This window comes from Centruroides vittatus, unplaced genomic scaffold, assembly GCF_030686945.1.
Source record: "Centruroides vittatus isolate TY-2023 unplaced genomic scaffold, ASM3068694v2 contig_15, whole genome shotgun sequence".
Taxonomy (NCBI): domain Eukaryota; kingdom Metazoa; phylum Arthropoda; class Arachnida; order Scorpiones; family Buthidae; genus Centruroides; species Centruroides vittatus.
In genome coordinates, this window is record NW_027120927.1 from 1,453,634 (window position 1) to 1,658,996 (window position 205,363).

At 31.9% G+C, this 205,363-nt stretch overlaps 6 protein-coding genes and 2 long non-coding RNA genes across 12 annotated transcripts; 3 read left to right on the top strand and 5 right to left on the bottom strand.

Annotated features, from left to right (window-relative positions):
* Positions 1 to 57,593: 57,593 nt before the first annotated feature.
* On the bottom strand, positions 57,594 to 125,680 carry sp3 (spermathreecae). Of its 5 annotated transcripts, none has more exons than XM_067262565.1 (19): positions 125,431 to 125,680; positions 120,984 to 121,064; positions 85,116 to 85,252; positions 84,776 to 84,832; positions 84,056 to 84,181; positions 80,286 to 80,330; positions 79,948 to 80,136; positions 79,505 to 79,874; positions 73,424 to 73,616; positions 71,586 to 71,663; positions 71,199 to 71,319; positions 70,995 to 71,123; positions 69,292 to 69,362; positions 67,308 to 67,547; positions 67,171 to 67,242; positions 66,789 to 66,862; positions 60,565 to 60,720; positions 60,086 to 60,483; positions 57,594 to 59,606 (listed from the first exon to the last, which is right to left on the bottom strand). In XM_067262565.1, the coding sequence occupies exons 1-19, from the start codon at positions 125,525 to 125,527 to the stop codon at positions 58,674 to 58,676; spliced, it is 3,567 nt and encodes a 1,188-aa protein (XP_067118666.1). In that variant the 5' UTR covers positions 125,528 to 125,680; the 3' UTR covers positions 57,594 to 58,673. The 5 variants fall into 5 exon arrangements, with proteins under 5 accessions (XP_067118666.1, XP_067118665.1, XP_067118670.1 ...); XM_067262564.1 differs by having other exon boundaries at positions 57,594 to 59,609; XM_067262568.1 differs by having other exon boundaries at positions 59,508 to 59,713.
* Positions 125,681 to 126,176: 496 nt separating this feature from the next.
* LOC136968572 (WD repeat-containing protein 11-like) lies at positions 126,177 to 168,780 on the bottom strand. Its single transcript, XM_067262570.1, has 26 exons — positions 168,570 to 168,780; positions 159,266 to 159,335; positions 157,036 to 157,077; positions 151,340 to 151,493; positions 147,625 to 147,798; positions 147,306 to 147,540; positions 147,064 to 147,184; positions 139,325 to 139,475; positions 135,954 to 136,153; positions 135,460 to 135,807; positions 135,279 to 135,358; positions 135,009 to 135,191; positions 133,279 to 133,387; positions 133,115 to 133,200; positions 129,718 to 129,838; positions 129,539 to 129,645; positions 128,578 to 128,692; positions 128,342 to 128,510; positions 128,026 to 128,260; positions 127,887 to 127,959; positions 127,691 to 127,807; positions 127,414 to 127,580; positions 127,155 to 127,347; positions 127,010 to 127,090; positions 126,795 to 126,939; positions 126,177 to 126,724 (listed from the first exon to the last, which is right to left on the bottom strand). The coding sequence occupies exons 1-26, from the start codon at positions 168,689 to 168,691 to the stop codon at positions 126,576 to 126,578; spliced, it is 3,747 nt and encodes a 1,248-aa protein (XP_067118671.1). The 5' UTR covers positions 168,692 to 168,780; the 3' UTR covers positions 126,177 to 126,575.
* Positions 168,781 to 170,583: 1,803 nt separating this feature from the next.
* Positions 170,584 to 171,273, bottom strand: LOC136968581 (uncharacterized). The gene has a single exon (XM_067262580.1). It carries the CDS (start codon positions 171,271 to 171,273, stop codon positions 170,584 to 170,586), a length of 690 nt encoding a protein of 229 aa, XP_067118681.1.
* Positions 171,274 to 171,457: 184 nt separating this feature from the next.
* LOC136968582 (uncharacterized) lies at positions 171,458 to 172,657 on the bottom strand. The gene has a single exon (XM_067262582.1). The coding sequence runs from the start codon at positions 172,655 to 172,657 to the stop codon at positions 171,458 to 171,460; it is 1,200 nt and encodes a 399-aa protein (XP_067118683.1).
* Positions 172,658 to 173,193: 536 nt separating this feature from the next.
* LOC136968583 (uncharacterized) lies at positions 173,194 to 173,883 on the top strand. The gene has a single exon (XM_067262583.1). The coding sequence runs from the start codon at positions 173,194 to 173,196 to the stop codon at positions 173,881 to 173,883; it is 690 nt and encodes a 229-aa protein (XP_067118684.1).
* A 6,672-nt stretch (positions 173,884 to 180,555) lies between these two features.
* LOC136968611 (uncharacterized) lies at positions 180,556 to 181,005 on the top strand. The gene is made up of 2 exons (XR_010879677.1): positions 180,556 to 180,593; positions 180,869 to 181,005. It is a non-coding gene; the product is annotated as an uncharacterized lncRNA (long non-coding RNA).
* Positions 181,006 to 198,722: 17,717 nt separating this feature from the next.
* LOC136968612 (uncharacterized) lies at positions 198,723 to 199,809 on the top strand. The gene is made up of 2 exons (XR_010879678.1): positions 198,723 to 199,645; positions 199,719 to 199,809. It is a non-coding gene; the product is annotated as an uncharacterized lncRNA (long non-coding RNA).
* Positions 199,810 to 200,307: 498 nt separating this feature from the next.
* LOC136968584 (uncharacterized protein F54H12.2-like) lies at positions 200,308 to 201,612 on the bottom strand. The gene has a single exon (XM_067262584.1). The coding sequence runs from the start codon at positions 201,610 to 201,612 to the stop codon at positions 200,308 to 200,310; it is 1,305 nt and encodes a 434-aa protein (XP_067118685.1).
* Positions 201,613 to 205,363: the final 3,751 nt, after the last annotated feature.

A 205,363-nucleotide genomic window follows, 5' to 3' on the forward strand; every position in this document is an offset into this window, starting at 1 on the left:
TATCTGAAGTTTCCCCCCCTTACTTTTATTATTATTATTACTTTTTTCGGTAAGAAAATAAATGAAGCGATATTAATTCGTAAGAAGTAATAATGATGCACTTACCGGAAAAAGAATCAAACTAGACGTCGTCCAATCGGTATCGGTTTTTGTATTTATCTGATAAATTACCAGAAAATCGGTAAATTTTGTACCCTTTTTTTCAAAAAGCAGACGATAAGACAGATTAGTGACGTCGTTGATAAATATGGCGGGAAGGTAAGCAGAGAATTTTATTTATTCATTTTTATTGCCATTTTTTAAAAATTAATTTATAATTTTTGTACTTATAATTATATTTCTTCTATTAACGCGCTTTTAGGTAAATTATTCTAATTAAAACGAATTTAAATTATTGAAAAATGTATTTTAAGAGAAATTTCTGGAAGAAGGTTCGTCTGCTTTCATTTCTTCTCGGGTTTTAATATATTTATGTTCTTATAAATCTGATTATCTTCATAATTTAAATATGATAATTTATAGGATGATAAATTATCATATTTAAACACAAAATCGTGTGTTTCTAACAAATTTTATTATAAGAAGATTTTTAGTGAAAAAATATTCGGTATTTTTTATGATAATTTTAATATGACGCGTAAAGTCTTTATTAAATTTTAAATTAAAAGATCCAATATTTTATCTTAATGAGTTTATGAAATTCGTGAATGTTTTAATTTGAGTATTTTTCCCCCGGGCAAAAAGGGAAATTGCCTGGAACCCCACCAGCGGGAGGCTCCAAACAATCCTCCCCCGAAGAAAACTGTCTGAAGTCGGCACCCCTAATTCAAATATGCCTAGGCTTCGTGAAGTTACCAAGCTCCACTAGTCTCCCTGTATTCTTGGTGGATTGGTTCTCAGGACCCTGGTGGATACCAAAATCCGCGGATGCTCGAGACCCTTATACAAAATGGTATTCGCGTATAACGTAGGCACATTCTCCCATATACTTTAATTCGTATCTAGATTGTTTATAACGGTGTTTTCCAACTCGGTGTCCGCGGACCGCAGAAAAATATTTGACTGTACTTGACACTAGCGCAGTCGATTTCGGGTGACATTTTAAATAGCGATCTAGTCACTGTACGTACTTTGTTACGTAACTATAGTTATTGTACTTAACAAAGTACATACAGTAACTCTAGATACTCATATACAAACGTAATAAACGAGCGTAATTCGTAGTCACGTATAGTTACTGGTCGACGCAAAACTATCCATAATTTTACCGGTCCGCGATGAGAAAAAGATTGAGAAACACTGGTTTATAATACTTAACATAATGTAAATGCTATGCAAATAGTTGTTATACTGTGTAGTTTAGGGAATAACGACAAGAAAAAGTTTAATGTTTAGTTTACACGCAATCGTAATAGGTCTAGTACAGGTTAGCCAGGACGTAACATTTTCTTTCTTTCAAAACTTAGATTGTTTTCGCTTAATTACCCGAAAGAAAAATACGTAGAATATTTAAAATATAAGCAAATTCAAGTTTTGCTTTATAAAACTTTCTGAAATTTATTTATTGTTTATTTGGAATATTTTCGATCCGCGGTTGGTCGAATCCGCATATACGGATGATCGACTGTGGTCACTCGCGTGTTAATATTAGATTCGCCAATGACACGAATCCAATATTCTAATTCGTGTTATTATTTATGAAAGAGTAGCGCTCGATAATTGTGGTTTTCGAAAAAAACTACTACATAAGTTTTATTAAATACGGACTTTGTTTTAATATTAATTCTGTATAATAATATAAAAAGAGTTTCGCAATTAAATTTTTAAAACCTTTAATAAAATTACTTTCTCGTTTAAACATATTTGTTTAAAGTTTGGATATGCATGAAAGAATTAGATATAAATAACTATTCACGTTTATGTTAATGCTGGAAAATACTGCGGTAACTTTAAACATTAAAATTGACTTAAATTAATAAAAACAAATAAAAAGTACGTATCAAAGTACTTTCTAAATGATGCAAACCGAATATTTTCAAAAATATAATTAAAATATAGAGAATTTAATTGTGATAAGGAGTGACGAATCGAAAATATTTAAGTGATTGAAAATAATTTGAAGGTTAATAATTTAAAAGACTCGTTTAACTTTCGTAATTTTTTCGTTTCTAAACATTATTATTATGCTTTTAATTACGATATTTATGACAGCGTTAATATCATAATTACATATATACGCCCGTTAAATGCCATTTATATCAGGCCCGTGAGCAGGATTTTTAAAAGGGTGGAGTTTAAACATTACTTTTTCATAACGTAATTTATTAATTTTTACAATATAGGTATATAGGCTTAGAATAATACACACAGTAGACTAAGAAGGAACCGAACGGATACAACATAAATATGTTATACAATAAATTGTTTTATTAACATAGCAGTATTTTTCTGTGTGAATTGTCAAATAGGAAGGGTTAAATCTCCAAATTCTCCTTGTACGTGACCTCGATTTATATAGCTCGATAAGAAAATATTCATAATACTCAATGCTTATTTTCTGCTCGGACAAACAGACTACAAATTCATGATCCATAAGTAAATTTTATTTTATGTACCTAAAATGTCGTTTTAAAAGCTTTTATTTGGTAAATCACTTATCTGATATTTACTTTTGCTTTTTATTAATAACAAAATGTACACACGAAATTCGTTTACAGTTTCTTCACATTAAACATTTATAGAAAGGAATGCTGAAAAATTTATTCACCGGGGTCAAATATATCAAAAATAGCATAAATCTGGAGAAAGTCAAGAAATTAAAGATTAATATAATAATAGATATATACGGAAATTACAAACGAAGGTTTGTAAATTGTACCAAATTAAGTTTCTCGTTTTTTACCACTGAATTATTTCTAACCAATTATGACAAGATGCATATATATTAAACCGATGTTGATGTATACGAATATGTCGCATTTTCGCGGAATGACCGGCACGAGGGTCTATGTGGGGGAGACTACGATATTTCTTTATGGCAAAAACCGGCATGCCGGTTTATCCCGGGGAATGCCGGACGCCGGTGTATAGATCCCTCTCTACGGGGCGCATTAAAAAAAACGTCACGCGAAAACGAGCAAGTTTTTATTCTACAACTGCGAAACTGTCAGCATTACATCAAAACACTACGATTATACGTTTCATTTCTTCATTTCGTCTTCTTTCTAATGACGTAAAATACCCTCGGAATTCCGAAAGTGCTTTTTTTCATGTGTATTTTATTGATATTTGATTCGAAAACACAAAAATAAACGTATTAAATTTAAGAAATTTGCTGTAAATTATCTCAGCGTATACCGATTAACATGTCTACTACTACTACTACTAATGTCAATAAGTCTACATACCAACACCTTATCCCACTAAGAATTATTTATTGTAACGAACGTTTTCAGCCTGTTTGTAGATCAGGTTGAAAACGTTCGGGCCATCTTCAGTTTTTTTAAAAACATTACGGAATTCCGATAATTGTTCTTTTTGTATAGAACAGTTAAGAATACATTTAAAATACAAAATTCTTTCGAATATTGAGTTATTTGAGTTCACCGAATAAAATACAGTAATATATATTAATATATACAACTTAAAATAGAATAATAAAATATATAAAAAAGAAAAATCAATAAATAAATAAATCACACTTTTTAATCTTGTTTTTCTTTTTCTTTTGCCATCATTCTGCGAAAATACAGTATTTATATAAGATAATTTAAATCGAATAACTTAAGGGAAAATACGTGCAAGAGGCTTATAAAATATTTTCCGTATATCTCGTTTGGCATTTTCTAGTTATTAACATTTGGCAAGAATATATTATAAATTATTTATAAATAAGAGAATAAATTGAAAACTCGCTTTCAAAAAATTTCCAACGATACGAGTTGTTTACCTTACTTAAGTTCATAGATAAAACGGACACAAATCAATAACAAAATACCATTAAGGAATTTTATCTAAAAATAATTTGGAACCTTTAAATTATTATTAAATGTAACAAACTGAAAAATTATTTGCGGGAAGAATTTTGAAATAATTTTATCAATAATTATAGTAATTTTCCGAAAGAATTAATGTTTCTATCAATAATGTTTGATTATTCAAAGTTAATTTCGTTAAAAGTTTTAACATTACATAAGTATATACGAAGCGAATATTATAGCCTATAGTTTAAAGCCAGTTTAATATTATAACGTGTATCACTACTGCTAAAATTAAATTTTCATTGTCTTCGAATATTAAATAAGTACGGTATTACCGCATCGTATTTTACAAGCAATTAGAAATTTAATTAATAATTGCGAAAATTTATAAAATATCCTAACGAAAATATATAAATTATTTATTTACGATGATGAATGACGACTTAAACTTAGATATTTTTATTATTTTTCTGAAATTTCCGGAGGAATATTTAATCTTTATAATTTATGTAAAATATGCGTAGCTTCCTTAGGAAACAAATGTATATTTAATTTATAGTATATAGTTTTCATTAATAAAATACTTGCTAATAATCTGTTTTTACATCGAATACTATCTTACTGTTAATACGATATAGAATTTGCATTAATTTTAAATTTTTACTTATTTAAAACATAATCTAATGCGTTATTCTCGAGAATAATCATGCAATTCTGTTATTACATTTTACAGGTATGACGATTGCTTTTTTTATGTTTAAATAGTAATTCGTTTTCCCCATCTTTGTTGATACATTGAATAATTTTATATTATAAATATATTCTTATATATACACTGTTCATTTCCGATGTCTTTTTATTTGTAAGACATCTTGTTCGGCCAAGTATGTCGGTTCAATAGATGTAGCGCACAGACGGCATTTGGGCGTTCAAACCAAATCGACAACCAAATAAATGTCAGTGATAAAATGTCAAAGCTGTTGATAGATAAGCAGTATTTATTTATTTAAGTAATAGGGAAAGATAATTATTTATTTGAATACGATACGTCTTTATCTTTCTAGCGTGTGTTGTAGTTACTTTTATCTTTTATTATTATTATTAAGCGAGTCATCTTCGAGAAAAATCTCTCTTCGCCGTATTCCATACATTGTTCCGAAACTATATCTCAATATGTATTTAGAAGAATTTCACCGAATGACAGAAAAATATTATGAAATTTATTTAATAATATATTACGCAGTAAAATAGTAACTTTAAAAGTCGAAAATTAAATAACAGATATGTAAGAAAAATAAATTATTTATATAATTTTAAGAAATGGTTTTATTTATATCAACAATTTCGGTATTATTTGATGCATTTATTTATTTGGAATTTTTTAAATTACTAATGACGAGTTTCAATTATGTAACTTCTCGAATTACTTATATAAATGTGTTTTGATGGGAACTGTTCTTAAAATTTCAAGAATGTTCTTTAACGTAATTCTAAGTAAATAGCTTGGTAGGAACAGCGATGTCAACTCTACAAATTAATTATTTTGAATTAATTTAATAATCAGAAAGAGAAAAATATTATATTTAACCTTAATGCTTATTCTTATAACAATGTTATAGAAACAGCAATTTTTTTTTTAAATTTTGGTAGCCGATAATAATTCCGCAGACGTTTCCATTATTTTATGAAAATTGTCGAAGCAAAAAATTAAAAAAGAACGTTAGTTTTATTTAATTCATCACTCATCAATAAGAAAAGATAAAAATCACTTCATTTAATATATTTTCTTGGGGAAGAAAAAATTGATTAAAAAAAATAGCTGACTAGTTGAAATTTTGAAAAAAAACAGAAAAAAAATCAAGATACATTCGTATAATAAATTTCTTTAGATTTTGTTCGTGTGGAAAACACATTTTCATTCGGAGATTTTCTATTTTTTATATATATGTAACGGAAAATAGTTTTATTTTATTCGAAACAAAGAATTCGCCGCCATAAATAAAAGAATAAAACAAAATAAATAACAGAACTACAGGTAGCAAAATTTTCTTTAAAGAATTCTAAAATATCGGCGACGAGAAATGGGAACTTCTAATTCACCCTTTCGCGGAAAGACGTTATTTAAATTTCAAATTGAAAAATTAGCTTAATTAAACAGTCGGTGCTCCAGTGAAAACCACAAGAGAAAATACATTTGCACAAATTTATTCTTATCATCATCTTTCGTTACTATTACATGAGCATGTAATATTTAGGAACCATTCGTGCACTAACAAGAAAAGAAACAAAACTGTTCTATTTAATGAAAGTTGTATAAGACATACAATATATCAGAAAAATGATAGTCTCTCTCTGTGTTCGGCCATGTTTATCTACCGCGCTTACTAACATAAAATGTTTTTGTGATTAAAGCATTAATATTATGGCATTATAAGATGGATATAGTGAGCTTTTTTCGCATCCGAGGCTTACACGCGCGTAAAAAAAAACTTTTTTATGTCCGAGTTATTTCAATTTGTTACGTCTATAATTATTTATGGATGTTTTTATCGTAGCAAAATTATTATAAAACGAGAGCTAACGTCATTCTGAAACTGGCAATGACGCGAAAGTGTCAAAATCCTTAGACCTAGTACTTTCGCTTTTCAGATAATGGAAATGTTGGACAGTGTACACAAGCGATTCTAAGTGGTTTCTATTGTCGTACATCTTAAAAGAGAATCGAATGCGTTCGAATGCAGATCTTCGTACTATTTTTTTCTAACCTCTATCTCGCACGAAGTAGAAGAAAATGTTCCATTTAAAAGATTTCTGGGCTGTAATAAAAACGTATTCCTGACGTATTCCTACGGGAACTTCTTTTAACATATTAGAGAATGAATAAATTCCATTACTCTTTTGTTTTTCTATCGAAATCTTCAAAGTTATCCTAAAAGCTTCGTTGGGATGACATAAATTTACAATTCAACTTTTAATTATCTTCAAAATATTCATCGTTCGAAAAAATAAAGAAGTGACTTAATTAGCTAAACGTAGCTTTCATTTCGCAACAGTTACTGTAGGTTGGATTGTATCTTCTTTTGTACTTAGTTATTTTTCTTTTTCCGATCTCGGAAGGTTAATCTCGGAGACTCAATTACGAAAAGATGACTAATTAGAAGAATCAAAAAAACATAATTAATCCCATAAAATAGGCCGTTTCTCGACCCTGAACTTTTTAGTTTTATCTTAATTCGAACTCGTTTATTTCACCAGTTTGGTGTATTATTATCGTAATAAAATGCTCACAATTAACGGAACAATCGCTTTTTAATTATAAAATAACCCAAGCTATTTTCTAACCGAAATTAAAATTAAATTTTCATCTAAAAATAAACTCGTCTAGATCAAATATCACTCGAGTCTTTGTTATTAAATGAACCCCGAAGGCTTTTGTTCTTTGTAACTCTCAAAAAAGTAATTTCAATTAGATTTTTATAGCCTATTTCTGAAAGACAGCAACGGGTAGTAAAGCGCGGGATTAATGAGAAATCTATCAGAGCGATAACTGTATTTGTCGAAGCATGCCGACGATAAGAGACGAACTTGTAACTATGATGAATATCTCGGATTTAAATTCCTTCGGGGTCAACACGATTCCTTCCGCTCTCCTACAGTCATTCGCAGCTAGCGGAGCACACGCGATTAATAAAGCATCCAACAATTTTATCACGACGACAATCTTGGAACCACATCAGTTGGCAGTCGTGCCACCGAAGAGACAGTGAATAATTTAATTTTCCACTAAAATTGAGTTTAATGTACAGTTAATATCGCCGGTTTGCAATTCAGTCGTAGACGTCATAAGTCAATATTCATTGATTTTCGTATCGTTTTAGTTTTATTATTTCTTTTTTTATATATCCTTTTTCGTCCTCGTACTACATTTACCTATTTCGTTTTTGCTTTTACGATCTTGTTCAATGTAATCTCGATGCATTAAGCAAATAATAACGCTTTAACCTTTTAACGCTTTTTTCTTGCAATTTATAGTTTTATGAAACTAAAACGTGATTTTAATGATATTGGTGTAAACATTTATAATTGTTATTCTGTGACAATTATAAATAATCCTGTAAGTAGGAAGGCTAAAATTAAGTTTTCTCATTTGGTAAACCGCTGCTTTCTTTCTGCTTCTAATACGCGAAAGATCGCCTTCGTTACTTTCTCCTATCTCGTTTTCTAACTAAATTATTGTTTAATGTCACGACAAAAAATAGGATTACGGGAGTTTTATAACATCAACGCTGTTTCCTTTTGTGTTTTGTCTTAAGTTCTGTACGAATTACACGCGATCTTCCTACACAAACCAGTTTTCTCGGTTCTCTTATTTTAAAATATTCTAGTTAATATTATGTATTTTATCCTATTATAAATCGAAAAATAAATTTCATTTATTATTTTAATTCTAAACGTTTTAGTTGAAATTTGTTTAATTTATCCTTTAACATTTTAAATGATTTCTTGCAAACAATTTGATACCATTATTCTTTTTGTAAATTCAAAGGTCGTACAGGTTTATAATATTTATAAAATATTAAAAATTTATAAACATTTTTAATATTTAATAAAACTTAATTGTAATTTTAAATTACTCGAGTCTAATGATTGGAACGTATTTTAAAAAGATGATAGATAATAATATAATGATATACTATTATCTAGACAATAAGATTTGCTATCATCTATTGTCTAGATAATAGAAAATAAAGTGTAATAGACTTGCATTCATAGATAATAATAATATTTTTGTATATTATTATTATTATCTATAAATGTAAGTCTATTAATAAACTGTCAACTAATCTAGTTTTGTACTACGATTATATTTATATTACATTAAACTGCATTAACATTATATTGTTCATATTGTATTATAGGCCTAATTTTTTCTCAATTTTTATGGAAAAGCTGAAAAATAATCATCAGTCAATATTTTTTCATTTATAACAGGGCTGTGCGTCAAAAATCTCCCGACTCCAACTTGTTATGTGTATATCACTTACCTGACTGTTATACAGTATAGACCTATAACAAAGGAAAAGAGTCGAAAAATGACTTCCCAGATTTTTACTCTTTTGGACTCGGGACGCCTTGAAACGTCGAGAAGTGCAAAAATATTCTGGGTTTTTTCTGGGAGCACGATTCAGTTCAACTACTTTCAAGCTTAATAACTCTTGTGTTAAACCATCGGACTCCGATTCAAAAACCACATAAGTTATTAACCTTACCAGTCTCGGGTGCATCAGAATATTATTAAACTTCGAGCGCCATCCTATATCCTATACTGATTATTTTACTAAAATTTAAACATATATCGATTGTTATTATATATTTAAATATAATAAATTTAAATTTGTCTACCAACTCCCGAATCATTCCTAGTAATTTATCGACTCGCAGAGAAATCAATCGATCTCTCGTTGATCACTAGAAACCACATTGAAAACCCCGAATCTAGAATATATGCAATATTAAGATACTATACATTTTAGTTATACTATATATAAAATATTAGTTGTTACTTATTATAATAATTATTTGTTGTAAGTACGAGTAATTACTAAGGTCCAGATTTTTGGTTACCGCACCCACTCGGTTTTTGAAAGAGGCCGAGTGTAAAAAGACAAATTACATCGGTTTTAGTGCAGTAGGCCCACTCATTGCTAAATTGTTTCGCACCCGAATGCACCCAAAACGGTGACTAGTACCCAAACTATATAATTTGCACCCGACTTCCCCCTTTTTAAAACACTTTTAAACAATACGATGACAATAATTTCTCTTTTTTGTGATTTTTATTCATTCACTTGAGGGGAAAAACAAATTCGTTAAACCGGACCACGTATGCTGAGGAAAAAATACGATAATTAGCTTACTCTCTTCTTTTGTTGAGAGAAAAGGGGGTAAAGGTAAATTTTCTGGACTAAACAACTAAGCTTTAGGGTTGCTCTAAGAATGTAAACAGATTCACTGAAAATCTGCAACACGTGTTTTCTTTTCTAAGAAAAGAACAATCTAGGAAATTCTGTATTGAGGACATCTTGTGAGCGCAACAGTTCCAATTTCCTTTGTTCGATGTCGGCGACATTAGAAAATGGCAAAATTGTCCGCATTTAAACTGAACATTTTAGCAAATAAGTTCAAAGATGAAGGCGTATGCACAGACGAAAAACTTCGCTGTTTCATTTGCGATTATGTGGTTTCGGTTTCGGTTATGTCAAACACCAAGAAACCAAAATCAGACGAATCAGGCGACACACGAGTTTGGAAAAGCAAAGAGAAGGCAAACAGAAAAGGAGAAATTTCGAGTAGACGTTTATAGGAGCCTCATTTCAAAGAGGAGAAGAATCTCAAAAGGCTAATAATACGTTTTATGCAAATTTAACGACAGCCCTTCTGCGGACAAATATACTCTTATATAAGGTAAACAATTCAGTCTTTAAGTCATTTCTCCAGAAATATACGGGAAAGTTTGTCTCCGACGAGAACACTATTGGAAAAACTACGTGAAATCAGTTTATGATCAAACAATATCTAAAATCTTGGACGTTGTCGGAGACAATCCTGTGGTGTTTATACTGGACGAAACAACGGATTCCACAAAACGGTACGTGCTGAACGTTGTTGTTGCACCACTGACCGAATTTTAATGTTGTTCAAAATGTACCAACTCGAAAATACGAACTCAACTACAGTGCACCAAATTTTCAATGATGTTTACGTCAAGATGTGGCCAAATGGTATCCAGGACGAAAAGGTTTGGCTCGTCGTTACAGATCAAGAATCTTGCATGTTTTCAGCATTCTCAAATTTGAAATGCATCTACAACAACCTAAAGCGTGTGACTTGTTTTACACCGAGTATGCGAACGTATTCTACACCGAGTATTCGTGTAGAATATAGCAAGGCCAACGACTTCATTTCGAAAATGAAAATGGTTCTTCTGAAGTGCTCTAGTCAGGAACGCTTGTACCAAGAAGTAACTGGACTGCCACCAGTGCAGTGGTCTCGAATAAACAGTGCGGTATTCTACTGCGAGAACTTTGAGAAAATCAACAAACTTCCCCCTGGCGTTTCTGCTACCGTCGACAATGTCAAAAAAACTGGTCGTTGATCCAGTAGTGACCACAGAGCTCTTTTTGTTGGATACAATGAACGAGCTGGAAAGACGTAAAACTGAAATGCGGTATCAGTGGTATGTTGTAAGTCGGGCGCTCGGTGTACTGGACGGTTTTGCCCTGGACAAACTCGGATCTAGTTTATCAAAGAATCCCGATTTGAAAAATATTTTGGATTCCACTAAACTAGAATTCCGAGTAAAAATGAAACATGCCCCCGGTCGACATAAAAAATCTTTTTCCTTACATAAAGACATTCTATCCTCCAAACGACAAAACTTCACTTTTAAGAACATTGAAATGATTACTGTTGTAAATTACAATGCTCATCTTTATGTGTAAATTGCAGTAAACAACAATGTGGTTTGTAAATATAATACTTCTTGTTAATTTTGTCTTAATAATACAGCATTTAAAAGCACCCAAACTAGCACCCAAAACGGGGAAAAAGCACCCAAATGAGCACCCAATTCATTCTAAAAATGCACCCAAAAATCCAATCTTAGTAATTACTTACATATAGTGTATTATATATTAATTAATAGTAAATTGTCTATATAGTGACTTAATTAACGTCATCAAAAATACTTAAAAATTTATGAAAATAAGCCTATTTCCTTTTTACTAACAGAATAAAAATGCTTAACGATTTGGTTCAATACTTCGTACAATGCCTCAATGTTTCTGTAACAGAAGATTATAGATCAATTTGTGAAAGAATTTCAGCCTCGTTTATTTTTCGTTTTTATTTTTCCTTTATCTAAAGACACTACGACTACGTTTTCACTATTGGTAAGTGATGATAGACGTTATTCTTAAAGAATTCTTAAAAATCCCGAAATGTTTATTTAAAATGTCTTTAGTGCATGTTTTAGCAGAGTAATAAATAGATTTTAAATTCCTAAAAAAGAAAGCTTAGAGACTCAGAGTTTTGTCGACTTGTCACAAAAATAAAGCTGAAAAGCTTGTCTTTTAATTTGCAAATTTCGAAGATTTGTAGTTCGTCAAAAACATAAGAAAATATTTAGTTTGATAAAATAAAATATTCCTCATTTAAGTTTAAAAATTCATTTAAATTTGTGTGTAAACATTTCAAAGAGATAAGTTCTAGAATTGTTTAAATTAGTAAAATGTTGCTTATTATAAAATTTTAATACGTGTCAAGGTTATTCCGGAGTTTTAATCAATCAGGCATTTTATAACAGCGATCAATAATGATATTTTCCAATGCGGAATGAAAATTTAATGTTTAAAAAATATATAAATTAAAATAATAGAAAAATCTCGAAGAACTTCCGAAGAAAAATAATAATATTTGGGAGAAGTCTGGTAAGATAACGACTCCTTATTTTCTTTTGTTTTACGACACGATAACATCATTTTGTTGAAATATAATATCAATATTTGTAGCAAATAAAATTGGTCTATAACTTCGGTACAGAAAAAATTGAAATTTATATTTAGTCGTGTTACTTTGCTACAGGAACGTCCCGCTTATATTAGTACTTGCGAATTCGTGCATGACTTTCTGAATAATAAATTTAACAAAATTGTGTTTATTTTCTGAAACGATTATTTTATTTTAATAGCGCAATTTTATCTAGGCGTAGGACAAGACGAGAAATTTTATATTTTTATTCTTTTTCATTTTTATATATTATGATTAAAGCCGTGTTCAAATAAACAATAAAAACTCATTACATTATTAAACTTATTAAGCAATTTAACTTATTATTACACCACGCTTAATAGTACCAAAATAAAAAAATAAAGTCAGAATCATAATTATTTCAAAAATAAAATATTATTTCGAAATTTTTAACTTAAGTTTTACAATTAAATGTAGTTTAATATTGATTTAAGTGCTCGATATATTAAATATTGTAATGAATTTTTCTTTTTTTTGATTAAACATTCACTTTAATATAAATATGCCAGGTGTTCATAATGTACTATATCTCTATTCAATGCTTACTAGAGAGATATTTAGCGGTCTAAATGCATCGACGTTTGGTATAGTAGTATTTCGAGACACGCGAAGACATTTCCGTAAAAACGTGTTGCAGTCGACTTCTGAGTATAAACATGGCCATAACTGTCGAATAACATTATTATCGACTGCGATGACTGTCCCGTGATTAAGTCCTACGCTGCTCCCGAGTCACGCCGGCAATCGACAGTCCCCAGATATGGCGCCAAATTTAAATTTCAATATTCTTACTACAGTAATGAGTTTATAAAAGATTGGCTCGATACTGAGATACCGAGAAATGCATAAAACTTTGTCGTACTCCAACTTCAACATTGACAATACCTTCAGACAATCATCTTCGTGCAAAATGGAGCACCTTCGTACGTCGGACGCTACGCTACTTACAGCAGTTTTTGCAAAACTTCACCGATAAGGTAAGAGTAATTTGTTGTACATCTAGTTGTCGTTGACCACCTCGTTCGTCGAGTCTTAATCTCTGCGATTTTTAGTTGCGGAAACAAAAGAATATGATTTATCGATGACTTATGACAAATTTGGCAGCCTTGACAGCATTACACTGCGTGTGAGAAACATCACAGAGGGTGAATTATGGTCGGTCGTTAAACGGTGCGTTTAGCGGCTTCAAATTTTATATCAGCAGAATGGAGACCACATTAAGCGGTATCCTTTCATCGCTAAGGTCTCTACATAAGGTCGTACAAAGCCCGATTGTTTTGTAAAAATAAAATAAATTCAATGTTATCGAGCTATATTGTTTTCTAATCTGAGGACTTATCACATCTTTTGGAAAATGTCTTCGATTGAACAAAGTGTCTTTTTTAGCAATTGCTTTTTTTTTTTTTTTTTTTTTATCTGTTTTACTGTTTTAAATACTCACTTCGGATAGTTCTGTTCCTTTTCAGTTTTAAAGTAGATACTTTTCGGATTACAAGTTCTTTAACAAATACATCACTTTTTAAAAAAAGAAAGCCCATAATTATAATACATCTATTATGCCTTTGTCCACTTTGGATGTTCTTGTGAACTAGGAAGAGAATCACATAATTTCAAATTAAAACACCTTTAATGTAACATAATCCTGCTCAAAATTGGGTTTTTTATTTCTTAAAATTTAATTTTAACATCTACTCACTTTCTAAAAAAGAAGTTTTTAATTTTATAAGACTTTTATTTTTAATTTATAAAATACCAGAAATTTCCCTTTATAATATATATATATATACACTTACATATATATATATATATATATATATATATATATATATACATACACTTACATATATATATATATATATATATATATATATATATACAGTGTGTAAATGTATATTCTAAACACTTTTATTTCTTAACAAATAAACGTGTTCAGAATCTATAAATCTATAAATTTATATATTTATAGGTTCTAAATATATTTATAGAAAAATTCTGAAATTTTTTATAAGTAAAAAATAAAAGTTTTTTTTAAACTAAAAATTTCCCTTTTAGAAAGTGTGTAGATTTTAAAATTAAATTTTATTAAGAAATAAAAAAATGCCAATTTTGTAATATTTTACAAAAAATATAATTATATAATAGATTTAAGATATCCTTAGAAAAGGTCTAAAATATAAATAAAATGAATGTAATAAAAATAAAAAAATGTATATTTAATGTATGATCTTCACCGAACCTGAGCATATTTATATACAATGTAGCAAAATCCATGGTAAAAATGAAGAATGAAAAAGTAGTAGAACCAGATGGTATCCCAGTGAAGGCATAGAAAACCTTGAAAAAAAAGGGATAGATGCACAATGGAGTTTAATGGAAAAAATATGTCAGTAGAAATACCGGATAAATAGAGAGATATAGTCATTCCAATCTTTAAAGAGAAATGAAATGTGCACAATTGCAAGAACTGTAGAGGCAGCGTGCGTAATGTGGGTAAAGTCCACATTACACACACCGAAGGTATAAGAAAGAATTCTTATACCTTCGGTATGTGTAATGTGGACAGAACATTCTAGGAAGAAGTATTTATAGAGGAAGGACAGTTTGGTTTCACGACAGAGAAATTAAGTACAGATGCAAATTTTAGTTCAGGGAAACTTCAGAAAAAGACAGGAACTACATCTGACTTTCATCGTTGTAGAGAAGGCTTACGACAAAATTCAAAGATATGTAATCTAGTACAACACGAGAAGATGAGTCCGAAAAGTAGACCTATGTAAAATTAATTTAGGTTATGTACTGCACAATAATGTGTTTGCCAGAGTGAAAAGCTGTCTTCGGGAAACTTCAACGTTGTTTCCCCAAGGAAGCCAAATTCCAACAAGATAGGACTTCTTGGGGTTTGGTATTAAACACCTCTTTTTTAACTTGAGACGAATACTGTGACATTCATCACAATGTTAAAAAGCAAGACAGAGACGTCATACAGTATATACAAACGACATTGTTCATTGTTTCCCGTTCAGAGTCAAAAGATATACAAGCGACCGGCTACTATCTATGGTACAGTAACCTTCACACTAAAGAAGGTTAACGTAAGAATACAAGTATCAGAAATGACATTGATTAGATGAACGTCTGAACTAACGAAAGCCGATCAATTCAGAAATGAGTAGGATACAGTTAAAGTAACCGATAGTGCCAGAAAAATACAAAAAAAAAAAAAGCTGCAATGGTATGCGCGTGTCACGAGAAGGGACGAAAGTTACCCCAGAAAACAAATCACAAATATGGAGACTGAAGGAAAGCGAAATAGAGAAAGATCGGGGACGAAATTGACGAACATAGTTGAAATAGATACAGAGAAACGAGAGGTGACTGCCAATTGTTACGGTGGAAAAACTCATCAAATACAGAGATTTCATACGAAGCGAAAAAGACGAGCAGAAAAAAAAGAAGTCTACAAAATGTTTGTTGCTTGCAGCGCCAAAATTGTCATAGCAGTGAGTTTGGGTTCTTTCTTTTCCTATAAAATATATTCCACGTGTTCCGAAATATCATGATACCAAATCTGGTTGCATTTGAACGGCTAAATATATTTTTTAAGTAGCGTCGAATAGGAGTACTTTAATTACAATTACCCACTATTAGTATTAAAACGAGGAAAAAACAAAGTAACAATTTTAAAAAATGCGATAAACTTTTGCTGACAGTTATTTTGAAAATACGTAGTATTTTGTTCATTAGTTCAATTTATCCGGATCTTATAAATCGTTAAATACTTCTAAAGAGAAAACAACCGTGTAAATTTATTTTATAAAAATTGCTAGAATTAAATTCGAATATTGTATTGCCCGCCTCTAGTGATATGAAAAAATCTTACGTATTAAATGCGCTATTACAGAAATTAACAAATCGCCATTTAATTTGCTTAGAATAATTCAAACATTTTTTTACGATGCAAAATATTTTATTATGATATAATTAGTAATGTATCTTATTTTTGTTTTACTTTCCGAGCAGTAGGACACTTCAACAACACGTAAAACGTATTTAACACAGAATTATATTTATCAAAGGATCAATTTATTTTTAAATTTACTTATATAAAAATAAATCATTATCAGTTATATAATGTCAGCATTTATTTTAATTTACTCTAAACGCATAAATTATTTTTAGAAAACTCTGAAAAAATCTAGATTAACTTTTTTGACATTTAAATACCATTCGAAGATTTTTCAGCACTGTCAGCGCAATCATTTTTTTTAAAACAAGTTAGACCTATTTTAAAAATAAAATTTCTTTTTCCTTTTCTAAAAAATAAGCAAAAATTCCTTTATAGTTTATTTCTAATCTATTTTTAGATCATATTTCTTATCCGAACTAAAGTAAACGAATTCAGTAATCAAAAACAAACAATATAGACTTACTATTAGAGTATGTATCAATAATATCTAACTGTATATTTTAAAGAATTTAAATTTTTTTTAATATAAAAATACAAATTAAAATAAAACGAAAAGAATTTTTTTTGCAAGTTTTACCAGAAACTATTTATTGTGACAATGTCACAAAGCCGGGCTGCAATTTTTAATCATATTTTTAATTTATTTAATTTAAAATGTCTTGCCCCTGTACATCATATTTTCCTGTTAGCGATACAGATCGTCTATCGAATAATCCCCAGGAATTTTTCGGGGGGTGGTCCGTTCGGATATGTCGGGCCCCGTCCCTCACCACCCGGTCGCCCCATTGTGGGCCTGGCCGAACCATAATGGGCCTACTAAAAGAGGCCCTCTTAGTGCCCACAGGGCGGAAAGAGTTAAAAAAAAAACTTCTTTCGGGGGAAACTTTTTGAATTGAAATAGCCTGACTTTCGGTTTGCGTCAGAAGTTCGTATATAGTTAATAGGGTTTCCTGCCCATAGGTTTTTTATATTTCATCTCGAATTTCGTCTATCTACCTCCGTTCTCGAGTTTAAGGAAGGACAGACAACAGACAGTGGGAATTTATACGAGGGTGATTCAAAAAGTAAGGTAACGAGAGCTTTCCTGTACAAATTTTATTTCACAAGCAGATATAGTGATACGGATTATTATGGCACTGGTACAGTACATATTATTTTTCAACATAGTCACCACGCTTGTCCAAACATTTATTCCAACGATATACCAAGGCGTCGATACCGACAGAGAAAAAATCTGCGTCGAGTCCCTTCAGCACGCCGTGACGGCTCGCTGAACTTCCGTATCGGTTTGAATAGCCTACCACCCGGATGCTTCTTCAATGGTCAGAAGAGACGGAAATCACAGGGTGCCAGACGGGGCTATAGGGAGGATGTTCCGATCTCCCACTTGAAGCGCCCTAACAATTCAGTCGTGTTCTCGGCATAATGGGTTCGGACGTTGTCGAGCAGCGACAGGACGCCTATCGAGAGAAGTTCGAGTCATTTTCTGCGAATTGCCTCCCTTAATAGTGTCGGTGTGTGACAATATGAGTCAGCAGTCACTGTTGCTCCCCTGCTGAGGAAATCAACCCTCGTAGTCCCAAAAGATCGCCGCCGTAACTTTCTTCGTGTTTGGAGCTGTTTTGAATTTCTTGGGAGGTGGGGACGATAGACGTTTCCGTGACATTGATGCTCGCTTCATCTCCGGTGTCACGTGATGCACCCACGTTTCCTCCCCTGTAACAATACGGCGCAAGAACGGGAGTCCTTCCTCGGGAAAGTGCATGAGAGACAATCCCATTTTGGAATTTCTGAGTTGCCGTGGTATCCGGCGTGAACACGTCTTTCGGTAGTTGAGTTAGTTATGCATGATTTTATGCACACTACCGACGGCTGTCGAGTTCTTCAGTAATATCGCGAATACGAATGCGACGATTGTCCCGAATCAAACCTTCAATACGGCACAGATCATCGTCTGTGGAGGACGTGTTTGGCCTACCAGATCTTTGCTCGGTTTGCATATCTGCCCTGCTTTTATCGAACTCGGTGCACCAAATCCACACCTGTTTTCGTGACACGACATTACCACCGTACACCTCAACAAGTCGACCACGAATTTCTACTGGTGAGTTACCCTTCAGACGCAGAAACCGAATCACACTACGCACTTTCACGTTTGACCACGTTTCCGTGAGCGCAGCCACCTTAAAAATGATATCGCGAGAGTCTAATTCGACATTTACGCCATCTAATGCCTGCGCGATAAAGCGGCGGTCTTCTGCCGCTACCCTAGTGGGAAATTCGAACAAAAAGAGGAATATGACAAACGCGAAAGCTCTTATTACCTTATTTTTTTAAATCATCCTCGTAGTTCTACAATTTTTTCAAATTGCAGCCGAAATATTTCAAATATCTACATATTCTTAAAAACGGTAGTTTATATTTTTTATTGATGACAAAGAAATCAGATCATTCTTAAAAATTGTAGAGAAGAAAACTCTGTCGGATTTTATGGGATATAATAAAGAAAGCTCAAGTTACACAGAAACAATTGGTTCCTCTCCTCGAAGTTATCGCTTTCCGCAAGTAAATGATTTCAACTGGTAAAGGTCGATCAAATAGACGTCGTTCCAATTTTTGCATTACTAATTACCACAGAATCATTTTATTTATATAAAATAGACTATGACATAATTATGATAAAAAATAAGCTACAAACAGATTAAACTCGAACTGTAATTAAACAACACGGTGACGTTATTTGAATGGATCACAGAAGGAGTGAAACAAAATTTGATAAAATTATTGCTGTATTAAAATTATCGATAGCCTCGTCTTACTTCGATTTACTCGGTTTAAAAAGAAAATTCTTGTTTATTTGAAGAAAGATGACGCGATCAAAAATTAAGACGATCGAAGGAAAAAATACACACAAAAAAAGTTAAATAGAATATTGTACTATATGTATCTTACGTATATTAACATATTATATATTGAAAAATACACCTATCTGTCGAAAATATATATATTTTTGTTGTTTTACTAATACATTAATGTTAAATTTAGAATTTCGACGTATACGTGAATAGTAATTACACACTGAAATTTTTGTCAACAGCTCAAATTATTATCGACGAAAGACGGAAATAATATTATTTTATATAAAATCAGAGCTCGTTGTTCAAAAGAGCGGCTGGAAATACGCGACAAAAATGGGAAATAGCGTTAATTATCGAATACTTTTATCATATTTTTCTTATAATTTTTTAGCAAAAATAACGACGGATACGTTTCTGTCAGAAAATCCTGCTCACTTCGTACAATTCTTCGTCAAAGATATAAGTTTCTGGCAAAGGAAGTATACAAAATAAGAGGATGGGGGTCAAAATTTTATTTTATTTCTTATCGAGAAGAAATTTGCTTTATCAATCATTTCGAGATCTCGAACTGGAAGTCTGAAAATGACACAGCGATCTTTAAAATTTTTCAAAATGTCAGTAATGAATGTCGAAACAACCGTTATTGAAATTCTGAAGGAATTTTACACAAGTGTTTGCAAACATTTCCGACAGACACAATCGTATAATTCGAATAACTTTACTAAATTAGAAATTTGTAAAACAATTTTGCAAATTACTTTTAAACTCTTATTGTAAAATATGTATTTTATTTTTATAAATTAATCAACATTCTAAACGAGATTGTTACTAATTATGTTTATCTATCTTAGAATATATCATTCGGACAAATTTAATATAAACTATTACAGATTTTCTAATTTCTAATTAAATTATATTTTCTTTATTTATTAAAATGAAATTCTTTTCTTAATGTAGCGTTCGTTCTTCTCATTCCGTAATGACAATAGGATTTTTATTTACATCTTATTATAATGCGATATAAATAATTTTGAGTTACTATCGCAAATAAAGTTAACGATACTCATATAATGCGCGCTTATGTGCGACGTTTATGTTTGTGATAGAGTAATAATACATCGAATAAAGTAGGTAAAAAGTTAAATTAAATCCCACGAATATAAAATAGGCCTATTTTAACTCGGAGGTAGCCTTAAGATTTGCCAGGCCGTAGACAAAAAAAGAGTCTTACTCGACACACGGTTGATCGGAAGCAGAGCCTTAGCCTAATACGTGAAATAAATAATTTTGATTTGTGTTGTGGATTGCTTAGAAACTGCGTAAGATCGAAATTATGCAAAAAGTACGACGGTTTTCGGTGATGCCGCTGCAATCGAATGAATTCATTTTATTTGGTCGAAAAGTAGTAGTATTTTAGTTGTCTTAAAAGAAGTTTGAATATAGGAATAAAATAAGAGTGAGGTATTTATGCGCAATTTGATGTAAACGCTTTCTTAACGTAAGATAATCGAATAATAATATTTAATAATTAGTTTTATAAAAAAAATTGTAGTTATGTTTTGATAGCCGTATAAAATGATTTTTCGAAGCATCGATTAATTTTTTCAATTAAATACTCCGCAGAGAAGTAATGAATAATATAATAACAGATCGTTTATAAAAATTCCTACGAAGTATAGCTTGCCGGAATTCGATCCTCGATTCTCTACAGCGGTTGACGGATGCCTTAACTGTCCCCATTTGTCCGTATATATAAACTGTGAGAAAATACCGGTTAGAAAATAATTGTTTATGATTTAATACTGTGCTATAACAAATCGCTATTCGGATGGCAGTGTTGATGAGAACTGCGCTTCAATCCGAAAAGATTATAGTCGGAGTTTGTAGTCGGGACTAATACTACTTTCTGCTGCCCGGGGATCTGTGTGTCGCGTACACGAGAAGAATTCGATACTAAAAAAAGTGAATTTCAAAAACAATTATTAGCATTAATTGCCTATATGTGGGAGATATTCTGAAACTTCTGTTGGGAAAGTTTCGATATATGGATGCCCGTTTTGTAGTAATCGAGTAGGTGTACTTTTCTAACACTTGCTTTTTTCAACAAATGATTTATATAATAAATTTGCTCAAATTTCCCGGCAACATTTAAAATTTTGATGGTGTCATCTGTTATCATATTTTATTTTTAAAACCTTTTGTATTTTTACTATTTAAAATGGCAAAAAGCTTAATTTTGAGAGTAGAGATGGGTTTTATAAAAGATTGTAAATGCCCCTATTACACAAATCGCCCTACAAAATTTCAGAAATTTTCGACGAAAAGCACAGGAGTTATTAAACTTCAAAGAGGGTGAACAAAATCGTGCCCCCACACACAAACTCATAAACATCCGTACATACAGAAATTATCCTGGAAGTGTTTTGCATTTCTCGACGTTTCGAGATGTCCTAAGTCAAGAAATGTAAAAATCTGGGGGAGGGTCATGTTTTGACCGATCGCCATACTTTCCTTTCGTTATATATAACAGCTGGGAAAGTAAAATTCACCTTAGCCACCATAAAGCCGTTAAGTTCGTAAATGCCAGAATACCGAATATCCTCTCACACTTTGAAGTGGCCGGCAAATCGCCTTCGTAACACGAACTTTGAACGTTGTCGTTGTAACCGTTTTAATAACATTAATATGTATGACGATGAATAGTGATCGACAACTCAACCAGATTAATGTTTTCTAACAGATAGTGTTGTTTGGCTTTTTACGACCTGTCCTACCCATTCCTATTTTCATCGTCTTCATTCGACGCCTACGTTCAAAATTCGTCCTCTGAAAGAGTATTTGAACCGATTCATTTAGTTTAAAAATATTTCGTACGTAATTAATTCTTTCAGATAGATAAGTCCCGCCTTCTATAGAAGGCGGGACTTAGGTGAAAATACATTTTCGTAAGGTTGGCGATAGACGACGGCGTGCGTTACTTAGAAGTAAATTTAATAGATGTTCTATTTGAAGGGTCTGGAGATCTTAAAAATGTCGGTTAAATAGAGATGTCTGCTATTTAGGAGTGTCCGTTAATGCAAGTTTCGCTGTATTATGATTTCTTCTTTACAGATCTGAATTAACTTCGAAATTGTACGAGTTCGTAGCTAGAAAAGATTTCCGGAAGCATTTTTAGAGTGAGAAAATACCGACTTTTAAGTCGCCTTATATTTAATTTTATTCATAATTCCTCTTTGTAATCTTACGAGTTAGGCATTCATTTCGAAACATTATCGTATTTTTTTAATAGCAAATCCTTCATTTATAAGTTAAATAAGGTGCTTATCTAAAAGTTTTACTTATTTTCATTTTTAACTAATAGTGTGAGGGCCAAGATGTAATGGAGAAATTTATTGTTATATTAAGAAAGTTTTTGTTCGATTAATTAATGTCGTTTTAATTACAAAGAGAGAGAGAGCGTTAAACTGCTTCCCTGTCGAGAGTGACACACCCAATGTGTCACTCTCGGAACTATGAACGAACATTTGATTATTGGCCTAAACCCACTAAAAGGTCGTAGCCCAGTCATGGGGAAAACCCCAGGAGGAGCCCCCAATAAAAAGGAGGGGGTGAGGACAATCGGGAACAATCGTCGTCAACCTTTTCCTAAAGTGTGTGTATGTTCCGATCGCCGTCGTCGCTCGCCGCCGCCCAAGAAGACAAGGGACTACTTTCCGAATTGAGTTACCGAACATTCACACCTTCGTCGCATCGATACGTCTAGGACCTTCCGAATATTTAAGGTATTTAGCATCTCGCGAACTTACTGTAAGCTCTCTCTCTCGACCAGGGACGCGGTAGATCCACCCTCTCTCTTCCTAATTATCGTACTAAGCTTAGAATGCTATCGTAAGACTTGTATATAATAATATCCCCCAAAATTTATTTTTGTTAACTCTTAACTTGTGGAGTGTACTTCTTCCATCAGTCTCCTTCCGCCTCCATTCTGAATCCGGAAGCCTACAAGCGCGACCGCTCGCGCGACGAAATTTGCGGCCAACTTGGTTTCTGCGTCTATCCGAAAAGACTCAGTGGTGTCATCCTGACAGGGTACCAAAGAGGTATCGACCCTGCGGTCACAATAGTAATTACGAATAAAGCATTCGTAATTTGTAATTAAGACCAGAAAATAACATAAAACGAGTTCCGGCTATTTGCGCTGTTTGCCGCAGCGGCATAATTTAGAACTAACGCTCGCTCGGGGTCTAGACGCTTGACTCACTCCTTCCTGTTTGGGATTTGATGATTTCATCCCCTTACCCCAAACTCCCAAACCTTTTGCGCGATCAGGAGAAATTTTGCATAGTTAGTCTATACAATCCTCCAAAACATATACGCTACTTTAAAACTAGGACCTTCACTCTTTCCCTCGATTTCATCTCCCACGAATTGCCAAACCCTTTGACTGATTTGCATTAAATTAGTAGTATCTCGCCCCTGTACATCATACTTTTCCTGTTAACAGTACAGTCATGCTGTCACGTATCTAATTCCGTCGTGGAGAAAATTTTGAATTGGAATAATGTGGCTTCCGGTTTGGCTGGGAAAATCGTATATAGTCAGTCGGGGCCTCCTACCCCTAATCTGGTCTCGACTTTCATCTATCTAATTCCGTTCTTGAGATTAAGACAGAGCGACATCGGAGGACGCCAGTGCGAATTTATAAATAAATCTACAATTTAAAAATTGCAGCCCAATAAAAATAAGTTCTGGTCTGGATACATAGATTTTAAAGTTTGTTATGACAGATTATGTTTTAAGCCTATATTAAAAATCCAGCAACGAGTTAAAGGGTGGTCGAGTTACGACACACGACCATCCTATGTCTCCCAACTCTGTCGACCTTTTGGTGGCAAATCGGACAAAAATTCCGGGTTTTTTCTATGTGGATGGTTGTTACTGTGTGTACAGTACGTGTGTGGGGTGCACAATTTCGTTCACCCTCTTTGAAGCTTAATAACTACTGGGCTTTTTGTCGAAAATTTCTGAAATTTTGCAGGGAGGTTTGTGTATTGGGGGATCGATGCTATTAAATTTTGGAAGTCGATGGGGTGGGGAGATAAAGGAGGGTCGCGTATCGTATCTCGAGTAGAGTCGGACTTAGCCGAGACTCCACTACATGGGAGACCCCACGTAGTTTTTTAGAGCGTTAAAAGATATTTATGCTAAATTTAGTAAGGATACGAATTGCCTATCTGGATCGGGAAAGAATGACGTATATCACATCGTGACCGAAAAACGGCTCTGGTAAGTAAATATCAACTTTATCGAGCGTCTGTTCTTGACATTCGTTCATTGTCACGTCGAATACCACGACGATGGGAAAACGAAGTCGTTTAAGTTTCAAAAGAGAAGTGTCGTCGCTCGGAGTTAATAGTATCCGAGGAAGCGTGTGAATGATTCCGCGGTGTTGGCCCGTCAGGATCTCGACGTTAATTGTGTGTTAAACATATCACAGTCTCGTTCCATTTACTAACCCATTTTCGGCGTCAAGGTTTCTGATGAGCGTGACCACAGCTCCGTTCACCATTCTTTTAATGTTAACTTATATAATGGAAGTCCGACCATCTTAATCGTATGCAGAATTTTAATACGTTTTTAGGTATTCTCGAGTAGTTGAGTTTTTCCACGCAGAATATTCTCAAGAACCTCACGAGAACGAGTACATACACCCAACAACTTTACTTTTCCATTATGGCAACAATCGCTAAAATGAAAATTGTTTGTATTGCCGACGTTTTCGCAATTTTCAATTGAGTAATGCTAGTTTCTCGAGGTTTCAACCTGTTCTACAGCTAATTTCGGTTTGCTGTCTAGATGTTGAGGATTGTGGACTGTTGCTTCTTTTGCTCGTGTTCCTCAATGTTAAATAAGTAAATGGTTAAACTAAAAATAGGCTAACTGCGTTGTAATTAGTGTGTTAATTAAGATAAATAGTTTTCTTTAAGATAAAATTATTGATTATATGCGGAGAATAATTAAAAGAAATAGAAAAAATAAAAAGCACTCAGATTAACGGTCAACAATGTTTAATAATGACAAATTGTTACAAACACTCAGTGTTAAATCTACAAAAAAAATAAAAGTGATTCTTAATTTGAATTTATTTAAATTTATTAATGTTATTTGACAAGATTTAAATCCTGGAAAGACAATTAATTTATCGAGTTTCTCAACAAATTATTATTACGTATTTTATTTTGTGTTATCCTGTACTGTTATTTCTATAATTTCAGATTTACATAATACATATAAAAATAATTATTACTGTTTTTTATTGTATTGTACTAAGCTATTATATTGTACTAACTTCAATTTTTATGTAATACTTTACCCCCTTGTAACGAACTAAAGTTCGTATATAAAGAATTCAATTGAATTGAAATTTATTAATGTTATTTTAAATGCAAAGAATTAAAAATTAGCAAAAAGCAAGAACGATTAAAAAAACGAAATCTCTAGATGGCGCGCGCGCCCGATACGTTTGTCTGGTAGAATTAAAATTATACGTTTGCCACTCGGGTACAGAAGTACGGGAGGCAACGGTACAGGAGTCACTCCGTCACTCCTGTACCACTGCATCTTTCTTACATACGTCTTCGGTGGCATCTTCTACGGGGTAAGAGCTTTAGTTTGATACCCGAACCGTATTTTTAGCCCCAGCCGTTTACTCGAACGAGGTCGGACGAACCGAAACCATCTTTCAATTAATATATAAATGATTGCCAAATTGTTGAGGAATGTAAATTTATTTAGCTCCGTTAGGATGCAAGTTCGAATTCGAACTAGACCTTTGGTGCTTATTTGTGAATAATTTAGTTAAAACTACCCCGTACTTCGTCCATGCTAACTAATATCGTTTTTAGTTATCCGTGATAAGTAAAATTCAGACTAACTACAGATATGTATACATCGCTTGCTGTTACATCATTCGTGAGGCTAGTGGATAAACGTGTAAATATGGATGCGAATAACGAATGGCAAATGTATATCCTCGTGTATATCCGGGGAAAATGGAGCTAAAAAATTTTTATCTCCATTTTCCCCTCCTTTTTTCAACTACGTGTATATCTTCTTACGAGTCATGTTGATTTAACTGTCACATCTCAGGTATTTAAGTTTTATTGTGTAAACCATTGTACGCGCATCCTAATTTTTTCGACGCATTCTGTAAATTTGTGAACCCGTAATCAATTTCCCGATAAATATGTAATAATAGGACCGAAGAGGGGCGTTAAGCCCGAAATGCGTATCCATATCCGTTCAACCAATAAACCAACCTTTTTCCTTGGAAAGTCTTTCTTGTGTGATACGTTCTTAACGGCAACATTGTGCTAAGAAAATACATATAATAGAGAACAAGAAGCAACCATTGCAGTTTATTGTCGAATTTAAAATCGTTTCCAATTTGCCAATGGAGTTAATTCGTACGAGATGACAAAAATAGAGGATTTTAAGAATAAAAGTTCGAAGCTCATAAATTTGCCGTTTTATCAACGAAAATTCATTTCGTGTCCAAGTGGTCTATATAAATTTTTACATTTACTTGTTAAATAGTTGTGCCATCTGCATATATCTGTCACAAACTGTCAGCGTTAGTATAGAGTTTTAAGCTTTTCGATAGATCTCTTCCCAAATTATAAGAATCTTCAGATATGTAGACAAGAATGTATTGCATTAATTATTCGTCGAAAAGAGAGTCAGTCGAATCAAGCTTTCTCATATTTATAACTAAAAATAATAAAATATTTATAAATATAGTAGGATGTTAGGTTTTCCTTTACGGAAACTTTTTGTATTATTTCAATTTTCTGAGAGTATTGTATTTTTATGGATATCATTTGAGCCGTTAACTATATTTAGACAGAAAATTAAATTTTATTTTGTAGCCTTTATCATATCGTTGATTAGTTTAGACGCGCACCGACTGTGTTAATTGTTCTGCAAAAGGAGTGAATGTCTCTGTTAAAAAGTCCACTCGCCACCCTGGCACAGAGACTAAGATTTCCACAACGCTAACGTTGTATTATAATCGCGGTAATTCGGTGCCGTTTACTCCCGTTGTTAGTGTCGTGCAACTTACGCCGCTTTCGGTATAATGCAATTGATTAAGTGAAAATTTTATTCGTATAATTTTAGGCACAATGTGATTTCCTTGCAAAAACTTTTATTTAATTTAAATAGAATTCGTGCATAAAGTTATTAGCGATGAATTCCTCGCCCGGTCATCTTTGTAATCTTAGCAAATTTGTCTCCGTTCTGCGCTTTCCTAAGACCTTTCCAAACATTCGAGAAAACTGAGAAAACATAATATTAAATCGGCTATGAACGTTCTTGGCGTAGTAAACTACTTTCGAAATTTGTATTTAAAATATGCCACCGTAACCTGTATTTTGTAAAGAAAAGTTACCCGAAAAGAAGAAAAATCGATACCATATTACTGTGTCCTGTAGTAGCTAGTTGGACGTGAGCTTCTAGGCTATATTGCCCCGTGGCAAAGTTTGACGTACTTGTCACGTAATAGAAGTTGTATGCGTTTATGATAGTCGTAACGCGGAAAATAATGCCTTTCGGGAGGTCTTTTGAGGATAACTGGCCCCTATTCTATGCGTTACAGACGTGGAGAACCCGGAAAACTCCACGTAGCCAGCCTGTCCGGGCGAGGCGCCACGTCGAGTGTTCGGGGAACGGAACCTCTTGGCCATTGGTGATCCTACTAGTGTGTTTAATATTTATACTAAGAAAATCCGACAACGAGTTGCTTAACTTTCGTGTCGGCATTTGGTGGCACCACCCGTTACGATATTATATTTTAAAAACTTTTTATATTTTTAATTATTACAAAAGGGCAAAAAGCTTCATTTTGAGGGTAGGGGTGGGTTTTATACAGTGGCGTGCCGTCCATGGAAGCTGTGGAAGCAGGCTTCCCTTGTATTTTCTACAATATAAATACATATTGCGCGATTACTGTATTTTCATATTTTAACGTACTTTGAATTAATTAATGCGGTTATAATAAAATATTAATTTTATGTATCTCATTACAAATTTCTATACTACGCGTGAAAAAATGATAAGATTGCTATTGTATATTCGAATATAAATTCGTATATGCACATTCCCAATGGAAGCGCCGTATTGTCGTATACGGGACAACTTCCACGGCGAAAATATTTGAATGGTGTAAAGCGGCCAGATTACAGGCATTAGTACATGCGCTTTACAGAGCACCAATCTCGGGCGGTTTATGTGGTGAATGCTTTACACCAAAATATCGTATAAAGCTTCCAATGATTCTATCCAGGGTCGACACAGCTTTCCTATCGTCAAATGTCACCGCACGCCACTGGTTTTATAAAAGATTGTAAATACTAATAACGAGTAAAATCGTCACTACTGGAGATATACGCGACTCCCCTTATCTACCACCCCTCGACCTTTAATCACTAAAATTCACTAGCGTCAATCTCTTTCGTAAAGAAACCTCCCTGCAAAATTTCAGAAATTGTCGACAAAAAGCGCAGGAGCTATTAAGCTTTAAACACGGTGAACAAAATCATGTCTCCCACACATGATAACATCCATACATATAGAAACAATCTCTATTTTTGTATTTTTGTATTGAACTCGGGACACGTATCAGTGTCCCGAGTTCAAAAATGTAAAAATCTGGGAGGCTCATATTTTGATCGATCGCCATACTATAGTATTCCTCTGTTATACATAACAGTCGGGAAAGTAAGAAATTAAAAAACTACAAACGTTTCTCTTTAGTTTTACTTTCCCGCTATTATGTGTACTTTACATACTTATACTTACAAATACTTTTGTTTAATATCTCAATATCTCACAGTGGCGTAGCGTGGGTGTCAGCCGCCCGGGGCGGAGGAAAATTTCGCCGCCCCCTTATTTAGGTATTTTTTACAAGATGATATTATTTATTGTGAAATTTTGCCGCTCCCTATAAGTGCCGCCCGGGGCGGGCTGCCCCTGCCGCCCCCACTACGTTACGCCACTGATATCTCATGATGGGATAAAGATGAAAAGCGAAATTTGGCATGGTAGTTTGTATATAAGGGGCATCGATGCTATTCAGCTTTGGTAGTGAAAGACCGAGGGAGTAAGGAGATAGAAGGGTATCACATCTGGAGACAGGTCGGACTTAATGTTATTTGTTATTAACACGTAATTTTTTACGAAACTTATAACTACCCTCAAAATTAAGTTTTTGTCATTTTATAATGATTAAAAATATAACAGATGGCGCCACACACAATTTTATTTATTATAATTTAAAACATAATGTAAAAGTTATTTTTTTAAATAAAATCTCAGCACAGCTAGAAAGTTACGCAACTCGTTGCTGGATTCTTTACACGTGTTTTATATATACGATACATTGTAAAAATCTCTCTTTTTCTAATAGAAAAGTTCGGCACTCGCTGTTAACGAATTTCGCTGTAACATTGGAATCGCCTTTTCGTCCTTTGTCCTTTAGGTGAGAATTTTCTTATTATGGCCACACTTTCCACAAGGAGATTGTTTCGTCGGATGTTTCGTCCAGAATATTGTAGAATTCTCTCGCACGAATTATTTGGCGATCATAAGGAAGTCTCTTAATTTTATTCTAAATAAAAACATAAAGTTTAACCAAGTGGTGATATAAAAATTGTGTATAAAGTCGATACATTCAATTAATAATAAACTGTACTTGAAATCCGGGCCAAGTTGACGGAGTAATTTTAGGCGTAAGTTTTGGTTAAAGCATTCCGGAAAAAATAAACTTTTTAAAAACAACCGTACGTTTTGCCAAGACAAAACTCCAGTATTCGTAAGGACGATCCATTTAGATAAGAAAGCCATTGGTTTGTAGTGTCGCTGGAATGGCAACCCGCGTTACTAGCAATTAATGAACCGTTGAAGGAATATTACAAAAAATAAAAAAATAAAAATAAAATAAAATAGTTCCATTCCAAGTAAGAGTTTGAAGAAGTGGAATTATTTGCAACTATACTAGTCACGTGTCTGATTTGCATACTCCTACGCTTATTCCCCATAGACAACGAACGTGCTAGTTAGCCGCGTGATTGGAAGTTATATCCAAAAGTCCGAAAAGTGAGATACAATACAGCGGCCGAGAGGGAGGAAAACAACAAATGTCTCGCCTATTAAAGTTTTATGAGTTATTCGATCGAAGTTTAAATGGATACTCACAAGAAACAGTAGGTTATTCTTTTATCCATAGCTAGATATACGCGGATCGCGGATCGGGCAAAGCATTGCGGATAACGAAACAAACGCTTACGTGTTCGGTGTATTAACTGTATTCCTTTCATCAATGCCTATTTTCGGTAATTGAATGTGTGTATTATGATACCGTAAACGCGTTGAAATTGATTTATAGAAGTAATAATAAAACTTTTAAAATAATATATAATCTGTGTTATCCGGGTCGATTGATTGCAACAGCTCGACTCGTTGCTGGCTTATTTTTACGTGTCTTAGATTTAAAATTTGGAAATGTTTTGCTGTTTGCTTTTTTTCTAACCTTTGGATAAATGTTCACCTAGGTAGCCCTAATGGCGGCACTTCCGTTAACGGGACGCCGGTGGTTTTCACTACTATTATTTTTTTTTTAGCGAAATCGATGTTTTATTTCGTCTTTTTGGGTGTACTATAGATTACCACCTATGGAATTTCAGGACTTTGATTATATATTTGAACTCGGAGGACCGAGACGAGTTCAACGATAGCCTACTTTTGAACCGGAGACAAAAAATAAAAAAGTTATCATACTTTTTTTAATGCTCTCACGAATACTCATAGTTGATAGTACTGCCATCTTGCGGTAAAGTCTGCAAACCGTGACGGTCGGACTACGGTCATCTCCAGGAGGGTTAAACACGCGATACGAGAACGGAGAGAGCGACGCGACTTTCGATCATCGCGCGATCGCCATTTCGGTTAATGTCACTTATGGCAGCGAACGTGGCGGCCGTTCCCACTGTTCGTGCTCCCGACTGACCTTCCGGAGGGGAGCCTCCGGCAGGCCGCTAAACGTCACTAGTTATTGATTCACGGTAGTTCTTGAACAAAGTAAAAAAAGGGGGTAAACGTCTACTAAAGGCAATTTTAACGGCAATCGACGCGACTCCCGATCGCGATAGCGAGGCCGACTTAGCGGAGAGAGCGACGCGACTCCCAATCATCGCGCGATCGCTGGAAAAAAGTATGATAACTTTTTTATTTTTCGTCTCCGGTCCAAAAATAGGGTATCATTGAACTCGTCTCGGTCCCCCGAGTTCAAATATATAATTAAAGTCCTGAAATTCCATAGGTGGTAATCTATAGTACACCCAATTGTTAAACACGATACCGCCATTAGGGCTACCTAGGTGAACATCTACCACCATCCTTTTCACAAAATATTATTATGTAGTGAATAATGCGTTTACTTTGGCTTCGGAGTTGTTTATTACGTAAACTTGTAGAAGGCGTCATATCCATAATAAATTCAATAAAATCATGCAAAGAAAAACAAGAATGACACTTAACAAATCGCAGTGGTATGCACTCCTTCCACTTTCCTCCCCAGCACGGAAATAGTTGCCGGAGACTGCCAATTTCGCTATAGGTAGTTGGCGAGATACGACTCGTGAGTCCGCTAGAACTCGCCGTAGCTAAATTTGCAGTGTGAGAAGTGGCTTTCCGAGTGTCACGTGATTATCCGTTACATTCGACTATTCTCACCTCACTACACAGTGAGAACAACTGTCGTGGCCAGTCGCTAACCTCGCCACCAGTCTTCCCAGACGATTCCGTTTTCATCGGTGCTTTTTGTTTCGCGTTACCTTCGAAATCATTCTGGTCTATGATAACGTTTCAAAATTAAATCATTTCGTTGTAGAATAAGGTAGACATGTTATATTTTCATTTGATACGAACACATTTTTAATAAAACTTTTTAAATTAATTTGTAAGTATACTTACCGAAGAATTTAATTTAATTCGCATACTTTTTTCCCGAGTTCACTATTAAATATTTCAATATTTAAAATTCTATGCTGTATATTAGGCTAATGGTATAAATGTTGGAGACTCAATAATATTATAAAGCACTCAGCAAATCATTATAGATATACGTACTTAACACCTTACACTTGCCGAGAAAAAATATATTTATTTGCAACAAACACGCAAACGTTTTCAGCCTGATTCACAGGCCATCTTCAGGCTTGGAATACATTTGAAATTAAAATTCCATCCATGGAATACAAAAATTCAAATTCAAAATTAAATAATGTACAATCAAAATAAAATATTGAATAACTAACATAAAGCAAAAAATAACAAAAAATATATAAAAATGTAACAAATGAATACGTAAGCATTAATAAATGCAAATTTCTAAGACATACAATAAAACCACTATATTGATTGGTTAGAGCCGTTATTAAACTTCTTAACCATTCTAACCTTTTGTTTACGTATAATCCATTTTAACTTCTTTACATAATTACTAGTAGAATTCTTCTGGACTGCTTCAGCTAGATCGACCACTCTTTTATTCACATCAACTAGTTTCTCTGGATCCTCATTGTATATAGCGTTTTCTAGGTTAACGAGATCATTCAATAATCCGAATTTCTTGTTCTTCGCAATCCGAATAGACTTCTTCAGGCAAGCCATACAAAACCTGAATTTCAGTGAACTGCATTCCGTAGGAACGCTGATTCGGTAGATTGACATAGGGAATACTCCATTCCTTAAACAAGCCTTTAAAAAATCCAATTTGCATTTAGCTTTAACCAACCTTAAGGTTAACTTCCTGTATCTTTTGCAAAGTTTCACCGGTGCCGCCATATCAATAATATTTATTAAAGGCTTGTTTAAGGAATGGAGTATTCCCTATGTCAATCTACCGAATCAGCGTTCCTACGGAATGCAGTTCACTGAAATTCAGGTTTTGTATGGCTTGCCTGAAGAAGTCTATTCGGATTGCGAAGAACAAGAAATTCGGATTATTGAATGATCTCGTTAGCCTAGAAAACGCTATATACAATGAGGATCCAGAGAAACTAGTTGATGTGAATAAAAGAGTGGTCGATCTAGCTGAAGCAGTCCAGAAGAATTCTACTAGTAATTATGTAAAGAAGTTAAAATGGATTATACGTAAACAAAAGGTTAGAATGGTTAAGAAGTTTAATAACGGCTCTAACCAATCAATATAGTGGTTTTATTGTATGTCTTAGAAATTTGCATTTATTAATGCTTACGTATTCATTTGTTACATTTTTATATATTTTTTGTTATTTTTTGCTTTATGTTAGTTATTCAATATTTTATTTTGATTGTACATTATTTAATTTTGAATTTGAATTTTTGTATTCCATGGATGGAATTTTAATTTCAAATGTATTCCAAGCCTGAAGATGGCCTGTGAATCAGGCTGAAAACGTTTGCGTGTTTGTTGCAAATAAATATATTTTTCTCGGCAAGTGTAAGGTGTTAAGTACGTATATCTGTTGGAGACTCATTAGTTTAACTTTAACTAACAATATAATGTTTCAATCAACTAATTTTTATTGATCTACAACACGCACTGTAACTAAATTTAATAGACTATAGGACTAACACAGTCAAACCTGTTTTTATGCGCTCTTTTTATGTGCGATTTTTTTAATGCGATTTTTTATTTGTGCGGTATAGTTGGAGACTAGTCTCGTGCGATTCGTCATGTCTCACGTTGACTTATTATAGCTAAATAAGCTTATTATAGCATAAATGCACTTATTATAGTAATATTATTGCATGAATATGCGAAAAATGAAATAAATTACTTTTTAAGTCAACAAAACACCACCTGGACAAAAATATGTAAAACAGACGATAGACCAGACGATGCAGTCAAGTGCTGACATCTGTTGTCAATAAATTCTATTTCGTACGGTTTTGAGTTATTTTCTATGTGAGACTTTTTTTATGCGGTCCCTGTTGACCGCATAAAAAAATGTTTTTTTAATTGTGTTGCGAAAACTATTTTTTACAGCCATTCGTGAAGTTTCGTGCGATTTTTTATGCGTTTTTTTTAATGCGGTCCCTATCCCCCCGCATAAAAACAGGTTTGACTGTGTATAGATCAGGCATGGGCAAATGCGGCTCTTTTTGAGTTACACGCGGCTCTTGCCAAAAGTGTTAATTTCTGTTTTTTATTATTATTTTTACAATTTGGTGAAAATATGTTTATTAAGAAAATTCAATATTTGTTTTATATTATATTTACATTATATAATAAAATCACGCGCCTTACCATACTATCCGCCACGACAGTACGGAACTGCGGCTCCCATGCATTTTGCAAAACCTACATTTCGGCTCCCACTGAACTATTGCTTGCCCACCCTGATATAGACTATAAATCGTACAAATTTTCTCGTAATAAACTACCGATTACTATATTAAGGTATTATTTAAAACAAATAGATATAGCCTATCTTTACTTTCCTCTGTTTATCTGCGGTTTTAGAGGACCAATACCATCGGCGTGCCTATTAATTCCTAGAAAATAACGGTGTTTGAACCGGTTACGTATCGATATTTAAAAAACGGAATAGAAGCGGAAAGGTACTGTATATTAATTGTTCGTTTACTTTTCTTTTCCCGGCTTTTATGTATACGTAACAAGGGAAAGTATTGGAATCGTGTCCGATTTGACCCTCCGAGTATTTGGCGAATCTCCACGTTTTGAGATCTCCCGAACCCAAAAAAGTCACAAAAACGGGAAAAAATTCCGCGTGCACGGGTCTATTTCGTTTAATATCTCAAGAAGGGGTAACGATGAAGAAACGAAATTTGACACGGTAACTTGTGTATAAAGCGTATTCAAACTATTAAATTTTGGTGGTTAAAGGTCCGGGGAGTGGGGGGATGCAGAAGTATCGTGTATCACATCTGGAGAGGGGTCGGACTTAATGAAGATGTTATTTGTTATTGGCATTTACAGCTTTTTACGAAGCTCATCACTATCCTCAAAATTAAGGTTTTTTGCCATTTTATATTTTTAGTTATTATAAAAGCTTTTTATAACAAAATCTCGTAACAGATGGCACAACACACAATTTTATTTATTTTAATGTCATTGCGAAAACAGTCGAAAATTTTATTTCGGTTTCGCTCCGGTATGTTATCCTTTGTTTCGCTAAAAATGCGCGGAATTTCGATGCATCAGATTAAATAAACATTAAAAAAATGAAACAATATACAATGCTATTAAAGCGTTTGAGACATTATTTCTCAGGTTATGTAGTCCGAGACCGTGTCTTCCTTTTATTGCTTTTTTTCCTTCTCTACTAGGTGCATTAATAGATACAAGGCATTTTTACTTTATCTTTATTCTGGATCCTCTATAGGCCGATACGCGTTTCGGGCAAAGGCCTTTCTTCTGTCGGCACGACTTGCGGGAATTTTCTCTTTTTTTTTTTTTTTTTTTTTTTTACCTGTAAATAAGTAATTTTTAAGCGAGAAGTGTCAACACCGCCTGAGGAAAATCCCGCAAGTCATGCCGACAGAAGAGGGGCCTTTGCCCGAAACGCGTATCGGCCTATAGAGGATCCAGATATAATATAAAGTAAAAATGCCTTGTATCTATTAATGCACCTAGTAGTGTAGGAAAAAAGCAATTATTTCTGAGATTTAGATTTTTGTTTCTTGGTTTTTTAATGGGATTATAGTTTTGAGACAGAAAATTATAGCAACGATAATTTTCGGAAGTTTTTTCCGGGCCCGGAGAAAATTTAGGGCCTCGTAATAGTTTCTGCCCCTATTAAATTGATGTTATTTCTACTAATAGACAATAAATTCTTTAAGACTGTTTTTATTAATAAATAAATATTTGCATATTTCGTTTGTTCAAAGATAAACAAAATTGCAATAGGAGTCCCTATAAGCTCTCGACGGCCCCGCTGCTGTATAATTTTTATCTCCAACCTCATTGTTAGTTGTAAATTAAGATTGCCTGGAGAAGCAATTAGCAATATTTTTACAGCAAAACTTTTCAATGAAATTATGACGAAAGCTTTGTTGATATTTCAATTTCTAGTGTAGTAGTTGAACTTTGTTCTTTTATTTTGATCAGTTTATCTTGCAACTGTTCCAGTTCTATTTAAACAAAAACTTCGCTATCTTAACCTACCATCTATTGATACATATATTATTAAAAAGATCGCGCTATCACTGAGCTTAAGGAGGTGACAGTTTTAGGAACAACTACAAATTTCTCAAATAATTTCGTAATGAATAGAACAATATCTCCAATTTAGTTTCCTCTATTCATACGATTACAACTTGTGTATTTTCTCACTATGTTTACGAAAAGAACCGATTTTTTGTGCGATTTATTTATAAAGTCTTGTCTCAAAATTTGACTTCAATGTGTGATAGTCTTTGAACAAAACAAATTTATTCTCGTCTTCCACCCCCTCGCTTTCTAGCATCACAAAATCGCCGACTTCATACGAATGCAGAAGCGCTTCATTATAATTCATCACTCGAATTTTCGGTATTAATAAATAGTGTTTGCCGATCATTTATTGGGCGGCAATTTAAAAAATTGTAGGCCTATAAATTCCCACTGTTGTCCGTCTGTCGTTTCTTAATATCGATAACGGAGTTAGACAGACGAATGTCGAGACCAAATATAAAAAGATTAGGGGTAGGTGGCCCCGATTAACCATACACGAACTTCCAATACAAACTGGAAGTCACGTGCTTTTAATTCAAAACTTTTTCCTAAAAGCAGTTAATAGATGACAGGCACGACTCTATTGTTAATGGAAAAGTATAATGTACGAGGGCAAGAGACTACTAATTTCGGGTGGAGAGCATATATTTTAAATTAAATAAATTTAAAAAATATGATTAAAAATTGCTGCCCGACATTGTGACCACGTCACAATAAATAATTGCTCGTTTTCCTTTTCTTTACGTCGAGAAATAAAATATTTTAAAATTTACTTGTTCTCGTAGTACGGTTCGCGAATTACGGTCCATTTCGTATTTTTAACGAGTCGTGCCGACACCAAATACTTTTAATACTACGTGAAGCATTTAGAAATACACGTAACGATGTGACGAACATTATTGCTCTCGAATATAATCTTAATAATTGTATCCGATATTACAATTTATGATTATGGTTTTGAATATCTATATAACACGTGGTTAGTCCCATTTTTCCGTAAAACAAATATATCTTTACCTGAAATTGTTTATCGATAAATTATTGAATAATTTAAACACTTGCTTTAATGGAAACTGTAATTGAGTTTTACTGTTTCTTCTAGACCAGTGGTTCCCAAAGTGGGAGGCGAATAAATCTAAGGGGCGAAAAGAAGCGAGTGGGCGGCAGGGGACGATGTAGTCAGGGTACTATAGACGAAGGTTGAAGTTTCCTTTCCTTCGTTAAAGCGGATAAACATTCGTTAAATGGTTTCCGGATGCGGAGAACGATGTACGGCAAGGACCCACAGTACGAGTTTCGTAGATGAGTTTTCCTAAGAATATTTCCAAACCTTTCTCACACAAGAGAAAACAGATTGGGGCCGTTGGGTATAAATTTATGGAACCAAGGAGGCAGTGGCTCGAATAAGTTTGGGAATCACTGTCCGAGACCAAATATTTTTCCTGAAAATTCTTAAGTAAAGTTTGTATTCGTTTTTAGTTCGGCTAGAAGGCTCTTTACTTCCAATTGATTATTCGTCAGCTCCGCCACAAAAGATTAATGTTCGTTTTTCTGCCTATTCTAAAGTAGCCATGTAAATAATGTATTTATAACTTACGATGTAGAATAATAATCTGTAAACTTCGTGAGCGCAATAATATATATCAAGAATTTGGATACCACGTAGTAGTCAATTCTCGAGCAATATTATTCTTTTGAATATAGAAGACATACCATCCCTCTATTGACAAAGCCGTAATGGCCTCTTTTTCGGAACAATTTGTCCTCCATTCGTAATTTTTTCACTTGGTAAGCGTAATATATAAATCGAACTAACGAAGGCAGTCTAATCTCTTCGATAAAAGTATTAACTGTATGTCATTCCAGTATAAAAATTACTATTGTTTGAAGTCACATTTTCATTTTCGGCTAGAGATGCGGAAAAATAATTTTATTTAATAACTTTTTAAACCTGGCTCGATATAATAATCCTATAAAAATATCGTTGTTTACTTTTTTAATATTAAATTCGGGCTTTGCCAATTATTTTTCATCGATAACGACTTTATCCTCTGTGTGTTATTGGACTGCAATTTTCAAATTTTATACCTATACACCGTCTGTCCTTCGTTAATCTCGAAAACGGAGTTAGAAAATCGAGACCAGATATGAAATGCTTAGGAGCCAGCGGCCTCGATTGACTATATACTGTATACACACACACATACATATATACATTGCTCTTTTACATTAAAAACTTTCAATCTCGTTAGTAAAACAGTTGGTAATATTTATCAATATTTTGTTAAATCCAGTTCTTTGTCTATTTTAAATAAAGCGATAGACTTTGAAGGCACCTTTTTAGATGATTTGAAAAATGAATTGGAATTTATTTGCGATTCGAGTGTAAAAAATTATTTAACTTTTCGAGAATATATTTTATATTTGCTATTCGTCCTTATGCCACTTACTTTTATCGTCATTATATCAAATCCACAAACATATAGAGCGCGTTACCTAGTAAAGAGGCTTTAATACGGCCGGATAAGGCAGCCAATGACAGAGTCCGTTTTATACGTCACTAGTAACCGTATCCGGCTGTATTAAAGCTACAGATTTAAAAGTGAACGTGGAATCTTCAATATCTATAGAACTTTAAATGTAATAATAAAATATTCTCTTTATTCATTAATCTTAAAATTACTAATCTCGTTGTTGTAAAACTAAATGTTTATTAATTCTCGAACACAACATTTGAACTGGTGAACTTTTCCCCTTATAAACTATATTTCATATAAGTAACATATAAATATTTATATGAAAGATCTTACTCGAAAGTCTTAATATCTAAATTTCCATTGGCCACGCGGATATGCCAAAAATTCATCAAACGGATAATTGAGATGGTTATAACAAATTTAACGAGTCATTTTCGGTTGAGATGTTTAAACGAATTATGACATTCGTTAAAACTGAAAATTTTCTCGAGTACCGGTAATTGCACAATTATAAACTTCTAATCCTTTTTCGTATTTATATTTATCGTCTCTTTGGATATTCCCAATTCTGAGTCACTTTCTCCAATCTTATATAGAAGTGTCGTTGATCTAATCTATTCTTTGAACATCTCTTCTTTACCGTATCTCCATCGGGTAGTTTAAATAGATTCACTTATTTCCATAATTAGCAAATTCACTTAACGTTTCTGATCTAACAAGGGGAGGGCACGACCTGGGAAATTCACTTTGGGATGAGACTTGGTATATAGGTAGTACTCCTTAAGGGTGTTCAACCCTCAAAACAAGAGAGCGCAATGGCCAGCCAATTTTGAGAAAAAGACCTTTAAAAATTCGAGCTCGGCTTTTGTACTAATAAGTTTCGCTACATCGGCAGCCGCTGAGCGGCTCAGTCGATATCGTTTTTGGCTACCACCAAGTCGTTCCGGGTTCTAATCGCAGTCTCGATTATTATTATTTTGTTTTTCTTTCTAAAAATTTTTTAAAATAAATATTTTGAATACATAAATATTAAAATTTTATTATAATAAATAATTTAATTTAAAAAAATGTTTAACACATATTAATTAGTTTGTATTATTATAATTAAAATGACATGTAATAAGTATATTAATAATAGTTATAAATAATTAGTTATCGAACAACAGTTTTCATTTATTATTCTATTGTATCAAATTTTTCGAAGGTTACTACTCTTACTAATTTACATATTAACGAAAATAAACAACTGAAATGTTCCCAATTCCGAACAGTATTATATAAATGAGATGCGATTTAACACTTCGGTGTAAAAAGTATCACATTAGACTGACATTTTTAACAGCAAAACAAGATTTTTCTCAAGGTCATAAAAATGCGCATGGACTTGTGGACTGACCTGAATATTCGGAGACAACGTGTCAGTTTACTTTTGGATTTCAAAGAGATCATAGTGTTCCGTGATATATCACGCCATAATACAAATAGTTTCAATATTTTACAGTAAAATGTCTGTGAATGACGATACTATCAGTCTACCAACAGTCGATGATGAAACCGCTGAAAAGTTGATAAATAGTGATAGTTTAAAAGTGAAGTTAACAGATGCATTTGAATATTGTAAAAGTTTGCTTGCGGAAAAAAATTTAATTGTATTGAAATGTTCCGCTTCAATTTCTGATGAAGCTATGTTGATGGGTGAGGAAATTTACAAAAATACTGTGCATATGTTGGCTGAAAAAAGTTTTGTAAGCGATGAAGAGCTTATTCGTGCTAACGAAGTGTGTGAAGAAGTATATTTTGAGTATGAGCCCGATGAAAAGAAAAAAAGAGAAGTGGAACATATTCCTTTGGATTATAAAATCAAAGTCGTTAACATTGCGAAAAAACATCCTACGTGGAATTTGAAAACATTGCAAAAAATGGATGTAGTCGATTAAAAAAAAGAGTATTTATCCAAATGGGAAGAAGAAATAAAAAGAGGAGAAAATAAGTTTGATAAACATGCAATTATTGATTCTTGGTCATATGATCGTTTTGTTGAAGTAACTACTAGAAATTGCAGCAGTGGGCTCTATCTGCTGCTGGACAGTTTGGAAATTTTGAATTTAAAGCTTCCGAACGATGGGTAAAAAAATTTAAAAGCACTTATAACATACGTCAACGAAAAATAACAAAATTTATTTCGCAAAAGGAAACAGTAATTTTAGAACAAGTTTTGGATTCTGCAGCAACCTTTCGGAAGCAGGCATTACAATTAATACCTAAATTTAACAAAAATTTCGTCATTAATACTGACCAGACAGGTATGTTGATATAAAAAAACTTAAAATTATGCTCAATTTTAATTGTACACTTATCCATTTTATATAACTCGTGCTATTATCGTTTTTAGGGTGCCAGTACCAATCTACTTTTAATAGGACTCTTGCAGAAAAAGGTAGCAAAACTGTATTTGTTAAACGACACGATACGAATAAAGTGACACATTCATATACAGCACAATACGCACTCACCTTATCTGGAAAACTATTGCCTCGGGTATTTGTATGTCTTCGAGAATCAACTGGTAAATTTGGTCCAAGAGTGTAGAAAACGGTGGAAGAATACAAACAAAAATATAAAAATGTTATAATAACATCATCAAACTTTGGAAAGCTCACGACAGAATTATATATTGAATTCCTTCAAAACTGTTTAAAACCTTACGTGGGAAAAGAACAGTTTCTTCCACTTATCGACTCTTGGCAAGGACAAACAAAACCCGAATTATACGATGAAATCTTCCAGGATGACAATGAATTACCTACTTGTACGATTAAAGTGATTCCTCCAAAGTGTACTTCTCTCGTTCGACCTTGTGACGTCTATTTTTATAGACAAGTAAAAAATCTAATCAAAAATTTTCAAAATTCTGCTTATTTAATCGAACAAAATCGAGAAATAAATTCTCGAGAAGACTGTATTAAAATACAATCAATAGTTCACCATCAATTGTCGTCGCCAATTTTTGATACCAGCGTACCAAGCGTATCTAATCATTTGATTAGATATGCTTGGTACGCTGCTAAACTTGCCGAAGACAGAGAGATATTCATGAATGTGAATAAAGTTTCCTTTCCAACTGATCTTCTGAAAGAACATTGCTCTTGTAAGCGTTCGTCGTTTATTTGTTGCGCTAGATGCCAAAAAATGTATTGTTTCCCATGTTTCTATGATAATTATCATTCAGATTTTTGTATATAATAAAATTATGTGTAAAAGTAACAAATGACACAAACTAAACTTTTTACTTCCTATAATAACCATTTATAACTATTATTATATATACTTATTAATTATTTTGTATTATTACAGTATAATTAAAATGACATGTAATATGTGTTAGATATTTTTTTTAAATGAAATTATTTATTATAATAAAATTTTAATATTTATGTATTCAAAATACTTATTTTAAAAAATTTTTAGAAAGAAAAACAAAATAATAATAATCGAGACTGCGATTAGAACCCGGAACGACTTGGTGGTAGCCAAAAACGATATCGACTGAGCCGCTCAGCGGCTGCCGATGTAGCGAAACTTATTAGTACAAAAGCCGAGCTCGAATTTTTAAAGGCCTTTTTCTCAAAATTGGCTGGCCATTGCGCTCTCTTGTTTTGAGGGTTGAACACCCTTAAGGAGTACTACCTATATACCAAGTCTCATCCCAAAGTGAATTTCCCAGGTCGTGCCCTCTCCTTGTAAGAGGTTTGCTCTCGCAATTCGAGAAGCGATTGGGAACAAAACGTTAAGACGAATAAGAAAAGCACCAAATGATTTTGTAAATAGTTGGAAACAATGTTAATTTCTATTTAATATTTGTATTTTTTAAAGAGATTCGTTAAGATATTGAAATTTCGACAAAATACGTAGGGCTTTTCTGCTTCGGTCGTGTCGATTCTATTCCGGTAGAATTTCAAATTATATAGAATGTATAAAAATATTTAAATGTAAAAGTATTGAATGAGCTAACGTTTACGGGTTTTATAGAAAGTATATTCTTGGTTCTTTCGGCGTAACAGAAAATAAAATCGACGAAGAAAAATCGAATCTTCCAATAGATACGTGTCTAGATAAATGAAATCGTAGACGATCAAACTTGAAAGTAAAATATATCCATTCGTAACACGTTTTATTGGTACGTGTTTCTGTTGCGAAGACAAACTGAAAAAAATCACGAAAGCCGTAGTAAAGATAATAGGTATTTCAGTTATTATCGTATTAAAAAGTGTCGGACGGTTATAGACTAGTAAACGAGAATAATGACGCTTTACGAAACCTCAGTTTATCAAACTCCTAGCTAGTATCAAAACTTATCAAGGTATTGATCCTCGTCTTTGTATCAAATGGTTAAGATTTATAAACGAAACGTTGATATCATTCCAAATAATGAAGAGAGATCGTTTTTATTTATATTATAGTCGCCGATTCTAATCCGCTTTTAATTCCTCGAATAATGCGGACAGAACTGTCATCTCGTAAGAGGAATTCTACAATAGACTATAAAATGTAACGTATCTTTGGAAGATTATAAACATACTAAAAACGTGGACGTATTTAATATTAAAAATACGACAGTGTATGCGAAATCAAACATTAATATCGGATGATTTAACCTACTTAAAAGTTTAAAGATGCTCGAAAAATCTAATTCCGCACGCCATTTTATTTTCCCCACATTTGAATAAATGCTAAAGCGAAGACAATTGATATAAAATTACGCGTGATGAATGATTCGAATACGATATCGATGTTAGGAAGAGAAACACCGGGCCGTATATTAGTGTTATGACACGCGCGTTATAATTATATTTAAACTAAAGAACGAAATTTAAAATATACACGGAATATTCGCTTTATACCGCCGGATTAATAGAAGAAATATATAAACGTGGAGTTAAATACAAATGTGAGATTTCTTTAAATTGAGGGAACAATTCGGTATTTGGCAAGACAATGGAAGAATTAAGGAAGACGTGAAGTTAGGTTCTGATACAAACGGTCGGTAAACCAAATTTCAAATTTACCGTCGAATTTACCGATAAACGTTTTGTTGCTAGAAATCCTTTACGTAATAATACGTAATAATCGATAATAAATTTCTATCTATATAAATGGAGACTCGGACGAGTTTGACACCGTGGGTAAACTTTTAATAAACTATTACTCACTCCAATAAAAGGTTAAACGATTTAAAAGTAGACGACAAATGTCCTGTTGCGAAATTTAAATCAGTTCGGACAAAAATTACAGGTAAAATCGCGGTAGTGTTAATGGACGATAGGCGGAGATTTGAAATATTTATGTACAGAAATGGAAAAGTTTGGAAAAGGAAAGTACATCTCTTGTTGCAGACTTTTTAAAGTGAAGTGTTAGTGTTTTTTAATTTGATTTAATGTTGTTTTTATGAACTGACAGTTCGTGAAGTAATGGATAAAAAATTGAAAAATATCCGTATTTTTAGATTTTGAAATCATTTTTGAATGTCGTTTCTGTGTTCTTTTATATACAGGTATACCCCGAGTTACGTCGTTCCCGATTATACGTCGTTTGTCAAGAAAGTATATGGAAAAATAAAAATCAAGTTTAAATCAATTTATTCGACTTTAAATCCGTCTGCCACAAACATTGAAGTCGTAATATCACTAGAAAAGCATTAAAAGCACATAAAATCATATTAAAATATGTACATTTATAGTAATTGTTAGTATAATCATCATAAATCTTAGAGAACGAAACACGAAAACATCTGTGTTTATGTGTTGTCGTCTTATTTAGCGGTCTTTAAGTGCACATTATTGGCGTTTAGTTACGACGTAAGTCGAAACTACACAAGTAAATTCGACTTACGTCGCCTCTCCTGGAACCAATTACCGACGTAAGACGAGGTATACCTGTACATATATTGTTAAGATAAATTTTAGAATTTCTAAAGTAGTGGATTTCGATTCGGCTTTCCAACGCCTCGACGCAAGATTACCCAATTCAAACTTTATAAAATTATTGGGTATCGGATGTGCCACGAGCACATCCGATACCCAATCACGAGCACCCAAGTAAGCCAGTTAAGGTAACGACTTAGAAAAGAGAGCTTTAAAATCATCGTTCCGGAGATTACAAAAGCCCCAAATAGGAAATTTGAGCCCTTATAATCCCCAGAACAGAGGAATTTGTATAAAATACTGTACGGCTTGTTCGTATGACGAGGAAACGGGACGATTTTTTTCGTTCCTTTTCCCGATGGTGGCGCAGAACTTTTATTTTTACTTTAGTTGTGCATTCAAACCTGTAATAAATGTATATATATCTTATCGTAGAAATATAAAAATAGTTATTCATCTACCACCCGTATTCAGAATTCGACATTTATTGAGTTTACTTTATTACAAATTATTGTTTTTATAATTTTAAAAATATCTAGCAACTAGTTATTCGACTTTCCCGGCAGCGTTTGGTGGCGCCATCCGTTACAAAATAGTTAAAACATTTTATATTTTTAACTATTATAAAATGACAAAAAGCTTAATTTTCAGAGTAGGGATGGTTTCTATAAAAATTGTAAATGCTAATAGCGAGTAAAATCGTCATTAAGTCAGACCTTACTCGAGATACGTACGACCCCTACAATCTCCCCACCTCTGGATCTCTAATCACCAAAATTTAACAGCGTCAATCCTCTAATACACAAACTTCCCGGCACAATTTCAGAAATTTTCGACAAAAAGCGCGGGAGTTAAGCTTCAAAGACGACGAACAAAATCGTGCCCTCCACACACAAACATCTATCCATACAGAAAAAACTCCGAATTTTTTTGCAATTCTCGACGTTTCGAGGTGTCCCGAGTCCAAAAATATAAAAATATTGCGGGGGGAGGGTCGTTTTCGACCGATGGCCATTCTTTCCCTCTGTTATATATAACAGCCGGAAAAGTAAATACCGTAAAAGAAAATTTGGTTCCGTTTATGAGAAGGAAAATGGTAATGAAATACTTCACTTAGTGACGTATAATTTCATCATTTTCATCGGCGTGGATTTCGACGTTTTAATTTCATAATTTATCCTTTTTATTCGTGTTCTCGACTAATTAGATGTAACTAAATGCCATTGGGCGCTTCCCTAATAAAGCTGTTTTAATACAGTTGGATAAGCGAACCAACGAGATAGCCCGTATCTCGTTGGCTCGCCTATCCAACTGTAAAGACTTCCGAAAGTTTTTAACCTCATTTTTATGTACGGTACTTCACGATCGTCTCCAAACGACTTTATAAGTAGGATTCAAACAGCGACGGAAAGGTCATTTGTCGTCTTTGTCACTATTTGAACCTTATTTGAAACTTCACTTTGTCAAATCGTGACAAAGAATAAAATTTAAATAAGAATAAAACGATTATATAAAAGTTTAATTTATTATTCTATCGTAACACTAATTTCGATTTAAAGTAGTAGTTTATATTACTTTTATGCGGTTCTTTCGTGTTTCTTACGTTAATTAACAAAACGACGATAATAATAATTAAACTTATCGTTACGTTCGGAGAAAAATGACATTCTACAAATGAAAATAAACAAATAATTACTTAGATAAAGTAATAACTTAAAGAGGAATTATACAAATAAATTAATTATAAAAGAAAGTTCACTATAAACACCCGTTGGAATGACTTTTTGGTCGAATCGATTCTCGCTCTTTTCGATTCGGATCGATTGAAAAAATAATCTTTTCTTATTCTTTCGAAGGTTAGTTTCCAACTCGGTAGTTTCCAAAAATAATTCCGAAATATTAGTTGATGACTCGTCATCGATCTCGCGTATCACTGGGTAAAATAACGTCCAGAACACCGCATCAATCGATGGCATCGTCAATTAGTCTTCGATAACCGTTATCTGCATTTCTCTACAAAATGAATATAACTAAATTAAATTCTTCCGTATAAATAGGTTAATCGAAAACGAAATTTACGAATTAGCTAAATTTCTTGGGGAATGTTCCTACGACCGGTGCCGCGACACTCGGTCGACCGCTCTTAAAAATATTTCGGTTAATGTTTACTAGAAAATACAATTTTAAATGTCTAAGACATCTTTGCTAAAAATCACTTCAATTTTGTTTTGTTGGCTAGGAAATAAAGCAAACTTCGTGCCTAATGAAATTTCATTTGTAAATTAATCGATTATTTACACGCGATAATTTAGGCTATCATCGCTAATTGACGAGAATGCGATTAACTATCGCACGGTATTATAAAAATCTTATATATCGAGTTTCCGCAGTTAATGAATATTCGATATACACGCGTAAAGTCGCTTAGATAATTTAGTGTCGTCTTATCACGAATTAGTTATAGCTTCTCTAGCTGGGCTGCAATTTCAAAAATTGTAAACCTGTAAATTCCGACTGTCTCCTGTCTGTCTTGCTCGAGAACGGTGTTAGATAAAAGTCGAGACCAGATGTGGAATGCTTAGGGACGGAAGGCCCCAATTAACTATATACGAACTTCCGGTATAAGACCGTAAGTCACGTGATTTCGATTCAAAAATTTTCCCCGGAACGGAGTTATATAATTGACCGGCACGACTCTGTCGTTGCCAGAATAAGTATGGTGTACGGGTCGAGAGCATATATTTTAAATTAAATAAATAAAAAATATGATTAAAAATTGAATTCTGTTATTTTGAAATAAGGCCCCTATTTTGGGAAAAAAACTAAAATAAAAAACAAATAATTAATGTTTAATTGTAACCAAAAGCGTTACGGCAAAATTTAAAAATGAAAATATAATACAGATGAGTTTTTTGATAGTCTACCTGGTTTCGGGTCCCGTTCCTGCGCCACCCGTTGCACTTCCCTATCGGCGCAGAAGATAGATCCGAAAAGAAAGAGTGAAAACTAATAACGAACAGAATACAAATGGAAATGTACGAGGTGGGCGTAGCAGATTCGCGAATGGGGCGATAGAGGTGCCGATCGTCGGACTAATTGATCATTACAGATCTGCCGATGATCGTATGATTAATCGTCCATTGAAAATATTCCTATCAATTCTATCAACGTGAAAACGATAATATAAAAATCGATCTTCGTTCGTATTCTGCCGTACAAAAGCCATCAAACGTAGTATCTGAACTTCAGAACGCCTCTTATATGGGCTAATATTGTTATAAGTGACGTCCTCACTCAATCTCTTCTAACAATTACTACTGATATAAACGGTAAACTATAAATAAGTGCTCGTATTTTCTTGCAGAAATATAGAAATGTAGAGTTGTTTCCACGAAATTTAGGGAAAAGCTATTAAAATTACGAGCGAGTATTTATTGTGACGATGTCACAATAACGGGCTGCAATGTTTCGTCACGATGCTCTTAATTTTAGTAGTGTCGCGCCCCTGCGCATCGTACTTTTCCTCTTAACAGTAGAATCGTGCCAGTCGTCTCTCTAACTCCGTTCGGGAGAAAATTTTTGAATTGAAATAACGTCACTTCCGGTCCGAACCGGAAGTTAGTATATAGTTAATCGGGCCCGCTGCCCTTAAGCTTTCCATATCTGGTCTGTACTTTTCATTTAAACTTCGTTCTCGAGATTGAAGGAGGACAGACAGACAGACAGACAGACAGACAGATGCCAGTGGAAATTTTCACTGTCACCTTTGAATCTGTCACCCACAAAGTAAAAAAAACATCCCGCATGTCCCGGAATTGAAGCTTCTGGAGAAACACATTTTGTTCCAGGTTTTATCCTTCAAGTATCTGGCAACTTTATATATATGTTACAGTCAAAACCCGTTTTTAGTTAGAACGCGTTTTAACTAGTTGAAACTAGTTTATACTGGACGTCTTTGTTAAAATCCGTTTTGTCTAGTTAAAACTAGTTTTAACTCGAATTCATTTTTGACTAGCAGTATATTCTAGTTTTAACTAGACAAGACGGATTTTAACAAAGACGTCCAGTATAAACTAGTTTCAACTAGTTAAAACGCGTTCTAACTAAAAACGGGTTTTGACTGTAACACGTATACCACTGTGATCAAAAGTATTCCGAATGGTTCATTTAAACTGCAAAAATATTTTAATGATATAGTAATCGAAAACTAATTTTCTTTTTAGTCAAACCATAACTCTGTATAATATATGGTCGAACCTCGATTTACAGCCACCATTTTTGTTTTTTTTTTTTTTTTTAGCCTTTGCGACTGCGACTTTAGCCTTAAACCAAAGATCGACGTAAATTAATTACATTACTTTGATTTTGAGGGTCACGTGATTCAGTGATGTCTTTTGAACTGGAAAATCATATATTTGAAATAATTTACAGACACCGAACGTTTTTTAGTCAATATTTACGGGAAAGATACGTTGGCCACTGTTTAAGAGGCGGGCGCGACATAGGAGTCTTACGTCAGGGTTGGCTTCCAGTTCTGAAATTTACCCGAAAAGTTTTTTCTGTATAGTATTTAATTGCTGTTTCGCTAAGTTATTCGTTTTTATTCATCGATTTCGTTTTTGTTAAAATTTTATTTTGATAACCCCGAAAGGGGGTTTTGGCGAATAAAACAAATTTCAAATCCGACGTTCACCCGTGGTCAAGAATCATCCAGAAGACAATTTTAATTCGCAGGCCTTTCATTTATATGCATTTCGGATCGGAGCTTTCGCCCACCTCAATTTACAAATAATAATAGTATATTTTGTAATTTACATATTCAAACCTCGATTTACTAACGAATCATTTTGCGCACAATTCGGTTCGCGAACAGAATTTCGAATTCATAATTGCACCGGTAACCGTACGATAATTCGGTTTCCGAACAAGCTACTCGGCAAGAGCCGGCCACAGAATAGAGACAGGATATATCTCTATACTGCTTGTGATAAAGAAAGTCGACAGTCGGGCCCATCGACGAAGAACTACCGATTTGGAAGTTAAGTGGCGCCGAGATCGCCTGGCGACATTAGACGTCACGACACCAATCATCGATGACGTTGCTATTTAAATTAGATTTCGATGCGCGCGCGGGAAAGATACTATTTTCGTTTTTCGGTATGCGCCGCAGTCGAATTTAAATCAAATTAATTAATAAAAACCGCGTTAATTGGCATTGGCGTAATACAAATGGCATCCAAGAATTCGTGTTTGAATATACTTATTTAATTTATAACAAACATTTATTTAACTTATTATAATAATTAATTAATATAATATTACATTGCATTTGTATGCATTTTATTACGCATGAAATACAGATAAAATGGTAAAAGAGGGCTTTATTTTAGAGGTCGAAAACGGATTAATCCATTTTATATTGTTTCTCACTGAAAAATTTGTTTCGGTTTTCGAACAACTTTTAGGAACGAATTATGTTCGAAAACCGAGGTTTGACTGTATTTGAGTTTAAACGATGTAAAAATTAAAACAAATGACTTACAAAGGTACGATCGGCGGCAGAGTTTACACTGTTTTTCTGTTTTCCCCCGATATTTCAATCAGGTATAAATTCCCTAGACATAACTTTAAAAAATATGAAAAAATTGTTTCCTTTTGTATTTCTATTTATTGTTATCACTAATAAAAGTATAACTATACGTCGTACTGTCCTCTAGAAATGAAAAAGAATAATTTCATTACAGCCTTACACAATACGATAAAGGGAAAAGACAGAGAGCAAAGCAAGTCGAAAAAGACGTTCTTGCCGAACGGCTTTTCTAGTAGAATAATAGAAAAACTAAGAGAATATAGAAAGAAGAATTAAAGCGTATCTCCTTCTCTTATATTAAAAATAATTTTGAGACATTTTTAAAAATGTCGACTGCTAATTCTATGGAGTATTTTCTCAATTTAGAAAAATAAATTTAGAGACTGTTTGTTTATTTAATAAACAAATTGGAAAAATCGGGGGTAGTACACAGACTATGGCGTAAAATGTATTATATCGGAGAAACCGGAAGAGGATAAAGGAACACGAAACATCAGTCCGGTTAAAAAATACTCAATCGTCTCGGTTTATACATTTGCAGTAAAATAATTCTACAATTAATAAAGATAATATTAAAATTTTATTTCTACAGCACGACGTACATCTGCGGAAATGTAAAGAATATATCGCCTTTAAAAATAATGATAAGTTAATTACAAATAATTTGAATCATAGAATTTCAACAGACGAATTTGTAATAACGTCATACGTAAGAATAAAAGTACAACGTTACGCGATGCGGGAGGGACGATTGTTGCCGATCGAAGTATCGAAGGAAAACAGAAAAACACTGAACTCTGTCGCAGTTTGTACCTTTGTAAGTTGTTTTAATTTGTACATCTTTTAAAATCAAATAATTGTAAATTACAAAACATTTTTATTATTTGTAGATTGAGGTGGGCGAAAGCTCCGATCCGAAATGCATATAAATAACAGATTTACGATTAAATTAAAATTGTCTTCTGGGTGAAAGACAGTTTTAATTTAATCGTAAATCTGGTGAACGTCGGATTTGAAGGACGCAACAAATTTGTTTTATTCGTCCAAAACCTCTTTTCGGGGTTATATATCGGGCAAGTATCGCTACACTTTTAGCTTCGTATTTTAAAAATTTCCGATTTCTAGCACGTCGGTACGACGACCGATTTCAACAAATGGCCTTAGTTGTTTCTGTTACGCCTGCCGTTAATACACGACAGTGTGTTTTGATAAACAATACGTAAGGCCTTTAAATGTCTTTTCTCCTGCCGTACGCGTACGGAATCTTAAATTACTCTATAAACACGAAATACGTTTATAATTTGAATTTAATATCAATTTGCCGTTCGTTTTCTAATTTCTTTCTCAATATTTAATAAAAATATTTATTGTTTTTGGAATTTTTTCCAATTCGTCACATAAGTACGAATCTATTATTGTCAGGTAACCAAAAACGTTCTGTCGTTTTTTGTGAAACTACAAAGTTTAAACAATGTTACACGCAATACACAATAGATGGCACTAAAATTCCAGCAATATGTTAATCAAGATTTAATGCCGACTCATCTTATATAAAGAGAAGCGGAAAGGTTATCTCTTAATATTATAAAAATTGACCCGAAGACGAGTACTCCAAACTCTACAATTCGTGCTTGTATGTTGTATGAGTTTAAACTTGGGTCAAATGCTGCGCAAACGGCTCAAAAATATGCCAAGCTTTCGGACAAGGTTCTGTCGGCACTCGCACCACCCAAAGGTGATTTAGAAAATTCTATTCCGGCGACGAGTCGCTTAAAGATGCGCCACGAGAAGGACGGCCGTATGTCATCAATGATGATGAATTACGGGCTGCAATCGAAGAAGATTCTGCTCAAACTTGTCAGATGTTAGCGCAAAGGTTCTCCGTAAATCACGAAACTGTCCGTTTACATTTGCATAGTCTTGGGAAAGTTTACAAGCTCGGCAAATGGATAGCTCATCAATTGACACCTGCCAGTATTGTGCGTACGGTGGAATGCAAATGGAATTGTTCACTACGAACTTATACCATCTGGCCAGACTATTACTGCTAACGTCTACAGTGACCGACCGACTCCGTCGAGTTCACCAATCACTTTTGAAAAAACAACCAGCTTTAGTGAACCGTAAAGACATTCTTTTCCTACACGATAATGCTATAGGCCTCGAGTCGTGCGTGTGACCTCTGACACAATTCAGACCCTTGGACGGGAACCTCTTTTCCACCCTCCTTATTCCCCCGACATTAGCCCTTTTGACTATCACCTATTTTTAAGCCTAGATAATCATCTGCGAAATTGACAGTTCAGAAATAAAGAGGCTATGGAAACCGGAGTTAGAGAAGTTTTTCAACTCTAAAGATGGCGACTTTTATAAAAATGGAATTTATAAGCTTGTTTCCCGTTGGGAAAAGGTTATTAAATGTGAGAGTGGTTATTTTAATGAATAAATTGTGTTATTTCCTATACATTTTTATGTTTGTTTTCTTTCAACAAAAAACGACAGAACTTTTTTGGTTACCTGATAATTTAGAAAACGTCCAGATTAGACGGGATTTATTCTTTATATATTAGTCCAATTAACGATAAAGTCGATTTTTCTTTACTAACACTACATTTAACTACGTCACGAAAATAGATTGGTCCATATTTGTAGAAGATTGTCGTCAGGCCGGTTCGTTAGCTAGCATTTACTTCTCGAACGGTTGCTATATTTTAAAGTACGAATCAATTGTGTTTTATAACCGAGAGAAAACGAATCATTTGGTTTGTTTATACTCTCGAGATGCAACCAAAAAAATTTTGGTTCCAGTAAACATTTCCGCGTGTAATTTTTGCAAATCCGCCTTTTTTTGTTTCTTAATTTCTTGTTTAAATATAGTTAATTAACACTTAATCATCCCCAGAATCATAAAAGAACGCGACGAGGGAAATACGGTCTCGTAAACTAATTAAAACAGTTTGGAAGCCGCCATATTTTCTTCCAAATTTCTAATTTAGAAATTTTGTTTACCTTTATATTTTCACGCTATTTTCTTTGCGTTCGACTCTCCGTCGTGCTTTTAAAGACAACGCGCACTTCTCCTTCTAATTATTAATCCCCACAAGCACGCGCAAAAATGTTAGTAAAAGTTCTTCGGATCGAATATTCAAATTACGTTTCCTTTTTTTACAAAATAGAAAAAAACTCGGGCTTCAAATCTCGCATTTAATTAAAAATCCACCCGGACAAAAGGAAGAAGTGTCTAAGGGGGGAAAGAGAGCGCGTGATATCGGATTTGAGATTTTCTTTTCCTACACGCGTTCCGATGCCGTCACAAAGGGATTATTTTTCTCTAAGAGTCTCGCTCGTACTATCCATTCTTCAGTCGATTTCTATTTACGTTGTAATTTAATCGTCTCCGAATTAGATTAATCGAAAGTCGGTTCCAAACGAAGCGAATTTTAGAGTAAAAATTCGTTATTTTCTAAACGACGAGTTTTCTTTCCTTTTGAAATTACGAAGACGCCGTACATCGCCATCACACGTAACACCGAACGAAAACAATACTTTGTTTATTTACGATACCGGAATGAATAGAATCAATTCATTACTACGGAAAGAATCTAAACGTGACTCGATTGCTTACCGAACTGTCGTTAATTACCATTAATCCCAAATAAATTAGTGACAGAAATCTTGGAAATTAATTATATTTTCGTTGGTGCGTAACAGAGACACTTTTTTAAAACTTGGGAATTAATTTCAAATTTTATTATACAGTTAATTAATTAAATTCGAAATCGTTATTTAAAAATCTTGCCTTTTTAAAATTTCTAGGCATTTATTACGTCGACCACATTTTAAAAATATTTTAATCGATTTATTTTCGTACGCGACGCTTTACTGAAAAAGTTTAATTGCGTGTTTTAATTCTCTGCCAATAAAATTGTATAAAAGCTACGACTTTTTACAACTTTTCACTAATCCCCCGCAATTAAAAATCATTTTTCTATATATTTACTAGTAAAACGTTAGCGATCCAAATAATTATTTTTTCCATCCGTATTTTTAAAATCCCGTATTCCAAATATACATTTTACACCTATATTTATTTTTAATAATTGTAGTTCTTTGGAAATTCTTATTTTTCTAGATTCTTCTCGCTAGAACAAAAAATTCCGCAAGTAACGAGTAACTTTAATCGTAGTGGTCATTTTATATTGCCAACCACGCGAGATTCGACGGCGCGTTATCCTCGGGACAAAGAGGCAATTACCCGGGACTCCCAAACCAATCTTTTATAAGAAAATATTTCTATTATAAAACCGACACACCTTATCGCCGAGAAAAGTTCGTTTATTAGGCTAAACCAACGTTTTCGACCCACTCTATGGGTCATCGTCGGGTTAAATACGCTCGAATCTACAACGCTTCGAACACCGGGTTCAAATTTAAATATAACAAACTAGAACGTATGTAAATGAATTAAGTAAATCAAATATAACGAAAATATTACAAAAATAGAATAGACCAAATAAAATAAAATACGATAATCAAACATCCAAATAACATACGCGATTATACGGGCTTTTATCTATCGAGCTTGTTGAATGTAGCGCCCTACGAGTTTTGTTCTATTATATATTTCCAGACAGAAGGTAAAATAGTTGCATCCTTATAATTTAGACATTTCTCCTTCGGGCTAGATCTGTATATTTCACATTTCTCCACTGTCGATGCGAGCGTCGGCGAGTGTACGGGTGCAACGATCCCGGCTTCCTCCCATTCGACCGCGGATACATCCGTCTGCGCTATTTTTGCTAACGCTGTTGTATATCGACTTTTTGCTACGTCGTACTGTACCCATGTTCCCTAATCCTTTTGTTCGGGTTTCTAGTCGCGACGCCTATATACTCTTTGTCTATCCTCAATTGGTCATTCTTCTATGGTATTGCGTAAACTCCTGGCTGTTCCCTCCCTTTGATCCTATCTTTGTCGTTTCCGAGTAACGTATATACGGTGGGAGCTCTTTTGAATAGAATAGTATTGTTTTTGTAGTTTGCAATTTCCTTCGTAACAGAGGATAGACGTTTATTATACGTGAACTTTGTGATATTGCTGTTTCCTTCGCGTTTTTTCTTGCTCTTTCCAGGATCTTTGTAGGCAGTAATTAGCAGTTCTATAGTTCTTGCTCCAAATCCCAAAACTCTAGCTACGTCCTTAATTATTTAGCTCTTCTGATACAAGCTCGATAGATAAAAGCCTGTATAATCGTGTATGTTATTTGGATGTTTGGTTATCGTATTTTATTTTATTTTAGTCTATTCTATTTTTGTAATATTTTCGTTATATTTGATTTACTTAAATAAGTTCTAATTTGTTATATTTAAATTTGAACCCGGTGTTCGAAGCGTTGTAGATTCGAGCGTATTTAACCCGACGATGACCCATAGAGTGGGTCGAAAACGTTTGTTTAACCTAATAAACGAACTTTTCTCGGTAATCGGGTGTGTTGGTTTTATAATATTAATTAAAGAATTTGAGTAAAAGTAGAAGTGTGAAAATATTTCTTCCGATGAAAAATGTCTGATCGACACCGTACACCGGGGGCTCCTAATTCGAATTCGCCCGGACCACATTGAATATTGAGTATTTTGTGCCATCACTCGTCTATTTCGACATATTCGGCCCCTTTTCAAATTTCTATTCGTCGTCGTCGTCCTTGAAATGTTCTAAAACGCTTCCTACAGTTCTACCGTCCGTTTAGATCACTTGTTTTCGACTTCTTGCCCGTAACTGGCTTACTTTGGTGCGCGACGCACTCGATATCCCTAATTTGAGTTTGAAATATGTTGCACCATTCCCGGATATGTAGTAATTTAAGGTTAGTAGTCTGTCGGGACGTCTCGGGGCCGAGATTGCAAATGCTCATTGGGATTCGAACTCGGATAATTATTCGGTCGACAGAAGATGCCAACGCGATCCGTTATAACCGGATTCCGGTTCCAATTCGCATTGTTTAATAGGCATTACGGATCGGGGGAGTCGCGTTTAACTGTCTCGACTCGACCAAACTTCCTAACGGGCGCCACCAAAATATCCTTAAATTATCGGTTCGAATTCTTATTTTATACGCATTACGTTTACAATAACGACAATTTAAAACTTTTAGTAACTCGAAGGCTTTGTATCGTACGCAAATTATCATCGATACTAGTAAATTGATAAATTCGCGCCCATTAAACGTTTCTATTTAGCTAAGCGCCGAGTTGCGTAAAACGGTCTTCGTTATCATCTGCCAAGCGACAACGAACACTATTTTACGTAAAGCCACGTTTATATTATGCAACGCACGTCCACTCGAGAGAGTGCTTGTGGAGCTGTTTACACTATCCAAGTACTTGTGTAAGCAAAACTTGCGTAACGTAATCGCGGCGTAACGGCGAGTCTAGACGCTGGCGTATCGTCGTTTCGAGGTGCCTAGACTCGTGTATCTAAACTGAAGCTAGCAACTGTCCCCTATTTAAGTGTTAGAATCCGGAAAACTCCACGCGGCAGTCGATTCGTCAGTCGAGCACAAATCGGCCCCAACTTACCAGTGTTCGGGTTTTATCTACTCGACAATGGTGGGTCTCGGAGCGATCGTTTAATAAATTTCCAACGTATTACGCGAACGTAACGGCAACTAACGCACAAAGACGCCTTAAATCCGATAAAATATTCGGACGAGTGGCAAAATTAACATAAACGTTCACAATAGTAATTGACTGTTCCAAATTGCACGGGAAATTAAATGGTTTCTCGCTTCGGGTTTTTAAAATGAATTTTAACCGGGAAAGTTCGCAACATTAAGTCAAAGTGGAGAGAAAAGTTCGTAAATAAAATGAAGACTTTCCTTAAAAAATGCGACCATTTGCATTTTTTAACAATAAAAAAAACAACCCACAGAAAAGATGGAAGGTATAACTTTTATTTTTCGGGAACATTACACTCGAAATGTTCCAATGCAAACACTTTGATATTCTTATGCTTCCGTTGAGCATAATCGTGGAATGTACAGTACGTACGTTCGATATCGCACTACTTTTTTTTTATATGTAATTAGAATTTTTAGCTGACTTTCTGAATGATTGTATGTAAGTTATTCGTCCCGTGCTGATTTAATATACATTTATATATATATTTTCGGAAACCTTTACTGGAGTGAGCGTATCCTTAAATGCAGTCAAACAGGCAGAAATACAGCAACCAAAAAAAACAGTGCGCCTCGAACAAGAACATTGTGTGTGAGATTACTATCACAGCAGTGAGAATTACTTTTAAGTAGACATTTCCTCCGATAACAGAGTTAAAGGAACATTTGAAACGTGTTGACAAAGTATACGTAGTGTATGTGCGAGTATATATATACATAATATATACGTCTTTTTATATATTATATCGGCATTATACATATTGTATATAGATAGTATTTATGTATATAACAAGTGTTATCTAAAATGTAGAATATATTTTTTTACTTTCTCTTCCCCAAGCGGATACGAATAAATATAAATAATCATCTTTCACGTCACATATACCGATACAAATATATCACAACAAATGTACATATACGTCAAATTCACGTGACTATCTTACCAAATTATATGTATATATATATATTTATGTATACTTTATATATAAACATTTACACTTCTTAAACTAATTTGAACACAATAAAATTTCACTCGGGCCCGTCTGCCACCCAAAGTGAGTCGTTTCCGGTCTCCCCGGGCTGCTGTTGCTGTCGTGACTTTTTTAATGCGTTACAAAGCAAATAAAATTGTGTATTTATGAAATGGCAATAGACGAAAAACAAACGTCTTCCCCGTTATAAAACTATATATACATCTTTGGTATATGCTACACATTTACATAAACTAAGAATACTGAAGTTTTTGTTGGTTTTTAGGGTAATTATTGTGTGTATGTATATATATATTATGTAGTATATATAGTTTGTGTTCAAACTAGAGAAAGAAAAAAGGATTTGTTTTAGAGTTCGATAATGTGAGTTTTACACTGTTTCCTTTTTTCCTTCATCTGTATGTGTTCTTCCGTTTCGGGCGAACGTTGCAATTTGGCGTTGGGTCTGAAGTTCATGCCCAGGCTCTGGACGCCTTTAGCGATACGAGACAACGGAGATAACACTAGATCCTTCTTGATGATGATGGGAGAAGAGAGAGGATTGGGTAAATTCAGCGACGGAAGAGAAAAGTCCTGGATAGCACTTTCGCTGTGCGACGTTTTCATCTTAGAAGACATACTCTCGGTGTCGAGAATCATTTCCTCCTGCACCAGAAGGTGGGTGACCTCGTGCGAAGAGGAAGGAATGACCGACGACTTGCCGGAATCCAGATCCTCCGACGACTTGGAGAGTTTCCTGTTGGGGCCCGATCTGACCAGCGACATGGATATATCTTCGCCGGATCGGCTGTGTGACGGAATCATTTCCGAACTGACGTGGATTTCCGGCATGGAAGGGTGGGAGCGCTCGTCGTCTTCCGCCGCCAGAAAAGACGCTTCCTCCGACGTCTTCCTTCTTAGCTGCCTTAAAGTGGCTTTCTTCATGGCATCCAAGACGAAATCGTCGACGTCCACTTCCGAGTGACGGTTGTCCAACGCGGAATGTCGATCGTCCACTAGAGCCAGACCACTCAAAATACTGCTGCTGGATTTTAGACTGGGGCTGGTGGCCAGAATGCCACAACTCTCCAGCAGGGTGTCCTGAGAACCACTTTCTTCGTCCCTCTCCAAACTTTCGGAAACGGTCAAGTCGGGTTCGTCCAGATCGCTGCATTCCGAATAATCCGAGCTCAAAGTCCTGTCGTTGATGTAAGAAACGAACGTGGAGCTTCCCTGCTTTTTTCTTCTTCGAATTGAATCGTCTTCCGAGTCCGAAGAACTCTCCACGTGGAAGAGGGGACGCTGCTGTAACAGAATATAGAGACTGCACTACTGTACCACTTATCAAAATTTTGTTATCATTATTTTTTCTGCGCTACTTCCGACAGGTATCCCTAGACGATATACAACTGTAAACAGAGGGATATATTTTCTAAGATGGGGTTCTACATTTAAATTGCAATTAAAAATTTAAATGGGGTAAAATTTTTAAATTAAAAAAATAGTATTTAAAAAAACACTTAAAATATTTTTTGATAAAAGTTAACCACCTTAGAGCTTAGAAAAATATTTATCCTCGTTGCTTAATTTTTAAAATGCATTGTTCCACTGACCAAACAATACATTTCAAAGACCTTTTCTGTCAAAGTCAATTATTTTCGCTCTAAAAATATGTTTACTAATTTTAATTTAAGGAAATTTACAAGAATAATTTAACTCTGTTAAAATAAATATATTGGAAAACGGATTTTATAGAGAGTCTAATTGCATGCAAACCGTACCAGTGATCCCGTGGGTTCCATGACCGCGGCCAGGGATGGTCCGGTGGTCAGGCCGTTGGTCCTCTTTCCCAGTCCCCGGACCGAACGAATGGGGTTGAGTTTGGCAAAGTGGGAGGTCATGTTGTTGAGGGCCCGGGTGCCCACCGACTTCAGGGCGTTGAGCTGGCCCTCGGAGATGTTTCGGGGCATGGCGGAGAACGACGGCAGTTCTAGATGGAAGGGCACCAGACCCTGGGCATGCCTGTTGGCGCCGCGGTAACTGTTGGAGCAGTTGAGCCCGCCCTGGGCGAACGGCATCTTGCTCTTCCTTCTTTCCAACTTTCCCTCGAAGAACGGAACGTTGAGGGATTTGACGCCCAGAGCCACTTTGAACGCTTCGCATATGGCTTTTAACGATTCTGAAAAAGGGAACAGAAAACGTTTATCAAACACTCGGGGATCTCTTCCGGGACACGGTCCGGACCCGTCTTTCCACCGACCTGCGGCTTCTTCTTCGCTGCGGATGGGCACCGCCATGTTGTTGAAGAATCTGGTGTTGGTGGAGCGAAACATGTGAAAATATCCCGACTGACTGTTGACTAAATAGTGCAGGCGAAGACAGTTGTGTTTAGATTTGAATAAAGATGGTTCTGGTCCTAGCAAGAGAAAAATACGGCATGTGAGGAAATAGAACACAATCGTTATCTTGCAATTCAAAAAGTTACATAATTATCGACCACTAAAAAATATTTATTATTTTGAGAGTAGAGATGAGTTTTATAAAAAAAAATTGTAAATGCTAATAACGAGTAAAATCGTCATTAACTCCGACGACACACGACCCCCTTTATCCCCTCAACCTTTAACCACTAAATTTTAACCACATCAGTGCTCATAATACGCAAACTTCTCTACAAAATTTCAGAAATTTTCGACAAAAGAAACCGAACTTAATAAGCTTCAAAAGAGGGTGAACAAAATCGTGCCCCCACATACACTAATTTCCATACATACATACATACATACATACATTATGTTGAACTATGGAAAAGTATGTAAATTCACCAAACTCGGCAAAAATATGAAGCAACTCTCTGGCTTTATATTCCAAAACACAGCACCCAAAAATGTCGAAATACTTTTTTTGTTATTAAGCAACAAAAAGGCAAAAGTCGATTTTCGTTTTTTGATTATATTTTCCAGAAATTATTTTATACACATGCCAGGTTTTTGATGATTTTGGTGTCAAAATGACACCCAAATCTAACGTGGGAATTTTTTTAAAATTCCGAAACAAAATCGCAAGTCATCCCAGAAGCCTGAGCTCGCTTACTGCTCGCCCAGGCAATAATACAAGTGCTGTACTTTTTTCGTCATTTTGAATTTTCTTTATAAACAATAAAATTGATTTTACAAGGTGGGAAATAAATGCTGCTGATTGTAAAGACATTCCGATTAGAATAATAATAACCGAATTATACCTTATTTATTGGGCTGCAATTTGAAAAAATTTTAGACCTATAAAATCCCACTGTTGTCTGTCTGTTCTTCCTTTCCTTAATCTCAAGAACGATGTTAGATAGACGAAAGTCAAGACCGGATATGGAAAGCTTGGGCAGGAAACTCCGATTAACTATATACCAACTTCCGATCCAGACCGGAAATCACGTGAATTCAATTCAAAAATTTTCCCTGAAATGGAGTTACATAGATGACCGGCATGGCTGTTGTTAACAGGAAAACTATAATGTACAGGGGCAAGACACTAAAAACACTTTCTTCATCTCAAATCTGTAATTTAATAAATTTAAAATATATGATTAAAAATTAATCCCCCCTCATTGTAACGAGGTCACAATAAATAATTGCTCCTATTTATTATTCTACCATAAATCTGGTTTCGTTTTGTCGTTTTGCTTAACTTCGCAGTTTCCCAGAACCTAGGACGACTCGCTATACATTATTTAGAAGTTTTTGTAAGCGAATGTATCCTTCTTATGTATTCCTAATTATATAGGAATGAGTCCTAAGACCTAATTGTTCGTGATAGTGATGATAAGCCATGATAGTTATTAAATGTACACCTATTGCCATAAAAATTAGCGCACCGAGAAGAAGTTGTCCTATAGCTGTGAAACTTGGCATGCAGGTAAGTCTCAAGCAGATATGGAAATGATTAGTTATAGCGTGATGGCTCATTGTGTAATTCCAGCTGAGGGTGTTAAAAAAATCTTGAGTGACTAGAGAGTAAATTTTGTGAAACCATAAGTTTGCATCTCGACTGGTGAGATTTTTCTGGATCAATGAAATTTTTACATATAGAATCGTGTAAAATTTACGCTTATTTTTTTCTATTAAAAATGTGCATTTTGTTCGTTAAAAATAAATTTAAAGTTTGTTTTTAAACTCAAATAATTAATTTTATAATTTGTAATAATGTAAGAATAATAAAATCACAATTTTAATTTATTTTTATTGATTGTTTTATTAACTGGTTGAACTGGAGGAAGTTGAGCGGTGTGTTATGTGACAAGAAAGTTAGCTGGAAACTAAACGGTAAATTGTACAAATCAATTGTTAGACGTGCAATGTTGTATGGGGCCGAGACACGGGCAATCACAAGAGCCCAAGAAAGAAAGATGGAAGAGGCAGAGATGAAAATGTTGAGATGGATGTGTGGAGTGTCAAAGAAGGATAGAATAAGGAGTGAGTTTATTAGAGGTTCTGTTAAGGTGGGTCCCTTGAGCAGGAAGATGCAAGAATGTAAGTTGAGGTGGTTTGGCCACATAAAGAGAAGTAGTGAAGATTATGTTGGAATTAGGGCTGGAAAACTGGTAGTGAAAGAAAGGAGGAAGAGAGGAAGACCAAGGCTGTGTTGGAAAGATGAGGTGAAGGAAGACTTGAATCAGAGGGGACTTAAGAGAGAATATGCCCTTGATAGGAAGAAATGCTGACCCCATATAAACATGGGAAAAGGTAAAGAAGAAGCAGCCTATTTTATTAACTACAAAAAGGAAATATGCTCTTGATATAAACAATTCTCTTTCAACAGGATAGTTCAACAGTGTTAGTTATAACTAATAATTATGGATACTTTAGCATTTATTATTCTATTATTTAATATTCTTGCTTTCCCAAATAAAAAAAAACAAAATGTTTTTGGAATTGCCATCTGTTAAAAATAAATTTAAAGAAGAAAATGCATACTTTTAATAGATGACAAATAAACGAAATGTATAAACTCATGTAATTTACAATTATTTTATGTAGAAATTGTACTGATGTGATGGAAAAACTTCACTTGTTGAGATGCAAACCAACACCCTTGCAAATATGAACAAGACATGCTATCTCCAAACCATGCAGTCTTTGACAAAAGGTTCCACAAAATTGCTTGCTTTCCCGCCCTTTGGTGGAGTAGTTAGGCGTTAGCTACATTGGCTATTTTACCAGGTGTTGACATTTTTCCAGGTCTGTGAGTGGTGTTGGTTGGAAATACAGATGGCAATCTCTGGTAAAAAAATGTTCTGGAAAGGTCTTGAAATTACGTTTTAAGGTATCGGTACATATGTGGAGAGATTGCAGTATAGTGTATGCACCGGAGGGCATGGAGTCATTGGTGGTCTTTCAGAGAACACTGATGAGTCATCATCTGTTGTTGTAGATGTGACTAGAAGGGAGTAAACATAAGACCATGCATAATGCATTCTCTCAACAGTGCCCCATAACCAAACGCATGAAAACACAAACTGCCAGTAGAGTCGACTATGAATAATACACCCCTTCACAATACGAACACAGGCAGCTATCAACTCATATAATTAATGCACAGAAATGTGAAGCTGCCTGCTCCCTCCTCATTCACACTTCCAATGTACTGTACAAGATACAGACATCATCATGATCCAAGAACCCTATACTATTAACATGATAGTCAGGTTCAATGACTTTCCAGTCATTGAACCTGACTAGAAGGATGCAAGCAGGAAGATGCAAGGATGTAGGTTGTGGTGGTTTGGCCACATAAAGAGAAGTAGCAAAAATTATGTTAGAATTAGGGCTGGAAAACTGGTAGTGAAAAAAAGGAGAAAGAGAGGAAGGCTCAGGACCATGCTATCACATCACGGCTGGCATTATCATCAGGAACAAAAACATTACTGCCTGCCTTGTCTCCCAACATACCACAGAGTACAGTGTTACAGACAGTCACACACCTTTACATATGTTCCATCTACATTCCAGACTCCACTAACATTGAGATGGCCATAGAAGACATTCATCATCTCCTGAACTCATACAAAGACAAACCTATCCTAATAGGAGATGACTTCAATGCCAAGTCTGCAACCTGGCATAATCCAAAAGATGACCCTAGGGTAACATAGTTAACAAAATCATGACCCAACACAACCTTACTGACTTAAACACCAGCACCCTTCTTACCTACTCCTGTGCCACAGGGGAAAGTTGGATCAACCTAACATTAGGAAACAGTCACATCACCCCTAGGGTCGACCACTGTTATACCACCGACATAGATTCTGCTAGTGACCATAGGTATATCTTCACTCAACTGAACACTACTAATACTAATAATCATAGTTTTCACTATACTCGGACTAACTGGCAGTTATTCCACAACACCTTCAATAACATCTGGGCTGGTACCCCTCACCACAATCATTATACTCAGGACACCTTAGACCATCTTGTCACCAGGCTTACAAATACAATCACTAACTCTTACATTATTACCTACAAACTCAAACATTGTAAACACAAAAAGGTTCCTTGGTGGACCACTGAACTAGAAAACAAGAAAAAAGTAGTTAGGAGATTAAGGAGGCAATTTAGGAATTAACAGGACCCAGACATTTAAGTCACACTTAGAGATCAGTACAGGCATGAACACAATGCTTACAAAACTCTTATAAATAAAACAAGGACAAATACTTGGAAGGATTTCTGTACCAAAACTTGTGGTTGCACTCCCTGGTCAGAACCGTACTACTTAGCTTGTAAGGAAAAATGCCAGCTCCAAACCCCTCCACTATCCCGATGGTAACTACACTAACAACACCGAGGAAACTATCATGCACATTCTCACTAGTCTTTACCCTTCGGATGACCCACAGCAGGATGATAATACACAAGCGGTCATCTGAAGTTCTACACTCACTCTACCTAATACAGACAATGACCACAACTTCACCTACATCAAGGTTTTGAAAGCCATCTGTTTGCTCACTGATAACAAAGCCCCTGGTCTTGACGGCATAACCACTAGGATGATAAAACATGCATTTGAGGACCAATCTTATAGCATTTGTAATCTGCTTGAACACTGGCCTTTTTCCTACTCAGTGGAGAAAGGCTAGTGTCTAGGAAAGTGTTAGATGGTCTAATGATTAATAGGATCACATGGCATCTACACAAGCGTAGAGCCCTGCATCAGAATCAGTTTGGCTTCTCTAAAAACAAAGATACAGTAGATGCCATTCATCAGGTCGTTAACTACATCCACCAGGCTAAACAAAACAATCAGCATACCGCAATTATCACTATTGACTTTAGATGCACCTTCGATCACGCCTGGTGGCCTTTTATCCTGCACACAATACTTGCTCATCACTTCCCTCAAACTCTTTACAAACTTCTTCAGTCCTATCTTAGCAACAGGAGTGCAGGTGTTTATACAACACAAAATAACATAGTCATACCCATCACTCAAGGCAGTCCTCAGGTCTGGTGCTGGAACATAGCCTATAACTCTGTTCTGCACTTAAATGACACTTGGCTGCTGTATACAGAGCTAGAGCTATGCGGAGGACACAATTATCATAGCTTCACACCGGAACAGTGAGCATTTACAGGACATATGCAAAGACATTCTCAATTGTTATATGTTGTATACTGCACTATTGAGATGACTAGCAAATTTTATGTATTATTTATTACAACAATAAAACATCTGGTAATCTTAAACTGAGAGGTGAAATAACAGGAGGGAACAGTACACAATGACGTGTGCATCTGAAGTGAAGTTTGACTGTTTTAGTAGTTGTAGGTTTTTTGTATTCATTAAAGAAAGTTGTAAAAGATTGTAGGCAAATGTCTGTTGGGTTTAATTTCAGGCAATCACTGATTTTGTAGAGATGATTTTTTGTTAGGCTATTACTAGAGAGGATTCTTCCCGATGATGTCAAATTTCAAACACTCATCGAGGCAGTGTATAGTTGTGTCAGTTTTGTTTGGACAGTAATTACACTGGCTGGTGGTGCTGATATTGCAAATGTAAAGGAAGCAGTTCGTAAGCAGAGAATTGGTTCTTGTGTGGTTGATGAGGATGTTGATATGGCAGTCAGTGATGTCAAGAACAGAAATACCTGATGTGTTAGTAAAACCAAGGGTAATGATTGTTTCTGGGGTAGACTGGGGTAGATGTTCCAGCTATTGTTCTTAAAATTGATTCATAAGTCACTTTGGAATTTTTAAATTTAATTTTCTTGAAAACACTTAAGAAATGTGCCTTCTCCCCTTCTTCAATAAAGATTAATACCAAAGCTTATCCAAACACGAGGGAGATTTCATTAATACTCTATGATCCATGCATCCACTCGTAACAATACCAAATACCAAAGATTGAAGAAAACATGGCAAATTCTTTTATATAAGTGAGTTTGCCATATTTTGACTTTAAAAAATTAAATGCAAATAAACTTACCCAGTTCTATCCTTTCCAAATCTTCTAATAAAACTCTTTGATATCTAATGATTCTGTCAGTTTGATCATCATATCTAAATAAAAATAAGTTAATGTTTAGATATATGTTAAGTATTGTGTATTCTTAATCCTAATTTTAAATTATAGATTTTGCAAAAAGGAAATGTGTGTCTTTTTAAATATTTAACAATTTTTTTAAACTGAAAAAATTTTAAGTGATTAAAATTAATATAAAATCTTACTGAATTTTCTGTCTTAGAATATTGATTGAAATTTGTCATGTCCAAATATGGAACATTTCACACATGCAATGTTTCAAAAACATTAAAGCTAATAAATTTCTCAATTACAAATTGCAAAATTTCTATAAATAAAAACTTACTCAGCAACATAGTATGACATCTTTGTCAAGACTAATATTATGTCCATGTCTTGCTGACCGGGATCGCCCGTTCTGAAAACAATCTCGTTTATTTAGGGGAAACAGAAACTGTAAAACTAATGGCTTCAAATGCTCACATGGGATCCGCATCGATCAACGCCCAGCCACCAAGGACGACTTCCGTGTCAGGAATGAGGATCTTCTTACAGTCTTCTATTAGTTGTTTCACTCTCTCGTGATGTTCCTGTTCTGTGACTTCGATGTCGGTGGCATCTCTCTCTGGTGTCACTGCAGTTATGTCTTCTGTCAGGGGATTTCCCAGCATCAAGTCGATTGTGGCCTGCCGATAGGCATCTTTAAATTGGTTTACGTAATACCTATTTAAAAGAAAAAAGTAATTTTAAAAATTATATTTTTCTCTAACGACTTATAACAAAAAATAATAATAATAATTTTTCTAACAGAAACACAAAAATTGAGAAAATAACTTTAAATGAGTCCTGAATTATTTCTTAGTTAAGTTCAATATAGTTTGATTAGATATGATATTAATTTGAGCAAATTCATTAAGTTTCTGATTTAATTCTTTTTATTTTCTTGCATCAAAATCAGTTACATTTCCTTTAAATTAAAATATGCAAAGCCAAAACTTTCCATGACTTAGATCAGGGGTTAGCAAACTATGGCCTTTTGGGCCAGATCCAGCCTGCAAGGTCAGTTCATTTGGCCTGCTGCTGCACTGGGACACAAACTAGCTAAAATATAAATATTTATATAGAAATATCATAGATTGTAGATACTATGTAGAAAAAATTAAAATAAGTGTAAGTTTAAGTAAAAATGCCAAAATTGTTCCAATCTGATTTTTGCATCTGACAGTAATATAATTGATTAATTCATTATCACTACTAGGTACATATACAGACACTTGGCAATTTTATCATCAACTGTTATTCGGGAATTTCTTATTTGCCAAGACACATTTTGGCAAATAAGACGTTTAACTTGAATTAAAAGTGTGGTGTATTTTCGATTGTCATATTACAAGATATCCCGAGATGTAATGCTTACCGAGGAGGGGCTAAGATCCAAAACGTGTCTTGGTAAATAAGAAATTCCCAAATAAAAGTTGATAAAATTGCCAAGTGTCTGTACATGCACCAAGTAGTGATAATGAATTAATAAAAGAAAAGAAGACACGGTTTCAAATTATACAGAAATATAATTTTTAGGAAAATCAGTGAAATAAAAAAATTTAATGACTTTTTAAGACTTTGGATATAAGAGCGCTTTTTGTGTAAGTACTTGAAATGTTTCTAAGAAAAGCAATTACGAGTTTGCTGCAGCCATCATGTTTGTGTATTGGTAAATAAATATGTTGGTTGTCTTTATTTTTTGTATATTCAGTATACTGTATATATCAACATTCTAATTACATTTCTAAATTTTTGTCCAAATGGCAGTTATATTATTAGGTTCTGAAGATGGTGGTCCCTTTTTGGGCAGACTATTTATTTATCTCATGTTCCAAACTACACACTTTCTTGGCAACTGCCTTTTTTTTTTTTTTAGGCTACTAGTTGCCTAAAAAGAAAGTGCGTAGTTTGGAACAGGAGATAAATAAATGGTGGTCCCTTTTTGGGCAGACTTTGTCTTCAGAACCTAATTCTAATTACAATTTACTTGTTACAGTTTCCATGTTAACAAATTTCATTAAAATCAAAGCTAAGAGGGAAGTGGCAGTGTTATGTCCAAAATACTCAAACATTTTATTAGATGTTTTAATCATCATCATAAACATTTTATTTCAATTCAACTTTATACAACTTAATTTTTTATTATTCTGATTACTCTGGTTCTAGAATTAAAAATTTTTCAATCTATGCAAAATTCTGTAATAGAATTTTCTACGTAAAAGTTGTCATTCTTTGAAAATTAAAAGTTAGACTTAATATAAGAAGAAGTCTAATGATTTTTTCCCACATTAAGTAATTAATATAGCTATATGATGTTATACATAAAAATGTAATGATTCCTAAGTGGACCTCAGAAAATTTGTAAAATTTTCATATATATATATATTAAAATATAAACTACAATTTTAATATAACATGAACTAACCTACTAGCGGAAGTGTATCCATCTTTCATCATTCCGGCAAATCTTCTCTCACCCGTCCGCGTAAAATCTCCCTGATTTTGAAAGAATAAAATCAGTAAATTATTTACTACATATTTAATAAATAAGCACAAATATTCAAATTATCAATTAATATACTTTGTTAAAGAATTTACACAATTGTGCAAAAAATTAAGTGTGAAAAGGATATATTTTATAAAATTATAATTAAAATTTGTTAGAGGATGTTAAATGTATTTTTAGCAAATATTATTATATTTTAATAAAATGTTTGATTTTTTCAGATAATTTTGGTAAAATTAATGCTAAGCAAATTTCATTATGCAGGTTTCTTTTTCAGTTTTGTTCCATGGGTATAATTCTGAATTTCTGATTGAAATGTAGATATCAAAACTGTGCCAATTATACAATGATGTCATAATATAAATATTAAATTATAATTAATATATGCAATAAAAATTATTTGTTTACACACATTAATCATTCCACTTCTTTATAAACTTATATACTACTAAATAAGTCTTCAATTTCTCATAGAAAGTTGTATATAAATTGGTAATTATTTATATTTTATGTTAAAACTCATTTAAATTATGATTGTTTAAAATAATGAATTAATAATATGCAGAGTATTCTTTGTCAGATCCTGTTTTGGAAATAGTATAAGCATTAGAGAGAACAATTAAGCTGTAATCATCTTAATAATCAGATTAATGACAGATAATAAAGTTTTCTTAATCTATTCAAGATAAATATTCATATTTCAAGTTAAAAGCTAAAACTAAACAAATAACCATAATAAATAAATCAATAAAACCAACATTAAAAGTCAGAAGTGAATTTGCAATGACTAATTAGAATTTGAAGAGCAAATAATACTAATGATTTAAAAAATATGCCCAGACATCCATTACCACTTAAGATTTTCCCAATTTGCATGATACAACAAAGACTATAAAATATAATCAAAATAATCAGTTGTTGAAATTCTACTTGGTTTCTTTATCAATTAATATTCATTAAAAACAAATTACAAAATGAAATTTGTCATCATTGTCACTAATAGTTAGGTGTTAATTCAATTTTCTTTTTATTTTTAAAGTATGTACACCTAGCAAACATGGACTACATAGATGATGTCTTCTGAGAAAAATTTCAAATTTTTCAGAACATTTAATATATATATATATATATATATATATATATATATATATATATATATATATATATAAAATTAACACACATGTATTATGAAATCATGACTTTTTTTAATCAAGATACTCTGTAAGAAATAACAGTATAGGTCTACCCTTTGAAAAATTTTGTATTTTTTTTGCACAGTCAAAAGTCAAAGTGTGAAAAATATACACAAAAATATGGCATTAATATTTCTGATAATTAATTTCTAATTAAGTATAACTTGAAGTAACAAAATTTCAAATCCACGAAATTTTATCATAAATCATTCATTCATTCTGCATATTAAAAGCTTTTGTTTTGTTATTTTTAAAATAATTATTTTCTTGGATATAAAATCGTTAGCAATATTGTTACTTCAACTTTGAAATGAGTTAAGTGAAACGAACATAAAAATTATTTATTGTACATGAAAGATTTCTTTGATTAACTAATTAAAAGTAATTGACTGATTATTGTTAATGTACAAAAAATTTAATTAAACTTACCTTTAAAGCAGCAGTTCCGGCATACTGTCGACTGATTATGTCTCCATTGTTGGCCCACATCATCTGGAACACTCTTCTACAGCTTGCAGGCAAGATTCCTTCCGGTGGCAAAAGGCCGAGTTTAATAAACTGCAATAAATGATACTCGGTGAGATCCACTTAAATCTAATGGATTTAAATTTATCCAAGTAGTTAATATTGTACTTGAGTGTCCATGATTGTTTTTGCCAGAGCTGTCTGGGCAATATTGGTACGATCCAAACAGTCCACGCAATTCACTCTGAAAACTCCTTTCTGTTCACAGATGAGTCCTTGGCTATCGAACCTATCAATATATTGACCATTTTAAAAGTTGTAGACTAATATGATATCAAGAGTAACATATTACATATTGAATAAAAAATATTTTAGTAATACAATATATTTTTAGACACAAATTTTAGAATAATTACTTTAAATTATGCTTATTTTCATACCAAGTATTGTAATTAACTTATTTTTAATTAAGTATTACAGAGTAATTATCAATATATATTGCAAATAACCATCATATAAAATATCAAATAAAACCTATAATTAACACAGACATACCAACAATATCTCATCTCTCTGATAATATCCTTAATGCTTTCAGTTAGAATGGTGATATTTTCAAACTTCATTCCTCTGCTGTAACAAAACAGAATAAAAAATTTCCATTTTAAATTGATTATATAACAATTTAAAAAGTACTTTTTTCCAACAAAATAAAAAGAAAAGTACAAAAGTATAATCCATAGAGAGCTAGATATTATCATCAAAAATACAATGTCCAATATTAATAGAACATGTACCGATTGGAATTAATTACAAAGAAAGTAATGATTGGAATCCAAGAAATTTGCATAAAAATACAATCAACAAGTGAAAAGAAAGGTTTAGTAAATTGCACAGTACTTTACTATTAAAAATGGAATGCGGGAATGACCTAACTATAGAGGAGAAGATCAAAATCGATGTGTTTCACAGGAATGAAGAAAAATAATTTGGATTGCTAAAAATTTGGAAAGACCTCATTCAACAATCTCAAAGTATTTCAATAATACGGAGCAAAGAACAGGAAAACAAAACAGCAGGTGCAAGAGTTCAACAACACCTAGAGAACAACATGCAATTGTTCGATGTGCACTGCAAGGAAACACATCCATTCAAAAAATCAAAAATGAATTGAAGTTGAGCTGCTATAAATCAACAGTACACAATGTTTTGAGATCAACAGAATAAAAATTAGTGATGAAATCTGCCATGTGTCTGAGTGAATACACTATATAGTTGGTGTTCAAGTTGAAGACAATATTTCTTTCATCAAAATGAAGACAGGCAACCAGCTCAAGAAAAAACACAAACAACTTCAATTAGTTTGCCAGAAACAACTTTCAAAGAGGGGAAGTATGGCAAAAAGTAATTTTCCAGATGAGAAAAAGTGGAATCTCAATGGAATTGATGGTTTTAAGTATTATTAGACAGACAAAAGACTAGATCAAAAGCAGTACTCAGAGAATAATTGGTGGTGGTACACTCATGACTTTGGCAGGGATTGGATGGAATGGAAAGACAGATCTAGTATTTACTGTAGGTCAAAACAACTCTGAAATTTATAAGGAGCTAGAGGCAGCTCCAAACTTATGGATAGAAAATTGCTGGACACGATTTGGAAACTTTCATTATCCTGCATGAATTCAATGTATCAAAATCAACGTTATCCTTTTTTCAGAGCAAAAACATCCGACTTTTGAACTGGCCACTACTCTGTGCAGATTTACACTGAATTGAAAATCGTTGGGGTGAGTTTGTTTTCCACATGTATAGCAGTGGAAAGCAATACAAGATCATCACTGAACTAAAGGCTGATCTCACTGAGGAATGGGAAAATATTCCACAAAAACGACTGCAATCTTTGATTAATTGAATGTCTAATCATATTTTTCAGCTTGTTTCCAAAAATGGTAGCAAAATTAGCTACTAATTTAAAAATGTTATAAGTCAAGATGTTCTATTAATGTTAGACATTCTATTTTTGCTAATAGTATCTAGCTTGTTTGTTTATTAATCATTTTTCTCCAAACTTGTGCAATAATTGTTGATATTTTGCTATCAAACATACTAGAAAATTTCATCGAAGTTATATGAAAGTAATAGAGTTTCTTGGCAATCACTGTATGTTCTATTATTGTTGGAAGGACTGTATCAAATAAATAGAAAAATTCCAACATTGATTGTGATGATAAAATTTTATTCAGAATTTTTGTTTTTAAAGTTTAATTTACATCACTATTCTGCAGTCCTTTATCATAATTATCATGAAATATTATATAACCATAATATTCTTACAAAAACATTTTCTATAACATATAAAACATGTTACATATTAAATTAATATTCAGACTTACCAGTATTCGTGAAAGTCAAAAGATATATAAGTCAAGTCAGGACAATCGTACGAGAGTATTCCATTCAGGTAAGCCTCTGATAGAACTTTTTCTTTGCCTGTCTGTTCCACCAGGTTTATGATCACCTGGTTTCCATAAATGGAAAGTTCTTCAGCAAAGTGTTTCGCAAAAGCATCCAGAGTTTCTTCTTCACCTGAAAGAATAAATGTGTGTTGTTTCCCAAAAGAAATGTACCACAGCAGATTTGATCAGAGAAGCTTTGTGGGACAAGTATATAGTTTACTGGTTATATGATGCATCATTTTGGGTCAGCAATACTGCCAAACAAAAATTACATATCAAATTGCACAAAATTCATGTATGTGGTCAAATCATTTTCAACTAACATAGGACCAGATGCATAATTATGTAACTAACATGTAATGTGAAGATTGAACTTTTTAATACTCAATATGCAGATGATACAAGAACACAAAACATTACCAGTTTTTTTATTGTTTATTTTAATGCTAAAAATTACTAACCACAATTGCATGGACTTGCTCATTTGCATAAACTGTCAGTTCACAACAAGAATAAAGCGTGGGGTTTACAGTTATAATAATAATAATTTTATTTGTACTAAGGCAAGCCTTGTTACAGGAGGTTAGTATTAACACAGTTTAAAAATTTACATTTGTTGGTCAGCCATTATGTTATTTAATAATTTTTGTCAATTAAGAAGTGGTCTATTTCTCTTTACTGGAGTTTTCTGTAGGGGTCCTGGGTTTGGTTCTAATCCGGAGATTATCAGCAACAATATAATTAACTTATAATTATTCATATTATATAAATATGATTCAGTACTTTTCATATGTTAGTAGATACACAAACTTTGTAAGGTGAGATGAAATTGATGCAAGCAGCAATGGTGATCAGAGTGCCCCTTCTGCATGAGGTTTACAGTTATTGTAATTGCACTATCAATGGAAATATGTTCAGGTTTGCTACAGGCTAAGCAGTAAAATAACTAGTGATTAGTCTGTAGCAAACTCTACATTTCCACTAACTATTGTGACTACTGTAACTGCAAACCTCATGCCATACTACTCTACATGTGAACCAAAAGATTATGTAAGTAAATCCATGCAACATAGTTAGTACCAGCTACTGCTTCCTAGTTGTCATAAGGTAAGTGAAATAAACAAGTTTACAACTTTGAACAATTACACCCTAGAATTCTTGTAAATCAGAATGTTTTACACAATTCGGGAAAGAACATAGCTTGTTCTAATTTACAGGCAAAGCAACAATACTATACCGATGGTAAATATTTTTCACAACTGCTATTCCAAAAAGGCAAAGCCACACCACTGTCATTCTGTGGCTCTATCGAAAATTTGTTAAAATAAAAATGGTACAAGACTCAAAGACTTGTCCTTGAGGAGTTACTGGTAATGTATCAGAAGTTGAATATGTTTCAGCACTAAACAAACCTCAACAGTTTCTCCGTGAAATTGGAACTGCTGTTGGAATTTCTCAACCATCTGTCTATAGAATATTAAACAGGCACAAGTTCAGTCTTACTTAGTTAAGATCATCTGACCTAATTCTTGATTTAGGTGCAATGATTTTGACTTCAAAGTTGAATTTTGCAAATGTTTCATAAATCTGTTATAGGACAATTCTGGATTACTTTATTGCTCATTCTTCTCTGATGAATCAACTTTCTATTTGAGTAGTTGAGTCCACAAATATAAATGCCATTATTCGGTAGCCACCCTATGTCATTTTCATATGTCTAACTCAAATGCCACGAAAATAAATATATAGACTGGGCCCCATGTATTTGGATATTCTTAATGTGACAATCAAATCAGTGCTTGAGTATGTAGTGCTGCAGGAACAAGCCACTTGTTCCCATGTTTGATACGGGCAGTGGGGTCTATAAACAGGACAGAGCCTCTCCTCACTTCTAAATAGACTTCAGAAATGCCTTAGATATGTTGTTTCCCAGACACTGAATTGAATATTGAGACCCATATAAATAACCTGCTTGATCCCCGATCTCACACCTTTGATTTCTTCTGATGTTCCCATAAGCATTGAACAGCTGAAAATAATTGTTTACTGGGAGTCAGAAAACTGTGGATGAACTGCAAGAAAAATTTTACAAGTTTGCCAAGAACTAACCCAAAGATGACAAGAGCTGCAGTTTCCTCATTTTATCATCAATTGTTTCACTGTTTGAGTGTCTGTTCTAAAAGGTACAGTAGTACATAAGAGAATGTTCCAAATGAGAAATAAAATTCTTATTTTTGCAACAGATGAGTATTAATTACTGAGTTTTGCATACAATTAACCAATAATAAGCCTAATAATACCAATGAAATACTGAAAGGAAATTTTGGAATTTTCTTGCCCTTTAAGAGTATATCTTCTTTCTTTTAATGACCAGCAAATTAAATACTAATTGTCAGTTATGACCTATATCAGTGATTCTCAAAGTGGGGGTCGCAAAAAATATTTGGGGGTTGCTGAAAAATTGATGCCAGATCAATTTTTTTCAAATATTTTATAAATTTACTATGGATTCATATTTAGAAATAATAGAAATAAAAAATATATAAAATAATTTTTACTTAATAAATTACACATATAAATAATAAAAACAATATAAATATTTAAATATGAGCCTAACCCCCTTCCTCCGGAATGTTTTTTGACACATACTCATTCTTCGGGGGTCGCGGTCCAAAAAGTTTGAGAAACACTGACCTATATGTTATTGCAAACCTAGGCACGATGTGGCAGGACCTATACTTGGTAGGATCTAAAACTTTGGGATTTGGCATATAGTTCCTTGCCTTGAATAGTTTAAAACACCAACACAACCACAATTCAAAAGAACCTCTTTGGGCATAGATACACTTTATCAATTGTCATACAGCTTCTGGAAGCATTGCTGCAAGCCATCTTTTGCAACCACTTGTAAGCTGCTTTTGCACCTCCTGCAATGCTGCTTTTACCTCAAAATGATATCAAAACAATTTCAAGCTGTTTATAATATATGGATTTATGCAAATGCCACATTTTACATCCAGATATGTAGTGTTTGCATGAGATCATTTTGAGTCATCACATGAGATGGGTGGTTGCAAAAGATGACTTACAGCAATGCTTTCAGAAGCTGTATGAGCAATGAAAAAGTTTATTGTTGCACAAGGAGATTCTTTTGAAATTGGTTGTGTTGGTGTTTTAAACTATTCAAGAGAAGAAACTACATGCTAAGTTCCAAACTTTTGAATCCTACTACATATTAACTTTACATAACAGTGTCCCTGATGCTTTGCCTACAAGCTTCTCTGCGCAATCTCCTAAAGCACGTTAATTTTGCAAAATACTGTACATTATTAATTTGCAACTCTTAAAAAAAGTCTTAAATCTACAAATCAAATAGTTATCATACAGCACACTGCTTTATTTGGAGAGATACTTCCAAATATATCTTTCCTATAAACCAAGTGCCTTCAGAGTTGTGCTTGGTTTGCAGGAAAGATATATTTGAAGCATTTCTTTAAATAAATCAGTATGTTCAAAACAACTAATTGAGAATTGGAGTGTAGTATATTTTTTTGTAATTACAAATCAAAATAAAACTTAAGAAAATTCAGCTGAAAATACAATCAGTAATTTACAAAAATAAAAATAAAAAAATACAATGTATGTGTTTAAATAATGTATTATTGTTGTTTTTATATAATAAATGAAGAGCACTCCTACAATGAAGAACACTCCTAAGGCCTTAGGAGTGTTCTTCATTGTAGTCATGCATAACTGACCTAATCAATGGCAATAAACATTTCCAATAAAATTGAATTTTTATTACCTTAAATAAGGAGTTTGTGCTTCCTTCTATTTAAACACAGTTCCAAGTTTCATTGAATTTCAACATTATGCATGAAGCATGAATTCCAATAAGAAAACATAATACATATTTTTCTTCAATTATCAATTTAGTTCAAGATTTTTTATGTACTTATTATGTATCTTCAATTATTCTCATTGGTAAACTGGTAAATATGCATAATATTTTCTGTTTGACAGTTACATTAATAACTAAAAACTTTTGAACATATTTTTGCATCATATAACAATTTTTATTGATTTAATTATTATGAGTATTTTTATTAATGATATAGTTTTTCTCACAATCTAGATAATTTCAGATACTTAGTAAGTTTTAACTAATAGTAAACTCATATAAACCACAGCACATACACTATGTGCATATAAAAGAAAACTTGGAAAGAAGAAATGCATTTTGCTTTGAGTAGAATCCAAACTCACACATGACTAATTTCAGTATCTTAGATACTTAAAATATTTAAAAACAAAGAACCTATTCCAGCAATTATTTTACTTCATCAAATGCTTTCAGCTATCTTTGTAGCCATCTTCAGGATCGAACACATTATAAATAAATTCTTTAAAGTTTAAATATTGTATGTGTATGTGTTAATTAATAATTAATATTGTCAATACCGTCAACAACAATCCATATGGGTTGACAATAAGCTTAGACCAATTCAGTAATGTGAGGACACATTTCCTTAATTTAAGCATCACCCTAATGAATGGCAAAATCCATACAAGTGTTTATCTTAAACCTAATTACCATAGCTAGCTGTTCAAATGATCTGCCCAAATATAAAATGGCAGCATTTAAGGCCTTTCAAAGAGCATATACAAAGAGCCTATCAAAGAGCATATACCCACACTACAGACATAAGGGACACCATTAAAGAGTTGAACAGAATCAAAAGCATCACAGCTGAGCATGGGTACAGCCATACCATGGTTGATTATTTAATTAACACATACAACAACCCCAGATCTTGCAGGAAATCTAAACACCCTCCGTTCATAATCACTCCTGTAACATATAATAAATTATTAGATAACATGTACAGAAAAACCATCAGATTGAGCAGCAGAAGAATCACATATAAGTGCAACAAAACTATTTACAACTGCGTACGTAATGACAAAGACCCAATAGATCCTGAAACGAGTATACGAGATACTGGTCAATCTAGATCAGGAAAACAAAACAAGCAAATACATAGGATACACTTCTAGAAACCTCCCTACAAGACTTAAAGAGCAACAATATGACATATGTAAAGGCAAAACACAAATGCCCTAGCTATAATGGCTACTGTATCAGAAAATACTTTAACAAAGCCAAGCTTTTAAAAACAATAAGGGATCAGCAAGCAGGTAAAACTCTTGAAAAAATATACATATATAAGCACAGTGTCAAGAATTCATGCATAAACCATAAAGATGCTGCTTGTTTATCAGAAGCTTGGAAGTACCTTCTCAATGCAGTAAACAGCGATACCAAAGACTAAAAATAAATAAATGCGTAAATGAAATATTGTTTATTTTATTTTTATTTATTTATTTATTTCATTCTGTATACCTTTGTCAGTGTTGCTTATTTTGTATTCTAATGAGTTTCTTAACCTTACTCAAGAACAGTAAATTAAAAATTCTAACTTAAGTGGTCAGCTTAAAGCAGTCTATTATTACATAACATGAGGTTGAATCTTAATTGGAGCATAATGTTTTTATTTTTTTAAAATCTATCTTAATTTAAAGTGGAAACAATGGCTGTTTTAGGTTGAGTAAGGTTTTTAAACAAGCATGAATGTTTTAAGGATCTTTTTATAATGTAAAACTCCTATCACATAACGCTTAATATCATAAAAGATTTAAGATTCTAACTAGACTAGAAAATATTGAACAAAGACTGAGTATCAACAAACAAAAATATTGATTATTATTTGTGCCTGTCTGAGATCTCTATGCCAAAAACCTCCACCGGATAAAAATGTGATCTATATTTTGTGATATTTATTAATAAATATCACACAAACATATCAATGTATTATTGTTTGTACAATATTAATAATTACACTACAAAAGAATTCAATTTAAATAAAAAGTAATCTTTATGCACAGTAAATTTTTTCCTCACAAAGTTTTTTTCTCATAAAGACAATCACAGATAATACAACAAAAGTTATTACTTACCTCTGTCTAACTGAGGAGGTGGTCTGTATTTATAACCAGGTTGACTCCAGAATACTGGAACAGAACCTCTCACTTGAACAAATGATACAATATGAGATAAATATTGAAATATCTGTTCGGTTTCCACGTAGTTGGCGCATTTTCCATCTTCGTCAACACCACGACGCTTGTATCTGGTGCCTGCTCTGTATCGACTTCTTCGAGAGATGACAGTCATCGTGTATTCTTTGACCTGTTTGGTAGAATAGTCTTTAATTTCACAGTCCGGACTGGTTACATATTCTGGAGTCTCTGCAGAATCGATCCAGCATTTTTCAATCTGTACAAAGCCTTGGATAATGGGCACAATCCAGTGATCTGCCTGAGGATTCTGTAAATATATTTTGATAAAAATAGTTGTCATAATTTCTCAATAAATTGTCAAGATTCTTGCCAATTCTTACCCAAGATTCAATTAGTTCCATTAACATGTGGCGATTCCAAAAAAATCTCTCGTCTACTCTCTTCCAGAGTGGAATGGCTTCGACATTTGAAGGATTCGAGTGCGCCTGTTGGCGCTGTAGCGTATTAGTAATGTCTCCAGAAAGGGAATAATAAAATGAATCCGTATCTGTGAACATCTTAACCAATTCCTGTAAAAACCTCAGATTCATTAACAATGTCATAACTGTGATAATGCAAGAATCTGCATTTACAAAAAAAGAAACTAAAACAAACAAAATTCTAGAATTAGACTAATTGTGATTTTAAATTTGAGAGAGAATTTTTTTTAATAACTTACATCTAGAACTCTTCTTTCTAGTTTTTCTCTATCTTTGTTATCCTTCTGTTAAAAAATAATATATAAAATAATTGTACTTTAAAACAACATAATTAATTAGAAAAAACTGATTTTAAATTAATTATATTTGCCAGTCAGTTACTTCAGCTTTATATATCTCAATAATTTCTATATTAATACCAATTAAATTGAATTTGCTAGCCATTGGAAAAGAATCTTTAAAGATATTTAAAGCTATATTAGTATAATGTGATATTAATACATCTTTTTCTTTAATGCTTGTTAAACTAATGTTATTATGATCCAGTGCTGGATTTACCTAAAGGCTGACTAGGCCATGTCCTAGAGGCCCCAAAACTATCAATCTGTTTTCAACTTTTATAAACATTCAATAAGAAAAAATAAAAGCCATTAAAAAAAAAAAATTTAAATAAAACATTCCTTGTGTCACACAAGAAATGTTTTATTTTAAAAGTTGTAAATTATGTGCTGAAACACACACCGTGTCTCAGCACATAATTTTATTGAATATGAGTGACTGAGTGTCTTTCATGTGATACCCGGGCAGGAAATCCAATTTACCAGTATGTATTTTTGAGAAAGGGACCTTATTCCGTAAGGTCCCATTTACTAAGATGATACAGAGATCTAAAAGACAACACAGCAAATTTGAAAATCCATTAAGACGTTCTATTTTGAACATCTAATTTGAAATTTTGAATGTTTTTCAAACATGTTTCATGTTTGTTTATATTCTGGAGAAAAATTAATACTTCATTTGGAGTCCAAATAAAAGTATTAATTTTTGAAAAGCTCCTAATTTTGGAGCTTTTATGAGAGTGCTGGGATTTTTAGTTATTAACAAAGATATTACTTTAAAACAAATGTACAGCAAAAATTATTGTAAACTCATCATGAATTTCAAGTTTGAAAATATTAGAATTCATTTTTTAATTGCTTTTATAATTAAAATTATTTATTGAAAGCAGAAATGAAGAGAATCTATGAAAGTGGGGCACTAAAACATAAGAAAAAGGCATAAAAGAAGAGGAGATCAAGAAAATACCAAAATTAGATGCATTTTCACTAAAGCTCAAATAAAAGAGTCATAAGCAGCAACCACAGCTACAAATGAGAAAGGAATTCATGAAAGTTCTCCCATCACAGTAATTCCATCTTCAAGCACAGCGCCTAGTAGTTCAAATCAATTTTTTTGGAAATTCCTTGGATGATTTAGTTGATGTAACTCAAGATATGACAATAGAAATCGACTTACCACTTAATAGAGGTAATGATATTGGGCAATGGAGTGATTAATCTAATGAAGATGTTTCATTTTGGATTGAACAAGGACCAACAGCTTGTCAGCACTTGGACAATAATTTTCAATCTTCTAAACAGTTTTACAAAGATCATGATCGGTATTGTTCAAGAGCATTATTTACTAGTGAAAGAGTCAATGGTGAGATATACACTTGTGGATGACTGATTTATTCACCATTTGTAGGCAGTGTTTTTTGTTTTGTATGTAAAATATTCAAAATTTCAAATTTTTCCCTTGGCACGAATTAAAGATTGGAAGAATGCTGCTTCTTTATTGAAAAGCCACAAAAATGTGTCAGAGCATAGAGAGGCTTTGATGTTTTATTTGGTATGTAGAAGCAATAATACATTATCTGATCAGCCGGAAGATGAAATATGGAAAGAACAAAACTATTGACAAAAGTTACTGGAACTAGTAGTAGCAAATGAAACATTTGGAATGGAGGGCAATGGAAACTTTACTGACCTTTAGAATGATAGCAAAATTTGATCCATTTTTATCTGAACATATTAAAAATTATGGTCAAGCTGGTTTGGGAAGAACTTCATATCTTTCAAAAATAGTATGTGAAGAACTAATTGCTTTGATGGCAAAAAAAGTTTTAGAATCAATTACTACAGAAGTAAAAAAATCGAAATATTTTGGAATTTTAGTTGATTCCACCCCAGATTTTTCTCACAAGGATCAACTATGCATTATTTTGAGATATGTAGATGAATTGAGTTTTGAACCAATGGAATGATTTCTGAACTTCATTTAAATCGAGGATCACAATGGAGCCAATTTAGCAGAAATGACTAAATTTTTTTGAAACTAATGCTGGTTTGAATTTTGCTGATTATAGATCTGTCATATGATAATGCAATGAATATTACAGGAAAATATAAAGGTATGCAAACAAAAATTTTGGAAAAGAACAGTAAGGCGCGTTTTTTACCATGTGCTGGACACTCACTAAATCTGGTTGGCACTTCTGGTGCCGAATGTTGTATAGAATCAAGCAAATATTTTGGAATAGCTCAACAAATTTTCAATTTGTTTTCATCATTCACCAAAAGATGGAGTGTAATTGAAAAAATTCCAACCAATCAGTAAAATCATTATCAAAGACTAGATGGAGTGCTCGAACAGACTCAATCAAGGTAATATATGGTAATTATGGAAGTTTATTGGATACTTTAAACAGTATTGTAGAGAATGAAAGTTTCAATGGAACCTCAAGAACAGACACACAAAATTTACTGTTCAAAAATGGAAGAGTTTGAGTTTGCATTGCAAACAGTTTTTTGGAATGTAATACTAGAAAGAATTAATGCAGTTTCCAAGTCCTTGCAAGATTTGAAAATCACGCTAGACACATGTTCTTCTTTGTATTCATTCATCTCTTGGTGAGTTCCTAATGAGTTTGAATTATCAGTTTGACACAATCAAAGCAGAAACTAAACAATTATTGCCTGATACTAATTATACAAAATAGAGACAACAAACTAAAAAAAAATAATTCCAGGGGAACCTCAATCAAATGAAAAAAATGTTAAGTTTCAAAGAAAACTTTAAAAATAATGTTTTTCTAAAATTTTTTTAAAACATTAATGTGAATTTAGAACAATCTGATTATAAGAAAATAATCAGAATTTTGCATTTTTAATCAACATTGACATTCCTAATAAAGAACTGACGACACGTACAAAATATTGTCAAGCAATACCAAGGTGATGTTGATGATTCATTATATAGTGAAATTTTGCAACTCCATAGTTTCATCAAAATTAATTATAGAGATTGAGAATCTCCTTTGATGCATTTGTTCTTGTATAAGATGATAAGAGAAAAGAATATAGGAATTGAATTTCCAAACACTGAGTTTTAAGAATTTATTTATGCTTGATGATTACCAACTGCTCTGTTGAGAGTTTTCCAAAATTAAAATTAATCAAAAATGATCAAAGGTCAACCGTGGCCCAGAATAGTTTAAACAATTTCACTTTATTATCCAGCAATGTCAATAAAATGAAATCTATTCACTTTGATTTATTAATCAATGAATTTGCCAAAGAAAAATGTATAAAAAATTTTTTGTAAAAACAAATTGTAATTTTTATACCACATTGAATTTTAATATTGTTTTTAATTTTTTTATTATACTCTTCATATTTTGTAAAGCCTCACTGACCATCTCGCAACTCGATAATCTAGGATTAACTTTTAAATCAGATCAGGTATTTTAAGATAAAATTTATAAAAATTCTTATTTGAATAGGTGAAATAAAATTAATCTCAGAGATGATTATTATTTTTAGGGACCCCAAAGCATTGCTTGTCCAAGGGCTCCCAAAAATGTAAATCCAGCTCTGATTACAAAGCTGTACAAAACTGTCAGAATAGAACATTAAGTTTTAAATATAATATTAAATATGGCAAATGATTATCTAAACTGGCTACTTACCCGTCTAGGTTTAACCTGAGCTGTTGCTGTTCTGATTGAATTCCATGTTTTCTGTAGCGCCCTCTGCTGACATTCCACAGCTGATCTTTCAGTCTTTCGTATTCCGATGTGGTGCCTCTTGCACAGCTGTAACGCATTAAACTTTTCAATGTAAAGGTTTCGACATAAACTTATTAAAATAAGAAAAAATTAACTTTAATAACTTAAAAATGATTTGCATGCAAGATTACATCTCGTTCCTCTGTGGGAACTTGATAATTATAATTTTTACACGTACACGTATATTGATATTTAAAAGCATTCCACAATTTACTTAATAAATATTTATGTATGATAATAACTTCTTCAGTGCTACAAATAATTAATTTATATTTAATTTTTTATGCAATCATAAATTATAAAATAAAAAGCAAAAGATTTTTTTTAATATATATATATATATATAACATATATAAACTCATGCAATGATCTCTTAATTATTATTAAAATTAGCTACTGCAGCAAATAATAAATGATAATAACAACAATCATAAAGGCTTAATTAAAAGCTGTGCACCATGCCAACTACACTCTTCGACGACAAAGAAGAAAATTTAACATTAAAAAAAACAAGCTCGACTCTTGGATCTTGTTTCTTCTTTCTTGAGAAAGAGGGGTGAGAAAGAGCTGTGCTGAAACTGAATTGCACTCTAAATTTTATAAATACCCTACAAGTTTTACCTTATTTCTGGGGGTATTCTTTTTATCACTCCCCAGTTCTGTTGTTTCCTCATCTTTCTGAAACCACAGAAAGTAATTCTTTGATATACACCCAAAGAAATATATTCTAGTTTATAGGTGGCAGTATTAATTTAGAAATAAATATACATACACATATATACACATCTTTAATTTTTCCAAAAGCAGATAACTGTTCTACTCCATATTAAGGCATGGAAAAGCACAGTTCCCTCCCTTTAATTCCCATCTGCCACCTATATGACAATTTTCTACTTTCTACTTTTAGAAAACACAACAGACAAAATGTAAACGATAAATTTTCTCACTCCAGACCACTTACTTCAATGTCCAATTCTGGAACGTCATGTTGGTTCAATGGCAGAATGGCTATCTTTTGAATTTTGTAGACTTCGTGGCCCCCTGGGAGACATCCGACCAAGGCTCGCTGCCGAATAAGTAGTAACTTTTTGTCAACATCTGGAAAATGTAATCAGGTAAGTCTTTATTCAATCATTAATACTTGTTGTAGCTAAAGCAACAAAGAAAATTTAACAAAGTTCTCTGTTTATATTATTTTATCTTTTCTGTTTCATTTTATTCATCCTAAACTTCTGAATTTATTAGTTTTAGCATAACTGTTCATGATAAATATTTTGTCAGGTTTCCTAAAAGCACTTTGTACCTGTATCTGAGCATCCAATTTTGAAAAAATATATACATCTAAGAATATTTGAATTAATAAGAATCATAACAGGCAAGGAACATTGATAGTAGAAAAATGGTAATTAATAATATACTGTTGTAAAGTGTTGCTAAGAAACCTGCTAAATGTTTAATGTGAATGGTACATAGAATCAGTGTAATATTACCAAGACTCAAAGAAGGTTATAATGAATCTTCAACAGATTGAATCCTTAGTGTAGACATTTGATTACGTAGTGAAACATGCAAGTGCATTCCCACCATCTCAAGTCATACATTAATCATGGATGCAATAGTGGCTAGCTGGTTGGTTGGTTGGTTGGTTAATTAGTGTTTTTTGGTACAAAGGCCAAATAGGCCAAGCTGCACCATGACAAATGGTGAATTTGTTTATCTTAAACTATACATATATATATTACAAAATAACAACAACAAATAAAACAATTACAAAACATATCCAGCAGTAAAAATGAACAAACAACAATATATATAAAAGAAAAATGTAAATAAATAGTTAAATCTCTTTATATATATTAGTGACTATTAACATCAATTGGCATTGACAAAGGCAATCTGTATGTCATTGGCAAACTGTATTGGCATCAAACAGCAGAGGTCAGACTTGAAAAAGAAACTTCTGAAACCACATTAATTAAGAGAGGAGTGCACAAAGGTTGTGTGCTATCCTCCCTCCTCTTTAATATATACTCAGAGGCTATATTCAAAGAAGCATTGGAAGACAGTGATTGTGGGATCAAGGTAAATGGCAAATTAATTAACAACATTAGATATGCAGATGACGCAGTGGTTATGGCAAATAGTCCTGAAGAATTACAACAACTGATGGACCATATTGTCGAATACAGTGAACTGCATGGTCTCTTTATGAATTTTACCAAAATCAAACTTCTTGTGTTCTCAAAAACAAGGAAAAATACAAATCTTGTCATTCACAGGAACACTATCAAGCAGGTATCATCTCTCAAATACCTTGGCACAATAATAAACGAACAATGTGACCAGCGTAAAGAAATAAAAGCAAGGATCGAACAAGCCAGAACATCGTTTATGAATACAAAAAAATTTTTATTTAGATCCGATTTGAGTTTATGTCTGAGGATTCGAGTGTTAAAGTGCTACATCTTCTCTGTCCTGCTGTATGGATGCAAAAGTTGGACTCTAGACCCCCAAACCGAGAAAAGAATTGAAGCTTTTGAAATGTATTTGTACAGACAAATACTTCGAATATCATGGGTGCAAAAGATTACTAATGTTGAAGTCCTGAACTGCATGAACAAACAAAAAGAACTCCTGCTGACCATCAAGATCAGGAAAACACAGTACATTAGTCATATAATGAGAGGAGAGAAATATTGAATACTTAGACTAATATTAGAGAGAAAAATACAAGGAAAAAGGTCTGTTCGGAGACCAAAAAATCATTGGTTGAAAGACATCACAAGGTGGTTTGGGAGAACATCTATGGAGATATTCTGAGCTGCTACATCGAGGACAACGTTAGCTATATGGATCGCCTACCTTTGACAGGAGTTGGCACATTAAGAAGAAGTGACTTTTAGAAAGTCATGTAAGTTGTCAAGATTTGGCCTTTGGCCCAGAATCTGTGTCAGACTTGCATTTCCAAAATACTGTCTATGCCTTGTCTCAAAAGGCAGAGCAATTGTACAGTAAGTGCTTTACACTTAGGGGGCAGTTGCAATACTGGCATACTGGCTGGTCATCACCCTTCAAAAGGTATTGATGAGTCAGTCAAATATGTCCAATTCTCAAACAAGTAAGAATGACCTCAGATTTCCTATCGTACTGTTTATTATGTGTCCAATTTTCTATTATAGGTTTGATCTCATGTAGTTTATTGTGGACATGTGCATTCCATACATTTTGCCATCTCTCTGCTAATCATTTTTTAATGACTAGCTTCAAATCACCTCCTTCAATACACATCATATGCTGTGAAGGACTAGCTGACTTTGCAGCTGCATCAGCTCCTACATTTCCTCTTATACCTACATGGCCTGGGACCAACAAAATTTTACAGAAATATTACTTGCACAAAGATGGCAAAACAGTTTATGGATTTTGATCACTATAGAGTGAGAACTCGGTTCAGAGCAGATCAAAGCCTGAAATGCACTAACTGAGTCAGTGTAGATCACACAGTAACGATGACCTTTTCTGATTACATATTTTAAGGCTAGGTAAATGGCCTGCAGCTCTGCAGTAAAGATGGAAGAATTCAGTGCAATTTGTTCTGCCACGATTTCATCCTGACAGACAAAGGCTGAGCCAACGTAATCATCTGATTTAGATCCATTAGTATAAATAGGAATTAAATTCCTCTCATGGTGTTGAATTTCTGCAAAGTGCTGTCCATAGATATAATCTGGAGTGGATTCCTTAAGAAACTGCTTTAAGCTAATGTCAACATTTATCACAGGGATTGACCATGGTGATATAATATCAACCTCGAATTGTGAAACGTTGCTTGTGTCCAGGTCAATCATGCTGCTTACATTCTCCATTCTTATGTCAAATGTAGGGACACTACTTGGGTGGGCTGCAAATAATCTTTTCAGCTGAGTATCTGATACGATACAATCAACTGAAGATTTAATCTGACACTTCTGCTTAATATAATAAAACAGAGACAACTGTTTTCTCCTGAGGGATAGTGGAGGCTCATAAGCATCCATGTACAAACTTTGAACAGAAGAAATTTGAAAAGCACCAGTGCACAAACGCAATGCTTGATGATGGACTGGATCCAGCATCCAAAGAGTAGATTCTCACACAGAGCCATAAACTAAGCATCCAGCTTTGAGCAGACAAGGGCCCTATAAATCCTAAGCATAGAACATTTGTCTGCTCCTCAGGATGAGCAGCATAGTACCTTTAAAAGGTTCAGAGATTTTAAACATCTACTCTTTAGATTGTGCAAGTGTGGTAAAAATGTCAGTTTTTGGTCAAATAAAACACCCAAAAACAGCCTCGTTGACCATTGGAATTTTCACTGTATTTAAATAAATTTCAGGGTTTGGGTGCAAACCATGCCTTCGGCAAAAGTGGATGCATGAGGTCTTCTCCGTGTTAAAAGTAAAACCATTGGTCTTAGACCAATTGTGTATCCATATACACAATTGGTCTAAGACCAATGGAGTTAAGGAGATTTGCAGTTGTCTCTCGATAAAACTCATGTTACTAGACTGGCAGGAGATCTGAAAGTCATCCACATACAGAGAGTGTTTCACACTGGGAGGGAGGCAGTTATCTATGCTGTTAATTTTGATAAGGAACAGAGTTACACTCAAAATAGAACCTTGAGGAACACCTTCTTCTTTTGTGTTAAGCCTAGATAAAGAGATAGTGTTTTTTATAAAAATTGGCAGATTACCCCACAATCTGAATTGGTGCAGATCGTGGAGTATTCCGTATCACCAGCAATGAACGTAGGCCTTCTCTATATTGAAAAACACAGACACTAAGTGCTATCGTCTAAAAAACGCTTTGCATATAATGTTTCAAGATTTACTAAATTGTCCGTGGTACTTCTGTTCCTATGAAATCCACTCTGATGTAGTGAAAAGTAATCCTTTTTCTCTAGTGAAACATCAGATGTCTGTTTACCATTCTCTCAAAGAGTTTACAGAGAGAACTCGTCAGAGAGATTGGTCTATAATTAAAGGGATTCCTGTGGTCTTTGCCTGGCTTGGCAATGGGAATAATAATCGATAGCCTCCAAGAGTCAGGAAAAGTGTGCTCTGCCCATATTCTGTGAAACAGATTCAAGAGATTGCTAAGGGAATAATTGTCTGATAGATTTTTAATCATGCTGTAGTGGATTTTATCCGGGCCTACAGCAGTATTCCCCAAGCGAGAGATCGCTGTATGTAGTTCTATTCTGGTGAGTGGCAAATTGTATTCCTCATAAGATGAGGAATGGAAGTTTAAATGTTCTCTTTCTGTTTGGGTTTTATAGGCTTGAAAAATCCTTGTATACATTATATTGCTAGATGAAGAGGAAAACGTTTCACCCAACAGATCAGCAATACCCTGTATATCACAAATTATTATGCCATTATTTTCCAGCATGGACAAAGACTGGGAGGTGTACTGTACTTCCCATTAATTTTATGGATTTTATCTCAGACTACTTTTGAGCTGGTGGAAGATGTTATATTAGAAACATACTTCCTCTAAGAATCCCTTTGGCTTTGCCTCCTTATTTTTCTGGCATTTGCCTTTGCTTTTTGAAATACAATCAAATTACTAGCAGTGGGGTATCTTCTAAAAATCTCCCATGCTTTCTTTTGTTCTTTAAATGCTACCTCGCAATTCTGGTTCCACCATGGTTTAGGATGTTTTGGATATCTGGCTGATGTTTTCTCCATTGTTTTTTCAGCTGCCTGAATAATACTGGAAGTGACGGCTTCAACTGCACCATTGATATCAGGAATGTTGACCATTTCCTCAGAGATGTTGGCAATAGAGGAGAATGAAGGCCAATCAGCTGTCTCCAGTTTCCAGCGCGGTAAACGGGCTGTTTCACAGCTTTCTCTGCCTCATTATTTTAAAAATATCAGGAAATGATCACTGGAGAGTGGATTAGATCCAACCTCCCATGTAAATGCTGAAAACAGGTTTGGAATTGCTAATGATAAATCAATGGCAGTGAATGTTCTTGTTGGGGCATGAAAGTATGTCACTTCTTAAGTATTAAATAGATACAGTTGGTGATTGCCTATAAATCTCTCAATGGCTCTGCCTCGACGATTGATGTTGGGACTGCCCCACATTGGATTGTGACCATTGAAATCACCGAGAATAGAGTTGGCAGCTGTTCAACCAAGTTATCCAATTCATCCTCATTGACTCTGACATCTGATGGCAAGTATATAGAACAAACTGTGACAGTTACTCTAATAGAAATTCTGACTGCCACAGATTGCAAATCAGTAGTTATTTGTACTGGTAATGATGGAATGCAATTTGAGACTAGTACAGCCACACCTCCACTGACACAGTTGTGGCTATCATCATCCTTGTGGTAGAGATTGAATCCTTTTAAAGAAGTTCTCTCTCCAAATTTTAAATGTGTTTCCTGGAATGCCACTCAGAGAGATGAGTAGATGATGTCAACTGTTTAATGTCAGAGAACTTGTTGCAGAAACCATGACAGTCCCATTGAATTATTTTATAATCCATTATGTGCTTGAGGCAGCATTCTTTGTGAAAATATCTCTCTTTAATCTCACAGGGGTTTTCTTTTGAAGGTGATGTTGGTGGTGCCACCTCCTTTTAGTCTCTTCATCAAAGAAGTCAGAGAACTCACTCATAGACTGAATCTCTGATTTTTTAGAAGATTTAGAGAGAGCTGATTTCACTCTGTTTGTTTAGTGGGTTCTTACTGGCCTTTTTAGAACCCACGTTTCTCGTTATTACGTCTGTTTTAGGTATAGGTGCTTTTTTCTTCTTAATCTCCTTTTCTGCGTTTGAGTGCATGGTATCAGCAAACATTTTGCATGGTGGGTGAGATTCATTTGATCAAACAGAGATATCTGTTTGAACCCCACATGTCTTTGTGGATTTCAAAACAGCAGCAAATGTCTTCTGTTTCACTGGTGCACTTAAAGTGACCATTTGACGTGCCTCTGGGTAAGATATATTATTAATAGTTTTCACCCTCTGAATTTCTTTCTCTCTCTGCCATGCAGTGTATTTTTGGGAGTATGCAGGATGGGTATCTTTGCACTTTACACAGCATGGAGTACTTGTACATTCGGTACTTTCATGATCTTCATTTCTACACTGTGCACATGCTTTTTTCCCTCTGCATGATGTTTGTGAGTGTCCAAACCGCTGACATTTAAAGCAACGCAGAGGATTTGGAATGTATGGGCGAACTGGGTAACGGAGATATCCTGCTGCAACAGAAGATGGCAATGTCAGTTTGTTAAATGTCAATATAAGATGTTTTGTTGGTATCAACTTGCCATCTTGAAGAATGGAAATTCGTCGGACAGCAGTGACACCATGATCTGACAGGCCGATCTAAATATGTGATTTGTCTTCAGACATCAGATCAATCTTGGGTATCACCCCACATGATGAGTTTAGACTTCCATGTGGGGTGACAGTGACTTCCATGTCTCCCAATGTTTTTGTTGCCAATTGTTCTACTGATTGTTGAGGTGAGACTGTTTCTATCAGCAGGTCCCCTGACCTCAATTTTTGTATCTCTTTCAGGTGTCCAATGGTTGATTCGAATATTTTTTGGATAAGAAATGGAGAGCATTTTGATAGTGATTTATCTCCAGTCGCATGTACTATCAAGTAGGTTGCAGCAGTGGAAATGTTGGTTGTTACTGGAGATAACTTATCTGTGTTCGGACACTTTGTACTTTTGGAATCCATATTTAGAAATAATATTTCAAGCTCCTAGTGACCCCACCCACCATGGGGCCCAACAAGGGAATACCGTCACATGGAGTACTTCCATAGACTGTCACACCAGGGTTTCCCAGGATCTATACCCTCACAATGCAGTCAAGAAGAGCACATCTTGTCTGACGTGACAAAATTGTCAAGCAGAGACATGTACGCTCAGTCTGCATCAATCGGTTGACTCCGGGCCGAGGTCAAGAATGACTTGATGACCAGCTGATTGACTCAAATGGAGCCTGATTTGAGCCTCCCGTTTATCTGAAGCAGAGGCCAAAGCAGTGTGTTGGGGACATTATGTTGCCCCTCAAATACCAGGAACCCCCTTTCTGGCATATAGGCCACTACACACGGCAAACACTTGGGTGGGCGTTCAGATCCCAGGGATGGTAAAGAAGAGTTACTAAACCATCTCTGGGAGGTCCCCTCACCACAGACACGAACCCTCAACGAAGGGTGAAATAGTGGCACACTGCTATAATCAAGCTACTCTGAAACTGAAAATAGTGGATAGCTCAAGATACATAGCACACAAGCACTTTATAAATATGCAAAATATCAACATACAGACATGACAACTGTTAGGGATTACAAGTCAATGGCTAACTGATAGTATTGTATTTGTTTTTCTTCATAATTGTCAGATTTTTTTCAGACTACACGTATGTTAAAATTTATTGTAAAAATAATCAAAAGAAATCAGTAAGTACTTAGTCATTTCTCAATATCAAGCCAAATCTATATAATCTGATTTTTTAAAATCTTTTACTTTATTCTTTGAAATGAAACTAATCCATAATATTTTGTAATGTCAACCTAAATGAATCTCATATTTCAAAAGGAAGTTTTGCATTTCCTTCTAAAATACATTTTCTGGTAATCTACTTTTGCGTTTATTAAATCAATAAAGTTTCATAATACTCTTTCCCGTAAAGGCATTATGGTAATCATTGTGATGACTTTATCTCACCGAGAAAATGACTGATGCCAAATTAACAAACTTGTCATCGCCAACAAGGATAAAACATTTTATTTTAATATTCCAATAATTTCCTCTAAAATCAAACTTAGAATACAATATTGTATTGTGAGAATAAAAAAGGTAAGAACGAGTCAACACAGAATTTTAGTGATTTCTTCGATGGGCCAAATTGATAACAAGCCTGCTTGAAACAGCAGATGCTTAAAAGGGGAAATCCACTGATCTTAGTAGGGACTAGACAAAAACAACTATCCAAATTAACAAGATAACAGTTTAATTTTCCTGACAACATAAGGTACTTCCCAGGAAACTCACCAGAACGTACAGAGCCCGACAAATCCAATTTACCAAATAATGTTAACAGAATCTTCCTGACAATATACTGCTACAGAATTCCCATAACATGCAAACATAAAATGTATCAACAATGAATTTGAAATGTACTTCTTCTTTTACTTTACACCAAACAGAAAACAGTTTGAAACAGAATCTTCACATTGACCTGGTTGTACAGTCTTTCCTTTCCGGCTTCCTGATTATTTCACTATGCACTTTCAGATACTACCCTGCGCCTATTCTCGAAATTCTCTCTTCTCTCTCCTTCCATCCTCGTCTTGTGGCCGAAACACCTCAAATAGTCTCCCACCCCATTTACAGACCCCGTTTAACACACCATAACCACGACCCCAACGCACCCGGATTTAACTTAGGAGCATGCCCCAAAGTCAGACCTACCATGTGGCAAAGGGGGCAGGAAAAAAAAGTAAGACACCGTATTTAAACAAAATAATAAATAATACAAGTATTTTGTAACATTTTTATATAGTTTAGTTTTGAAAATATTTAATATTCCTAACACAGCTTTTAGAAAAAAATAATGCAAAAGTTGTTTAACAACATAATAAATTAACTTGAGATATTTTAATAATGAAACAATTCACTCAATATGAAAGTTATATATATATATATATACGTGGTACGATCCAAAAGTTCGAGGAATGCAGTAATCTGCGACAACAAAAGCATGTATTTGAAGTTACGGCATATGAAATGGATTCTACCAAACCACCTCTACGTGTTCAGATTAATTTCACCCATGTCATGTGATTAAACTGCAAGCGCTGCTGTTTTTTTCTGGAGATTGATTACGTCGCAGGACAAAGGTAACTATCTCCAGAAAAAAACAGCAGCGCTTGCAGTTTAATCACATGACATGGGTGAAATTAATCTGAACACGTAGAGGTGGTTTGGTAGAATCCATTTCATATGCCGTAACTTCAAATACATGCTTTTGTTGTCGCAGATTACTGCATTCCCTGAACTTTTGGATCGTACCACATATATATATTGTATATACTGTAGTTTGTTATTATGTATGTGTATATACATATACAAGGTAGGCCAGCGAAAACGAAACGGCAGAGTGTTCGTGTTCGTGCAAGCAAATCGCTCGGACAGGTCGATTTTACTCTCGAGGGGACATCTTATGCAATAAAGTTTTTGCGATTCTGAATATTAACTAAACAAACATTTTTTTCGAAATAAATGTTTGTTTAGTTAATACAAAATAAATGAGTTTTTAAAATTTATTGTTGTCTGTTGTATTCAGAATTGCAAAAACTTTATTCAAAAAGATGTCCCCTCGAGAGTAAAATCGACCTGTCCGAGCAATTTGCTTGGACGAACACGAACACTCTGCCGTTTCGTTTTTGCTGGCCCACCCTGTATATACACAAACAGAATAAGAAAATATAATCAATTTAAAATTTATAATCTGTTTCTCCATTGCTCTCTATTTTGAACCATCTTTATCACTGTTTGTAATGTAATATCTTTATATTTGCCAGTTAACTCATTAACTCACTAATGTATTCTATAAATTGTCTCTTAGGTCTCCCACATTTTTTCTTCCCATTGGTAGATTATAGGAGGAAATTCATTTAGATTTTCAAATTCTTGGATACAGAATCTAAATGAACATGCATTTTTTGAATGCTTATGGGAATGTGTAACTAAGTTGATTGAAACTATACTGTCAAATAATGTAAAATTAAATAAAAAACAAGCAAAGTTGTCATTATTCATGAAAACAGGATAAATGTTTCAATCATCCATAAAACTAGGCAAGAATATAAATTAAAAATTAAAACTCTCTCTTAAAGCAAGTCTTAGAAGTAAACCAAAAGCATTTGTTTTTGAATTTTTTCACATTAATCTGTGAGGAGAAACACAAAATCTTTTTTTAATTTTTGAGAATGGATAACTTGTCAATAGTCAACACATTAAAAATTTAAAACTGAATTTCAATCTTAAATGGAATTAACAAAGAAAAAACACATCATTTACTTCAAATTTAAGACATCATCAAAATTTTTCAGAGAAAAAAATTGGATGATCAGAACTAAGTATAGTTTAAAAGAACTAATTAAAAAATAAAAATGTTAATATTGTATTTAAAATAAAGTGTAGTTACATTAAAAAATTTTATGATGTTTTCTGTTAAGCTTTACTTAAACGTGAAGAGCACTTTGAATTTAAAATGAACATCAATGTAAGTTCAAAAACACACAAACAAGTGCATTTTAAATCTGAATAATGAAGAAATACAGTAATCTTAAGAAGGTTCATAAAAATAATTGTATTTACATAAAATGAACCGAAATTGTTATGCTATATCAAAGTTATTCTTTAACTGCTTCTAATTTAATTTTTTTTAATATAAATTAATTTACTTTACTCTCTAAAATTATTGTCATTTTAGTTTTTATTCACAGAAATTGATTTATTATATTTTTATTTGAAGTATATACTGTATGTTGTAATTATGAATATTTGAAATTCTTCGATCTCCAAGTTAACATCTCATTCTGTATTAATTGAAGTTCATGTAGTGTATGTGTTATGTTTATTATATCATAAATAGATAAGGATCTAATTTATAATTTATAAACTCCACATGTTATAGTCAGAAAGCTGCATTATTTAGCAAAGGATCAAAAATTTTTATTTATGAAAGAAAAATATAGCATTTTGCTAGAAAAAAAATGTAAATTCTATAGAATTATCAACATTTTCACTTTTCCTGCTAGAACTTTTTTAGAGTTTAAGTCTATAATTAGTTTTTTTGTTAATGTGCATCCTCTAGCAAAGCTAACAGGGATACACAATATTGTGTTTTGTAAATATAATGTATAACTTGTCTTCATGTCTTTCCATTACGGAAAATGAGATAGTGCTTTGAAATTGTCAGACTTAATAAAATTTAATCAGTTTTGTATAGAAATTCATAATCAAATAAACGTATCAATGATAAATATTACGATAATATTACAATCAATGATAAATATAAATGAAACAATCATCCATCATTTATCAATTCAATATACCATACTATGTAATGTCAAACTGTTACTCATGAAAAATATGAACCTAAACTGCCGGATTGCCTGCAGGCTACGTTGAGTCAATTTAATTAATTAATTATCTAAATTTGTTCTAAAAGTAGGTAGTTATACAATCATCTAGTATGATGATTAATGATTAAATTATACATTAATTCTAAATTAATTTAATAAGTTAGAAAATTCTGAGCTTATTGATTGATTTTAATGTATCGACTAAGCAGATCAATGTGAATAATGGCTTGAATAAATTATAATATAATGTATGTATTTAATTTATAGTATCTCTTCCTAAATGTACAATTAATTGATGCTACAATTTTAAAATTTGTCAATGTTTAAAATCAAAATAAAGACTTTTATAAATAATACAGTAGTCATTTTTACTGTTTTGTGTTCTTCACATATATAAAATAAATCATATGTTGTAAACTTTATTAATTATAAATGATAAACTTTATAATAAAATATTTACAAAACATTTGGTGCCACAGCCTTTTAAATATTTTTTTAAATCTTAAAATCTTTTATTGTTATCTATTTGTGCACTCTTTTTCTAAAAGAAATTACTGCCAGTATGCATATATGATGACTGAACATACAGAATTTTAATTTATGAGCGAGCACAGGACCAGTTATTAATACTTTTTATGCTATCTACCGATGTGATTACCAGCACATTCCAGTGAAAAAATAGTACTGTTTGTTTATAATTAATGCATAATAATAGCAAACATATATAAAAAGTTTACTCTGTAATTTCTACATTTGAAATATTATAAATACCACATCAATTTGACTTTTTTAATGCATTATATATAAATTTTAATACTGTATACATACCTATTAAAATTTATGTACTTAAAATAAGTTTTATTTCAGTATTTAAAAAAGCAAAAAATATCATTCAAAAGATAGACATTTTTGAAAACTTCTCAATTCAGTCTTCAGATCCACTAAAAACTTTCCAAAAATGTTTATCTTTTTAATGGTATTTTGGAAGTGTATATTTCAGTTTTTGTTGTTTATTTGTGAAACCATTGTATAAGCTAAGTCGAATTATAAAACCTGTAATGTATATTTTGCTTCCATCCTTGGTTTAAAATCTCATATTAGGTCGAGCTGTTATTTATGTTAGCTTTTAAAATGTCTCGTTAACTCCGAGTCCATCTTCTGGATGCATTAAAAAGAAACTTTAATCTACAACAATTTACAGTTATTTTATATTGTATGATATGAAACAATCATATCAGTGTAATGATAATTTTGAAATAAATATTTTAAAAAATCCACAAATTTACAGTTTGGTCACTTATACGAATGGTCACATTCTTGGCCATAAAAACATCGTTTTATCATTAAGAGTTATAAAGAATGCACTCTTCTTTCTTTATAATTCTTAATGATATAAATTACTTATTTTTTTTTTATAATTCTTACAATTAAACACAAAAATTAAGATGCCATAATTTATGACCATCCTATACCTATATCCTTATATTTCTAGTATACTAATAGAAATTTTTAAAAAATTTTACTACTTTATCCTTATCTCTATTGTATGACAGTTCTGTACCGTACTGGACACCGTCTGGCATGTGTGCAATAAGAAACAATGGAAAGTAAATAAATCAGATCAGGAAAGAAATGACAGAGATTTCTGGACTGCAGGTCAAATTCTAAACCAAAATGAACAGAACTATTTTTACTTCTCTGTTCAATTGCTTTTTATTCCCTTAAATGAATTAGAAAGACAAATCAATAGAATTAGTCACTTTAATGTTTGATAAGTGGTTTTTCTTGTCTTTTCTTATTCATAATAAAATTTTATTTTCAAATATATTTTATCATTTATCTTGAGTAACAAATTGCCAGTACAATGTAAATTTTTTTTTTAATTTTGAAAATTGCAAAGCTAAGGGAATAATTTTGTGTCAATAATATTGATTAGTAACTTATAAAATGTGGAGGTGTAAGTCTGATAAAAATGATGAAAACCAGACAGAAATAATGGAACTCGGTAAACCAATCCCAAAGTGATGGAAAAAATTAGCACAATTAATAAAGTGAAGCAGATCAGTTAAATGAAAGATAGTAGACTCAATAGATAGGCTCAATATAGTAACAATTACTATATACATATCATATACTTTCTTTCTGAGAACCAAAATTAATGGATTATGTAAACCCAATACTGTACAGAAATATTCCATGTCTTTAAAACTATAAAATGCATTTAAAGGTAATTCTAAAGAAAGATAATTTTTGTGTACTTGTATTAAATATTTGATTTAACATCAAATTAAAAAGATTATTCTTAGTTTTAGATTTAATTCATCTCTTAATTTTATCAAAAGGAAACAAAGTTAATTTTACAGATTGATCATTTGCTTGATATCAATCCAATACTTTTTTAATATTTATTTGTATTTTTTTTTTTTTGGTTATATTTAATCTCTCTCACTTAAGTGAAAACAGATTACTAAAATTTGTTCAGAATAATTTTTTATTAATTTGATTATCTGATATTACTATTTTATTCTTCTCTTACAATTAGGTTGTACTTTACCAGAATTATCTTCTTTCTTCCATTGTATCGTGAAAAGCTCAAAAAAATTAATGATTGCATAGAGATGTGATTTATGTGTCATTTCTTTGAATTAACGATTGAAATTTTATCTTAATAAATTTCTAATCTGATTTCGTGCTCTATTTTTTTGCATTTTTTAAAATTTTTGTTCTTTTACTTTTTGCAAATTATTTCCATTGGAAAATCTTTAATCTAATGAATCAAACACGATTGGAATGACAGACATATTTAGGTGGATTACATGATTAATTTTATTAAAATTTTTAAGTAAAATGTGAAATTTATTTTTTGAAATTGATTCATTCTACACAAAGAGCTTGTAAAATAAAGCCAATATCAATATCGTTTCCAATACTATCAATATATATTATATAACCAAGAGGTTAAGGTAATCAATTCTTAAAATGAAATTTATCATTACAGTTTAATGGAAAAATTAATTTATTCTAAGCAAGTTTTTATTTATTGATCTACATCTTTAAATCATTTGGATCCATCTTTAAATCTATTTCACTGGAATATAAGCCTCACCCTTTATAGACCAAACTCTAGATTACAATAAGTCTAACTGAATGGTGATGTTTGTTCTACTGATAAAAAGATCATCATCAAATTTCATTTTAATTTTAGTGACAAGTAATGAGTATTTTGTTCCAAAAGATATCAATTAAAATGGAAAACAGTTAAAATCTTCAAAGGAACATAACTAGGGGTTGCAAATTTACCTTTTCACAACTGGTAAAACAGTAAATTTTCAAAATGTTACTGGTAAAAAATTTAAAATTTTTGATTCCAAATGCAAAAATTAGCACACTACTGATTGTTTAGTTGCCAACTTACCAATACTCAGCAAACTAAACAATCTTTAGTGCTCTGTGGCCAACTGAATTTCCTTTTTTTCTATTTGAAAAGTAACACTTTCCTTGCCTTAAAACTAGAGCATGCTGTAATCTTTTAGTTGCTGTGATTAAATAGCAGCCATGCAAGTGCTCACATTCAAATAAGTGTTATTATATTTTATCAACAAAAATATTACTTAGCTAAAATTGTTACTGTACAGGTATTACCAGTTAAGAAACAAATCGCTAAACTGTCCAGCATTGTGCCCTAATGTAACAAGTAATAATTTAAAAGACAAATGATGTAAACCATTTTTATGGTTTAAATAAAAACATTTACTGCTTGTTTTTAATATATAAAAAATATTATATATATAAAGTTTAAACAAATAAATATTTGGCTAAAAAAAACTATTACATTACTATCTATCTCTTTTTACTAAATTTATTGCTAAAAATATCAAATTACTGGTGTATTTACCAATGCATTTAAAAAAAAAAATTGAATTACCTACTTTTATCCAATTAAGCAAACCATCTACTGGTAATGCAATCTCTAAATATAACAAAAGTGAAGCACTCCTACAATCTATATAATCTGTAAAACTATCTTCCACTTACTGTCTATTGTTATATTTAATACAAATATTCATTATAAAATATGCAGAGAAATACAAAACAAAATATCTTTGTCTAGCAATAATGATAGAATATAATAAGTAAGAATGCCAAAAATTCCTATTTCTGATACATACAGAAGAGCTTATAAAAGGAATAATAATAATAATAATAAAAATTATTAAAACAGAGAAACAATTTTATCATACTAAAAAGTCAAATATGTAAATAAATATTACCTGTAAATTTGTCTATGAAAGAATAATAAACAAATCAGAAGCACACATTAAAACAGATTAAATGACTGGTAAGATTATTTATTGAAAGATGAGAAAATATATAAAGAGAAACACAGAACAAAAGGAATATTTCAAGCAGTCAGAAAAAAAATCTCAAACTGATTCTGTTTATTTTCTATGTCAAATAACTTCTAAAATTCATCCACTATCTTAAATTATTCCAATTTGTTAACAACATAACAAAGTGGATGCAAGACATCCAAGATCATCATTTGAAAAATACAATCCATTCTTCAGTCACAAAAGACAGAATGAAACAAAAATTTGTTAGCTTTGAAGAAAATAAGAAAGTTACCACTTTAATAAATAACAGTCAATGTTATAAATCAATACATTCTCAATAAAGTTTTGCTAATATTTTATAAGTTTCTTAATATATTTGTTGCCTTTACTTCTCAATTATCACTTAATACTCACTTAATAAGTAAAATTTGAAAGTACAAATACTAAACAAAAATTCTTGATCAAAACCAATTGTAGTTAGTTACACTGTGCTTAAAACTATACTTCACACGTAGCTAATAATCTACAGACAATATTGCATTGTTACTATTCTGACAGTCATAAATTTTTCATTAATCAATCATTTTTTAACAGCACATTTAAACAGCATTAATAATTAAGAAGAAATAATAGATATGAATATAATATGAGAAATGATATAGAAATTAGCTAAATTTTTCAATTTTTTATCTCATTCCAAATAATCGTTCAAAATACACCAAGCAATATGAAAATGAACAAACAAACATGTTTTGTTTGGTTGGATGGCCAAGGTGATAAAATGTCAAACTGTGACCTGGAAATTCAGAATTTGCATCTGAATCAGAATTCCAAATTTTGACTGGTGTTTGAACCATATATGAGGTAGATTCAATAAATAAGGTTAGTAACACTGTTAAAGAAAAATAACATAGCATACAAGGATGAGACTAATAATATTGAAAGAATATACAGTAATATGGCCCAGTACCAATAGTCATTCCTGCCAAATGGCACTTGCATTCACTTTGTGGTTTACAAAATGACATTGCCAATATCAAACAGTGAGCTGTTGTTTGATTTTTACAATCAAAAGCATTAACAAGTTAGTGAGATCTCTCACAGGATGTATGCACAATATGAAAAGTTGTGCAAGTGGCTACAAAAACCTTGAGTTTAAAAGTCTACATGGCTATCATCTATGTTTGTTTAGCCTTTCAACTTTTGAACCCACTTGCAAGTTTTTGCAGTGACATGCACAACTCTTCATAGTGTTATGTTACCGGCAAAACCCGATTTTATGCCAAACTAGTTTTGCCTAGGCCAAACTAGTTTGGCGTAAGCGTGTCAGGCCAAACTAGTTTAGAATTATTATTCAAGTATATGAATGGTTAAAATAAAATTAAAACGCAATCAATTAGATGAACAATATTTATTCCAACATAGTCTACTTAATTATAAAAAACGGAGTTAATGTTACCCTAGATATCAAAGGTGGCGGCTCGTCTCCGATTCAGCAATCAGAAGACAGGGAACAGTGGGGATGCACGTTCTAACCTAACCTATTCTAATAAATTACCATAATTATTAGCAACCAAATTATTACAATAGGTTAGGTTAGGTTAGGTTAGAATGTGCGTCCCCACTGTTCCCTGTCTTCTGATTGCTGGAATCGGAGACGAGCCGCCATCTTCGATACCTAGGGTAACATTAACCAAAAACGGTATTGATTAGAAGTGACACAACACTTGTACAAAACTATAAAATAAAAATAAGCTAATCAGTACTTATCAGTTTGTATTTTTTTTTTATTAAGCCATGCACTTTTAAAGGTAATTAACTTTCAAAAATATTTTCAAAAATTCAAATGAAATAATAAAAATAACTTTTAAAATCAAACTAAAATTAAAAATGAACTTATTTGTGTTTTATGATGAATTTAAATTAACCATTAATATATTTAACCATTAATATACTTGAATAATAATTCTAAACTAGTTTTGCCTGACACACTTACACCAAACTAGTTTGGCCTAGGCAAAACTAGTTTGGCATAAAATCCGGTTTTGCCAGTAACATATATACATCATGTGGTGGATCTCGTTAACTTGTAAGTGTGATGACTTTGTCTGTATACAAAATGTACTGCTCATATCAAACAATGAATTGTTTGATATGAGCATTTTGTATTTTGTACATTTTGTAAGCAAACATAGTGAATGCAAATACCACCTGGCAGAAATGACTATTGGTATAGGACTGCATTATTGTGTACTCTTTCAATGTTACTAGTCTCAAACTTGTATACTACATTATTTTTCTTTAGCATTGCTACTAACCTTATTTATTGAATCTGTCTCACATGTCAGGTCCATTCATTATCATGATTCAGTCAAATACATGACAACAAAAAAGCTGTCTTAGTGTGTGTAAAGCAGTGTGTAATTAAAAAATGTTTAACAAGCACTGTACAAACATACTAATATTATAATATGATAATTTGATAAGATTTTTATTAATTGAAGTAAGAAATTGACTAATAATGTTTAAACTTGTTAAATAAAAAAGACTTTTTAGTATTTTAATTATATATTTGAATAAAGGTTCTACTCAAAGGTGTAAATGCAATAATTGCATTCCAAAAACATTTAAGAGTTTATTAAAAATTTCCAGAAACTATATTTGGCAAAAAGCCACCATAGCTCCGAATTTTGTCTGTGAATATCTGTGCTTTATGTCAATTTATTTTGTGCATCCATTAGCAAAATGTATCTAAGGTGCAAAAAGCCTAAGAAAGCTCGGATGTTACACTTAATATAAAACTGGATTTAATTAAACATTTTGAGTGTGATGAATGAAATAAAAACATTGTGAATGCAACAAACTTGTCTATGCCTCTTGTTTATACTATTTTACACACAAAGGGTCTTGAAAGTCGCCTAAGTTTCTATTTGTTCTGCTAGTAGCAAAAAGATCTTCATCAGCATTCAGTAATAGACAAAATGGAAAATGTATTGCTTAAGTGGGTTGATAATGGAATACTATTTTTGTACACTTACATTATTTTACTTAAGAAGAAATCAACCAGTCTCTTCAATAAGCTGAAACAGAAAGAATAGACTATGGTATTGAAAGTATTGAAAAAATGGAATTTAAAGGTAGTTGTAAACAATTTTATCAGTTTTTGAGATTTTGAGACAATGCAGCTTTATAGCTTAAAGGTTACTGGAGAGGGAATACTAGTTAGTAAAACTACATTTTTACTTTAAACACTTCAATCAAAAACCTTAAATTGTATTCCAGTAATGTTTCATTCGAAAAAAGATTTTCAGCTATTTCATTGTTTGATTCTTTAAATATAGAGATCTGAAGATTTCCAATTGCAGATTGGAAACATTAGTCAAAATCTTTTTTTCAAATTGAACTTTACTGGAATACAATTTAACGCTTTTGATTGAAGTGTTTATTACATTATTCCAGTCTACTAAGTGGTTTTTTAACTATGTCTACTTTATATAAGCTGTTTATTTATATCATTTCTGCTTTTACTATGTAAGTTATTAGTATTATTTTAGGTTTTAAGTGTTAATTAGTATGATTTAGTAAATTAATTTTAGATCTGAAAATGCTCAAAAATTCTTCATACACAAATTAATGATAATTGCTTCATCATTTTATACCATTTCAGCTTATGTTTGATCCAACCATCCCTATGGTTAATGCACATGGATTTTTTATGAGCCTTATAAATTTCTAATTTTTTTAGATATCTTATAGTATTCATATTAGATGTGGGTCCGATGTTTTTTGCTTGCTCCCAATTTACTTGTATACCTTGATGTTGCAAGTATGCTGCCAGTGTCATGTTGTTGAGATTTTTTTCAATTGCCTACTTATGTCCTTTGAGCTGTTGTAAATTACGTCCAGTGGCACCCACATAGACTAATTCTGATTTGAAACATTGGTCATCTATCAGGATTAAGCAAATCCTTGAGGTCAAATTACATTTATATGATTTTTTTATCATTCCTTAGAATTTATTCATTTACTTTTATTGTTATTAATTTTGCATATATTTATTCATTTTATTTATTTATTCATATATTTCATTACTTTAGGATAACATCCTTTAATTTGAATTCTTGTTCTTTTAAATTTGTACTTATGTTCTTTTATTTTCCTGTTCCTCTATATTTTGTAACTGAGGAAGATCAGTGAAACTGATCAAAAACGTTATTATTAATATTAAATTTGTTGCCAGATTTATAAAGGTGTAAGTTTTTGTGAACTATTTTCTGAAGCTATTCTCAAAGTTCATAGAACTCAATCCGATTTTAATTAAGTCAAATGATCTTGCCAAAAATAGCCCGGTAATTTTGACATCATCATTTGGCTTACGAATATTTCTTTATCAAATCATTCAAAACTATACAGCTTAATTGTTCTTGCAGAGCATAAACAAATTCCATTCAATCTTTAATCCTTTGTCCATTTATACAAAGGTTCCCTTGAAAGTGTAATTATTTTTTCCAGGAGAACATTTCTTTTTACAAATTAATTTCATAATTTATAAATTTTGATAATTAATATAACTACTATTAATTAATAATTTGAGCCTGTGGTTAAATAAATACAAAACACTTCAGACACAATCATATTTAGTCAAACAAGATTTATTGATAAAAATATAAAACACAGAAGAAACTAAAACGTTTTTGCTTCATTTCTTCTATATTTTATATTTTGTGAATATACCATCTACTTTCTTAATTGAAGATTTATTGATGTTCACGACATCTCAGAAATTAACATTCTTTCAACAAACCAATTGAATTACTTTTAAGGTGGTGTCATTCTGTGATTTTACTAAGGTTCTACCAATTCATTTATAACCAAGAATGAGATAGTACACATAATTTTGACCTAATTTGCTAATATTATCTATTCAAAGAAAATTGCAATGGGAAATAGCACCTGCAACTGTCACACACAAATTTCAGAGAGATTAAAGATCATCATCATGGATTATGTAACATAAACTTGACAAATAAACATTTTGACATTTACCTGAACACAAATGAATTTTATTGTGTCATTTTAATGGTTTTATTTTATCAATATTTGTAATAGTAAATATTTAAGTGGTCAACTTAGCTCAATCTTGCTAGTCTATTATGGTAATGACATAAGTACTCAGATGAAAATCCCAGAAAAAGTTGTGTGGTACTCTTTTAAGAAATGTTACATTTTCAACACTTTAAACAGCAATGAGGACAATTGCAAATGGGAAGTTGTAAGCGTTGAACCCAGTGTTGGTTCAGAAGAGCCTAACATGAAAAATGAAGAGGTTACCAACTTTGATACCATGCATGACAGTGATATATAACTTACTTTACTATGCAGTAAATTTGCCAACGGAATTGGTTCTATTAACATGACTTTGTCTCAATTTTTCTATTTTTCAAAAGAAATCTATGGGTGACCACACAGAAATTAAGATGAATAAAAATTGAGGTATTTTATTTTATTTTGATTTATGAAAAATACAATATTTTGGTGCATCATTCTATTACAATAAAGTTAGAAATAACAATAATTGATATTAGTCTCCTGCAATAAATAACATATTTGCAAACTGACTGAAAAGTAAAATACTATCACCTTTTAAACTGGCAATATGTTAATTCTTCAATTTCAAGTTCAAAAACTCAAGATAAGCCTGAAGAAGACCATGAAATTGACTAAAATCATTTGTAATTGAAGAATATGAAAATCGTTGATTGATTAAAAAGGTGATTAAGAATTACTTATTGAGGAAAAATACTTAAAAGTACTTGTTAATCAGTATAAGTATATAGCAGATACAGTAGTCATGGTTTAATACAGTATAGCAGAGAGTATGAAGTATATGCAGTCTACAATATAAACTATATAATAGACAGACAAGTTCTAAGAAATAATAAAAAAATGCTATTAGTATGCTTACTAACTTCTATCAAAAAGCTAAATATAATCAAAGATATCACATTTGTTTTCTTTAGAATGAAATGGTTACACTTTTTCTGTATCGTTTTGTGTGAAGTTAAAAATAACTAAATACATACTTCCAATTCCTTGTACGTATGACCTTACACATTCACAAATGACAAAGAGCGTTACCTCTTCGAATGAGAATGGTAAATCAATATAATTTGTTCTCAGCCTTTGGAAGGACCTTAATAAATCAATAAAAACGAAGACTGTTTACGGACCAGTGGCTGAATATAATCAGCAAACGATAACATTCTTCTGATTATTTTTCATTCTTGTTAGACTAAAGTATTAAAAAAAAAACAAGTCCAACTTTTAAGTTAGTTGATTATTTGAACATCAGACATATGGAGTTAAAATCTATTTTGTTTATTTCTTAAGTCCACATTTTATTGATCAGTAAGTTGTGACATCCCCAATCACAAAATCATTCTATAAAGAATGTCAGTCTTCTTGTACATTAAGTGAGACTTGCAAACAAGAGAGAGGTCAAGAAACAATGAAAATTTGATATAAAAAGTTTTAGAAAATAAAAAAAATTGAATGAAAGTTTTCAGTACTCAAAGTTTTAAATGATTTAAACATTGACTACAAATAATTAAACTAAATACAAACAAGTCACCATAACAATTGCCTTCTTAAAAATATTTTCAAATTTTTTTCTGTTTTTATAATACATTTCACTTTTTTAATTATGTAGTGAGAGTATAACTTCATTTTAAAACATAATTAATGCATAAGAGCTACAGAAAATGATATATTAACACATGAAATTATCATGAAAATGAATGTTACTCTTTTAAAGCTTTTAGATAATCCAAATATAAACCACAAAGTAGGGGATTAACTAAATTTATTTTGAAAGCCATAAATATTTGTAGAGATTTATCCATTCTCAGCACAGAAGTCATCAAAGTTACAGAAATCAGTAATTTTCAGCATTATGTTTAAAACAAATTATTTCTAAAAAAAGATGATGTTTGACACTACTTTGGAGCTTTGGTTTGGCGTTTTGGAGTCTTACATAATCGAACACCGTCGGATGGGGAAGTGTGAAGGTCAACAACCAAATCACTACGATGTTTATCAAATGCCTGAGGAAGTGCCCAGGAGGGGCATCGAAAGCATTAGCAAATATCAAAAAGTATTACTCTGGTTAATAGGTTGGAGAAAACGTTGAGTATACCATCCCGGTGTATTAGAAGTGGAGAATATTTGTTTGACACTACTTTGTTATCAGTAAAAAGGTATGAATAACAAATATTTAAATAATGCAGTATATTTTTTGTTTTCTATACTCGTATAGTACATATAAATGACAATGGTAAGATAGTTTGTCAGCCTTTAATGAACTAAATCAGAAAAAATGTATACAATTATGGTATGAATGTTTAATGTGAACTAAACTCTGAATACACCACAGAAAAAAACTGTTACACCAACAAACTCTCAAACACACATACTTTTTAAATTTTGGACCATTACAGATATACAATGCTACTAAAAGAACCAACAGTATGGAAACCTTGCCTTTAACTAAGATAAATATGAACAGGTTGGAGGTTGTACTGATGAGCAAGGAGAGTGACAAGAAGGGGACAGGATAAATAATAGCGAGGTTGAGGCCGAAGTTTTAAAAGTGAAAAAGTGTACGTCGGACGTTCGGTGCAGCTTTCCTGTAAGTCTAGAAGTTTGACAATGGCATTTGGAATGTTGAGCATGATTCCACTGACTTTCCAAACACCATTGCCAAACTTCTAGGCTTACAGGATGGCAGTGCTGAACGTCCAATGCACACATTTTTGCATTTAAAACTTCGGCCTCAACCTCACTATTATCATTCTGAGGGAGACCTTGGGAATGGAGAAAATCTCTGACAAATTTAGTGTCAAGATTGCAGTAGTTTGGACATATGAGAAGGAAACCTTCGGATTATGTTGAAAAACTTACAATGGAGATGGAACCCCTGGAAAGTGGAGAGGTGGTAGACCTAGAAGATTATGGTTTGTGTGCTTGAGGATATGGAGGCTCTTGGAATTGATTGAAATTTGGAAAAGGACAGGAAAAGTGAAAGAAAATGATCTACAGCAGCAACCCCATGAGTGGGACTAATAATTCACTCCCAACAACCTTTGAAAAAACCAGTAATAGTTAATTGAAAACAAACGTTTTCGACCGTTAACTCAGTCTTCCTCAGGTTATAACTAATAAATTGTGGGTAATTGTAACTAACAAATGGGACTATAAATTGAAGAAGAAAAATCCATATAAATGACAAAATACACTTCATTCATAAAAATGTTTGTTACATTTAATAGTCACTTCTTTTCAAAACAGCTTATCTCAAAATTTGATATAAAATTTTTTTTTGGAACAAGGAGCAAAATATAAATCAGATTTAATCAAGCATTTTTGGGTTTTCTGAAGTTTGATTCAACTAGAAAGTGTTCAAGTATATCTGATTTATATTTTGCTTTTTCTCCTAAGAGTATTTCGATAAAATTGTAGGACCAAAGGACTTTTGCAGGTATAACCTTAAATGAGAATCTGTTATAAGACAATCCTCAAATTATGTGCATTAACAATTTTATATTGTTTGAATTTCTGATACACAGATCTAAAATATATTTGACTTTATGTCATTAATCTATTGTCTTGATTGATAACTTATGAATGCTTGTGATCAGAAACTGCATTTATAAAGCACACTAGTCCTCTTGTATGTTAAACAGTCATAAACTAAAACAAAGATCAAAAATTAATCTTTTTATTGCTCAATCTTTCTTGCATTTTGTCTGCTATTCACTTTATTCATTGCCTAATATATTTTCTTCATAAAACTGAATAAATAACAACAATAAAAGTCTTAATTTCCATTAATTAAATCAATAAAAACTTAAAAAAACCATAACAATGAATCTGATATTCCTAAACTCAAACAAACTAACTAATGGTCAAACAAACTAATGTGCCAACTTAGCCAACTTATCGCTCTGGGGTCAAATCAAAGTTGGACACTCAAAAATTTTCATGATTTATTAAATCCAAATATGTCAAACCATACCATCATCCAGATGCTAAACAGTGGGCCTTCCCAAACCTATGATGAGTACAAACAAAACTATTATTTATTTTCCTTGCACTGTAGAACTATTTAGTTTATTGACTAATAAATGAAGAATTTAAGTAAATCGTATAACCACAAGAAACTTATATTTTGTAATTCTCACCAAAATCAAAATAGATGACCAAATTTAACAGCCAAAGGATCAGTAATGTTCATAACATCTAGAAATAGCACAAATTAAGCCAGCCTCCAGATTAGAGTAATCCTTATACTTAGGCATGAGGCCAACTACCATCAATACCATCAAAGAATCATGCATTAGATCTGGAAGAAGAGTGTCCCAAACTGCAAATTAACCACACTAACTTGAGTATCTGTACTGTAAATAACCAATTTTATAAAATACTAAAATTAATCATTTAAAAGACTATATTTAGAAATTCAGGAATCAATTTTATGCCACATATTTATTTGTAATCTCCAGCAATAAAATACTAATTGTAGATTTGACAAATTTGGTGGCAAGAGAGAGAAGAGAAGCTCCGAGTGAGCCAAACAAGTGCAATCATACTAATCTAAGCAAATTATTATAAGGGAGAGTTCAGAGGGGCAAGTTTGCACCTTATTAAATACATTAACAAGTTCAACAAGATAATTCATCACTCTCGGCACACAATCTCACTCTAAAGTGGTAACTGGATATATTTTATAACCACAAACAGCAGACTTAAAGAATTTTGTGTTATTCATAACTTATAAAATTAAAAAAGCATCAGTTTAAAAGAAAAACTATAGAGCATACTTCACTATTTGACAGATATAGCGATAATAAGACAAACAAAACAATATGGCAGAAACTATGCCATATTTAAAGAGAATAGCCAAAGAAATACACCTAACAAAAAAATAATTACAATAAAAGCTGGGAGAGGTTCCAAACTTCACCTCAGACTTACCAAATAGCTAAATGTACTTAATTCCAAATTTGGCAAACACGTAGCCCAATGCAGAAGAATATTTTGCCAGTTAGCCCGCATGGCGCCCTTTACCATAAGGGGAACGAACCAGTCGACACGCGAAAAATTCGAGTTTAATTAATTTAACAAGCGAAAAATTACGAAAAAGCAAAACTCTGGATTATTAAAAGACGATTTAATTGAATTTTTCTAGTTTATTAACGCATTAAATTAACGTTTAAACGTTTCACAACTAATTGCCTCCGCACTTCGCGGGAGCGTAAAAATCCTCCACCTTTCTCCCTTCTCTTAAAAGTTATTATTAAAACTCGAGATTTTAACTAATTTTAATAATAATAAACTGATTAATATATTGTTAGCTTCTCTTTTTTGGTTCTGGCACAATTCCAAACACCAAAAATTACTTTTCGAACGGAAACACGATATTAAGATAACGATCTAAAAATTGCAAAAGCGATAAAAAGTCAACTAACATAATTTCAATTTTTAATTTAAAAAAATTATTTGGAACGTAAAATTACGATGATGCAATTTTTTATCGATGCGAGGAGCGAGACGATAAGTGAAATTATTTTTTGTAGAAAAATTGGGAAAATACAAGTGACCAAACTTATATTTAATCGAGAGCAAATGCACTTCCGAGTTTACTTTCACTTGTCTTCGTGGGAAATACACCTTTGTTTTATCTCGATTTAAGAACACTCGTATAAAATAACGGGAAAAAACATTTTTCTGGTCCAAATCGATCGGTGAAACGTCGTTAAGAACTATCGAAAAACACAGGAAAATCGAGGAATCTCCCCATTCTTACAGACAGTCGATACGTAAGAAATAACTTTCCTGGTAAGAAAACTGTTAGAAAACTGCGTAGAAACATATAAAGGTATACAAACACCAGCGGTAAACATCTACGAGCACATATAAATGCATGTAAACGTGAGTAAACACGTACTGTACAGTACAAGTACATATTAACGCACTCACATAAATACGGGCGCATTTACATAGAAATACAAGCCAGTATAAAAACAAACAAATACATAAAAACAAGGCAATGCGTGCATATACGCACATAAACGCATGCATACATTTGTATGCATTTTACTTGCGTTAATATTTTTACATTTATATTAATACAATTGTAATTTATGTTCATACATTGTATGCATTTTACTTGCGTTAAATGTATGCAAACGATCGAAAACAAATGCGCTCGCATACAAAAACAAGCACGTATAAATATAAAACACACTGACACGCACACGAACAGGAAAGCTTACAGGCAAGTTCTTACGACGTACACAGACACATCAGACAAAACAGGAAAAACAGCAACAGGGCACGGTCACACACAAAACGCGAAACGAAACAGGATAAGAGACACACGTATGCAATTCGAAAATAATTTAACTTCGACTCGCATTACGATCGATAACGGCAAAACGATTTTTGCTCTTCGAGAAAACGACACACAAACACACATCGATTCCATTTTATTCGGTGTGTGAGCAAAAAACAATATACGGAATTCGAACAGAACACGAAAAAACCACAAACAATTGACATCGGAAAGCCGAATAGAGCGCTAGAGCGCAGAAGTTCATTTAAGGGGGCGTGTGTGAATTCCGAGACGTCGCATTGCGGCTTATCGAGGGAACCAACTTACGTACTGTACAGTACATACCGAGTACACCTGCCAACGAAAGTACAACTCTAGAAATGCAGCGGTTAGATCGATAAGTCGTACACGTAACATACCGGCAGAGCGATCGAGACAGACAAACGACCTCCAAACGCCCCTTTCCGGCGTAAACAATCAAGTTGTTTTTTTTTTTTTAAATCCCTTTCGTAACTCGTCGACCGAGAATGAGGAATAACAAAAATGACGTCGGTAGCAGGAAAATCGAGGAAGTGTGGAATAGGTAGAGAAGATCGTTACAACTCTGTTTCTAACCCTTCCTATAAAGAATACATTACTTTTTTGAGGGATAGAAATAGATTCGTGTGCTCGACCTATCGGTTCATTTACCTTTACTTAACTCTACCGAATCGTACTCTACTTCTTTATAAATTACGCGAGGAGGACCAGTGACGTCTCGTGATTTCGATCGAGAAACCACACTCGTAGGGGAATCGATGTGACCTACAAAAAGCCTCCACGTGTTGCCAACCAATCATAGAGAATTAAAAATTAAAAAATATATACTGTATATAGAGGAAAGGGGTGTTTTGGAGCCTTTCCAAAGCGTGACGCCTCGCGAATTAAACCTTGAACCTAGAACCTAGAACCTAGAACATTTAAAGATTAAAAGCACGAAAAAATCTGCCACAACTTGTGAAAACTTTAACTCGAATACATTATTTACTCAAAGTACTCGAGTCGATTGTTAGTAACGTTTATTAAATTCCTCTTTCCACTCGTTACGGTGTAATTAAAGTCGGCGAAATTATGTTAATGATTTTTCTTGCATTGTACCAAACGTTGCAAACTACAATTTAATAGTGTCAGAATGCAATTCGAAGCATCTTAATACTGTTTTCCTTTCTAGCTCGTGTTCGCTTCTCTCGAGAAATTACGAGACTCATTATCGGGAGTGGGCGGCAGATACGTCACTTTTCGCCATTATCCTTCTAACCTATTCTACCGTATGTGGTGAGCTACACCATCATTTTCATCTACCTCTGTAAAGTGGTCGTGTCGGCTCTAGCAACATACATTTTCCTCTCACACACCATTTTTTCCCCCCGGACTTCCCTGCAGCCGCATAACTCCCACACAAAAAGATGCAACATCGCGCGTCACGCTAGCAACGAAATGTTACCGAACGATTCGTGACGACAGTCATCGAGCGTTCACGTTTCTAATGAATTTTACAAACTATTCCCCTCGTTGCTCACAATAAATAAAAGCAAACGTTCATCTGCCTGCCATGCCTTTTCATATGTTTTTACGAATGCGTAAAATCCCCATTTCCTCTAGAAATCGGAGGATTTTGGAAGAGTGGATACGTTTCTTTCACACGAGAGGTCCGTAACACTCGAAAGAAAAAAGAACATTAATAACGACAATCGATCGTTTATACATTTATCTCAACGTAGAAGTATTTTATATAATAATACATTTAACATCCATTCTGCTGGTAAAAGAACATGACTGATTGATGAATTATTCTGTATAGGAATAATTTTTCGAGAAAAAAAAATAGAAATTGAATTGTTAAAACAGAAAAAAATCTTCTGATGTAAACATTTCAATGTTTAAAACATATAAAGGGAAATAAATTCCCCTAGAGACTAAAAATCCTCTAAATTACATTATTTTAACTATTTAGATGCCTAGGAACATTCAGATTTTTGAGTTTTGCAATTGATTTTTGGTGTGTTTGTGTGTAGAAATTGCCACTGGCATTTTTAATATACCAAAGACAAAAATAAAAGAAGTGAAATACCCTTCATCAATCAAAGTTATAAACACAGAAATGATCTTTCCTCCTACTTTTTTCTCTTATCAGAAAAATGCTTGCCGGAATTTATAACAAGAAAACAATTTCTAAACATGAGAAAATATTTATATTTTTCCAATTTTCTGCCTCCTTAACGTTTACAAATATAATCCTCTCCTTCTATGTTTAGTATCCATTTTGTTTACACAAGCAAAGAAGAAAATTACAAATGTCAATATTGATCTGGGAAAATAGAAGTTTGTATTTAAGTTTATCAGTGATAATGATATCATGCATCTTGATATATAACAAATGTCCTTTGATCGATCCACTAAGTATCATTAAAATTACAGAACAAAATTTGTTGCCACTTTTTAAAATTTTAAAACCAAATTCATGCAGAGAGTTATCTAAATATAAGTCTTTTAATCTTATCAGGCGTGATCTACTTCCTCCCGTATCCTTTTGTTGGATAACTAAATTATCTGACACTCCCAGCAAATTGGAAACCTCTAAAACATCTGCACTACTACAACTGTGAAAGGAACTAATATTTTAGTTATAGAATTTACAAATTAGTTTCGGAAGATCAAATCAATTCCTATAATCTCGTTTGTTCTATATATCAAGCTACGAATGGATGCAGGTTGCTCCCAGTGCTTTGATTCCACTGTAACTCTCCGTGGAGGTACAAGATGGAAAAATTTAATTGTGAGAAACAATTTTTAAACTTGTCTAGAAAACCTAGATGTGGCTTATTACGTTAGAATGTAAAATTTATGAGCTGGAAAGCTGTTATGCTCCTTAATATAATTGTCTAGCAGAGTAAGCAGAATTTTCCAAAAGTTTATCTGTAAAATCATACTTTTTATTGGATTACGAATTTATAAATGAAATGATCTCTCAGAATTCATCCAGAGAGGAGAGCATCCCAACAGATACAGATGCTAAAAAATAGATAGAAATACATTCTAACCAACCTTTACTACTAATATAATTAAGATAAATAACTGATAATGATGCTGCAACAAGATAAATAACATAATTATTCTCTGTGATGTTGAACGGTGACTAAAACTATAGATTTAGTTGATGTTGCAGTAAGTAATTATGACAGAAGCTTTGCTATAAATGTAACATATATAGTAACCGAATAAATATTTAATCATTCCTCCTCTGCGTACAATTTGTTAGTTAATTTTAATGCAACCGTCGCATTCTACGGGGAATCAAATGCAATCCTAATAAAAACAGATTTAAACCAAAATTTTTTATTCTGCACGGCAGAATTTAATAAATTAAATAAGGAATATTCAAACTTGTTTAGAAAAATTAAAAACAAAAATTTGCAGTCTAAGCTAACAGTTTGTTGCTGACTATGTTACCTTTAAACTAGCATTGCAATCAGCAAAAATGCAAAATTATGCAAATAAAAATAACAGAATTGTAAACTTCATATTACAGAATCTTAAATAAATAAATTAAGCACTTTTCATTAAAGAAAAGTTCAAATTTTAAACCAGCGATTTCCAATTAGCTAAGAGCTATAGTCACTCCCTTTTTCTAAAGATAAGCCATTATTAAAAAAATATTTTCAATGAGCCATCACAAGAGATGGCAACAAGTTATTATAAAACTGAGTGCATTTTAAAAAGTAGGAATTTTATGTGATGCCGCAGAACTCAAACTGGTTGCCTAGACCCCAAGGTCCATGGTTCACCAAATGGGAAAGACTGCAATAAACATCTTTTATAATCACGGTTTGGAGTAGATGAGAACCTTGCCAATAAGTCCATTTATAAAACCCAACATTTTCAGTTTTAAACATTAAGAGTAAACTCTTAATGTTTAAAATCTTGGAGAATTATCACCATAACAAGGATGGAAATTGCTTCCCAGTACAGAATACTACTTCACATCACAGAGAAAGAAATTAAGCATTGCTTTTTTTTGAGTAAGGAAAAAAGTGTGATCAATTATTCTTGTAGTTTTTTTATTTTGCTTTTCCATTCCTGCTCTTTTCTTTCCATTAACGACTTGAGTTTTGATGTCTTTCCATTAGAAAAAAATATGAAATAAAATAGAATTTAAGAGAAACTAAGCATGTCATTCTCTGGCAAAAATTAAAACACATATTTATACCCACACTTAGAGTGTTGAAAGTTTCTTAAATGAGAGCAATCATGCAAAATTTTAGTTATTTTTCCCTATTATCCCAAATTTAATTAATTATTCAAGAAAATAAAAACTGACATTGATACAGTGCCTAAAAGCTTTATAAATTATTTCCGGCCTTCTGCCAAAAATTGATTAATTCGAAATTACAAAAAAAGTGGAGAGAAAGAATCACGCAATTCCATTTTTCACCTACCCGAATCCATAAAAAAAAAATAAATAAATAAAAATTTGAGTTACAGACATGATGTTGAATTTTATAGGCTATCAAAAATATCTTAATCAAACAAAACTAAATTTGGTAAGAGAAAGAATGATAAATTTAATTAACTAAAGAGAATATAATAACTTAATTTGGAAGAAAGATGCTTAATAAAGTTAAAAATGCAAAGAGAAGAAATATAAAATTTTCACTTAAGATAAAAGAAAATGATGAATTTGAATATGTAATTTTCCTTTTATATTTTAGTTTTAATTTAAAAAAATAAAAATAAAATGACGTCTCCATGGAAACTACTTCCGTGAACACGACTTTCCAAGGAGAAATTTCTCCCTCTCTCCTTCTAATTCCTATTTTTTTGTAAAAAAAAAAGATGGAGAAATTAAACTAAGTACAACATTTAAATGAGAAGATACCAAAAAACAAGAATTATTAAAATTAAGCTTTTCAAAAACACAATTGTTATATTTTCTTTATGTTTATAGAAAACATAATTGACATCTTTTAATATAAGAATTACCTAAATTCTTTCAGGATAATTTTATTCTGAAAGCAGAGAATAAAAAAACATAATAATAATAATTGAATATTACCAGCTTTTAACTTCCTTGACGTAGGAGGAAAGCATGAGCTCAAATAAACATAATGCCATCAGGTAGAGGAAAGTTGCAGCTTTTATCAAATGCCCCTCAGACCTGTACTTTCTATACAAGCAATAGTTAATAATATACCGATTATATGGCAATTTCATAATTTTAGGTACTTTTAAATTTGTAAGAATTCTGTGATAAAATAATGATAAGGCCATTTAAAATGGTTTTCTAGACTCCACCTGACATTTTCTGATAGTGACAGAGAGGATATTTTTAAATAAATCTATAGAGCAGATGAGGAAAAAGAAGAAAGATAACAAATTACAATCATTATTTGTACTTTTTTAGATTGAAAAGATACATTTATATATTGAAGATGTCAATATTTTCAATTTTAAAATGTGACTCAATTTTTCTGGCTATAAATTTATATTGACTGTATATGCACACTTCTGTTTATCTTTCTATTTTTGTCTAATTATAATCCTCTATATTCTATAAATGGGATGCCATTATATTGAAATAAATACAAAACCCTACAAAAAGAGAAGAGAGATTATATTTAAACATAATTACGAGCTGTTAAGAGAGGACGAGAACAATGAAAGATCAATTTTCATCTTTGAACAATGCGCATTGATCTTTCTAGTCATTAAAGTCATTAATGACCTAAAATGTGATGGATTATGCTAGTGCTTCTTTGATTGGTACAAACAAAGAAAAGTTAATTGCGATAAAAAGAAGAATATAAGTCTTCACAGTTATAATGTTTCTTAATTAACATAAAGCACCTAATAAATATTTTCTTGGAAGAAAAAGAACAGCATGAGGATTAAAATGCTGAAAATAGTTTAAAACTATCGAAACCACTCACCATTCTAGCGTAGTAAAAAAAAAAAAAAATTGGAAACTAATCTGGCATCAAATGCAACAGCTCCCTTGATTCAATCCCACTTGCCAAAAGTAATATCCAGTATCGGTCTAAGGGAAGGGGTCTTCTCTGAACTGGATATTACTGGCAAAGGCAAAGAGCCTAGGGATGGCCGGAGAAGCAACTACTGCCTTACGCAATCCCCATTCCTTAGCAAAATTGGTTTGTGTGAGACGCTTCACCCTTGCTTGCAGTCTTTGTAGGAATCCGTCATCAATATTTTCACATTCCGTGTCATTAATGTATTTTTGCATCATGGAGTTATATGTGGGTCTCTTCAGAGACCCACATATAACTCCATGATGCAAAAATACATTAATGACACGGAATGTGAAAATATTGATGACGGATTCCTACAAAGACTGCAAGCAAGGGTGAAGCGTCTCACACAAACCAATTTTGCTAAGGAATGGGGATTGCGTAAGGCAGTAGTTGCTTCTCCGGCCATCCCTAGGCTCTTTGCCTTTGCCAGTAATATCCAGTTCAGAGAAGTTTATTCTGAAGTGGAAATGTCTTGGAAATGCAATGATACAAAAATAAATAAAACAACAGTAAATTTTAAATTTTCTATAAAGAATTAAGATTTTAAACTGACGTTCTTACCTTTATTCAAAAATTATAAAAATTTCCTATACATGACATTTAAAAAATAAAAAGAAATGCATAGAATAAGCTTCTATAAATAATACATTTTTATTGATTACTTTAAAGCTTCTGGCTATAAAACTCTAACATTAACTATTAACATCTTTACTTTACTCCTTTTAAATCCATTTAACCGAGAATTAAAAGTCGACGGAGTCATTCAACAGACGAACCAGACTATTTACGAAATTAAAAACGATTCTAAAAATAAATAAATTAATTAGAGAATGTAAAAACTACAGAAAATAGAAAACTTCATATGTTTGCACTTTATCACAAAATCTCCATTTTTAATTATGAATGTATTTACTTTGTTGTTTAAACAGGATCTAAATTCTAAAACTTACTTTAAAGACAAACTCTGAAATATTCTGGTTTGTAGTGCATCAAAATCAAACAGGTTGGAGAGAGAAAACTGCTAGAAAACAGATGATGACAGGGAGAAGAACTAAGAAATGATCAAAATACCATAAAATGACAGAAAGGAGATTAATGGAAGCATGCTAAATCCTTTAATACTCCAGAAAGAACTTCACCAAATGTGTCAAGATTGGATAAAATTAGCTCAAAGAATGTATAAAGAGAAACTAATTCATCAATTCTTTGAAGTCACTAAAGTATTTTTATCTTCTCCACAGAAATTTCTGTATTGTAGTTTCATAAATAATCCATATATCTTTGTACAAGAGACCTTTGATGATAAAAAATGACAACTTTTTAAGTGATTGTTTATGTTTTAGGTTAACAAACTCTATTTTTTCTGAAAAAGTAAACAATCATATAAATTGCTGAAAAATAAAAAATTACATTTAAACTCTCAAACTGTGACTTATAAGAAAAAATTATTAAATTCTACTTCTAATTTGCTTTCTTTCTTTTAAATAAATTTCTACTCATCCTATTCTTGTATAGTATTCTGCACCATCTAAATAACTATCTAAATGTAAAAAACTTTCTTGTTATCGAAAATTCATTTTATTTACTAGTTTAAAACCTGCCGTTTGCTATTTTGGCATCAATTCTTCCTTGTCCATGTTTCACAAGACATTTTTATGACAAAAAAATAATGCATAAATTACAATTGAAAGAAGGAAACAATAGCTCCTACTACCTACACGTTATCTGCTATTCAATTGCCTGTTTCCTATATAAAAATTACATATTTTTGTTGTTATATTTATTTGAATGAATGCCAACAGTTTGCTAGAAACTTATAAAATATTGATGAAATTGGTATATTTTTGTAATCTAGAATATTAGTGTTTATATAAATTACTGTAACATCATTAATGCCTCTACAAATTATAGAATTAAAAAAATTTTTTTTATTCAATTCCTTTAAACACTGCAAGTTTTAAATGCATTTAACCGTAGGTATCAAGTGATAAAATCATAACATAAATATCCTATAACTATTAGCAAATTTTTACCAAACTTCCGTACACACGACATTATTGATTAAGCTAAAATTAACCTCTTATCTGTCACAAATATCTAATTCCGTCTTAACTAGGGTCAAAGTCGACCATTCTTCTATGATTTCAAATGCATCTCGTATGACTTCAATTCTTGTATTTTACAAATAGCCCATTTTTGATGTGAAAATGTTCTGACAAGAACTTACTTTGTCAATTAAATTATTCATTATTCTCTTTAGATACTCTTCAAATTAATTTTGATAAATATGTACTCTAGCATGAGTTTATGTTATGAAGAAATTACAAACAATAATTTAATTTATCTCAACTGTAATAACCTTATACAATAAAAACAATTATGTAATAGAAAAAGTTAACCATTACATGTGGAAAGAACAACACCAAGGACATTATATACCTAACATCTGACCTTGTGACACAATACATTCTTATCATTTTTTACATATTTTTTCATTCTTTTCTTAACTCTTCAAACACTTACAAGCAGATGAACTGTGATCATAACAAACTATATGATTTTGAATAAACTGGTTAGTTTGTGTCTGATTTTTTTAATCGGACTGCTTTTCTTTTGGAAGAACTCGTAAAGCACAAAGACCAGCTAATTAATGGGAAATCGCCAATAAAAATATTTACTTTTGCATCTTGCAGAGGCCATTGACTTTCAGAAGACAAATATCCCAACTCTTTCTAAAATGATTGCATGGCAACACATCTTTGAACCTTTACTGGATTAAAAACTTAATATTTGCAAAATAAATTTTCTATTTTCCTAATTTGAAATAAGAAAAACTATAATTTGCCATGTAAACATACCTGAGTGAACTTGAAATTTTCCTATTACTCCATAAACTACTCCCAAACACACTGGACTATGTACGCTGGAAACTTGAGATGCTGAAAATACAAATTTAAAAGATTTTTATTAACATTTTTATGTATAAACATCTTATTGTCAGATTCAAAATTAATTTAAATTTATCTCTTATCACAACACTTTCTAAATTTACAATTTAGATACATTCGATAAATGGATCTGAATTTGTTATACAAAAGTATGAGAAGCAATTTGTTGAGATTGTTATCAGTTTGAAATTCCTAGAATTTGATCCGATTTTTAATAATCTGCTTGGAAACCTTTCCGAGAGCTCTTATCAAATGTTTCATCAATTACCTGTAATTTTTTTGTATGCTAATCCATGCACACAAGATTGTTATCAGCATCCATTCATTTTTTAAATAATTTCTTTATATAACATATTAAAAAAATAATAAAATATTTCTTAAAACATTTAAAAACTTTGTATTTTGAAAAAATAATAAAAGAACAAACTGAATTTAAAATAAAATTCCAGAAAATAGTTTATAAATATTTTTAGACCAAGTATTCTCAACTCAACTTATATTCTTATGGGCCTACAGGTGTTGAACATGTGGAACTTGACTTCAGACGTGCCAAAAACAGGCTCCAATATTTGGTAGTCAAGGAAACATCTGAGAATTTCTGTCTTAACATTCTTAGAAAAAGAACTCTTACTACTAAAGATGCTTAATTTTTTCTTTCTGACAGCTGTCGACTTGATTTTTCCATCCAAATAATTTTTTTTAAAGAAAGAGTGGTTTAAAACATATAAATCTTGTCAATTTTTAAATAGTATTAAGCATAATTCTTGTCTAATTAAAAAAAATCTCATATCATCATCTGTTTTATAATATATTTAAATAAAAATCTAACAGTTCTGCCAATATAAATATTAGATAAATGAGTAATGACTAAATAATGTGATATTTTAAAGCAGATCAACATCAGGATGACAAGTTTACTTATTTTTAGAATAATGTCATAACTTGTTTATTTACTATTTTCTTTTATGACATCATAATTCTGTCATTTTAACTATTTACCTGAATTGTCATTTGTCGTTTAATTGCAGAATGAAACTTCAGACAAAATAGAAAAATTTGATCTCTGTCAAATAGAGAAATGTCAACTTAGGAAGACAATTTTCTGTCATTTTTTAACAATTAACAATTGAATTTTCTGCATTTTTCCTTATATTTTTGATACATCAAAATAAAAATAAAAGCCATGGAAACTTTTAAACAAATTTTTATGAAATATAATTGGTAAATTGTTGAAATACTTTCTAAAATTGTCTCTAAACTACATTTTATATTAATTGCTGTATTGAGAGCATAACTGGTTATCTTTAAACAAAATTCTATGATCTAATTAATTAAAAATTAGCTTTAATTTAGCCTAAAAATCATCCCATAGTTTAAATTTATGTTTAACAAATAATTGTAATTTTTCTTTCTTGAATAATTATGATATTCTTCGCTTTGTTCTTGTTCAAAAAACTGAAAAGATATGTTCTTGCAGAATATCTCTATACATATCAGTGTGTAACACAAAAACATTTTGTTAAGTACTTAAGGTTACTATGAAGGATTGAAATATCTCATAATTACTGTATATAAATGATGATGCAGAAAGATTACTTATGAACAATGTATGATAAACATTCTTTTTATATCATCATTTACATGCATTCTATATTATGTAAGTCATTTTAAACTTAAAATTTAACTACTGTTGTACTAGTTTCATGTAAAGTTACAATAAATATCTGCTCCTTCAGAGTATATAATAATCACCTTTAAAACTAACAATATTTGGATACATCTCACCCATCTTTAGAGAAAAAATGAAAAACTTTTGATGTTTCAAACTCCACAGAATGTTACTTCTATTTTGAATTCCTTTTTTAAAATTTAAATCCTCCATGTTTTTAATTCAGACTCTTTTTGTAAATTAAAAATTTATGAAGAAAGCCTGCAAAAAGGATGTAGAAATTGTCACTGGCATGGAAATGATTTATACCAGGGGTGGCCAAACCTTGTCACAATAGGAGACATACACAATCTACTAGAAATACAGAGCTGCATCCTCTATTAGAATGCTTATTACAGAGTCACTTTATATATTTATATTATATATAGTTAAACTACTATAGTTATCACTGTTGTATAGTAAATATTACTGTTACATTACTGGTACTTTAGAACTGACTGATTAGGTAAATGCTCATTTAATTGCTGAGTGTACCCAAGCTTTCAGTTGCATGTTTGAGGTTACATATGTATAATATTTTTGTAAGTGTAACTTGCAATCTCTGTGTATATTATACTACTTCATAGTCAGAAAACTTACAAAAATATTATACATATGTAAGTAGTATTTCCACGGTTATAAAAATAAATTGTATAAGTATACAGGAGTAACAATAAAGATCTAGAAGAGCTGCATGGGTCTTGCAAGTTACAGCTTGGCTATAATTGTTAGAAATAATTTTGAATTTTAAAAAATTGAATGCAATTTTAATTTACAGATGTAATGTTTGATATTCATAATATGTTCCAAAAGTTTGATAAAGATGATAATGCATCATTGAAAGGACTAGTATAAAATATATTTTAATCTAAAACTTTCGGTTTTTTTCTTCTGTTATTTTAAGATAGTTTTTGTTTAAATAATAATATATTTTTGGTGTTTTGTTATTATTCATTACATGCATACTACAAAATTGGGCAAAATTCATAGTAGCAAATAAAATTGTTGTATGACCTGAATTTTTTAAGGATGAAATTGCAGGTCATTGTGATGATGTGGTGCAGGGAACAATGTGACATTTCCAGTGCCAAGATGTCTCTGATGGCCAATTACTGAGGACTTTGGATTAGCCTATTTCAGACCTCCTGCACCTGTAGAGAGGCTGACATGTACTTGGATGACCAGTGCTTTTTCCATTATGACACAACACAGTGCCACAGAACTGTTTCACCATCTTATGATTGTCTGATGGTTGAGGACTTTGTCATGATGTCCCAGCCCGAAGTAGCAACAGAAATTCTTTGCATGGTGATGGAGGACTCGTTATTTTTAAAATAAGTCTCCATGGTAAACACACAATGTTCTACAGACCACAACATCATGATTATTAACAGTACTCCTTCCTCATCCAACCAAAGTCTGTATGCTGCTAAATCAAAATATGCATTTTGTCTAACTTTGTATAATCATTACACAGATATGGTATAGGTAAGGAATGTTTATACACAGTATAAGCATTTATTCTGCACCTAAACCAGAGGCCAAAAAAGGTCCACTTAAACCAACTGAAGCAAATAATAATAAGTAACTTTTTATTCTTTTTACATATTCATACCTACATTAACTCATTAAAATATATCTTCAAAAATTCATTCATACATACATACATACATACAAACCAGTTTTAGTTATATAACTCAAGTCTATGTGAAGCTTTTTTGTATTTTTATCACAATAATGATGCTGATTTTATGATAAATAGCATAAAAAAGGGCCACAACCCGATGTTGATAATTTCCAGTTAACTAATCATACAGGATTTGTGTTTATGCTAGCCCGATCCAGATCATCGGCATCAGATCTAGGTCTATAAACATTTATATCCATAATATGCCAGCTAAAGATAAAATTATTATTATATAAATATTTTGCTACATAATTACAAAATTATTACATTTTTTATTACTTTTCTCATTAACTTACAATACTTTCACTTTCATTTAATTATAATCAATTCTTATAACACTTCCTTGTTTAATTACAATTAATTCCCATCACCTGTTCCTATTTAATCACAAGTAATTCTCACAATTCTTTCTCAATTAATTATAACTATCACGTTTTTCCCATTTAATCATGATTAATCCTCACAACAGCTCTTTCTCACTTCATCACAATATCCATGGCCTTTTCTCACTTGATTACAATTAACTCTCGTGATCCTTTCCCATTTAATCAAAATTAATCCCCACAGCCTTTTTCCATAATTTGATTACAATTAACTCCTCACAATCCTTTCCTATTTAATCGCAATTAACTCCTCACAGCCTTTTTCCATTTGATTGCATTTAACTTTCACATTTTTCCCATTTCATCACAATTCTCTCCAACAGACTTCCTCCATTTAATTATAATTAATACTCGCAACCCTTCCCCACTTAATTACAATTAATTTCCTACATGATTACGCGTTCTCCCCCCATTTAAACCGGCGTTTCTGGTTAAAAAAAATTGAATAAAATGCGTAATTCTAATAAATTTTATCGGCCGGTAGGCCAAGAAAACGAAGGAGAAGGCAGATATTCGCGAAATATTCCAATTATTTACAGTAAAAGGAGGAAAGGAGCTTAAATATGAATCGGGGTTTACCTTTCTTTGCAGTTAATTTCCCGTCGATTCTGCTACACCATAAACTGTGCAATCCATCGACGAGTATAAAGTAATCATTGCTCATCAGCAACTCCATTTTCAAATGATAAATATATGAGAGAACATCGATAACCTCCCTCTCCTCGCGTTCCTCAACTTACCCGATCAAACCGCGTAAAGTAAAAATAAAAAAATAAAAAATAACAAAACCAAACGATAAAAAAACGCAAACATCGTAACGTGCGCTCCCTGCCGGACTGAATTGGTATCTGGTTATTCGCGTGTATATATTGTGTATACAGTAACTTTTTTTTAAATTAATAAATTTAATTCACTGGCTTTGTTTTATTTACGATTTTTGCATTATTTGCTGGTATTTTTTTTTTAATTTTAGGAGTTTAAAAAAATTAGAACGTTTCCAGTTTCTGTACGATTAGAATTTACTGTGGATATTTAAGCGAGTAAACAGAAAAATGGCATCGTTCTGCCGGGTTAAATTGGTTCTCTTATTCGCCCGTACATGTATAATTATTTTTTAAAATGAAATTCGGTTATTTTTAACTTAGAATTTTATTAAATTCGAAATGTTTTCAGTTTTATATAGTTTGGCTAGAATTTCGCGATAGCGGAAATACGAATAAATGCGACTGTAGCGACTCTCTTCGGGCAAAATTAGCAATTTTTAATTTAAAAACGTTTTAAATTGTAAATCTCGTACTGGTGACTTAAAATTCAAGATAAAGAAATAAAAACAAAGAAAATTTATTTTATAAACTTTTTGTACATCTTTTAAACATATATATTTGGAATGTTTTAACCACGAAACATTCACAATTAACAAATATCTTTCTCGGTCACAAATATTTTGGTACCATGTAAAACAATTACTTTTTTTTACATGCTCTCAGATATGTATACATTGTTTAACTCGATTATATACAAATCTATATCCCGTTTATTAAAATTGAATCAAGATTCTGCTTGTTCCCTTCCGTGCATAACTTAAAACATGTTCCTTATCGTGCTCTTGTAACAACATATATATATACATATATATTGCGGATATTTATGATTTTGGTGCACGTAATCGTTACGTTCTTCCCGTAACCGATGGAGAAATTTTCGTATACCTAGTGCAGAAGCGTTCAAGTGTCTTCCGACAGTATTTCGATCTCTCTTTTCAGGTCCTGCCCCACTTCGCCCGCAACCGTGCAGAAGTGGGATGCGGCAGAATGGTTGCCGATTGACAGCAGGTATCTGGCGTAGTCCAGCATTACGGCGTCTATCATCGAGGGTGAAACGTCAAGGATAACACTAATAGGCTACGAGCGTTAAAAAAATTCTAGTAGAATTATAAAGGATATAAGTCGTTTCGGTCTTCGTCACTATCCCAAACTCCCGACAGGCCTGTAGCAGCATTGCGGCACGTTCCGTCATCTTCAGTGAGTGAAGCATCTCGATTGCCTTCCAAAATTGGCCAAGAGAAATCAGAACCGTGACTGCCTTGCCCTTAAAATACAGTTTTAAAAAATTAAACTTAAAAAAGTAAGTAAAGTGATTATAATATTAATTTTCTTACCCTTTGATTTACTTGTGGAGTACATAAGTGATCGATCCACCGTTTTAGTACTTCTAAACACTCTTGCTGATTCAGAGATGCCTAAGAATATTTTAATTTTGTGTTGGTTACGTGTCTTTGTGTCGGAATTAATCGCCATACCAACCTTAGCCAACCAGACGGCTTGGTCCCAGTGTCCTGCACTTTGTAAGTATCTGCAGGCATCCAGTGCCTTGTCGATCAGACATAGAAGTTGAACTCCTTCGGATATTCTACCGCTGGCGATAAGATTTGTGGCCACCAGTTTAATGACGGACTGTGATGCTCCCGAAGACTGTATTGTTGCTATCAGACATGCTCTACAAAATATTCGTTTACTTCAGATATATAATTTTACGTTAAAGTGTTAACGACGTAGCAAATACCTCAACCAATCGATATAAAATCCGTCGTTATCCGCTTCCGACTCCAATAACAATTGTACGGCTCTTTCGGTCTGCCCCAACAACACGAGAGTTTCTGCGCACTTCTGAGTCTGGGCATACGTGCTGCGTTTCACATCATGCAGTAACACTCTATCTAATTGTAATTTCTGTTAAAATATTATAAAATTAAGCTTAAATTCTGCTAAAAAAGAGTACTAATTTCCATGTAATTAACTGGAAATTATAATATTGTGTTACTAAAAATAAAACTGATTACCCTAAAGCTTTGATTGTCGCACAGAATGTCATAGCTGGTATCAAGTGGTTGATCAGTAAATGATCCCACGATCAAATTTCCATCTTTATCCTCTGTCAGAGATTTTTCCTCTACATTCTTAACAGAAATCAATAACGTTTTACTCAAAACAATTACAACATAAATTCATTTACATTAAAACAATTAAAAAAAATACCTTAAATGTTTTACTTTTTAAATAATGAAGTGTAACAGACCAAAATTTACATCCGTCCTCATCTCCAAAAAGCCTATTGAAATGTAAAATTTTAAATATTTGTTCTGTAAACAACAATTAATTTAAAATATTTTAATACCTTGCGACATGAAGGCATCGTTCAGCAACTCCGAACTGACAGTCCTGGAGGTAATTCTTTACTTCGTCGTCAACAGATTCCATTAATTTCTCCAAGAGAAACAAATCATCATTATTAAATCCGTCGCTTGTATTAAATTTTAAGCTATAAAACTGTTTCCACGGTTGGTGCTGCAGCATGCATTTCAGATTGAGAGCTGCCTTAGTCGATAAGATTTGCGGACAGAATGGGAAATCTGTCGGAAGACATTTATTGTAAAGAAAGGAATTATTTCTGAAATGACTTAACATACAAGGAATTAAAGTATTCCACAAACCAGTCGGATGATAATCAATTATTGCCGAAGTGACCTGTTTTAAATTGATGTCAGTCACAAAGATGCATCCGTCAGAAGTCGCCAGAATAGGACGATCGGAACTGGCCCAGTCAATGTCTTGAATTCTTGGCATGTCGTGCGGGCATTTTATTTGGCTTATTAAAGTAGCCTAACGAGAATAATTTAACTAACTAAACAAATAACTTTATTTTAAATATCTTATAAATCATACTTACGTCATCTACATTCCACAAATCGACGCCATCGTTATATAAGAGTAATATCTTCATGTTACCTCTTCCGGGACCAAATTGAATTTTTTTAATCCAACCTCTGTGTGTGGGAATTCGACTACATGAAATAAAAAATGTAAATAAATTTAAAATTTGTAAACAAAAAGTGGTTATTTATTTATTATTTTATAATTTAACTTAAAATATCAAATTGGACTGAATTTTTTTATATGATGATTTGCAATGCAACAAGTCAGGAATCTTGCTTATAACAGGACTTGATAGCTTACTATTACATATCATATTGCTTCAAGCTTAATTAAGATAACTTCTAATTTAAGAAGCATTTTACTTTTAAGCAGGGATTTTCAGGGAAAATATTGAATGATAATTAGAAATATACATAGTTTGACAGACTTTACTGTAGGATACCAAAGTACCAGTCTTGCTTTCATGATAAGCTATTACTTAAGAGCAAAATATGCTAGTTTCTAGCCTCATCTTTTCCAGAAATATCATACTAAGACTGCCTCTTCCACAGGAAAGCCTTCAAATGACAAGTCCTCTTTTTTTTCACTCTATTTAGTAATTGGAAATTCAATGTTTACTATTCTTAATGTTCTTATATCATTTACATTAGGCTTTATGCACATTTGCCCTTTCTAAAATGATTTTGAGACTTTTGAAGAACCAAAAAAAATATCCAAAATTGAAAATACACTCAGACTTTTAGTTTAAAGATGAGTGGAAAAAATGCATCTTAAATTCAAAGTGATATTGTATTACCAACCTCAAGAAATGAAATATGCAGAATATCTCAACTCAATTAGCTTTAAAGAAATCAAAAAACCCAGAACTGGATTTAAATCTGCATTACTCGAAACAGTAAAAAAATCTTCATTGTGTAATCATTGTTAAAAAATCATTATGAACATAAAATAGAGCATGTAAAATCTATACTCACCTAGATATCTTACATTTTATATCCCATAGATTCAAGTTACCATCGACATCACTTAATACTATTTTGTCTGCTTTCCAGACAATGGCAGTGATACTCCCCATGCCAGCCTGCAAGTATTTTGCTTAAAAAAATTGATCCTAAAAAAAAAATAACAAAAAAAATACAGAATAAAGATTTACATCAGGAGGAATTCTCGATCCATCTCTGACGACATTTCCTTCAATGGTAAAATGATACAACTGACCATTAGTGTCGGTAAAAACAATGTGTTCTTTAACAGGCAAGTTTGATTTTGGAGATCTGAAAGCAAAAAACGTCACTTTAAAAATGCTGTAAACATCCTAAAAGTAAACATGAATACAGTTTAACAATTGTATCAGAAATTATAAGTTCAATTTCATCTTCACATTACCAGAAGTAATGTTATTGCACAAAACATCATTAAGTTATTTAATGCATTGCTATAAAATTTTTATTTTTGTCTCTTTCTACCCCAAGGACACCAAGAGGGTCTTTTTAATCATACCCAACACAAGAGCAGTCGAGCCGTGAGGGACGGAACCCAACTTATCCAAGACAGACATCCACAAAAAATTCCTAGGATTACTCACCCAGATTTAATCTTGGCAGTCAAAAAATCAGCCTACTACTTTGGCCATCTGGCCAACTATAAAACTTGATTCAAAAAAGGTTTGATTAAAGGTTAATTCAATTTTTGACTTGCAGCATCTGATGATAAAGTGTTATGCTTTGAAAATGTTGATAATTTTATGAAACTAAACAACATTACACTAGCAAATTTCTATCATATTTCAATATCCTTAATAGCATTACTATCCATAGTTCTCAATAAATAAAATAATTACACATTAACTTTTTTCAAAAAACAATTACAAAATACATATCAGGAGATCCTGCATAATTAAGAATCCTTCAAGAAATGATAAAGTGCAATTTTAAAGTCTTTTTTCAAATTAAAATTTAATTTCAATAACATTATATCTTGCTTGGTGAATTTGTTGATATACATTTGCAAGATCACAAAATAATATATCAAAGCAATGCATTACAATTTGTCATTGCAAAATAACCTTTCATTTTTAATTATTTGCCAATACACTTTCAGCATCTCTGAAATTTTATTTATTCATTTTCTAAATAATAGTCTTAATTCTATGTATAATTCATGAAGTATATAAAACAAAATAAGAGATCAAGCAGCAGCAAATTGCATTATTATTGTTTAGAGTATAACTCTGGGCCTTACTGGCAAAATGTCTCTCTCATGTCAAGCATTAAAAATAAATAAATATCCAGGTTTCAAGAAGAAAATATAGCTAGTTATTTAAGGAAAGCAAAATTGAGGTAAAGGAGAAATGTTTTTGGATCTTTATTTGAACCAAGTTTGGTTCATGGTAACAACTGAAATGAATGCAGGAAATATAAAGTTCTTCCAAAGCTTCAAGAACATTGCATATATCCTGTGTACATTTTGTATGTTACCTGAAAAATGTTTCTCCTTTACTTAAATTTTGGTTTCTTAAATAGCTATATTTTCTTCATGAAACACAAAATGGTACCAAGTCTTACAAAAATTCCATACAAATCTGGATAAAAAAAAGCATCCACGTAAATTTTTTGAGGATCAAATCCGAGTCTTTCATTGTTACAGCCTAATGCTTTTACAATTTTGTCAATCTAACTTTTGGACCATACAAATTAGTGGCATTAATGTTACAGAAATTTATTTTCATTAAATTTAATTCAAAATTATTATTGTTCTGTTTGAGTGCTTCCAAGTAGATGGTCACAGTTTTTAAATAAATAGTTCTCTACAATTAATTCTTTTTACCTCTATGTCGTTAATGTTTTATTTTTTTGTTTCTATATTGTCTACTTGGACCTTGTTTATAAATAGGACTTATTACACTAGTGTAGTTTCTGATTAACAAAGAGAGGATGTCTTAATAAAAGAAATAAATGGATTTAAAAGAAAATTATTTGAACAAATATAAAAAACGAGAAAATAGAATTAATGATAATTTAAGAAAAGAAAGTCGCCAATCATGGATCAGTTTCATTTATAGAGGGCATAATGGGTAGAAAAGTATTTAAAACAGAAGTAACAGTGGAAAAGATAACAGAAAAAAATAAATAATACAAAAAGACATCAAACTGAAAAAGCAGTCAAACCACAACAGTGAGTAAAGAATTTTTAACACACTGTTTTTTGGACGCTTTATGTCAGTATTAGTGTTGTATTAATATTGGACAGTAAAATTAATATACAGTTTAAGACTACACAATAATGAGTCTTTTGATGTCCTCTCTCACACCTCAAGAAAATAACACTTTTACAGAAGAATCGATCTTTTATTAGAGGCTGCTCATCTGCCTCACTATGCAAAACATTACAGGACTTCCTTCCAGTGATGGTAAAGAAAATATAATTTTATTTTATCTCAAATACTGTCAGGTGTAACATCATTGTTTTAAAAAGTTTTTATACAATTATTATTATTGAATGTTGTAAACCTGCCGAAGAGAGGTCTACTGGTCCAAAACACACAAAAAGAGCACACAGGTGAAAATAAAGTTATATTGTTTTGACTTTTGACTAAGCCGTCCTCTTTTTGCTACTCAGAAACTACACCAGTATAATAAGTCATATTTATAAACAAGGTCCAAGTAGACAAAAATACAAACAGAAATTTATAAGAATAAGGACATAGAGGTAAAAAGTTCTCTATAAATTTTATTCCTCTTATATGTAAGTGCAATAGTGTGTCAAAAAAGGAATATCTAGGCTATAAATCAAAATTCAAAATCATTTTAGTTAAATAAAATGTTATATTAAAATTTCTAAGGCCTAGTTTACATTGGACAAGTAACTCGTGCAGTACTCGACTCTCCAATTTTTTCATTAGTGTTTAGACATTATTATTTTATTATGACAACAGCAGAGACAGTTGCTCATAAAATGTTGCATATGGACAAGCACCATCTGTGTGTTGTATTAAGGAAAAAGTTTTTGCCAAGAATTTACAAAGTTATATTGGATGAAGTTCATGATATCGTTGAGGAGGAAAGAGTCAAGAGAAAAAGTTGTGAGTACGTAAATGGATAGGAAGGAGAGACCACTTATCTTCACTTTTTAAAGAACTTGCAGCTGAGGATGTTAAGGTATATACAATGTGTTTATGGACGACTCAACTGAAGGTGAATGAATGAAATGAATGCAGAAAATATGAAATGTTTGTGGATATAAAGTTGCTCCTAAAATCCAGAAACAAGACACTCAAATGAGAGATGAAATATGACCATGAGTGAAGTTGGAAGTTACCTTGAGTTTGTCTGCTCTACCACCTGACTTGCCCTTTACTCAACTGTTTTTACTAGTCAAGTGAATATGCTTTTCTTGACTTGCCCCTCTATTCTAACAACTAAGTTTACATTACTTGACTAATGTAAACTAAACTAAAATATTGTAAACCAATAAAAAATAATGCTTATTTTCTCAGTATCCATAAATCTTCTACACATATTTATATTACAAAGAAATAACACGGTACTTACTGTGGCATATCTGGTAAAGAAGAAATCGAATCGATGGTTTCCACTTCTTTTCCTTTATCTGGTTTTTTGTGCAAAGGAGACCACGACTGATTATAGATTTTAAAATATTAATAATATCGTTTTAAAGTAACTTACATTTTTTGTTTAATAAACATAAAACTTACCAGTGCAGTAATTATGGGAAAATTTTTTGGCATTGTACGTAACAAAGTTAAAGTATGTACATCCCATAATTCAAATGGTTCTTCTTTAAATACCACGATAAAATACTGTCTAAAATATTTTAACTCATCATTTCTTTATCAAACAAAACTTTATATAAATAGAGTCTTTTAAAAAGAATTCCACCATTTTAAATTATTGTAATTATGTTAATTATTATCCAAAAACATTGCAATGGACTGTACAGTACATTGAAACATTGGAAAAGTGTTTAAGTTTTACATTTGACCATTGTAAGGAACCAAGTCCGAGCGTTATTTTTATTTTACTTTTATTTTGCTTATTATTCTATTTTTGTTTGGGGCTTATGTTTTGTTAGGACGAAGGTTTCCTCACCATTCACCTTAAGTATTTAAAAAGAGAAGAAATAAAACCCAACTCACCGACGAAAGAAAAGCGCCATAGGACTCACGCACATTTGCGCTCCCCGAGCGGCAAAGAATAGGTCCGCACCAAGAAAGAGGGGGGGAGAACCCACAAGCACGAAATAAACTCGCTAGACCTTAAGTAATAAAAACGTCCTGGAAAAAATTGTAAAAACAAATAATGTAAAAGGTTAGTGAGTAAACTGTCGGAAAAAGGGCTGCCAGACGATGAAACACGTTATTGTTAGCACTTAAGTATGTAAATGAGGGGAGTGACCGCATTCAGAATTGTGACGTCACCTCACACTATAAATCCCGAGTCTCAAGTGAAGACAGAGAGGTGAATTCTGGATAGCAACGAGCTTGGTGAGCTTCGCAGCAGTAATAGAGAGGTGTCCGATAGGATCTCGAATAGTTCCAAGGTGATTTTGAAGTGATTCGAAATTTGGATCGACAGTCTGAGAAAGTCTTGAGAGTTTGAGGAAATAGGTTCCGAGTATATTGAGGTGACGATTAGGATCTCTAGTTTATAAGAATTATTGTTATAAGTTAAACTTTTGGTTTTGTCGGATTCCCTAGGGGAATAGAGTTAAGTTAGACATAGATTTGAATTGAGAATTGTCGGGTCGACTTTGTTGAATTTCTTTGAATAAATTATTGTTTGATTTTTACTAAATATTGTACATAGTTATTGCTAAACGACTAATTAAATCTTTGGTTTTTTTCTATTGACACATATTGTCTTTATTTAATTCGGTGCACGCTTAAAGTCCAGGCCTGGCACGCTAACGCGAATCCGAGTAAAGTACCCGGTAGGTTAACGGTTGTTTCCGACACGGTAGAGTCGATAATCGTTGTAAACTAAAATAGTACTTTACACCATTACAATTTCTCAATGTGTGAACCTTGTGTCACACGGCACACATTCAACTGACACTCAAATTCTTCCTACACTCACTATGGCATATCTGTTGTCACTCCTCCAACAGAAGCCACAATTCTACAGTTCCTGCAGATTACTCATGTTGCACAATAATGAGCAATTCTGACTTTCTAAGCTATGTTTTTGCCTTCACAAAACAGAAAATGTCTTCTCTGTTGTGGAGTCGCCACTTTTGTTTAATGGCACTTAGGTGTAGATAAGATATTTGAATGCAGAAAATAAATGAAACTTGAACAATTACTGATCAATTGATATATGTTACATAATTCTTCATTAATAATTAACACAATTACAGTAATTTAAAATGGTAGCATTCATCTTGAAACAACATGAATGTTGTATCAAAAACATTTAATTTTTTTACCTGAGATATGACACTCTTAACATCTCTATTGGAGATTCTTCATTTCTGTCTGAACGAAGAGAAAGTGTCCTCCCAGAAAGAAAGTCTGTAAATACTAATTCATTGCGAACTTGTCCGATGTTATTGCACAAGTTAGGATGAGCATAAGACAGAAATGATGTTAGACTAATCCATTCGATACCCCTAAAATATTATTGATATTTTAAAATAAATTATTACTCTATTAGCTTTGTTACTCAATGTTTACACATATAAAAAACTCTTTTGTACCTTACGGGAGCAGTATGTAAACTGAATTCCCTTTCAGTCATACCCGTAGCCATATTAAATACTTGAACACTGCCATTTTGAATTTCCTAAAATTTAAATGAATCTTTATGATTTCATTTCCATGATTTTTATTCATTAATTACATATTATATATAAACAAAAATAAGAAATGTTATAAAAACATACCAACTGCTAGTAAAGGATGGTAGGCTGCCCAATTTCGAAATGTAACAGGAGGACACATACGAATGACGTGTGGCACAGGTGCCAATCCACCAAACATACCGGTCAGTAACATCTTTAATGTCACTCCAGATGAACAATTCTTTTTAGAATTTTCCACCGGAGAATTGGCAGAACCAATTTTATCTGCTAACGTCATCCGTGGATAAGGTGTTTTAGTAGATAATGGAATGGAAGTTATATTATCAATACTTTCACAGGAGGGCAATTCAAATGTTTCTAATGATTCGCTTAATCCTGGCGTATATAGTGGAGATAATGGAATTCCACAGTTGTTTCCTATTGGCTATAATAATAAAATATATTTTTAACTAGGAAAACACTAAAAATCTTATAATAAATATGTGTCTAAGAATATTCATTTAAACACTTTTATAAAATTCTAGAAGACATTCAATATTTTGTAACGTATATAGTAAAACAGCAGCATACATGTTTTATGGCATGCAATTCCAACAGAACAATTCGGCCGTCACTGACCAGGAGTGCCACTCGACATTCCGTCACCGGACAAACACTCATTCCTACGATTCTGGCATGTTTTGTGAGTCGCAGAGGATCCGACTGACATCGGGTATCATAACTCACTTCCAAATACATTTCATTAGAACATATCGAAGAACTATCACCAGCTGTAAGATAATCAATGTTAAGAAGTTTGAATTTTTACTTACTTCAACAATTATAAAATATAATTATCACCAAAATAAAATTTTCCCGCCTAGTCAAATAATAATAATACTTCAATCAGCTGTTCTTTTTCTGACAGTAAATTTCCTCCCCATTAGCCCAAAAATAGTCATTTCTTTCTATAATAAAGAATACAAGTCAAGGAGACACAAATAGACTTTTTTTCTTTTAATTGTTCATGATCAATAGGCAGTAAGGTTTTCGTCACCATAAGTTCAGCTAGACCTTCAATGGGTTTAGCAACGAAGAACAGTTTAACGTATCTATATCAAATTACCCGTGAAAATTTTCAGAGATCCAGCCTGAACTCGAATCAATAACTCTTGCAGAGTGATAGCCTTTCCTGTTTCAATCATCCAATATTGCTAAAGATTAGAGTTTCATTGTGCAAGTTTAATATGTAAAAGAAAACTTTTAATTACTTTTAATGAGATGTATAACATAAGTAAAGATTGTTTGCCAAACAAAAGAAATTGGAGAGCACTCAGAATATTCACTTAATGTGTAATAAATTAATAACAGATAAAAATAAATATAAATTTAGTAGAAAGATAGTTCTGGTATCAAAATAGCAACAACTGGTATATTTCAATCGTCTACTGGAATTGTGCCAATATTTTTAACAAACCCAATCCTTTTTGGAATTATTTATCCAAATTCAGTTGCATTTTTGGCCAAAACCTGGATCTTCCCATTTATTCATGATAAGATTATATTAGAGATACAATTAGCTATTATTGTATCAATAAAAAATGCCTTAGAGGAAGGCACAAAGATAGTTAAATGTCTAATAAAAAATAAAAAAACATTACAGATGGATACTAGTCCAATCTTCACTGCTTGCCATGTCCAAATTAAGGTTGTCACTGCAATGGAAATAGTTGTTCCTGGTGATTGGACATGGCAAGCAGTGAAGATTGGACTAGTATCCATCTGTAATGTTTTTTTTACTTTTTATTAAATTGTAATTCTGCCAGCCCTTTTTACAAATAGTTAAATGTCATTTGTTAAAATTTTCTTCATAATACTGATCATGTAAATAAATCAAATGCTTAACCTTTATATAGGACCAGTTACGAAGTTTAATTAAATACACTCAAACCTGTTTTTGTGGGGGTGGATAGGGACCGCATAAAAAAAAGTCTCGCATAGAAAATAACTCAAAACTGTAGGAAATAACTAGGAATTGCTTTTTTAACTCCTTGGGCCTTTTTCTGCAATCCCTAATGGGAAAAAAATCCTCTAAGAATTTTATTTTTTATATTAATTAATTATTTCCACTTAAATACCAATCTAACATTAAAAAGTTAAAAATAATTGTTAAAAAAAAATGATTTTATTTGATAAATATAGCTGCAGGAAGTGTTATTTTTTCATTTAACAAGGCGTGAAATTTCACACCAGCAACTAAAGTTGGAGGAGAGCTAACTTACCACATGTGTTCAAATATAACACAATATTTCTGATTTTTATGCCATTAAAATACCAGGGGGACCAAAAAACATATGAGAAAAAATTTTACTGAATAAAAAAATGAAAAAAAAACCTGCTGATGTCATAGAAAACATCCAATAGAGTTTTAAAAAATTTTACAGAAGTCAATTATGTTCCAATTTGATTGAAATTTTCATATACTGCACAAAAAAAAAATTGCACAAAACAAATGGCACAGATAAAAAAATCGTACAAAAACAGGTTTGAGTGTATTCTATATTGGAATATTTGGAAAACAATAAAAAAAAACAGACTGAAGCAGATCTTAGATATATATCAAAAATGTTTGTCTTTAACATATTTAATTAAAATTCTTAACTGGTCCTATATAAACATTTTAAAATGCAAGTCATTTGTTAAGTTTTCCTTTAATTTTAATGTTATTTATATTAATAAATTTTTGGTAGTGATTAACATTGTTTTTCTTTTTAGTTAACTTTCGCATCTGTTTTATTTATATGCATGAAGATAATTGGCAAAATATTATTGAATCATTAACTTAATCTTAATAATGAGAAAGATCGCGTATGTTATGCATGTTACATGATGTGCTCAATGTACAGTACATTCTTTGGGTACGTTCTATATTCCGCAGCAAGGGTGTTAAGTGACTTTCTTTCCCACCCTGTATTTTAGATAATGATGTAACAGATAATTTAATAGTTGTGTTAGATCAAAAAATGATAAGTGGTAGTATAGAGAAGAAAGTATTCTGATGAATTCTCATTATAAGTATTTGGGAGTAATCTTTAGATATATGGGTATGTTTTACACTCATATTGATACCTATCATACTATTGCAAGGATAAAAACCAACCAAGTAATTGAAATGTGTTTAAATTCTAAATTGAGAAACTTAAAAACCTTATGAGGATATTTAATTCCACAGTTATAACATCTGTTATATGCCTCTCGATTCTTAGCTTTGCCACTGATCGGGCAAAGCTATAAAATAATAATATGCTTATTCAAAAGAAGTCTCGTGAGCATTGAGATATTTTTTCCAGCATTAACAAGCCAATGAATACCATTCTCAAAGCACCAGCCTAGTTCTACGAGGACTGTATTCAACTACTAGGTTAAAAACGACTACTAGGTACTAAACAACTAGACTAGATGATGGAAAACCAAATTCTCCCAGCAGCCAGTCTAGTTGAATTCCTTGTCCGATGTAAACAGATGTTCCTTGAGATGTTTTATAACAGGTCTACAAGAGGAATTTATCTAATGACCTACATCTTACAATCATCTAAACTTGTCTGTTTCTGATAGGAGCAAAGATGGCAGTATGCAGAAAAGGATGCCAGAATTTAGGGCAAATTCTCATTTTCATTTGAATATCCCTTATTGGACATTTATTTATATTGTTACACTATCTAAAGCTATAACAGAAACTATAAATTATATCATTTATTAATTAGTTTTCTAACAAATAAAAACTGCATTATAAATAGATGATAAATTAATAATATAAGATCATCAATCATTTAAATTCATTTAACAATTGTAAAATGTCATAATACTTTTCCTTACTCATTGAGACAGTCTAAAGTATTTCTTCTAACATTGACGAATATCATCACTATAAAGACACGTATGACTTGATTAAATTTACTCACCATCAGGACTGTTAGATGCCAAATTGCCCCGATGTCTTACTCTGACTCCAATGCTCCCTGTTTCATGAAGAGAAAATAAAACATCTCTCTGGGCACAAGAATACAGCTGCGTCATTGGTGAAGACCAATCTACGGCAACAATGCCAACTGTCTAAAACATAAAATGTGAAATTAAAACACATCTAACAGCTGCAATAATTATAATAATCTATGAATTTATTAATATAGTAAAAGCATTAAAGTCAGATCTCTACCCCTAAGTAAGAATGCAGGCTTATTTTGCAAAAGAAGTGTTGCAGACTAGAAATAAATGGAGTAAATACATCGCATTAATCTCATAAAACGAGTTAAAATTTCTCATCTGCAAAAAGTGTGTGGATTTTTATTCTTGCTATCCACAAAATTGTCAAAGTGTAATTTGTGGCATCATCATTTTACTTCTAAACAGGTAAGAAATCATTTCTCATTAATATACAGTAGTAGAAACAAACTGATGGATTATGTGCTTTTTTAACCATCTTTGACACACGATAATTGACAATGTCGTGTTGTCTAAAACATTCCCTTTTCCTAAGTCAGACCTCCATGTAGATACCCCCATATTTTTGATTATTTTTTTTAAGTTGAGTGAACACAATAAAATACAGTGGCAGAAAAAAAGAAAAAAACCTATCTCAGAATCCATGACTAAAATCACTGAAGTTACAAGAGAAAAGATGGAATGAAAAAACAGTAAAAATGTTTCGAGTTCTAAAAGCTGCTGTAATGAGGTTATCACGCTGAAAATGATGCCATCTGTGATATGAAGTGGTCATGAAATTGTCACAATGAATTGTAACTGATGTGTATGGTGCAATAATTGGGACTATGTAGAATGTTCAGGAGCAGATGAATATACTTGTGCATTTTGCAAATTAACATTTTCATTTCTCAATGCATAAACATGTTTAAATAAATCATTTTATGCTATAATTTGTCCTATTTTCATTCTTCTCATAAATTCCCATTTATATTTGGGAATCTGAATTTGGAGACACTTTTTTCAAATGTTCTTTACAAAAATTTTATAATTGCTTCTACTGAAGGAGTTCTTGAACAATAATCAAAAAATGTTTTGGCATTAAAAAGCAATTTAGATTTATTGTTAAAGTCTCATCAATAAAACAAACTGGGAGTCTGACTTTGATGTTATTCTTCTATGAGTCATCGTACAAAAATTAGGACTACCAGGTTGTTCAATAAGTTTTGTCGTTTGATAAGAAAAACATGATTTTATGGTGTGAAATACATTTTATTATTCAATATAATCTCCCTGAACTTCAATACACTTGTTCCAGTGATCTAATTTATAGATTCCATCCCTGAAATAAGAATTCGGAAGACTGTCGAAATACGCTTCCACGGCTGCTATTACCTCTTCATTTGATGAAAATTGTTTTGCACACAAAAATTTTTTGAGATGTGAGAACAGCCAGAAGTCAGAGGGAGCTAAATCTGGCAAATAGGGTGGATGTTGCAACAATTCATACTTTAATTCACTCATTTTCACAATGGTTTTTTAAGCTGTGTGAGAGGGTGAATTGTCTTGATGAAAAATGGTTTTTTTCTTCTGTAAACCAGATTTTTTTCTCATAAATTTTTACATCCAGCTTGTCCAGGAGGTTACAATAATAATCTGAGTTTATTGTTTTACCAGTTTGGAGGTAATCCACAAACAAAATTCCTTTTGCATCTCAAAAAACTGATGCTAACACCTTCTTGGCTGATTTCTGGACCCTAACTTGCTTCGGCTCCAAAGCAAGTTAGGGTCCAGAAAGCCTTAGCCTCTTGTTTTGATTCAGGATCATGATGGTAGACCCAAGTCTCATCCATAGTGATGAAACAACACACAAAATCCTTTTTATCTTTTCTAAAACGCTCCAAATGTTGTTGAGAAAGTCGCATTCGAATGTGTTTTTGTTCCACTGTTAGTGAATGCGGCACCCATTGTACACACAGCTTTCTGTAACCCAAAACTTCAGCCAAAATATTGCTCACACTGCCTAATGAGATCCCTAGGGCTTTCTCTTGATTAATAGACAATCTTCAAAAACCATATGATGTATTTTTGCTACGATTTCTGGTGTTGATGCACTTTTTTGATGTCCTTCATGTGGATCATCTTCAAGACTTGTATGACCACGTTTAAATTCAGCAACCCATCTTTCTACTGTTCTAATTGAAGGTGAAGAGTCCTTATACACTTTTAACAATTGTTCATGAATTTGTTTTGGTGCTACACCTTCCAAAAATAAGAATTTTATAACTGAACAATATTCAATTTTTTCCATTATAAAAAAAATACAGTGACACGTCAACTTTGAACAGCTGTAAATATATGAAACCTCACATGTGTTCATAAAATAGTAGTACTATTTTTTAGAGAAATAAAGTGATGAACCTAATAGAGCCATCTCTTATTGAATGACAAAACTTATTGAACAACCTAGTATGTAGTAACTCATTAATTTGATGACTAAGAATAATTTGAGAAAAAACAAATTATACCAGATTTCTTTCATTTTATGTAATAATGACAGTGCTAGAAATTTGTTTGTCTATAGAATGTGTCAATAGTCTTTTTAAGTTACTTGACTAATACCTTTATTTCTGATTAAGCATTATTTTGTAAACTTTTTTAGTTTGCAGAACAATGTCTAATCAGAAATAAAGCTACAGTGCTCTTTTCAAACATTTATTTATTTATTTATTGCACATATAAAAGGAAATGTCACGAGACAACTGATATCCTCACCCAAAAATAACTCCCATAACAGAAGATTAAAATAAAAACAACAAAGAATAAAAATCGATATACATGATAAAAATATACATTAAAAAAAAACAAGAGATTATATATTATAAAGTAACCATTTAGAAATATGTTTAAAATTAGAAAAACTTCATGTAGAGATTGTTCCACACAACCCATATTCTGAATAGACTGATAAAAAAGGATCTGAAAGAAATGGAAAGCCTAAAAGATGAAATTTAAAAAAATAATAAGTTTGGTTACAAGTAATGAGTGGCAAAACTCTTAGGAACAACCAATCAGAACAAATGGACCCGGGGAAATATCTGTATAAAAGTAAATGGTCAAAGTATTTGATACGTTTGATAAAGCTGGAAATTCCCAATCTGAAACTAGCAACATTAGCATTATAGGTAAAAAGAAGGTTGGAGAGTTTACTTAAAATAAGAAATATTTTAGCTAATTCTTTTAACATTTTTTCTAAATGGGAAGAGGCAGCCATAACCCATATTGGCGGACAATAATCGAGCAGAGATTGAATATTGGCAAAATAAATGGATCGTAAGACTGTTTTTAAGGAAAGAATTTTGCAAAAAATGCCAAAGAATTCCATAATGAATAGCTAGAGATTTAACAATCTTATCAACATATCCTTTAAAAGTCAGTTTAATTAAAACTGACCCAAAGGTCATTATAAGAATTAACATATTTTATGGGATTATTGTAAATATATAATGTGGGCAACTGAGGATTACAAATGAGTGAAAAACACATGATTACAGCTTTTTATGTATTAATTTTATTAAGGTTAGCATTTTCTAAAAGTCTAATCAGACTGAAGAACATGAATGAGAGTCATGGTTAATCAATTTAATATTGATAGAATAGGATAATATAGGCAAAGTAATACGACCAAGTATATTGTTCAAATAAGCTGAAAAAAATAGGCTGCTTAAAGTGAAATCTTGCTGAATTCCACATAAGGGAAAGAAATCTGTGAGAATTGATAGGCAGGATCAATTTCGAAGTGACCCCTGACTACCGAGAGAAAAAGATTGGGAACTACAGAATTAAAGGCTTACTTTCAAAGATTGCTTACTTTCAAAATTCTGAAGGATTATTGATATTGTTTCCAAAAGATTGGTGATGTGGAATGATGATGTAGGCCAGGGTTGAATTGATATTAATTTAGAAGAGATTGTTCAATAGTCTACAATATAAACAAATTTCAAAAACTTTCAACATGGCAGATGAAGTGTAAAAGGGACAAAGCGTTTTTGTCTTTTTTAGGTACGGCTATAATGTTATAAGAGCCATTGTTTAGGAACAAAGCTATTTTGAGCAAAGATGGAAAATAATCTGGATCAGATAACTGCAGATATTGGTTTTAAGGATTTATAAAAAAATAGACAAAATTAGAGCTGAGCTGTTATGAGAATTATTTAAGGTATCTATGGCATTAAGAACTTCATTAAAAGAAAAGACAAGCTTACATAAATAAAAGTGAAGGGATAAAGGAGATGGCATTAGGAAGCATGGTGATAAATTTATGGTGATAAATTATTGTATACATTATAAACATTATCATCTTGAACAATAAGTAATTTACTTGGTATTTTTTTTTAGAAAAATTGGGTATAAAGAACCAAAATGTGCAAGGGCAAAAAAAAAGAAGAAAAAAAGTGTGTTACCTTATTAAAATAGTTTTGGAAAGAAATATGGCATTCATGATAGTACTTTCTTTTTTAGATATATTATCTAAAAAAAGATTATATGTATGTAAATGTATGGTGTAAAAATTGTAGGGGTTACTGGATTTTCTCCATTTGTTTCAGTGTTTTTGAAGTAAACTACATAGTTTTTTTAGAAAATAATTAGACCATTTTTGTGTTGAAATATCTATTTTATGGTATTGCAAATATTTATGTACAGTAGATAAAAAATTTTTATAAGTGTCAAACTTAGCATTAATAGTGATAGCATTAGAATCAAGGTAAGACCAACTCACAAAACAAAGGTGGATGACAACTTTTTCCAGTTAATTTGGGACCATAACAGTATATTACAAAAACACTTTGTTTTACCAGAAAATGGGTGAAAGTTCAATGAAAATAGGTATGCAATCAGACAGAAAACCATTGGTCAGGTAGTTGTAGGTGGTAGCATGGGAGTTACTAATGAATACCAGGTCAGGATAGGAATTCCTTCTTAATGGAAGAGAAACTATTTGAGTTAACATAAAAAATTTTATTTATAAAATACACTTCAGCAGGGTCCAAAATGCTATAAAATAGACGAGGATTTCCAGTAAACATTAGATAAATAAAAATCAGTGCACATTACGAATTTAAAACTAGAAGGAATAATAAAATAGAAAATGATGAAAGATTTGAAAAAAAAAAAAAAAAAAAAAGATTCTCTTAGGATGAGATGCATAAACAATGGATAAAATAAGTTTAAATTCAGGGATTTTTAAAATAAAAATGGAATCAATATATTCAACAATTTTATAAACTTGTAATGATAAAAGTATGATGATAACAAGTATTCTTCCACCTCTAATTAATGCATTCTAAAGATATATGTGAATAACCCAACAGAGAAATAAAATTAGCAATATCTAAGATAATGAGATAAATCAACTTTCAGTAGACATAAAAATCATAAGAATCACATAATATAGGCAGGAGATAAGAACATTTATTTTTGATAGAACAAATGTTTAGAAATAAATATTTTAAGCAGGATACTTAATGACATAATGGGAGAAATAATAAATATAAAAATATATCAAAAATTAAAACAAATGAACAAACAAAAAAACAGTAAAATAAAGTAATAAACTGTAACTAAAAATAGATAAAATCATAAAATACAATTACAATAGATGGTGAGAGATCAAAACATAAATTAGAAGAAATATATGTAACAAACCCTCACCGAAATACAATTAATAAGATGATTATAATACCAATAAATAAACCATAAAATAATCTCATACCATAAAAAAAAATGAGCTGGTAGAATCCTTAGTATTAATAGCAATTGTTGCATACCTTAAATTGTTAACTTTAACATTGAAAAATACTCCATTTTAATGCTTTGATGATTACATCAAATCACCAGTAATGCATGAAGCAGTTTGGTATAGGTGCCACGTAAGTCATCGGTGATACTCAATAAAAGAAATTTTATGTAGAAATTCTATATATCACTTGTAATACATTCAATCTTCAATTATTAATTCTACTCGATTAATTTCAACTCGAGAAAAATCTGTTGTTATTCTCTCAATAGTCCAGAAACCAAAATAATGCTTTGTAATGAAACCAAAATAGCACATCACTAGAAAACAGAATAATCAAAGAAATCCATTTCTGTTCTTATTCAGTTTGTTCTAACTTGCTGCACCGAAAAATTGAGAGTGGAATTTCTTAGAAATCTCTCACAGCCAATAACAGAAATAACAACAAGTAAAAATAGACGAAGACATTTTGGTGATGTTGCATATTTTTTCAACATCAATTTTGTTGGTTATTTGTCACAAAGTTAAAAATCAATTGAAAAAGAAAATTCTTATCCTCTCCTTCCATTACTTGAAACTGTAAGGTGTCAAATAACATTACCAACAATTAGAAAAATTACATCATCAAAATATCATTATGCAGTTGGTTTAGTACATTATAAAAACAAAGTATTAATGGAAAAGTAGAAATAAAACTTTTATTTACACCTCATGCCAATTCTTCAAAAATAATACACTAAACAGACATAAGGTGTAAGTAAAATTTTATTAACACACAGAAACTGCAAAAAAACACTTTATTTTATTTCTAAAATCAAGAGGACACTGGCTCAAAAAACATCTCCAACTAGTTTTCCTCTTATGCTCTCATAAATATGAGTTAATTCCCAAGTGCATCTCTGTCAATTAGTTTTTTTCCAAGTTGTGTAAAAATGTTACTGCCGAATACGGAATGCAAATTGTTGACAAGTCTAATCAGAGAGTAACAAAAAAATGATAGCATTTTCAGAGCAAACCTTTTAAAGTAAAAATATTTTCAACTCTCATTTCCATTTGGAATCTGAAATTTGTAGACAGGAAGAGACATCATATTTCTTTTTATGATATTTTGTTTCTGGAATAATTCCTGGTAATGTGGAAACCAAGCTTTAGTTTTGATTTCCAAACCATTTGAAGAATCCAGATAATTAAAAAAAAAAAAAAATCCAGTTTGAAATTTTTCCTAAACATATTAACATTCAATGTTGACAATGTAATATATTTTTGTTATATATATGATATTTAAAGTAAAATATTAAAGGAAATAGTACAATCATTAATAAATATCAACACGAACATAAAAAAAATATCTTCACATAGCATCTTTTATTAAAAAATGCAATTGCATGCACGGAAAACTAGAACTTCTTAAACTATGTTTCACGAAACCTTTCACACTTATTTTTCTAGCAGTTTTAATCCATAAGGTAAAAGAACAAACGTATTCGGCTGTTTTAAATGGCCTTCTTCGGGTTGAATAACATTGGAACGTCCATTGGCAAATATTCAAATGACGTCATTGTTTATAGAAGTTTCTTCTTTCTTATGACATCATTGTTTATTACAAATTAAACTTAAAAAATACTGACATGGATAAAACTGAAGTAAAATTAACAAAGATGAAAATGGATGTTATTCAACCTGTGTTATTACCAATCCAATGTTATTCAACCTGAAGGAGGCCATTTAAAATGGCCAAAAACATTTGTTCTTCTATCTTATGGATTAAAACTGCTAAAAAAATAAGTGTGAAAGGTTTTGTGGAACTTTGTTTAAAAAATGCATATATAAAATTCAATTTCAATGTCTTTTTTTACTATTACAACAATATTTCTTACTCCTTTGGTAAATATTATAAATATTTCTTAATTATTACATTTTTACCTGATTAATTTCCAAATCAAGAATAAGAATTTCACGTGGATATAACAACAACAGATGATGTCGATATGATCTATGATAAATTAATTGAAGACATTCATTCAAAGTCACCCCTTCATCTAAACTAAGAAAACAAAAGCATCTTTACTATTGGAAGTAGAAAAAGAAAGGTAAATAAAAAACTTTCACTCTAAACACTTCAAATTATTCTTCACTTCTATAATCAAATAAATAACATCTCATACCTGTTTCTGGTTTCTGCCCTTATCAGAAATCTCATTCTTCGTGGAAGAATACTTCTTGACACAGATTTTGATTTATCTTCCATACTAGACTGATGTCCAGAAGGAATTGTATTCAGAGATTGCTGACTGCCTAAGACCGAAGAAGGGTTCGATACAAAAAATTTTCTTCCATTGCTAGAAGGTACTTTAATCAAATTAAAATCATCCACAAAGAGAATGCAATCTGATGCTAAAACTGATAAATTAAGAAATGTAAGATGTACTGTACATTAACATTCGGTTATAAATAATCAAGAGATTTCAAACAGCTTTCACTCACATGCCAAATTATTTTCACTGAAAGGATCAAAAGCAAATGATTGTAATACTTCTGTATACACCTTCTTCCACATTTTACTTCCAGTTTCTGTATTCCACAAGATAATGGAATATGGAGGGTGAAGTGCCACAAGTAAATGATGACAGCAATCGGATCCTGTTACCCATTCCATATCTAGATATTTTTTTAAAAAACTTTAATTGGAAATCTATAATTTATTCAAATATAAACATTTATAAACTTGATTTTTAGATTAAAGCCAAATGATAGCTGGATTACATCAGGCTATATTAATACTAGTAGCATTAATGTATTCAAATGTAATCTGACAATTGCATGGCTATAATTTATTCACTAATTAGTTCATTTACATAACTATTAAACAACTTTCTAGAGAAATTACCGATACTGGTACTAATAAGTATCACCTCTAAAGTCTTTGGATTTCTGGTACAGTTCAAATGTAGTAAATGAACAAACGTTTTCAATCCTTTATCCAGAATCTGCTTCAGATTCTTATCGTTCCGATTGTGGAATGCCAAGAATTTCGAACGTTTTCAGATACAAATTACTTAAATCTGTTAAATGCATTGATAGTACAGATTTGAATGATTGTACCCCATAATTGTATTTAAATCTGTGGCTGATCCTTGAGGAAATAATATGTAATTATCAATGCGGATGGTCTTCACAGACATATCACCATGCTTGAGATATCGCGTACCTTTCCTTGAAGTTTACACAGTTCCCCAATTTGCCTGTCTTGTAAATTTCCAGGGACCTGATGTGGTCCGTTGGAAGGATTTCTTTATAATGCTGGTGTTGTCCAAGTCGGCCTCTACGTTGGGGTTGGTGGCATATGTTGTCAGGGCAGTGGTGTATCTGTTTTTGGCAATGTCGTATTTGTGTTCTTTAATCCTTTTTTGTATAGACTGTTTGGCCAATCCAATGTATACCAAATTTCTCTGGAACCTCTGGTCTCAGATCAAGACACTATACACTCCTGATGCCCTCAAACTATCAGGTGTGTCTGTAGCATTCCTCAATAGGAAATAAATTGTTTGTATCCTTTTGTAAGCTATTTTTGTGCTCTTCTTTTGCGCTATTTTTTTATATAGGGAATGTAGGTTTTTGTTATATTCTATTACTGTGTTTTGCATTGGGGTCCTGATCAGGTATCTCAGTGGACTTTCCCTGGTCTGTGGAGGTATGTCGCCCACTCTGTGGTCTATAGAAGTTCTGAGCTAAATTTCTAATTATGTTTCTATTGTATCTGTGACTTGTCGCAATGTCTTCTAGGTGTTCAAGTTCCCTGAGTGGGTCTTCCCATATAGAGTTGTGTGTGAATGCACATTTTGTTAATGCCTTGAATGCTGCCACCTTATAGGAATATGGGTCCTCAGACCCTGCCAGTATGTATAAAGGACAGAAGCTGGATTTGTAGTATACTTCAGTCTCTATATTGCCTTCCTTGAGCTTTATGGTAATGTCCAGAAAATTTACACTGGCTATAGACTTCTGGTCTATTTTTAGGGTGAGTTCATACGGATTGTTATTTATGCCATCTAGAAAATTGTTAATCCTCAGTTCTCTTTTCCAAAAGACCACCATGTCATCTATATATCTCCAGTATAAAATGGTTTCATGTGTAAAAGTTTGATGACTTCCCTCTCTAATCATCATAGTACTAGTTCACATAGATTGCCTGAGAGGGGGCTCCCCATGGGTACCCCTCTTTTTTGCAAGTATGTTGTGTTGTTGAACTTAAATATCGAATTGAAGCACATGAAGTGTTAGGCTCAAGGACTTGTTTGCATTGTGCTGGTAAGTTATACTTGACCAGTAAGATATCTCTAAGGGTGCAAAAGCAGGGCTGCAGCTTAATGGAAGGATATAATGCTTCAAAATCAAGCACTATGACATGGGTGTTCTCAGTTATTGTGTCTTCACCACTGTGTCTATTAGCTCTTTGGAGTCTTTCACTGATAAGGGTAAACTTTCAGATATTCTGCTACTATTTGGTGTACTTTATTTTCCAGAATTTTAGTAGGAGATCTGTCTTTATCTAAGATTGGTCTGAGGGAAGGTGTTGGTTTGTGTATTTTCATAAAAGCAAAGAGCCTAGGTGTGTTCGGAGATGCCCCCCCGTCTTGTTTAGTCCCTGCTTTTTGGCAACAGGCATGCTCGTGAAACACACAACCCAGGCCTGAAGTTTATCAACATAGCTCTCTGCCACTGGTTTACATTCAGTGTCTACTATGTACTGTCTCATCATCATCTTGTATGTTGCCTCCTTGAGAAATACTAGGAGAAATCCTTGAGAAATACTATTCTGCTTTTACCTGCTCTCAGTAAAAGAACATGCTCCTTGGCTAATCACTTCTGGTCCTTCTAACTTGCCTCCATATGTTTGCTCCTTGATTCAAGCAGCGAACATATGGAGCATAAAGAAATAGCGCAAAAAAAGAGCACAAAAATAGCTTACAAAAGGACACAAACAATTTAATTCCTATTGAGGAATGCTACAGACACACCTGATAGTTTGAGGGCATCAGGAGTGTATAGTGTCCCGATCCGAGACCAGAGGTTCCAGAGAAATTTGGTATACATTGGATTGGCCAAACAGTCTATACAAAAAAGGATTAAAGAACACAAATACGACATTGCCAAAAAACAGATACACCACTGCCCTGACAACATATGCCACCAACCCCAACGTAGAGGCCGACTTGGACAACACCAGCATTATAAAGAAATCCTTCCAACGGACCACATCAGGTCCCTGGAAATTTACAAGACAAACAAATTGGGGAACTGTGTAAACTTCAAGGAAAGGTACGCGATATCTCAAGCATGGTGATATGTCTGTGAAGACCATCCGCATTGATAATTACATATTATTTCCTCAAGGATCAGCCACAGATTTAAATACAATTATGGGGTACAATCATTCAAATCTGTACTATCAATGCATTTAACAGATTTAAGTAATTTGTATCTGAAAACGTTCGAAATTCTTGGCATTCCACAATCGGAACGATAAGAATCTGAAGCAGATTCTGGATAAAGGATTGAAAACGTTTGTTCATTTACTACATTTGAATTGTACCAGAAATCCAAAGGCTTAGAGGTGATACTTATAATAACTATTAAACTTTTCTTATTGTTATAAATTGCTTAATCAACTTTCATTGAGAAATATAGTTCACTTCACATTTTTAACTAAAAATAACACGTAATATTTTCTTAAAATTCTTTCTACTGTGTAAACACTAAGAAGGCTTTTTTTCAAGTCCATTGTGAATTCAACCAGGTGCACAACAGAATGGGGCCCAATACATCCAGGTGGGATCACTTCTAAAAAAATTCCTAGGGTTTTTTAACTCATCCAGATTCATTCTTGGATCCCCAAAGTGATAAATTGACAGCTTCTGAGAAAAAAATCTTAATAAATGGAGTTATTTTTGTTTATTTGTAAAATAAGTACTTCTTGTTATAATTGAACAAGATTAAAAATTCCCTAAACTTTATTTTGTAAAATGTTAATTTTCCATTAACTCTTTAAGCCCTGAAAATTATTTCTACCCCTAAGGGTACAAGGAAAACTTTTATAGCAAAACCAGTCATACAAATTTTCCATCAATCAATTTTGTTTTGAACAGATAAGACCAATTTAGTGTTTAAACAGTTGAGTTCATCTAAAGATGTAACTTACCTGCAACAGTCTTATTTCCATCACTTAAAATGGATTTTTCTACACCCTGTTTGACATCCCAGATGATTATTGAGCCTCCATTATCTGCTGAAGCCAATGTAACATTATATGGATTGAAAGAATCATGATAATGACACTCCTTTGACCATTTGACCTGAAAAGAAAAGAACTTTGTATATAAAGCAGATACTAGCTCAGCCAATAATTAATCTAATACACAAAAAATAACACCTTTTACTTAAAGTAAAAGGTGTTATTTTTTGTGTATTAGAACTTTGTATAGCTTTGAATATATCAAAAGTTTGCTCTGATGAGCAAAACCTTTGTATGTAATACAGTAGACTCCCTGTTCCTGAACAGTCCTACACTCTAAACACTTTTCTTTGATCCAGGCAGCATCTAGTAGGTTTAGCACACATTAGACTCTCTCTACTCTGAACACATTATATAATCTGAATGTCTCTCTTATACCGAACAGATTTCTTACATCACTATTGATATTCCATTGGCTCCGTAATCTGAACATACCTTACAGAAGTCTGAATGTATGCTTCTACAAATGCATTTCAGTCATGTTAATAGTTTACTCGTAAACATATCCATATCTCTGGTTAATTTTTAGACTTTAATTACAGATTGTTCTCATTTTGAACAGGAGAGGGAGAAGTAAAACAAAGAAAAAGCATGTAAATGTATGTTTCTTAAATAATAGTCATTGTGTATGATCAACTACAATACACATGAAGGTTAAGAAACAGCTTCATACAAAACATTAAATTTAGAAGATAAAATAAAAAACTGAAATTGTAATGTAAGTTGCCCTATAGTTTTATATATCTTTTAAGCAGATTAATACCAACAATAAAAACAAAATAGAAATTTTATAAGTCTGAGAGAAATGATTCATCCATTCAATGTAGGTGGGCTGCAAAGAAGACAGAAAACAAGGAACTTCACAATATGTTTTGAACTTTTTCTGGAAAATGTGATCAAAAAGCACTCCAAGCAATGGGATGTTGCTAAAAGTAGTAGCTTTAAAGTATGTTCAAAAAGATAACATTGTTACATTTAAAGCTTCTTAGGGTTGTTGACATATTTCAAGAACTGTTAATATACAATTTAAAAATATCTATGGGAAATAAACAGATGTGAATACATATACTGTGAATGAATGGAAACACAAGTCAGGAGATCTTTGTGCAAATTACAGTTCTTTTGATATCTTCAACACAGATAAGACTGGACTGTTTTTTTGCATACTTCAGAACAAAACTCAAAAGTAAGACATATAAAGGCAAAGAAATTATGCTTGGTTTTGAAATGGTTTTGCTTTGTGCCAGCATATCAGCAAGAAGATAAAACTACTTATTATTGGGTAAAGCAAACCATGCTGCTTCGAAAGTGCAAATGCATCTTCACTTGCTGTTGAGTGAAATTTTAACAAGATGGCATATGAAATTTTTTCATACTGGTTAAAATCCTTTAATGAGAAAATGAAAACTGAAGATCACAAAGTTTTACTTTTCACTAACAATGCTCCTTCTCATCATAATCAGTAACTTGGCAACGTTACAGTTAAATCTTTACCAGCAAACCACCCGGTCCAATTCGGCTTCTTGACCAAGGTGTGATATGCAATTCAAGAAAATTATTGAAGCTTTTTTGATAAAAATGATATCTGTGATAAATTCAGCAACATCACTAACAGAAATAGCAGTTAACAGTATTGGATATAGTATACTGGATTAAATGGGATAAAGCAGCTGCTCAAACTTATTATATGAGCAGATGCTTTATCCCATGTTTTGCTCAAACTAGATTCTCAACAGCAAGGGACTGTGCAGAGAATGTTGTTAAATAGGAAAGCTTGAATTTGACAACTGCTTGTAACAGTGAACTGTACATATAATTTCAGACCAGACACCATATTACCTGAAAACAGAAACTGATAATGAAAACTGGAAAAATAAAGAAATTCAGTTTCGGGTTTGTTTCTGTATAGCAAAACTATCTGAAAATTGTGACACTTTTCAAATGCTAATTTTAAACACTTTGTTTGTACCACTTGAAAGTAGCCTGTTAATAGTTAAAAACTAAAACAAAAGGAAACATCAGTTTTGGATGAGACCGACAGCTTGTTAAATTCAGCACTGCTGCTTTTGCTGCAATTACTGCTGAAGTTGTTTTAACAACCCACACAGAGCAGTGCTGCAATTTTAAAATGGCAGATCTTGATGCAACTGTTAAAACGTTTTGCAAATTATTTAATTCGAAACATTTTAAATGTAATTCATTTTTGCAATATAAGAGGTAAAATTAACGATTTAAATTTAATGCAAGCAGCTTCTTTCTGCAGCATAATGTAGATAGTAAAACATTTTATTTACTAATGAGTATATTTTAAAAGAAAAATTAGTACAAACAGAATATCAAATCAATGTGATCAAAATCTTACACTTTTATTGTCATATCACATAAGAAATCAACTTAGCACACTTTCCCCATGGAGGCAGACATCTTGTTGAAATGAAAAAAGCAACTAAAACAAGTGCTACAGATTTAACTTTGAACCAGTGAAACTGCTGTAAAGATTGCTGTGCGCAGTGCTTCAAGAAAACAAGTTTACCATCACACTCGATGGCATCACTTAACAGCACTTAGTTTAACAACAACCTGTGAGTGAAATGTCATTTTAACTTATAAGGTTGCCAATAGAACTGTGACCTTCAGATCAGAAGTTTTAGTAAGTTGGCTTTGTAGAAGATATTTTAAACAAAATATATATATATTACACTGATCAAAACTATTTGTTAAATAATTGCACTAGTATGATTTGTAGCAACCTGACATAATTTAAAAAACACTTCCTTATCAGAGAAAGCACAACTGAAAAAACTAACCAGAAGTTGAGCTATTTTCAACTTTGCTTTGGATGAAATTCTGTCAAACTGAGAGCAAAAAAAAAAAGGAGTTGTATCATTTTCAGTTTGTTTTTGTTTCATTTGAATTTTCAAGTAATACAAATGTAAAATTGATGCTAAATTGCCTGTTAATAAGAAGTGCAAAGATTCAAATGATATTTGAAATCTGAAAGTGATAAAGAGACAATAACACTGAAAAAGATTGATTTCATTCAAGCAATTTGAAGAGAATATTAAAAAAGTGATTAGATTTTCAGGTTAATGTGTACCTAAGTAGCCAAGATGGCGGCCCTTCCAGTAATCTCGATCCAGGTTACTTAGTGACGTCAAAATGGAGGGAGCTGCGGACTATCGTGTTGTGATATGCAAATTAATAGTAACGACGCATTTCGTGTAGAGTTATCGGCAGAAAGTGGTAACAGGTGTGATAATTGTGTCGATTGGAGTGATTTTTGACTTTAGACGTAATTTTTTTTTCTTTTCAAAGTTTTTCGTTTAATATTAATTGGTTAGTTATGAGTTCTTTCGATATTTCTTCCCAAGAGTTTTGGGCAGCGTGCACCACCCATGATTTCTATCGAGTGCTCGAATCGGAATTTTCCGAATTAGGTATGGACCCCAGAATCAATAAAGGTTTTAAATTTGCGGTGAGTCTAGGATTACAGCATATTGAGGAAGTGTTTGTAAGAATTGTTCGAATGCGTGCCAAATTTTTTATTGACACGACCGAGATTCGTGTGTGACGAGATGCAAAAAATGTTGAAGAAATAGTTCTGCATTCGAAGGAACCTTTAAAGGTAAATGTGGAAAAATATCGTGAAGTAGAATCTTTTCTTTTATATGGCATTACATTGCATTGGAATGCTCTTCGACCACCTCGGGTATTGCCGTAGGCATTTCGAATAAGGCTGCTGTCGACTGGTCCAACCATATACGCTTTATTATGCTAGTTGCTCTGCACAATACGACGTCGTTTAAAATCGGAGGTCCGAAGAAAACCGTCGAAATCGACGAGACTGTCATATGTAAACGAAAATATGAAAAAGGCCGCAAACTAAAAAGTACGAAATGGGTTGTAGGGGGAATATGTCAAGAAGACGAGAGCTGTTTTATCTGTCAAGTAAACGATCGTTCCGAAATCACGCTGAAAAAACAACCCGAGACAGTCCCTGCAGCCCCAGTTTCTAATATTCAGAAAAAAGTAAAAAAGGTGGTCGAAGAAAAGGTGAAGAAAAGAAAGGAATGCAATATTACTGATGATGATAACGATAAAAGTAGAAAGGAAGGAAAGAAAAAAGAACAGAAAGACAAATAGTCAAACGGTATCAATTCCTATCCAAACCAAGCGTTGGAAAAAAAGAGAGGAACAGCAGCATGCACAATGACGTAAGTAATAACATTATATAATTATCGTTTATTTTCATTTATTTTTTTAATATTTCGAAAAAGTAATTATTTTAACAAAATCCTTAAATTCTAAAATTGGGATTTAGTATTTAATAAATCGCGGAGCGAATCACGTGATCACATGTGCTCCATCGTAAATCGCAGTCAAGATGGCCGCCATCTTGACGTCACTAAGTAACCTGGATCGAGATTACCGGAAGGTCTGCCAACTTGGCTACCTAGGTACACATTAACCGATTTTCACAACAAAAATCTCAAATATTCTTGTTTTTAGTTGAATACATTAAAAGTTTTTAGCATACATCTGCTATTTGCCTTTTTAGAATCATAATAATCAGAATTGAAAGAAGTTGGCTATCAACTTCACACAACCACAAACATTGGATCATGAATGTTCTTTGGTGTAACTCAATAGTGTATAACCAACTTTCTTATTTACTAATGATAATGCTTAAAAATTAAATAATAATTTATTATTCTAAAACAAAAATTTTAATTTGGAATAAAAAAACTGCCATATAGTTTAATTTGAATAAGACTTAAGCTAGGTTCATTCTGTCGTACAAAGTACTACAAATAAACAAAACAAACATTAACCAAAATGAAATATTCACATTTCATTTGTAATAGACAACACAAACCGAGTTAGAACATGATTGAAACAGTTTAACTTGTAATTACCAATTTTAAGGAAGTTAACTGGTCAAACAAACCAAAGTTTGGCAAAAGTTGCAGTATTTTTAACTCAATGAACTAGATAAACAGTTGTTGAAAGGGGACAAATTATCAATTCATATCTACTTTGTAGCAGTGTGTATGCCAACACGAACCTAGCTTTAACTCCTCTATAACCCTTCAATTTTTTACACACTTTTCTGTTACAGTCTGTATATATAGATACAGAATACAGATTGCAAATCAAATGGAAACCCTAATGTCACCCTATCTCCCTTAAAATGGGGACAGTTAGAGCATGATTTAACTGGATATCAGCAGACACTAACCATGGTTAGTAGATAATGTAGTAACCATGGTCAAAGTCTTCTGTGACAGATGCCACCTAGCATATGCGTACTTTCTGCTTTGTTGACACAAAAGTTTCCAATAAACTAATATTTAATTGTTAATATCGTAATTTAAAAAAAATTTTTAATGTTCAAGTGAAACTAACAATTAAATTTTCTTATAAAATGTTGAATCGTTTTTAAGAATCAGAAATTGCAATGAGATTTTCTTGATTCCGATCCCCAGGAAATGTCTGATTTTTCCAGTTCCCAATTCTGATTAATCATCCCATCACTACTTTAATTATTTTATATTTCTGACATGCTTTATAGATATATAACAACATAATCTGAAAATACATACCTTGACAATATCACTTTTATGTTTTACTAATGTTTGGAATATCTAAAACATAAATAAAGAAAAAATTAGTGAAGTCAACATTGTAAAAACTGCTTTAATATAAACAGCTTCATTTATCAAATGCTGAAATATTAAAAGTAAATACAGATTTTTTTGTTTTATATTCTAAAGTCAACATTGAATAAAGAATTAAAAAAGTAATAAAAATTGCTTGAAAACCTGACTATTATTTCTGGGGCATGGTTTACTAATGGTGAATGTTACAAAAGTATCATTTTTCAGGTGAGTTCAAAAATTTTTAATGGTTTAATTATTAGCTTACTAAACAGTTGAACATCCTATTTTTTAGTATGTTAAAAATATGAAGGTATCCAACTCTATATGTTCTACTCTCAATTCCTTCAGACTAGAGCAATAGTACTAAAACTCGTTAAAAGAACCTTCTGTAAACACATTTGGAAAATGGAACAGTTTTTAAAAAATGAAATGATATTCAAAATGCAACATTTCCAAAAATATTCAAAAGCATTCTGATTCTAAAAAATCATGGACCTGACAAAGATCCAGAGAGAGGATTGAAAAATGTTGGTCTGTACATGGATGAGAATTTACTGAAGTTATTTTAGAAAGTTCTCTAAAGAATTTTAGTACTATTTCTTAATTAAAAATCTTTGACAAGCTCTATTTCTTTGTGTCACAAAAGTATAAATTAAAACTTCACGGAACAAATAAGTCATATCTGTTAACAGCATTCATTATCATCAAAAACATATTAAACTGACACTGAAAATAATGTCATAATTTAACTTTTTTGAATTCTTTTGAGACTTACTGCCACCATATATTCATTCTAATTATTCCTACGACCTTTAAGGTAACCTTGACCTTAATGTTTTGGTCATCTTCTGATTAGTATTGTATTACTTATTTTTAAAAACTGACCTATTTCATTAACTTCCAATTCTTAAACTTTCTGTACACTTGTAATTTTTAAAATAGCACAATAAAAATTTTTAATTTATATTATAGAAAAATTTTCAGCTACTTTTTTACACATTTATTATTTTCATACTTCATTCATCATATGCTATACCTTTAAAGAAGTTGAGTCTTTAATACTGATAAAATATTTTTTGAGATGATTAATAATTCAGATTGAAAGTCAAGCATTTAGAGATTTACTACTTTTATTCAACAATATATTATGAAGGTAGTAAGCTTGAAGAGTGAGCAAATATCCCAAAATGCTAGCAAAATAACAGGATGTAAACAATTTTTCCCACAATTCAGATTTGATTCTCACTTAGAACAGATTATTTTCCTACTTCTCTGATAATTCCTCTCATTTTCCCACTGAAACAATCTTTATAAAGTTCTTACTGCCATTAGAAAACTATAATTGGCATTCAAACTAAACATATCTATAGTAATAATCTTGAAAATAATATAATGAATCACTAAATGATCGCCTAAATATCGGGCTATAATATGGCTACTTAAATGATTGGTACAAAGTAATTTGTCACTAGATGTAGACGTTAGGCACAATCTGTTAAGTAAATTAATAATTATAATTAAATAAATAAATAAATAAATTATTAAATAAAATTTAGAACCTTCTGGAATAAAATAATAATATAATGCTTGAACTAAGCAGTAAAGCATCATGTTAAATGCCAAACAGTGCATAATATAGCAATTATTATATTGTATTATGTTCTGTCATTTTTAATCTTATACATATTTTAAATGTATAACTCTTAAGGAGTCTAAAAACTATACAATTCCTATGAGAATCCTTTTGAATTAATTAATGAACCTTTAACAGCAAGTGAAGTGTAAAGAACGCTAATGTTTTCAACCTGATTAATGGACATGATCAGGCACGGAAAGTAGAATGTCCACTTTCTGCTCTCTATGCTTGAGGATGGCCCATTAACCAGATTCAAAACATTAGAATTCTTTAAACTTCACCCACTGTTAAATGTATATTAATTAATTCAGCTGAGTAGCTATAAAACATCATCCCTACCTACAAAAATTCTAATATTCATATAGAAAGTATGCATTCCTATTCCCATATAAAGATTCTAAGATCCTTTGAAAATGCTATAAGAGATCTTAGAAACTTCATTTTAAATTAGTGAGATCAAATGAAATCTCACTAATCTGAAAAAGGGTCGTTTAATATTATAATTTTATAGCTTATAATAAATATAAAAATACATGCTTTCAAATATCTTGTGTCGACGACAATGACGTGTCGATGACATCCATAAGCAACAAAAGACTGCCAACCCCTGAAAAATAAAATTTATTTGTAAAAAAATCCTTTAACCTGTCATTCATTTCTTTGTAGTTAATAATAATCAAGAGTAATTGCATGAAGAAATTCTTAATTTTATTTTAAAATTTTAAAAATTTAATTAAAATAACATTTTCTGTAGTATTTTTAAATGTAATTTTATTACAAATACAAATTATTCATTAAATCACTTCATTATACTTGCTAAACACACACAAATTTCAATACACTAACAAAGGGATGGCGTAACGTCTCCCACGGGTTTTCATGAATAGACATATATTTAACATACTTCCCTTTCAAGAAAATTTAAATTTTTAAATTGTTTGGTAGGAAAAGTCAAAAAAATATATTTTAAAATATTATTCTGTGAAAGTGCTAATAATTACTTTGAATTAAACATGTGTCTCACATTTACTCTCAGTTGAGATGATTTATAAACATTATACTTAATATTTACATAATAAACTTTTCATTATCATTTCTACAATACAACTTTCATAATTATTATTAAGATAAAACTCTTCTTGCAGAATAAAATTTGCATAAAGATTTATGATTCAGACAAACAGAAAAATTCTTTTATTAACATTTCTATTTATAAATACACTTTAATTACATTCATAAATTGAATTTAATTACAATTGAAACTGGTTTAAATTTAACTACAAATGTTTCATTCAATAGGTTTCCTTCTCAAGCTATTGAGGAAGAATTCTATGAATAACTGTGCAAAATATAATACAGGGTGGGCAAAAAGTCCATAAAAACTTTAAACATTCATAAAAAATCATGGAATACTTTGGTCTTTTTGCAAAACTATATCCTCAACAACAGTCTTACGATCCATTTATTTTGCCAATATTCAATCTCTACTCGATTATTGTCTTGCCAATATGGGTTATGGCTGCCTCTTCCCATTTAGAAAAAATGTTAAAAGAATTAGCTAAAATATTTCTTATTTTAAGTAAACTCTCCAACCTTCTTTTTACCTATAATGTTAATGTTGCTAGTTTCAGATTGGGAATTTCCAGCTTTATCAAACGTATCAAATACTTTGACCATTTACTTTTATACAAATATTTCCACGGGTCCAATCAGAACATGGATCCCGTGTTGGGATCCATGTTCTGATTGGCTGTTCCTAACAGTTTGCAAACTCATTACTTGTAACCAAACTTTTTTTTTAATTTCATCTTTTAGGCTTTCCATTTCTTTCAGATCCTTTTTTATCAGTCTATTCAGAATATGGGTTGTGTGGAACAATCTCTACATGAAGTTTTTCTAATTTTAAACATATTTCTAAATGGTTACTTTATAATATATAATCTCTTGTTTCTTTATGTCTATTTTTATCATGTATATCAATTTTTATTCTTTGTTATTTGTATTTTAATCTTCTTCCTCCCCCTCATCTTTCGTATATGCAATAAATAAATAAAATCAATTGGAAAAATTATCAAAATGAAATGCAGTTGGTACATTAAGTATTGTCAGCATGGAGTTTTTGTTGACAGAGGAAAAATATCAGTTTGTAAATAACCGATAAATAGCATTGACATATAAAAAAAAAAAAATGCAAACGACAATGAAAATGACTTTTAATGTTTATTAGACAAACAAGTGTTTGACTTGGACTTCCCACAGGATATAATGCAATTTAGCCAAGTAACAGTTCCTGCGACTGCAGAGTGCACCATATCCGGAAGGATGGATGTTAACTCGTGACAAATAGTAGTTTTCTATTGCAACTATGTGGAAGGACGTGATCGAAACACTCGGGACTTTAAATACTTCATAATCAGAAATTAAACTGAGTCATTTTCATTGTACTTTGCAGGTCTATTCGTTGTCTTTTACATGTCAATGCCACCTATCATTGAGTTTTGGAATTAATTTTTTCCCAACAACAAAAACTCCCATGCTGACAATGCTTACCATAGAAACCATATTTCATTCCAATAATTCTTCTGTTTTTTAAGAATGTTTACAGGGTATTTTTGTTTACCCTGTATAACAATTATTAGAAACTCATTAAAATATAACTGTTACTTCTGTGGACTAAATTTAATATTGTCAATAAATCAGTTAATTATCGGGCTAGAGATGGCTATAATAAATAAATAATTAATAAGACAATTTGGCACTAGAGCTTGGCGTTAGGCGCCATCTCTTAGTAAACTTAATAATTATAATTAAATTAAATAGCCAACTCTAGCCAGATAATTCGGCTCTTGTGGATGTATAGCTTTGTAACGGGTTAGTCGTTATTTATTTATAAATCAGTTAATTTATATACATTATTCATGGGGTATAAATTAATTTTAAAATTATTCTAGAAGTTGGCAGAGTTTCTAATTTACTACTAAATCATATAAGAAACCAAACTTGAATCATATTATTAACAAGCAATTATTTATTGTGACATCATCACAATGCCAATCTGCAACTTTTACTTAATCATATTTTAATTAATTTAATTTAAAATATATGCTTTCCAACTCAAATTAGTAGTGGCTTGCCCCTGTACATCATACTTTTCATTTAACAATAGAGTCATGCTGGTCATCTATCTAACACCTTTTGGAGGAAAATGTTTGAATTGAAAGAACATAACTTCCGGTTTGCATCAGAAGTTCATACATAGTTAATCGGGCCTCCCGTTTCTAAGGTTTCCATATATGGTGTCTGTCTTTCCTTAATCCCGTAATTTCTGGTGGTTGAAAGATGTAGAATTGATAATTATTGTTGATAACAAACACTGATTTTGGTCACTGATAAGAAACACTAATATTCAACATTGTCAATAAAAGTCAATATTTTATCACCTTTGGCATTTATCTAGAATTTCATTATCGTTATTCTGAATTTTAGAATATTGATACTGTAAACATTTGTTTTAGTTTGATATATTGGCTAATTTTTCAATATTTATCAAAATTTTTTGAATATTGACATACTGACAGAATCTCAATATCAAGCCCAATTTTAATATCAATATCAAAACTTTGGTTTAGCACACCCTAGTTGCCATCTTGTATTAAATTTAATAATTAGAATTAAATGAATTAATTTAGAATTTTCTGAAAGATTGATCCAGAGTAGGTCTTAAACCAACAACTACTTACAAGCAACTACAATAAGGTGGAGTTGATAGTTTGAGTTCTGCTCCAGATCAATCTTTTCTTCCATAATATTCTAAATTAATTAATTAAATTCTAATTATTAAAGATGACAACTTAATTGCCTGCCTCTAGTCCAAATTATAGAGCATTTGTATATTCAATTAGTCGAAATGTGGCCCACTAATAAATCTGGCAAGGTTACTTGATTAGCACATAATTTACAACTTGGGACTGTTGTAAATTAGTTTTTGGGAATGTCATTATTAAAATATTTAAAAACAATTCTTCAGAAAAAGATTATCCACATCTGTATTAATCTTTTTATAGTAGTAGTAATCTAGAGCAGGAATTAAATTCACGAATCTTGCATACAGAACCAGCACAGTAATGTTACTGTATATTTTAAAAAAATTTTAAGTAGAGTGCAGTATTCTTATAAAACCCCTTAGTGAGCCAACAACCAATAATATTCTTAAATAAGGCTTTGTATGTATCACACAATACTTTTATTTCGATTTACATTATTTAATGTAAATATTTATTTATATTTTGAAGCTTATATGTATTTGTTTAGTTTGTTTTATCTATAATAATATTTACATAAATGTACTGTACAATATATAAGATATTTTGAAAGTAATGATATAAAAGATCATCATCTATATTCTAAACTTTGATCTCGCTGTAGATTTTCAATTTTGTATATGATGTAACCTGACACGGGTCCAGAGGTGTACCGAGGGAGAGCATTGGGAGCGGTCCGCCCTGGGTGTCACCCGTTCAGGGATGACACCCGACTGTGAAGAATTAAGTCGCAAAATAAACCTTGATGACGTGCTTTAACATTATGTCATGGAGAGTTCCATCGGCTCGAAAAGCAATGCCTAAAAAACAAAAAAAAAAAGGTCAACGGATACACGCTAGCCAATATAAACCTATGTGTTGACATCGCTTATTCGATATAGCGTTCAAGTTTGCTCGAGTACGGACATATTACGATTCAATAATCCGATAGTGTTTTATAAAAGAGTTAAGAAGGGTGACACCCACAGTGCGACTTGGGGTGACACCATGATATCGCCCCAGGTGTCACCCATGCCACTGCACGGGTCCCTAAATGTGGACAAAAACATTTGTTTATTAAACATTTACTGCTGGAAAGTGTATGAAAGGTATGATTTTGTATTATACATAAGCTCATAGAAATAACAATTATCACAAATCACATTATACAAAGACAAACTAACTAATCATAAAAAATCTTATAACAGAAAATATGGAAGGAATATGACCCAAAATTCCTTAAAAAAAAAGTAAACCCAAATTTTCCAATTTTATCAAATTATTTTCACATAAAATTTAATTGCTAACTATAAAATGATAATTAGAATGGAAACTGGAATTTCTTGGATAAAATCACAAAACACATCTTTCATACTTTTCCAGCAACAACTTTAATAACAAAATTAACAAGCCAAAAACACTTGTTCTGTGATTAAAGTTATTGCTGGAAAAGTACAAAAGGTGTATTTCGTGATTTTAATTAGAATGGCATAAGTAATTACTATTTACTAACAATGTTCCCTCTAATTTTTTTTTGTAGCTGAGCAGAACATGTACTTCTCTGAGCAAAAATTTTTGCTGATATATATACAGTACAGACAATCTTATTTTTTTTCCCTTTAAAAACTAAATTAATTATGAAGTAAAGATTAAAATTCATTTCATTATAAAAATCTTTTATTAATATAAATTATTTAGTCACATAACATTAACAAAGAAATATTTCAATTCTTTTTTTTTAATTAAATTTGTTTAGTCGCTGTATATATGTTTAATAGGTGGTTGTCTCTTTAATCCGAAAACATTCGGTAGACTAACTTACAGCTGAACAGGCTTAAAACTTTTTTATTGGTTCTTCATCAAATGCATTTCGGACCAGTTTTATGAGTCCTGGTCCGAAATGCATTTGATGAAGAACCAATAAAAAAGTTTTAAGCCTGTTCAGCTGTAAGTTAGTCTACCGAATGTTTTCGGATTAAAGAGACAACCACCTATTATTATTTCAATTCTGATGAATATTTTCATGCCTATCTTTTTTTGAAATCCAGTATTGGAGATTCACTTCCTCTCCAGAGGAAAGATGCATTCGAATTCTCATTAAATCACACAAATGTTCCAATTTGAGTCTATTTCTGATTTTACACTTAATTGAATTCATAACACTAAATCCACATTCACAGTCAACACTAGATGCTTGAAATGTTCCAATGATATCAATAAGAACTGCTAGTTCTTTAAACTCATCATCATTACCTACATCAGTGTTCTGCAACCTTTTTCTACTTGAGGCACACCTATGACTCAATACGGCACACCAAAATGTTATTACCCTAAAGTACATATGATATGATACTATTAATAGAATTGCATAATGCCACTAACCTATTATCAACATTTGTGAGCAAATTTATTTTACATTTAATTTCTTAGAATACATAAAAATGCATGGCATGTAATAAAGAATAAACAAACATTGTCTAATTTCATCAGTGATGCAGCAGAGAATGAAATACAACTATAAGAAACAACAACTGTGATAAAAATATATAAATAAAACTTAACAATTAATAGACGATGTAGAAGTTCACGTCACACTGTTAACCTTGTGACAGTACACGTGTTTCAGAACACTGACCTACATAATTTAACATCTCAATAAATGTCAAACAATTTTTCGGATATAATGAATTTAAAATTACAATATTGTTCTAATATTTTTGAGGCAGCACTTTTATTGTTATCGACATTTAAAATTATTGAATATTTTCTAATCAATTGCATGACATTCTCATCTTCAAATTCAAAACTTCTTGTATTTGAAATGGCATTGGACATATTCAAAATCTCAGCCCACAGCCAGTGCCTCTCAGAACCTGTGTTTATAATCTCAGCCAACTTTCCAGTTGCTACCGGCAAACTGCAAGCGTCTTTTCCAGTGCTCGATATGTCGGCAAACAAGATGGCAGCCACCACGAAGTTAGTAAGAGCTTTGTTTAACGTCAATAATTTCGAATTCAATTTACTTATTGATGAATTCATACTGAATAAGTTAAGATCAGGTTAGTACATTAATAGATTATTTTAATACACCAACATACTTATATATGTGAGACATATTTTTTTTAGTTATTATTATATTAAAATTATAGATGGCAAAAGCCACAAAAAATAATCCAATGATGATATAAACTAAAATGTATTAAAGTTTTTATTACAATTAAAAATTCTTTTCATACGTATCACATACGGTTTGATTAATGGTTTGATGGTTTTATCAGGATAAAACCATCAAACCGTTAATTTTAAGTAAGAAAACTATCCAAAAAAGAAAGTAAATTAAAATAAATAATTACCAGAAAACTAGGCTATATCTTACCTAGAAAATGAAAAGAATCAATTTAGTTTCTTAAACACAAATCGGATGATCTCCCTAATTTTTTTTAGTTAACGTTAATCTTAGGCTTGATTTTGTTAGGTATTAAACGAATCTCTCTTAATTCTGTAATATTTTTGAATTCTTTTTCCTTAGATGTAAACTACATGCAAAAATATTTGCATGATTTACAGTACGGGGAAAATGAATTCAGAAATTGGTATTCCATCTAATATAAATCTCACTACACCAAAAATAGTATGAATTTTTCAAGTAGTAAAAAAGGACGGTGAATTTGGTAAAATATTTATGTAAGGATGCTATATTTTTTGTATTAATTTGTTTGAAAATTTATTAGAACTCACAGGAATCCAATTCAATTTTAAAGAAGAGGCAGAAAATTGTGATCGTCTCAGGCTGATCACAATTTTCTGCCTCTTCTTCAAAATTGAATTGAATGATTTTCAAAAGCCAGTTGCAAAACAAAGCTGTGGGGTCAAGTTTCACAGGCCCTACAAAACAAAGGAGGATTGTAGTCATAAATGGCAAAATTTAATGTGTACGTTTAGACAGCATTTAGATAAATTAAAAACATCAGCAGAAGGAAAAAAAGTTAGTTATTATGGCAGAAAAAGTAATATATTATGTATCACAAATTAATAGTATTAAAACATTATCATCCTTGCAACAATCACAAACTTTATTATACATTTCAAGATGCAAAAATAAAAATAAAAACTTATGCTGCCGATTGTACAATGTAACAGATAGATAAATGTTGTGCAGTCGGTCAATGGTAGTGGGGATACAATTATGTAATTAGTGATTATGCTACAGACTTTTGATTGTGGGTTGTGTTACCATTATTATTATTATCTCTCAACAATATTCCCATATATTGTTTGAAAAAAGTATTTTTTATTGTTAGCAAGGAAAAGGACATAGCTAGTTTTTCCAGATTTTCTCTACAAGTGGTAATTTTTTTCATTATTTATTCAGTATTTTTATTAATTTTTTATTGACAAAACTATGTCTTGTTTATAAAATCGTACTACCTGCTGTGTTACCAGCTTAGATGTATGAAGCAGTACATGTTAGAAGTTGCAATTTAGCACAGAATACTAGGTGCCCAAATCATGCATGCATACAAAAACCAGACTTGTAGGTACTCATGGGACTGAGAACAGAGTCAAAATACAATTCAAAATGGCAACACTCTACAAACATGCAGTGCGAGATTTGTGCATGTGTTGCTCGTTGGGAAGTTGGAAATGCCACGGAGGTACGCTAATGAAAAAAAGTTGGGAACCGTTGTTCTAGACTGTTCTCTTCACTAACAATTTCAACTTCTGTACTCTGATCATTATGCATAATACAAAAATTATGCAGTACACAACAGGCCGTGATGACTTTTGGAACAAAAGCTCTCTTTCTGATATATAAATATTTCAGTTTTTGGAATCTACCAAACAAATGGTCAAAGGCTTGCTCAATAACAACTCTACTTGAGCTTAAAAACTTTGTTATACTTTTTCTCTCTTCTTGTTAAATAGCCAGTATCGCAATAAGGTGTTAGGAGTGATTTTGATATATGATAGGAGATTGTGCATATCCTCTAACAATACACTTCTACACTTAGCTATTTGTGGCGGCACTCAATTATTGGTGTTTGCACGTTGTCATGCACAAACACAATGCTATAAGTCAGTAGTCCAAGCCTTTTGTTCTGTATCGCATGCTGTAACTTTTTCAATGTCTCACAGTAAGCTGTAGATCTCATCACCACTTTGCGAGTGACGATGAGATCAAGGTAAACATCCAGAACTGGTTCAGGTCGCAGGCGGCCAAATTCTACGACACGGGTATGTTGCAATTAGTGCCAAGATATGACACATGCCTTAATTCGCATGGTGAATATGGCGAAAAGTAGTTTAAGGTATGTAGATTTTTCCGTAATAAAATACAAATGAAAACAAATTGCAAATTTTTTTTAATGCCCAAACAATACTTACTTTCTGGATGAGCTTAGTAGTTAAATGTGAGTCTTAGCAAAACAACACAACTCCCAATTGCAGGTATCCTGGAAGTAGGTTGATTTTGAGGCCATATCTCGCAAAGAGTCTCCCATAGAAGTATAATTCCTTTGACTTTTTTACTCCGAGCACAATCTATGGCTCTAAAGGCACTCAACTGCACATTCAGAACTTCATTTGTGCCACTTAGTAACATGTTCTAGTAGATGGGGCATCACTTATCAGTAAATGCATGAAAATACTACTTTTTCAAGGCTATCATCTTAAAGCATACAATGATAAGTGAATTTACAAGTGACAATATACAAATACACTAAAAAACATTGTAAATACATTACAAGATGTTTTAACATTGCATAACATTCTCAGCACGAAGAACATTACTCAATCACTCACACAACACAGCTACATCACAATACTTAATTGTTATGTCACCATTTTGCTGTATCCTTCTTAAGATCTGTAATCTTAGCAACTTCATTATTAAAATAAGATTATAAATCATTTAAACATTGTAAAATGAAATTAAATGTGTTTACGTAGCGCAGGCAAGACTCGGGAAGTCAAATTAAGCATCTAGCGACATATAATAAGTTATAAAGTAACAAAATTAATTACTTTTGTATAACTCTTACCAGTCAATGGCCCCTTTATTGTGATTAGTCAACGCTCCTGGAATTGTTCTAGGCGATATTCTCTCCAAAATGGGAGTAACTTTACTTTTACCATTGCTAGGACTTGTAGGTGTGTTATCCATTCCGTTATCTAATTTCTATAAATCAGAAAATACAACCAAACAACATTCCTACCTCCTTCCCCAATCGACATTTTACACCCTCTGGCGATTGAAATCCAACTGTGTTATTTAAATTTCATGTCTCTTTTTTTTTTTTAACTAAACTTTTGGAGATTATTAATTGATTTCAATTAAATTAAAATAATTTTTATTTCAATTATTGATACATTTATTAAACGTAGGATGGCCGAGCGTTTAAGTAGAGTCGATAGATATACTGGTCCTTGAGCTATACTCTAAAGCAGCGTTTCTCAACCTGGGGGTTGCGGTGATATTAAAGGGGGGTAGCATCTATATGCATGTTCAAACACACACTCACAGCGAGTATTATAGAAGGAGATCAAAATACAAAGAGCACGTACACATCAAGTTGGAACTTGTAAATTGCTCATGTATGTACTGTACACGTCATGCATGTGTGTTCATACCCGTCGCTATAAACGCAGCGACATAAAATAATAGGAATAATTCTATTACATTTTTTATACTGTCGGTATTTTCTTAATGTATAAAATTAGTGCAATGTGATTATATAATATTTAAAAAAATTTACATTTATAATTACAGTCAAAATTCAATTAGTAATAGTAAGGCTTACTGTTATTATTCCTTTGGGTGGGGGGTCGCGAAATACTAATTTTATTTATATTTACTATTTGGGGAGTCGCGGAGCTAAGAAGGTTGAGAATCGTTGGTCTAAACTAATGTGTCAGGTAGCCGATAGCTGGCGCTAAAGTCGCATTACGGCAAGAAGTTGTTCATCTATTTGGTTTGTAGGTAGCTTTATCGTTTTCAAGCATTTTTGTAACTTTTTTCTACTGTTCTGACAAAAAAAAATCTTATTTGTAATTACATTTTGTGATTTTATATCATGTATAAAGGAAGAAAAAGTATTTTTGATTTATAAAAAAAATTTAGTAAGATGATAATTTGACATTACAGACGATGATGTGGATAAATCGAAAATAATTATATTTTTGATGTTTTTATCCAGGTTTAAAACAGTTATATTGCTACATATTGTAAATGAAAGTTTCGTACATAATGTTCTGTGTATAACATATCAGTTCAATACATAGGTAATGATAAAATAAGTAAATAAATTTGCATTTTTCTGTTTTATTTTATTAGATATGTATGACAATATAATCAGGAAAACCATAGCTTATCCTCTGATACATTTAAATAGCCATAGAAATTTAATCCAGATAAAAACAAATTATTTTAAAAATAATCTTATTAATGTAGTGTAGCTGTTACGCGGAACTTGGCAAATTTGTCCCGATTAAAAGATGTATAGGACCATACATTATTGTTGTGCCCGTATCTATTATTAACGATTAAGCGGGTGGAATTCCTGGCAAAATGAACTTCAGAGCAGCGGCTCTCAAACTACCACGCCCATCACTGGTCGAGTGGATGACACCATCGAACATCAATATTGTTCGCCACTCACGTGCTTCCGTGTTGTTTAACCACGTGGAATTTTCCGGGTTTCACGTATCAAATATCTACATAGGAACCAATTTCTTATAGAAACAATAATACACAAACACCTAATTACTTGCTGAGCTTGCTTATATCTTTATTTTCAAACGTTTTCAACCTAGTTATTATAGGTCATCCTCAGGAAAAATTTATTCCATTTTCACATTCGAATATATAGCCTTCGAATGCTCGTGATATTACAACGTTTCGAAATTTTCAAAAATTTTAACGGTTTAAATAATAACAAATTAAACCAACTGCAAACACATTAAAACATTACTAATTAACAAACATAAAATAAATAAATAAATAAATAAATATTGTATCAAAAGTAGATTAAACCAGTTAAAGCTGCCATGTCCTTTCTACGGGTTTTTAAATCCCATTTCTTTTTCTATTACGTATTTCCATGCTGTTGGAAGATTATTTGCGTCTTTTGCATTTAAACATTTGTTTTCCACCTTACTTTTATATATTTCTACTTTCTCCATCCCTAATGCAATCGTCGGGGAATGGACTGCCTTTACTATTCTCGCTTCATCCCATTTTACGTTCGCTCCTTCCTCTTGTCCCATGATCGCCAAAATGGTGTTATTGTGCCCTTTTTTTACATCATATTTGTGTTCTTTTATACGTGTTGCCAAATTACGTCTAGTTACTCCAATATATTCTTTTGTTACCGCTAATTGCTCGTTCTCAAATGGAATCTTATAAACCCCCGCCTTATCCTGCATTCTCATTGCGTCCTTATCATTTCTAAGTAATCTGTATATGCTTGGTGCTCTTTTATAAATCATTTTTGTGCCTTTATATCTACATAACTCTTCTATCACCCCTTCCATTTTTCTGTCGTACGTGAACTTGCTGATCCGATCCTCTCTATTAAATCCTCTGTGTCTATGCTGTTTGTAACTCTTAAGTAACCCTTCTATTATGTTTGCTTTATAACCTAACTGCTTTGCCACTTTTTTAATTCTGTCAATCTCCTTAATTTGATCTCGTACATCTGTGCAATATACGTACGCCCTTTTAATAAGCGCTTTAAACGCTGCCATCTTACATTTGAGCGGATCATTAGACCACGCCGGTATATATAGAGGCGCAAGCGTGGGTTTTAAATATACTGAAGTTTGTATACCTCTTGAAGTTTGAATACCCTTTGGGTATTCAAACTTCAAGAGTATACAAACTTCAGTAGTATACCCTTGAAGGGTATACTACTGAAGTTTGTATACCCTTTTAAACTTTATATTTATGTCCAGAAAATGGAGTTGCGTACGGCTTTTTTTGTTCCATTTTTAGCTTTAACCCATGCGGATTGTCATTCATAGCAATTAAAAAATCTCCAATCTTTCGTTCATCCTTCCAAATTATCAATACGTCATCCACATATCTCTTGTACATTACAATGTACTCCTCAAATGATCTTAGGATATCTTTTTCTAGTTGACGTACTACCAACTCGCATAGGAGTCCCGACATGGGACTTCCCATCGGGACACCTTTCTTTTGCTTGTATGTCACCCCACCAAATCCAAAAAACGATTGATAGCACATCAAATCCGCAAGTCCATTTAAGTCCTCAACATGCGCCGCCAACCCTGGATTATGCTCTATCAAAAATTCAGTAAGGGCATTGAAGCATGATGTTAGATTCACGGACGGGTACATGCTTTCATAATCCATTACCGTCCCCACCTCATCGTTCATTAAAGCCAAATCCTGCAAGTCCTTTACTACCTTATTCGGATCATTCGCTACATACATATTTTCCACCATCTCCTCATATATGTACTTTTTTAATCTCTTCTCCAGTATAAAGGTTGGTGCATTGCATTTTTCAACTACCGGCCGAATCTCCTTGCCCTCCTTATGTGTTTTCGCGAACGCAAATATTCGTGGCATTCGGGGGTTAGGATTATGCGATCTTTTTAAGAATGGCAGGTACGTTGAGAGTGGTGTTCTTTCAAGCCGCTTAACCTTGTTGTTCGTTGCCGTTACAATCTTTTCATCCACAATATTACATTCCGTCTTCCTAATATAATCCTTGATGGCTTCATTATACCTTTCTCTTTTCATAATTACCATTTGTTTAGTCTTATCCGCTTTTGTTAACACTAGCTGCTCTCTTGCCATCCATTCCTTTGTAAACTTCACATTTAATCTTTCTTTTCCCTTCATTTTTAGTTCCTCTTTCTTTTTTCTAAATGCCATTTTCCATCTGAAATAATCTCTTTCAACCTCGTTAAGGCCGGCCATCCCTCTTTCCAGCTCAGCTATTGCAGTTTCCCATTCGCTTTTGTCGCCAGGAACATAATTGGGCCCATTCTTTAACACTTTCTCTACCTCTTTTGGCACCTCAATCTGGTCCCATAGGATGTATGGCTTTATATCTCGTTTTTGCCCTTTGGGAGCCTGTTTCTTTATAATCCATGTCATCTTTCTGCAATACTTCCTTGGTACGAATGCAATACTTCCTTGGTCCTTATGTACGAAACTTTGGTGGGGTGACATACAAGCAAAAGAAAGGTGTCCCGATGGGAAGTCCCATGTCGGGACTCCTATGCGAGTTGGTAGTACGTCAACTAGAAAAAGATATCCTAAGATCATTTGAGGAGTACATTGTAATGTACAAGAGATATGTGGATGACGTATTGATAATTTGGAAGGATGAACGAAAGATTGGAGATTTTTTAATTGCTATGAATGACAATCCGCATGGGTTAAAGCTAAAAATGGAACAAAAAAGCCGTACGCAACTCCATTTTCTGGACATAAATATAAAGTTTAAAAGGGTATACAAACTTCAGTAGTATACCCTTCAAGGGTATACTACTGAAGTTTGTATACTCTTGAAGTTTGAATACCCAAAGGGTATTCAAACTTCAAGAGGTATACAAACTTCGGTATATTTAAAACCCACGCTTGCGCCTCTATATATACCGGCGTGGTCTAATGATCCGCTCAAATGTAAGATGGCAGCGTTTAAAGCGCTTATTAAAAGGGCGTACGTATATTGCACAGATGTACGAGATCAAATTAAGGAGATTGACAGAATTAAAAAAGTGGCAAAGCAGTTAGGTTATAAAGCAAACATAATAGAAGGGTTACTTAAGAGTTACAAACAGCATAGACACAGAGGATTTAATAGAGAGGATCGGATCAGCAAGTTCACGTACGACAGAAAAATGGAAGGGGTTATAGAAGAGTTATGTAGATATAAAGGCACAAAAATGATTTATAAAAGAGCACCAAGCATATACAGATTACTTAGAAATGATAAGGACGCAATGAGAATGCAGGATAAGGCGGGGGTTTATAAGATTCCATTTGAGAACGAGCAATTAGCGGTAACAAAAGAATATATTGGAGTAACTAGACGTAATTTGGCAACACGTATAAAAGAACACAAATATGATGTAAAAAAAGGGCACAATAACACCATTTTGGCGATCATGGGACAAGAGGAAGGAGCGAACGTAAAATGGGATGAAGCGAGAATAGTAAAGGCAGTCCATTCCCCGACGATTGCATTAGGGATGGAGAAAGTAGAAATATATAAAAGTAAGGTGGAAAACAAATGTTTAAATGCAAAAGACGCAAATAATCTTCCAACAGCATGGAAATACGTAATAGAAAAAGAAATGGGATTTAAAAACCCGTAGAAAGGACATGGCAGCTTTAACTGGTTTAATCTACTTTTGATACAATATTTATTTATTTATTTATTTATTTTATGTTTGTTAATTAGTAATGTTTTAATGTGTTTGCAGTTGGTTTAATTTGTTATTATTTAAACCGTTAAAATTTTTGAAAATTTCGAAACGTTGTAATATCACGAGCATTCGAAGGCTATATATTCGAATGTGAAAATGGAATAAATTTTTCCTGAGGATGACCTATAATAACTAGGTTGAAAACGTTTGAAAATAAAGATATAAGCAAGCTCAGCAAGTAATTAGGTGTTTGTGTATTATTGTTGGTAAATCAGCTGAGGAAGTAAGGATTATTCTTATAGAAAGTTCTTCCGATAGGCATCTCTTATTGGATGATGGTCCAGGCGTCACGTTGCCTTATCCCATTAATAGAATCGTTTGTAAGGAGCTAATCGTATAAGGCAATCGGTTGCACTTATACTTAATTCTATGAGAGGAAAATAAATTAATAAATAGAACAAACCATGGAAAGTTTTTCTCGAGCATTGACAACTTTCATTAAAATTTGACAATGACTTGACAATTAACGCTGCCCAAAAACGATAAAATTTGCAGAATTAAAATAGAAAATATATTTTTAATTTTAAGGAATATTTTATAATTCAAATTTTTTGTTAAATATTCTTTAATCTAAGATTACCACCATACTCGGAAGTAATATTTTCTTTCAGTACAGTTCATCTTTGTCAGTTTAAAATATGTTTTAAATGATATAAATTCAGAAGAATTTTAAATTAAGTCAGTTTATCTTTTTTTATTGATGATAAATTATGATATAAATACATAAATTAAATTAATCGATGCACAGAAAGTAAAAAATGGGGTAGTGTTATCAAGAGACAAATTCTTTTCCATAATTTGAAATCGTGTAGTTAGATAACGCTTAAAAATGATTGAGGATTCCCACTTATATATTAATAAATGGGTGTCCATGCGTGTATATAAACATCATATTTTCTGAAAAATTTGTTTATATTAATAGGTATATTTTTAAGCAAAAAAATGCACATTACCGATCTGAGAACCTCCAAGATTTTTCTGTATTTAATTTTATAATAAAATTATCATTTTTGAGCGTCCATTAATACTATTTTTGTTTTTATATTTTCTATTCTAACTCTCCAAATTTTATCGTTTTTGGGTCAGACAGCCGTTAACTGTCAAGTCATTGTCAAATTTTAATGAAAGTTGTCAATGCACGTGGAAAACTTTCCATGGTTTGTTCTATTTATTAATTTATTTTTCTATCATAAAATTAAGTATAAGTGCAACCGATTGCCTTATACGATTAGCTCCTTACAAGAAATTCTATTAATGGGATAAGGCAACGTGACGCCTGGATTATTTGCGAATAAGAAATGCCTGTCGGAAGGACTTTCTATAGGAAATTGTTTCCTATTTACATATTAGATTCGTGAATAAAACTTGAAACCTGGCCATCGGACGGTTGGTTGGACGGTTAACATAGAATCTTACCGCTCTGTGGATCTGAGTCCGAATCCATACCGTCGAAAAACTCGAATGGGTGGTCTGACCGGGCGTGTCGGATCCCGTTCTCGCCTCCTTGGCATTGTGGACCTGGTCAAACTTACAATATGATTGTGAAAAAGTAGTCGTAGTGATCACAGGGTGGAAGGAGTTTAAAGAAACCGTTGATTAGATGCGAACCCGCAATCAAAATAGCGCTCGGTTGTTTTGTCCACTCGGTCATTCGTTAAACGTAGAATAAATCTTCTCAGAAAAGTTTTGCTTATAAAAACGCATAAAGATTCCCCAGAGCATTTTAAAAATAAACAAAAACAATAAAACGACTCGCAGCGCTAAGATTATTATATCGGCTCGTATGGTTCCATTTTTCTGTTTTATGTTAATGTCGCCATAAAAATTCGATGGCATTTGAACTGCCAAATATCTTTCTATACATCGTAGAATAAGGATATTTTTATTGCGATTACTGCTTATTATTTGCATAATATATGACCTCATCATTATTATCATCTCAGCATTTAAATTAATACTAATATAATAATTTGTTTATATCAACACTACTAGATTCTTGTTGATGGTTCAGATCAGACACACAACTGAAGTTTTTATCCTGCAATACTTCCAATCTGTAACATTATACAATGAACACCGAGTGAAATTACTTTTTAAATTTCACTTAGAATTATTACAGAATTTGTGTATATAATAGATTTTTATGCTGTTTTAAAAATGAGTGGCTGTACGTTAATATTGGATTTAGACGACCGTCGATCGTTGGTGCTCCCGTGTCTATTGTTAACGATGTTATGGCAAATTTTAGTTAATTCAATTCAATTTAATAATGCGAAAATAATTTCAAGGATAACTTCGTGTGGTAAAATGAACTTTACTTTTAGAGCAGCGGCTACCAGACAACCGGGCCCACCAGTAATGGCGTGGATAATACCAGTAAACACGGTACTGTTCACCGCGAACCTGGTCACGTGTTGGCTAACAACGTGAAATTTCTCGGGTTTTATTGGCGTATTTAATATCCAAGTAGAGGCCAGATTCTTCGTAAAAAGTTTCTCGGAAAGTACTCTTTTCGACAGATGGCCCGTGTGTCCGTTGCCGAATTCCATCGAACCAAACCCAAATTATCTCTATCTAACAGTCAAAATTCCTTATCCAAAATTAAAAATTTATGAAGATCCTTACATATAGATATGGATTATTAATGTCTGTATATAAACATTATATTTTATGAGTTTCTATTGTCACGTATATTATTACGGAAATAAATGCATATTACTGATCTGAGGACCTCCACGATTCTAACGTATTCAATTTTATAACAAAATTATCGATTACTAAGTGAAATTTATCTCTTGCAGAGTACTCAAAATTTTCCTAGTTTCCTTCACCTATATGCATGCCAATTTACCATAGATATTCCTTCATGGAGGGAACATCTTATTGGTAGATTATATTGCCTAATCCCATTAAATCTACAATTCCATTCATAGAATCGCTTATAAGGAGCAAAAAAGAACAAGACAGTCAATTGCACTTATATTTAAGAGAGGAAAATAAAATATTAAATAAATTTGTAAATAGAACAGAATATGGCAGGTCTTCCAGGTGCGTTGACAAACTTTCAATTAAATTTGACAAGTGAGTTAGGACGTAACAGATGCACGACCCAAAAACGATAAAATTTGGAGAGTTCAGATAGAAAATATATTTTTAATTCTAATAAATTTGTGTTAATTTTATATATTATTTTAATAATAATAAAATAAATATAAGAGTGTGATTTAAAAAGGAGATTAGGGCAACACTCAGAAGTGAGATTTCTTCTTTAACAAGACTCGCCTTCAATATTTTAAAATGTGTTTTAATTGACAATTGTTTTATTGACAAATGTGTTTTAATTGAAATTATAACGGAAACATAAATTTTTTCACTCTCTGCACATCAATTAATTGATGAGCAGAGACTGAAAAAATGGGGTATATTAGAATTATTACGTTAGAATTTAAATTAAAGCTAAAATAATAATTAATACCTCATAATATTATTAATAGTGTTGAAGGTTAAGATCAGACATTCAACCGACCTTTTAACTCTGTTCTACTTTAATTCTTCCATTTTAAGAATGTATCTTACACACGAAGAGAATATATTTGTAAATTTCACTTAATTAAAATTGACAGAATTACCATAAAAATCTATTGTCTAAACAGTTATTAATACGAGTTGCGCATAACTTAATATTGAATTAATTTAATTCAAATTAATATTATTCAAAATTTAAAAATCTCTATGGGATCGGTCGTCGGACCAAAACTGGCTGATATATGCATGATACCGATTGATGAAAATATATCACAGGCTCCAGGTATAGAGTACTACGCACGTTACGTTGATGATATATTAATTATATATGACTCACAAATAACTTCATCCCAAGATATTGAAAGCTATGCAAACAGTTTGAGTAACAACTTAAAGTTCACCAGTGAAGAAGAACAAAATCAGGAATTAAATTATTTGGATATTACTATATTGAGAAAGGAAAATCGATTGCTATTCCGTAAGTACGAAAAATTATGTAATACAAAAAAGACTATTAATTACAAATCATATTGTCCCGTAGAAACAAAAAAAAACGTCTTTACTATGGACCTCAAAAAAATAGTGAATAGGACATCCTTACAAGAAGACATAGATAAAGAAATAAAACAACTTTTTAAAAAATATTTATTGAATGATTATCCAAAGAATTTATTATGTAAGTGGTACAATCAATTTGTAAATTACAGATATAATGTAAAGAATCATATTGATAATATTATATATGTTAAATTTCCGTATGTACATAAACTTTATGAGAGATATAAATTAATTTTTAAACAGTATTCTATATGTATCGTGGCAAAACAAAAGAACAAATTGTTGAATATAGTTAATGTCATAAACAAAGAAGATGCCAATATGTTAAACAAACTCGATGTTGCAGGTGTAATTTATAAATTGTCTTGTACTTGTCCACAAACGAGGTCTTACGTCGGAGAAACCGGAAGGAAGTTAGAAGTACGTTTAAAAGAGCACGAGGCAGCAATAAGATTAAAAAGAGAAGAATCGCCGTGGTACCTACATTATAAAAATAATTTTTGTAACATAGACAGAAATAATATAAAAATACTTTATAAAGAAGAAAATTGTTTAAAACGTAGAATAATAGAACATTTTTGTATAAAAGAATATGCAAATTTAATCAATCTGAATGACGGTATGCAGATAGATGCATGCTGGGAAAACATCATCCAGCATAAAAGGAACGGAGGTTACCAAAACTCAACTACCCACTGATGAGGCGTTTTGCGAAATGCATTTGGGAAATGAAATTAATAAAATTATGAAAGTATAGCATCTTTTCGTCCTTTTTTTGTCTTCTTAACTCACTCGAAGTCGGATTTTAAAGAGTAGCTTTTTACTTGGATTTTAATTTAAAGTTTTTAGAATTACAAATTAATATTGTATAAAGCTCGTTATTTGTGGTAGATCGTCATGTATTCTGTCAACTCTATAATACTATGTTTAATGTTTTCTCCTTCTTCCCTGTGTGCACCAAAAGGGTCTTGTTTCTATACGTATTGTGAGTTTCGCCTGGCCTATAATGAGGACGATTAGGTAGGTGAAGAGGGACGGGTAGGGTGCCACATAAGATTTAAAAAAAAAAAAAACTGCAGCTATAGGCACATATGGCGAGACTTTTACGGACTCCTGTTATTTGTCACTCGATTAGAGACCTTTATATTTTTTAAATGTGTATCCATTAATTCATGGAGGAAGAATCTGTGATATCTTACACGATTAATTGAATAAGGATATTTGGGCGTCTGCTAAATTCGGTAGCCTGCATAAGAACTTGTTTTTTGAAACAGGCTCCTGTTTAGGTGTTAGATACGTGAATAAAACCCGAAAAACTTCACGTGGGCATCACATTGGTGAGGGGCAAACCTAGAAAGTGTCGGGTGGTTTTATCGACTCGGTCACTGGTGAGTTCTATATATTAATGCATAGAGCCTCAAGTTTAAGTTCAACCTGGGGACCGGACCCATAAAAGTTGTATATTCCTGTGCAGAAATAAATTTCATACATCATGCATGAAATATTTTGTTACAATTCCTATTTCTAAAGAATGTTTTTATGTGTTAATTCAACCGTCTACAAAAAATTTTCACAATTCGCTTCGGCACTTTCTGATTTCTGTGTCGATGAAACTCTTCTATTTTCTCACAAATACGGACAGAAATATTTTATCAGTAGACATGTTTACAGCTTCGAATCGGGTCAGTTACTCATGTAAAATATGTGAATTTAAATAAACTTTCACGCCATTGGACGTTTCAAATTCCCACGCGCAACATCATCGATTTTGATCAACATCCAGCTGTCCCGCAACCAAACCAATGAAATTACGACGAATTGCACATTTCTCTTATATAAAGAGGTGCCAATTGCGTGTTGTCAGCGTACACAGGGCCAAAACCTCCAGGAAAAACCAGAACGAGTCAGAACACCACAAACAGAAGATGAACAAGTTTCTATTTACATTCGTCGTTATCGGTAAGTAAATTTATAGAGTGTGTATTGACGTACTTTAAATAATTTTGTATAGTCCAACCTGCAATAACGGCCACTTCCCAGCAAATGGCCACATTTAAAAAGTTGTCGTTTTTCCTGAAACTGTTTTTGATACAAAATTGCGTATAAAATAATCTGCAAAATCGTCTATTTTTTTAACGTTCTCATCGGTGGCCTTTGATTAGAGATTGAAGTGTGTTTGTAATCAATGTAGATCAATGATTAAATTTATTTTGTTTCAGGAATTATTTTGTTAGAAAGTAGCGAAGGTCGATACGTGAAAATCAAAGGACGTGATCAATTCAATTTAAAACGAAGAAGTTCCGAAGGAAGTATTGCAAGTCTTCTAGACAATTTAAGTGTAAATGCTGCAAATACTAACACATATGGTGGTGACCCTGAAGATGTTGTTGGATTTTTTGGTATTAATTCTGATCTTCTTAGTGGTCTTGGTAGAGTCATGGGAAGAGCCTTAAGAAAAGAAAATATAGGAAAATGATTAAAGCACTGAGTAGATTTCATAAATAGAATTAAAAAAGGTCAGTATTATTAAACAGAAAAATTTCTTAATTTATTATTGAATGAAATCAATTTATTTTTTTAATTATTTATAAAGTAGTTTCTATTTACTTCCATTTGCAAGTATAAATATCTCTTTTATTTGTATTTTTCTCCAATATGTAATTGTTTTAAGAAATGTTAATTCTTGTTTTGAAAAATACAGACAAAATACTATTTAAAATAATCAAATGCCATTAAATATTAATTTTTATTTATAATATTTTGTATTAAAATTATGTCTTTTTCTTTGTAGTTAACCTATAATTGGCGACCTCACAGTCGAACTTCGGGTTTCACTTCTATAATATAATAAATGTTATTTGCTGGATGTTCTTTAAATATTGTAACTGCATTATTAAAGTATCAATAAAGAGCTTTGGGTTGTCAAAATATTCTTTGTTTTATTCTTAATTGTTCGGTTTAGCTTTATATGTAGGCGTGGGTGATGCCTCCCGGGAGGTCTTACAGTTAACTGGTTGCTATTTAGGTGTTATTAGCGAGGTTGAGGCCGAAGTTTTAAACGCGAAAACGTGTACGTCGGACGTTCGGCGCCGCTTTCCTGTAAGCCTAGAAGTTTGACAATGGCGTTTGGAACGTCAGTGGAATCATGCTCGACATTCCAAATGTCATTGTCAAATTTCTAGGCTTACAGGAAAGCGGCGCCGAACGTCCGACGTACACGTTTTCGCATTTAAAACTTCGACCTCAACCTCGCTATTAACATCAAGAAAATCCGTAAAAACTCCACGTACGTGGCCTGCTGGTTGGCTAGGCGCCAACCCACCACCGACACACCAGTGATTGGTGATTTTATCCATGTTGCAGTCAAAACCAGTTTTTAGTTAGGACGCGTTTTAACTAGTTTATACTGGATGTCTTTGTTATAACTAGAATTTACTTCTACAGTAGTCAAAAATGAATTTGAATTAAAACTATAGATTTAACTAGACAAAATGGATTTTAGCAAAATGGCTTAGGGGCCGTCCATAAATTACGTAAGGGCGATTTTGGCCATTCTTGATCCTTACCTACCCCTGTGTAAGAAACCGTAATATTTTCTTTGAACCCCCTCCCCTTCCCTATCTTACGTAATATTTAGGCATAATTTAATAGAAAGATTTTAACGAAAATAAATTTTTTAATGAAACCCTAAAAACTTTAGGTCCAAAATATATAATTATTAATTAGTTAATTAATATGTACTATTATTTATAAAAGACTATCTTAACAAATTTAAAAATATAAAAATTTAATGAATTCGAATGAACAATTTATTTTAAGAACTTTATTTTTTAATTATTAACAATCTTTTTATTATTATCATTAAAATTTTGTTTTTACTACCAGTGGCGTGCCGTCATTGGAAGCGATGGAAGCGCCGATTCCACCTTTTAATGACCTTCCCTTGTATTTTATAAAATATAAATGTTCATATTTTAACGTACTTTGTATTAATTAAAATTAATATTTTATTATAACTGCAATATGTATCTTTTACACATTTATCGTTTTTTTTTTACATGTAGTATAGAAGATTGCTATTGTATGTTCGAATAATTCAGTGGCGGAAGGAATGTCGAAACCGGGTCAGTTTCAAATATATATAGGCATTGGCACATGCGGTTTACAGAGCTCCAACCTCACCCGGTTTATCCGGTAGAAGCGAAACACGCATAAAGCATCCAATTTTATATCCCGAACCGGTTCTGAGCTGTTAGCTGCCTGCCTGTCAACTTTCAAGCAGCCAGATTATAGGCATTGGCGCATGCGCTTTACAGAGCACCAACGTCACCCGGTGTAGCTGGTGGATGCTTCACACATAAAGCTTCTAAGTTTATATCCCGGACAGGTTGTGGGCTGTTAGCCGCCTGCCTGCTAGATATTCGACCGCCCTCGTCCGATTATGTGAATCACGAGTAGACTAGATCAACGGCGGGCAACCCCCGACCCGCGGGCCAGCTACGGCTCGCGAAAAGTTTCTATCCGGCCCGCGAGATCTTTAATAGATTATTAAATTGGAAAAATAACTAATTAATAGTTATTTTTCCAATTCTTTGTAATTTTCGAAAACGATAAGAGAAATAAATGTAGTAATTAACTTTTTATTTATTTATTTCATATTTGCAGACTTAAAAAATTACGAGTCACAAGAAGGCATCAATTAACTACTACGGCCCGCGGAAATAACGTAAAATTTATTCTGGCCCGTGTTATAAAAAAGGTTGTCCACCCTAGACTAGATTTATAACGTAACCCAACCGATAGGAGTTTACTGGCATGTTTTTATGATAGTTCTGTATAGTTGACAGGAGTTTTAAAAAAAAATCCATTAAAATATTTGATATATTTATTCTGCGTTTATTCCGCTCTCCCATCTTATATTATTTACGGATTTCAATGTTAAACCGGTGATATTACGATTTAGTATGTCCCATCTGTAAGGGGATGCAGAAAAAACGTGTACAATTCTAGTACAGTGTTAAAAAATTAACTGTTACTTTGGCAACATTTACAACCAAATTTAATAAATGAGACGTAATTCTCTCAACATAGCAATCTGCGTACGGTGCAGAGAGGGTCGCTGCAGGTACCTCTCTCTTTCCCTTTCCTGTCTTTCTCTTTCCATTTCCTCCCTTTGTTTCTTTTTTTGTTGGCTTTTTATTTCCCGCTCCATAAAGTATAAGTACCCCCTAATTCTTCTTGGTTTTCTTTTGGCCACTCGATAAATTCGCTGTCTTTAATTTTTTCTTTTTGAAATTTTTTAACTGCAGATGCCTGTATATAAATTACCTTGTTATCCATCTAAGTTTTTTTAATTAAACAAAACAAAAAACCTTACTTGTTTTATGATTCTATTAAATTCTCCTTCTTCTTTCCGAGCTACATAATCACTTTTTAAATCTGCTTGTTTTTTTTAAGTCTATCTGTATATAAATTGCCTTGTTATTTATCAGAGATCTTTCTTTATTTTTAAAAAACGAATAAAAAACCCTTACTTTTATCGCTTTGTTCTTTGCAATTCGAGTGACCCTATCTATTTCCTCTTGCATCTTCTTTGGCACTGCCGTGTTTTGCGGTATTACAAATAATACAGCATCTTTTTATAATCCTTTTATAATGACAGTTATTTAGATCAGAATGTTTAATTTAAGGAAAAAAGCTTTTAGAGGGTATGCCAAAACTTATAGGGCTTTTATTTTAGAAAATATAGATCCAGCTGTCTGTTTCGAAAAAATAACATCAAATATTTATGATATTTTAGTTACTGATAATTTTGTTTGTAGAAGGAAATTTTTAATTAATTTAAAAACTAAATTTTTAAAATATAAAGATGATGATATTATAGAGTATCAAGATGTATATTTTTCTAGCCATGTTAAGCATATTTTGTCCTCATATATGATTGGTGAAAAATTACGAAATGCATTTGATACTATTCTAAATTATATTGAAGAGTTTATAAAATATGGATCAGGGTGGATACTAAAAGAAATTATATTTATAGATGTAAATATTGGGATATATAAAAATGAAATTGGTGGCTGTGGCCATATTATTCTTCCGAAACATCTAGTTCTCAAACGTTGTGTATTAAATATAAAATGCTCAGATAACCAATGTTTTTTATATTGTATAGTTGCACATTAATATCTGGCAACTAGTAGTAACAGAAATTCTATTTATTTATATAGAAAATATTTAAAATATTTAAACTGTAACACAAGGTGACAAACGCTGAAAATGAACGTGTAATCGATGTCGCTTGTTTTGGTGAAAATTAGTGATGTAACGAATATTCGGTTACTACCCGGTATTCGGCTTATTCGGCCTATTTTTCGCTATTCGGCCGAATACCGAATACTTGAAAACAGGAGTAAGAAATAACAAAAACACAGTAAATTAATCATTTTGGAAACTTTTATTAATGCTGAACATTAAGCTATAATTATTAAAGTTAATAAGAAATAGCATCTAACTCTAGTATTAAATTATTTCGTAATTAAATATTATTATTGCCTTTATCTAGCCCGATATCTCATGGCATTGATGACGTGTAGGTTAGAATGTATCGGGCATTAATGTTATTGTTTAGTTAATTATGTTATATTCGTATTCGCGTATATTTTAATATTTTTTACGAAACGTTTTATTGAAACTTATCGTATTTAATGAAAGAATTATTTATCTATTTCTAGAAGATGAGTAACTAATATATAATTTATTTTATATATAAAGCAAAGAATGAGCATTTCTCATTATATACAAAATATAACATTTTAAATCGTGTTAATTATAAAAATATTGACAAAAACAATAGCAACAAAATATCACAAAACTTCACAAATAGAAACCCCCAATAATATATTTGAACTGTTCCACAACTGGGCAGAAACTAGACCATATGTCCCCACTAAAGTATATCCTTAGGGTACTATTCAGTCTACAAATACGTAGTAAAAACAAAATTTTAAAGGGTTAAAAAGATCGATTGCAAATAAAATAACTTAAGTTATAACTTACATCTAAATACCAACAACTACCGAATCGTATCAGGCTATTTACGGCTATTACATAAATTATAAACCAATTTAGCAGTAGAGGTAGACGTTAGGCTCCATCTCATATTAACTTTAATAATTATAATTTATTTAATTTAAATAATTTAGACCTACTGGAAGAAAAAATCGTAGTGACAGCGGGCCAATAGAGAGTAGGGTTCGCGATCCTTGCCATTATGCGGTTTGCGCGCCAATTTTCGTACGTGCGTTAATCAAGCCGAATAGTTTGGCCTAATATTCGGCCATTCGGTATTCGGCTGAAGCCGAATATACTATTCATTACATTAGTAAAAATCCTTTCATTGTTGGTATTCTGTTGTTCTGTCAAAATTTGTGAAATTATAAGCAAAAGGATGATGCTAAACATGAGTAATGTTCAGTCATTGTTTATTTAGTTGTTGATTCTTGTGAAATAGCTAATTAATAACGAACAATATCATTAATTGTCGAGTATATTATTGTGACAATACTTTTCGAAGCATTACTAATTGTAAATTTAATTAATTTGATTAAAAAAATCCTATTAAAAACAATTAAGCGTTAATCGCCCGTCAGTAAAGGTGCAATTAAGGTGTAAATGCAATTACTAAAGTAGATCGTAACTTGAAGTAAAAAAAATAATTTCTGGTGTTTTAATGGAAATTTGCGATTTGCTATAGCTATGCCATCTTTTAACGATAATGTAAACTAAAGACCTGCTCAAATTACTTTAATACGCTGTAGCGTAAATTTTGAGAGTTTGCATTAAAACAAGTACAATATTTATACACACATTTTTAGAACCTCTTTTTTTATTAAACATTAATTTAAAAATAGAAAAAATCATTTAACATAAATAATAGAAAAAAAAAGTAAATATTCTTATGAACCAAATTACAAGTGACATTGAGAATTGTGTATTTTCACAAATTTTGAATTATGTTGAATTACTTGAATTTTTTAATTTAAAAAAAGTAGTAGTAATCGAATTTACGAACGTAAAAACGTTAAAAAAATCGAAAATGACAAATTTATTTAAAAATAAAATCCAAAAAGTATACTACTATGTAGAATAAAAACAGAAGAAAACAAAGGTGTAATCTGCTAATGTCTAAAATGAATGGTTCTCAGGAAAAATAAAATTAAAAATGACGGCGCATTTCTGCGCCAGGAAAAGTTTTCAAACTTTTACATTGACGCCATCTAGAGATCACAATAGTAACTCTTTTACATACACAAATAGTATTTTATATATTACAAAAAGAAAAAATTTAACTTATTAAATATTACACAATAATAAGTAGAAAGTATTATATATGTTTTATTATGATAACTTTTATGAATTTTATAATTATAATAATAATAATTTCATTATTTTATTATGTTTAAATTCAATTAATGGTAAATAACTAAATAATGAGAAATGAATTTATTTACTGAAATAATGCTTTTAAATAATGGAAAACATGTAATATTTTAAATTATTTTTATTTCTTAAATAGCTTCTACGTCATAGGAAGGTGACAGGAAATAGAATGGCGTCACCTGACCTGCCGCAGGGGTTTCTGCGGTCACGTGACCTGTCACAAACACGTGTTTTTGTTTACAACATTTCTTGCTATTATATTTGGTAAATTAATTAACAAAATTAAATAAAAATGTAATAAATTACAGAAAGCGATGAATAACAAATATATAAGAGCGTAAATTAGTACAAAAACTAACAAAATAATAAAATAATTTACATTTATTAGGGCAAATAAATTTAATTAATTGTAATATTTTTTAAATTACGTAATCTGACAAAACACACTGTTAAGTCTTGGAAACATTTCCCCAAGTACAATACAACAATTACACTGTAATTTAAATTTATATTGTAATCTAAACATGACCCATTGTATCTAAGCAGTGTGTTTATTAAAAAATCGAAAATGACGAATTAATTTAAAAATCGAAGACAAATAAAAAATATCTGAAGACGATAGCATGTTCTGCATTTGTCTAAAATATATAGTTCTCAAGGAAAATAGAGTTAAAAACGTCGGCGTAAACAAAACGCCAGCGAGAAAATCCGCCAGAGAGTTTAAACCAACGTAAAAAAAAAAACAATTATCAGAAATCATGAAAAATGTAACACACATATGTAATAAAGTATATAAATTTGCAATATCACAAAAATAAGCAAAAAAAAATTAAAAAAACAAAGAGAAAAAGGAACATTTAAATCAATACTAAAGGTGACACACTTCCATCTAAGTAGTGTGTTTATTTAAAAAATCGAAAATGACGAATTTATTTAAAAATCAAATCCAAAATATATACTGCTATGTAGAATAAACACAGAAGAAAACGATGGTGTAATCTGCTTGTGTCTAGGATATATAGTTCTCAAGAAAAATGATATTAAAACGTTGGCGCACTTCAACGCCGACCGAGTGTTTTCGAACCTCTCAAACCGGTTTGGCATAGGGCGAAGAAGTGTGCCACCGACTCCAAAAGGGTTAAATATAAACCGTTTAAAATTTCCCATAAATGTGAAAAATATTCTCACATTTGAGAAAAATAATTGCCTAAGTATTCATGTGTATGGGTATGAAAAGAAATTAATTTATCCAATCTATATAAGTAAATTTCAATTTGAAAAAGAAATTAATTTGTTATTGTATAAATCTCATTTTTTTTTAATTAGGAATTTTAATAGACTAATGTCTGATAAATCATCAGCAAGAAAATTTTGTAAACTCTGTTTAAATGGTTTTGAAAGAAAAACTACTTTAAATGACCATATAAAATTTTGTTCTAATCATAAATATCAAAAAGTATCTACTCCAAAAGGAGACAATACAATTGTAAAGTTCCATTCTCATGAAAAGTCTTTATTTCATGCAATTTGTATATATGCAGATTTTGAATCAATTTTAGAACAGGTATCTTCTGATAAAATAGACCCTAAAATAAGTTGTACTAAAATTTTTGAAATTCATAAACCTATATGTTATTCCATTATAATTATTAAAAATGAAGATAAAATAATATATGCTAATTTTTATTGTGGAGATAATGTTGTTAATAATTTTTTAATTGATATTCAAAAGCAGCTGAATAATTTGTTAGATAAAATAAATCACCATGCTGAAATTAATTTAAATACTGTTTCCAATAATTTTAAACATTTGTGTCATATTTGTAAAGAAAAATTTGATGATAATGATCTGCGTGTAATGGATCATGATCATCAGACAGGTCTTTTTCGGGGGTGAACCCATAATTGTTGCAATTTAAATTACCGACTAAAAACGTTTATCCCAATTATATTGCAAAATTTTTCAGGTTATGATTCGCATTTAATTTTTAAAAATATTCCTTCTAAATTATTTTTCAAAATCAAAATTATTTTTATAAATTCTGAAAAATTTACAACATTTTCATTAGATTACAGTAGAGCGTCGATAAGTGGAACCAATTGGGGACTGGGGTCCTTCCAGTTAATGATTTGTTCTAGTTTCTGACTTTGTACAAAAAAATACATTAACCTGTCCGATGTTCAAATTTTTTCTCCGTTGCGTATCGCTTCCTGTTGAATTTTTCTCCGTCGCGTGTCGCTTTGCGTTGAATTTTCGTCGATTTTAAGCCTAACGAAAATTTTTATAGTAATCATCGAGGCTATTGTATTGCTAAAAATTATTTCTGCATTTTGTACAAACAAAATAAATATATTAAAGAATATAAAAAACATGAAAATTATACTTTAGAAGTAAATTTAGTATCAAAAACGTTCGATTCAGCATGGACACAGTCCGACTGAAAATCGTTCCACTTTCCGGCCATTCCACTTACCGACGTTCCACTTACCGACGCTCTACTGTATTTTAAATTTATTGATAGTTTTCAGTTTTTAAATTCTTCTCTTTCAGTTTTGACCGACAATTTAAAAAATGCAAATTATAATTTTCCAATTTTTAATCATTTTTTTCGTTGCAGCAAATATAGAGAATTATTAAAAAGGAAAGGAATTTTTCCATATTCCTATTTTAAAAATAAGCGAATATTAAATGAAATTCAACTACCCCCAAAAAATGCTTTTATAATGAGTTATTAGGAGAAAAATATTACAGATGACGATTACAATCATGCTCAATTAGTTTGGGATAAATTTAATTGTAAAACTTTCAAAGACTATTTAAAATTATACCAATATGTTGATACAGTATTATTGGCAGATATATTTCAGAATTTCAGAAAATTAAGTTTAACATATTATAATTTGGATCCCGTATATTTCATAACTACGCCCGATTTAACATGGAACTGTGGTTTAAAAATGACCAAAATCCAACTGGAATTATTTAATGATTTAGATATGTACCTTTTCATTGAAAATGGAATTAGGGGTGGAATAAGTTTGGCGGGGAAAAGGTTGCAAAAGCAAATAATCCATTAATACCCGATACATATGATAAAAATCAACCTCATAATTATATTCTGTCGATAGATGCGAATAACCTTTACGGGTTCGTAATGAGTGCATATTTGCCTGTAAATAATTTTTGATGGCTGCACAAAGATGAAATAGATGCTCTAAACATACCTAATATATCAAATAAAAATAATGTAGGATATATCTTAGAGGTTGATTTAAAATATCCTGAAGTTATTCATGACAGACACGATGATTTGCCACTCGCTGCTGAACACACACACATTCCATACAATTTATTATCCAATTACCAAAAAACAGTCTTAAAAAATTAAATTTAAAATATACTAATAATAAAAAACTAATTCATACTCTTTTTGATAAAACAAACTATGTAATTTATTATAGAAATTTAAAATTTTATCTAGAAGAAGGTCTAATAATAACTAAAATTCATAGAGTATTAGCATTTTCCCAAAGCGCATGGCTTAAAAAATATATATATTTTAATAATAAAAAAGGCAAGAATCGACTAACGATTTTGACAAATCATTTTTTAAATTAATGAATAATAGTTTTTTGGCAAACATGTCAAAACATAAGAAAACATATTAACCTAAAAGCAGCCACAACATTAAATCAGTATCGCAGATATCTATCTAAGCCATCTGTAGAAAATTTCAAAATTATAAACGATAATCTGACTATTTTTAAAATGAAAAAACCTAATTTAATTTTAGACAAACCAATTTATATTGGTTTTTGCGTATTAGAATTAAGTAAATTGCATATTTATGAAACATTTTATAAAATATTCAAAAATAGATATGGCGAAAACGTACATTTATTATATACCGATACAGACTCGCTAACACTTCAAATATATACAAATGACGTATACGAAGATTTAAAATCATTCCCCGATATCTTCGATTTTAGTAATTACCCTAAAAATCACAAATTATATAATGAAGCGAACAAAAGTAAACTAGGATATTTTAAAAATGAAACATTATCGAAACCTATAATTGAATTTTGCTCGTTGAAACCAAAAATGTATTCCTATATTTTCGATAAACAAAATAAGAAAACTGCCAAGGGAATTAAAAAATCTGTTGTAAAAACATTTAATCATGATAAATATAAAGAAGTTTTGTTTAATACAGAATTATTAAGGCATCAACAATATGGAATTCAAAGCAAAAATCATATAGTAACAACATATCTACAAAATAAAATTTCCCTTTCTCCATTTTACGATAAAAATTTATTTTAGATAATGGAATAGATGCACTATCATTTGGGCACTACAATTTTTACTTTTAATTTTGCAGATTCCTCATCATTTTCACAATATGGCTTTATAATAGTATACAAAAGAAAATGTAGTTATATAATACATAGTATTTGTAGTAAAACTTACTCGTGTTTAAAACAAACATGTAATAAAGCAGCATCATTAAAATTACCAGATAATAAAATATACGAATGTAAATTTTTTGTAATAAATGATAAAATAACATTACCAATATTCGACAAATATTTTATAAGTAGTATAGATTCGATGCAAACTGGGGTATAAAATTAAATTAATATAGATTTTAATGTAAATGAATGATACAAACTGGGTTATAAAAATAAAGAGGATTACGCTCTACTCTGAAGTGAAGTCAAAAATTGTTCCTTATCAGCATCAAAAAATAATTCCCCTCCTACCTCACCCATCTAATAATCATCTCCTTCCATCAATAAAGTTTAATTTGTTAGAATTCCTACCTCACCCATCTCCCTCCATCAATAAAGTTTAATTTGTTAGAATTCCTACCTCACCCATCTCCCTTCATCAATAAAGTTTAATTTGTTAGAATTCCTACTTCAAGATAATTACAAAAATCCCTCCCCACCATCTGTGAAGTAGGTTCTATTTATAAAAATTGTCTTATACCCTGATTTTGAAAATTCTTTCCCACATCCCTAATGACCTTAGACGTTTTTGTAGTAGCCTCTGTTTTTTTTTTAAATGAGAGATTTATATCTACCCCGGCTTTAAAATAGATGATGAAAATTCTTTGCAATGTCCTTAGAGTAATTACAAATTCACCTTTCTAACATCCTTGAAGTAGCCTCTCTACCTGAAGCACTTCTTTACCAATGCCTTCATATGCCTTTGTTTTTGTAAGAAGAACAGAAGTAAAATCCTGTGCTCTTTTTTAAGATGTAAGTTTTTACTAATGATGTTAGAAATATCAGAATATATTTCTAGATAATACAATTGACTCTTTTTAAGATTTAATAATTTTTATTTTTAAAAAATCTAATATAATATTACAGATTTTTAATTTTCTTCTTCTTCTTCTTCTTCGTCGAATTTATTTAACCGATCCATTATGTCATCAACGATGTTACTAATATCTTGAAGTATATAGACTAACAAACTATGAGAATTTTCGGTAATATATTTATGATCTAGTTTCTGATATTTTATAATGTAACACCAGAAAAGATGATATTTGAAATCATGAATGAAATCTTCGTTCAGTATTTGATAGCGAGAAACTAAATCCCAGTGGAGATAATCTTTTAATTCCCTCAGTGTATCTGTTTTTAATCGTTGATATTTTAAAACTATTCTCATATTTAATTTATCAATATATTTCTTAACAAAATTATCAGAGAGAAGCTGAAATTTTGCTATTTTATCCCAATTAAGATATTCTGAAAAATTATCTATGAATTCTTCATCTAATACTTGATGTTCAGAAATTAAATTCCAGTTTGCATGTTTAATATGTTTTTTGATGAATGTAGTAGTGAATATATAATTTTTCCATATTAATTCCCAGTTTAAACTATCTGCAAATTCAGAAATGAAGTCTCGACTTAAATCAGTTTTTTGGCTTATAATTTCCCAGTTAACAAAGTTTTTAAAACGTCTGATGTTATTTTCATCCATGGGTAAACTCGAGAATTTTTTCCATTCCAGTGAAGTAATGTATGTGTAGTCTATAAAAAAAATTCGATATTAGGATAAAGTTTTTATTTTTTTTTTTACATAAACATATTATTGGTTACAACATTTTTAAAAAAGTACAGTAATGATTATTACAGTTGATTACTACAATTAACACAACCGCATTTTATAAAATTCTTATTACATAACAGTATTGTTATCTGGTTAGTTAGTATAAAAAATTTACAATAGTATTTCTTATTCTCCGGTAATTTAAATAATCCGGCCTTATTCACAGCTTGTTTTAAACAAAGATATGTTTTACTCGAAACACCATGTATTAAACAAGTTTTTGAATTTCGTTTCCTCTTGTATAATAATATATAACCGTATTGAGGGTATGATGATATCAGAAAATCTGGAAGAATTTAAATATAAAAATTATAATGCCCAAACGATGTCACATCTATACCATTATCAGAAATAAATTTTTTATCATAAAATGGTGAGAGTGATATTTTATTCTGAAGATATGTTGTCACAACATGATTTTTACTTTTAATTCCAAACTGCTGATTTCTCAATAGTCGACTATTAAATAAAACTTCTTTATATTTTTCATGGTGAAAGGTTTTAACAACGGATTTTTTAATTCCTTTAGCTGTTTTTTTATTTTGATTATCAAAAATATATGAATACATTTTTGGTTTTAATGAACAAAATTCTATTATAGGTTTAGATGATGTCTCATCTTTAAAATATCCTAGTTTATTTTTGTTCCTTACATCAAATAGTTTGTGTGTAGTTGGATAGTTGCTAAAATCGAAAATATCTGGAAATGATTTAAAGTCCTCATATATGTCATCTGTATGGATTTGAAGCGTTAGTGAATCGGTATCGGTATATAATAAATTTACATTTTCACCATATTTATTTTTAAATATTTTATAAAATGTTTGATACATATGCAATTTACTTAATTCTAATACACAAAACCCTACATAAATTGGTTTATCCAAACATAAGTTAATTTTTTTCATTTTAAAAATTGTGAGATTATCATTAATAATTTGGAAATTTTCGAGAGATATCTGGGATAAATATTTCCGACATTGATTTTCAGTTGTAGCTGTTTTTAAATTTAAGCGTTTCCTTACATTTTGACAGGTCTTCCCAAAAAAGCTGTTATTCATTAATTTAAAAAAAGATTTATCGAAATCATTTGTTGATTCCTGGCGTTTTTTGTTATTAAAAAGTACATATTTTTTAAGCCAGGGCTCTTGGTTAAATCCGAGCACTCGATGAATTTTAGTTAATATTAACCCCTCTTCTAAATAAAATTTTAAATTTCTATAATGAATTACATAATTTTGTTTATCAAAAAGAGTTGGAATTAATTTCTTATTATTATTATTATATTTTAAATTTAATTTAGTTAATATTGATTTTTGATAATTTGATAATAAATCATAAGGAATGATGAGGTGTTCTGGAGCTAGTGGTAAGTCATTATGACGCTGGTGAATATTTGGGGGATATTTTAAATCAACTTCTAAAATATAGCCTATATCATTTCTATCGGGGATATTACGAATGTCTAAAGCATTTATCTCATCCTCAGATAACCATCTGAAATTATTTACAGGTAAATAAGAACTCATTACAAATCCATAGAGATTATTAGCATCTATCGAAATGATATAGTTATGTGGTTGATTTTTATCATAGGTTTTTGGAATTAGAGGGTTATTAGCTTTAGCAAATCGTTTTCCGCAGAGACATAGCCCCCCTCTCATCCCCCCCTCAATAAAAAGATACATATTAATATCTCGAAATAATTCTAGCTCGATTTTTGTCATTTTTAACCCGCAATTCCAAGTTAGGTCTGGAGCTGTTATGAAATATACTGGATCTAAATTATAATACTTTAAACTTAATTTTCTAAAATTTTGGAATATATCAGCTAATAATAAAGTGTCAACATATTGATATAATTTTAAATAATCCTTAAAATTTTTACAATGAAATTTTTCCCAAACTAATTTTGCATGCTGGTAATCATCATCACTAATATTTTCTCCAGATAATTCATTATAAAAATATTTTTTTGGGGGTAAACATCTCTCGTATAAAATATCCTCGTTTTTAAAATAAGAATAGGGAAAAATTCCTTTTCTTTTTAACAAATTTTTATTTTTGTTGTTATAGAAAAATTGATTAAAAATAGGAAAATTATAATTTGCATTTTTTAAATTTTCTGTTAATCTATCTAGCGAGGAATTTAAAAATTGATAACTATCAATGAATTTAAAATGATCTAGAGTAAACGTTGTAAATTTTTCTGAATTTACAGGAATAATCTGAATTCTCGAAAATAGTTTTGGGGGGATATTTTTGAAAATCAGATGAGAGTCATAACCTGTAAAATTATGTAGTATAATGGGAATAAATTTTTTGAATCTATAATTCAAATTGCAGTGATTATGGGACATTCCCCGAAATTTCCCTGTCAGGTGATCGTGGTCTCTTACTCTGATATCATCATTATTAAACCCCTCCTCACATATATGACACTGATGTTCATAATTATCGGGAATAGTATCTATATTCATTTCTACATAAGTATTTATTTTATCTAATAAAATATTTAATTGATTCTGAATATCAAATAAAAAATGCTTAATAGGATCTTTACCACAATAAAAATTACAATATAATAAAGTATCATCATTTTCAATAATAACAATAGAATAACATATAGGTTTATGAATCTGAATAGTTTTAGTAAAACTAGAATTTAGATTTACAGCATCTACGTGAACTTCCTCTAGAATTGATTCAAAATCTGCAAAAATCACTACAGGATGATATAATTGCTTTTCATAATTACTAAATTTAGCAATCGCCTTTTCTCCAGTCGGAGTAGAAACTTTTTGATATTTATAATTAGAGCATAATTTTATGTGCTCGTTTAAGGTATGGCTTCTCTGGAAGCCTATTAGACAGCGGGGACAGAATTTTCTAATCCCTGATTTTTCAGACAATAGTCTGTTAAAGTTTCTAATTAGAAAATAATGGGATTTATATAATAACAAATTAATTTCTTTTTCAAATTGATATTTACTTATATAAATAGGGTAAATTATTTCTTTTTCGTATCCGAATACTTGAATTTTCAAACAATTATTTTTTTCGAATGAAGGGATATTTTTAATATTTACTGGAAATTTTAGAGTATTTGTATTTAAATATTTCAAAAATTTCCTATACGAATAAATTGAATTTTTGTTATTAGTATTTGGATACAAACTAGCAATTATACAGTATAAAAAACAGTAATTATCACTACATTTAATATTCAACAAACAATGCTTATTTGATAGACGTTTGGGTAGGATGACCCCTGCACACCCCCCATTCTCAGCCTTATAAATTCCTAAATGAATATCCACAAATATAATTTCTTTAATAATCCACCCAGACCCATTTTTAATAAACTGATCAATGAAGTTTAAAATTGTGTCGAAAGCATTTGTTAACCTTTCATTGATCATATATTGAGATAAAATATGTTCTACCCGACTGGAGAAAAATATGTCTTGAGTAATAATCTCATCCTCCAAATATTTTATAAATCTTATCTTTAAATTTAATAAAAATTTCATTCTCGAAATTAAATCATTATTAGTTAAAATACTATAAATAGTACCTCTAATATTTTCAAGTAAAATACTCGGATCGCTATAATTAGAGATAAATGCTCTATAACTTCTCACATAACCTTTGAACGCTGTTTTTCTTAATGCAAATGTAAAAGCCATATTACCATAGAATAAATTTTATACACTTAAAATATAATATTATATACTTAACATAGTATTAATTGAACACTGTTGTTCTTAATGCAAATGTGAAAGCCATATTACCATAGAATAAATTTTATACACTTAAAATATAATATTATATACTTAGTATTAATTGAACACTGTTGTTCTTAATAAATTTTATATACTAAAAACCGTTATACACTTAAAACATAGTATTAAAACTAGAACTTTAAATTTTACTGTACTCATCCAAATGTTCTTGTATGGCGTTAAATGCTTGTTTATACTTCTTGAAGTCAGTCACCTTGATATTATATTTGTTGGGAGGGTATGACCCTCTGGATTTGCTTAGACACACATAAAAATTTGCCTTAAACTCCTGTATCTCAATTCTCTCCGAATCGCTAATTTTAACTTTAAAGTCAGGAATTTTTGGTTGCTTACTTTTCTCCTCAGTTAAATCCAAATCAAATCTCTGTTTTTTTTCGGTAGTCTCCCCAGTTTTTGTTTTTGAAGTTCTCTTCTTACTTGTCTTCTTTTCGAAATCAAAGTCAAATTCTAGAATTAGTTTATAAAAATATATAATTTAAATTAAGATGAGTGATATTATTACTAAAATAGAATTACGTACCTCCGTCCGACGACATTTTTTCTTTAGCACTAGAAGAAATAACGAGTAGAAGAATCACTAGGTGAAGAATCGATGAGTGAAGTTTTTAGGAAAAATTGCTCCCTTTTTATCCCCTGTTAGTGGCCTACACTCGTGTTTGAGGTGACGCATGCAAGTAAATTAGGGCACATCCGTCTTTGAAGGTAACGGTTGAAACTAAATTAGGACATATCTGTCTTCGAAGGTAACGCTTCTTAATAGCTATGAGGAAGTGTCATCGACCCTAGGTCATTGGGAGTGTTTGTGTGTTTTCCTGGTTAGGTTATTAACCTTCAAGAGTTGCAGTCATCAAGCTTAAAACAAACTATCTATCCTAAATTTACGAACTTTTTTAATAATCCCCCTATTGTTATACTAACTGCTAACATGATGAAAACAAAAACCTTCTGAAGAGTATAATATAATATTTTTAAATATAGCATGGAAAATAACGAGGAAAGTTGTGTCGAGGTGAGTGAGGAGAGTGCAGCTGCGGCATATAGAGCCATGATTAGAGGAGTGAAGAATTATGATAAGAATAAAAGCACCACTCTAATCATGGCTGTGATGCCGCAGGGTGCTTACATCCCATACAGGGTCCACGATAGATATTTAGCCCAGCAGAGGTGGGTGGCTCTAACGGGTAGGAGTGAAAGAGGGATAATTAGAGCCATCGCACCTCAGCTGGAAGAGGTGGACTCTGTATCTTTATATAATATCGGGGAGGGCCCACACTCTCCTCTAGAATCACCACCATCGACATCCTCGTCATCATCATCCTCGTCGTCATCATCATCATCGGACAATGAGGGGTCTAGTTCTTCTGAGGATGAAGCTCCTTCTACAAAAAGACAGAGGAACTAGAACCCCCTCATAAAAAACACATCAAGGAATTAAATCATTTCAGCATAGTATCTTCATGAGAACAAAAGTGTCAATGGCATCATTCATCATCTCATTTAAACTCTATTATTTAATGTAGCTTTGCTTAGTGATACCAGTATTCATTTTACTTACCGAGTGTAGTCTAACAATCTATTCGCGTGTTTTAGTTTTATGTTTATTACACATGATTTTACAAATTATTTTTTAATGGTATGAATTGTAACTCGTGGTATTCTATATTTAAATTACCACTTTTAAAAAAGATGTAATCACATGGTGTAATACGATACTGCTTAATCAGAATTTTACTCGGCACAGACAGATACTTTATTTTTAAATACATTTTAGAATTTTTATTTAATTTGATTTTAGTAGTAATTTTATAACTGGTGATTAGATCTGTTTTAATGCATTTTATACCTGGTAATGTGGAGTACAATATTTTATATTTAGAAAAATGTGTCATGTTTTGTAATAATTCATCCTGTAATTGTTATATTCTAATTGGAGTCTATAGTATTTAAAGACAGCACAAAATTTAAAGTGTGTCAAACATTTTCATTAATTTTTATTTTCACATTTTAACATGATCTTTACATACAAAAACTTTTTTGTAATTTGTATTCATTAAAAATTGAATGTAGAATTTTTCTGTTAAATAAACTGTGTTCTCAATCAAAAATTTATTTTAAAATTTTTATTACACTCTCCTGTGGAATCATCATAAAAAATATTAATGGAGGAATTATATAACATCATAGCTGAGTTAATCAACTTCCTATCATATGCTTTAAAGTTGTTTCGGATAAAAACCATATTTTGTATGAGTCAGTTTGGTAGATGTCTATATTAAAATTTAAGAATTCAATTTTTGTATTGATGATGTCATATAAACTAAAGCTAAAATCATAAATCACCAGTATATTAAGCTGGATGAGAAAATCCTCTAGCTATTCTCACAGGTCAACCTGAATGCGGAAGTTTTTATCAGGGTTGTCAAGTTGATGGGTGAGGGAGAAATCCCCTACCCCTGGGTAAGAAACACGGAAGTAATCTTTTTTCTATAAATACTCGACAGACATTCACTAGCTTTTAGAGAAAAATCACGGTAGCAACCACTGGAGAAACATGAGTATCAATGAGTGGACTCAAGCAAAAATGGATAGTAAGTTTTTTTTTTAAAAAAATATGTTTAGTAGTAGTCCTAGCTATAATAATCTATATATAAAATTAATTTTACTATTTTAGATAAGCCCGGGGTTATACTAGATTGCCAGGGATTCAGATTTAAAAATGAAGCATGTTTACACCCATACAACGGATATTTAATACGACAGATGGGGTATACAGGTTTTAATTCGGAGGATTTTGGAGTTATTAATTTTTTCCACCCTGAAATACGGTGGGATAAATTAACTTTATCCGATAAAAAAACTGTTAGATTCTGTAATAGATTACATAAATTATATTTATCGTATAAGCCTGAAAATGATGAATGGATTCATCATGATGATATTGTTTTTACTTTTAAAAATTTATTTCAAAAATATGGATTTATTTTTTTTAAAGGGGGGGAAATAGAAAAACTTTTAATTCGTAGAGCAAATGATATCTGTAATACCGCCATTAAATCGCTAGATGTGGAAAAATTCGGAGTTCCAAAATCTTCCGAAATTAAAATACTGTGTCCCTATCATTGGGATTTCCAACACCATTGCGGCTTGTGTAATGTCTTTTCATATAAGCATTATATGAAAACAGGTAAAAATATATTATTTTGTTTTAAATATTACCTCATTTTGAAAATATTAAATATATTTTTACTTTTACATAGAATTATCGGATGTATTCTGAAAACCCTTCCTGCATTGAAGAAAAACATGAATGTAAATTTTGTAAATAAAAACACAATTTTATATTTTAAATAGATTTTTTTATTGAATTACAACATTGATTATTAGTTGTTACAATCGGTTTTGACAAATGAAAATTATTTTTAACAAACTTTTTAACAAATTCATCGTTATAAAATTTATCCGTTACATGTAATTCTGATAAACATAGATTTCTATTAATTTTATATAAAAAATATAAGCAAAAATAACCGCAGTTTAAGGAAAACAAACTTTGGTGAATAATATTATTCCAACAATATTTTTTTGAATTTCGTTTTATAAATCTGATGATATTTGCTTTCCTCGGTTTTAATCCATAACTGTCGTAATAAATGCAAGAATTTTTATCTTTCGTAAAAAATACTGATACCCAATGGCTTCCTCGCTTATTTCTTTCATCTAAATTAATTATAAATGATTGCTTATTACCAACTCGAAACGGGAGATCGTCTGATGCAAACACTCCCCCAAAATTTCTTTTTATTTTCGGATCGCTCGCCGCTAATCTCCATAAAGTAACGGTATTCATTAATAATCGGTGAATACAGTTCGTGAATGATCAATTTCTAAAGTATTATTATATTCCAACAAACAAATAACATTTACCGTTTCTTGTATCGCCTTTGAGAACTTTAGTTCAATAGCAATGTTTCCCAGCTGGTTCACGCTTATATGACCCTCAGATCCTGATTTATCAGGGGTGAGGTCAAAACAATATAGAGCATAGCCATCTTTATATTCATCATAAGATATATTTGTAGATCTGTGATGGTGAATACATCCAGTATCTTCAAATAAGGAGATAAAATTTCTTGCATAAATTTTATTGCTATAGTCCGGACAGTATGGTTTAGCGGGAACCATCTGATTGTCTTTTGATAAACATATATAATTTAAATTATAATTTTTAAAATTAAAAGGATTACGCTTTACATTTCCGTTAAATGCTGAGTTGGAAACTAATCCCAGAGTTATTCTGTAGGGTAGCTGACCTATAACTACATTCGAAATACTTGTAGACTGAATTCCACTCGTTAAAGTAAAAACTTTAACATCAGTTCTACGAAATGGCATTTTTATTATACCGGTTTGTAAGGCTTTTTCTATCCCAATTTGAACTGATGAACTGACATCTACTTTATTAATTTTCAACGATGCATTTTTAATAATGATTTTATACTCATCGTTATTTGCCATTAGTGCAAAATTTTCTTTAGATCTCTCCAATTTCACCCTCAGGTCCACATTGTTTATTAAAAGCTTTGGCTGATTTGCTAAATCGATATGAAGCCGCCCCATTAAATCTATTATTCTACTTTCTTTGCTAATGTTAAATCTTTTAACTAATCCATGGTTAGTGTTATTTTCATCTAAGGGATTTATCGAATCCATTTGTCCTGCAGTATCTTTAAAAAATAATGCGGTTGTTAAAAAAGTTTCTTGCATTTCTTTCGAATTAAATAGTAAGGCCTCTAATATACTTTTATATGGGTAATTAACATGAGCGCTAATCTGTTTATCATTTAAAAACATCGTACACTGTGAAAACATACTATTTAAAAAATAATTAACAGGTGTGACTTTGTCTTCAGAACTTAGATTCGATCCATCCTTCTTTAGAATTTTTGCTTGAATGCATAAATAAATTGAATGTAGATCCATATAATGCTCACCCGATCCTGATATCAGAAACTCAATAGGTGCTCTGCTATCCGATATGGTGGCTACTGGATGAGCAATAACTTCGTAAGTATTCTCAATTGCTAGTTGAGTCGAAACAGTATTAAATAGGTCCAATTCTGATTTGAGACAACCACACGAATGAGGATCCATTTCTAATCAGCAAAAATATCGTTAAGTTTTCGCTTCTTCTTCTTCTTTTGTGACTGAATTAATCTTTTTCCTCGTTTTCTTTTTATACCTGATCCTGTCTGGACTTTTTTAAGTATATCTTGCTTAATTTCAGATCCCACATCTTTAAAACGAGACTTTGTAGATTCTTTAAACGACTTCCCTCCAATTACATCCGATCCTACATTTGATGCAAATTTTAAAGCCTTGCTACCCAGATACTTCCCCACTTTAGAAATTAGGGGAATAGATTTTCGAAACAGATTCGTGAAAAATCCATATCCCCTCTGTATTTGCGGTCCAGCGAAATAATTCCCTCTTCCAAATTGTTGTGTAAAAGGAAAATCGTGTTTCCATATCGTTCCTCCTGCCTGATTGCAGTAATAATTTATACAATCCTTAGGATCGAGCTTCATTTTCTACTTCTCAAAGACGAACTAACGTTAATAAATAAAATATAACGATATTTATATCTGTTTAAAAGATAAAACTAATAATGTTTTTCCCCCAAAAAAGATGATTTCTTTCCCGTTAGCAGTTCGCAGCTCAATTTCAATTGTATCAATATAATTACGGGTTAATGGAAAGTATAGAGGGGACTGGTAAACTCTAACTATTTGATCGGTCTTCTCCCCCATCACAGGTATAACCCTTAAAAGAGGAGCAGATATATCTCCAACACGATGAGAAGCAACAATATTTGAATAAATAAAAATTTCTGAAATTCCTGCAGACAATTCGATTGGATAGTCGCTCACATATTCACCCTCAGAAAATTTGTGTGTTTTAAACCCTAACAAATCTTTTAATTCGTTTCCAAATTCAATCGTTATATTTTTAGGAACTTTTAAAATGATTTTGTTATTAGGTAGTAATGCTAATTTAGTATATTTAAAAATCCCTAAAAATTTTTCTGCAGATGAATAAAGTCCAATAGGAATAAAAATTTTTTCCTCTACATCAATTTCCTCGACAACTTTTTTATTTCTTTCTATTAAAAGTATAAATTGATCTTTATAAAATTTAGAATTTGATATATATTCCCCTGACTCCGCTCGCAATATTAAATTTGAAGTGCCTTGTTTAAATATAATTTCTTTCAGCGGAAAATTTAATAAATAAAGTAATTTGTGAGCATTTTTTTTCGTAATATGCAGCTCAAATCCTTCTTTCAAATTTATTTTTATGTCTTTATAATTCTTGTCTAAAACGAATTCTGCCGTGTTAGACCCTGTTAATGAAACTATATTCTTGTTTATCCAATCGAAAAGAGTCTCTCCTTCATTTTCTTTAGCTGTAGTTAATGGAATCACATATGTTTTATCTTCTATTTTTTCTCTCCTAATCTTATGTCTAGTAATAGTATAATCATTATTATGATTAGATATATTAAACCAATTTCTAGGAATAATAACTTCTGTCAAACCAACCACCCATTTTCCATGTAAATCAATAGGCGGACTCATTTTCACGGTGAAATGAGATTGGTTATTTTCAGGGAATAACTTCATGCTGGCATTGCTTGTCAGAGTCACAAAAAAGTCTGATTGCATCATTTTGTTACCTTCTGTAATTCTTCTGTATAAAATCGTCCTTCCAAAATCTCGTTATTTAAATCCTTTAATATATATGTTGGAGGATGAGATGGAAAACGATCATGAATAATAAATATTTCCTTAGTCCAACCGGGTAGGTATCCTCGACTAAATGTTTTACGTATTTTCGAAATTCGAACAAACTCACCAATATTAAATTTAAACGTATTTCCTCCTTTTATACCATACAACTTTTCGAAAATCATGCTATGATGTAGGGGGGTAACTTCCGATGGAGACATGCCAATACTTCTATGAAAACTATTATTATAACTTTTCACAATATCTGATAATTTATCGATATATTTATAAGAATTACGATAAGTAAATAATCTATATATTTTATTCCGCAAAGTTTTATTTAATCTTTCCACAACTGCTGCTTTTGTATCTGAATGAGTTGAATAATGATTAATTTTAAATTTTTTAAAAAGATTTTTTACTAATCTATTATAAAATTCTTTTCCTTTATCAGTTTGTAAATTTTTCGGAACGTTTCTTTTTTTAAAAATGGTTTGAAAAGCATTAAAAACTGACTGAGGTTTTTTATCTTTTATAGCTACGACATAGCAATACTTAGTAAATACATCGATTACAGTTAGTAAATATTTTATTCCATTATTAAATCTAGAAAATTGTTTTAATACAATTAAATCAGCTTGCCATAAGTCGTTAGGATAAAAACTTTTAGTTTTTCTTCGCGAATATTTAATTCGTACAGGTTTATGAAGTGTATAAGTTAATTGAGAAGACAACCATTTTTTAACATCAGATCGCGGTAAATTCGATTCTTTAACTAATTTACTCACACCACCAAAAGATGCTGGAGATTTCGGATTATAGTATATCGATTTCAAAAGTTTTTCCATTCAAAATTTTTCTTCCTCTTCCTCTTAGATTTTTTCGGTTGATGAAATAGCGATGGAGAGAAAATTTCTTCTGGAGTTTCCAGTGATTTCGGTTGATATTGTATTTTTTCAGGTAATGTTGTCAAACCTTTGTTTCCAATCCACTCTTGTGGAAGGTTTATTTTCTTTAAAATAGTCCAAAATTCGTTAAAACCAACAGGAGGTGATACCGTTTTCCTATTTCGCATAACATACGAAACGAGGTCTACCATATGACTTCCGATAATGGGTTTCCCTTCAATTGTTAATTCACCTTTAGAATTCCATCCATAATGATTTCGATCAAGCTTAGCAATTAAATGTGGTATATATTTTTGATATAATTGAGGTACTGATAAAGTTATTTGTTTAATAAATCCATCGTCGTGATCAGCTTTTTCTTTTAGTCGAGATTCTGTTTCTTCTGTTTGGTTAGACACAACAGATACTCTAACAGGTTCTTTAGGAGTGTGAACGGTTTTCTGATATCTCGAAATCAATTGACTTAATAGCTTGACTTTACTGTCATCAGGTAAATTTGTACTCTCAAGTAATTCCTCGATATTAGAACCAATTCTTATTTCAGGCTTTTGATAACTCATCAGTAATTCGGGAGGAACTAGGGCCATCTGCTTCGCCATTAAATTCTTTTTCCTATTACTTTACCAATTAATCCTCCTGCCATAGACAATAATGGAGCCAGTAGAAGAGGAAGGAATCCACCGGATTGATTAACCAAAATTTTTTTCTTGGTATTTAAAGGAATGTGTTTTTCACTTAATTTCCTGATAATTTTTTTATATTTTCCTAATTTACGAACATCAGCAGGTATATTTCCTCTCCGCAAATTATCACATATTTCGCACAAAACTTTAATCTGATTTGGAGTAGCTTCTTTCAATATTGCTTTTCGTTGAGAAGGAGTAGTCTTCGCTAAAAAAGCCAGCATATGATAATTTTTCTTTACGTTCTTCATTTTATAGGCAAGTATATCCAGAAAATACCTTGTTTGTCAGGAAAACAGGAATCTCTCACAGAAAATTTCTTATCCGTTGTAGGATGAAAATCCAATAACAAATAACCAAATTCCTTTTCTGTTGCTTTTTTATATGCATCCATGAAAAAATTAAATTTTCCTGCAAAAGCCTGACGACCCAAGCAATTCACCTGACTTTCATCACGATTATTTTTAAATAAAATCAAGTAATGAGTATTTAAACTTATATCTCTCATAATCTTATTTTTCGGAAA

Bases quoted from the DNA above. Each gene is read 5' to 3' on its own strand.
- sp3 (XM_067262564.1), bottom strand. From the start codon at position 125,527: ATGGAGTTGCTGATGAGCAATGATTACTTTATACTCGTCGATGGATTG. The intron at 84,833-85,115 runs GTAAGTGGTCTG...CTGTGGTTTCAG, and splicing joins TTCCAGAATTGGACATTGAA to AAAGATGAGGAAACAACAGA. The intron at 84,182-84,775 runs GTAAAACTTGTA...AATGCGTTACAG, and splicing joins AGAATACCCCCAGAAATAAG to CTGTGCAAGAGGCACCACAT.
- LOC136968572 (XM_067262570.1), bottom strand. From the start codon at position 168,691: ATGGATAACACACCTACAAGTCCTAGCAATGGTAAAAGTAAAGTTACT. The intron at 133,388-135,008 runs GTAAAAAAATTA...AAAATATTTTAG, and splicing joins TTAAGAGTGTCATATCTCAG to ACAGTATTTTATCGTGGTAT. The intron at 127,348-127,413 runs GTATTTGCTACG...AATATTTTGTAG, and splicing joins TTTTATATCGATTGGTTGAG to AGCATGTCTGATAGCAACAA.
- LOC136968581 (XM_067262580.1), bottom strand. From the start codon at position 171,273: ATGGCAGCGTTTAAAGCGCTTATTAAAAGGGCGTACGTATATTGCACA.
- LOC136968582 (XM_067262582.1), bottom strand. From the start codon at position 172,657: ATGACATGGATTATAAAGAAACAGGCTCCCAAAGGGCAAAAACGAGAT.
- LOC136968583 (XM_067262583.1), top strand. From the start codon at position 173,194: ATGGCAGCGTTTAAAGCGCTTATTAAAAGGGCGTACGTATATTGCACA.
- LOC136968584 (XM_067262584.1), bottom strand. From the start codon at position 201,612: ATGGATCCTCATTCGTGTGGTTGTCTCAAATCAGAATTGGACCTATTT.